The 288358-nt window shown below is 39.5% G+C and overlaps 2 protein-coding genes across 2 annotated transcripts; both read left to right on the top strand.

The window, feature by feature from the left end:
* Positions 1 to 2792: 2792 nt before the first annotated feature.
* On the top strand, positions 2793 to 203510 carry nphp4 (nephronophthisis 4). The gene is made up of 29 exons (XM_052108606.1): positions 2793 to 3173; positions 3769 to 3915; positions 34422 to 34591; positions 35173 to 35237; positions 42167 to 42322; positions 48681 to 48817; positions 85831 to 86024; positions 90112 to 90226; positions 117215 to 117385; positions 122652 to 122781; positions 140232 to 140287; positions 146741 to 146875; positions 151432 to 151580; positions 155969 to 156160; positions 159731 to 159921; positions 163394 to 163554; positions 165122 to 165302; positions 174077 to 174208; positions 175306 to 175520; positions 176724 to 176950; positions 184791 to 184980; positions 185808 to 185891; positions 187075 to 187234; positions 187374 to 187438; positions 187750 to 187835; positions 197136 to 197307; positions 198312 to 198491; positions 200084 to 200227; positions 202202 to 203510. Exons 1-29 carry the CDS (start codon positions 3039 to 3041, stop codon positions 202340 to 202342), a joined length of 4281 nt encoding a protein of 1426 aa, XP_051964566.1. The 5' UTR covers positions 2793 to 3038; the 3' UTR covers positions 202343 to 203510.
* LOC127630818 (putative nuclease HARBI1) lies at positions 62615 to 63996 on the top strand. The gene is made up of 4 exons (XM_052108624.1): positions 62615 to 63047; positions 63212 to 63327; positions 63429 to 63540; positions 63623 to 63996. The coding sequence occupies exons 1-4, from the start codon at positions 62615 to 62617 to the stop codon at positions 63994 to 63996; spliced, it is 1035 nt and encodes a 344-aa protein (XP_051964584.1).
* Positions 203511 to 288358: the final 84848 nt, after the last annotated feature.

Genomic DNA, 288358 nt, shown 5'->3' on the forward strand with positions numbered 1-288358 from the left:
CTTGACCCTGATTGACAGGTTTCTGTGTAAGGCATCGGAAATGGAAATACTAAGGGAATTAGTATTCCATTTGAGTATTAGAAAATCAGTTATTTTGAATTCTTATAATAAAGGTGGCTTAAATTTCATTGATTTTGATTCTCTTAACAATACCTTAAAAATTAATTGGCTTAAACGTTTCCTTCACAATCAATCTTCTATTTGGAGTATAATCCCAAGATATATTTTTTCTCAATTAGGAGGTATACATTTTCTTTTAATGTGCAATTATTCAATTAGTAAACTTCCTGTCAAACTTTCCAATTATCATCAGCAGATGCTTATGGCTTGGAAACTTATTTACAAGCATAATTTCTCGCCACACAATTTTTTAATTTGGAACAACTGTAATATTCTTCATAAGAGGAAATCTTTATTTCTTGAAAACTGGTTCAATAATGGGGTGATATTAGTAAACCAGCTATTTGATAGTGAAGGTAATTTATTTAATTATTCCGATTTTGTTTCAGGATACCAATTCCCAGTATCTAGTAAACAATTTAATATAGTTTTCAAGGCCATCTCTTTGGAAATCTGTATGCTGTTTAGAAACACTAATAGTGCTACAGTGACTTCTGTTTCTCCCCTAGCCCTGAATCTACTGTGGTTGGTTCTATTTGTTTTTCAATACATAAATCCAATTATAAAATTAGGTCATTATTTTTGGACCCTGTTACTTCAATTCCTTCCTCCATTTCTTATTGGAATAACTTTTTTGATGATATTAAATGGTCATATGTTTGGTCACATCCTCAGAAATTCTTTCTAACTAATAAAGTTAAAGAAATATCCTATAAAATTATTCATAGATTTTATCCAGTTAAATACTTTTTTAAAGAAATTTAGAAATGATATTGATACTTCCTGCTCTTTTGTGAAGCCTCCTCTGAAACTGTTGATCATTTGTTTTGGGAATGTCTTTTTACTTGGTCTTTCTGGAACAATATTGATGCTCTGATTGTCCAAAAGGTTTTATGTAACTTTTCTTTATCATATAGACACATTCTTTTTGGATTTTATGTTAAAGACAAGAATCTAATTAATGCATGTTTTTGTATAAACCTTCTTTTATATATTGGAAAGTTTCATATCCATAAATGTAAATATATGAAAAGTAAACCCCACTTTAGCTTTTTCAAAGAAGAATTGAAGATGTATTTAAATACAATTTCAACTTCTGTTAACAAGAAAGCAATGAAAACATCCAGAATTAGTGCCATGTTTAATATTCTCTCTTAATGTTTTTTCTTTTGTGCCCTCTTCTTCTTTTTTTCTTTTTTCTTTCTTCTCTTACTCTCTTTTCTTTTTAGACTATTGTTGAATATATTTAAATTTCTTTCACATTTCCTCTCTTAATGTATTCTAAACCATAATTTCTCTTTTGTTTTGAAAGATTGCTTATATTTCTTGTATGTATCGTCTTGTTCTGTTTGTTAATATTGCAATAAAAAAAAAAAAACAAACAAACAAAAAAATAAAAAATAGTATTCCATTTGAGTTTTGGCTGGCTACATACGCGACGCTGAGAAAGTGAAAAAGCAGATGTGGTAATTGAAATTGCTATTTAAATATGACAGGGCCAAAACTCGTAAGATATGGGAAACACAGTTGCAAACGGACTTTGCTTTTCCAAATTTGGCAGTCACTGTGCGTTCGCTTAAACGAAAATGCAAACCGTAATGCGCGATTTGCAATTGCGTTTGGATTATGTCACATTTTATGCGTCCACAAATTGAAAACGCAATTGCAAATACAATTTGCAATTCCTTTTGAATAATGTCCGGAATATCATTCCATACTACACTTTAACAAGCGCCAGCGCTTTGAGTGAGAAGGGAATAAAATACCTTTAGAAGGGAATGTAAGAGGTACATTTTAGGAGAGTTAGAATGATTTAAGGATAAAGAAAACAGATTTTACAGGTGTACTTTTAGTCTAATACTTTGTTAATTACATATTAATATAATTATACATATGTTATACTCTGCACCCATCTACCGAGGTACCTCAACTTGGGAATTAACATTCCTTGCGTTTAAACATCATATTTACGGGCAAATTGGAGACAACTCATGAACCCTCCGAATTCCCGCGAAAGAAGGTCTCAATCGAAGTGTCCTACTCTCTTTTCTGAAACGAGACAGCCTCGATGACGTATGCAGCCGATAAAAGCGACCTCCGGAGGACACAGCCTTCCAAACGATTCACAGCCATAGACGTTGCTCACTCAACACTCCGTTAACATTTTTAAATAAAAAAGCACGTTAGTAGTACATTTTAAAAGTAAAAACATTTGAATATATAATGCAGTATATGACATCTAAGTCAACTGAACATAAGACGAATCTTTAAAACAAAGTGTACAAGAGCTTCCTTACACCATCGGTCCACGTGGTGGCGGTAATAGCTGCTCTCGCGCTTCTTCCGACACGCGCAGAAGAAAACCGCCAAACATTATTTTATTTCACCCTGGCAACGACTGACAACCGGTACGGCTTAGCGTCTCTCTTCGAGCGCTTTGTTTGTTAGCCAGCTATGTTCATTTGGTAAATGTGCAAAGAGTCCTTTTTTATGATTATTTTAAAATCAAGACAGTGCATACAACAAACTTACACAACCAAATGTTTCCAATTGTGATAAGGTTGTAAAATATGTTCGGTTTCATGTGAGGGAAGCGTTATTAGCAGGAGAAGAGAAAGAAAGATGGAATGACAGAGAGCGATAAAGACAGAAAGTGATGTGGACTGCAGAGATTGAAATTAATGAGCGTGCTACAAAAGTCTCGCTCGTGTGATTTAGCGTCAGCAATTTTGTCAATATCCGCATTTGATTTTAATGAAGTGACATGCATTTCCCTCTGCCTGCAGGAAAGATTTAACAACCTGTGAATCCCTTAGACACATTTAGGGATGTTTGCCAGGAAACAGTAACGCTCACTGGCCCGACTGCCTCCGAAAAACGTACACTGAAAGTCTGATAATACTAAAGAAACTTCTCATATGTCTGAGTGGAAAAGCGTTTTCGAGAGGAACCGAGTGATTCCACCTCACAGTCAAACCACCCGACAGGCTCAAGGATCTTCTCAAGGTCTACGGCTGATCTTCAAGCAGGTCGATGGACTTCACATAAAACAGGTAGGTATTTAATTCAGATCAGTGTTGTAGTTTTTTTATTCAGTGAAATAAAAAAACATGGCCTTTAACTTTTGTTCAATATTAAGATATTTAAATGAATAAGCTTAGTTCACGCAAAAATGAAAATTCTGTCATAATTTAACCATATGTCGTGCTTAACCCATAGGACTTTCCTTTGTAGAAAACAAAATATGTCAGGGAGAATGTTAGCCTCAGTCACCATTCACTTTCATTTTATAGAAAAAAAAAGAAGCAATTAAAGGGAATGGTGACTGAGGCTAACATTATGACAGCCATCTCCATTTGTGTATTGTGTTGTGTATAATCTATATATAGGCTTGAATAATTATTTGCAATAATTATAAAAGAATGTTTAAATAGCCTAGTTTTAGATGTATTATAGCATGTCACTCAGCAGGAGCGGTTTGAAATTTCATGTCATCTACCCCAAAACAGTTGAGTTAACAGCACAAATAAATAATAATAAATAAAAAAAAAAACCCCAGAGAAACATAATACATACAGTTCATAGAGATTGATGTGAGCATTCACTCTTTCCTTCTCTCTTTCCTTCCTCTGGTTGGCATGGCAACAGTCAGAGGAGTCACATGCACTCAGGTATCAGCTGCGAGTGACCTTGTTTGACTCGGGTCACCAGCACTTCTTTGGGCGCACATGGAAGAGCGGATCACACCCTGTTAGTGGCACACTGGGTCAGACTGGCCGGGTGCTGTTCAATGAGGTAGGCCGACTCATTTCACACTGACTGAGGATATACAGTAGAATTATTTCATAATGCTACACCTTAGCGATTCATGTTTTACTAGGAAGGGTGTAATTCATTCAGAATTGTCCATCCCCATGCTCTGTTCCATGCCCTTTAAAGTGGCAACTCCGAAGGGGCTTAGGGGAAATGGATCGCTAAATTGCAGTGATTTCGAACTTTGTGCTGTGGATCTGTACAATAAAGCTGTCTCAGCCTTGATTCCTGGTATGTTTGGTGAGAAGGGAGCTACTCTTTGACTCCTGTCATTTTATTTAGTGTCAATCTTGTTGACTCACTCTGTAGAGGGAATATTTACTGGAACAGGGGTCAGTGAGTCTCACACATCTATATCTGATAACTGTCAGTGCCGGAATCTGTTTAATTCTGTTTAAGTCCTTAAAGGTAAAGTTTGTAATATCTGCTCCACAAGTTTCACCAAACAGAATGGCAAAAATTATGACTGTTTTCAAACACCCCTTCTATCGGATATACACTTTTTGGTAAAATCATCATACAAATAGCATACTTATATTGTCTCTGCTTTTTAAAGGGATAGTTTAATCACCCTTATGCCATTCATATGTATGACAGCCCTGTAGGTTCATACAATGCAAGTGAATGGTGGCCAGACCTTCGTAGCTCCAAAAATCACAAAGGAAACTTAGAAGTAATCCATAAGAATCCAGTGGTTAAATCCATATCTTCAGAAGCGATGTAATAGGTATGGGTGAGAAACAGATCAGTATTTAAGTCCTTTGTTACTCTAAATCTCCACTTTTACAAATGAAAGTCACATGTGGTGCCTGTTTAGATTCACTTTCACATTGGAAAGTGAAAGATAAGGTGAAGATTTAGAGTTTGTGTTCTGCTGAAAAAAGAAATTCATACACATCTGGGATGGCATGAGGGTGAGTATATGAGAATTTTCATTTTTGGGTGAACTATCCCTTTAAGCTGGGATAAAGGAAAGTATTTTTACTATGAAATTATACACTTCACTTTCAAAACCTTAGCCTTTCCATTATGTCACTGTGGCAATGCATTATTTTATTTTAAGAGCAGAACATAGCTGTCACCCTGCAATCAGAGGACACAGATTAGAATTAGGTCAACCTCATTCCTCATCTTCACAACAGCTCAACTTTGTTCAGTTCTGCTAAAACTCTCAGGTTTGAAATATCAGCGTTGGCACAAAATGGCATACACAAACATGTATTGGAGTTTATTGGAGATGATAGACACATTCTGGCCTCTCTCTCAGCAAGCACAATAACGACTCTTCTGAGGCTGTGAATTTACTGTCCAGCTGTCTAGAAGACCACACACACACATTTCTGTATCCATGGCTGGTACCACTGTAATTCTCTTAAATCTCCTATTATGGTTTCTGAGATCCACGGAGTGGAAATAAAGTTCTAGAAAATGTCAATTCTGAGTCTCAGGCCATGGGGATTTGAGTTAATGCCTGAAGCCTGCTCTATTTCCATCTACCAACTGTGCTTGTGTGCAACATTACATGTTGCCATCTCTCCCCAAACAGCCATTTGGTTCTGAATGCTGTATTGAATATTGCATCACCCTCTTGCCTTCCTGTAAGCCATTTGCATCTTTATCTAATCAGTTACATGATTAGAAGTGCCCGGTGCTCCAGTGTTATTCACTAATTAGCTTGGCTAATTCATTTTCTACTTTCTAACACAGAGCGAGATTATTGTTTAGGAATTGTGATGTGCTAATTTCTGACAAACATTGTCAGCGTTGAAGCAGAATAAAATGTATGATCTTCGGTGAAACCCCAGGAGCAGCGACAGAGCAGAGGAGGGACTGTAAGATCACATAAGGTCTGTCAGACATGATGGATCAATTTTAATATACGCTGCAGAGAAAGACTGCAAACAGAGGGAGTTATTATAGAGGAATGGAGATAGAATTAAAGCGGTGCTCTCCCTCTGGTCTGACTCTAATGGAGGGGTGTTATGACAACAAATGTTTGTGTGGAGATGTTGGAATCGCTAGATCTAATTTTATCAGTGACCTTCAGTTAGAGGCAGGAAGATTTGAGTGGCTCCTTTGATTTAAGTGAAGAAGAAGCTGTTTCATGTCTAATTGATTTAACATGGATTTTCAATGGTGAATCCATAATTGCAAGATGATGCTTGGATTCGTGCTGGAACATTCAAGGTGATGTTTGTAATGTATGCATCACCAAATGGAATCACATATGTAATTATTTTTTTCAAACAGGTTTCCCAAACACTTCCCACATCTTCCTTTGGTCTTGCCCCAAACTCACACCAGTGTTGCTTTGTCGACAAACAAAAAAGTAAAGCACCACAGAGCTACAATATTAACACTTTTTGCTGAAATCAACCTATATAAGGCTTATTTATAGCAGACTCTGCATATTCAGGTGGGATAGGAGAAAATATTTCAACATCCAAGAAATTGCACACTTCATAGTAAAGGTCCTGATTTTTGTTGTGCACCTTATTAGATGTTTTATTTTCTGGGGATATTGGTGTACCATACCAGTATCATACCAGCCCACCGTTTAAACTGGTTCAGCAACTTTGAAGTTTATAAATAACATGTTGTGTAGAATATACTAGATTATTCACAATAGGTGCTATAAAGCATTTTGGCCTGTAGAGGACAGTGTCGTCACACAGGTGAGGGATCTAAATTGACTGGGCTGTGGATCAGAATATCAATTCCATCCAGTACTACAGATACTGCCACAATGTATAAATACTTTACAATTTAAATATGTTTAGCTTTTATGTCAATTTTGTGAGTAGTGAAGATGCCTTGAGTCTGGGTACTTTGCCCCTAAAGACCTTTGACCTAAAACCTTTAAACAAGGTTAAAGGCTTGACTTAGACCTAATTGATCTTAGAAAACAGTGACATCTCTGTCCACCCAGTTAGCACAAAATGCACAAAATTATGACATGTGGCAGGGCACTGTAGAGAACATTTAGTGCTTATTAGCACTTTGCCCACAGTCTGCGCTATAAATTAAAAACCATTTACGGATAGCCAAGAGTAAAAAAAATATATACAATTCTCTAATTAGTTGAGAAGAAGTGATTTTTAATGCAGTATGATGAAGTGTAAAGTAATGCTCATTAATTCTTCGGAGTCCATATAGTTCCATCCAAGAATTTATGCTGCCAGCGACGCCCATGTCAGGTGCTTATCTTCATCTCTTCAAGTTCAGTGTTCAATAGGCTGGACTTAAGGTCCACAGATCTCCTTCATTCATCTTGATTCATGTTCTCAAGGCTCTGAGAGCCTTACAGATGAGTCAAAACTCCTTTTAACTCTTCAGCCCATTCTGACACAAGCCTAGAGTTTCATTTAAATTATAAATGTGGCTCGCCTGCCATCCAGGAAATGATCAATATTTCAGCTCATGGAGACAAACATCCTTGCGAGCAGCTGGTCCTTAAAGGTACTCACACTCTTCAGAGCAACTGGGGCAGCTCTTGATTGAGAGGATGAGAGAGGAGAGATTTTGAGAAATCTAGAGAGGGAATACTAAAAAGAGGACAAAGAACTGAAGAAGTTAAAAAGAGGGAAAGTGAGCTGGGAAACAGAGTGAAAATGGGAGGAATTTCTTGTTGGATGAAGGCAGAATTGAGAGGCGCTGTGCATGAAGATGTCTTTGAAGCATATGAATATGATGAAGAGAGAGAATAGAGGGCGAGAAAAATCGTTTCGTCTCCACAATGTTTGGTTTGAACGTAATTCTGCAGTCAGCACTCCCCATGGCTTCATCTTCTCTCCACCTCATCATATTCAAACTTATCCACTCCTTTTTGTTCTCTTCTTCTCTGTCTACTCAAACTCTTAAGAGCGGCTTGTGACTTTATATTGGAGCATGTATTATATATATACCTTTAAGTGTATGATTGTTCCCTCTAAACGCAAAGAAAGACCGCTCTTTTGTATTGTTTTTGTGAAGAGAGCACCATGCAGAGAGAAACTATGAGCAGGAGAGTCTTTAGAAGTGTGATGTTATGGATTTTACAGATCTATATGACTGGCTGCTGCAGGTGCTCAATGCACTATGCTATAATGGCTCACTTTAACAGCCTTGCTTTACTTACAGTTTGTGCTTGTTACAGTAGATTCACAGATGCATACAGGATGCAGAAGTAAATACACTCTGGTGAATTAAATGTATTCTTGATTTATTTATTTATTTTTTAACACTAAAATGCCATCAGGAGGATGAAAACAATTCTCAGCCTATCCGGCAGTAATCCTTGAAAGGGGAGAAATTAACATCATTATTTGTAGGAAAAATGTTCTGTATCTCATTTTCAATAGGAGGAAGATTTAGATTTGAAAGAAAATTTATATTGATTAAAGTCATGGAATTAATGATAGCAGGGCAATTCCTGGATGTGTATGGATGTGACATTTGCATTGAAAATGTGAAATTTTACTTGATAAATAAAGTTCTCCATACCAGTATATCAAACAATTTATATGCATAATCATAGAGCCCTGCAGATAGAGTACAGACATAAGAAAATCTTAGTTTAGACAAGATTTTTTCTCCAGTTTAGAAAAAAAACAGTTTTTGGGAGACCACACACTTCGTAAAAACTCGGTGAGTTGAAATGCGCAATCCAGAAATAATAATATCCACCGAATGTGGAAGGGTTGGCACTCCTAAAAACATATAAAATTATTGTTTTTAGAAATTTTTCATTTTCACATAAATGGGGGAAAAAACAGTGTTACAGATGAGACACCTCTTTGTTATGGATGTGACGGTAGTGAAAGCAGCATTTACATCATGAGGGGAAACCATCCAAAACACTTTAAAATCGGCAGACTTTGACCTCTGAGACTTATTTTCTTATGTTATAATACACAAAAAAGGCTGCATGATGAATTGAAATAAGATTGAAATTGCAATTTTTCCATGGTATTGTTGATATTTTCATCGAATTGCCCAGCAGTGTAACCTATTTTTCATATATCTGAGGTCTGGCCTTGTGGTTAGTGTACATGCTGTTCGTGTCCTCTCTAAACTATTACTAAAAGTGACAAGAAGATCAAAAATGCTTTATATGGGTTGACATGTTAAACTGTGCACTTTGCTTGTGTCATATCCTTTATGGATATGACTGTTCATCAGTGCTTAACATGTAAATTGAGGTCTAACTATTTGTTCAGGCTATTAAGTGTATTTGCCCCTTTTTGAAAGTTGATTTTTCAAATATGTTGAAATGTGATTCTTGCTGCTGCAGCTGGTCTGTTGTTGAAAAAGTCTCTTTTTTCATAGAAATGTTCTTTTGTTTGTGTTCAAGAGCTTGAAACTGGATTAAAACCTTGTACCTTTTTTACCATCAAACGAACTATATAAAAAGGACACTCGTATTGTTATTAGCCACTACAGTAATGTTTCCCTTTAAAATGGTCAAAGAAACAACTTTATAAGTTTTAATTGCTTCCATGCAAAAGGAGCACTCTGAACCCAGAGGTTTTTGAAACAGCAGCTCAATCCACAGCACAACTGTGAAAAATACATCCATGCTATTCACTCTGTAGTAGTTTCTCAGAGAGATGCTTCTAATGTGGCCTATGCTCTTCTGAAAATATGGAAATCAGCACAACTCAAGCAGCAGTTATGAAATTGTTTTGAGGGATGCTGTGTACTTAGCGAGTTGACTGAGAGTTATGTCCTTTTTCTCTTCACAGATGATAGAGCTGGTATTGTGTGTGTGTGTGTGTGTGTGTGTGTGTGTGTGTGTTTGTTTGTATTTGTATGCATGCATACTAGCATGGAAGTCCTCAGTAGCATAGCCGCAGCCCTCTTTTCATTTCTGTGGTGAGTGCAGGGCGTCAGCAAGTTTTCCAGATCATTAAAACAGGGCTTCATCATGATCTTTTGCTTTAAATGCAGAATGGGGCTATTTTAGAGTGTATCATGGCCCACAGATTATTGCCAAAGAAATGCAGGGTGACCTGTTGCTTGATCAGTGCTGCAGGTGCAAGTAATGAACATTTAAATATGATTATCTTAAAAATGGCCTGCACAATGGATCAGAGACCTTTTTCTTAAAGGGAGGATTTTCTTAATTTGGTGTGCATTGAGAATATTACAGATGTTATAAACCCAATAGCCTGTTTACACCTGTATTAGTGTAATTCACAAATAAGTGTATCAGAGGTGATAAAAATGGGACATCGTTTAAAATGCATGTATCAAGATCAAAGAAATATATTCTTTGTGTTCATGTTGGTTTTAGAAAAAAAAAAACATGTAGCCTTTTCTACGAGAAAGTTGTTAATGATGACCTTAAAAATGTCATGTGGTGTAACCACATAAGTACGTTGAATAAATTAATACATGCACGTTGAGTGTATGCATCTTAATCATTCATTTAAAAAAAAAAAAAAACTTCAAACTGAAAAATATATACAGTCGGGTCCATATATATTGGGACATCGACACAATTCTAATCTTTTTGGCTCTATACACCACCACAATGGATTTGAAATGAAACGAACAAGATGTGCTTTAACTGCAGACTTTCAGCTTTAATTTGAGGGTATTTACATCCAAATCAGGTGAACGGTGTAGGAATTACAACAGTTTGTATATGTGCCTCCCACTTTTTAAGGGACCAAAAGTAATGGGACTGGTCATTATCTTTTTAAGGGACCAAAAGTAATGGGACTGATCATTATCAATCATAAATCAAACTTTTTAATACTTGGTTGCAAATCCTTTGCAGTCAATTACAGCCTGAAGTCTGGAACGCATAGACATCACCAGACGCTGGGTTTCATCCCTGGTGATGCTCTGCCAGGCCTCTACTGCAACTGTCTTCAGTTCCTGCTTGTTCTTGGGGCATTTTCCCTTCAGTTTTGTCTTCAGCAAGTGCAATGCATGCTCAATCGGATTCAGATCAGGTGATTGACTTGGCCATTGCATAACATTCCACTTCTCTTTGGTTGCTTTCGCAGTATGCTTCGGGTCATTGTCCATTTGTACTGTGAAGCGCCGTCCAATGAGTTCTGAAGCATTTGGCTGAATATGAGCGGATAATATTGCCCGAAACACTTCAGAATTCATCCTGCTGCTTTTGTCAGCAGTCACATCATCAATAAATACAAGAGAACCAGTTCCATTTGCAGCCATACATGCCCACGCCATGACACTACCACCACCATGCTTCACTGATGAGGTGGTATGCTTTGGATCATGAGCAGTTCCAATCCTTCTCCATACTCTTCTCTTCCCATCACTCTGGTACAAGTTGATCTTTGTCTCATCTGTCCATAGGATGTTGTTCCAGAACTGTGAAGGCTTTTTTAGATGTTGTTTGGCAAACTCTAATCTGGCCTTACTGTTTTTGAGGCTCACCAATGGTTTACAGCTTGTGGTGAACCCTCTGTATTCACTCTGGTGAAGTCTTCTCTTGATTGTTGACTTTGACACACATACACCTACCTCCTGGAGAGTGTTCTTGATCTGGCCAACTGTTGTGAAGGGTGTTTTATTCACCAGCGAAAGAATTCTTCGGTCATCCACCACAGTTGTCTTCTGGGTCTTTTGGTGTTGCTGAGCTCACCGGTGCATTCTTTCTTTTTAAGAATGTTCCAAACAGTTGATTTGGCCACACCTAATTTTTTTGCTATCTCTCTGATGGGTTCAGCCTAATGATGGCTTGCTTCACTGATAGTGACAGCTCTTTGGATCTCATATTGAGAGTTGGCAGCAACAGATTCCAAATGCAAATAGCACACTTGAAATGAACTCTGGACCTTTTGTCTGCTCCTTGTAAATGGGATAATGAGGGAATAACACACACCTGGCCATGGAACATCTGAGCAGCCAATTGTCCCATTACTTTTGGTCCCTTAAAAAGTGGGAGGCACATATACAAACTGTTGTAATTCCTACACCGTTCACCTGAATTGGATGTACATACCCTCAAATTAAAGCTGAAATTCTGCAGTTAAAGCACATCTTGTTTGTTTCATTTCAAATCCATTGTGGTGGTGTATAGAGCCAAAAAGATTAGAATTGTGTCGATGTCCCAATATTTATGGACTTGACTGTATCTTTTACAAATATTGTGAAGTCTTTCAGGTTTACTCAATTACCTTAACAACATATGCATTTCATAACATACCAAAATATTGATATTTAATGATATGACAAAATTTTATATATATATAGATATATAGATATAGATATATAGATATAGATATATAGATATATAGATATATATATATAGATATATTAGGGATGCACCAAAATTAAAATTCTGGGCCGAAACCGAAAATCCAGGTTGCACTTGGCCGAAAACCGAAATTTCCTTTTTTTTTTTTTTTTTAATAAAAAGATTTATTTTGTGTATAATTGTATTAATATTATACTTTTTCATTAATTTCATGAATTTAATGAATCTGAATTGAAAAACTACAAACCAATAATATAAATCACACTTTTATTGAAAGTAACACCAAAATTGGATGAAAAATATATTAAAACTATATTAAATATTATTCTTCATTCAGTTCTGTAAAAATTTAACAGATTTTATTAACAATTATCCAAATAATGTAAAGTTTTAGAAAACTATTATATGCAAAACAAGTCAAGAAATGAACTTAGCTAGCATCTTTCAAAAAGTTTAAATATGCAACAGTAATTTTTATTAAAACAACAGGCAGTAAACAGAATGGCAGAGGGCCTCTATTCCACTGATCTATATATATATATAACTATAATGTATAATTATATATGTATATATATATAGATCAGTGCTCTATTCTGTTTATGTAAACAGATGTACACTTTAAGTGAAAATTATTGTGCAAAACAACAGTGCAAAACAGCAGTAATTGAACTAAATCCAACCTCAACTGTAAACAACAGATGTATCCTCAAGTGAAGAACAAGTGTAATGTAATTGCTATACACATCAAATTGGACCGCTTTTTATTTAAGTACAAGTGACAGGTTTCTCTTCAAGAACAAAAGTTGCTAAACTTTCTGACAGTCTCTCCTGTCAGAAAGCTCATCAAGAACATGAGATGCTGCACTGAACAGTTTCTCACTCTCTGTGCTGGTGCTTGGGCATATAAATACCTGTGCGCAATCCGCGCAAGCAAAGGAAAGCCGTCTTTGTTTATGCGCCAGTAGTCAAGGGGATTGTCGCTTCTGGCAATGGGTAGTTCAGCTAGATACGTCTCAAGTTGTGGTGTAGCTGCGCTAGTTGTGGCACTGCTGTGGATCGGGGCACTTTCCTGTAGAATCTCTTGCTGTACTCTGTATATATATATATCTTGAAATTTCTGCTGAACAAACACTGCAGATCGCAAATTTGATGTCCTTATCAGAAACTTTTAAGAATTTCCACACCGCTGACATGATCGGACTTTGTTTGGTAGCGCCGTGATCTAGATCGATCCAGAGTGAAATCTGAGCACTGAGTGGCGGGGCCAGGAAGTATATATTTTCGGCCTTTTATCTCTTTCGGCCAAAAACCGAAAGTGCCATTTTCGGCCGAAAATTTCGGCCTAATATATGAATATCCATATATATATATATATATATATATATATATATATATATATATATATATATACTATATGATATATATATATAATATATAATATATATATTTATATATATATATATATGGATAAAACAACTAGTTTTATATATCATATAGTATATATCACTTGACATATATATATAGGGTATGACTATATGATATATATCACAAGTCAACTGATATTGATATGAAATTCATGATTTGATATAATCTTGATTCATATTATAACATTTAAATGATAAGATTATGGACAAAAAATTTAGTTTAGATACGAATTTTTTGCACAAGTGGACATCACTTGACATAACATGTAGGGGTGGGATGATATGGTTATATCACAATTTGGTTCGATATACGATATGAGGTTCATGATTTGATATAATCTCTAAGAAAATTAATACAATTAAGTTTACATTCATTTTTATAACAAGCGCTGTAATGGTGCTGACATTTTAATAGTTTAACTTGTGTATCACAGACTCACACAGGTGTTGCAGTAAGTATATTAACGAGAGAAAAGTCTCTGTTTTTTTTAGTCTATCCGTGCTATATGATATTAAATAAAAAAAAAATGTTTCCTTATTTGTCTGACTAAAAAACAGACAGTATTCCAGTACTTACATTTCTAAGAGCTAAATTCAAGTACCCTAAAATATGTCTAATACCTAATAATGGTTTGCAACCCAGTAAAAAGTGTCCAAAATGTTTCGTTATCAAAGGTAGTCTAAAACGCTTGTGACCACATTGCATTTGGAATGTAAACATCCTGATGCGTCTCAAGGTTAACGCAAACCTTTTTATTTATCATTCACTGTCTAGAACCCATCAATGCTCATTAAAATATTGTCAAATGTCCTCAGTATTTGTTAATGTATTTGCGTGACTTGTTTGCATGTTTGACTCAACATGAAGAATCTGACCAAGGTCCATGCCAGGACAATGAGGACATGGTTTTTAATTTGGGTGCTGTGAGCGGAGCATCTCCAATTCCCACCAAAATAAACAAACGTGGCCTGGGCATCTAGCCTGAGGGCAGAGCTGCAGAAACAACAAAGCCAAAGTAAATGGCATCCTGCTGCAGTCAAACAAAGCATCTCACATACCTAATAGACTCTGCCTACATCACATCAGTCGTCAGCCTGACACACACACACACACACCTTTCATGCATGCCACTAAACAAATGCAAGATTTCGAGTAGAATTGTCCATTATTTAAGTGGCTTACCTGTATTAACCTGAGCTGCAGATGTTCATGCTTCTCATATGTGATTTCAGACACACTGAAGAAGATCTGTGAACTGTTTGTGTGCAGTATGTATTTGCTTTTTTTAAATGTTCAGATCGGATGGTTATTTCCTTTTAAACCACTCCACTTCCAACTTTAAACTCTTGTTTTAGCACAGTGGTGCTTCTGGGACGTGTTCAGGACGGATTAGCGTTTACACCTCAAATGCGATATGATCATATGCATGTTTGACCACATTCGTATGTGGATTTTGTGATCAGATAACAAAATATTTTAGACCTGCATTTAGCGTTGACCACATGTGATCAAATCAACTTAATATCAGGTATAAATGGGTTAAAGACCTTTGCCCATTACCTAAAGAAGTCCTAAATCTTCCTTTAAATGCTTCAAAAGGGACAGCTCTTCCCTTATCTCACTGGACACATCTCTTAGAGTTACAGGTCAGAATTTGAATGGTACATGGATCATATTAATCTGACTTAAAATTTATTGGGTCTCTCTTCAAACAAGAGTTCCTCAAAACAGTTCCATCGTTCTCCACCTGCTGCCTAAATCAAAACCCACAGTTTGTTGTTCCCGTGTGTGTGTGTGTGTGTGTGTGTGTGTGTGTGTGTGTGTGTGTGTGAGAGAGGGACAGGTTAACGCAGGTTATCGTGCCTGGACTGCTGTATTGATTAGTGAAGTCCGTAAAGTTTACCTGCGGGCTACAGATGTCCCTTAAACAGAATCAACTGCCCATTGTCCCTCAAACCTCTTTTGCACATCCTGCTCAACTTAATCGATTTTTTTCGTATTGATTTGCTATGCCTTCTATGTTTTTGAGATATATAGGGCCAATTGAGGCTGGTTTCCAAGCTTTTTTATTCTTAAAGTAAATGTTCAGTAAATAAGATCTGAAAGATGGATCCTGATACTGTGTGTTGTTATTACCAAACGCTGACAAAGCAAGCAAATAACTCCACTGGCACTATTGGTTTGATTGAAAGACTATTGTTCCTAATAGAATTCGAGATGAGACATAAACTGTTTTCATGGGTATGTCAAGAAACCTTGAAAAAAAACTTGAGTATCTGTAGCACATGCACTTTCTTTCCAAAGTATCATGCAGTGAGAATCACCCTGGCACCAATTGAAATGAACTGGGCCTCACACAAGACACCAAAGTATGTGATGATTTTTGATCACACTTCACTTAAGGTGTATTTGTGATTATTAATATCAGATGGCCCTCCCTCCATCCTCGGGGCACCAGCTAAGGAATTTCACCTTAACAGTATAAAAAATAATCCAACTGGACCAGTCAATAAATTAAAAATTTGTAAATTGGAGGAAGTTGGTCATATGAATAATCTGAATGATTGGAGAGCAGCCTAACCCTTTAGAGCTCTTCTGTATCATCAACACAAAGAACACACAGTTATAATAAAATGAGATTTATTTACAAAAAGATAAAAAAGAATAACTAATAAAACCTACAAAATGGTACTAATATGCTAAAAGATAAAAATAAATAGGTAAATAAAGTGCATAAGTAATGTAGCAATGTCAAAATATGACTATTATCTTATGATAGATAAATTGCTGTTTCTCTGTTAATTAATAAGGTGAAAACCTTATTCCTAATTAAAAAAAAGAAAAAAATTATTTGCAAAACATTTGATTCGCAGGTTATGTAATCTAAAGAACATTATAAACCGATAGTTGAAACTAATGCCAAGGTCTTTAGAAAGAGGTGAAGTGATATTTACGCTCTCCTTGATCGATTGAGTTCGATGATGGCGACGTCTTCAACTGGGGCTCAGGGCCACATTAGAGTGGGGAAAGGAGCTGGATTACATTTCAACATCCTTTGATACAAACGAGATGAGGATTGCTGATCTCCTGGAAGCACCAAGAGGGTTCTTGCAATCTGGAACACGCAGATATACAGCCTTCATTGTCGGTGCAAGATTCATCATCTGGAACACGCAGATGCACGAAACTTGAAGAGAAGTTTTGCTCGTCAGAGCTAAATCTTGTCACTGTAGGGATTCGGAACTTGGTATTGCAATAGTCTCTTGTAGTGAGACTTGGTACTTGGTCGATCTTCTGTCTCTTGGATGGAAACTAAGAACGTTGGATGGTCTGTTATCTTCTCACATGGAGTGAGACCTTAATGGAGAAATGTTATAGAAGTGTATCCTGTTAATGACCCTCTGGATGGGTACTCAGGACAAAGGTGTGGTCATCCGGAGGATAGATGTATACCTTCCTGATGAGGAGGAGATTTTAGTTTGGTGCTTCTTGTTTCAGGATTATTATTGGTTGCTGACATCGGAGGGTGTCCACTCAGTGCGGCTCACCCTCCCTACTCTGTGTGGAACATTTGCATATTTTAAAGTACATAGTTAGAACAATGTCTTTAAAGTTTCATCTCTGCATTTTTCCTTTTCCAAACCTCTTCAAAAATACAGATTTTGTTTAAATGTTCTGAAGATATAGAGACCAAACATGATTTTGAAAGTTTAAATATTATGCATGCATTAATTTATACCACCATAGTTCAGTTTGTGTGAACTATTGTGCTAACTGAACAACTGTAATTTACATAAACAGTTCTGTGAACAAACATGGAGTGGATGTGTTGCAGTTGGTGTCCATGTTAGGAGTAACATTTTGTGTGTAAAGATTTGTCTTTGTGGCTTCTTTGTTTCAGCTTTTGCCACATGGTAATTTAATGCTGCTTCGAGAGGTCTTGAAGAATTTTTATGGTCCTTCTCACCTCTGGTCTTAGGGCAGACTTTAGGATGGGGGGTTTAAGAGGTTGCTAAAAAACCACTCATGGACCAAAGAGAAGTCTTTTCCAATGTGTTGGAAGGACTTACTTTCTGAAGTATCTGGTAGTTGTCCGAGCAGCTTATCTGATGGATGTGCTTGGCATTTGTTTGTGTTGGTCCTGCCATGATTCAGTCAAAATGGAGCAACTTTACTTTGCTCTGACAGTTAGGAAGGGGCTCTGCCATAAACTGGCTCCTGGAATGTCATCTGGTCCAATTGTTCTACACAATCAAAAGTCTTTATCTGCTGCAGTTCTGTTCATGGAAATTAAGCTTAAATCATTAGCTACTGCTAGCATTCAAGGTTGTATTTTATTTGCCTTGTAACAATTACACTTAAATTATTGCTCCATTTTGCTCTTCCTGTACCATATACGATATGCAGCAAAATACAACAGTAAAAAGCTACAATATACATTCTAAATCACCAGTGGGAATTTTTTTTATGTATAGCATTGCTTGCACTGTTCACCTCTTCGAAACACAATGTTTGTTTCCAAGCGGGTTCTCTACCTAACATAAGAAATGTTTTTTTTAAAAAGGGCTTTCAATGGATTTAAACAAGTAATCATAATTAAACACATTTGGTGTTACAGCCACATATTGTGGCATATTTGCCTCTATGTAACTAACATCATAAGTCATTTCATTTGTAATTCCACTCACTACTGGTGAAGAAATGACTCGCAACTCTTCTAGTTAATGTCTTTATGCAGCAGCCCTAGATTTTACTCAGATTATGAGTAGTGAAAAACTGTGTAAAAGCATTAGTGTGCTGGTCTTCATTCATTCTCATCTGCTGGACCACAAGAAGAGAGCAGAAGCCCCTCGGCAAGAGCCCTGTAATTCACTTTCAAAAGGTTAGTTAGAGTTCTTGGAGTCTCAGTTTGTTATCTGCTTTCTGCCGTTACTTTATTTTTATTCACATACACACACTTTCCTGGTTTTTCTGGTAAGGCAACTTAGCATCTCTAACCCTGTTCTTCAAAAGGTCTCACTCCTTATTAATGAGCACATAACAACAGAATGCCCAACCAGTAATCCTTCTCAATGTGACACCACAGCCTGTATGACAAACCCAACTTTCAAAATGTCTTCCTTCACGCCTGCACTGGATCATATTATAATGCTCCTTTGCTAGGACTTGGATCCCTTGTAAAATTTACAGGGATGTTTCACAACTCTCTTCCTGTTCCTGACTAATGATTTGTTGACTATGTTTTTGGATAAATGCAAACTATTTCCGGCAGAGCAGATCAAAAGCCGTACTTCCTCACTGCTTGTGAAGAGTGGGAAAGGGAGAGTGTGAGAGAGGGGAGCAATGTTCCCTCTAACTTTTGCTCTTTCTGAGCAAATCCTTTTTCTATTGGGCAGAACCTTTTGTCACCTGATCTATATATATATATATATATATATGTATGTGTGTGTGTGTGTGTGTGTGTGTGTGTGTGTGTGTGTGTGTGAGCGTGTATTTATCACTTTGTGGGGACCAAATGTCCCCATAAGGATAGTAAAACCTGAAATTTTTGACCTTGTGGGGACATTTTGTCGGTCCCCATGAGGAAAACAGCTTATAAATCATACTAAATTATGTTTTTTGAAAATGTAAAAATGCAGAAAGTTTTCTGTGAGGGTTAGGTTTAGGGGTAGGGTTAGGTTTAGGGGATAGAATATAAAGTTTGTACAGTATAAAAACCATTATGTCTATGGAAAGTCCCCATAAAACATGGAAACACAACATGTGTGTGTGTGTGTGTGTGTGTGTGTGTGTGTGTGTGTGTGTGTGTATGTGTATATATATAATTTATACATGAATAGAAATTTTCACAATTAAATAAACAATTAAATAGAAAAATTACCTTTTTTTTTTTTTTTTTACATAGGTACATAGTGATAATAATAAAGAAGTAGCCTAAGTATTAAATGCACTAAGATATACTAGGGTAATAATAACAACAAATAAATAAATATAGCTGCAAGCTGCCATTACGGGGCCAAGCCCTCCTATATAGCCTATTTTGCCTTCAGGACCCATATCACCCATAGATGATGGTGGCACTATAGAGTTTGTCCAAGAGAATAAAAATTTTGTTTGGTGGCTATTGATGCCCACCTCTATCAGTGTGCCAAAGTTCATAATTTTTCTATGTACCGTTCTATGGGCTGCCATAGATTCTCATTGGTAGGAAGAATATAATCATGACAAGTTGTTCAGAACTGGGGTCGAACCAATACTCTCTTGATCTCCTCTGCTCGCAGCAATGCCTCATAGACCAGTGTTTCCCAACCTGTTTTCTGCCACGGCACACTTTTTACGATTAAAATATCCCACGGCACACCACTATCCCACATAACCATTGTCGATAGTTTTTCTTTTTAAGAACTTGTCCATGTATTCTGTTTGTCTTGGTAGCATGTTTACTTGTAATGTTTGAAATTTGGCTATGCAAAAAAACAAGTCACATAGGCACGTTGTATAATGAGGTCACAGGTGACGAGCGCTAATTGGGTAAAAAAACATCTTAATCTTGCAACGCCACAGCAAATAAATGTTTTATGTATTTATTTACCGTATTTTATGGAAATAAAGTCACACCTTATATGTCGCTTCTCTGTATAAATCGCACTGACAGAGGTTGGATACTGTAGGCATTAGGACCCAGGAGTAATCGCCAGACTTCCCTTCAGCAGTTCAGATGTCAAACGTGCTCTGTGAAGATTAAAGTTTCTCAGAATCTACACATTGTATCACAGTGTTTTTGGGCTTGTTTTAAATGGGTGAATTTGCTTTTAGTGTTTCTCATATTCGTTTTTTTTCATGAGAGAAATGCGACAAGTAAGTCACATCTGTTCATAACATCTGTAACTCTATGCTATGCCAAATAAACAGCTTTTAGTCTGTGAGTAAAACAATACACCTGTTGTGTTCTATTCATACATTAGCAACTGTGGATATTTCTGATATTTGTAACCATCTTTGCAATGTATTAATTATTTGTTTCACTGACTGAATGTTTTTAATGCAAGTGTGATGAAACTTCATTTTGTGGGCATGTGAGGAGTTGCGTTTCTGATTTGGCAAATTTAAAACGCTTCTACCGGTTATTGTGCGCGTGTTTGACCAGCCAACATCAGTTACAAATTATGTATAAAAATCGCTTCGGACTACAGTATAAGTCACAGGACCTTTCAGATGATGAAAAAATTACTTATTTTCTGGAAAAAATGTATCTATTCATTTAGTGGAATTTGATAATTTTCCACGGCACACCTGACAAACTTTCACGGCACAGTGGTTTGGAAACACTGGCATAGACCACTATGCTACTTAGCCACAAACTGTACAGGTGCTAAAGAGCGCAAGTGTTAAATGAAAGAAAACATAAATACATTTAGAAATTGCACTATGCATTTTCTAAAAACCTAAAATAATTAAGTAATGATACATCAAATGCTATGCTTACATTGACTAAGAATTTTGACCACTGTGTGGCATTGTCTCCAATCTTCTCAGGTACCCTCAGTACATGATTTAGATGATGCATACCAATTTTCTTTTAAATCTGACAGTGTTCAAAAGATATATAAATACACACTCCTTTTGATTATTCAAATGCACCTCATACCTCAGGGTGGTCTTGAATCTATGCCTTTCCATTTCACAGGTCTGTGTGCCATCCACTGCACCAAACTGCCACAATATTGACAGACAACAAAGGGACATGCCAAGCTAAGAGGAATTACAGCCAAACATAAGTTATTATTATCAACTTTGTATTCATGTGTATCAACTATTCAACAAAAAGGAAAATCAAAATTTGATTGGAGAAAAGCCCAGAAACCATTCAGTAAGCAGAATACAAAAAGCTCATGGTCAAGTCCACGAAAATGTCAATCATACCATGAAAAAATTAAGTTAAGCAAATTATAAAAACTCTTAAATAATTTTACATAATTTACACCTATATTTTACTGAATTATAGTGCTATAATGATTTTTGTAGGAAAATGCATTATCCATCTCTTATGAGGAGTGCACCATTTTTAAAATAACTTTTTCAATCAGCCACATTTCATGTTTGTAAAAGAGGGGTCAAAGGACTCTTTATTTTCACTTTATGTTTACAATAATCATTTTCCAGAAAGATATAAAGACGTATAAGGCATATATAGAGTCATTTTGTCATAACAGCGATTTTTATTATTTATTTTGTATTAATTTAAAAGAGCCACATTTATTAGGTTGCTACATTTCAACGATATGTCACGTCTGTAATGTTTACAGTATATCACTCAAACAATATTCATTCAAATAAGTTGATACTTTCTCTACAATAATAACCTTTGTCAATGTTTTATGATGAACAAATTGTCTCCCTTTACTTTAAACAAACATAATAATGCGTTACAGACATGACTGTTACTGACTCTTCATATCAAATCATATGGATAATAAATGGATGAATAACTACACCTACACCAAGTGCACCTAGGAAGCTCTTAACTCCAAGTCAGGCATTCGTTACTATGACATGTCACACATTCATGTGGGCAACAAAATATGGATGAAGCCAAACTTAAATGATTATGCAATGAATGATGAGAAAAGCTTGTTTTCTTTTGTACTGGTGAATAAACATACCTGTGCATCCGGAAAGTATTCACAGCACTTTTTCCACATTTTGTTATGTTACAGCCTTATTCCAAAGTTGATTAAATTCATTATTTTCCTAAACATTCTACACAAAAATACCCCATAATGACAACGTGGGAAAAAAATAAAATAATTATGTACATAAGTATTCACAGCCTTTGCCATGCCATGACACTCAAACTTGAGCTCAGGTGCATCCTGTTTCCACTGATCATCCTTGAGGTGTTTCTACAACTTGATTGGAGTCTACTTGCGGTCAATTCAGTTGATTGGACATGATTTGGAAAGGCACACACCTGTCTATATTAGGTCCCACAGTTAACAGTGCATGTCAGATCATAAAGACATGTTCTGCAGCATTGAAGGTCCCAATGAGCACAATGGCCTCCATCATCCGTAAATGGACGGAAGCCACTCCTCAGTAAAAGGCACATGGCAGCCTGCCTGGAGTTTGCCAAAAGGCACCTGATGGACTCTCAGACCATGAGAAACAAAATTGTCTGGTCTGACTGAAACAAAGATTGAACACTTTGGCCTGAATGGCAAGCATCATGTCTGGAGGAATCCAGGCACCACTCATCACCTGGCCAATACCATCCCTACAGTGAAGCATGGTGGTGGCAGCATCATGCTGTGGGGATGTTTTTCAGCAGCAGGAACTGGGAGACTAGTCAGGATCAAGAGACATCCTTAATGAAAACCTGCTCCAGAGCGCTCTGGACCTCAGACTGGGGTGAAGTTTCATCTTCCAACAGGACAACGACCCTGAGCGCACAAAGATAACAAAGGAGTGGCTATGGGACAACTCTGTGAATGTCCCTGAGTGGCCCAGCCAGAGCCCAGATTTGAACATCTCTGGAGATATCTGAAAATGGCTGTGCACCTATGCTCCCCATCCAATCTGATGGAGCCTGAGAGGTCCTGCAAAGAAGAATGGGAGAAACTGCCCAAAAATAGGTGTGCCAAGATTGTAGCATCGTACACAAAGACTTGAGGCTGTAATTGGTGCCAAAGGTGCTTAAACAAAGTATTGAGCAAAGGATGTGAATACTTATGTACATGTGTTTTTTTTTTTTTTTTTCCTCGCTTTTTCTTTTTAATAAATTTGCAAAGATTTCAAACAAACTTCTTTCACATTGTTATTATGTTTTTAGAATATTGAGGAAAATAATGAATTTAATCAATTTTGGAATATGGCTGTAACATAAAAAAAATTGGAAATAGTGAAGCTTTTTACTTTCCAGATGCACTTTAATTGAATAAACTTTCATCACTTAATAATGAAATACAGTTGAAGTTATTAAAACTCATTTTTTAACAATTCCACAGATTTAATATTAGCAAATTAGTTTTTTCAAGTCGTTTAGGACATTTACTTTGTGCATGACACAATAATCTTTTCCAACAATCGTTTACAGTCAGATTGTTTCACTTTGAATTGACTAAATTCCAGTGGGTCAGAAGTTTACATACACTAAGTTAACTGTGTTTTTAAGCAGCTTGAAAAATTCCAGAAAATGATGTCAAGACTTTAGACAATTAGCTTCTGATAGGATGTGTACTGGTGTAAGTCTGTAAGTCTGGTAGCAATTTCATCCTTGGTAGCAATTTGTGTGAGAACTTGTTGTGAGAAGTTTGTGGAAGGAAAGTTAAACTATTTAAAGGCAATGATACCAAATACTAACAAAGTGTATGTAAACTTCTGACCCACTGGAAATGCAATGAAAGAAATACAATTTGAAATAAATAATTCTCTCTGCTATTATTCTAACATTACACATTCTTAAAATAGTGAACCTAACTGACCTAAGACAGGGGATGTTTTCTATGATTAAATGTCAGGAATTGTGAAAAACAGATTTTAAATGAATTTGGCTAAGGTGTATGTAACTTCTGACTTGAACTATATATATATATATATATATATATGGTATCTAACATATTATTAATTAATTAGCTTAAAACAATTGAGTCATTCGTTGACTGTCATATAGGCTATAACAAATATTTATTATTGAAATAATTTACAGAAGTTGAAATATTTTTTTTTAACATCTTTCATGTCCTCGTAACTCCTAATTAGCCTAGGATATTTCTGACTCCACTTAAAGGGCATATAACCTTCAAGCTCCGTGCATTTGTTTACATGGTGTATTCTGAGTTCTTGTGCTAATTTAGAGAGAGAGAGAGAGAGAGAGAGAGAGAGAGAGAGAGAGAGATGAATGAATAAATAGGCGAATCTAAGCAGGTGCTAACTTGCATGGCTGGTTTATTTACATCTTACCGTAAAGGACACATCTCTCCGTTTAATATAAAATGTATACTTGTTTACAGTTTAAGTGTGTGTATAAGGTTGCTTTTGTTAACTATTAATTTAAACAGTCATTGCTAAAATTTCTTTCTGAGGCATGTTCAATTTTAACAAGTAAATTATAAATTAATTTGAATATTTAGTATATGCTGGTCTTGACATCTTGATGTTATTTCAGATCATGTTGTTGTGTCTTTTTTCCTCTTCTTAAGGCCTATTTATACTTCTGCATCAAACCTACGGCATAGGCTACGTGTAGCTACTGTGGTTACGCTGTAGCCTGACGTGCACCTCTTCAAAAATTTAACTGCGCATTGCGTCAACGCAGACCACAACAGCTGCGATTGGTCTGTATGTGTACAGTAATTTAATCATATTTTTTAAGTCATAGAATTAGAACACTTTTAAATTGTCAGAAAATTTAAAAGTGTCTGGTAAGAGTTGGCTGTATTGCCAATATTCATTGTAAAGTCTTAAAAATAACACCGATTTTGTGTTGTTCAGGTGAGTAGGTTTTTATTAATTTTACAATTACTTCATTATCAAAGAACGTCAAACGTATGCCAAAATATTTGGTGTTATTATTTAAACGACTCAAGAGCAAGCTTACAGTAATTACCTCATTTATTTTCTACCTGCAGTGCAGGCAATATGTAATGTATAATAAATGATATGTACCTACATTTCAACATGTTCACATACTTTGAACTCATTTATGATGCTACAATTACTTAATAAATACTTTTGAATCCAGAAATTACATTGCTTTGTTTATTTATGAAACATATAGCATTTTGGCTGTTTACTCTCAGAATGATGCAGACTCTAGCAATTTGTTCTGTAACCATAGATGTTTTGAACAAAGCAAGCAAGAGCTACTATATGCATACATTTCATCACAAGCACACACCAAAATAGCAAGGAATACTTTAAGTATTATCTACATGCAGCTCTTAAAAAAGCCTTCAATGATGGGTTACACTCTTGAGTACATGCCACATGTGCTTAGCTTAAATTCAAAACAATTTGTGCCATCTTCATTTTGACAATAATTGTGCAACATCTTATTGTGTTTGCACTGTAAATGCCAGTTTTAACATTATTATACAGCCTTATCCCGATGTCTCAGATCTTATAGTTTGAAGACCCTGTAGAGTTCACTGTTAATGTTTTCTAAGCAAATATGCTTTTTTAAACGTTTTCTCATAGTCATGTAGACTCAGCACGGTCATGTCCCTAAAGGAGAGATGACACGTCTGTAATGACGGACTTTCCCCATTTATGTGAAAACGACAATGAACAAAAAATAAACAGTACATGTTCTTATGAGTGCCAACCCTTCTACATTATATGACTACTATTTGTTTTCTGGTTTGTTCATTTTAATTCAGAGTTTTTATAAAGTGTGTGGTCTCCCAAAGACTCATGTCCATTTTAGTCACGTCCGTAATGCATGTTCATTTCCCAATATAAACTGGAAGAAATCAAATCTAGAATGAAAATTTTCTTATGTCTGGACTTTTTATCTGAAGATGTTTATGATCATACATACAAATGGTTCTATATACCTGTACTGGTACTTCAGATTCATGTTTTCACTGAAAATATTACGTCTGTAACACTGGAATTGCTGACATGTATGATAGATATCAAGCAAGATGACTTGCCTAGTTGGGATTTGAACCCAGGTTCTTTAGAACTGCAAACCAGTGCATTAACCACTCAGTCAGCATGCTCAAAGGGTGGCAAAGAGACAAGCAGAGTTTAGAGTCAGTACAAATGTGTGGGTTATCTTTTTAACTGTAAGTGGTGCTGTCTCCAAACTAATCAGATATCCTCAGGACATTATGTCAATGATGCATATACATTTTCATCTCATGCTGAACAGGTGATAGAGAGACATGCATATCTGCGACATTTTCTGCAAAATTTAGAATAAGGACGCTGATACATCAAAAGTTTAGACTAAATTAAATAAGCATTTTGACCACTATGTGGCGCTGTGACGCTCAAGTACCCTCAGGACATGATGTCAAAGACGCATACCAATTTTCATTAAAATCCGACAAGGCATTCAAAAGATAATTCGCATTTTAATAAAATTAAATATGCGGAGAGGCAGTATGGCTGATATGGGGACAATTAGTATCATTAGAATCTTCATGACCTACATAATCCATAGACACCAACCTGATTTTAGGACATACGGTTCAAAAGTTACAGGCAAAAATATAAAGTTTTCATATTTCTTGACCCATAGGTGGTGCTGTCTTCAAACTGTCCATGTACCCTCAGATCATGGTCCTATAATGAAGCATACCAAGTTTTCGTTCTACTGGACAAAGTGCTGCCACGATCTAGCCCTAAATCCTATTTCTCTTCAACCTTGTTAACTTCATGATGCCGTATCTCTTAAACATTAGCTAAAATCAAATTGAAGTGAAGTCATACCTGTGTGGCTTGGTCTGGAGATTATTTAGAGTCATTGTTTGGGAAAATCAGACCATTTTTAAAGAATTAGAAAAGTTTAAACTTTAAATGTCATAGTCTAAGATGGCGGCCACTGTAACGGATGGAGTTCACCAGGAGCATTGGAATCATCAGGAACAGAGAAATCAGAATTTTGTTTCTAGGTCAAACTGGGCATTTTTGAACTGGGGATGGTGCTACTGAGTTTGTCCTATAGACCCCAAATTTGCTATGGGGTCTATTCATACCCCTATCAGTGTCCTAATTGTTTTAATTTTCCTATGTACAGTTCTACGGGCTGCCATAGACACCCATTGAGGAGGAATAATAATACTACTAATGGATGCAATAGGGGCTACAGCTTCTTTGAGGCTTGGCCCCTAAAGAGTATTCTGTAGCTTTCTTTTCAATATTGTTGTTTGATTAATATTAACAGCACAATAGACAGCTGCAGATTTATTAGACTGCAATAGTGCATTTACACTGCAAAGTCTTATGCACAGATACGATATTTTGACATCTACCTGATTTTTTGCACCGGTTTGCATTAATGTAAGACATAAGTGATTGTTTATGTTAATCACTCCTTGAACGGGCATTGAACATGAAGAACATTTAACCATGGTATTTCCACATTCACCAATAGGCCTCATGGCTCATGGTAAATGTGCAGTTTCACAACTCAATAATGTTTTTTCCACCTTGTTTACACAAGATTTCACTCAAAGCTTCATCTCCATACTGGAAAAAAAATTATATTCATAAGGACTCCAGTTGAAACAGTGAGCATGCATTTAGTTCTGATTCATGAAATTCTTTAGGTTTTCCCACTCACTTGTCTGTGCGGAAGCAACATCAGAAGTGTGCAGCCATGCACGCGTGCAGCCTAGGGGGAACCGTAAAGCCGAGATCTGTGTAATGATAATAATGTGTAATTTCAGGATCTTCTCTGCTGAAAATCTAAAGCCCATTTATGGGGTTGGTGAAGAATGAGTCTTGATTGTGTCAACCATTCTCCAATCTCTTAGCTAATTGTTTACCTCACAGAGGGATGGATTTGCAGTTTATAGATTATTAGCTGCTAATGAGAGACAGGGGTCCTGAAAAATAATTCGGGGCTATATTCGTGTGTGGAATATGCGAGTGTTGGAAATGCTAATGGTAAACTACATCAAACAGAGGGTAGGATAATATTAGAACATGTCAGCCTTCTTTGCGATATATTTATAGTAATTGCACACAGATGCTTATTAAACAATTGATATGAATAGATTAACTCAAATCATAGGGTTTATATTAGACCCAAAGGCAAAAATTAATCATATCTGATGTGTGTTTAAGCAAAACAAAGAAACTGTTTTGTTTGCAACATTCTACAAAATGTAATCAACTATCCACATCTCCACAATGTGTTGAGATCATTCTATGTGATTCAGTGATCCAGTCTCCCATGATGGTGCATGTGCATCATAGAAAAATATATTTAAATGATATTCTGTGTAGCCCCATATCTTTATCTGTGCCAATGAGAGGAGGATAGAGAAGGAGTGAAAGAGAGATCCTGCCATTGAATTTGAAATATGTATCCAGAGCCCTGACCAAATAGCCCAGCTGGTGAGCTGGAGGAATAGCAGCCTCAGCCACAATGCAAATCAATATTTCCACCAGAGAGTAAATGCTCTGAATACGGATCCATATAAGTGTGTTTATTCAGCTCCCTGCAGTTCATTTGAAGTTCAGAGAAGGAACAAATCAAGAGTATGTCAAAGGTTATGAGCAAAACAGTTAAGATAAAAGGTAAAGCAGCAAGGAAGACATTTTTGAAAGTTGAAATGTGTACTTTGTTGTGAATTTTACATGACCCACGTTCCATGCTTGTAAAACTTGAGTGGCTATAGCACATTGCTTGAAATCACTGTAGCAAAAAATGAATATATATGTAACCCTCAAGAAAGTATTATCTCTTATACTTTAAAGGATAGTTCACCCAAAATAAATATAGTCATACCTTTTTTTTATTATTATTATGTTCCTTGAAGTTTTTGCACAAAACCTTTCATATATTTGTAAAACATGATAATTTTCCACCCTCATTCTGTTGGAAAAGGTCTGTTTTAGTGCTGCTTCTCCTTCGAGACTTTAAATGCCCACTTTTATGATTGGCTCTTAGTTCTTGTCTGACCAGATCTGTCCAGAGGTGATTAGGTAAAGTAGGCATTGATGTGTTGTTGTGGAGGTCGGTCAGATGCAAATGTCTTCACTGAAAAAAATTAATTGTTGGCTTAACTTAAATAAATAGTTTTTTTCCTCAAATAATTACATATTTCTGACATTTTTAGTTTGACATTAAATGCATTAATGTGTGCACCACAAAAATGTAAGTAATATCATGAACTCCGAGTGATGCAAACAACAAACAAATAATTATGAGACGTCAGCTGTCAGTTAAAATTAAGTAAACCTTACTTATTTGTAACGCAGTTCAATGGAAAGGAGGCGGCGAGAACCGGCTTGGCAATATAAATTATATATTAATGATAAACTTAAACAAAAGACAAAAACACACACATGACGGACGTGCCCGTAAAAGATCTCTCTCTCCCGCAGCATCTTCCGCAGTCGACCTTTATCCCTCTCAGAGGCTTGATTAGCCTGATATGGGACCAGGTGTGTAGAATCACGACCGGCCCCGCCCTCCGCACTGCCACATTCCTCCCTCGTTCTCTTAGGCTGGGGAGCCCCCAGCATGAAGTACACATTAATGTTTATTGACGGGTACCATTAACTTCCATTGTGCATGCCTTACTGTAACCACAATGATTTAAATAAGGAACAAGTCAACTATTTTCCGTGGTAATAAACATTGACACAAACAATGTCAAACTGGTCTAATGTGTACTTAATCAAACACTGAAAGGATGTTCATGAGAAAATGTTTACTGTTTTTTAATGGTTCACCCAAAAATAAAAATCCTCTCATGTTTAGTTACCTTTAATCCATCCCAAATGTGTATGACTTTCCTTCTTCAGCAAAATCAAAATTAAGTTTTTTTTAAGCAGATTTCAGCTCTGTTTGTCCATACAAAGCAAGTAAGCTGGTGCCATCAGACTGCTGGCTATTTGACAGTCCAAAAGGCATATTTAGACAGCATGAAAGTAATCCACAAGACTACAGTCGATCAATTAATGTCTTCTGAAGCAATAAGATATTTCCCATACTGCTCATGTTGCACATTCATATTAAAAATAAAGATCACATTCATGTTTTAATTGTCTTTGTGGTGTTTATTTCAGGACTTTGTTCTGGATGATTGTAAGGAAAAGACCTGTATATTTGTAGGTTTTATAAAATATCAATCTAATTTTATGTTGGTTCAACATGATTAATTAACCTTTTCAAGTTTAGCTAGCTTTTTAAGGAAAGGAAGTGGAATGATCTCACACATTTATGGATATCTAACAAAGGTTTTCCAGATAAGTTAACTTAAAATGACCTTAAGTTGAATTTGCTTAAAGTTTGATGCAAATATGCTATGTATATTATTATTTTAAGTAAATCCAACTCATCATTTTTTTTAGTGTAGAGCACTTACAAACTCAAACCCCTAAAATACTAAACCACAAGACTTAGAATGTCCATTTACAAATTATTCAACAGCAAGCAGAAGTGCGCTAACACATTTTTTGGGCTGTGTGTGTTAATGGTACTTGAGTCTTAAAATCAGATCAAGAGAGCTCCTCCTAATTTTGGGATGTGTGGGTTGGAAGGGGTTTCAAATTTAAAGCTAGTTTAAATGCAGAGCAGAACAGAGGTTGTGCCATTGATTGAATTCAAACAACTTCCAGGCAGTAAAGTAGCATTATAGCAGACCACAGGTTCACAGATATCAGAGTTCTAACAAAAACAATGAAATGAAAACATGATGGAAGTGTTCACATTGATTCAGTATTCGGTACCACATATGATGCGGTGAAATCTGAAATGTTGATACTGATTATATAATTGATATTGATTACATTTATTTTTATGTTTTTGAAATTGGTCTTAGGAAGCCACTGGATATAAAATAAAAATCAAACATTTATGCTTCAGTCAAAATTAAAATGGTCAATTTATTTAACTCTCATATTGTTCCAAATCCACATTAATTTATTCATAACAGTTTTTTATAAAAATTATGCTCGGCAAAAACAGCCACCTCTGTTAATATTCACTTGAATTGTATGTGGGGATAAAACGCAATAGAAGTCAATGGTGACTGAGGCTAACATTCTGTCTAATATTTCCTTTTGTTTTCCATGGAAGAAATTTATTAAAAAGGGGTTTGGAACAACATGAGGGATGGGTCATTATATGAGGAATCAAATTTCCCCATGATCTTTTGACATATACTGTTAGAGGTCATTTTACTATAAAAACACACTTTCAGAACTAAAAACTTTCTCATCACTGTAAAAAAAAAGCATTTGTTGAAGCCAAGCTGCAAAATTACTTGTTCTCTACTTCCTCCACACTGGTACACTGAAAAAAAACAACGAGTTGGATTTACTTAAAATATATACGTAGCATATATGCGTCACGCTTTTTAAGAAAATTCTACTTATGGTCATTTTAAGTTAACTTAGCTGGAAAACCTTTGTTAGATATCCATAAATAAATATTAACAACATAAAACATTTTCTCATGAACATCTTTTTGATTCAGTACATGTTAGGCCTGGTTGACCGCATTTGTGACAATATTGATTAACAAAGAAAATAATTGACTTGTTCCTTATTTAAATCATCATGTTTACAGTAAGGCAAGCACAATAGAAGTTAATGGTGCCTGCCAATAAACATTAAAATACACACTGTTTCAAAAGTATAGACACTTAAACATTAAATGTGTTAAAATGTTATTATTGTTATTATGCTAATCAAGATTATGATTACAGCATCATTACAATCAAGTTGTAATACTGGAACTACAACTAAAAAGGTTAGAAAGTGATTTTACTACACTAATATCATGTTAACACGCATAGTGATTACATCTTTTGGCTATACTTTTGAAACAGTGAGTATTTGAAAGTTTATGGATTGGCCCCATCCACTTCCATCATAAATTACAGATATAAACCGTAATAGCTTTTTCAAGTGGGGATTTTTGTGGTAATCAACATTGTTAAAAATGCTATCAATTGAGCCTAACTTGTATTTAACCCATTCCTTTTAATATGACACAGATGAGCACATCCAAACAGTGTGCAACCAATGCCCATACAATTCACTGGGCACTAAAAGCAGAATGAAAAACAGAGAATGTACAAGTTGTATTAAAAGCTTCATAATGCAGAACTTTTCAGTGGAGCTGGAAACAGAATCAGAATAGCCATGTTCTTCCACTTGTCTTCAAAGCAAAAATTAAACATAATTGTCATAGGATTATATAATAGGATTCCAAAGGTTGCTGCGCAACTTGTCTTGCTGCTGTATGGAAAGATGGTTAAAAGAGAACAAAATTAGAAAAACGCACTGAATAGTACACATAACGGTTGATATGTTCAATATAAAGTTTTGGTAGCCAATATTTGATGGTGCCTATGCAAGAGATAACTTTTAGAAAACAAATGTTCCCTGAAAATATTCAGTCAAGTAAAAAAGCGACAAGTAACCATCTTGCCTACTCGTGCAGACACGCATACAGGAAAATGTTTCGCAGAAAGAAGAAACTTGTTGCACAGTTACACACTCCCATGCATACCCCATGGATGCACATATACTTTGAAATTACTCGTGCATTAATGTCACTCGATGGATAATCATGTACTTTTGAATTACACGGAGCATGCACATAACCTATACTTAAGAAAACGTACAGTCTATGGAGGTAAAAAGTGACCAGCCACACCCTCTCACACTTAAGTGAAAACTGGATCGACGCACATATACGTTCTTACCGATTTCATTAAAATCCCAGATTTTAGGAAGGAGGGACTTGAGCGATGTAGAATTGTGGAGTTTCTAGTTATCCATTTTAAGTGTGCTTTTAGACTGCAAAGTTTGACTGGTAGTTTGGTCTTAGGCATAATAAAAAAAAATTTACTCACATTATCAATAATAAATAAGGAGTTAAGGAGTTCATAATAAAGCTTTTGTGTAACTAAAAACAGGGAAAATATCACTAATAATCATGTTTAAAAAAAATTAGCAAACTCTTAATTAATAGCAGTTGTATGAATGAGGGCTTGATCTTGTTATTATGTTTTGAAAGTGAATTCTTGTTAGGACTATGCATTCAAATGACCTATAAGTAAATATGACTCGCTGTTTGCAGGGAGCTAGTATTGATTTTGCTCTGCTCTTCAGCAGATTTCACATAATGTTTTCCTTTGATGTTTGTCTAGATTACATTTTTTTTTTTTCTAAAAGCCCTTCTGCTTAATCAGTGCTGTTGCTATTGATTGGTGTGGTGTTAGTAGGTGTTTGGTGTAATTGTTAAACTGGTTCATTGCTTGCTAGACTTTAATGGGTGCCTCCATTTCTCATTTAGCTTCAAAGCTTCAAGCAAGAAAACATTGTTATTTTGAGAAATGAACATTTCCTTGGGCTAAGCATTGAACTTGCAGTTTATGAGCGAATCTGTATGTGTCTGAAAGAGGAGAAATTGTATCTTCTGCCGAAATACACACATCATATCAGACAGAAACTCCTAAAACCCAGTGAACTGTTCCAAAACCCAGTCTCCCTGCCTACTGCCTACATAGACAGCTGCCCTGTAAGGTGTTATCCTAACATCATGGAAGCTCCTAAGTGATCAATTTGGAATGCTCTATATAGAAAGCACCTCAAGACAAATTGCTCTGTACGGGAAACTCTGCTAATTTTAATGCATTTTGACATTAGAATGTTGCTAAACTAACAACGTGATAATGTATAAAAATACACCGCAATAGAACACATTAATAGTTGGTAAAGAATAACATTTTATTGATTTTATTTTGGTTTGTTGAGCTTGTGGAAGTGCATACTAGCACTGCCTTTTCCACAAAGTATGCATGGGATACAGCTTTAGATTTTGGCAAAAAGAACGTATCTTTAGTTGCCTGCAAAATCAAGAGTGCCTTGATATGCAGCTTCCTTAGGCAGCTCACTTGGAACCAAGCGAAAGTCTCTGTGTGCTCATTTAAAATAACCTCATTACACCAAACTTCCTTTTTATGTTCTGTTCTCTGCAAAACTCTTAGAGAAATAGCAATTCCAGACAACCTTTGTCACAAATTTTCACATCCACTACCTTGAATTTCTATTTTCTCACACTCTCACCTCTATCAGATTGCTTTGTTTGCAGTTTTTATTTACAGTTGTGTTTCTCACGTCCTCATCAAAATATCTCTTTCTGTTTTAGGCAGTGTACTTCCACACTTCTCTGTGTTTGAGCTCTGTGATGGCACTTGTGGAGTTGGTGACTCTATCACCCAGGACAGACGGTTTCCAGAATGCAATGGGGTCAGGGTTCGGACTCCTTCAGCTCTTCTCTGATCAAATAGGAAACAATATCTCTCAAGGAGAAGGAAGGTAATGGTGACAACCAACCCCCCACATCAAAAACACATAATTTCTCAGATCCAGGGGTCCGTAAAGGTTCTCCAGGTGGTCAGTAGAGATGATATATTAAATACAAATTTTTCATTACCTTTCCAACTTTTTTAATAAACATTTGCAAATAATGTAAAAAACATTTTTTATGTAATGATATTAGTTATAAATAAAAGTTTCTGCTATAAAGTGTTACAGAGGAACTCTAGCTTGTTTATCCTGGTTGTCCTCAGGTCGACTATGTCTGGAAAATGGGTCTTTTTGTGTGTAAGAAACCCCTGTCAAATACTATATAGTTGAACCTAAAATCATCTTTATACATTAAATGAGTGAATATAGTAAGGTTAATATATTTGGAATTGAATATGTGTATCTAATAATATTTTTTTATAGAACTTTAATTTCATATTTCTGTCATGTGGAACATTTTTAAATTCCTCTGACAACTAGATTTGTTTTTTATTTATTTTTTGAGGTGGGCTTTAGATCTGTGAAATTGTTTATTTTTATTTAAGAGTTTAACTTTTTTAATTTTTTATTATCTATCATTCCTTTTTCAGGTTGAGTCTATTCAATGGGACTCCCAGAGCTCTCTTGCACCCAACACTGAAGGACCCTCTGCAATGTGAGTTTTGCACCCTACTTACTTAAAATATTTAAAAGAAAAAAACTCTTCATAATCTTTCATCAAAATATAATAGTTCTATTTTTGAGTAGCTTCAACTTGGAAATGACTGTCCTCCCCTGCTGACTTCTCCTATGCTGTGTGGGTTGTTGGTGGTTAACGTTAACCATTGTTTTGCTGTATACCCTGTTTCATGAGGAAATATGTAATTTCACAGAAGTTTAAAGGTTTTAAACTTTTAAGCTGAAGTGATCAATCAGTATGTATATTATTTATTTAATAATGTAATTTGACACTTGCTTCTAGGCAGGTGTTTAGAGGATGTTTTCATTTGGTAAAGCAGCTAGATGTGTCATTGATTTGATTGCCCCAACAGCACAGCAGGTGTTTTTGAAAGCTTGAATGCACTGGCCTCTGATTTCTGGGAAAGTAGTGAAATTTGACATTATAGAACATATTCTAGCCACGGTCTTAAAGCTGTCAAACTGAGATGCAGACAACAGGAACAGCTTATTAATAAATAGATGATGAATAGAGCTGACTTGGAGCATTTTGATGCCAATTATGAGAAAATGTGTGCATGTTTGCCTAATTTTTCAAATGCTTTCAATGTTCAGTCTGTCAATTTGCTTTGACTTACGGTACTCATTTAGATTCCATCACATTTTAAAGCAAATTGAATTAGAACTGTTTGTGTGAGTGCTATTCTAAGGAACCACTCTCCATCGTGGTCATTTCAGGTCTTGTTTTTGTATCTTCTCTGCTTTGAAGAAGAACAGTTTGCCTATGTTGAAGGAGATTTTTAAATGCGCAAATTAAAAGAAAATGGTTGGACTCACTGTTTTCCCCTGTAAATATTTCAAGAGAAAAGGATTAAAAAAATTTGTCTTAATTGCTGATGATTCTTTAATGTTGGGCTGTCTTTGCTGTTGTGTTGTGCAAACTTTTCTTACCCCGGCAGCTGCATTATTTTAATTGTGACCTCGTAAGTGTTTTGTGTTTGAGAAAACATCTTCATCTCTAAAGGCACAATTTTAATTTAGCATCAAATGGATCCAATTCCATTCTTCAATTAAGTCCTTGTTTACCTCTTGTAATATTAATATTACTAAGTTCCATGTTTTTACTGTTATTTAAGCAGTCGTTTACAACCATGTACATTATAAACATTAATTTTTCTGTTGCTGTAGCGTTCAATACTTTTCTCTTTCAGTTTTTGAAAGTGATTGAAATCAGTCAAGAAAACTCTCATTTTCAAAACCATAAAACTTGCAGTATAGTTATGTGTGTTATAAAATTCTGCATTGAAAAGACAAGTATTCTTCTCAGACCACAGAAACAGGTGATATTGCAAAAATAAATGCATTATCAGAGGCACATTTTATTAAGATAACAGTTGAAAAATATCCTTGAATATTTTCCATTTTTTTTTTTCACATGTTTAACCTTGTTCTTGATATTTCGCTGATTAGATTGTTCCCCAACTACGGCGTGACAAAAATAGATTGCTCTTTTATTCACACTGACAGTGATTTTCAGTGACAAAGCAGTCAAAAGTCATTCATTTTCAATGACAGCTGACAATGTTTGTCACAAATATGCAAGGAAAAACTATAAGGGGATTTAAAATAATTGCAGGGACAAACATATATATTTTTTGTAAAATGTCAGGTGCGGTATCACTTGTGTGTGATCTAATTTTGTTGCGTCACACCCCTCACAGTGTGGATGCACAGTTACCTTGTGCATGGATGTTAATATTGAGACTAAAGCGCATCATACCAGAGTGGTTTATAGATGTTTCTGCAGGGTGTCCAGCTGTTCGTGTGAAGAGAGAGCAATGCTGATATAAATTTCTGTCTGAATTCAGCCTCTCCTTCTAACCATGTGCCTCTCAGCTACAGTACCTGCCATTCTGTCTCAATTACGCCTCTCCATGCTGGAGGGAGGAGATGTCCTGCTGTCTCTCTGAGAGTCTCAAGCTCCGGGGGGTTTTCAGATCACACAAACAAACTTGCCATCAAACATAGGAACAGATATACTCACACGGGTTATACATCAACACACACACAGTCACCCATTGGCTGCTCATTAACACCACTGAAACCACTTTCTGGATGGAGGAGAGAGGGAGAGAGAGAGATAGAGGGGCATAGAGGACATGTAAACAGATCTGGCAGAGACAAATAGTGCTGGCACATTGAAATCTTGTTGTCTATTTGATGTGTTTGTCTGGGTGCGTGTGTGTTAAAAAGAGAGAGAGGGAGAGATGAAAAAATGAATGAGCAGTTAATTCTTTGAAGATTAGAATGCATATTTTGACACACTTCAGTGTTTGTAAATGGCTGATTTTGACAAGCATGGCAGCTTTGTCTTTCCTTCAGAATAGAGACAAATAGATGTGAAGCCATGTTGTTGTTACATATGCTGTTCTGTCACATAACCCTGTTAAGTCAAAAGAAATTCTGGTCATTTAAAAATGAATTGCTGAATCATTGCTTTAATTGTGAAGTATTGAGCAGGGATCAGAGAGTTGTAGTTAGTGTAAAAATCTATATACTGGTACGCTGATAGCAAGATTATGTTTTTAATTAATTGTAATTACAGTCATGTCAGAGCTATGGCCTATTCATTAGCACAAATGCTCAGACATGTTAAGAATTTGTGCCCATGTGGGAGATGCAGATTTGTATCCAGCCTGCACCATGTCTCAATCTCATTACCCTTCTCTCTCCCCCAAAGACTTTCCTGACTTTTACCTGCTTTTGATGTCATCAATAAAAGTTAAAAACAATAAATTTTGCCACACAGCCTAGTAATACCCAGACCAGACAAGGAATCTGTACTCTGGCTAATTTAATTTTAGTACTCTGCTTAGCAATTTTGTGTATGAGTGTGTACGTACTAAGCTGTAGTTTGTGGACAAAATTGGGACAAAAGTTAGCAAAATCTGATAAAAACTGTTTTTGCAATAAATTGCAATGTCAGTACTGTAAGACGCCAAAGACATCACTACAGGGAGACAGGAAGAACAGCTGATCACCCTCACAGTAGCAGACCACGTGTAACAACACATGCACAGGATCGGTACATCCAAATATCACACCAGCGGGACAGGTACAGGATGGCAACAACAAGTGCCCGAGTTACACCAGGAATGTACAATCCCTCAATCAGTCCTCAGACTGTCCACAATATGTTGAGAGAAGCTGGACTGAGGGCTTGTAGGCCTGTTTTAAGGCAGGTCCTAACCAGACATCACCAGCAACAACGTTGTCTATGGGTACAAACCTACCTTTGCTGGAACAGACAAGACTGGGAAAAAGTGCTCTTCATTGACAAGTTGCAGTTTTGTCTCACCAGGGGTGATGGTCGGACTCGCGCTTATCGTTGAAGTAATGAGCATTACACCGAGGCCTGTACTCTGGAGCGGGATCGTTTTGGAGGTGGGGGGTCTGTCATGGTCTGGGGCAGTGAATCACAGAATCATCGGACTGAGCTTGTTGTCATTGCAGGCAATCTCAATGCTGTGCGTTACAGGGAAGACATCCTCCTCACTCATGTGATACTCTTCCTGCAGGCTCATCCTGTTATGACCCTCCAGCATGGCCATCGAAGAACCCGGATCTCAGTCCCATTGAGCATGTCTGGGACCTGTTGGATCGGAGTGGGAGGGCTAGGGCCATTCCCCCCCAGACATGTCCGGGAACTTGCAAGTGCTTTGGTGGAAGAGTGGGTAACATCTCCCAGCAATAACTAGCGAATCTGATGCAGTGCAGGAGATGAGGAGATGCTGTGAAGTACTTAATGCAGCTGGTGTCCACACCAGCTACTGACTTTTATTTTTGATTTTGACTCCCCTTTGTTCAGGGACACATTATTCCATTTCTGTTAGTCACATGTCTGTGAAACTTGTTCAGTTTATGTCTTAGTTGTTGAATCTTTTTATGTTCATACAAATATTTACACAGTTTGCTGAAAAGAAAAGCAGTTAAAAGTGAGAGGATATATACACCGATCAGCCACTACATTAAAACCACCTGCCTAATATTGTGTAGGTCCCCCCTGTGCCGCCAAAACAGGGCCAACCCTTCTCACCACAATTGTGGTTATCTGAGTTACTGTAGACTTTGGCAGTTCGAACCAGTTTGTCCATTCTCTGTTGGCCTCTCTTATCAACAAGGCATTTCCATCCACAGAACTGCTGCTCACTGGATGTTTTTTGTTTTTGGCACCATTCTGAGTAAATTCTAGAGACTGTTGTGTGTGAAAATCCCAGGAGATCAGCAGCAGATCAACAGAAATACTCAAAGCCCATGTAGCACCAACAATCATGCCACAGTCCAAATCACTGAGATCACATTTTTTCCCATTCTGATGGTTGATGTGAACATAAACTGAAGCTCCTGACCTGTATCTGAATGTTTTATACACTGCACTGCTGCCACACAAATGGCTGATTAGATAATTGCATGGATGATTGCTGGTGCCAGATGGGCTGGTTTGAGTATTTCTGTAACTGCTGATCTCCTGGGATTTTCACACACAACAGTCTCTAGAAAATACTCTGAATAGTGCCAAAAAAAAATAATCCAGTTTGCGGCAGTTCTGCGGATGGAAATGTCTTGTTGATGAGGGAGGTCGATAGAGAATGTCTACAGTAACTGTAAAGCTATTCTGCGATTCAGGTTGGCACTGTTTTGGTGGCACGTGGGGGACCTACACAATATTAGGCAGGTGGTTTTAATGTTGTGGCTGATCATTGTATGTGTGTATGTATGTATGTATGTGTGTGTGTGTGTGTGTGTGTGTGTGTGTGTGTGTGTGTGTGTGTGTGTGTGTGTGTGTGTGTGTGTGTATATATATATATATATATATATATATATATATATATATATATATATATATATATATATATATATATATTGTAAAATACTGAAAGTTTGTGAGGGACACATTTTTGAAAACTTCACAAATATAGCGAAACACCCCAAAAACCGACTTGTGAGGACATGTGAAGCAGTCCACACTATTTGAAGTTCTCCAGTCCAAGTAATGTTTTGCTTCAAATTTTATAATGTCAACAGGTTCCTGTGAGGGTTAGGTTTTGGGGTAGAGTGTAGGTAGAGTAAATATCATTATCTCAGGAAGGAAAGCCATTGTATCTACGAGAGGTCCTCAGCAATATATCTTCTAAGCTTTGACTGTGTGCATCTGTGAATGTGTTGTTCATTTGGAATCTTATTGAAAATATGCATTGTGTCACCTGGTGCCGCATTCAGGCGGCATTGACATCCATTTCCTCAACCCAGGCAGATCTGCGCACACCTGTCCATTTGTATTCGGATTGGCCGGTATTTTTCTCCAAATTAGTGGCAGTGATGCACGGTTATGTGCAATACGGCCTCAATGTAATGGAACAGAATGTGTGTATGTGTGGATCTGTGTCTGAGATAAATTACCTAATGAAAAATGGAGAGCCCTGCTGAAATGTAGTGATACAGACCAGCATGATCAGACCGTCTTTCAGCACAGGGCAGAGCAGGTGACCATTTTTTATGGTTGCTTCACACCAACCTTCACACAGACACACACAAAAAAGAACAGCACATAACCAACAACATAGGATGGATATGGAACCAGCATGACATAACAGCAAGGCCTACAATGCTACTCACTGCTGGAATTACATGTGCAGTGGTACTGTTGGAAAGTTTTCTCTGTCCTTACATAATGAACAAACACCTAAAAACCTTAAGTCTTTACACAAAGCCCTTTTCTGGCCTGTGCCAGATTTCAATATCTGAGTGTTACCTTGGCTCATTGGCGTTGCTTTGCTTGAGAATGTAAGACAAGAAAATGCAAGGTAATGCAAGGTTTAGCAACTTAAATGTAGGCCAGTTGTTCTTCATTTCTGTGCTATGAAGGTGTTTATAGTAAGAGTATTCTTGAGAAATCAAGTAGAGTGTGCAAAAGTGTAGTGAAATTTAATTAAAGTTGAGATTGGTAGCATACAGTAAGTATATGCTTGTTGACTCCAGCATGAAATTAAACTCTCCTCATCTGGCCTTGTATGGTGTCCCAGTTAGAAATAGAGTTGTAGAGATAGTTCACCTAAATATGAAATATGAAGTATTTTTCTAAAGCCCAATTCTCCCGTATTAAGCTTTGCACATAACTTGCCCCACAGTGTTTGCGCAAAGGACATGAATTACATTTCAGATTGTGTGGCTTGTTAAGGATAGGTGTGCTATTATTTTTAAGCGATCAGAATTGTGATTTACATCTCACAGATGAAACAGTTGGGGAAAAAAGATTATCCTGCATAATTACATTAAAGGAGGGACCTGAGCCATTTCTAAGGACCAGCATATTTGGCGACAATATAAAGTGTCAATTGAGATTTTGCTATGTCGCGTATATCATGATATGTACATTTGTGCAGCATGGGCTTATCTATAAGTGGACAGGAATTCACTTGAGACTGAGAAAATTGAAGAAACATGGACAGGGTTTTTATTACGTTAAAAATAAATGTGCGACCACCCAAGCAAATCCATAGGCATTCATCTCATGTTTAGCGCTTTATAAGGCCTTAGTATGCTTCTCATCTGACACACGCATCTGTGTTTCATGTGATTTTCGAATGTGAAAAATAATAATAATAAAGAATGAGTAAGTGACCCTAAACTTTTGACCGGTATTGTATATTAGTAATGGGCTAATTATAGTGATGTTGGAGCCATGGCCTTGTTATTATATCCAGACATATTGAGCCTCCCCAAATAATTTCAAGTTGTGTTTTGCGTGAATAAAAAGGACCGCTCACGCTTTCTTTAGAAAATTGAAAAATCTTGTCTTCTGTGTTGTGGCTTCTTCCTATGGCACAGTAATCATGTCTGTCTCTGTCTCTCACTTTCTTTTTGTAGTGAATGCTGTGTTATCTGTGATGGAGGGCTGTCAGCTACTGTACTCCATACAGCCACACCCAGCTCTCACTCCCATCATGCATCTGCTCCCACCCAACATTCTGGTGTCTGGACATGACAGCATTCCCGGTGTGGTGCCGCCAACAGATGGCACAGGTAAGATAAATCAAAATGCCCCCTCTCAATCTATAATTTTAATGCGTGAAAAGGTTTAAATTGTCTTTAATGTGATAGATTTTTCCATTATAGTTATAAAACAATCAAGAAGCATTTGATAACTGCTCATCTGTAACAAGAGAATGTGTGTTGCCATGGAGACTGGAGAAGAAACCTTGCTAAAGAGCACTCCCTATTTCTCAGGACATTCCCTTGATTAACTTCAGAATTGCTTTGTGCCAAACCAGGTCATAAGTGAAGACTTTGGCCTTGAAGAAAAAGCATTCAGCCTTTTCGCAAATGTTTCTTCTCACAGCGCTATGCTCATGATTCATCTCCTTCTGGATTTCTGTTCTGAGCAGCTTTCTGTGGTGGGTAAAGACAACATTACGAACCTTAGTAATGAAGCGTGGTGGATTTCACCGTGGAGAGGGTATTGTAAGTCGACCACATTGTTGGGCTGATCCTCCACTAGTCCAGATATGTGAATTAAAATGTCTAAAATACAAAGCTCTGAAAATTTTAATTGAGAGTCTTTACATCATGCAATATTAATGTACAGTTACAGTTCTATAGTGTTATTATTTGCTTATGAAGATCAACATTCAACTCAACATTAAAATTAACTTCTCTTTACAACAGATGCAAAAAAGTCTTATTTTAGGGTTAGGTTAAATTTGTAGCCTACTGACAAAAATAAACTTTAATTTAAATGCCAAATGAGGTTTAAAGACATGGAGAGATTATCGGGCTGATCCCACTCTGGCACTGCCATATTTTTTCCAGAATTTTTTTAATCACTTATATGATATTAATTGTAATCGTGATACACCTTGAACTCCAACTTGTCACCCAGGATAGAGGAGGAAGAATGCCGCCATAGATGCCTCACCTCTGAAGGATGTGTTCAAGACCCTCACCAACATCCACCAGTCACAGCATTAGGCCCTCCTCAAGCTGTATGCAGAGCAGGAACAATGGTTCATCGCTGCCCCAGGAGGGGGCTACCGCTGTGACCCCGTGACCGCCCCGCCGCATTTTTCACTCATCAAGATGGGGTCCCATGACTATCCGAGGCCTTCCTGGAGCTCTTTGAGCAGATGGCAGGGGCATGCGGTTGGCCGAGCACCCAGTGGGTGGTCCGCATGTTACCACTATTTTCCGTGGAGGCTCAATTCACAGTGCAGCAGTTACAAGCAGAGAACCTCCTGGTGTTTGCTGATTTAAAGAAAACTGTCTTGCAATAGGTCGGCTGGACACCAGAGCAACAGCACCAATGCTTCCACTCGCTGACCCTTGGCGAGCATGTGCCGCCCATTTGCCTTTACCCAGCAGCTCTGGGAGGCCTGCCAGAGGTGGTTGCTGGCTGAGCAACACAACGTCAGACTGTGATCTACCTGGTGGTACTGGAGCAGTTTATTGCTCAGCTTCCAAGAGGGATGGCAGAGTGTATCCAGTGCCACCACCCCGTGTCGCTACACATCCTATTCACATATACACATCCTATTTTTTCCCATCCTATTTCTCCTCCCCAGAAATGGGGAGTTTTCATCCCAAACTGGCTCCCTGGCTTCGGGTACTGCGCAACCCCCCGGTTTCCCCTGTCCCTCTTTCACTCCCAGTTTGGTGAATCCGCCACCACAGGCGGGAAGTCTGGGCCAGTTTGCTGGAGCTGCGGGGAGCCATAATGGAGTTGGGGGAATTTGTCCGGGTCCCCGATCTGCCGCAGGCTGCCCCCTATCGAGCTTGGGCGTTCCACATACCTGTGAGTATTAAGGGGGTACATACCAGACCTTGGTGGATCTGGGTTGTAACCAAACCTACATCCATCAGTACCTGGTTCAAGATGAGGCTTTGGGTGCTAGACACAGGATGAAGGTGTGTGCATAGAGATATTCACGATTTCCCCTTAGTGTCCATCATTATTCAATTTAAAAGGAACAAGTATAGAATAGATGCGGCAGTTAGTCCCTGCCTCACCCATCCACTAATTTTGGGTACAGATTGGCCGGCATTTACAACATTATTGAGGGAGATTTGCATGGATGTGTCCCATAACAAAGTCTCTCCTCTGGCTGGGGATGCGGAGCCGGGGCTGTCTACGTCAGCTCTTCATCAGGATGACGGAAGGGATGAGGAAGTCTCGGCTTCCCTAGCCTTTAGAGGATTCCCTGCAGGGGATTTCCCCCTGGAACAGATGCGAGACGATTCCCTTAGGCATGCCTTTGACCAAGTGAAAATGACTGATGGTCAATGTTTTCAGCCAGACATTGCACTCTTATATCCATATTTTTCAAATATTAAAGATCAGTTGTATCGAGTGATGCAGGATGCTTAGACAAAGGAGGATACAACCCAATTGTTAATACCGAAGAGCTGACAGGAAATAATGTTCAAGCAGGCTCATTATTATCCAATGGCAGGTCACTTAGGAAAAGGGAAACACTTAACTGTCTAATGGCCCATTTCTATTGGTCAGGCATTTGCGGGGATGTCCGCAGGTTGTGTGCGGCATGCCATGAATGCCAGCTGGTAAATCCGCCATCCACCCCAAGAGCGTTATTGTACCTACTTCCATTCAGAAGAATTGTCATGGACCTCGTCGGGCCATTAGAGTGGACGGCATACGGGCATCGCTTTGTGTTGGTTCTGGTGGATTATGTAATGCGATATCTGGAAGCAGTGACTCTGCGCAACATCTCTGCATGTAGTGATGCAGAGGCACTCTTCAGAATAATCTCCCAAGTGGGGATTCTGAAAGAAATCCTCACTGATCAAGGCACTACATTTATGTTACGTGCAGTACGTGAACTGTACCAGCGTTTATCACCCTCAAACGGATGGCTTGGTCAAAAGATTTTATCAGATTCTGAAAAATATGATTTGTAAATTTGTTTATGATGATGCAAAAAATTTGTATAAGTGGCTCGAACCTCTATTATTCGCAGTTTGAGAGGTCCGACAAGCCTCCATGGGATTTTCCGCATTTGAACTTCTGTATGGGTGTCAGCCGCATGGCCTGCTAGACGTCCTAAATACAAATTGGGAGGAGGGACCTTCAACTTGTAGGAAAGAAATTTAATACATTCTTGACCTGAGAGCAAAACTCCACACTTTGGGGCAACTAACATGGGAGAATTTGCTTCAGGCTCAAGAATGACAAAGCCGAATATAATAGGGGCACTCGACTAAGACAGTTTGCACCTTAAGATAATGGCCCTTTGAGGTCACACGGTGAGTCATTACCTCGACTATGAAGTTAAGCGAACGGATAGGGGCAGGGCACATCAGATATACCACCTCAACCTCCTAAAACCATGTAGAGGTGGTCCTTGTGACGTTGGCGACGGTGCTACCCGAGAGGGAGGAGCTCGGATTGGAGGTGAATTTAAAGGCCAATCAAATAGCCCTGGTCACTTGTGGAGACCTCCGCTCACCGCCCCAACTCACGGAGGTTTCCAGGTTTTGCGAAAATAATTCTTTGACATGTTCTCGCCTCTCCCTGGTCATACGAATCTCATAGAACACCACATCAAGACAACCCCAGGGGTAGTGGTACGCAGTCATCCCTACTGCTTCTCCGAACACAAAAAACAGGTGGTATGGGAAGAATTAAAGGCCATGCCTGATATGGTAGTAATAGAAGAATCCCACAGTGATTGGGATAGCCCGGTCAATCTAGTGCTGAAGAGCGATGGCTCAGTCCAGTTCTGTGTGGATTATAGGAAAGTCAATGCGGTCTCTAAATTTGACTGCTTGATCAGTTGGGCACAGCAATCTTGTACTGGACACTGGATTTGACAAAGGGTTATTGGCAGATCCCCTTAACACCAATGTCCCACAAGAAAAACACCACACCGTTTGGCTTACACCAATTTGCGACCCTTTCTTTCGTTTTGTTCGGGCCCCTGCTACGTTTCAGCACCTTATGGACAGAGTCCTCAGACCACAGCTGCTTACGCCACTGCCTATCTGGATGACATCATTATGTACGCTAATGATTGGCAGTGGCACATGCAGAATTTGAGTGCTATTCTGAGGTCGTTGTGACAGGCGGGACTCACAGCAAACACTAAGAAGTGCACAGTTGGACAGGTGGAAGTACGTTGTGGTTCAACAGAACTTTAATGTAAAACGCAAATGTAAACAGTACAACGAAACATAGATGCACACACACAGACACATGCATCTCTTTCTCTTTTTCGAACTGGCATATCAGATTGTCCTTATCCCCCTCTCGGCTGATTAGGACGATGACCGCTTTAGGACCACTGTATCATACCTCCTCAGCGCCGCGACCCTCCCCCTGTGGCAAGGGCTTTTCTGACGGCACGTCTTTCTCCTATCCTGGGTTATGGCACCACTGTGGCAGACTCTGCCTTCCCTACCAAGGAGAAAGCAGAATCCAGAGTGAACAATTAAAATAACTTTAATTTCAAACTCAAATGTAAACAGCACAACGAAACATAGAGGCACACACATAGACACGTGTGTCTCTCTCTCGAACTGGCATCTCCGACTCGTCCTTATCCCGCTCCTGGCTGATTCAGCGCCAGACGTGCATCCTCATGGCCCTACCACGCCCTCCTCCTCGTCATGTACGTTAGCTGAGGTTCCACTTGGGCCACAGGCATGTACGTCCCCAAATTGATGAGACCGCAGCGATTGCGGCCTGCCCGAGACCCAAGACCAAAAAGGAGGTGAGACAGTTCCTGGGGCTGGCTGGCTACTATAGAAGGTTTGTGCTAATTTTTCGGATGTCCCCAGCCCGTTGACTGATCTCATTAGAAAGGGAGCCCCAGACCCAGTCCAGTGGATGGAACTGTGCCAACAGGCTTTTATGCAGGTGGGCAGGCTGGATGGCTCCCTGGTCTGAGTCGGACGATGGGGGTATGTGGTGGTGTGGGAGTGGTCAATGATAGTCTCTAACAGCTGTTTGTCATTGCAGTGAGAGTTGGAGATGGAGCGAGACAGATGCCAGTGTCTGTATGGGCCAGGGCTGTGTCAATGTCCATGGCATGGGTAACTCCCACATCTGTTAGAGCACCGTTAATGCAGACAAATATGTAAAAATTTTGGAGCAGTATATACTACCATCCAGCACCAACTTTTCCAAGGATGTCCCAGAATTTTCAGCTGGACACCTTTAAACCACATACTTGCTGAATAAGCAGATAGTGCGGGTGCTAGATTGGCATGCCTGCAGTCCTGACCATCTCCAATTGAGAATGTGTGGTGCATTATGAAGCGCTCAATACGGCAACAAAGACCCTGCACAATTGTGCAGCTGAAGACCTGCATAATGGATGAATGGGGAAAAATTCCACTTTTTAAACTTGGCAAACTTGTGTTTTCAGTGCCTAAATACTTAAAAAGTGTTATTAGAAGAAATGGTGATGTTTCACATTGGTAAACTCTTGACTGTACCAACTCTTTTGGAGTGTTGCATTCATATGATATAATGTTTACTTGTAGTGCCTTCAATATAGCAAAAGGTGAATAATATAATAAAAAAAATCACTCCTTTTTTTTATTACCATTTTTCATACTGTCCCATCTTTTTCAGAATTGGGGTTTCATATCTAAGGTATCTGAATAAAAAAAAATCAAAGATGTTTCAAAGAATATCAGCATGGTGTGGTGTTTGTTAGGGCCAGTTTGGATGTGCCAAACCAGGCAAATCCTGACAGTCATGTGACATTTACAAAAACTTGCCATGTAACCCTTTTCAGAATGCTCAATTTATTTATTTATTTTAGTGCAGAATATGTTCAAGCCCCATGTGTAAGCGTGCTACATTTTTAGACTTATCAAATAATCACTAACTCCTATGGCTTGGATATGCAGAAGGCTCCCTCAATGCATAACATTTGAAATTGTTTCTCAGTGAGACCCCCTTCTGCGAACAGAAATGGGGCCAGCCAAAGATCTCAGCTGGAGGCAATGTGGGTGTGATGATGCAGCCAGACACTACTCCAAATGAAAAAATATAATTGGTCCTTATTCTTCCTTAAGATCAGAAGAAGAATTTGGGCCACATGGAGCTCCATTATGCTGGCCTCAACTACAAGGATTTTGCCTAGCTTCTAGATTGCATTGAGCTTGTGGATCGCTCACGTGTGCCATCCTGTGTGTTTGTTTGTTTTTCATATTGATTTATTTTCTATGAGTAAGAGGATCTGTCAATCCAGAGGGTTCTGATAAAAAAAATTTTTACTGCCTAATTAATTCATTTGTTAAAATGCTTTAAAATTAATAACCATTTGCCAAAGAAAATAATTAAATGGATAGATGGAATTGGCTTTATGTGCAGGAAATGAGTGAAAAGCTAATTCTATTCGCTCCATCTTTTTTGCAGCAGACGTGCTGCGGAAGCCTCATCTGTTGAAGAGCTTCTCGTGTGTGTTTGAGGGCGTGCATGTGGCACTCTCCCCCTCCGTGGAGGTCTTTGAATCTAACCTGCTCCAGCTGCTCAATAGAGACTGCCAGAATACAGTAAGCTACAAAACCAACCAAACGTTTCATTTAGTACATACATATTCAATACATACATTTTTTCAGGCAAGTTGTACTTCTTAAAGTTTTGTAATGTGTATCAAAAGATGGAGTTAATTTTTATCGTTTAAAGGCTCAAATTAATGTGCTCAAAGTACAGTATATTTTGTTTGTTTCAGTGGTCTTGAACTTAATACTGACATTTATTGGAGTGGAAGCAATATTACGCACATGCAAAACTTCTGGATAAAAATGGAAAGCAGCTCTACTGAAAATACTAAACCAGTACACTTAAAATCAACTTAATACATTTATGTTTAGATGAGAACATAATCATATTGTGTAAAGTCCAAGTAAAATTCAACATCGTCATTAAAAAGTTATATGATTACATTGGTATGAAATGATTAAATGGATTCAGACTTCTAACGGATAGTGTTCACTCAACATAATTGCTACTCCTTGCTCAATTAACTTAATTAAAATGAGTTAATTTAACACATTTTTATAACATTTGGTCTTATCTTCATTTCATTGTGTACAATCCATCTATGTTTACTTATTCCAGTTGTGTTGGAACAATGTGAATAATATTTATTGCATCAAAGTATTGCTGAAACCGGGCAGGGAATTTGCATTACCCAGCATGTTTACATGGGGCTGGATTGGGAGAGTGCATTTTGAAATTGTGTTATTTTAATGTATTTCTACACAAAATGAAACAAGTAGGATAACTGTTAGTGTTAGGATTTTTTTTAGGTTACCATTGTGGAGAAGAGTGGAGCTAATGGTTAGGTTGAGGATGGGTGATTTGCCATGTTAATAATAACAGTGTCTCAGAAGCACCATCTTTGATAAAGTAAACAATCAAAACACAAAATATATACAATGTGCTAATATGTATTGTTGCTAGCTCGTAGCAAGCTGCAAAGTTCAATGGTGTTATTTAGACAAATCAAATTTGAAGAGGTTAACTAAATTCCTTTGGGTTTATTCAACACAAAATATTTGAGGGAAGCCTACATTTACATTTTATATTAAGGAAACTCCTTTTCATTGTGTGGAACCGATGTCCACAATTGAAATATGTAAATGGCGACATCTTTTTTCAGTGTGATGCCATTGTACAGATACATTTTTTGCAGGTGTATTTGTAACTCATAATTCATTCATTCTAGAACTGAAAGTGCTTGTTAATAGGGTGTTACTAAGATGAAAGTGGGAGAGTGGGTTTATTTTTTCCCTTAGGCTATGTCTACATTAATCTGGATACATTTGAAAATGGCGTTTTTGTTTCAAAACACTCTCCGTCCACACTAACGTTTTCAAGCGTTTTCCAAAAGTTGCTTGTGCACACTGAAACGCATGGAAATGCTTAAATTGTGTCACTGCGCATGCGTAAAATCCCACTTCATGTATGGTCTGATACACAATTGTCCTGCAAAAACCCTACGGTTTATCGGGTCCCGGGGTTGAAAAGCTATATTGGATATGTAGCATACCCGAATAGTGATTTTGGTATTGGAATGCAGGCGCATTCTTAATTCAATATTAATGAATTAAGAGTATCCATGCACATCCGTAATGTAGACTCACTCCTTGTGCGTGACTGTCTCAGTTAATCCTTACAAACACATTATACCCCTACCAAATCTCTCTACAGTCACAAACACCATCTGCTCCTTTTTTACCATAATGAATATCTAAATGAACAAAGTTAGTTCAATAAGGCTGTAGAAAACTTTGAGACCTCAGCTGACACCTGGGGCCGGTTGCATAATCATAGCCATTAACTTAAGACTTTGCCTAACATTTAGTCTGGCTAGCTAAAGACGCCGTAGAAAGCCGGTTGCATTAAACAAGCTCGCAGTTGTCTTTAGTAAGACAGTATAATTTGCATTGTATTGTAGGAAAAGACAATGAACAGCTTAAAACATTTTCTGACTGTGGGTGATCAATACATAATTTAATTTGCTGAAAATAGTTTATTATTAAAGGAATACAATGCTTCAAAATTGATTGTAACAATTTTAGTGATTTTAACCCAAATAATAAAAAACATAAGTAATTTTGTTACCAACGTAGAAGTCAAAGTCTTCAACAAAGTCTAAACTTATGCCAACTGAAGCCCCCACTAGCTCAGCTAACAGTTATTTTCAATGGAACCATAGATTGTAAACAAAAGTTAGCCTATGGGTGTGCTGTCTTAAATTTTGGTCTTAAATTAGACAGATCTAAGTTTTTATGCAACTGACTGAAACATTTTAGATAACTAACTTGTAAGACTAGTCTAAAACAGTTTTATGCAACTGGCCACAGACCCCTAGGCTAAATGTATGTGGCCATGGAAATAGCTGTCAGCTCTGCCAGTTGGGGCTTCAGTTGAGGGCTGATAGGGCTTGAGTTGAGACTTTGAAGAAGACTTTCAGCGGGAGGGGAACACCACTTGAAAGTTTGTTCCAAGCAAAAGATAGACATTTTTTTTCACAAAGAGCCATTTTACAAGACTATTAGTGAAGGGTACATTCATATAATGCTTTCATGCTCCCTTAGAGTGCCCACATCAAGAGATTTGTCCTTTTGAAGGGAGAAGGGCATAGGGATGATCACTTTCAGCTGAAATTTGCCCTTTGACTTCTATAGTGGTAACTAAATTTCTTGTGTTTTTTTAATTATTTTGGTAAAATATATATTTTTTTTCATTAGAATACATTTTGAACCATTGTTTTCCTCTAACAACCAAATATTTTCAGCGAATGAAAACTGTATTGAGCGTCCACAGTGGGTCATTTTTTTAAAAGCTGTTCAGATTTTCCCACAATGCAACGCGAATTAGACTGTCTTATTATAGACAACTTTGAGCTTGTTTTATGCAACAGGCTTTCTATAATGTCTTTAGCTCATCAGACTAATTGTTAGACAAATTCTTACACACTATCTACACCGGGTGCATCATTGACGTGACGTGCCACAATGGCTTAAGGCTGTCTACACTGGACGTGTCGACTGTTCTAAACAGTTTATTTGTGCAGGAGCGCCAGCACGTGCAGTGCTAAATGGAATGCGACACCGGTTTATTGTCAGCGCAATGGACTCGCTGCAACAGACGCTCATATTTCCCTCAAAGCTAATTTTTTTTCATGAAGTTCTAAAGAATAGCTTTTTTTATGTGAATTTATTTTATTTTTATTTGTCTTTATTTCATTGTATTTGTTTATTTGAACTTTGTGTTGATGAACTAATATGAATTCATAAATAAGCACCAAGCAAGCTGAAGTTGTGAACTGTATCTGTTTATTATATTTTGCCATAGCTCAAACAGGGTTCACAAGGTTAATTTTATTAGCACTTGAGGATCATATGTAGGGTTGACTATATGATGACAAACCTTTCTTATTAGCAGACTTATCCTCTGCTTGGCACCCCAAAACTAAAGTCAAACCACTACAATACTAAATCCAAGTGCACACTACAGAACTGATTGCAGACTGTATCATCAACCTCATCCTTGACTGAAACTACAATCCAGATATTCATTCATTCACATATTCAAGCATAGCAATGGGACAGTTTATTCGTGTCAACAAACAACATGAAATGGGCTCACACCTGTTATTGTATTGATTTGCACAGAAAGTGAAAAAACATATTTAAAAAATGAGACAGCGGTTCGGTATGTATTCGGTAAAATATGTTTGTATTTTCAATTTATTTTTTAAATCCTGCTTCCCAATACCTTTCTCACTTCTTGTGCTCTCTTTTCCTTTGGCTGTTGCTCATTGCTGGTCTCTCACTCATCAGAAAATGTACATGCAAGATGAGTTTCTGATTGATTTCTTTAGCAGCAACCCTGCTATTTGTGTCACTTTACTATCACCTGTGATGTGGAAAGGCACTCTGCACTCTCACAAAAGCAGATATCTCATGCAGACATCCTGGATCAGCAACTGATAGTTGTTATAGGCCAGGGATTGATTAATTCTAAATTAATAGTAGTACAAGATCTATCTTAATGCGTCGAGAACTGTTTTGTAACTGAATCATTACCCTTTGAATTGTAATCAAATCATGTGTCCAGTGAAGATTCACACCTCTACCATCAAGCTCCAAAAAGTATGGTTGTAAGTTGTCCATATGACTCGAGTGCTATATTTCAAGTCCTCTAAAGCCTTACAATAGCATTGTGTGAGGAAAGAAAAAATCATTTTGAGTCACCATTCACTAAATATCTTGCTAAAACAAAGACAAAGATTTTCATCGTCAAATAATCGTTTGATCTCATTTAACGCAACGTGAGATCATATGAAACTAATGATGGCGCACGAGAGGAGCATGGCAGCTCGCGCATGATTGTGGAGAGCGATTGAGGAGAGGAAGAAAACACATCTCATAGTCCAGACACACTCCAAACTTTCCAAACATCTTCAGGTGATCTAGAACGCAAAATATGAGGGGAATTATACAAAAATACAAAATAAGTAAATACAGAAGAACTCTCGTTGTGACATAAAGCGTAGCTGGAGCTGGCGTGTGATGGCTTGCGACGTTATAAATCATAATATTTCAAATCAAATCAAATCACTTTATTGTCACACTACCATGTACACAAGTGCAACAGTAGGTGAAATTCTTGTGTGCAGTTCCGAGCAACATAGCAGTCATGACAGTGACGAGACATATACCAATTACAGTAAACAACATACTTACACAAAACAATTTACAAATCAAATGTACACATACTTACACAACACAATAATTATATACAATGTACAGTAAACAATACACACAATATACAATACAATAAGTAAGGAGTATTTGAAATATCTATCTATATATATATATATATATATATATATATATATATATATATATATGAAGTAGTATATTGAGGAGAATATGTTGACAGTCCAGTGTGAGATTATAGATGAATAAAGTGCAGTGCTAATTATTGATCGTGATAGATCAAGTGTTCAACAGTCTGACTGCTTGGGGAAAGAAGCTGTCATGTAGTCGGCTGGTGCGGGTCTTGATGCTGCGATACCGCCTGCCTGATGGTAGCAGTGAGAACAGCCCATGACTCGGTTGGCTGGAGTCTCTGATGATCCTCCGAGCTTTTTTCACACACCGCCTAGTGTATATGTCCTGGAGGGAGGGAAGCTCACCTCCGATGATGTTTCTGGCAGTTCGCACCACCCTTTGCTGCCAGGTGAGTCAGGATGCTCTCTACAGTGCTGGTGTAGAACCGTGTGAGGATGTGTTGGTTCATTCCAAACTTCCTCAGCCGTCTGAGGAAGAAGAGGCGCTGGTGAGCCTTCTTCACAACGGCCTCAGTGTGGACGGACCATGTGAGTTCTTCAGTGATGTGGACACCGAGGAACTTGAAACTGCTGACTCTCTCTACCGGTTTGAGTCATAATCTATTTTTATTGTAAAGAAAATCAGCCGTATGCAGCTTTATTAAGACGTTTTTTATGAGCACAATGTTTTTTTTTTATTGTTTTCCAATATAGATATCTACAACTCTTTTAAAACATCATACATTTACTTTAGGAGCTACATTGCTGAAGAAAACTTTGTTATCTGAGAATGCTGAACATGATATAACAAATTAAAATATTTTTAAATATTTAAAAATCCTTAAAAGATGCATTCACCTGAGAAGCAGCATATAAGATATTTACACTTGCTTTCAGAGAAAATATCTGGAATACAATTATAATACATCTTTACTGTACTGGCAGATATAAACAAGTGAAAAATACACTATACATAGTACACATATATTCAAGACACATTCTCTGAAAGCAATTCTTTAATATCTTATGTGTTGCTTCTAAAGTAAATGTATCTTGTTTTAAGGATTTTTAGACAATTTTAAATGGAAAACAAGACAAAAACACTTGTGTGGCAGCAGGGGCGTGGTCAAGTGCCCGTCCGGAGAGAGAGAAGCGGTAAGGGCACTTACACCTGAGCTAAATTATGTCTCTAATTCCAGTGAGCACGGGGAGAGCGGATAAAATGACCCACGCCACCAGCAGTCGGGAGAGAGAGTTTGGGGCCTGAACGATTGTGAAGCTGTGTGTGTGTGTGTATATATATATATATATATATATATATATATATATATATATATATATATAGCACTGCAGTGGGTCGATTAAAAATCCTTAACTGAGAGGAGCAACTCGCCTTCCGTGTCCTTCTTCCAAACCCTTTACACTGGTGCCGAAACCCGGGATCCAAGTATGCCCCATGGAGTCCTCCCAGTTGCCCGAGATCCTCCAGTCCCTCGCCGGTATGCATCAGGCAAACCAACAATGCCTGATTGAGCTGTACCAAGACCAGGGCTGACAGTTCTTCAAGATCCTGCAGGCTCAAGCAGAGGACCGGCACGCGATCCAGAGAGCCTTACCTGAGAGGAGCAACTCGTCTTCCGTGGGCGCCGCCCATAAAGCAGTTCGAACGGGGAGAAGCCGGTAGAGATGTTGCTCAGAGGCATGGCTTCTGGGTATCGTGTTGCATAATCCACTAGGAATAATACAAAGCAATGTCCGCGTGCTGACCGCTCTAATGGCCCGACAAGGTCCATGCCAATTCTCTCGAAGGGGACCTTGATCAGTGGGAGGGGGCACAATTGTGCTTTTGGGGTGGCCGGTGGATTTACCAGCTGACATTCACGGCAAGCTGCACACCACCTGCGGACATCGCCGCCAATGCCCGGCCAATAAAAACAGTCTATTAAGCAGTTCAGTGTCTTTGTTTCCCCTAGGTGACCTGACATCGGATTATATAGGCGGCTCCGTGGTATTAATAGCTGGGTTGTATCTTCCTTTGTTTGGGTGTCCTGCTTCACTCTATACAACTGCTCCTTTATGATTGTAAAATAGGGATATGAAAGTGTGACATTCGGACAGAGTTGTTGACCATCAATCACTCTCACTTGGTCAAAGGCGTGCTTGAGGGTTTTGTCTCGCAACTGCTCCAAAGGGAAATCCCCTTTGTGAAATCCCTGAGGATGGGAGGGGCCGGTGAGTACCCCCCTTGGCCCTTACCGGTATCCGGTATGCTCCGGCTCGGTCGGGGAACTGGTCGCGTTAGCTGAGCTCCTCGCCTCCGCGGGGCAGGTATGGGCACTGGGGAGAGAGCAGAGAGAGAAGGAGGAGGGGAACACACAGGGGGAGGGGGACGAGTGAGAGAGGGAGAAAAGAGATCCAGGATAGCAGGATAGCCTTCTTCAGGTCCGTGTAGGCCAGGAGATTAGCTGCCGGCAACTGTTGGGCAGCGTGCTAGGCTTCCCCGGAGAGTAATGGAAGGAGCCTGGCCGCCCACTGGTCACGCGGCCAGCCCCAGATCTCCGCTGTTTTCTCAAACAGGTTGATGAAGGCCTCGGCATCGTCTTCCGCTCCCATTTTCAGAAGCGCTGGGGGTGGTAGCTGCCTGCGGATGTCCGGGGTCACGGCCGGGGCTCTCTCCTGGCTAAGGAGGCTCTGGATCGCGTGCCGGTCCTCTGCTTGAGCCTGCAGGATCTCGAAGAACTGTCGGGTCTGGTCTTGGCGCAGCTCAATCAGGGATTGTTGGTTTGCCTGATGCATACCGGCAAGGGACTGGAGGATCTCGGGCAACTGGGAGGACTCCATGGGGCATACTTAGATACCGGGTTTCAGCACCAGTGTAAAGGGTTTGGAAGAAGGACACGGAAGGCGAGTTGCTCCTCTCAGTTAAGGATTTTTAATCGACCCACTGCAGTGTTCACAGCTTCACAATAATAGTTTACAGTCTCACAATAACACTCATATATATACAGCTTCACAATCGTTCAGGCCCCAGACTCTCTCTCCCGACTACTGGTGGCGTGGGTCATTTTATCCGCTTTTAAAGGCAGGTGTAAGACATAATTTAGCTCAGGTGTAAGTGCCCTTACCGCTTCTCTCTCTCCGGATGGGCACTTGACCACGCCCCTGCTGTCACAACTTGATAATACGATTTTTGTAGTTTGTAGTTTTTACTGCAATTAAAAGGAAAAAAATTTTTCCCCCTTTAATTCAGTGAATGTCATTGAGGTATTTTTAAAAGATGAATTTGTCCTCTTCATTGTTAGTAAGCATGTTTAATACAACCGTTTAACTCGGGGCACAAGCTGAAGAGTTGGTTAAGAGCTAATGATTAATTATTGCAATAATCGCCAGAATAGTCATTATAATAATAGTTTGATTAATCGTTTATCAAAATAATTGTTAGTTGTAGTCCTATATAATATGTATATGTATGTATATGCACATTTTTTTAAACATGAATACATGAAATATTAAGGTAGAAAATATGAACACATATAACATGCTTATCTAGTCATGCTAAGTTAGGACATGGTATAAGTTGCTTTGGATAGAAAGTGTCAGCAGATGAGCTCAAATTAGCCAAGTAATTAGTTGTAAAGAATGATAGTGAGACAAACAGACCCCAATGCAGATGTACAGTTCAAAGTATTTATTTACAATAAATGTGAGCAGTCACTGTGCATCTCAAGGATTCCAGCACCGGCTGCAGCAGTGGGGAGAGATGACAGAAGCATGGGAAATCCATGAAGAGTGTGTTCTATGTTCTAAATAATATGCATTTAGAACTGCACCGGAGGTGCATTTTACCAGAATCTGAATAAGTAGTGAATTTAACTACTGCCTACAAACAGACACAGAGCACTTCCTGGAGAGTTCAGAATGTCAAAAATAAAAGCTTGAGGGTTATAAAGTTAAAGATGCACGATTGAGATATATTACTATATATATTACTATTATAATATTTTATTATTTGTTTACAAATTATAATAATATTTAAGTTGAATTGGTTCCAAAAAAATAACTGTGTTAATGAAAAGTGAGCTGATGTCTTACAACTAAATTAAACAAAAAAGAGATCTGAATCCTTTAAAGTCCAGATACAAGTTGAAAAATGTTTGCAAAAAAAAAAAAAAACTTCTTTTCTACTGATGGCTTATTCTGGAATTACTATTAATTTTGCTGCTACGTTATCCAGTATAGTTAACAATAAGGCTTTTCTAAATAAGATACATTTATATTGAAATAATGTGTAGTTAAGAGGCTTGTGTTTCTTTACATATTAAAGAGCACACCCAGTTAGTTCCACACAATAATGTAAAGATATTCTAAACTGATTATGCAAAAAACAACACTGGTATCGGAACAGGATCGGTATCAGCCGATACTCAGAAGAGAAAAAGTGGTATCGGCGCATCCCTAAAAAAATATTGTGTTCTTGTTTGTCTTTTGATTTGTACAATCAAGCACTGAATTTGTACAATCACTGTTTTAGGTATTTGAATGTATTTCCTAACATTTTATGAGACAGTGCTCTGTATTTTAGTGTGGTTGTGTTTCGGGCTGTGTGGATCTGTGAAGGCTGTCAGCAATCCACTGTCTCTGGTAATGTGTGTGTGTGTTCTGTGGAGGTTGGACCCTGGTAACATGTTTGACAGATGCACTCATGCGTTTGCAATTATTTACAAACTGCAGACACACCGCTTTTGTTATCCCTTAAACAAAGAGAAAGTTAAAGGGAGAAGAGTGAGAAAAAAGTGATGAACCGAAGGAATGAAAATTGATATCAATGTCACTTTTGACAACTTTTGTCAATGATTAAAATTTAATTTCTCACCCCTTCTATAGCACTGGTTGTGTGTCTGTATGATGTGTACTCTTCACTGTTCTTTAAACAGATGTCCCAAACACACAGCTTCAAAATCTGTCTAATATTACACATACAATCACACCTTAGGCACAAGCCCCATTTTAATTGTGTTTCCTAAACCTCTCAGGTTTTGGGGAATGTCAGTGGAACTATTTTAGCAGAGCTAAAATCAGCTCCTGGGACGTCACTTGTTGTCATGTTAAAGTGAACCTCTTTTTGTTGTTCTTCTTAGTGTTTAAGTATGTTAATATCATTACAACAGTGCTTGTGATTCCACTTTCTACTTTATTAGAGGGCTTTCAAGGCATACTCTGATATCTGGTTTATTGTTACGTACATTGTGTTTTATTACATCTACTTTGTGACACAAAAATTAGGCCTTATTCATAAAACACAATTAGAACAAATTCACCTGTAATGAGTCCATTCTTATATAAATTGTATACATTATTTCAATGGGATTCAATCTGCCACCACAAACTGATCGCTTGCCCCTGCCTGGCCACCCCTTTGAAAAACTCCTGGCTCCGCCCCTGCTCATTGTAGAAGCAATACAAACACTGACTGAGATATATTAATGTGGGATTTCATTGTTTAGACATTTCTAATCCTTGAAACATCAATAATCCATTACATTGTTTTCCTCATCACAGGTTAATGGCTCTCATGTGCGGAGAACATGCACGTATTAATCTCTATCATTTATTTAGGAAAGCATTAAGAAACAAAAGTAATGACTGAGTCAGACATGTGACCTCCAGCATGAAGATTCACACCAGAGGTTCAAAGCAGGGTCAGAGCTGATTAAACAAATCCATCATGTTGGATTGACAAGGGATAGTTCACGGAATAATTACAATTCTGTAATTGTTAAACATTCAAACATTTATTGTACGTTTTCACATCATAGTTAATAGTGACTGAGGCTAACAATCTATGTACCACGGAAGAAAGTCATGCAGGTTTAGATAGACATGAGGGCGAGTAAATAATTACAGAATTACAAATTTTATCTACAAAGAATGTCTCTTTTAAATCACTGAGGTAACAAGAAAGATGGAGAGAAAAGGGTGAATGAAATCAAAAAGAGAAATTTAGTTAAAGAGAATGAGATGAGATGAAGATGGGGGAGCGAGAGGGAAATATTCAACAAAATCTGTGTGCTCTCTCATCACCCGACGTCACGTCTCTGCAGTTCTGAGGTGATAATTCACTTGTGATAGCAGTTGACAGCAGGCTCTAATTGGCCCTCATGTGGGTGGTTGACCTTTAGAGAGTGTGACTCTCAATGCATTGTCATCAGGATATTGTTGATGCTCTGAACACATCTCCCTCTCTGAAAGATCCTTTAAACACAGAACTGTCAGACCTGTGCACCTGTGTTTGTGTTGTTATGGGGAGGTGAAGAGAACAAGAGATATAAGGAGATTGCTGTTTTAACAATATTGATTCCCATAGCATGAATGCGTTTCAGCTTGTAGGTGTTCAGTGCTGCTTAAACAATATTGAATTCCATGGTGTGAAATACGTTTCAGTTTATATATTTGCTGTAGGTGTTCAGTGCTGCTTAAATGATATTGAATTCCATGGTGTGAAATTCGTTTCAGTTTATATATTTGCTGTAGGTGTTCAGTGCTGTTTAATAGTATTGAATTCCATGGTGTGAAATACGTTTCAGTTTATATATTTGCTGTAGGTGTTCAGTGCTGTTTAATAGTATTAAATTCCATGGTGTGAAATACGTTTCAGCTTATATATTTGCTGTAGGTGTTCAGTGCTGCTTAAATGATATTGAATTCCATGGTGTGAAATACGTTTCAGCTTATATATTTGCTGTAGGTGTTCAGTGCTGCTTTAATAGTATTGAATTCCATGGTGTGAAATACGTTTCATCTTATATATTTGCTGTAGGTGTTCAGTGCTGTTTAATAGTATTGAATTCCATGGTGTGAAATACGTTTCACCTTAGATATTTGCTGTAGGTGTTCAGTGCTGCTTTAATAGTATTGAAATCCATGGTGTGAAATACGTTTCAACTTAGATATTTGCTGTAGGTGTTCAGTGCTGTTTAATAGTATTGAAATCCATGGTGTGAGTACGTTTCACCTTAGATATTTGCTGTAGGTGTTCAGTGCTGCTTAAACGATATTGAATTCCATGGTGTGAATACTTTTCAGCTTATATATTTGCTGTAGGTGTTCAGTGCTGCTTAAACGATATTAAATTCCATGGTGTGAAATACGTTTCAGTTTATATATTTGCTGTAGGTGTTCAGTGCTGTTTAATAGTATTGAATTCCATGGTGTGAGTACGTTTCACCTTAGATATTTGCTGTAGGTGTTCAGTGCTGCTTAAACGATATTGAATTCCATGGTGTGAATACTTTTCAGCTTATATATTTGCAGTAGGTGTTCAGTACTGCTTTAATAGTATTAAATTCCATGGTGTGAAATACGTTTCAGTTTATATATTTGCTGTAGGTGTTCAGTGCTGTTTAATAGTATTGAATTCCATGGTGTGAATACGTTTCACCTTAGATATTTGCTGTAGGTGTTCAGTGCTGCTTAAACGATATTGAATTCCATGGTGTGAATACTTTTCAGCTTATATATTTGCTGTAGGTGTTCAGTGCTGCTTTAATAGTATTAAATTCCATGGTGTGAATTGTGTTTCATCTTATATATTTGCTGTAGGTGTTCAGTGCTGTTTAATAGTATTGAATTCCATGGCGTGAATACGTTTCACCTTATATATTTGCTGTAGGTGTTCAGTGCTGCTTTCATAGTATTGAATTCCATAGTGTGAATACGTTTCATCTTATATATTTGCTGTAGGTGTTCAGTGCTGCTTTAAGTGCATTAAATTATTTTGAACTCAATCCTCCCAAGGTGATTTTTCTCCATTGTCATCTTATGGAGTTTTTTGTTCCTTGCCAATTTCGCTTTTTGCTGGCTCACTGGGGGTCTAAATACAAACATTATTTAAGGCACAATCAACAATTTTATTTTCATCAAAAAGCACAATGATGATTTATTTTCTGTTATAGCATAATTTTCTGTACAGCTGCTTTGAAACGATGTCTGTTGTTAAAAGTGCTGTACAAATAAAAATAACTTGACAACAGAGTAGTGTGCCTTATCTTTGCCCTCATCCTTTTACCTTATCCTCATCCTTGCTTTTATCCTCATTCTCATTGTTATCCTTGCCCTCATCCTAATCTTATAACACACGATTGAGATGGCTGAATGTCAAAATATGAGTGGAAATGAGAGTATTCAGGCACTTTACTGAACATCAGTCATGGGACAAAAGTGTAAACATGTGAAGATGATAGAACAGCTTGCAAATCAAACACTTGATTTTTTGTTCACATTTTAGAGAATGAAGTGAGAATAGCACTCAGAGCAGGCATTGTCACCAAAACCAGTATTGCTTTGAGACTTAACATAAATTCATAGATATTTATTCTTACAAGGAATGTTTTGGGTTTTATGCAAGGACAACTCTGATGACTGGATTTGTGGCATAATATTGATTACCACTGGAAATCATTTCGAATCATACATCTTTAATAAAGAAAATAAAATCACAATCGGTAAGGCACATACTGTATATTGAATGTAAATGGATTCAATACATGATAATAATAAATACACACTATTTTAAGAGTATAGCCGCAACATTTAAACATGATGATGTAATTAATATGTGTAGACTTAAATCCCGGTAACATTTGCACTACAAAATGCCAAAAATAGTTTACGACTTTGAGGTTTCTTTTGACAACACTATCTTCAGATTTTGTTGTTGTGTTATCCAGTCCAAGATCAGGGGCCTGTACCATGAAGCCGGTTTAGGTGGCTAGCCAGCTATGTTCCAGTTTAGCTTCCGTCAACCCTGGGTTTTAGGTACTATGAAAGTAGCTCGGCTTTAATCAGTGTTCGTTGCCATGGTATCTTACGCTGCACGGCTAACCTGCTCCGGGGCAGGTTATGTTCTGGATTCAAGATCTCAGACTGAAGTTTGACCAATCAGCTGTGAGCAAAGAAACATATAGGTGACGCAACTAATTCCCAGCGTCTGTTCTCTGCTGCAATGGCTTCACCTTTTCTCCCAAATCCTGTGGACATCTCCGCGCAAATTGTTAGACTAGCACTTCGTAGAGAAAGAGTTTTTAGGGACAGACAAAATCCATTTGACTTTCCCGATACTTACTTGTATGAAAGATACAGATTTTCCGCGGAAGGAATGTCTTATCTTTGTGAACTTCTTGAGCTGCACATAACAAATGTGACTCGTCGAAGCCATGCCCTTACTGTACCACAAATGGTATGTATTGCGTTGCGTTTTTTGGCAAGTGGTACATACTTGTATGCGGTCGGTGATGCAGAGAATCTAGGGAAAAACACGGTCTGTCGGACCATTTGCAAGGTGGTCCTCGCTCTGCAGGGGTACATAAATAGCTTCATTGTGTTCCCTGGACATTTATCGACCATGTCCATAAAAGAGGGATTTTATAAAATTGCCGGTAAGATATCTTGATTGGGTGACATCATATGAACAAATTTAACCTTTCACGTTCGTTTTTTTCTTCTGCAAAAAGCACATTTCATACTTAGAAATATATAATGCAATAGTCTACAGTAGCTGTTAAGAATGATTTTAAATATATATTTTTAATTCCTATGATAGGATTCCCTAGAGTCATAGGAGCAATAGACTGCACACATGTTGCAATCTCCACAGCTCTAGGAGAACATGAGGCAGATTATGTGAACAGAAAGTCCTTTCACAGCCTTAATGTTCAGGTATTTGAAAAATGTGAAGTTATTTTTATTTGCCTTGAGATCAATCTTTAAATAAGTAACTAACAGATAGGACAATTATTTAATGTACATTTCATCTGCAGATGACTTGTGATCATGAATGCATGATCACAAGTTTGGATGCCAAATGGCCTGGCTCAGTGCATGACTCACGAATTTTCCGTGAGTCTATTTTGTGTCAGCGCTTTGAGGAAGGCAAGTTAAAATTGGTACAGTACACTTTAAAGTTTTAATTTGAAAAGCTTACACAATTTTTCCCTTTTCTGTTCTATGACAGGGCTTTTTGATGGCCTGTTGGTAGGAGATCGAGGTTATGCATGTCAGAGGTTTTTGCTAACCCCCTATCCTGACCCTCAGACAGGGCCACAAAACCGCTTCGATGTGGCCCTCAGTAAAACCAGGGTCAAGATCGAGATGACCTTTGGCATCCTAAAGGCATGTTTCAACTGCCTTAGGTGTTTAAGAGTGTCACCAGAGCGGGCATCACAGATAGTGGCTGCATGTGCCATTCTGCACAATATAGCCACTATCAGAAAGGAGCGAGTACCACCACAAAACCAGCTTCTCCCTGATGAAATTGACCCCATCACAATTGACCACCCAGCTGGCGCAGCTGTCAGAGATGCAATCACAACACAATATTTTATTTAATAAAAGCACACTGACACTGCTGATAGGTCTCAAACTGTTTTATTGGTCATGTGGCTAGGGAGGAAAGAGAGAAAGAAAAATGACATTAATAAACATTCATAGTGTTCATACAGGGTAACTTGGTTAAAAAAAAAAAAAAGTTCACATACTGAGATCTGTTTTTTCCAGCTGTTTGATCTCCAATTTAATTTTTTAATTTGGAGCCTCCTCAGCTCACAGTCCAGCTCCTTCAGTGAACAGTCTAGTTCTAGACTCCTTCTGTAAAGGGCCCTGACTGAGTCTGTTTCCACCTGAAACAATTCCACCATAAACAATCATTACACGTTTTCTGGAGGTTGATCAAATCACAAAAAGTGGCATGACTTTCTACAAACATAGGACTGACTGTAATTAAGGGTTTAAAGCATTACCTTGTTCACATTCCTTCTGAAGCCCATTGAGGTAGAGGCTTCAGTTTCTGGGGCAGGTTGTGAAAAATCCTACAATAAAAGAGATGTGTAAGAGCCAGTCATTTAATTATGACATTCAAATGTGTGCTATAATAAAAAGCCCAGTGCATTCACCTCAGCAACTACCACTCTCCATGGAGTGGTGGTGGGGTAGTGGTCTAAGCACATAACTGGTAATCTGGTAATCAGAAGGACGTTGGTTCAAGCCCCACAGTCACCACCATTGTGTCCTTGAGCAAGGCACTTAACTCCAGGTTGCTCCAGGGGGATTGTCCCTGTAATAAGTGCACTGTAAGTCGCTTTGGATAAAAGCGTCTGCCAAATGCATAAATGTAAATGTAAATGTAAATGCAACTGTCTCTGAAGACACAGACAGAGTGTCTTCATCATTTGGTTCACCCTATAAATTGAAGGCCAATTTAAATCAAAATTGTTATAAAGCAGGTTATGTTCATTGTGTTCTGTCTGGTGTACTGACCTCTGTGCAGGAGACTGTGTGCATGTGTGCTGGCTTCAACAGGGACACTGTATTTCCCTCTACTGTGCAGAACATAGAGTCAGCCATATGTAACTTTTTTTTTAAAACATTAGTAAAGGGGTCATGACATGAGAAACCAAATTTGCCTTGATCTTTTGGTATAAAACGTCCTGCAAGTTTAATATTTTAAGACGTCCTCCCCATTCTAAACGAATCATTTATTTAATCAAGCTCAAAATACAGCTCGTTCTGGATTCATGGTTAGAAGTGACGTGACGGTTAGAAGTGACGTACCAGCGTTTGCATATGACCGCCTCCAGCACAAGATAACTACGCTTTAAGCGCAAGACAACTACGCTCATTTCAGTATCGGTGCGCCTCACAAGTGTTCAGTCGATGGACAGCGAGCTCTGACAGAGACTACTTGTGCACAGGAAAATTACGATGCCACACAGATGTGCTGTTCCTGGCTGTGGTCAAACAAAACCTCTGAATAAGCTGCCGAAAGATCCAGACGTCAGGGAAAAATGGATGCAGTTTATTTTTTGCGGACGTCCCAGTCACGGCAGTGTTAACTTAAGCGTTTGTTCTGTACATTTTAAGGATGACTGTTTTGAGAACAAATCTCAATATGATGTTGGCTTTGCCATAAAACTGTTGCTCAAAGATAAGTCCGTGCCGACTATTCTGGGAACAATGACGACGCAAACTGTAAGTAATCTATTTTAAACTTTAAACTACTTTTTAAAGCGCAATTTCATTCATTATGAATAATCACAGTGTTTTTACTTAGTTTACTTGCATATTGTTCTGGCTGGGGGCGTCAATAATTGATACATAGGCACTGACGTTAGCCAATCATAACAGTGGGCGTTAACACTGAAGTCTTAAATGGAAAACGCCCCCAAAACAGACTGTTTGAATCAGAGGATGAGAAACAGGGTGGGAAAAGGTCATAAATCACTAGATTTTAAAAGTTTTTCTTAAAAAAAAATATATTAATACTATAATTGCACCTAAGGGAACATAATAATACAATAAAAAAACCCACGTCATGACCCCTTTAGTAATGCATTGCACACACATACCCAGTGTCACTTGCTTAGAGGAGCCAGCACCAGGGTCAGACTGTACAGCACTTGCAATCCCATCCATAATCGGCCGCCCCTTGTTGTTACTCAGTGCCAACTCCTCCGCCACAGTGTATTCTGGAGGAGGTGGCCCTCCCCCAGTTTTCCTTATGTCACACTTTTTTCTGTTTGCTGCAAACAAGTGTTTGTGATTAAATGTTCACAAAAGTAATAAAAGGTTTTGGTAAATACTCACCACTTTGAATAATATTTTTATATTTTGTTTTGATCTGCTGCCAAGAACGTTTGGAGTTGGGGTTGCATCTAAAAATCAATGAATATCAATCTTTCTTAGGATGTAATAGCCTATACATTCACACTTTACATACATCTACACACACACACACACACACACACACACACACACACACACACACTTATGTATGCATGTATATATCAGCACGAATACACATTTTAATTTTAGCATTTAATACATTTTTAATATGATTATCCTACATAAATTTACATTAATTGTTTAACTTAGCCTACGCATTAACGCAATCAGCAATCTTCCTCCAAGATTGTTCTCTTGCTTTGGCAGCAGATACGGTGTTACTGCGTGCTTGAAAAACACTCCTATATTCTTCATATTTCTGAATAATAATCTCTTGCTCCTGCGCGGAAAAATATATAGCTCTCGCTCTATCCATATCGAACGCGATTGGTTGTTCAGTGTCGACGTCACTCTTTTATGTGCACGCGCGTGTGGAGTAATCATAGCTTAAGGATCAAAGCCTGAGTTGACAGAGAAAGTTGATGAGCTGCGTCATGGTACCAATAAAGCCTGATTGCATCGGTTTGGTTTTGTCGACTCAAAACCAATCCTGTAACCCAGAGTTTGTTCAACTACCATCATGGTACAGGCCCCAGATGTATGGAGAAGACGTGATGGAATATGTGCATCTAAACAAACATCTGCTTCAGGTTTGGGGCACTATAGCTGAACTGTGGACAAAAGACATGCTCGCTCCGGTCTGGTTATGGACTGTGGTCTGTTTTGACAGATTATTTTGATCTCACCATAGTGTTTATCTGTTCAGTGAATGCTGTTGAACTTGCACCGGCCCGGAACAACTGTAATGTTCGTGAGTGATTTTGAAGATCTGGTAGATGCTGAAGATGGCAGTAAATTGATGGAAGCATTCCCTCTCAAGGATAATGTGGAAAAACCCATAGAATCTATTGATGTAGACATCTAACCAATCATATCTCAGACTTTACGCATACTCCTCACATTTGTGACATTGTTTCAACCTTTTTTCTTTAAACCATAAGAACAAAATGATAAAAATAATAATAAGAGAATAACCACGTTCCCCTTAGTATTAAACAAACTATAATGAGTGCTATCATTGTTTTTAATGATTTTCAACACGTACATAACTGCAACCATCTCAAATTAATTTTTTGAAGTTTCATGATGCTTTAAGCGCTGAAGAAGCATATGTTCTAAGTCACCATAGAGGGAGCTACTAACACATGTCATTGATCAAAGTGAGAAGCTGTGTAGCAAGTTCTGCAGTTTTGTCAGGATGGAATGTTATTCCTTCTAATCTAATTTCCTTAATTTCTTGATAATATCTTGCAAGAGTGTATCTTTTTTGAATTTCTCTTTTATTTGTATGGAACATTGGTTTATCTTGTTGACTTGATGTTTTAAAAAAAAGAAATAATTTTTTTCTTCTTTTTTTATATTTTACTCAATGGTCTTTGCCCAGTGAGTATTCAATTGGATATGAGTTGGAAAAAAAGAGACCTTTTAAACAAAAAGCAGTGCTCAATAAATGGTCAGCGTGGTCTCAAATTGGATTGGATTGTTTGACTGCCAGTGTTTAAAAATAGTTGTTTTCAATGTTTAGAGAGCAAAATAAGTAAATAAAATGAGAAAACATATTGAAAATGATTGATTTTCCTCTCTTTTATTTTTGGACTCCACTTAGGCAACTGCAACACTGTTTCTCCTCTTAACTATCAGCCTTTTTATAAATGTAAAAAGCTACTCATGTGTTCAAAGAACTTGTCATCAACTGAATCTGCCCATTTAGCATTATCTGGTAAATCCATTTCAGAACCTCTGGGAAACAATGTTTTGTGTGCTGTTTTTGACTGGCCATAAAAGACAAATGTTAAAGTTGGCAGTAGGAGGTCTGAGTGTTTTGTCATATTACAAAACATTTTTGTTTTTGCAACTGCTTTTGTATATTTTGTGTACATCTGTGTGTTTTTGTTGATGTACTGCTTTAGCAGAGGGCAATGATTAGCATTAGCAATGAGAGGTGTTTGTCAGCTGCTACAATTGAAAGCTGTGTGTGTGTGTGTGTGTGTGTGTGTGTGCGTGTGTGTGTGTGTGCATGTGTGTGTGTAAGGCTGAGTGGGAGGATGAGCATAACATGCTAATGATACTGCTGTTACACTTCCTGCATGACTCATCCCAGTGTGAGCCAGCACACTGTCTCAGTGTGGGCACACACTCACAATCTCTTTAAAAGCCTAAGATATGATATATAACTGCATTCATTCTCTTTCTGAAGGCATGCTGGCATGCTGAGAGGCTCATAGGCATCATAAGCAGGTTAATCACAGATTGTACATTCCTATCAAAACATTGCCAAACTTTTAGACGCAAGCTGAAATTACACAAAACATCTTCTGATCCCTAAGCTATGGGAAAAACTAGACCAAACATCCATTAAAAACCCTTAAATGTGATAGTCATCAAAAACACCCTAGAGTCACCTCTGAGAATGAGTATAACTATTCCAAATTTTTTTTTTTTAGAGTTACAGATATAATGATGGGAAAATAAACGTATTCAGATTATGCACAGTTTTTTATCTTAACCTGAAGGTGTATTGGTACACCTCGTGTTTCTAGTATTCTTGCAGGGGCATCAGCTTTAACAAAAAGAACCTTGCGTTTGTGTGCTGTGAGCGATTTTCTTCTCAACGCTGGATTTGCTGGATTTCATGGATCTCAACGTCATTCGTTCCGAGTCGTGCTGTGTTTCTAACTCTCTCTTGCACTTTTCCCAGGGTGTCTGATGGAGACTTAACAAAGTCACATTTTAACACCTTAAGACTGATTCCAGGCATCCCATGTCACTTACAAAAACACTTGAATTTCTGAGACAAAGCTTTGGCAAAATTGGCTAAGAATTATTCACATTTGCATCCTCGATTCCAGTCACATTATTAAAGTCTAAAAATTCTGGAAAAGTCTGCATCAAATAGTATTTAGGAATAAAAAATCTGAGTGATTTTTAATATCAGGATAAAAAAATTAAGGCTGATCATATTATTTGTAAGCCTTATCATTAGTGGTGTTTGCTAAGACAAGCATTACTGTCATCATTGCTCACACTTGGGGTTAGTTTATTTTTTCCACTAAACCCATAACCCTAAGTATTAAAATGGGGTGTATTATACCTTAGGCTTTTTGGTGATAGGTTTACTAATCCTTTACGAAGGTGGACAATAAAATGGGGGTAAAATGTCCCAAGGTCTTAAACTGAATTAGGTACATACAGGGTTGGGAGGGTTGCTAAATGTATTCCAATACAGATTACAGAATACATGCTGTAAAATGTAATTTGTAACATATTCCATTAGATTACTCAAGGTCAGTAACATATTCTAAATACTTTGAATTTCTTCTTCAGAACTGGTAGATTTTTTCACTTGTTTTGACTATAAAATTCCAAGTACATTTAAGACAAAATGCACATGTTAAAAATACATTATCTGAAAAACATAAATATCTTATGTGGGGTTATTTCTAAAACAAGATAAATAAAATAGATATATTTTTTAAGGATTTTGTTTAGGAAAACTAAAATATTATCTAGAATATGATTTTTGCCTGGTAACATGTGCCTGTAAAATGGCTAAAATAGCATTTTAGCTTAACATAAAGCTGAAAATTTAGTCAAGGTTTATTTCTATTTCTTCTGCTCCAAACTTACTTAAAATTTACTTCTCAGTCTGCTCATAACATATCATAAGGAAGTGTTTCACCGCTGTTCAAATACACTTTGGATCCCATAATTTATATGTATAAATGTTTAGCATCTGAAAGGACTAAATATTAAATGAAACAAATGACAATAAAATGCAAAGTAATCTTTTCAGTAATCAAAATACTTTTGGATGTACCAATGATTTAAATTGTAACTGTAGTGGAATACAGTTACTTATATTTTGTATTTTAAAAACGGCCGGATCAAGCTCCGTTCCTGCTTGGTGTCGGACTCCACTGCTACATGTCGCTGAGTAATGATGACTAACTGCAGCCGGTGCCATCCAGACATCACTTCAATCTACTACGAGAGGCTTCAGAGGATGAACTGATGCCAGCTCCAACCGTAAGACATGGAGTACTTCATATGCCACTGCCTGAACATTGGATTTAGGATGGACCTCACCTCATTGAAATGACCTACCGGTTGAACTGCGATGCATTTTAATGATCTCTGCCTGCATCACCTTGGGCTATTGATGGACTACACTCTTGATATGAATACATAGACTATCAATTAATTGCCAACAAAGCCTTGATCAGCCAACTAACAATGGACAGTGCATCTAAGTGAACCTCTGCAGTTAATCCAGAATGGACATTAGTCGTTACTCTTACAATACATACAAAATCTTTGTTTAAACAATAGCCCTTAAAACTTACATAGTTTACTATTTTTAAGCCATGACTTCCACTACACACAAAAAACTAATATTTGCATTTATTCATGCTGTTTAGCCAGAGGGGAACTGGCCCCCACAGTGAGCCTGGTTTCTCCCAAGGTTATTTCTCTCCATTAACCAACATCTTATGGAGTTTTATGTTCCTTGCTAGAGTCACCTTTGGCTTGCTCACTGGGATTTTAAATACAATTGTTTATTTATTTGTTTTTACACACAATTTACAAGTATATTTTAATTAGGGCTGTCGATTTAACTTGTTAATTCAGTGCGGTTAATTTGACAAAAAAATAACGTGTTAAAAAAATTTACGCAATTAATCGCACTGTCCCCGGATCATAATAAGGAAGATTCGTGAGAAATGCAAGCTTGTAGTACCACCTGTTTACTCCAGAGGGCAGTAAGTGAAACTTCAGCTGTATGAACAACGCGCAGTTTATACAATGAAGAAAACACCAGTAGACAGAACAACACAAACATGCGTTACGTTCTTGCGTTCAGGACACTTGAAGGAGCGCAAATGCGAACTAAGGGATCTCAAGATGTGTTTAAAGTTTGAGTATTAAACAATATTAAACTTGAAACAGTGACCTAAACATTTTATGTTTATGATGCAACGCACCCGAGACGCTACACAAGCATATCTGACGAAGGTGTAAATTGACGGGCTCTTAAACAAGCCCTCATAATAAATCTCCAACTGATTGACAAATTCACTTGTGAAATGGATTGCTGTGAACTGTATGCCACTTTTGTATTGTCTTATCAATGATTAACTCTTCTGCTATAAGAATGTAATGCATTTTAATTAACTGAATATTTTATATTTAAATTATATATATATATATATATAATTTTTTTATATTTAAAGATAACTATGTATAATTATATATTGATATAAATATGTATAATCTTTATATATTGAATTATTGATATATGAGGGGCTTTCTCAACAAATATTTGTATATGCGATTAATTGCGATTAATTAATCGGGACACCATGTAATTAATTCGATTTTAAAATTTTAATCGATTGACAGCCCTAATTTTAATCAAAATACACAATGATGACTAAGACTTTATAGATATTACAGTTTAAATTTCTGTTGAAGCATAATTTTCTGTAAAGCTGCTTTAAAACAATGCGTGTTGTGAAAAGTGCTATACAAATAAAAATGACTTAGCTATTGCAAAGCCCTGTGTAAAACTTGTGAGATGAGAATGACTTGTGTGCACCTTTTAAGGTTAAAGGGATATTCCGGGTTCAATTAAAGTTAAGCTCAGTCGAACATAGAATAGAATTTGTTGCATAATGTTGATTACCACAAAAATGTTTTTAGACTCGACCCTCCTTTAGAAAAAGAGAGCAAAAATCAAGGTTACAGCATGGCACTTACAATGGAAGTGAATGGGGTCAAAATTTTGAACGTTAAAATACTCACTTTTTCAATAGTTTAGCCACAAGAAATAGCCAATATATGTGTTAACATGATTTCAGTGTGATAAAATCACTTTTGAACCTTTTCTGTGTAAAGTTATAGTAAATTTTACAACTTTGTTGACAATGTCAGAACAATGTCAACAAACACTAACACCCTTAAATAATTAAAAAAAATGGCAATTTAAAAATGTTTACAGCTCAATAATACATGAGTTTTAACAGAATAATTAATGTAAGTGCTTTTATAAAATTATAAGCTGCACATTTCTGCCTTTTAAACCCTCCAAACATTGACCCCCATTCACTTCCATTGTAAGTGCCTCACTGTAACCTTGATTTTTGGAGGGACGAGTTGAAATTAATTTGTGTTGTAATCAACATTATGCCACATGCTGTCGATTGAACTTCATTTTAATAGTTTTATTTGTAATTTTTTGTAGTAATTGTCTCGTCATTTTTTTAGGCATTCACACATTCATTTAGTTATGTCACTGATTATACCCAAGGCAATTTCCCTTTCACTCCAGGCACTCTGAAAGTCATTTGTTAATAAATCCCAATACGTTTTATTGCAAATTTTATGAAAGCCATTAAATGTCTATTATGAGGGTATATCTGTTATACAGATTCAAATTAATAGAAGGAAGATCAGCTCTGTGCTTTGACTTACCCTTGACTTCAATTTCTTTCGACCACATTGCTGTCTCTCAAAAGTCAATGGACTTTGTCAGTCCCTTTTATGATTTTCAAAGAACTGAGGACTTGCTGACTAAAGAACTCTTTTATGTCAAGAGTTTTGTAAATTGCACACTCCACCTTCAAGTCCTAAATTTTGCTGCTGCAATAATGTAACTGATTATTGATTTGAAGCATAAACTGGTCATGCCTTGTAATTTTTATAAGAATAAATACAAAAACATACACAAAGTAAATTTATATTAATAAAATTGGTCACCCCTCAATGGATGAAACAAAGGTAAACGGTCAACTTAGCTTTGGAAAAAGTTGAATCCACTTAGTCTGCAGTTAAGTCCCTGTCCCCCTGAAATAACCAGTGCTCTCTATTCATTTCAGCTGCTCACTACAATGAAATAACCTTCAAAAACCAATTTTATTTTCCAGACACAAAAACTCTCTACAATTCTTCAGTCTGAATGGCCTGATGACCCCCACCCCTCCAGAGCTTGTCTTTTCTTGCTGCTATTATTTCTGTAGGTGGTTTAAATGACCTTCCCAATCACTCGCCTGAACCAGACTATTCAACACACAACAGTTTCTGTAAAATCAATTTGCTAGCCAGAATTTTTTTTTGTCTTCAATACCTCTTGTTAGTAGAACTGTTAGTAGTTTGTGTGACAGTTGATCATGAAGTCTTGCTCTCTATTTGAATTGCCTGTGCTGCAATCTTTGTTTAAAGCAGTGACACTATTAATACTGAAGCAAAATAAGAGGTGAGTCTGTTGAAATAATTTTTACCATGACATTATGATCCAACCCACACAACCATTAGTTAAATAAGTGATATTCTTTCAGAAAGAAATGAAGTCTCTCATGAATGTTCAAAAACAACTGTTTCTATTTTTAAACCCTTTGTTCTGATTCCACCGTCAAAAACATCAAAGGAATTTTGGTTTGAGGCTGAATTTGCTGCTCGTGATGCCAATGGGAGCGCATCTATTCCCTGCAAACTAAAATCCAAAAAATAAATGAAGAAATAAATGCAGAGCTCTGGGAGCGAGGCGACTTTGCCAGCTCTCTTTCTTGTGCACAAACTTGATCTTCCAAACACAAATGCCTTAGTTTTGAGACAGCCACACAATCAGATGAAAATAAAAACAACTATTAGGTTTTTTTTCCTTCTACTTTTACACCAAGCCTTAGTTTGTTTGGCAGAATAAACGTTTGCCCGTTCAGTGTAAGCCTCGTCTTTTTTTTCTGCATTTGTTCAATTCTCTGTAATATTCCTCTATCCTTGTCACTGTGGCAGCGGCCTCGTCTTTCAGAGGGCCCGTTGTCGCTGGGCCAGATGATGCGTGACCCCCCAGAGTCCAGAAATTTCACAGATGAGAAACAGAGGCCAATGATAGAGGATGAGCTTTGTCATTACTGTGAGATACCAGCTGCTACGTTCATCACTCAGAAAAGATTCTTCTTTCTCTCTTTTCCTTCCTATACTCTTTCTCGCTCGCTCTCTCTGCTCTATGAAGCTGGAAATGGGGTATGATTTAACTTCAGGCTATTTCATTGTTCCCTGTAAGCTTCTTAGCTCTAAAATATTCATATTTTGGGCACAGGAAACGAAATCTGTGACAGCACAGTGAGCAGACAAGAAGGAGAGAGAGGGAGGAAAGGGAAGAAGAATTTGCAACAGAAATAAGATATTTTTGTAACCAATGTGTTAAGATAAGCAACAGACAGGCTTGTTTTCTTTACTTTTGTCTTTTGCTTTTATCTTTCTGTACGTTTTCATCTCTTTATGGGCTTTCTATCCATCATTTGCCTCTTGTTTAGTGTGCAATGAAGTATTTCCCAATCCTGGTCAAAGAGTACCAATAATTTGATGCTAACACTGCAAATCCATTAAAATAAAATGAATTGATTTACAGGGTTGTATTCTTGTACATTGCATTTTAATGTGGGATGGGCAACTTTAAATTCTTAACTTCAGCTTTGGTTTGAACCCAAAAAATTAATTTATCTCACTATTTACTCACCATCATGCCATCCCAGATGTGTATGACATTCTTTCTTCAGCAGAACACAAACAAAGAGTTTTAGAATAATATCTCAGCTCTGTAGGTTAATACAATGAAGTGAATAGTCAGCAGACCTTTGCAGGAAAATTAGAAGTAATCTATAAGACTTCAGTGGTTAAATCCATATCTTCAGAAGTGATACAAAAGGTGTGGGTGAGAAACAGATAAAAAAAAAAAAAGTCATTTTTATCTTTTTCTTTTTTTTTTTTGTACATCTGAAAGCTACATGTGGTGCCTGTTTAGTTTCACATTCACACTTGAAAATGAAAGTCTGTTTCTCACCCACACCTTTTATATTGCTTCTGAAGATATGGATTTAAACACTGGGTTCATATAAATTACTTGATGATTTTTGGAGCTACATAGGTCTGATCATCATTCACTTGCATTGTATGGACCGATATACATAGAACTGAGATATTTTTCTAAATATCTTTGTTTGTGTTCTGATGAAGAAAGTCATACACATCATGGATGGCATGTTCATCACATATTTTAAATTTTCCCCCAACAATATTAGTTTGAAATAGTGCTGCCAGTGCTTTTCTGTGCCAATGATCAAGTGCTGGAGAAAGAACCTCTAATAAAATAATGCTGAAAGGACCTTGTGTGACTTTTCTGAAGTCCTTCAAGCATCCTTTGTAAGTCAGCATTATACCATATAGGCATGTCAATTCTTACAAGCCTGCTGTGCTGCTTGTTTTTCTCTCTGTTGATGCTCCGCTCAAATTTTAACTTTGTACCCATTGCTGCCAAGCTTTTGAAGAGTCAGCTAATGATCACCGGACAGTTCGAATGAAATATCTTTATATTGGAAGTGCCACCTCTAAAAGCAGAACAAGACCCGCTTTTCATTTAGAGTTCAACGCAGCACTGGACGCCCTGACATAAATCATTCCATATCTAAAGAGAAAAGACAGCATGCTGACTGATTAATATTAAATTAGGGTTTAATTTCGGTTTATTTAGTTCTTTCAATGTCAACATCCCACTTAGACTTTAAGAAATGTTTAATGTTACTCGAATTGGAGCTATTTTAGTGCATTTCTGTCTTTATACTGTGGAGTTTTGAAAATGTTAATAATAATAATAATAATAATAATAACAATATTTAATAAGCATTTTTGTTACATACTGTATTGCTTTGTTCTGTTGTGTTGTTCTTTCCAATGAAGAAATCAATGCATTATGACAGGAAATAAGTATATATAGAGTATAATTTTACTACTTTTAAAATCTGAGATTAATCACCATTAACTATGAAAAATTATGAGATTAATTATGATTAAAAAATATTTAGCTTCTGACCGCCATAGTTTTGTGAGACAATAACTGATGGACCCCCTTTTGAAGATTACTGCACTATACAATGCCTGCATTGGGAAGGGAAGACTTATTGGGTTAAATTTCAATGCACATTATACTAATTATACATCATTATATTGTTATCCTGCTGGTGCAACTACATTGCTTCTGACACACACACACACACACACACACACACACACACTCATTTAGTTTTTGTGGTAGTTAAGCCATGGTGACATATACTTGTCTCATGACTGGGAGGGTAGTGTCTCGGTTTCTTGCTTTCTAATTTAGCTTTCAATGAAAAATAGTGACAGATCCCAAACAAAGCAATTGCTCTTTTTTTTTTTTATCATCTATCCTTGCAGAATTCTTCATTAAAACGGCACAAACAAAATGCAAAAAAACCCACAATATAACAGAACACATACTAAACAGGAAAAGGTAGCAGATCCCACGAGATCTATTGGCATGAATTTGTGAATTGTGATCTCGGTGCTTTGCAATGTTGAATATGAATGTGTTGTGTAGAGCCTGAAAGCTGTCACACTGACCATTCACAGTCAAATAATCCAACGTGGCACTGGGCTGCATCACCTGAGGTTTTATATTACAGGTACAGTTGAAGTCAGAAGTCTACATACGCCTTAGCAAATACATTTAAACTCAGCTTTCATAGAAAACATAGTCAAGTCAAGTCAAGTCAATTTTATTTGTATAGCGCCTTTCACAACACACATCGTTTCAAAGCAGCTTTACAGAATATCAGCATTAACAGACGATAAAACTGTAATGTCTATAAAGTCGATTAATCATCATTGTGTAATTTAGATAAAATACGATTTTTAATAGTGTTTAAAAATAATTAAATGATAATTGTATTAATAACCCCAGTGAGCAAGCTGTAAGCAACTGTGTGCAAGGAGCACAAAACTCCATAAGATGTAGATTAATGGAGAAAAATAACCTTGGGAGAAACCAGACTCACTGTGGGGGCCAGTTCCCCTCTGGTTAACATTATGAATGTAATGTAAATATTAATTATGTATAGGTAAAATCATGGTTTAAAATTATTAAACTAAGTGTTAAGCGTCAGTGATTAAACATCGATTGTGTTTGAACTGTAAGATTAATGACCAAAGTCTTTGAAGTCCATCTTGATTAATTGCAGAAGTTCACATAGATGCAATTGTCCTTGTTAATTGGCTGATGAAGGCTTTTGTTGGCAATAGTTAGTCTAAGCATTTCATGTCAAGATCGTAGTCCATAAATAGACCGAGGTGATGCAGGTTGGAGTTGGCATCATTTCATCCTCTGAAGTCCGTCATAATAGATTGAAGTGATGTTTGGCTGGCACCGGCTGCATTTAGTCATCATCATTCTGCGACATGTAGCAGTGGAGTCCAACATGAAGCAGGAATGGTGCTGGATCCAGCCGGTTCTGGTGACCTCAGGATAGGAGTCCCGAGGTTGAGACAGGGAAACAAATAAAAAGATGTAAGCGTAGATGCCATTGAATTTATTGCAGAGTTAGAGATCATGCTCAATGTTTCTGGTTTCTGGTTCCGGCAGACCCAGCTAAAGCAGCCTAATTGTGGGTTGGAGGATAAATTAGGTGTATGCCTGGCTAAATAGATGAGTCTTTAGTCTAGACTTAAACTGAGAGAGTGTGTCTGCATCTCGAACAGTGTTTGGGAGACTGTTCCATAGTTTAGGAGCCAAATATGAAAAGGATCTTCCTCCTTTAGTGGATTTTGATATTCTAGGAACTATTAATAGGCCAGAATTTTGCGATCTTAATGAACGGGTTGGAATATAGCGTGGTAGAAGATCACTTAAGTACTGCGGAGCTAGACCATTCAAAGCTTTGTACGTAGTTAACAGAATTTTAAAATCAATACGGAATTTAACAGGTAGCCAATGTAACGATGATAAAATGGGGCTAATATGATCATATTTCTTGGTTCTCGTCAGCACTCTGGCTGCTGCATTTTGAACCAATTGAAGTTTATTTATTGATCTTGCTGGACATCCTCCCAGTAATGCATTACAATAATCTAGTCTTGAGGTCATGAACGCATGAATTAGTTTTTCGGCATCAGCAACCGAGAGCATATGCCTTAATTTAGCAATATTTCTTAGGTGGAAGAATGCTGTTCTACAAACATTTGTAATTTGATTTTCAAAGGACAGATTGGTATCAAATATAACACCTAAGTTCTTCGCTGTTGAAGATGATGTAACAGTACATCCATCTAGAGTCAAATTATATTTAGTGGCTTATTTTTAGAGTTTTTTGGTCCGATAATTAGAACCTCTGTTTTGTCAGAATTGAGTAGAAGGAAATTTCTGGCCATCAAATCTTTTATTTCATTAATACACTCTGCTAATTTTGAGAATTGTGAAATCTCATCAGGTTTTGAAGAACTATAAAGTTGTGTATCGTCAGCATAGCAGTGGAAACTTATTCCACGATTCCTGATAATATCTCCCAGGGGAAGCATATACATGGAGAAAAGCAGAGGCCCTAAAACTGATCCCTGTGGCACTCCATATTTTACTTTTGTTTGGTTTGACAATTCCTCATTTACATAGACAAAGTGATAGCGGTCTGCTAAATATGACCTAAACCATGCTAATGCCACTCCACAAATTCCAACATAATTCTCTAGCCTATTCAAGAGAATGTCATGATCTATCGTGTCGAATGCAGCACTAAGATCTAAAAGCACTAGAAGAGAAATGCAGCCACGATCAGATGATAAGAGCAAGTCATTTGTAACTCTGATAAGTGCAGTCTCTGTACTGTGATGAGGCCTAAATCCTGATTGAAATTCTTCATATATACATAGGACCCTGTCTTAGGTCAGTTAGGATCACTACTTTATTTTAAGAATGTGATATGTCAGAATAGTAGAGAGAATTATTTATTTTAGCTTTTATTACTTTCATCACTTTCCCAGTGGATCAGAAGGTTACATACACTTTGTTAGTTTTTGGAAGCATTGCCTTTAAATCGTATAACTTGGGTAAAATATTTTTGGTAGCCTTCCACAAGCTTCTCACAATAAGTTGCTGGAATTTTGGCCCATTCCTCCAGGCAGAACTGGTGTAACTGAGTCAGGTTTGTAGGCCTCCTTGCTCGCACATGCTTTTTCAATTCTACCCACACATTTTCTATTGGATTGAGGTCAGGGTTTTGTGATGGCCACTCCAATACCTTGACTTATGTTGTCCTTAAGCCATTTTTTCACAACTTTGTAGGTATGCTTGGGATCACTGTCCATTTGGAAGACCCATTTGTGACTGAGCTTTAACTTCTTGGCTGATGTCTTGAGATGTTGCTTCAATATATCCACATAATTTTCCTTCCTCATGATGCCATCTATTTTGTGAAGTGCACCAGTCCCTTCTGCAGCAAAGCACCCCCACAACATGATGCTGCCTCCCCCATGCTTCACGGTTGGTATGGTTATCTTCAGGTTGCAAGCCTCACCCTTTTTCCTACAAACATAATGATGGTCATTATGGCCAAACAGATACATTTTTCTTTCATTAGACCAGAGGAAATTTCTCCAAAAAGTAAGACCTTTGTCCCCATGTGCACTTGCAACTGTAGTCTGGATTTTTTATGGTGGTTTTGGAGCAGTGGTTTCTTCCTTGCTGAGCAGCCTTTCATGTTAGGTCGATATGGGACTTATTTTACTGTAGATATATATATACTTGTCTGCTTGTTTCCTCCAGTATCTTAACAAGATCCTTTGCTGTTGTTCTGGGATTGATTTGCACATTTTACACCAAACTACATTCATCTCTAGGAGACAGAATGTGTCTCATTCCTTAGCGGTATGATGGCTGTGTTGTCCTGTAGTGTTTATATTTATGAACTATTGTTTGTGCAGATGTACGTGGTACCTTTAGGTGTTTGGAAATGGCTCCCAAGGATTTTTTGATCTCGTCAAGCAAAGAGGCACTGGGTTTGAAGGTAGGCCTTAAAATACATCCACAGGTACACCTCCTATCAGAAGCTAATTGTCTAAAGACTTGACAGAATGTTCTGGAATTCTCCAAGCTGCTTAAATGCACAGTTAACTTAATGTAAACTTCTGACCTACTGGAATTGTGATATAGTCAATTAAAAGTGAAACAATCTCTCTGTAAACAATTGTTGGAAAAATGTATTGTGTCGTGCACAAAGATATCCTAAACAACTTGCCTAAAATATAGTTTACTAATATTAAATCTGTGGAGTGGTTAAAAAATGAGTTTTAATGACTTAAACCTAAGTGTATATACAGGTGAAACTCGAAAAATTAGAATATCGTGCAAAAGTTCATTAATTTCAGTAATTCAACTTAAAAGGTGAAACTAATATATTATATAGACTCATTACAAGCAAAGTAAGATATTTCAAGCCTTTATTTGATATAATTTTGATGATTGTGGCTTACAGCTTATGAAAACCCCAAATTCAGAATCTCAGAAAATTAGAATATTACATGAAATCAATAAAAAAAAAAGGATTTTAAATACAGAAATGTCAGCCCTCTGAAAAGTATAATCATGCATATGTACTCAGTACTTGGTTTGGGCCCCTTTTGCATTAATTACTGCCTCAATGCGGCGTGGCATGGATGCTATCAACCTGTGGCACTGCTGAGATGTTATGGAAGACCAAGATGCTTCAATAGCGGCCTTCAGCTCTTCTGCATTGTTTGGTCTCATGTCTCTCATCTTTCTCTTGGCAATGCCCCATAGATTCTCTATGGGGTTCAGGTCAGGCGAGTTTGCTGGCCAATCAAGCATAGTAATACCATGGTCAATGAACCAGGTTTTGGTACTTTTGGCAGTGTGGGCAGGTGCCAAGTCCTGCTGGAAAATGAAGTCAACATCTCCATAAAGCTTGTCTGCTGAAGGAAGCATGAAGTGCTCTAAAATGTCCCGGTAGATGGCTGCGTTGACTCTGGACTTAATAAAGCACAGTGGACCAACACCAGCCGATGACATGGCTCCCCAAACCAACACAGACTGTGGAAACTTCACACTGGATTTCAAGCATCTTGGATTGTGTGCCTCTCCATTCTTCCTCCAGACTCTGGGACCTTGGTTTCCAAATGAGATGCAAAATTTGCTCTCATCAGAAAAGAGGACTTTGGACCACTGAGCAACAGACCAGTTCTTTTTTCTTTAGCCCAGGTAAGACGCTTCTGACGTTGTTTGTTGTTCAGGAGCGGCTTGACAAGAGGAATACGACATTTGAAGCCTCAGTCCACTCCTTGTGAAGCTCCCCCACACATTTGAATGGCCTTTTCCTGACAATCCTCTCCAGGCTACGGTCATCCCTGCTGCTTGTGCACCTTTTTCTTCCACACTTTTCCCTTCCACTTAACTTTCTATTAATGTGCTTTGATACAGCACTTTGAGAACATCCAACTTCTTTTGCAATTACCTTTTGAGGCTTTCCCTCCTTGTGGAGGGTGTCAATGATGGTTTTCTGCACAACTGTCAGGTCAGCAGTCTTCCCCATGATTGTGAATTCAACTGAACCAGACTGAGACCATTTAAAGGCTCAGAAACCCTTTGCAGGTGTTTAGCTGATTAGAGTGTGACACTTTGAGCCTACAATACTGAACCTTTTCACAATATTCTAATTTTCTGAGATTCTGAATTTGGGGTTTTCATAAGCTGTAAGCCATAATCATCAAAATTATATCAAATAAAGGCTTGAAATATCTTACTTTGCTTGTAATGAGTCTATATAATATATTAGTTTCACCTTTTAAGTTGAATTACTGAAATTAATGAACTTTTGCACGATATTCTAATTTTTCGAGTTTCACCTGTAAACTTCTGACTTCAACTGTATTTGCTGAAAACGGGCACTTTGCTTTGTGATTTAATTACTTAATTATCTCCCTTGACTGAAAACACTTTTGTTCATGAAAACAGGCATAGCCTTGCATACAGACATAAATAATTGTTGAATACAGTGTCTCTATGGAGAACTGTGTCCTCTGCCACAACACTCTCTCTCTCTCTGCTTGTTGCACTGCAATGCATCACAATATTCTCTTGATAATTGGGCCTCAGAAAGTCTCTCAGATTTCTCTAATCACCCACAGGTGATTTGAGACTGTTGAGCAAAATGAAAGGTATTTTTTAATCTTCTTTCTTGTTCTGAGCTTGAAAAATGACTGTACCACACAAAACTATAGAAATTCTCCCTTCTGGCTTTTTTGGATGATATTACTGTAGCCAATTTAAGGGCGGTTTTGGCTTTGTATTTAGACATCAGAAACCAACGTGTTTTTAAAATCTCTGCCTACTTAGCATTTTAAGGCTGTTCTGAAAGGGAGACAATTCAAATGTGCTGCTTTTTAAGTTACCTTCTTTTGGCCAAATTCTTAGGCAGTGTCAAATTTATCATTCTGGGAGAAGGCACTTCTCAGAATGCATTGTGACAAGCTTGGTGGAAAAAATATAATGGCTTCAGACGAGTTGAATATAGTAAGTCAAGTACAAATATACTAGCAAAAGTAAAAATGCAGAGTCCATATAAAAATTGTTCAATCTAATAAGAATTTACTATTTTACCCAATATTTGATATTTGTAGAGTGGTCCAAAAGAATCACTTATGATGTTCCATTTCAGTTAAGATGCTACCTTAGATGATAGCTGCCTACTGTATGTAGAGCTAATGTGTTACAAGAAGCCTTTTAGTCTCAATGCATTTATCAGTACAGACTTTAAAACATTGAATTATAATAACTCTCAAATCATCAGTCATACTTATTCACATCTACATTAGTGGCAAGAACCCATTGCACTCTTGGAAATGCACATATCTGACCTATTAAGCCAATCCCAGCTCGAAAAATTGCATTACTTCCACTTAAAGGAAGGATTTAGAGGTGGTCTCGTGGTCGCTGCAGTACCTGGGTGATTCACGGCATAAAGTGGGATACATGCTGTCTGCCTCTTGTAGGTCTGCATATAAAGCATTGTGCACAAATTATATGCTAATTGGAGGAGCGCTGAGTGGTAGGCCTGAATAGATGGATGCAACTCTTAACCTAAGGAAAAGTGTGGGAGAAAAGATGTAAGTCCCATAGCTTTTTTCAGATCCTCCATAATGCTGCAATTAATAACATCTGACTGCTTCTGCCACACATTCTCAGAGGCAATACACCTTCAAAACACCAGGTGTGTGTCAAGAGTTTCCATAAAAAGGCAGCAGGCTGTCCTTTACTTGATGTGTTATTGTAAAGATGCCTGGACACTGACTAACAGAGACAACTGCTGTCTAAAGAGTTAGAGTCTGAGTTGCAGCCCCGGTACTTAGCAATGGATAACAGATTGTGGAAATTGGGATAACATAGCTGTGATGTTTTGTTATGTAATAAGAAGGGACAATGTTTTCATAGAGGGTTAACTGTGGACACTGTCAGACCTTCTCTATCTTTAGTCTGGCCAGTTATGAAGTCAGTACCTGATTTAGAATACTGCTTACTGTCTTAACCAGATGCAGTGCAACCAGTTTCCAGTCAATTGCCAATTACTTTTTCTGTCCTTAATAGAGTGCAACAGCCTGGTTCTGGAAGTATAAATTACATTTATTTTCTCTATCATTTAATTAATAATCTAATATTTAATCATATCTAATGCCACCCACACACTGTATGACTTTCAAAGTCATCGGATTGCTGTTCTTTTCACACTACAGAACTGTCTGTCTGTATTTTGAAGTTGCTGTGGTTTGCATATTACACAAGGGATCGGTGACACATTACACACATTACAAAATATTTCACTAGGAAGAATCCCCAACAACTCTTGTCTGGTCTTCAAACCACGTTTCACAACAAAATGCATGCGAGAAGTGCTCGACAAAGACATATTTGTGCTTTGTTTTGTTTCAAATAATTGAATAGCGTATGTGAATGCAAAACTATTATTGAGCTCACAATCTATTTAGATGCATAGTAAGACTTGGTTCAGGGAGCTGCTGCGGATGACACATCAAAACACATTTCACACTGCTGGACTTGGAGTCACAGACAGGTCTAGATATTTAACCAGCTAAATATCTCTCGGGTATCTGTGATGCATCGGCACAACTTTTAGATCTTGTCTTTGAAAATTCATAGCGTGAGCGAGCACAGATTTGCCTCTGATTCACCATCAGGGAAATAAAAATCCATTGATGGGATAACCTGTTCATTCAGTTAATTCAGGTAGTCAGCTGACTTTATTTTATTGCTGCATAATGTTGCTGAGCATAGACCTGACCAATTGAAGCAACCCCAGATCGTAACACTGCCTTAAATCCAAACAGCAAACTTTTTTTTTTTAGCTAGGCAGTGTATAAACATTCAAATAGGACTTTTTTAGTGCCACACAGACACAATGTTTACAGTTTTCGAGAAAATTAACCTCTGAATGACTTGTCTATTTGTAAGCTGTGATAAAAGGAAGTATTTAACAATGAGAAGTTACATACTTCAGCTTTAAAATTTGTTTTTTTGCGATGATCCTGGTTAAGAACTACACTACTTATGTTGCTCAAGAGAAAAAATCCACCTATAAAGAGAATTAAGGCAAAAAAATAAAAACCCTTCAGTTTATTAGTTATATATTTTTCCATAGGTTTTGCATAATTTACAATGCTTAAGAAATAGTTCACCCAAAAATGAAAGTTGTCTCATTATTCACTTACCCTGTTGTCATCCCAGATATGTATGACTGTCTTTCTTCAGCAGAACACTAGTTGCACTTTATGAAACTGAAATGCTGTGCAAGGTGTAAAATATAACAGTCAATCAGGGTGTATTAAATGTTCAAAAGTAAAACGAATAATGTGAAGCAGTTCAAAGGGTCTGCCATACTTAGCCTCTTAATGAATCTGCTCTGATTCCTTCAACCACACACACTCTCTTCAAAACCTCACCCTCAAGAGAAATGTCAGCCAACCAAATGTCAGCAATCCTGAACACACAAAATTAACTGATTGTATTTCTGATCGACAAGTCTTTTGATTGTCTATAAAAGCGTGGACCACTTCCCTGAATTGTTGTTGTTTTATATGTGATATATGTGTGATTGCCCCCCCCCCCCCAAAAAAAAATACTTGCAGCATAAATCTGTGCAAATAAAATGAATCCAAATGCTCGCATCGGGAACTACTTTGGCTTCCAATAAGTAATTTCTATAAGTAAGTCTATTCCATTTTCTGTATACTTTTTAACTGTGCTACACTCTCTACTTACCAGAGAAACGCCATTTGGATTCAATCCCATGGAGAGAATGGATCAATAGAGCTTACATGCCCCTCTTACTTTGCAGCACAGAATCGGAACTGTCCAGCTTTCAAATGCAATCCGCACATACTGCTCCATATCTCCTCAGAGGATTAAATGTTATCAGGGCCTGCCAAACACACATGCCCCTCCGGCAAAGCATACATGAAATTCCTCTCACGTGTCTGAGTGTGTGTACAAATACATGTTGCTAATAATATGTTTAAATATTTTCTGATCAGAACAGCTTTTGTATTCCCATCACGTGTGTGTCTGATCAGAACAGGGGTGTGGAGGGTCGCTCAGTCGTGGTGCAGGAGCGCAGGCTGGTGGTTGGGGTCCATAATGGCTGGGGTTGGGCAGAGAAGCCTCACGTGTTCGTCCTGGAGCGTGAGGTTGGGAGTACCAGAACGGCCAGGGCCCATGGAGCCATCACAGGTGGCAGCTTCAAACATACCTCCACGGACAAACTCAGGTGGGTACTTGGTCCGTCTTGCCCTCTAATTTACAGTAATTCTGAGAAACGCTGCCATACTTCCAGTTAGAGGAGCTTGCGTCTCCTTTTATTGAGATCCTGTAATCAAGAAAGAAAGAAAGCTATGCAGGTTTGGAATGACATGAGGGTGAGTAAATGATGATCAGATTTTCATTTTGGGGTGAACTATTCCTTTTATATGAACACCTGGCTGTCTCCCTCAGGCTAATGCCCCATTTCTCCTGTTCCAAGGACTTCAGCTCTCAAACTCACACTGGTTATTTTCCTTGGTGCTTATCCAGCAGACATTCTTTTGTCATCATCCTGCGTCCATCCTTTTCATCCCTTTTCAATATCTCTATCTCTTCTTATTTAACACAATTATTATCAAAAATGTATTTATGGTGATTTAATAACCTTTTCTGTGATAACCTTCAATGTTATTTTTTTTTTTACTTTTCCACAAAGTCATTTTAAGAACACTTTCTTAAGGAAGGTCTTCCATGCGTTTACTGTTTTAATTACTTTTTAATTAAAATAGTGATATGCCAGTTAGAAATGCTAGCTGGACATTAACTACAGAACTACTCTGTCATAATTTACTTGCCCAGATTCTGTTCCAAACCTGTGTTACTTTCTCTCTTCTGTGGAGTAAATTATGACAATTTATTTTTTTTTGGATGAAGTAACCCTTTTAACTCAATTTTGAGCATTTCGTTTTTGAGAAACACCTATGGATACAGCACCAAATTTGCCTAGTGCACACTACAGTGTCATGATGGTGTGCTACAAAATGAAGCACTGTTTGGGCTTGGGCATTAAAGGGATAGATCCCACCAAAATGGAAATTCTCTCATCATTTACTCACTCTCATGCCATCCCAGATGTGTAAGAGAACACAAATTATGATTTTTAGCTCTGTAGGTCCATACAATGCAAATATCACAGAAGGGCATCATAAAAGTAATCCATATGACTCCAGTGGTTTAATCCATGTCTTCAGAAGTGATAGGATAGGTGTGGGTGAGAAACAGATCATTATTTATGTTTTTTGATAGAAATTCTCCTCACTGCCCAGTAGGGGGTTATGCATGAGATAACACAAGAAGAAGAATGTGAAATTTAAAGTTGAGATTGACTGAGCAGGGAGGATTTATATTTATAACTTAAATATTTATCTGTTTCTCACCCACACTTATCATATCGCTTCTGAAGACATTGATTTAGACACTGGACTCTAGATTAATTTTATGCTGACCTATGTGATATGTGATTTTTGATTTTTTTTGATTTTTTAAAATGTTGGCACCCATTCACATGCATTGTATGGTCCTACAGAATTGAGAAATTATCCTAAAAATCTTCACTTGAATTCAGCAGATGAAAGGAAGTCATACATATCTGGGATGGCATATGGGTGAGTAAATGATGAGAGAATTTAGAATTTATGTTTTTGGGTGAACTCTTCCTTTAAGGTGCATTTTGTGTGATCTGACCACAAGTAGACCTGGTTGTCTCGTTGACCACTTGTTTTCGGATTTTAGGGTGTAGTTTCTGATTTCATGACGACAAACATCAGTCATTAAGTCAGTGTATTACTGCATGATAGGGGTGCAAAAAGGACCATGCTATAAAATACCGTTTCTCTTAATTATACTGACATTTAATGGAAGAACAAACATGACATTTGGAGCAGAATTCAGGGTTATTTTAGTGGAATAATTGTATTAACTGTCAGATGTGTGTTCATCTCATCTATGTCACTTCATGTTGATTAGATGTTATTGATCAGATGGTTATTTTCTTTTAAATAAGCACATAGCTGGCAAAGGATCAAACAGATCGCCCAAAACACTGCCATGTGAGATCTCACCAAACAGGTCACAAGCACATGTGCGGTTAGAGAGAGAGGGCCATAATTACCCAATGAGAGAAATTAGGTGTCTGAGAGAGTAGAGAGAGTAGAGTATCACATTCTGCCCTTTATAAGAGGGAGAAATTGGGTGTAATTATGGAGATGTTAGCACTGAAAACTTTTGCTGCACAATCTCAACCAAACACTGTCATGATGACGCCATTGTGTGTGTGTGTGTGTGTGTGTGTGTGTGTGTGTGTGTGTGCGTGCGAGTGTGTGTGAGAGAGAGTGTGTGAAAACCCCGTGAAGACTGATGTAAATGACCTGACACCAGCCTGCCAGTTTGTGGTTGAGAGTTTGGCATGAAACCTGTGTTCAGAATTTCAACACCTTCCTTCAGCTTGTAGTAATACTGTTTGAAGCAAACTTTTCAGACTCATTTTGACAATTGCATAGCATTGTTCTTCCTCTTTCTGTATGGAAAAAGTAGCAGTTTGTATGCACACAAAATAATGTGAACTTGCTGTGGGTTCATCTAAGGTACTGTTGTACATTAACTATATGGCCTGTATTTGCTAATGTAATTAAGCTAAACAATTAAGGCTTTTTAAGGTTCAGAATCTGAATATAAAGGGTATAATGTGATGACTACAGAATCTGGCACAACTAAACGACATTTATGAAATGTAAATGCAATTTAAATGCCTTACTGGGATAGGACAATTCAATTGTTTTGTTTAAAACTTTGTGTGCAGCTCCTCCACTTTCACAAATGCACAAATCTTGAGCACTAACTAAATTTCCCCAGATGGACATTACTTTTCTTTCTTTGTTGCTCAATAGGCCTTTCCCCACCTACAGTCCTGCTACTTTTCCTTTAGTAACTTTCTAGATGAGAACTCTTACAAGAAACAGAACACCCGAGGAGACTTTACCCCTCTTGCATTCGTATTTACAAAAGTAAGCCCTGTAATGACTTCATCTAGTATCAACCATTTTTCTTCTGATGTTGTTGGCAATTTAATAGCAGCAGCAACAGCAACCAGGGCTGTCCTTAGAGCGGTGCAACCGGTGCGGTCACACCAGGCCTCGTGCTTCAGGGAGGCCCCACAGCGATCGGTTCTACCACCCCTACCACTTGTTGCAACCATGCTGTCCCCCCGGAGGTCGCTACCGAAGGGGAGATCTGTTAGGACTGTTATGGCTGCATCCGAAAATGTTGGCAGCTGCCTTGTTGCCTGATTAGTAAATGGTTTAAAGTTAAACTGCATCGTTTTTGAATGAATTGAACTCTTAAGGAAACTGGTCTCAGTTTAAATAGTTATTTCTTCCCACCTCATTATACAGCCTCCAGAGGCGGCACTTTTTTCAGTTTTCGGATGCAGCCTGTGTCTTGGGGTTATGGTTTTAGATTGGGCATTTGCGACAAGTGAGTAAAGCTGCATCCTGAAGCTGCAGTGAGAGGAGAGGAGAGGCGAGGCAGTCAGATTTGCAGTCAGATTTGCACGCTGAACTCAGTGGACAATGTTGAAAATGCACAATAAACCAATTTATAATAAAACAATCTTTTACAATAAAGGCTTTTATGACTCAAAATAAATTACTGCACTGAAATACTAATTGACTTAAAAAAGATGTCTTGATGCAAGTTAACCATTCAGTAACATTTAACAATATTCGTTTATGGATGTTAATTTAATTGTAAGTGAACTCTCCCCTGAATGCAGTTAGAATTCAAAATGAGAATGAGAGGTGCCTTCTTCATGTCCTCTTCACTTTAAGTGTCAAACCACTGTATTTTCAGAGAGAGAAGCCTTGCTAAATAGAAGGCTAAATAGAAGGCCAGAGGCATGAGATACTTAAGAAAAGTCTATAAAATACTTAAAACTATCTAGTTATCACAAACGATAACGAGTTAGTGAACGAGTTAAAAGTCACAGAAATTGACTGGTGATAAGGTTTGGGAACCATGAATAGAGCTTTGTTGAGAACAAACTACTGACCTCCTGGGTCCTGAATGCAGCACTACATGTGGGATTAATACTAAGCATTCCAAAAATTTTAAACAATGAATAATATCACTGTTAATCAATGTTGCTTGACTAGATGGGTTTTTGGCTCTGTGTGGGTGTGTAGGTCCATTACACAACATTAAATGCTGAGCTTAATTTATAAAGCTGTTGTCCCTGATATTTGAGTGATTTCACACTCTATTCTTTTTGTCTCCTGCAGTGAAGGACTGTCTCTTCGTGGCAGTGTGGAGCTGAAAATAATGAGGCATGCAGCGTTCAGCATCGTCTTCCAGCTCCAGTATGTTTTCTCATGTCCACTAGCTGGAGATGGGAAGGTGAGTCCACAAAGTCATGTTCCAGTGATGCACCTGTCAAAATTATTTTCCTTCTTGACTTCACTCAGTTAACAATGGAAAAAGGAAGAATGGCACTTTGTTTAATGGTACTTTCACCAACTTTTTATTTCCACCTTTACATATGGAAATATTTTATTTTTTATTACATATAGGACCAGCATTGAAAACAGTGAATAATGAGTTTAATTAACTGATTATTTGAAAAAGTGAAACAAAAGAGGTTATACTGCATTTAGGAACCCTTTTCAGAATCAGAATCAGAATTAGCTTTATTGCCAAGTATGCTTACACATAATAGGATCCTATAAGCAAATTGAAGGGGATCTAGAAAGGGTCCAGTGATGTTGTTCAGATGGGCCAACAACAGTCTCTGAAATGACTTCATGACCACAGACGTTAGAGCAACGGGTCTGTAATCATTAAGTCCTTTGATCTTGGGTTTCTTTGGGACAGGGATGATAGTGGGGCCTTTGAAGCAGCATGGAACTTCACAATGCTCCAGCAATCTGTTGAAAATCTGTGTGAAGATGGGGGCCAGCTGGTCAGCACTGGATTTTAGACAAGTGGGTGAAAAACCATCTAGGCCCTGTGCTTTCCTTTTCTTTTGATTCTGAAAGCCCTGGCACACATTCTCTACACAGATCCTAAGTACAGTTTGAGTAGAGGGGGAGGAGGGGGGTTGCAGGAGGTGTTAGTGTTTGTGTGAAGTGAAGGTTAGAACGGGTGTGGGGTGTGGGACTGGGCTTTTCAAATCTACAGTAAAAATACATTCAAATCATCAGCAGTTGTTGATTCCCTTCAGAGTTGAGGGATGGTGTCTTGAAGTTAGTAATGTCTTTCAGGCCTCTCCACACTGATGCAGGGTTGTTAGCTGAAAACGTTTTTTTTTGCATCTCAGAGTATCTTTTTTAGCCACTTTCATTTCCGTAGTCAGTGTGTTTTTAACCTGATTATACAAGATTTTATTCCTGCTTCTGTAAGCATCATCTTTGGCATGACAAAGCTGTCTGAGTTTTCCTGAAAGCCATGGTTTGTTGTTGTTGAATTTTAAATAAGTCCTAGTAGGAATGTACATATCCTCACAGAAAATTATATATGATAATACAGTATTTGTGACCTCGTCCAGATTGGTGTATGCAGCTTCAAAAACACTCCAATCAGTGCAGTCAAAGCAGGCTTGTAGTTCCAGCTCTTCTTAATTGGTCCATCTTTTTCCAGTCTTTACTACAGGTTTAGCTGATTTTAGTTTCTGCCTGTAGGTGGGAAGAAGATGAACCAGACAGTGATCAGAAAGTCCCAAAGCTGCATGTAAGAAAGAGTGATATGCATCCTTTAATGCTGTATAGCAGTGATCCAGTATATTTTTGTCCCTGATGGGGCATGTGATGTGCTGTCTGTATTTTGGCAGACAAAAATACCCCTGGTATTGTTTGCTCTTTCTTTGTTTTTATGACTTTTTGCTGTTTATTATCATTCAGTAACACACTGACATAGTGACAGATGTATGTCATCATGAAATCAGACACCATATCCTCAAAATCCCAACACCACAATGAAAGAATGAATGGATGTACACCGCATCAACAGCTGGGATTACCTAACAATTGATGTAACGGCCACATTTTGCGCTAAGCATCACAGGACGTAGAAAAAATTTGGTTAAATCATAATTGGGAAAAACATTCTATTATTTTTCATATTATTTATATGTCATCAGTTGTTAAGAGATGGGGAAGTCAGTTTGTTGTGATTGGTTGCATGCTTTGCTCCTCTGATCATATACTTGAGAGCAAAGCTGACTGTAATTTTGGATATAAAGTAGGATGTGTTCTTAGATCAACATCTTTTGTTGGTGCTGGAAAAACATTCCAGTCAAACAAAAATATTGTTTACGTTTAAGTTTGTAATTTCTGTACCAATAGCATCATCAAACAGAATTGCACAGATTGAAGCAGGACTTGAAATGAAACCCCATTTGCTATTGGTCGCTCAAACAGAATGTCTTGCTATAAACTCATTCCACTAACCACTAACTTTGGTTGAGCCAATGTTACTATGCAGGGTTGTTTGGGATGCTCAATATTTTGATGGTGCCACAGAGTTTACACTTTTCGAGGAAATCAAACTATGGATGGTTAACTTAACTTGCCTCTACATATTGAGCTCGGATAAGATAAAATATTTTAACATCGAAAAAAAAATATTTTTACTTAAAACTCTAACCAAAAAATCAGGGGGAAATGAGAGGATGATAAGAATGTGATTCAAGGAACAATGCCAGCCTTAATATATTGAACCTAACCTGAAAAATGTAGTATATAGAAATGTTGCCCAACAAGGATGTTGATCCATTTCCTTTCAAACATGTCTTTCTTGGCAAAAATACAGAAGCCTTGTGCTTCATTAAAGAAAATGTAATTTGGGAATGTGCATTTTCCTTGTCATGGGCTTAAATGTGGACTGGCTATGTTGTGTGTTTGGTTGCAAAACTTGCAGACTGTTATTACGCTGTTGCATTAAAACATCAGCTCTTCTTCTCTGCTATTAGATAGAATGGTTCAGTACAGTGGCGACCACCAGCCCAGTGGATAATGTAACTCCGTAACAATACAGGACTACTGTAACTCAGAGTCCCCAAGGAAGGAAGAAGAGTAAGCCTTTTATGTTTAGAGTTCTTTGTAATTGAGAAAAGATCTGAAAGATATCTCTTTCTGTCAAACTCTTACTCTCTCTCTCTCTGTTTTCTTTCCCCCTCTACCTCTCTCGAGTATTGCCATGTCTCTCATTGCCTCTCCCTGAGGAAATTAAACAGCCATCCTTGACCAGACAGCCTCAGTAAATAAACATATTGGGGAAAAAAAATTGATGTGGGGGAGATGGGGAAAAAAAAAGGAAGATCAGGTTCCAGGCAGCAAGCACAGAGGTAACCCAATCAGAATTTTATTCATCCACCTGGGACCCCCTTTTCACCTCTTTCCCCCTCTCGTCTCTTTTCTCAGGGCTTTGGTTCAATCTTAACACCCTCAAGATTAGCCCCCTTTAAAGAAATGGCACAAATCTGCCTGTTTGGTCTTGCAGTTCTATCTAGAGCAGTCTCAGCACACATACTGTCTCATTCTGAAACCGAATACGTCTCCGGGTTGCTTGTTTTTCTCTGTCAGCCAACAGAATGTTATAAAAACACTTGCGCCTCTAGTTAAGTCATAAGAGAGATTCCGCCAATTACACGCATGGGCGGAATTGTCGCTATGCAGGTTGGATGCTCTTAGTGACCAACAATGTCATTTTCCTGCGAGGGTTAAAGAGACGCCAATTAAAGCCTTTCAGAAAACAAGCAGTCTTTCCATAGCCTGCTGAATGCTACTAGTCAGTTGGTATCACACTTACACAGGGGCTCATACTCTGTGGACAGTGTGAGCAAGAGACAGAAACAGTGGGTGTGGTGTCCAAAGGGGGTAATAAAGTGTCCAAGGGGGAATAGTGTTCACAATAAAGGGGGAATCTATCATCCTCGTGGTGAACGGGGCTCCATGAAAGGGCAGGTTAGTGACCATAGGAAGGCCCTGGCACGAGCTGGGTCAATCGGCCACTCACGTTCACCTCAAAGGTCCATGGCGCAAGGGGCGGCGGCATCACTGGCAGCCTGTCTTCCCAGGCCTCTTCTTGCTCTCCCGCCCAACTCCCATTGTGAGCCTGGCTAAAGGGCGGCCCTATGAGGTGGGGTGACGTTGATGAGCCATAGGGGCGGATCATTCCGCCACAAAAGTAAAAATCAAAACATTGCTCACTCATTTCTAAAACACTGGCGTAATTGGCACTGAGAGGCTCCTCATGGTTTTAGTACAAATTTCAAAGCATTCTGGAAAGTAATTATAATTCAGCAGTTTGACACAAGAGGCATTAATTACTTCTAGCACTAGCTGATTTTTTGCTGTTTTTACTATAAATTCTCATATTCTGCTTTGTCGTTCACTGTTTCTGTCCGTCTTTCTCTGACTGAGTTTTAGTTGTACAAGACTGACAACTGATCCCCTGCACAGATAGCTCCTAATGTTGGTCTGTCAACACCAGTTTTTCAATGCAACAGCTTGAACAAGATCCTTGGTTTAAAATGCTGCTTTTAACATTTCTGAATCAGCCTTTGTCAGGGAAGGCTGTAATGAAGTGTAATAATAATGCTATAAACAAAGTGATACTTGAGTTGCAGTTCCATAGGCTTGATAAATGCTAACTTATCACTTGCTATAGAGCACAACAGTCTGGTTCCTGAAGGAAAAATCCCATAAATTTAATTCATAGGTGAAATTATTTTTATCAATAACTTTTAAACCATTAAAGTAGGGCTGTCAATCCATGTTTTTTTAATGGATTTAATTACATGATATACCAATTAATTAATTAAATTAGTCACAAAAAATATATATTTTTATGTATCTTGTGTTTTCTTTATGTAAAGCACTTTGAATTACCATTGTGTATGAAATGTGCTAAATAAATAAACTGAGAAGATGACAAAATTGTAATTATGTTTTGATAAGAGCCATATATACCCGTCATGAGGGTCAAAGTGCACTTTGATTGTTTAAGCACTATGCATGTGCATACTAGCAAAGCTTAGGGGTGACCTTAAATTAATGTGCATTTTGATGTATTAAACATTTTATTAGTAACAAAATTGAAAGATATATGATCAATATCTGTAAAATAAATAAGACCGATTTGCTTAATTAAAGGGTTGAAAAAATTAGTACACCCTTGAATATTTTCAAATATTCCCAATATTTTAGTACTTAGAAAGTCCTCCATACATTTTTAAATACTGCTCTGACCCTTCTTGACATCAAGTGTACAAGTTCATGAGTATGAGCTCTTTGAGTTGTCTGCTGTTTAATGGGGAATGATGCTCGACTTGCACCCCACAGGTGCTCATATATGGTATAGGTTGGGTGACATACTATCTTGTTTATCGATAAGAATTCAGCAGTGGCTTTGGAATAATGTTTAGATTCATTGTCATGGTAAAAAAAGTGCCCAACATCCCAGGGTGGGGAGAGAGAGTCGCATCTTCTCTTTTAAGATTTTGCTGAACATGGTTAATGGTCAAATGGTCTGCACTTATATAGCGCCTTTTTAACCTTAGAGGTTACCAAAGTGCTTTACACTGTGTCCCATTCACCCAATCACACACCCATTCACACTCACACTCATACACACCTTGCTCAAGGACACTTCGGCATGTGGAGTTGTGTGGGCCGGGAATCGAACCCTGCGATTTGCAGCCAACCCGCTCGGGTTAGCTTAGCTCTTTACTCCCTTGTGACACCATGCATTTTGGATTCAATCAGGTCCAAAAATCAATAAAATAAATAACTTTGTGCTCATGAGACCAGCTGATAGATTCTCAGATGTCTGCACCTTTATCAGTATGGGCCTTGGCAAACGCTAAACAAGTTTTTTTGTGCTTTGGTTTCAACAGTGCCTTCATGCATGGATGACAACCATGCACTCCACTTCTTTGCAGAGTGTGTCTTACTATGTGAGATGAAGCATTCACTCCAGTTTGGCTTCCCACAGCTTTTGCCATTCTTAGCTAAAATCACTCATCATGAGATGAAAGCTTACAGCAAGAGTCTGAACATTTCAGGAAACTTGTCACAAGTCCATCCTTTTTTAATTTCTGTGTCACATTTGCCACTGCGTTTTGACTCAGTAACAGTGATTTGCTAATATTCTTGTACCATTATTGCCTTATGTGCAATTAAATAATTTTATTTCTTCATTTACTTCACAATTCTATCCCATGTGGTCAATTTGTTGTCAGGGTTATATATATATATATATTGGATTACAACAAATAATCATTCTCCTTTTCTTTAAATACAGCACAAATCTGGGAACAGATTGAACTGATATGAATTGAACTCACCAGCAATGATGCCAATTTTACTGAAATTTAAATCATAAGGTTCATTAAAACATGTCTGTCTTGATGCTCTCATACTTGTGAGTCATGAGACAAAAAGGATCACAAAACTTTTTTAGTGACATGGTCTTTTGGAAACTTAACGGACAAGTATCCAGCAATATTCACAATGTTGCTTAATTTTATTTCACCAGGAAAATCATTGTGAATATATTGTGGAAATTCAGAATATCGCCCTTCACTAACTATTCTTCGACAGAAAATGTGAAAACATTTATTTTATTAAACATTAGACAACATTCAAATTGTTCAAATTTTTGGGAAACTGAGATTTTCTCAAGCTGTCTGAACTTGTGAATTAGAGAGACATGCAGAAGTGTTGGTGAAAGTATCACCTCAAACGAACTGCAGTCTCAAACTGAGCGGAGTCTGAAAAAAGGAAATTTGAGTGTAAATTTCTAATGACAAATGAGATGGTAGGTGTGAGCGAGAGAGGGGAGACAGACAGGAGGACAGAGCGAGACAGACAAAGAGGGATGATGTAATTGCATTATAGATGTATTTATAGAGAATGTTGAAGGAAGGAGTCTGGAAAGTAATCATATATATATATATATATTTATCTTTCTTTACATTTTAACAGGTAATGGGTTGAGAACACATGTGCTTCTCTCCATACCTTGCATTCTGCATTCAAATATATAGATATAAAAAAAGACAGCTAAACTGTATGATTGATTGTTGTCACAGGCAACCAATTTCCTACATAGCGGTTTCACAACAATGCACATTCACTTTCCTCTCTTTTAATAACATAATTTCAACTCAATATTTCAGTAACATTTACTTATTTATTTGTGAAGTAACCATGTGTTATGTGGGATAAGTACAGCCAGCCCCAATGGATAATTTTGCGATAATAACCATCTGACTGTCCCTTACTTAGCCATTAATATTAATAGTTAACAGTGCCATTACTTTTATTTATGATAATTTATGATTATTCTGATATAAATGCATTATATATACAGGTATATACACTCACCGGCCACTTTATTAGGTACACCTCTACATCTACTTATTCATGCGATTTATCTAATCAACCAATCTTGTGGCAGCAGTGTAATGTAAAGATATGGTGTAGATATGGGTCAGGAGCTTCAGCTAATGTTCACATCAACCATCAGAATTGGGAAAAAAAGTGATCTCTGTGATTATGACCTTTAGGCTCTAGGAAGAGTCCTGGTGGTTCCAAACTTCCATTTATGGATGATAGAGGCCACTGCGCTCATTGGGACCTTCAATGCTGCAGATATGTTTCTGTACCCTTCCCAGATCTGTGCCTCGATACAATCCTGTCTCCGAGGTCTACAGACAATTCCTTGGACTTCATGGCTTGGTTTGTGCTCTGACATGCACTGTTAACTGTGGGACCTTACATAGACAGGTGTGTGCCTTTCCAAATCATGTCCAATCAACTGAATTTACCACAGGTGGACTCCATTCAAGTTGTAGAAACATCTCAGGGATGATCAGTGGAAACAGGATGCACCTGAGCTCAATTTTGAGTGTCATGGCAAAAGCTTTGAATACTTTTTGATTTTTTTAGTTTTTTATTTTAAATACATTTGCAAAGATTTCAAACAAACTTCTTTCACGTTGTCATTATGGGGTATTGTTTGTACAATACCCCTCCTCGGACCACTGTCAGTAGGTACTCACCACTGCTGAACAGGACAGTCCCACAAGCCTGGCTGTTTCAGAGATGCTCTTACCCAGTCATCTGGCCATAACAATTTGGCCCTTGTCAAAGTCATTCAGGTCATTATTTCTACACATTTCTCCTGTATTCAACACATTGACTACGACAAATGATTGTTCACTTACCATCTGATCGACCCAGACCTTGACTTGTGGCCTTGTTAAATGATCAGTGTTATTCACTTCACCTGTGAGAGGTCATAATATTTTGGCTCATCAGTGTATAATTTGTATGTATTATACAGAAAAATGCGTGCTATATTTATAATTGTATAAATTATAAATCAATATTTATTTATTAATTGTAATGCAATATTTATAACAGAGTGTCTATTTGCACCCCAGTTTGATCCGGAGGCGAGGCCTGTAGATCACACTCGTTTCCACTTGAAACCATGGCTGCTGTAGTAAAACCAAGGTTGTTTTTTCTAAGGTAAGGTTAAGGTTAGGTTTAATGGTAGAGGATAATGTAGTGTGTCTGTGGGACCCAAATAAACACAATAAACACACTGCAGTGATGTCCATACTGTATGTTAGTGTTTAAATATGGGTGAAAATAGTACCAATAGTACCAGGGTGCAATTAGTATCTACCATTATTTGCACCAGGGTGCAAATAGCATCTGCCTATTTATAAATTATTTACATATTCTAAGTATTTTTTTTAAAGCAGACTGTAGATCTTAGATAAATTTAGATATGTAAAATTCCATTTGTTTATAATAATAATAATAATAATTGTTAAAATCGGCAACAGTAAAATGCATTTTATTATGTTTTTTATGTGCTCTCCAACCTGCCATGCCACAGATGTACTAATTTTCTACATGGATGCATTCTGATTTCCTATTAATGGATCATGATGGCCTTTTTGCTTATTATATTTCCCTTCTGAAGTCATGAAACACTACTAGTCCTATAGGTGCCTTTTAACCAGTAGGTGGAGCTGTGGAGCTCATAAACGGTTGGGTGAGAAAGAGAGAGCTGGGTTTCACCCAGACCTCTGTTCACTGCACCTCACCTCAACTTACTCTCTAAATATGGTCTGATAGATTTGCTAAATGGAAGAATTTAAAGCTGGTGACTAATTAGCAAAATTGACCACAGACAGCCTGGAGTACCACATTTTTTAAAGGATGTTCCCAAGAACTCCAAAACTCAGTCTGACGGTCCCAGACTTCCAGAGTTATAGGAAAATTTGGAAGTGTTCTTTTCACGTGTGCACTTTGACGCTTCACAGTGCACACTGGGCTGGTACTCTCAGTCTTATCAGCATACTCGAGAGAGAGAGAGAGAGAGAGAGAGAGAGAGAGAGAGAGAGAGAGAATAAAAGAGTTGAAGGAACAGGATGAGAGTTAGAAGAAAGTGAGAATGACTTCTTGACATGTAGAAAGAGAAAGCTGGAATATGTGAGTAGGATATGAACTTGCACAGCTTTGTAAAACTCCCTTGCTAGATACAAAGACTGAGGTTGTGTTCAGAATGGAATACTAGCTTACTACTTACTGCATACTATTTTAAAAAAAGTAAACGAAAAAGTAGTCAACCTCAATGCAACCTCAACACTCCAGATTATTACCCATCTTCCCATCTGTTCATCAATTCTGTGAAGACGTTACCAATAAGCTATCAGATTTCTTGAAATACAAAATCCATGTGGTCCCATCTTTATGCCTCTTAGGGGATATTTCCTAAATTAATCTCCCTCCTGAACACAAAATGCCAATCCAAGATGGCGGCGCGGTAGCACGCAGCGGCCACTCCGGATCCACAATGGTGCTATTTTTGTTAAAAAAGCCCGACTTTTGCAACACATGGACATCGGAGCAACCAGTGTTCGTGTCTACCATCGCCAGACACTACTCAAATATAAGACTCATGCAAAAACCAAGCTGCATGATGACCTGCAGGAGGCGCTACGCGTACTCGGCTTGCTGCGGAGACCAGGCCTCCAGCCCTCGGCGTCGCCTGATGCCGGTGGCCGGGGGAGAGGACGTCGTAAGCGGTGTGCGAGAAAGCGGAAGCGCGGAAAGAGGGCGGGGGTCCATGCTAGGCTAAAAACAAACCCTAGCCGGCCGGCTCTCCCGTCTATCCTGCTCTCAAATGTTTGCTCCCTGGACAATAAACTGGACTATATCCGACTCCAGCAGGCTACGCAGCGTGAGTTTAGAGACTGCTGCGTCTTTGTTTTCACGGAGACGTGGCTCAGCGACAGAGTTCCGGATGCCGCCATTCAGCTAGACGGGCTCGCCTCGTTTCGTGCCGACAGAAATACAGCTCTCTGCGGTAAGACTCGCGGTGGTGGCTTGTGTGTTTACATCAACACGGAATGGTGCAAGAACTCTATGCTAGTCTCTAGTTACTGTTCATCGCTGTTGGAGCTTGTGACTGTTAGATGCAGACCTTTTTATCTACCACGGGAATTCACCACTGTTTGCATAACCGGAGTTTACATTCCCCCCAGCGCTAACGCTAAGGAAGCGCTCTGTGAACTGTATGGGGCTATGAGCGAACTGCAGAACGCTCACCCCGACGGACTGTTTATTGTCGCCGGAGATTTCAACCATGCAAATCTCAAGACAGTGCTCCCTAAATTCCATCAGTATGTGGACTTTGCAACGAGAGGGGCGAACGCGCTTGATCTTGTTTACACAAACATCCCAGGCGCGTACCGGGCGGAGCCCCGCCCCCACCTCGGCTACTCAGACCACATCTCTGTTATGTTAATTCCAGCATACAGACCGCTCGTCAGACGCACAAAACCGCTTCAGAAGCAGGTGAAAACCTGGCCAGCAGGAGCCATCTTTGCTCTTCAGGACTGTTTTGAGTGTACTGACTGGCACATGTTCAGGGAGGCTGCAACATATGGCGATTCTACCAACTTGGAGGAATACACAGCATCAGTGACCAGCTACATCAGCAAGTGCATTGATGATGTCACTTTCTCCAAGACCATCACCACACGCTCCAACCAGAAGCCGTGGATGACTGCGGAGGTGCGCACGCTGCTGAGGTCCCGAGACTCCGCCTTCAGAGCAGGCGATAAGGCAGCCCTAAGAACAGCTAGGGCCAAACTGTCACGGGCAATCAGAGAGGCAAAGCGCGCACACGCCCAGAGAATCCACAGTCACTTCCAGGACAGCGGTGACACGCGGCGCATGTGGCAGGGCATCCAGGCCATCACCAACTACAGGACAACATCAGTTGCCTGTGACAAAGATGCCTCCCTTCCAGATGCGCTGAACGACTTCTACGCTCGGTTTGAAGTGCAGAACGACGTGATGGCGAGGAAGTCCACCCCTCCTCCAAACGACCAGGTGCTCTGTCTTACCACGGCAGATGTGAGGAAAACTCTACGTAGAGTCAACCCACGGAAGGCTGCTGGACCAGACAACATTCCTGGCAGAGTGCTCAGAGGATGTGCAGACCAGCTAGCAGATGTTCTTACCGACATCTTCAACATCTCTCTGAGCAGCGCCGTTGTTCCAACGTGCTTCAAGGCCACCACCATCATCCCCATGCCAAAGAAGTCTTCAGTGTCCTGCCTCAACGACTACCGTCCCGTCGCACTTACACCCATCATCATGAAGTGCTTCGAGAGGCTCGTCATGAGGCAGATTAAGACCCAGCTGCCCCCTCACTAGACCCACTGCAGTTTGCGTATCGTTCAAACCGTTCAACGGACGATGCCATCACCACAACCCTCCATCTGGCCCTCACCCACCTAGACAATAAGGACTCATACGTTCGAATGCTGTTCATAGATTTCAGCTCAGCATTCAACACAATCATTCCCCAGCACCTGATTGGAAAGCTGAACCTGCTGGGCCTGGACACCTCCCTCTGCAACTGGATCCTGGACTTCCTGACTGGGAGACCTCAGTCAGTCCGGATCGGGAACAGCATCTCCACCACCACCACACTGAGCACTGGGGCCCCCCAGGGCTGTGTGCTCAGTCCACTGCTGTTCACTCTGCTGACTCACGACTGTGCAGCAATGCACAGCTCGAATCACATCATCAAGTTCGCCGATGACACGACCGTGGTGGGTCTCATCAGCAAGAACAACGAGTCAGCATACAGAGAGGAGGTGCAGCGGCTGACGAACTGGTGTAGAGCCAACAACCTGTCCCTGAATGTCGACAAAACAAAAGAGATGGTTGTTGACTTTAGGAGAGCACAAGGTGAACACACTCCGCTGAACATCGACGGCTCCTCTGTGGAGATCGTCAAGAGCACCAAATTCCTTGGTGTTCACCTGGCGGAGAACCTCACCTGGTCCCTCAACACCAGCTCTATCACCAAGAAAGCCCAGCAGCGTCTCTACTTTCTTCGAAGGCTGAGGAAAGCACATCTCCCAACCCCCATCCTCACTACATTCTATAGAGGGACTATTGAGAGCATCCTGAGCAGCTGCATCACTGCCTGGTTTGGGACTTGCACCGTTTCGGACCGCAAAGCCCTGCAGAGGATAGTGAGGACAGCTGAGAAGATCATTGGGGTCTCTCTTCCCTCCATCAAAGACATTTACAAAAAACACTGTATCCGCAAAGCAACCAGCATTGTGGACGACCCCACACACCCCTCACACAAACTCTTTACCCTCCTCCCGTCTGGCAAGAGGTACCGAAGCATTCGGGCCCTCACGGCCAGACTGTGTAACAGCTTCTTCCCCCAAGCCATCAGACTTCTCAATACTCAGAGACTGGTTTGACACACACGTGTCCTGAGTTGCACTTTAATAACTGTCACTTTATAACTGTCTGCTACCTCAATAACTGCTATGTGCATAGAACATTATCTCATAGTATGTTATGTTTACATTTTTAGAAACTGTCATCTTTTTGCACTACTGAGTACTGGTCGGCGCTGCACTGTCTATTGTCCTGTTCATTGTCAGTAATTTGTTGTACTGTCCTGTACTTTTTGCACATGTTTGCACGTGCACTTTATATAGGTATATATAGGTAGTTTATATAGGTATTTTATTTCGTTGTGTAGTCTCATGTGGTCCTATGTTGGTCCTTTGTTGTTTTTATGTAGCACCATGGTCCTGGAGGAACGTTGTCTCGTTTTGCTGTGTACTGTACTAACTGTATATGGTTGAAACGACAATAAAAACCACTTGACTTGACTTGACTTGAAAACTCCACTACTTCTGTCTTTATCTATCACCAAAACAACAATATTACTCGACTTGAAAAATAAAGACCAAATCTCAATTACACAACCATTACATCTTTAAAGAGATCATATTAGGAAAGATCTACAGCTACATTTAAAAATCATAAGAAAAAAAAATTATGCTTCTGTGGATCTCACATGGGAGGAACTGGCCGTCAGTGGATTGACCAGATGAAGCACGTGCAGGCCAAAGAGACTCAAGAGGATGAAGAGAGCAAGAGCAGCTGAAGAGCAAGAGGATGAAGAGAGCAAGAGCAGCTGAAGAGCAAGAGGATGAAGAGCAAGAGGATGAAGAGCAAAATTAGCCGTAGCACTCCTATGTATTTAAAGTATTTAATAGAGGTTACATATTGCAATGCCCAGAAATCATTTGTAATGCCCTGTATGTTTTCTATGTAAAAAGCAAACAAAAAACACAATTTATAATGCCCCCTGACTGGTATATTCTGAAAGAATATTATCACAATATTACTTATTTTCCTGCCATTGGAGCAATTCAAGCTTGAAGTACATGTGACTTTTTCTTTTTTCCAAGCCGTGTCAGCAGGGGTGCCACATCAACCCTCACAACCCTTGTAAACTGGGAATTAAAAATAGTGCAGATGGAACTATTAACAGAACTCAACTGTAGGCTTATGTTTAATGATATAGGATAAAACAAACACAATTTTGAAAAAGCACTTTTTGTATGGTCACTTTTTATATTTCTTTACTCACCAGTCACAATAATGCAATATCTTTAAATCTGAATTAGAATACTTATTATGGGCATATGTATTATATTTATAATTATTTGAATTATGATGCATTATTTGTATTGAATTAGACTTATTTTCTCAACAAATTTTAATATCTGATTAAATTGATTAATTAATTGCATGCCACGTAATTCATGTGGTTAAAAATCAGACCAAGGTATTATGCATTTTTTATCAAATTTTTTGGGAAAATAATTTTGTGGTCAGATTAAATAACGAGTCAAAAAAGAGATTCAGTTTATTTAATCACATAGGAAATGGAAGGTCAGGTCAAGCACATTACATTGTGACAATATTCCATGCACTGTGCTCTGTTGTACACTTATTTTGGCAAATGTAGTACGTAAAACGGGTATACTTTTATTTTTACAGATAATTTGTATACTGTGCACAGTATATATAATGTATAATGCTGCTATAGTAAGAAAAGTTTGAAAAGTAGTATGCTATTTAGAACATTTTCGGATAAATGTCAGTGAAGTGTACTGTAGGTGAAAGGGAGGGAGAGAGGGGAAAGATTGAGAATGGGTGAGACAGGCAGTGAGAGAGAGTGAGAGAAATATGAACTGCTCACTTGGCATGATCCAGTTTGACTCAGCACAAAAAGAGTTGTAGTACTAAATCTTGAGCACAGCGAATCTCAATAACTCAAACCATGACCTCTTCTTAATCTGTCTTTCTGCATTACCCTGATCAAATTTTTCTTCACTTTACTGACTCATATTTAGAAGCTGTTTCTGGAATCCTCGTCATCGACTGTTTGACATGCAAAGCATTCATTGAATTTAGTGCAGACTGTTTTTTTTCTTTGTGTTTACCATAAATTCTCATATTCTGCTCATCTCTCTCTCTCTCTTTCTCTGCTTGGTTTGTAGCCATACAAGTCTGACAACTGATACCTCACACTGATAGATCCTAATGCTGGTCTGTCAACACCAATTTTTCAATGTGGCAACTCAAACAAGATCCGTGTTCATTCTAAAACGCTGCTTTTAATGTTTTTGGATCAGCCTTCATCCGTTAAACCATGGTAAAATAATAAAGTGTTGCGTGATGCTGAGGGACAGGCCTGCTCCCGGCCTATGTAGGGTTTTGTTGCTAGTCTGCCGCAAGCAGTGACTCATGGATAATGGAGAATGAACCAGAGACCGAGACTTCCCTGCATCTGTCCTGCGGCCAGAAGATAATTTCGGTTACAGCGGCTTTCATGCGAAAACACTGATGCCAGCTTGGAAAGGGGCTCTCCTCTGAGTCCTGGAGGAAGAGTGAGTGCAACTGGTCAGATTATTGTGATTTGTAGTAACGAATGCAATGGAAACGGTTTGTGACACGCTTACACAAACACTTACAATGATGGTGCTCTGATCCTGAGTTTAAAGTTTAGACTGTTCACAATATGAACTAGGACAGTGATGGGCCATTTATCAGTTAAATATGTGTGATTATTGGATGAAGGAGAGCTACAATACCTGGAAAGAGCTGTTTGTTAGCATTTCCCATTAATCTCAATGGCAGTTGCTCAGCTGGCACAGCACTCCATAGAAGCATACATCCTCGATAATACCATCTTTACTCATGGGGGTATCGTAGATTTTAAGATTTTAAGCCAATCACCTGATTCATAAATGGCTTGTGACCAGTCACGCTGATGCCATAGTAAAATGACACCATCGCTATTAAATCAGTTTGCAGTATTGTCAGAAAAACCTGTATTAACAAGACGCTGTTTTAAAATACCATAGTCCTCTGAACAAAAGGTTTTAGCTACAAGGGCTCACGAGTCCAAGCTAACCAGCAAAATGACGGATGATGTCCTCATCCTTTAAGGTGATTTTTAACCTCTCTGGCATTTGCTTGAAAGAATCTTTAAACAAAAGTAGTGTAGAAAGTTTTATGTCAGATTTGCCTTCACCATAATGCTTGAAGACTAGCTTGAAGCAAGTGGTGAGCTCACCTGGAGAGTTTCAAAGGGATGATAATCCATTTGGATTTGACAACCATTTCACACCGTTTTATTAGCGAAGGAGTGCCACTGAATTGAGAGAAAAAAAAATACATTTAGATATAAAAAACATATTACTCAAAAAAGCACTGACCTGGACCATGTGAGTGGTAACATGCAGAAGGTGGAAATGCAAGAACTGGACTTTGAGAGAAACTGTGAATCCAGCCTGATCCAAACAGTTTTCAAACTTTCTTCTGATGTAAAATAAAGAGTGATCTCTTTCTGAAGAAGTGGAAAATTTGAAAATACCCAGCATTGGTTAATACTTGCTGTAGGTTGGCTAATGTTCCATATCAAACAATGCTAGATGAAGAACTTAACCAACACTCTAGCTATTGGAGCAGAAATCAATTGAGCCTCTGCGATTTGATTTACAGCTGAATTCCAGCTCTTTTACAACAGCACTGCTACATGCTTTGGTAAGTAGCATGATTTATTTTCGCAGCTGAGCTGAGCTGTGGTTAGCAGAGGAAGATACTCTCCTGTTAGTGAGTGTGTCCTCTGTGCCAGTGTTCAACTCAAGAGACAGAGCAGAGTTAATGATTAGTAAAGCTCCATTTCACTTAAATTTTTCGTTGAGTCAACTGTGGCCAACTTTCTGCACACACACCTTCATCCCCATCCTTGTAAATTATGCAATGCTGTTGAGCTTTTACACAGCCATATTGGCTTAGACTTACTGTACCCATGTACCCTCACATCTGTGGCAAAACAAATAACATTTCTGCATTTTAAAGAGTTGATGGTTGTTGTTTTTAATTGGGATCAAGTCATGCGCTTTTCATTTTTTATTTAGATTCTCGATTTTGAAACACTCTGAGGAGAAACTTGAGTTTCTCATCTAATACTCTCTCTTTTTCTTGTCTACTCTGTTCAGTCAGTTACTCATTGATGACCCATTTCCTACAGGCTGTATAGCTGTGCTCTCACAGTCATGCAATAAAAAGACGATTGCGGCTCTAATCAGAGCACTAAAGCTTATTTATACATTTTTCTTTTATTTGTATTTTTTTCTGTTCTGTCGCAAATGTCACACAAATGTTAATTAAATGTTAATCAAGCATTACACGGTAAGAGAGCTTGTGTCTTCGGCATTGTGCATTTATTTTTAGCAGAAAAGAGAGGTCACTCTACCCCAGGGTCTGATGCCTTCTCTCCAGGGGTTTGCATGGGAGAGTGGGAACAGAGAAACAATGGTAGACTAATTAGTATGAATGTCAATTTCTCCCACAGAGAAGTTCATAAACCTCGTTCCTAGCCTACTGGGAGTTCGTCCTATCCCAGGGAGCCACGCTTTTCAAACCTTTCCTGTGTATCTGCTTACATTGATCTGAGCACAGGCTTCTGGGTTTGTGTGTGTGTGTGTGTATCGGGCTGCACGGTCTCCTGGGAAGTGCACTTAGGTGAAGGTAAGTCTGGTTAAGCTAAAGAATTGCCTCCAACTTCTCTGGTGGCCTGCCTGCCAGGCACATCCCATTTACCACCTGAAATTTCACTTACTGTTTCTCTCTATCACATACATTTTGTCTTTTACCTTCCCTTTTACCTTCTCTCCCTCTCCTTCTTTTTACTACCTCCAGACTTCAACTTATTTTCACGTCCTTCAACTGGAGAGCTTAGCACTTCACTTTTCATCTATTTGATGCAAAGAGTCAGAATAATCTTAGTGTGTAATCTGAAAAAATGGAGGAAAAGTGTATAAACTCAGCTTTTTAATAAATGTATGTAGCGTATTACATATATAATTTAGAGATGGAAATGTATAGCAGCATTAGTCGTGTTCGACAACCATTATAAATTAGATAAATGACAAATAACTAGATTATTTGTCTTAATAGATTCTCCACCATTGAATACTTAATACAACATCTAATTCTATCAGCTCACAATTTCTACTGTAAGGAATTTGCTTTAATAAGTGAATGATTAACTCACTTATTGGAGTGGTATTATTCTCATGTCTTATTGAAAATAATATCACATGTATTTAGGTACAGCTTTGAAGTTAAATCTTTCAGAAACAGGGATGAGATTATTTATCAAAATATACCAGTCAAGTCGTCTTTGAACACAGACAAACTTTATTACTATTCTAAACATAAATCTAATCTAACACATATTATACATAAGACAGGTTGGTGAAAAGTGACAGAATGTGAAATAACTATTCAGTACAGTGAAAATGAACTTTACGGAGTCTGTTGACAATACCTTAAGAACCATTTCATCCTTCTTTGAGTCTACATCGATTTGCTATCGGATTACCCAAATTATTTGATTAATACACCAGCACTTTGAGCACAATATTGGAGATGTACTTGCTTGTCTTTGTGGTGTTTCCTTGTGTTCTTTGAAAGGTTCGGAAAGGTTCTTGGCGCTTGGTCGAAAGTTCGTTCCGTTGATGTTTTAATCTCTGTGTGATCAAATTTATTGTCTGTATGAATTAGTTTAGCTGTAAAGCGAGGACTTCTCACTCCTCCTCGGGACATCGAGTCCCGAGCTTCTGTGGATCTCACATGGGAGGACCTGGCCGTCAGTGGATCGACCAGACGAAGCATGTGCAGGCCGAAGAGCCTCAAGAGGATGAAGAGAGCAAGAGCAGCTGAAGAGCAAGAGGACGAAGAGCAAGAGAGGGAGTTCTTCCTGTTTGGAACTATTTGAACTGAGATTGGCCGAATTCACCAAAGGTGTCCTGCACCAATCAGAAGTGACTTTTCAGAGTCACATGGTCAACTGGGTAGATACATGATATTCATTGTCATCAGATTTTTCTTCATACACAAACAAATGTTTCCATACTAAACATGACATGTTTTTATGGATGTTATACGTGTAGGTAATAAAACGTGAAAATCTCTGGTTACAAAATCATATTGGTTTTACACATCATTGCATTTTATCAAGTTAAACCTTATAGTTACCATTCTTGGTAGAATGAGATGATTCATACAAAATTAAAGATTATATTTATCAATTATAAGTGATGGCACATCACTACACACATATTAAAGAGTTCCATCAGTCTATAATCATTAATTTGTCAGGTACAAACGTTACCACATTTCAAAGTGATTTTCTGCATTATCTAGCAAGGCTAGATTAAGATGAAATGTCTTAAAGTTGTGCAAATCTGACGGTCCTTGTAACCTTACAAAAGAAAAGTCTGCTTTAACTATGTGTGGAAGATCAAGTTGCAGAGGGGCCTTTCTGACCAGTCAGGATGCCTGGGCCGTTTGATTTATGACGGTGAAGAATTCCAGGACTGCAAAGGTTTAAAACTCTAGTTTCAAGTCATATTGTTTCAATTCTTCTGTGTGTATAATCCAACATGTATTTCACATAAGTGATGCTTACTTAGTGTTCAGACTTTAAAAGCCCATAAATAAAAGAAAGCAATTGACCAGAAAACACTGTGAAGTGCATTTAACACTGTGAAGCAATGGCTTATTACTGTATGTAAATCTAAGATTTTTGCCATTGTCTTGGGGTGATTATCTTGGGGTGACTTAAAAACATATATTTTTGCAATATTTCATCAAAACTTGCTCTACCTCTGAAACAACTTCTGTTTTTGGATGACATCACCAATCCCTTTTTTCATCTCAATTCTCCCAATCACCTGTTATGAAGAAATCACACAGCTGTTTTGGTCCATATAATTTGTGAGGTTAGATACCATACAGTATATAATTTTTTCACAATTGAAAGTTTGAATGTGAGTGATAAAAGTACACTGTTCAATGGGTTGTACTGGTTCTTGGTGACATTGGTTTACCTGACAAAACAAAAATATATCATGCCAGTTCAATTCATACAGTTCATTCAATAAAGAAAACTTGACAAAACATGGAGTGTTGGTGGCGTAGTGGGCTAAAGCACATAACTGTTATTCAGAAGGTTGCTGGTTTGATCCCCACAGCCACCACCATTGTGTCCTTGAGCAAGGCACTTAACTCCAGGTTGCTCTGGGGGAATTGTCCCTGTGTTAAGTGCACTCACTATAAGTCGCTTTGGATAAAAGCATCTGCCAAATGCATAAATGTAAATATAAATGTAAAACATGGATTGTGATAATTAGACATGACATTGGACATTTATAGTAGATAGCATGACTTATTGAGTGGACTGCATGTGTAACCCTCACAGCCTTGTTTTCAGTATTGAAAAATTAACTATGGCTTGGAACCTGCCTTTGTCTATTCTGGTGTGGTACACAAATTCCTGCCCACATAATATTCTTGTTCGCTCCGCAATAGGTCATTATGGGAGTAAAATGGGTTGGGATTGCCATTTCGTGTTGGCTTTAAAAAACAGTAAATGGACAAAGAAGATCACATGATGGTCCAGGTAAGAGTTGCTTAAAACATCTCTCTTTTCATTAGTTAATTTTAGATTCCTTGTCCTTGCCTCCTGGTTGAGACACTATGTTCTACCTCTTCTCTTTTTTTCTGTTTAAGAGCTTTTAAACAAAGATTCAAGACAGTTCTACGTCAGTGAGCAGAAAGAGTGCTGAGGAAAAGACTCAGCACAGTGTGTGCAGGGAAGGCATGGCATCAGCCCCTCACCATGACAATGCTGAGAGCCAACAATGCATTACCTTGTCCCTGCCAGCAACCACATAGCTGCACAGTCTCTGAGGAATATGCCAGAAAAATGTCTGAGAACACACTTATATTCATCACTATGCAGCAATCTGTGGCACATAGGATGAAGAGGAGTTTCTTGACTGAAACAATTTGAAAACAATGGACTGTATTCATATTTAACTTTGGGCTATTTGAGACATAGACGGAAAATATCTATAAGTGATATGGCAAATAAGTAACAGATTATTAATTTATGAGTTAATGGCCTGTCAGACCCACGTAATTGTGTGTATAATCGTTTTGCTCTTTGTAATTAAATTTTTCTTGACATATTCATTATGGTATCTTCTCAACACTCCAGTGTTGAGTGGTTCACACTTCTTATATATTTGATTTTGGATTTCCAAAATCCAGTATTGCATCTCTGATGTCCTGCCTTATGAATTATGGATCTTCAGCTGTCTGATAGCTGTGAAATAGCCGGCAGCCTTTTGTAAAGGCGTTTGATCTTTCACCTTGATTGGATTATGCACTCCAGTACTTTTCCGTAAGGAGTCTTCACAATCACTTTCTAATGATGAATTCTGTCTTTGTCTTAATTGACTGTTTTAACTTTTATGGTCAATGATTTTCGAATTCTTCACTCTGTATAAACACGTACTGTAGAGCTTAATTTCTGCCTCTAGCAATTTCTTGTTTCACTCTATTTTACTCTCAAGTGTGGCAAAGTTTAGTTTTTTTGCTCTTTGTTTTCGTGTTAACATTTATGGTCTTCAGATGGTGCCTTGATGTTATTGGAGCTCATACTTTGATGTGGAATTCCTGGTAGTTATGTGCTACAGTGACTCTCATCTGTGGGTGCTTTGATTAGATTTTTCTTTGATGCTCGGTCTTTGAGACGCTCTCTGTAGCATTGTTTAAAATGACGTATGAAGGGCTTTACTTGTATCTCTCCGTAATAATCTGACATGAATTACAAGCCATGTGAGGTTCTTAGTAATGTTATAATTAACTTGCATATCATATTCAGTTGTGGCGGTACAACCCACCCCTCCCTCATCATCATTGCCCCACCCCGTCCTTCAGCCAGGCTCACAATGGGAGTGGGCTGGAGAGAGGAGAGGCGCAATTTTTTAATCTTCATTTTGGCAATGTATTAAGAGGCACACCTGATGTGAATATAGCCTCATAACCTCTGCCATAAGAACGTAGAGCACACCTCCCCTTGGGATCTTTACAGGTTCAGGTGCAGATCAGGCAGGGTACTTGCTGAGTTTGATGTGCCACCGGACATGCTACCCGGACCCCCCAGCGAGTTAGATGTGTTGTCAGGGGTGACAGCACGCATTTCACCTGACAGGCTAAGATGCCTTTGCCGCCTTCCCCTCACACACCTTGGCCCTTGGGGAGACTGTCAGAGAAGTTGCCACCCCTTGTGTCCCAGAAGGAGGGGAGCATGTTCAGCCGTCAGACCCTGCCTCACGTCCTGGACCATCCTATGAATACTAGACCTACACATAGCTCATACACTGAGAGGGCGCCTGAACCCACTTTATTTTGAACGTTTTTCCCCTTGGACACTATTCCCCGTTTTGAAAATTTTCTGTTCATTATTATTTCCAATAAACGTCTCTCCAAGGCCTGATGCCACACCCACTGCGTCTGTCTCTTGCTCACCCCGCCAACAGTATATACATATCCATGGTTGGGGAGTAACGGAATACATCACTACAGTTACAATTTAAATAATTGGTAATTAGAATACAGTTACATTTCAAAAGTAACCCTCCCAACCCTGTGCATATCCTATGGCATCACTGATAAATTCTGTCTTTTGTCTCATGGGAATCTTCATTCTACCTAGCACAACAGACATGCAGGTGTGAATGATTGGTCCATGCCTTCTGTTGCTCTGGCTAAATCAAACTTTAGTACTAAAGGGGACAATAATTTCCTTCAAATGTGAACTGTGCCATTAAACCAGATGTGCTATTATTCAATTAGCTTGCAATAAACCTATCCTCACTACATTCTGTAGAGGGACTATTGAGAGCATCCTGAGCAGCTGCATCACTGCCTGGTTTGGGACTTGCACCATTTCTGACCGCAAAGCCCTGCAGAGGATAGTGAGGACAGCTGGGAAGATCATCAGAGTCACTTTTCCCTCCATCAAAGACATTTACAAAAAACACTGCATACGCGAAGCAAGCAGCATTGTGGACAACCCCACACACCCCTCACACAAACTCTTCACCCTCCTGCCGTCTGGAAAGAGGTACCGAAGCATTCCGGCCCTGTGTAACAGCTTCTTCCCCCAAGCCATCAGACTCCTCAATACTCAGAGACTGGTCTGACACACACACACACACACACACACACACACACACACACACACACACACACACACACACACACACACACACACACACACACACACACACACACGTGTCCTGAGTTGCACTTTAATTTTGTCACTTTATAACTGGCTGCTACCTCAATAACTACTATGTCCATAGAACACTATCTCATAGTATGTTATGTTTACATTTGGCATTTTTAGAAACTGTCATCTTTTTGCACTACTGTGTACTGGTCGGCGCTGTGCTGTCCCATATTGTGTCTATTGTCCTGTTCATTGTTAGTAATTTATTGTACTGTCCCATACTTTTTGCACGTGCAATTTATATAGGTATGTTATTTAGTCTGTGTAGTCTCACGTGGTTCTGGGTTTGTCCTATGTTGTTTTATGTAGCACCGTGGTCCTGGAGGAATGTTGTCTCATTTCACTGTGTACTGTACTAACTGTATATGGTTGAACGACAATAAAAACCACTTGACTTGACTTTTATTAACTTGCTATGTAAGATTCTCTTCAAACTTTGCTCCACCATAACATGAGTTGACCTGAAATAGAGAACCAGCCTTTCACTACAACAAATCATTTTTTTCTGAGTTTTCTTTTTTCTGGTATAAACGGCTAAACATCCTTAAAACAACAAAAAATGACATGAGAAGCAGAATGGCATAATGTACGTCTTGTTTTCAGAGAAATCTTACAACATATGATGGGGTTTATGCTTAAAACTATGCCAATGGAGTAAAAAAAAAACTATTTTCCCAAATAGTTATTGTTTTCTCTGGTTTTAAGCATAGACGTTATTAGATTTTGTTAGATTTCTCTGAAAACAAGACAAAATATCTTCTGTAATTTGGGCTTCTCAAGTAAATTTGGCTTGTTTTAAGAATGTTTAGATATTTTCTGGAAAACAAGTCAAGAATACTCATTAAGTTTGAGTGTTTGAGGTGACAGTTGTGCATCTGCTATAGGACCCCTTGTGGCAATGCTGAAAATGTAAACATTATTACAAATTATAGGTTTGATACATATGAATGATCTTGTATTTTTAGGCACCTAACCATGGAAGAAATAAAGCATGCGTATAGAAATGTATTTGCATCTACACAAGATTTAGAACACAGACACAGTCTAATTAAATCTTCTGCCATATGATTTTGTAGAAATAAGCTCTGTAAAGGAAAATGTTCTGGAATTAGTTTTGTTTGTTTTGACTTTATTGTCTGTTCAGATTTCCTAGACCGAAATTCATATTTGACACTGGCATAGAAAATACATCTTATCAGACAATACTGTACATCCACATACATACCACATAATAAAACACATGGAACACACATTTGTCCCCATTAAAAAAAAAAAAACATTTTTTTTCTATTGAATACAATACATATTCACAAATATACACACAATTATTAGCTTTTTGTGCAAAACTTGAATACTAGAACTTCAATAACAATTCTAGATTCTACTTGAATGTTTTATTCAGTAGCTTTAAAGTGGGTCCTTTTGCTTCCAGCACAGTACTGACTGGATTTTTGCTTCATGCTTGAACTTAAGGATGGATACTTCATTATCATTCCGCCTGTACATTCTCTTCCCTTCAGTCCTGCTGGTGGCCCCAATGTAGCATACCGCACACCCGCTGAGAGTTCTCACACTGGGTTGCAGCTCATGGCTGCCTGGAACCCCTGCCCAGAGCCACTCCAACCTCCACACCACAAGCCACTTTAATAGCTTTGCTTGTTACCAAAACCAGCAACATCAATGTGTTCTTAGAGTTGGCAGCGGGAAGATTCGGCACTGCTTTGATGTATTGTGTGGGAGCTGGCTGTAAAAATATGTTGCTGTATGTTTAGTGATTATTGCTGACTTGGGTGCCATGTCAACTGATTTAACATACACCTTGAAGGTGCGACCTAGACACACATCAGGGATTTAACCTGGAGTCATCGGGTGTATCGGGTCTTTCAACATCATACACCCTCCCCAGGCGACCCAGCAAGGGGTGATCATTCCCCGACTTGTGACTAGGTAGCATGTTTGATCCACGGATAACCCCTTTTGATCCACAGCCATCTAGATGCCTTCTCGACGGCATCCGTGATGTTCCTGATGGCTTTCTTGTTGTGCAGTCCCCTTATTCCCAGGAGCTTGAGGGCCCTGCAGAGCGACTGGCCGGTAAACCCTCGGGAGCCAACCTCGATGGGGAGGCAGCGGGACTTCCATCCCCTGCTACGGCATTCACCAGCCAATTCCTCGTACTTGGCCCTCTTCCGTTCAAACGCCTCATGGTTTTGTTACTTTCATAGCAGATTTTAATTTTATGCTGTTTTAAAGAGTTGATTGTTGGTTGTTACTAGTTACTTTTACATGTAGTCCTACATAATACCTTTGATTCATTTTTACAGCTATGAATTTTGGGTGTTTCATCACTGAATGGACTGTTGCGCTTTTGAAGTACACAGTTTTTGTGCACGGTTCTGTAAAAACCAATTTTAAAGCTGTCATTATTTTTGCAATTTTATTTGATACCTCTAGTGAAAGAATTACATTTTCACATTTTTTGTTAATAAAGATGTTTCAAATGGTTGTATTTTCACTGTTTGTCTGCACAATGGTGATGTTCACTTCTCTATGGTTGTCAAAGGAAATACAAGGGGGGCAGTGGTGGCTCAGTGGTTGAGGCTCAGGGTTACTGACCAGAAGGTCGGGGGTTCAAGCCCCAGCACCACCAAGATCCCACTGTTGGGCCCTTGAGCAAGGCCCTTAACCCTATCTGCTCCAGGAGGATTGTCCCTGTAATAAGTGCACTGTAAGTCGCTTTGGATAAAAGCGTCTGCCAAATGCATAAAAAATGTAAAAAAAAAATGTAAAATGTAAGGAAATCCGTTTGCTCTCCCATTTTAGCCTATAAGATTTATCTTGGAGGATCAAAGTTGAATTTTATTTTTTACTTTTGTATTTGGGTCTGAGAAACTTAAGGGCTGTTGTTCTTATTGGTAAAGACTATAGTAAATTCTCTCTCTCTCTCTCTCTCATTGTCTTTCTCTTTCCCTCCCTCTCATCCTGTGAAGTGTGAAATACATCTCTTTGAGAGAGATAAAGCTCTTGTATTAACGCTCTTTGCTGAAGTGGTGAGTATTTACCATACAGCCTATATATCATTGGCCAGATACATCAAACCTCAGAGAGCGCGAAAGAGAGAGACCAGAGGGAGGTGAGAGTGAAGGAGAGAGAGGAGGGGTGAATAATTCCTTCTCTCCCTCGCACTTTTTCTATCATGATTAATTACAGTGACCAGCTCATTTATTGATTGGCTTTAATGCCTGATCCCAAAGGATTGTAGCTTAGCTGTGAGGTTGCTCAGTTCTCCCTCCTTTTCCCTTTCACATTTTATCAGTCATCTTTATTTAATTTAACTCTTTGCTGAAGTGTGTGTATACGTGCACGTGTGTTGATATTGTGAGATGAAAGGTGATATGTTTCTTTTATGTGATTATAATGCCTGCTGAGTTTTCATTCTGGGAAGTGTTTTTGGCAGCACAGTGTCCAAATAAGAAATCATTGTCCAATCATTCATCCAATGTGAGCGATTTTTTTTTTTTTTTTTTTTATTGTGTTAAAAGTACTCAAGGGGAGGCCAAAGTATGGGATCTGGGACCTGTTCTGTGATTGAGGTCTACTTAGTTAGCCAGAAATGTTTCACGAAAATTCGCATAAACCTGTGATTCCTAATGAAATAGCTAGCCTATTAATGAGCATTTTTGTGAAGTCAGATATGTTTCTGTAACATAGCTGGTAAAATGTAAAGAAGTAGTGACCCCTAAAATGAAAATTCTGTCATCATTTACTTTCCCTCATGTCATTTCAAAGCTGTATTATTTTTCTTTGGAGCACAAAAGAAGAGACTTCAATTTTAAATAAATGTCTAAGTTGCTCTTTACCATAATAGGATAGTGGATGTTACAAAGGTTTTTGATCTCCCAAAAGGACAAAAATTCATCATAAAAGCACCACACATGTACTCCATAAAAGTTTGCCATCTGCCGTAGCTTTCAGATCTAGTTTCCATTCATATACTGGACATTAAAATATGGTGTCTCAGACGAATGCAAAAAATATTTGAGAATTTCCACAGAGAGAAAGTTAAATGTTTCTATCACAAGCAAATCCATTGTATGGATTTATACTTGGTAAAAAAGTGTGTGACCGAGTGTCTGGACTTCTTTCATGGTGTTTTTTTGTCATTTTTTGAGCTTTACTGTAATTGTGCTATTATAGCAAAAGATTATCATGTATATGAGCAGAGAAAACAAATGACTATAAACCTCTCCATCTCTCCTTCATAGTTTTTTCTTCTGTTTCTTTCTCTCTCTATCCCTCTGTCTCTAGATGACATCAACGGCTGTGCCCAGAGCAGCATTTATGCAGTGTGTACGTTGGTGTGTCTGGAGTCTGTTCTTGGACCCTGAGGGCCCCTGTGAGAATGTGTGCCTCAACATGCAGGGCGGTGCACTTCCCAACCCTTGGGGTGTCATGGTCTACTCTGCAAACACACAGCAGGTAATGACTGAACACATACAAACACACACTGAGGAATAATGCTAATATCATACAATGATCCACTCTTATGCAGGCTGTTTTAAAGTCCTTATGCAATGGCTCTAATCAGAAGGTTGCAATTAAATTAATAGTGGCAGACTAATTATGCAATTATACATTATGAAAGTAGCTCTAAAAGAAATCTGGCTCTGTTGTGGCATTAGTCACACTGATTAAGAATGAAGACAAAAGACAAAAATAAGAGCATTTATCTCATATTACTCATGGAAAACACATGCATGAGAGATTTTGTTCCTTTTAGCTCTAAAACCAGTATCCTAATAGCATGTAGATTAGGGCTGCACAGAATATCGTTACTGAAAGTAGTTTGTCGTGGTACGATATCATAATTTTGCACGTTTCTGTACCTGACCTGGATGAAAATGGGCTGCTACTCAGCACAGTTTAGCAGCTCATGCAGTGTGACATGAATTGTAAAAGAAATCTGTATTTATCTTTAAATCAAATCCAGATGGGATGTTTAACTAGTCTAATCATTTGTAGTCTTTCTGGTGAAATATGGTTTGAAAAAGTTTAAATATTGTATTATTGTTCAAACATATAAGAAGATCATCAGACAACAACAGCTAAAATATCTTTGTTACAAATGTAAGTAAATTATTATATTATTAAAACATACGCTATGGAAGATTTCTTCATTTTAATTCAGTTTAATTTACATTCAAAATGAATAAAATACTTTTATTGAGCCAGTAGGTTAAAAAATATAAAATAAAATTCAAATTGCATTCTTATTCAGAGTTACTACGGTAAGCCTACAAAAATGATTTTATGTTCAGACCTGTTAGGTTCAATTTAGCAGGAAATGTCAGGCACATTTGTCATTGCGCCTTTACCTCATGTCTGTAAACAAGAAAAGAAGGCCTGGCTACAATATGATACTTGCTCAGACAACATATTTTTGGGAAATACATCTTAAGCCCTATTCAGACGAGATTAATTTTCCAGATTTATATCTGCAATGCAATTGTTGTGATCTGTAATGTCTAATTTCAATTCAACAGGATAAGCAATGTTTGTAGAAATTGCAGAGATGGGCACGTATTTGTCATTTACACGTTGTTGTCATGTTGAAACTGATTACATTTTCAGCAGTTAGGTAATTAAATATTAGCAGTGTGAGTAATTTAGTATTGGGCAACGCATATGCTAGGTTAGGCTAGCTAATGCAGAATAAATCTTACCTTAAATTGCCACAAGCCTTTATCATCTGATGAGTGGTTTGTGCTTATTTCATGTTTTGATATTGCATCTTCCGGCATCTCCACACAATACTACCACACTTCAGGTACAAGGTAAAATATTTACCCTTTTACAAGCATTTACAAGATTAGTATAACCTGCGGTTATGTTTCCTGGGTGTTTAGAAGGTAAAAGACAGCAGTCTGTAAAAAGTCTGTAAACATTACTGATACGACCGATTCACATGGGATCAAAATCACCCCACGTCCCCATATAAAACAAATATCAGTTCCCCCTAGTGTACCTAATCAGATAGGGTGATATGATAATCACAGTTAACCTTAGGTATACCTCAAACCATCACATTCATCCAGCTCAGAAGAAAAGTGCAGAACCGCAATCAAGAGATTAAACGCAATTAAGAGATTAAATGCAATTAAGAGATTAAATTGTGAATTATTGACATTTAATTTTTGAATCTTTAGAAAGCCCTAGTTTCAGTTCATCAGTCACCTGAGATTATTGATTTATTGCCTAAGATATCAGTTTAATATACTTACAGAGGAGATGTTATCATACCAAAGCCAACATTTTGGCATTGATTCAACCTAATGTTCTGTTGGTTCAGACTGCAATGTCTGATTCTGTTCATTTCAGCACCTAAGTCACTGGTCTGGTCAGGCCTGAACAACATTATTAAAAAATTTAGTTGTTTGCTGGCCTTAACCTAGAAATCCTATTTGTATAAACATCTCCCCACAGTTCTGAACATTTTCCAGATGAAAACAGTGAAAAAGGAAGAGCCCAAATGTCCTCACTGAAACTAACTACTAGAACCTTCATTACAGTTTCATTAGGCTGTTATCTGTCTCCCCTATTATACCAATGTCATATTAAAGTCAATTAACTTGATTAGAAAATTGCAAGCTGCAGTTCCTGTGGCTCCTTCACCATGACAACTCTACCAGGCACGCAGTTATACTAATTTCTTAATCAGTGGCGATGAATAAGTTTAGAATGTAGGTGTGAGGTTTTCACACTCTAGAGCTCAATCCGCCTGCTTGTTTGAGTTTGTGCAAAAATCTAAAGACCAATTTCTTTGAGCAGTGGTTTTCACTTATGTCTTAACATGGGGGTTATTCAATGACCCAATCTCAAAAGAGTTTGAAGATGGCTGGATATTTAAAAACCTCTATTGAATAAATAACGTTTAGAAGACATACACATTTAAAATTTACAGTCTTTCACTTCCGGGAAAATGAACTAAAAACACAGATGACTCATCTTATACTACACAGATTTGTGTCCAATCAATTGCTCTAATGAGAATGTCACTTTGCCTGCAACCGAGAAACCTATTTGCTGAAAGATGAGCCTTTCTATATTTTCTGCCCAATAGGAAATATGTCAACACGTGAAATATATTTCACTTCAAGCTGTTTCATAGGTACACTGCATTCATAAAATATTCAAACCCCTTAATTTTTGCATATTTTGTTATGTTGCAGCCTTTTGCTTAAATTGTTTCCACATCAAAACCATATTTTAGATATCTTTGCAAATGTATTAAAAATAAAAACTGATATATCACACTGACATAAGTATTCAGACCACTAACTGGGTAGTCAAGTCAAATTTATTTGTATAGCGCTTTCACAATAGGCGTTGTTTCAAATCAGCTGTACAAAATTAATGAATATAATGCCAATATTAATTAGTTATTTAACTAATTATTTGTATTGGTTCAACAATTAAACATAGTGATTTTGTATGAACTATAAGTTTTAGTGTTAAAGACCTTTAAGTCATCCCGAATTAACTGAGGAATTACACACATTGTCCTTTGATTTTGGCTGATGAAGGCTTTTGTTAGTGATTCATTAATTTTCTATGCATTGTGTTATGAGTGTTGCAGTGTGTTATGAGTGTGTATTCTACAGTATTCTAGAGTATTGTCCCTCCTTTGACCAAGTTGATATTAGGGATGGGCAGTTTGGTCATTTTGTCTACTCAAGTACTCTGACTAATTACTCGAGTACTTGTCGAGTACTCAAAGTGCAATTACATGTTAATAACTGTATATATATAATAATATGTCTGACAAGCGTCTATGGCTGCTGCATTGCGTCTTGTTCCAGTATATTGTCCATTTTATTATTATAGGCTGTTATAAAATAGTATGTTACAAAATGTACAAAAGATTGTATAATCAATATATAATGCATCATATTTTGTCATTATGTGAAGATTCGATTCTGAAAGAATGTACACAATGCGCGTCTATCTGTTCTTCTTTCAGGTTACCGTAGTAATCTTAGTAAGTGTGCATCAGTTTTTTTAGACTGTCTGAACAATATATTTTGAAGTAACAGGTGATCAAAGCACTCACCGTGCTCTCCCAGCTAATTAAGTGCTAAGACCTATGTATCAATATGAAAATGCAAAAAGGTCTGCACTCTAAAAATACTTTTTTTTAAGTTCAAATAGGAGATAAAAATAGTACAACTATTACAACTAATAGCACTGATTACAGCTTTAAGTCATATTGGCTATGATGTGACAAGCTTTGCACACCTGGATTTGGGGATTTTCTGCCATTCTTCTCTGCAGATCCTCTCAAGCTCTGTCAGGTTGAATGGGGACCATCGGTGGACAGCCTTTTTCAGGTCTCTCCAGAGATGTTCGATTGGGTTCAAGTTTGGGATCTGGCTGGACCACTCAAGGACATTCACAGAATTGTCCCTTAGCCGCTCTTGCATTGTCTTGGCATTGTGCTTAGGGTCATTGTCCTTTTGGAAGGTGAACCTTCGGCCCAGTCTGAGGTCCTGAGCGCTCAGGTTTTCATTAAGTATATTACTGTATTTTTCTGCATTCAGCTTTCCTTCAATCCTGACCAGTCCCCAAGTCCCTACCACTGAAAAAAACCCACAGCATGATGCTACCACAACCATGCTTCACCGTTGGGATGGTATTGCATATGTGATGCCTGGTTTCCTCCAGACATGATGCTTGGAATTGAGGAAAAACAGTTCAATATTCATTTAATCAGACCAGAGAATATTGTTTCTCACAGTCTGAGAGTCCATTAGGTGCTTTTTTGCAAATTCGAAGCAGGCACTGAGGAGAGATTTCAACTGGCCACTCTGCCATAAAGCCCAGATCGGAGTGTTGCAGTGAAGGTTGTCCTTCTACAAGTTTCTCTCATCTCCACACATGATCTCTGAAGCTCAACCAGAATGACCATCGGGTTCTTGATCACCTCTCTTACAAAGGCCCTTCTCCCCGATTGCTCAGTTTGGCCAGGAAGCCAGCTCTAGGATGAGCCCTGGTTGTTCCAAACTTCTTCCATTTAAGATTTATGGAAGCCACTGTGCTCTTGGGAAAATCCAATGCAGTCAAAAAAAATTTGTAGCCTTCCCCAGATCTGTAGCTCGACACAATCCTGTCACTGAGCTCTGCAGGCAGTTTCTTTGACCTTATGGCTTGGTTTTTGCTCTGATATGCATTTGCAGCTGTGTGACCTTATAAAGACAGGTGTGTGCCTTTCCATATCATGTTCAGTTAATTTAATTTGCCACAGTTGGACTCCAATCAAAGTGTAGAAACATCTCAAAGATGATCCAGAAAAATGCAATGCACCTGAGCTAAATTTCAAGTGTCATAGGAAAGGTTCTGAATAATTATGTCAATAAGATATTGCAGTTTTTTCTTTTTAATACATTTGCAAAGTTAACAAGAATCTTTTGCTTTGTCATTATGGGGCATGGAGTATAGATTGATGGGAAAATAAATAAAAAATTTAAAGCATTTTATTCAAGGGGTCTGAATAATTTATGAATGCACTGTACATAAATAGTTTTTTGCTTGGTATCATTCAGTTAAAATTTAGCAAAAACTTGGTTCAACGGTGAAGAGAAATGGAACAAAATGTACTAAAGTGCTTAACATCTCACAAACATTTATATGTATTAAAAAAATACAGTTTTTCAAAACTTTGAAACTGCATTTTGTAATGTTCTTACAGATAAATTTAGGGAAAAGTACCATCAAGTTCAAGTTTTCATCTAGTGTAGAAGGATCTTCTTCCAGCACAAAGTTACAAGTGACCCCCCGGGAAATGTTGCCAGCTAAGAAGTTTCTTTCTGCATCCCAAGGTGAGTCAGTGTTTATTGTTGTTCTTCTGCTCAGATGCAAAACCTTTCATTTGTGACTTGTGCATTTTACAAGGCAGTGATGTCTAGTGAGATAAAATCAAAAAGTTTCTCAGTGGATGGGCTGCATGCTGTACTGGTGATACTTTTCTGGCCAATTGTTTTGTGACCCCCCCCCTGTCATGTTTTATTACAAAAACATCTTATGACACCTACTCTTGGCCTCCAGCCATTATAATGTTCTCTTTGCTCTTTTGCGAAAAAAGGGTGATGTGTATGTCCTTTGAGACAGAGATTAATGGGAGTTTGCTTCATAAAAGTTCTATATCTTATTCTAGAGTTTTCACATGGTTATAAAATGCTATGAGCCCTGAAAGATGGCTGTAACACAGTTAAAGGGAAAGGAGGAGGTGAGAACCGGCTTGACATTATAAATAATTGTTTAATAAAATTAAACAAAAAGACAAAAACAAACACATGCTGGGTAGCTGCCTGTAAAGCTCTCTCTCTGGAACTGCCACCTCCAGTCGCCTTTATCACTCTCGAGGGCTTGATTAGCCTGATTAGGGGCTGGGTGTGAAGCATCATGACACGGATCCACCCTCCTCCCTGCCACAATGGCATTTTCTATGATTTCTCAGCTGTTGTTGAGCATGAAACTGTAAAAGACAGATGTCCATTGCATTACAATACTGACTTCAGAGTGTCTTAGACTTACTGACATTATGGAATGCATTTCCCATTCATTAATGATTTTTATATGGGAAAGTTAGAAAGTTAGAAACACCTTATGTGGAGCCTAAATAAGCTTCCAAAGCTCTGCATTGCTCAGCTGTGTTGCTTTAGTTGCCATCAAACAGTGCTTTAGCTGAGTGTCACACTTTTAAAAAATGCATAACAGGTTGTTTTGCGGGTTCTATTAACTCTTTCCTCGCCAAACACGGAATTTTCTGTGTTTTATGAAAAAACGCTTCCCCGCCAAACACGGAATTTTCCGTGTTTTAGGTGTTATACGGTAAGGAAGACCCCTGCGCATGTTTTGAAAGAGTACGCAACTCTTTGATCAAAGAAACAGACTGCGATCGTCTCAAACATGAAGAAGTGGAGTATTGAGAAGCTCAAAATATCAGACATAAACATGCCTTTTTCTCAGCTTTTTGTCTGAAATGTTGTTTTTTGACAAAACCTACCTCTGTTCAAGTCGCAATAAAAAAAGAACAAATGAAGATAAAATAAAATCGTTTTTTTTGCCTAAAAGCAGAGGCTCAGATCTTTATTGTGATATATAGCATCTTCATATATTCATGGAAGAAAATATTCTGCGGGCCATTAAATTTTAGCGAAAATCGTCAAAAGCCCTGGCGGTGGCTGGCAACTTTTTTTCAAAAACGCTGGCGGGGAAAGAGTGAAGATAAGAGGTGAAAAATAAAATGATACTGTATTCAGAACGTCCAAAAGTTCTTAAAGTTAGATTCTTCACCAGCCATATGTAGTAGGTTGCCGAGTTAAGGTGGCTTATTGCCAAATTCTGCAAAAAGGACTGCATAAAGCAGTAGTAAAATATATCTTTTCTTTTCAGGGTTTTAATTGTGCTGTAGATTCACCTGCTTTGCCTTTACATACCATACCGCAAGGAACTTATCTGGAATGTTTTGTTCTACGTTTGTTTTTGTTTTTAAGGAACAGAACTATTAATAATTAAATCAAAATTCAGAATATTATCTTCGTCTTCTGGCTTGCTCTCTTCTTTGATTGAGCTCTACCTTCTTGGACAATTGCCAAGTCTGCCATCTCACTTTTTCATATCTGAGGCATAGGCAACCAAAATGTGTGGCTCTCCATGTCAACTTTTCTTTTCATTAGGGAGAAATATTTGTCCCCTGGAATTGATTTTCAGGTGATTTTTAAATAATAAAATAAATATTTATGAGGGCATATTTGTTTTAAATACAAAAGTAGCTGCAAATAAGGCACACAATATTCTATCACAATTAACATATTATTGAAATATATTTTAAATAATTGACCAGTATTTTATACAGTGACGTTCTACTGTCCAGTATTATCCGTGCTGGCAGATTTTTCTGTAATCATTTTGGAGTTTTTTATTTTATTTTATTCTTTTCATAAGCCAAGTTTCTTCCAGTTTTTGCTCTGTTCTGTTATCATCAAAGTGAAAATATATAAAACATTTTTTTTATTTTTTTTATTTGCTGTCTCCTGCTCATTTCCATCCAATTGGCCTTAAAAAAAAACATTGTTGCATTTTGGTTTATTGCAAAAGAAATCTGCCTTTATGTTGTTTCCATACAGAATTAGAGGAGGCCAATGAAATAGCCACAGGTTTACGGTGCGCTGGATGGCTAATCCCCATTCTTTCCCCGACGGATGGCTACTTTGATTACATTTATCACATTTATCACAAAGGCTAGACATCCATTTCGCTCCAGGCACTTGTCGATGACAGGTGCGTGATATGAGATATTTGTGTTGGCCAGGGGCGTGGCACGGGGTGGTAGCTGCCATCCTAAAATTGAGCTTTGCCATCCCACTTGCCACCCAAACTCAGACCCAGCTTGCATAGTGGAGATGGTGCACAATGGATTAACCTGTCCGTGTCGCACACGTTCCGCACGTTGACAACGTTGTGCCTCCTTTTCTGTTCCTGATTTCAAATGTTAGATAATGTTACAGATTAAATGCTAGATTATGAAATGGAGCAATTCGCTAAGAGGCCTTTTTGCCCCCACATTTTAAGTATTTTTGGTGTTTTTCTCACTTTCCATGGTATCCTTGCCTTTAGTCCTGATTAACCCGACCCTTGTGGCTTCACATCCTGTTTCAGTCTCTGCTTTTGAATGTCTGTCTCAGATTGTAAAGTTCTCTGAAGTCACTGCAAAGGTTGTCCCTATTGGGACCATGGCACTGCAAACACATAATACATGAATAAAAGTTACCCAAGATATGAATTCCCTGCCAGCGTTGAGATTGTATGCAATGACAACAAGCTCAGTCCCATGCTGTGACACATCGCCACAGACCATGATGGACCCTCCACCTCCAAATCGATCCCGCTCTTGATGACAAGTCTCGGTGTAACGCTCATTCCTTCAACGATAAATGCGAGTCGGACCATCACCCCTGGTGAGACAAAACTGTGACTTGTCAGTGAATAGCACTTTTTGCCAGTCCTGTCTCGTCCAGCGAAGGTGGGTTTGTGCTCATAGGCGAGCATTGTTGCCGGTGATGCCAAGTAAGGACCTGCCTTACAATCCCTCAGTCCAGCCTCTCTCAGCTTATTGCGGTCTGAGCACTGATTGAGAGATTGTGCATTCCTGGTGTAACTCGGGCAGGTATTGTTGCCATCCTGTACCTGTCCTGCAGGTGTGATATTAGGATGCACTGATCCTGTGCAGGTGTTGTTACATGTGGTCTGCCACTGCAAGGACGATCATCTGTCCTTCGTGTCTCCCTGTAGTGCTCTTTTGGGCATCTCACTGTACAGACATTGCAATTTATTGCCCGGGCCACATCTGCAGTCCTCATGCCTCCATGCAGCATGCCTATGTCATGTTCACGCAGATGAGCAGGGACCCTGGGCATCTTTCTTTTGGTGTTTTTCAGAGTCAGTAGAAATGTCTCTTTAGTGTCCTAAGTTTTTATAACTGTGACCTTAATTGCCTACCCTCTGTAAGCTGTTAGTGTCTAAATGACCATTCCACAGGTGCATGTTCATTAATTGTTTATGGTTCATTGAACAAGCATGGAAAACATTGTTTAAACCCTTTACAATAAAGATCTGTAAAGTTATTTGGATTTTTTACTAAATTATCTTTAAAATACAGTGTCCTGAAAAAGGGCCGTTTCTTTTTTTGCTGAGTTTACATTTTTAAGTCAATTTTAAATCTGTCCATTGTTCTTTAAATACATTGTACATTAAATACATTTAAATATGTATTTTGCAATTTTAATGCCCTTAGTGTCTCTGGCTTTCAAGCTTACCAGATAAATTGAGGGCACTAGATTTGTAACTGTATGTAATGTGAAATATATTATGTTAAATGGACCAATATAAAATTAACTTGTTTGTAAATGTTTTGTATATAATGTTCACCAGATTCATAACAACTGCTTTATAGGTAAAAAAAATACAGATCTGTAAGTCGTCATCAAACTTATTACTTTTCTCATCCCTTCACAGGAAAATGTGTGTTGTTTTTATGATAGTTGAAGGTTTTGACAAGCTGGAGAGTCATAGATGAGTCTAATATGTGGATAGTACTGACCAGAATATTAAAATTTTTGTCTTTTGAAGTTGTTTGTCACATTTGTAACTTCCGATGAACGCAGATCAAACACAAAAAACATTGCCTTCAATCCTGCCTTTCAGCCACTTACGTGCAGTCTTTACAAATGCACCAAATCCGTGATTTATAATGCATGCGTACTCATGAGAACACACATGCTTATTTATGAGCTTTCATAGTGCACATGTCAGCAAGTTCGATTAACTCAAGTTCGATTAACCCAACATGGCAGCCTGTCCATCCACATTATGCAGAAAGTCAATTAAGATTTTATTTGTTCTGCTCAAGAGATCTCATTTATGTTGCTAATAACTCCATAAATGGTTTACTCTGCCAATCAAACAGTAAATATCTGTTTATAAAGATTTTTGTTTTGTTGCCTAAAGGTATTTTTTGTGGTGATTGATGTGATTTTTGATTTTTATAGCTAGTCAAGTCAATTTTATTTGTATAGCGCCTTTCACAACACAAATCGTTTCAAAGCAGCTTTACAGAAGATCAGGCATGTACGATGAATCATGTACATTTATATTTATGCATTTGGCAGACGCTTTTATCCAAAAAGACTTAGAGAGCCCTTATTACAGGGACAATCCCCCCGGAGCAACCTGGAATTAAGTGCCTTGCTCAAGGACACGATTGTGGTGGCCGTGGAGATTGAACTGACAACCTTCTGCTTAACAGTTTAGTGCTTTAGCCCACTACACCACCACCACTCCATGAATCATCATTGTGTAATTAGATAAAATACGATTGTTTATCGTGTTTAAAAATAAGTAATTAAATAATAATTGTATTAATAATCCCAGTGAGCAAGCTGAAAGCGACTGTGGCAAGGAACACAAAACTCCATATAATGTTGATTTATGGAGAAAAATAACCTTTGGAGAAACCAGACTCACTGTGGGGGCCAGTTCCCCTCTGGCTAACATCATGAATGTAAATGTAAATATTACTTATGTATAGTTAAAGTCATGGTTTAAAATTATTAAACTAAGTAAGTGTAAAGGGTTTAAACATCGATTTTGTTTGAACGGTAAGATTAATGACCAATGTCTTTGAAGATTAACTGCAGAGGTTCACATAGGTGCAGTTGTCCTTGTTAATTGGCTGATGAAGGCTTTTGTTGGTAATTGTTAGTCTATGCATTCCATTTCAAGATCGTAGTCCATCAATAGACCGAGGTGATGCAGGCAGAGATCAGGGATGTGAAACGCAGTTCAAACTGGCCGGTAATTTCGGTGAGGTTTGATGTGATCCATCCTAAATCCAAGGTTCAGACAATGGCATATGAAGTATTCCATGTCTTATGGTTGGAGTTGGCATCAGTTCATCCTCTGAAGTCCATCATAATAGACTGAAGTGATGTTTGGCTGGCACCGGCTGCATTTAGTCATCATCATTCAGCGACACGTAGCAGTGGAGTCCCACATGAAGCATGGATGGTGCTAGATCCAGCCGGTTCTGGTGACCTCAGGATAGGAGTCCCGAGGTTGAGACAGGGAAACAAATAAAATAATATAAGCATAGATGCCTTTAAATTTATTGCAGATTTATAAATCATGATCAATGTTTCTGGTTCTGGCAGACCCAACTAAAACAGCCTAATTGTGAGCTGGAGGATAAATTAGGTGTATGCCTGGCTAAATAGATGAGTCTTTTGTCTAGACTTAAACTGAGGGAGTGTTTCTGCATCTCGAACAGTGTTAGGGAGACTATTCCATAGTTTAGGAGCCAAATATGAAAAGTATCTACCTCCTTTTGTGGATTTTAATATTAGGAACTATTAACAGGCCAGAATTTTGCAATCGTAATGAACGTGATGGAATATAGCGTGGTAGAAGGTCACTTAAGTACTGCGGAGCTAGACCATGTAAAGCTTTGTACAAAGTTAACAGATTTTTTTAATTAATACGGAATTTAACAGGTAGCCAATGTAATGATGTTACAATGGGGCTAATATGATCATATTTCTTGGTTCTTGTTAGCACTCTGGCTGCTGCATTTTGAACCAATTGAAGTTTATTTATTGATCTTGCTGGACATCCTCCCAGTAATGCATTACAATAATCTAGTCTTGAGGTCATGAATGCATTAATTAGTTTTTCGGCATCAGCAACAGAGAGCATGTGCCTTAATTTAGCAATTTTTATTAGGTGGAATTATTCTGTTCTACAAACATTGGTAATTTGATTTTCAAAGGACAGATTGGTATCAAATATAACACCTAAGTTCTTCGCTGTTGAAGATGATGTAACAGTACAAATTATATTGTAGTGGCTTATTTTTTTGGTCTAATAATTAGTAACTCTGTCAGAATTGAGTAGAAGGACATTTCTGGCCATCCAATCTTTTATTTCATTGATACACTCTGCTAATTTTGAGAATTGTGAAATCTCATCAGGTTTTTAAGAAAAATAAAGTTGTTTATCGTCGGCATAGCAGTGGAAACTTATTCCACGATTCCTGATAATATCTCCCAGGGGAAGCATATACATGGATAAATGCCGAGGCCCTGAAACTGATCCCTGTGGAACTCCATATTTTACTTTTGTTTGGTTTGACAATTCCTCATTTACATGCTAAATATGACCAAAACCATGCTAATGCAATCCACAAATGCCAACATAATTCTCTAGCCTATTCAAGAGAATGTCGTGATCTATCGTGTCGAATGCAGCACTAAGATCTAAAAGCACTAGAAGAGAAATGCAGCCGCAATCAGTTGATAAGAGCAAGTCATTTGTAACTCTGATAAGTGCAGTCTCTGTACTGTGATGAGGCCTAAATCCTGACTGAAATTCTTTGTATATAATATTTCTCAGTAGAAATTAACATATTTGGGAGGATACTACCTTTTCTAGTATTTTTGACATAAACAGGAGATTTGAAATCGGTCTATAATTAGCCAGTTCTCCAGGATCAAGTTGTGGCTTCTTAATAAGCGGTTTGATAACTGCCATTTTAAAGTTTCTTGGGACATGTTCTAAGCATAGCGAGGAGTTAATAATATTAAGAAGAGGTTCTGAGATTACAGGGGATACCTCTTTTAAGAGCTTAGTTGGTAAAGGATCTAACAAGCATGTTGCTTTTGATGTTTCGATAAGTTTTGTAAGGTTTCTTCATGACCTATGACAGAAGGATTGAAGTTGCACGTGAGGAAAATTATTAGACACTGTTTTCTGAGGTGCTATGACAGATGATTGCATAATTCAAATTTTATTTCGGATTATTTCAATTTTATCTGTAAAGAAATTCATGAAGTCATTACTCTTGTGCTGTGACGGAATATCTGGTTCTGTTGAGGCTTTATTCCTAACCAATTTAGCCACAGTACTGAATAAACATCTAGGTTTGTTGTGGTTATTTGCTATGAGTATACTAAAATATGCTGACCTGGCAGCTTTTATTGCCTGTCTGTATCTACAGACACTATCCTTTCATGCACCACGAAATACTTCTAGTTTTGTATTTTTCCACATGCGCTCCATTTTGAGTGTGATCATTGTACCATGGTGCAGGGCTTATTTCTTTAATTTTCTTTAATCGAAGTGGGGCGACAATATCAAGAGTGCTAGAGAAGACTGCATTTATATTTTTTGTTATTTCATCAAGTTCTTCTGGGCTTTGGGGTTTATTGAGTGTATGAGATAGATCTGGAAGATTATTAGTGAAGCTATCTTTAGTGGTCAAAAGAATAGTTCTACCTGAATGATAGCGTGGTGTAGATTGAGTAACAATAGCTGATTGCAGCATACAAGAGACGAGGTAATGATCCGAGATGTCATCGCTCTGCTGCAGAATTTCTATATTATCAACATTAACTCCATATGACAGAATTAAATCTAGCATATGATTATGGCAAGGAGTGTTGGTCCTGTTACATTTTGTCTGACTCCAAGAGAGTTGAGAATATCAATAAATGCTAATCCCAATGTATCATTTTCATTATCTATGTGAATGTTGAAGTCACCAACAATTAAAGCTCTATCTACAGTAACTACAAGATCTGATAAAAAATTTGCAAATTCACCAAGGAAATCAGAATAAGGCCCGGGTGATCTATATATTGTAGCAAGGACAAAAGACGACAGAGATTTGTTTATGTATATCTGACGATGTCACATTAAGCATTATTAGTTCAAAAGACTTACATTTATATCCTGTCCTCCTGAGTAACACCAAAAACTTCACTGTAAATTGTAGCAACACCTCCTCCTCGACCCTTCAGATGTGGCTCATGTTTATAACAATAACCTGGGGGAGTAGATTCATTTAAACTAATATATTCTTCTGGTTTAAGCCAGGTTTCAGTCAAACAGAGCACATCCAATCTATGATCTGTAATCATTTCATTAACAATTAGTGCTTTGGTAGAAAGAGTTCTAATGTTTAGTAGCCCTGTTTTTATATGATGTGTATTTTCAATTTGCTTGTTTTGTTCAAGTTTGACCTTAATCACATTTTTTCTAAATTATTTAGTGAGGGTATTGTGTTTGGTAGTTTGGGGAACAAACACAGTCTCTATGAGATATCTAGGTGATACAGTCTCTATGTGTTGTAGTTTATGTGACCTGTGTGACGTCTCAAGGCAGCTAGTAGATGTTCAGATTAACCAGTTTGTCTGCTTCCTGACCTGGGCCCCAGTTAGTCAAATACTATCATTATTAAGACTATGAGCCAAATTACTAGAGAGGAGAGTGGCACCTTCCCTGGAGGGATGGAGTCTGTCTCTATTTAGCAGGTCAGGTCTACCCCAAAAACTCTTCCAATTGTCTATAAATCCTATTTTATTCTTCAGACACCACTCAGACATCCAGCCATTCAATGACACTAATCTACTATAAACCTAGTCACCACGACGTGCAGGGAGGGGGCCAGAGCATATTACAGTGTCTGACATAGTTTTTTCAAATTCGCACACCTCTTTAACATTATCTTTAGTGACCTCCGACTGGCGAAGCCGGACATCGTTAGTGCCGACATGGATAACAATTTTAGAAAATCTACGTTTAGCATTAGCCAGCACTTGTAAATTTGATTTGATGTCAGACGCACTGGCCCCCGAAATGCAATTAGTTAGCAGTGAGATTAGATGAAGATGTGAGTTAATTGGTCATCAGTTGTCTTTCCTCTGTTCTGTCAAATCAGGCTTAATGTGAAGAAAACATATTTCAGAAATAAATTTGATTAAAAAGGCATGAGTGAGTTACACACGCGGAAACAGAAGGGCGTGAAGAAAGGAGAGGAAGTGTAAATGAGAGGGAGGGTGTAAGACAGACAGAAAATAAGAGAGAGGCAGCATGCTAAATGGGGGGATGATTTTACACATGCAGCAGAAACAGATTGAGGATAAGACGGAGGCATGACTGGGAGACGTGCTGTCACACAACTGTGGCCACCTTCACTCAGCAAGGAAATGCCACACACACATGTACATGCACACATCTCAGGACGTCCTTTTGGATAGTTCTGCTAAAGCATCTGTAACTGCTGTGTATTCATGGGTATATGATGTTATTTTGATGTCATGATTTTTTACCACGCTTTTGTAGATAAATCATGTTGAAGGCTTTTCAGCTTGTGTATGAATTCAACAACTTGGGTATTTATTCAAGTATTCTGGTTGTATAGGGTTTTAAATCCTGGTATCTTCAAAGCAAGATGGCCAGTGGTGGACAGAATTTATTTTGTTTCTTTTAAATTATGCAGTCGTGTGTAATTTCTGCACCACTAGTCTCACCAAAAGAAATTGCAAACATAATCACTGTTTTCAAACAGTTTTCCCAAACACTCCTCTCATCTACCAAAGTTTGGACAAACAGATAGTACCGCCCTCAAACTCATAGCATTGGTTGTGTCAATGTTGCTGTGTTTGCTAATCAGGATGCTTAAACAAACCGCCACAGTGTTGAATATCTTCAGGAAGTCAACCTTCCAATGCCTACTTATAGTTAATATTTAATGAAAGCAAATGGCATAAAGTGCTGAAATCAAATGAATATTAATTTTTATACTGTATTTACTCAAAATGTACTTCTAAACCATGTGAAAATAGATAATCTACGTTATCATATTGACAAAGCTATACATTTTGGAATTGGCACAAGGGAGAGCAAATATTGTTGTGCAAAGCAGCGATGTAATAAGAACATGACATTTTTTTTTTTTTTGAGAGTCAAGCAGGTTAATTACAGTCTCCTATCTATTCCCTATAATAATCAGATTAGGTTAATCATTAATGTACCCTTTACAAACTCAAAAAATTACCAGGCAGATTTGGTATCTGTTATTCCAGACTGGAAGGTGAAAATATAGCTGACAAAGAACACCAAGGTGTCTGAGAAGATATTCTCCTTAAATAAAAGTACATCAACAACATTTACTCAAGCAAGTCCCCTCTGACCAGTTAACCAGGGGTTTAGCTCTAAATGGACAGCCACATCAGGGGCTTAGATCACAAGGTCTGACATCCATTAAAAAGCCAGGGGCCGTATTCACAAAACATTTTATCTTACCACTAAGAGTTCTCCTAAATAGCAGTAAAAGTTATTAGCAAGGGCGAGTCTAGCCCCTCTTTAGGGGTGCGTCAGCACCCCTAAAAAGGAGCTCAGCACCCCTAAAACTTGGAGTAAGAAATGTTGTTTTTGTTCGTCTTTAACAAGGTTAAATAATGTCCAAAACATACTCCGTAGTTTGTGGTTTAAAATTTATGTGTTAAGGGTGAAAATGAAAACACCCCCGCTTAGCAAATGGTGTCATCCTCTTCTCTTCTTCTACTTCTCCTCTGTACCTGCACCGCTCAGCACGACCGTCATCCAGCGCGAAACACACGCAGAGGGAGAACCCGTTATGTAGCGTTGTGAATCAACAAAGTTGCTCCAAAGCTGTGTCTCACACTTCTTTCCTTTTACCTAGAGTTGTTCCGATTCCGAAACCATATCGGTGAGTACTGGAGTCAGTATCCTGAATCACCATGGTACACCTATAATAAGTGTTTATTTTCGGACTATTTTAGTCCAGCGCGTCGCCGCCGCTGTGGAGTAGCACAGGAGCTGGGTGACTCGTCCATAGTCATAAACGGAGAGAAGTAGCGCCGGTTACAATGTTCTTCAACAAGACGCATGCAGTTCTGTTTATTAACTGCTAGAGCGTGAAACAAAAACAGCAGCGCGACAAATAAACTGCGTACCTGTGTAGTGCGTACGTGTGTCTCTGTTGGTAAAGTTTATCGTTAATTTGATACTCATTTTAACAATCGGGAGTCATGTAAACATGACATCACGTGCGTCTTTTCTGGTCAGTCGTCATGGAAACATGAAGCCCTGGCGTTTGGACCAGAGTAAAACAAACATATCACTGTATACCACCAGTATGTGTGAAAACACTCACTGTGGCTTTTTAAATGAATTGTTATTCATTCCTAGATTTATATCTGTTATTTTTCAGTTGTGGCTGACTATCAAACTAGACAATAAAATACAGTTTAATGTTTTTCTTTTGCTGTATTTATTCATTCCTCACACACAGAGGATTTAACCTGAACCAGGCTTAACTCCTGAACTCCTAGCATTAGTCTCTCTCTCTTTCTCTCTCTCTCTCTCTCGCTCTCTCTCTGTGCGTGTGTGTGTGGCCTGCCAGTGAGCAATGGACATACGACAGTTCTTTAAAAGAAAAAAGACAGATTCAGGTGAGAGACTAGGGACAGTCCATAATGACCTCTTATTGTCTTGTTTTTTTTTGTTCTTCTGCAAAGTGTTAAGCTAAAGTAAAAGATAATGCAAACCAGCTATCTGTTGTTGTATCAAATTACTTATCTAGGCAATCCCCTGCTTTTATTTTTTTCATTTTTTTCAAACCCACAATGGAGAATACAGCTTCTCTTGTGTAAGGAATTTGTAATTTAAAAAAGTTTCTAAGCCCAATAATAATAATAATAAAGACATTTAAAATGACGCCTCTGTGTGCCTTTTGATCATATCCTTAGAATCTGTAAATGGTGTCCATAAAATTTTTGTGACATGACAAACTGACCTCAACTCTCCTGCCTACAATATATTTGTGTATGATTGTCAGTGCCAAGGGAAAGAGAGGGAGATGGAGAAGGAGAAAGGGAAAGGGAGAGCATGCAGGAAGAACCAGGTGAGGAAACAACAACAATAAATTGACATATAGTGAATAGTGGCAAGCAAAACAGTAACTACTCATACTCCTATACTAACTTATTGGCATTAAGTAGCCTATATTACATTTACTTTTTGTAACATTATTTTACACCACATTTTTTCATAATAAAGGAGGAGGAAAACAACAGGGAGAGTCCATAAGGGATGAGAGGGAATTGATAAGTGAAAGAAATGAAGAGACAGAGGGAGTGCAACATAGAGACCACCAAGCCAAAGCAGCAGAGACAGAAGAGAGCTGTTCAAACTTAGGGGATAAGGACACTGGTCCTAAACAGTTAAAGCTGTCTCAATACCCTCATACTCAGTTTGGCACACAAAAAAGAGCCTTTCAAGAACCATTTTTTATAAATAATTTACAAATTATATATTATAAGATGAATTACATTTTGTTGTCCAAGTACCTGTTACTTTGTTCAATGACAATAATATTGAATCTAATCTAACCAATTTGATGACTGTTGATACAAAAGGAGGCACATGGAGTTAACGGTCAGGAAAACCAGCTGAGTGAAGAAGGTTTTGTGTTTGTTACAGGGGGCTGTCTGTGTGAACTCTCACAATTAAGCTGGTGCTCTGAAAAGGTCTAAAAAAAAAAAAAAAAGAAGAAAAAAAATCTGGATTTTGGAGTTAGTTATCAATGTTAAAATGATAAAGTTATTTTTCAATAGACATATTTTTTGTTTTTGTGTGAAAAGAGGGTGGGTGGTGGCAGTGGGGCTCATTGGGTGCTCAGCACCCCTAAAGCTCTGACCCTAGAATCGCCCCTGGTTATTAGGTAAGAGTTTCCTCTTAAAGCCTATTCACAAAGCTGCTGAGACCAAGTTTTCCTAAGGAATGGGTAGAGATCTTAAGCTAAGAGAAAGGGTGGGGTTGACCTCATTGCTATGGATGATGTCAACAAGCTTACTAACTATTCCCACAGTGATTGGCTGATAGGGGATAGGTCTCTGTCAATGATTTAATCATTGAAGTATTGTAGAACGAGGTATCATGTTGCCATATTCAAATAAAGATTTTAAAATAAAATGTTGCCATATTCAAATAAAGACTTCAAAATGTAGGCTAAGTGTCACTAATTAAACATGTACACTTCCAGTCAAAAGTTTTGAAACACTTGACTGAAATGTTTCAAAAAAATCTTTTGATCTGAAGGTGTATGTTTAATTGTTTGAAATTAGTTTTGTAGAACAAAATATAATTGTGCCAACATATTAATTTATTTAATTATAAAACTAAAATTGTATTTAAAAAAATAGTTTTGAAATTGATTACTTGGACCAATTAATAAAGAAAACCAGCCAATAAGTGCCCAGCATATAGATGGGAACTCCTTCAATACTGTTTAAAAACCATCCCAGGGTGATACCTCAAGAAGTTGGTTGAGAAAATGTCTGCAAATTCTAGGCAAATGGTGATAACTTTGAAGATGCTAAAATATAACACACTTGATTTTTTTGGGATTTTGTTTAGTCACATCATAATTCCCATAGTTCCATTTATGTTATTCCATTGTTTTGATGACTTTACTATTATTCTAAAATGTGAAGAAAAAAAACATTTAATAAAGAATGAGTAAGTGTTTCAAAACCTTTGAACGGTAGTGTATATGTTCAGCTAATTGTCAGCCTCTTACATTTCTGCATCTCGTAAACAATTAGGGGATATGCATATAAGCAGCCTTTTAATTAACAGACTAGAATAATCATGGCTGATAGTAAGATGTTGTTCAAATGTAAAAGAAATCCAAACTGGATGCAAGAACAGCTGTTACTTCTTGCCCAACTTACATGAAAAGAAGGACATAATTAAAGGGAAATTTGGAGTTGGGATAACTTCCAAAACCAGAAAAGAAGCATGGGAAAATATATCTGTGCAAATAAATGTGGCTTTCCCACTACTGTCCAGAAGCAAAGATGACTGTGAAAAGTGCTGGTATTGTTTGCAGTTCCAGGCAAGGGCAGAGATTGCAGAATTCAAGCAACAAACAACTGCCACAGGGAATAGGACATTATTTTCAACTTGACCGCAATGTTTTATTCTCCATCATTCAATGCATTTTGCCTTTACATAAATTAACATTTTTATATCATTGCAGATTTAAATCTATAATTCAAAATATTTATAGCATTTATGAGGAGGAGGCTCAGCACCCAAGGCTCTGTTGCTCTAGTATACAGTGTCCTTGGGCACTCAGACATGAGCATAACGGGGCTGGAGGGGTGCACTGACATTGCAATGCAATTGCTGAATGAACTTGATGGGTATTTTTAATGGAACATTTGCCTCATATAATTATTCACAGCTGGGACAGTTATTAATGATTCTCCTGTTTAATAAATCAATTAAGAATCATATAATTACAATGACTTTCAAAATAATAATAGTCATAATAATAATTTTGTAAATGCCTCACAAAGATGCATAGGCTAGACAAAATAAGATGCCAAAACTCTCACTTTTAGGGCCAACACTAAAGTTGCCAATCATGGCAATGCTCCTGCCCCCTCCCTCCTACCCCCTTTGTCGTGCCCCCCTTCTTCTTGACCCCCTGGCTCCTGCCACCCTCTCTCCAGGCCCTGCTGCTACAATCCTGCAGCGACTGGTGGTGGTCCTGCTCCATCAGCATCTCTGTTGGAACAGAAATTGGAGCTCGAAATTAGTTTATTAAAGAAACAGGAAGAGGCTCCTCCACTAACAGGAGGAGTACTATTCTCAGAAACTGAAGATACTTAAAGACAGAGAATCTCTTGAATAAATATATTACAATAACTTGTGTTTTGACAAAGTTGTGTAGATGCAAGTTAAAGCTACAATAATTGTAATTTAATTACTTATTATAATTTGGTAAGCCAATGTCCATGTATCTGCACTGTCGCATTATTCGAGGTGAAAAGTGACATTACTCTCGTAGTCTGTGATGCTGCTCTTATTAGCAGGATATTGTTGTTGTGATGGTTTACCCAAAGTGTGTATTGGTGAAGTGGTCCAGTGGTCCCTGTATGCCAATCCACTTTGTAGTATGTGAACAGTCACTCCGCCTTCATCATTATCAACAGCAGCAAAATCGTCATCATCATCATCATTCATACTCCTCTGGCTGTGGGATATTTTGTTGCTTGCACAGATTGCTTGCTTTCTCTGCAGTTAGCCGGATTTCCCCCATGTAGGGGATGCAATTGAAGTTAATAAATAAATTAACAAATAAATTTGCCATTGTTTACATGTCTGTGAGCTTGCTTGGCTGAACAATCTAATGTTATATCTTAGTTGTCCAGAACAAAATATGCCATCCAGAAGGAAAAGCATGCTAAACAAATCATCAGACATTTTGTTTTCGACTACTGTTGATAAAACATTTTATATCATCACAAAGGGGTTGATCTCAGCTTTCAAATGCCTTCTAGATTGAGCCTCTAGTCCACTCAGAGGCTAAGATATTCAGTGAAATATCAAGGATGGTGCTTGAACTGAAAATTAGACAATGTCTGTGTACGAGCACATATTTGAGGGCTAAAATGCTTTAGAGCCCCACCTACATTTTAGATCTGTATATACTGATGGAATGTGATAGAGAAAAATATATTTTTTCCAATGCTTTCTGCCACCTAGTGGAATAAAATGAGACTTTCCAAAGTGAAATTGAGTGAACAGAACCAGAATTACAGAATTTAGGACATCCAAGAAATGTTTTTTTCTTCAAACAAATATTTTGTTTATCATAAGATTATAAACACATACAATAATATTTATTAATAATTGGAGTTTTTTTTTTTATTTGGGCAGTTCTCTGAAAAATTACACCAATGTTTTGCAATAGGTCCACAGTATATGTGAATGGTGAGCTTAAATTTGAGTGTGAAAAATTGTGGGCAGCAGCCCATAAATGCACCAGAGTTTAAGGGGTTAAAGGAGGATTTATTCATGTTCACTTGTTTGTTGTCCCATGTCCCTTAAGCACATATGGTTTAGCATATTATGTCAATGTTACATCAGTTCTGTTGTTGTCAAATCCCAAGAGCCCAATTTTAAACTCTCGCAGGATTTTACACTTGTCAGGCGTTTAAAAAAATCACATAAAAATCAGTTACTGAAAACAAGAGTGAGTCATAAAAAGTGTCTAGTTTAACATAAGGGAGCTTACGGCCTCCCCATCCAAGCATCTGGTAATTTTGTTTGAAGGGATTTTGACTAGATAAAGGATCACACATGTGAAGCAGTCATTGAAACTGCATTGAAGCAGTATGCAAATGAGAATGTATCACTTAGTTTCCTTCTCATACTCTGTGTGAGGTCATCCGTAGTGGCAAATAGAGCTGACCTCATTATTTGACCGAGAGAATGATGTTCTGTTCACCATGACTCTTACCTCATCTCTTGTCCGGCTCAGATCCTTACCATCGCTGCTGGGCTTAAGGACAAATGTGATTCATTCTAAAGTGGCATCCGGGTCATTTAGGCTGTCTTTACACCATGAATGCAAATCAGCAGTTATCTATTCAAACTTGGGATGAATGGACAGGATGAAATAGAGAGAGTGAGAAGATTTGTTTTACTTTTTGAGTTTTGATTTTTAAGTTTTTGACAGTTTCAATTACATTTCCTTCATTATTTCTCTTGGAATGGTCTTACGGTGTGACTAATGAATATTTTAATACAAAAGTACAAATATTCCATATAGTCTTTCAGTAATTATCTAATGTAAAATAAAAGCTTTTTAAAGTATTAGCAAAATGCTGTTTAATATAGTTTAGATGGAGTGTAACATGACAAGACTTGTCAACTTTCCAAAAGTGCTTTGCCAGCTACCCACGTATTGAACTTAACTTAACTCCTGTTTAACATATTGAGAAACCTGTTGCGAAGGAGATATTTCAGTTTATGCAGATATAAGCAATTCTGCTGAGGATGTGAGTGTTTGAAGTGATCTCATTTTTATTTGGTTTATTTATTTGACTTTTAGATGAGAGCATCGTGGAGCTGAAGGCTTCAACGCTGCAGTCTACACGTGGCCCAGCGGTAAGTCACTCAATGCCATTTCACTCTGAAATCCTCATGCTCTCTCCTGGTGTGCAGTTTGTTTCTGTGTCACAATAATGGCAGCAGTTTCAGAACAAACTCAGCTGCTGTACCTTAGCTGTAGTGTTGTAACCTCTCTGCGAGACCACAGCAGACAGAATCACAGCGCTTTTATTGCTGTGTTCTGCTGACCCCAGCACACATGTGCTGGTTTCTGGGAGTTACAGCAGCATTGCACCATGAAAGCTTGGAAAAACTTCGGAGAGAGTTTTTAGGCTCAAGACAGAGCTGATCAGTATTGGAGGTCAGGATGGGGAGTGTACCACTGTTCCTAAGATAACACACAGTTCAGTCTACAAGGTGTTAATTCCCACAAAGGCTCAATATTAACTACTTCTGTTTCACTGCAAATCTACTGTTCATATTAGGGAACAGAGGCTTTCAAATCTATCAAATCAACCACTAGATCAACATTTGAACATTTGGTCTGTCCATGTTAAAGGAAAAAAAAACTTTTGAGATAATTAAAGAATTCTCTTTCCCTGCCCAGGTCATCCAGATAATTTATGGCAACTTCGCTGCAAAATCATCTCATTCAGAAATTGTTACAGTATTGGCATAACCATGAGCAAATGACAATTAATTGTCATACAAATTGTGATTGTTCTTTAAGTGGTAAGTGCTTCGTGCACCTTTGCAAGTCATTTATTATTTTTTTACTTGAATTATATAATGAAATAGGTAAATATGATTTCCTTTAAGGTTTTAAATACTTGGAAATTATTGCACAAGGATAGAATTGTGGTCAACATTAGTCTCGGCCCATTTTACATTTACACTGTTGCTTTTGGAACCCAGCCAATCTAAATAACTATTATATTACATTTATGTTGTGTTATATTATGCAATGGTAAAATATTTCTGTCTTCACTTTCACAAGTTATTTTAAGACTTTCCTATTAAACCCACAAGCCTTTCTTTCGCACGTAGGAAGACCTTTGAGATTCTCTGTATATTTGAAGAAATGTTTCTTCATTCTATCATTTCCAAAGTAGCAGAGTACAGTAAGTGTGCATCTCCTGTTCTGTGTCACTGGCTGTCCACAATGACCAAGAACATTTGCCATTACGTGAACGTTAAATTTAAGTGAAACCAGAGCACTTTGGCTGAACACTTTGCATTCACTATAAAAATCCTTACTGTATATTTTCACAAGAGAATATAGAAATCTTATAGGGACAGTAGCAAAAACAATTTGAAAGGTCAAAGAGTTTGTGGAAATGATGTGTAATTGTTATAACAACATTTGAAGTACACTTCAGGGAATAAATACAATGCCACACAAGTGCAAATTGTGCCTCCTTTGAAGGCTGTGAGTGAATTCTGCTCTTTTCCTTGCTTTTGCGGTTTAATCATGTCAACCTCCAACCACTGACTTTCTGTATATGTTTTGTAGTTCTGAGTGTGAAGTGATTGTGCATCATCAATTAACCCATATACAGTACAGTTTATCCTGTGTTAGACACTCTGAAGCTCTCATGTACTGACACTGTTCAGTATATATTCCGCAAAGTATTGTTAGAATAGGACTGAAATGTGTTTAGTGAGACAAAATATGCAGGCATTGGCTGTTCTGAGTCGGGCCTTTATTTGCATTTTAATGCCAGGATAAACTCCTTCCATTTTCAACCAGTGTATTGAGTGTGTAGTACTTGACTTCAAAAACAGATTTTGTTGTCTGGCAGACTGAAATGTGTTAGATCCAAATGTCTTTCTCTCCCTTCAGCAAAGACTGATTTAACTCTTGAGCAAAATAAAAGAAAGCAGATGCTTTTAGACCTTTAAGATCCTTTCAAATGCCCTGTGACACTTCACTGCGGAGCTTGGATGGACGGATCTGGTCCACATTGATTTTGATAGGGATCTAATGTAGGGGGACAATTCAGAGAGGTTGATTCAAATGCATCAGCCTGGTGCATGTGTTTGTTCTTTAAAGCTTGAGTCCCTCATTTGGTCTGAAAAAGACTGTCAGGGCTATGGCACTTCTCTCTGATTGATGGGGTGGTATCTGTTCCAAATTCTAGTGAGCAGCCTACATAGGAAGCAATCTTCTAAGGCAGAAATGGAACCTCATACTGGGTATGTGTCTGATTTGGAACATTCTACATAGGCAACAACTTTGCGTTTGGCCAAAAAAAAAAAAAAAAAAGAAGAGACATAGAAAGCAGGATTGTTATAGTTTCTAGCTTTTGGAAAAGCAGCCTCTGTGTCTAAATGTTTGGGAACAGCTACAGTATGGATTCAGAGTGGCATGTACAGACTGGTTTAGTCAATCTCCATCTGAAAAGCAGAATCGATCAGATCTGTTTGCCTGATAACAAGCACACAGAGGCTTTGATTTAAAATTTTACACACATTCAATGTGGTATGTGTGGTTTTAATTGGATGGATAGACATACTTTGTTTCTGCATTATAGTGCTTTAATGCACATGGCTAATAATAATGTCAACCAGTCATGCTCTGCTCATCCCATACAGTATTTCAGAGATAAAATGCTTGCTTCAAATGCATGCATTCACTCTGTATTTATAGTTAATGCCTTTTAAAAAGGGCCTCTGCCTCTCTCTTTTTCAGTTATTGATTTTTATGTTTTTAGTATGCATGAAAGTGAGTGTATGTCAAACAAGAGCAGGCTTTGTGACTATCGACAGGCATGATTTTTATTCTGACCTTGTGACTTTTCTGTTGGCACTGTGTCTGTCAGAAGTTTGGCTGTGGATCTTCTCTTTTCTTCACCTCTGTTCACTCACTCTATCTGAGTAATGGGTGAAATAACTTAAAGTCCTTGTAGTCAGAGTCATTCTTTTTTACATCAGATGTCGAAATAAGATTTTTTTTGCATTTCATCAGTGGCTCATTGTACTGACTTCAGCAAAGTCTTATCCAGGGGATCCCAACATTTTTTGTTAGTTCAACCCTTGTGACCTAAATTATTTACTTAAAAACAGACACTTAGCACAAACACTTAGTGGAGCTTGTCCATAGTTAATGTGATGAACGCTGTGGTTACTTTGCTAGGAAACCTGTGTGAACTTGAGTGGAACAGACATGTCCATCCACTAAAAATTACTAGGATCAGTTGTACTGCAAAATTGGCTCAGAGAAGTTGGTTCTGAGAAAAAGTCTAGCATCATTTACATATGCCACTTTGTCTGATGTTTTGTTACCTATGCAATGACATTCATACAATCAATGTGTGTCCAAATATTTCTTGGTAAGGGTAGAGTAAAATGTTATATTTTATTAAGCATTTTATATTTAAATATCTAATTTTTGTCAGGGATGCCGATTTATTGTATTAATTGTGTGTGGTTACTTATATAAAAATTACTCAATTAATCACGTTCAATTCAAGTAATTCAAGCTTAAATTACCACCTGTTTTCAGCAGGGGGCAGTAAGCCAAACACCAGCTGTATAGGCAACATGTACCTGTACAGACAAATAAAACTCACTCAGGCTTACTTTACACTAGCAACAGCACAAGATGAGGATGCGTTCCTATGTTCAAACATACCTGGACGGAATGCAAATCTGAATGCAGTAATCCCGAGGCTTGTAAGTTTCTTAGAGAAAAAAAAAACTACATTTATTTTATTATTTATTTCAGAACTCAAATTATATGAAATACAAAAAAAAAAAAAACATTAGCATAACATTTAGCCAAAGGAAAGGCTGTAACCAGTACTTTTTATACCTTCCCTTCTTGCCTTAAAATTATACAATTTATAAATTATTCAAAAATTCATTAATTTTACAATTTAAGCCTTAATAATAAGTCTGTCTTGGACAGATTGACAAATTTAATTGCAAAATGAATTGCCGTTGACTGCAGAACAATGATAGGATCATGTTCAGTAATATGGAAATAAACTATTTTGCTTTCTACAGCCACTTTTTTTGTATTGTCTTATCTATAAATAACTCGTATCCCACAATAATATAAAGCATTTAAATTATCTGAAATATTCTATTTAAATATATATTTTATTTTTAATTATTAATCATGATATATTTAATCGTTGTTATTTGAGAGCCTTTCTCAGAAAATATTTATATATGCAACTTATTGCAATTAATTTGATCAATTAATCGGCATGTCTGGGTGCGGCCACAGAGGCTTTTTCCCAGTGCTGCCAACACTACCATTCATGGTGGCCATTCTCCAGTTGCTGCCAGTGCTCCTGGCCACAGAGGCCGTTGCCCATTCTCTGCTAGTTCTCATGGCCACGGAGGTCATTCCCCTGCCGTGGCCACTGCCCAAGCCTTCCACGGCTCCTCCCCCTGAGCCTCTCCCTCCTGAACCCAGTGACCACTGTCCAGTACTGTGCCACCTTTGCCCTGAGACCTCCTCCCAGGCCACCAGACCCTGCCTCCACCCTGAGGCCCTACGTCACACCCCACCTCCTTGTTTGCCCATTATTAATTTATTAATCACACCTACACTGTCTTTCACTTAGAGATGTTGATTTCATCAGAAAACCTGTTGATTTCTCTCCCTATTTTAGCCTCCTAATGTTTGCTGTCCAATGCCATTTCATCTTGTTTCCTCCTTTCCTCCTTTCCTGGTTTCTGTAGCCCAGTCCGTTCGGTCCTGTTGTCTGTTTCCCCTGCCTGGATTATTTACTTTGTGTTTTTCTACCACGTATCCCCAGTTGAGAAAGTCTGGTCTAAACTCATGTAATGGGGTTGTGGGATCATGCATTAGACTGACCTAGTCATGATGAGGCTTGTGTTTTGACAGTGGTGGGCACAATGGACTCATGATCTCAGCTGAACTGAGGACAGTGTAGTCATGCGTTTAGGCAGTATTTGGGTCAGTGAGTTGTAAATTTAGGCTGTATTGGGGTCAGTGAAGACATGAATCTGAATCTACAGGGAGTCAGTGATAAAGGCTGTACTGAAGGCAGTTAAGTCATGTGTTTAACTCCACTGACCTCATCACAGCTCAAATTCTGCCACTACAGCCTAACAGTCAACTAACCTAGTGCAATAGAGATCACATTGCACAGCCTCTCTATAGGCCAGAGAGCTGCACTAGATCAGCAACTGATGCAAAACACAGCTCACAGCTCTTAGCCTCATCCTGAGCATAATCGCTAGAGAAAACATAGCCCAGAGTTTATCTGATAAAACCAGCACAGTCATAATGTCTTGATTTTGATAAGCCCCAAAGAAGTAGTTTTGTGTAAGTGCTGGTTTGAAATCTTTATGCTCTCCATAATGTATTTTGAGTCACCCCTCCTTTTCTTTAAGAAAATAAAAAATCAAGGAGACGGTGAGGCACTTCCAATGGAAATAAATGGGCCAGTTCTTGGAGGTTTGAAATTACAGGAGGTATGTAGTAACAAACACATCAATTGGTTAAAACATCAAATAGGAAAATACATTGCTTTTTCTTTTTATAATCTGAGCTCAAAGATGGCAGTGTGCTTAATGGGTACTTGAGCTTAATAGGTACGTTTACCCTAGTAAGTGATTTTACCACACTAAAATCATGTTAACACACATTTTGGTGTTGTCTTGTGGCTACAAGTATTTTATCGTTAACGGATTGGCCCCATTCACTTCTATTGCGGATTGGCCCCATTCACTTCTATTGTAAGTGCCTCACTGTAACCCAGACATTTAAAAAAATAAAATAAAAGCATGGAGAAGTTGAAATACATTTTTGTGGTAATAAACATTATGCCACACATGCTTTCGATTTTGTGTTGAACCCAGAATATTTCTTTAAACGCTGGAATCAAGGTTCAATTTTCCCTTGTACCTTGACCTATGCAATGTTTATGGCTGAGTGATGAAGTAAGTCAGGAAGTTAATTACCAAAGTCCAGTGAAAATGAAAGAGCAACCAATGAGCACAAGATTGAAATATAGCATTTTTGCATTGCAATACGCTAAACATAAAGAACTGCAATATTATCGTACAGCAACACAGGCATCTATAAAATATTTTATTGCCAAGTCCCTGCTGATTTCCCTGATATTATGAGATGATTTCATTGTGTGCGTCTTTCCCCATCTTCAATAGTTTCAGAATTCCTATTAAGATGCCGAAATTGATGACTGCATCAAAAAACACTTGCAAGCATGCATGCATGTGTGGGTGGGTATTGCAATGTTACTTTGTTATTTTTATTCAAAAGAGACTCCCATTAGGAGGAAGGGCAAAATGTGAATGGCAAATCTCAAAGTGAAGTAAGACAAAATTAGAGCATGTATAAAACTATGCATGCATCAGCTGCAAAAGTAGTGGTATCCAAAGCTGGATCTATGTAGATGCCAGCCACGGAGGATTGCTTCTCCGTCATATGCTTTTTCCCATTGTTTTGTGTGATAAATCTGTATTTTTTTTCTTTCTTTTTCTCTTTTCTCTGGTTCTGTTGTTCAGCTGTCTCTCTCTCAGCTGACTGCGACTTCACGCTACCCAACCATGAGCCACACGGTGGGGTCTCCATGGCAACAACAGCTCCCCTCTCTGCTCTCTCCCTCCCCGATGGCATCGGCCCACCAGCTGTCACATGTCGTAAGTTTTCCACCCACATACAAATAAATATGTTCCCTTTTTTCTTTAAAACAAAGACTGAGATACATTCATGCAAAGGAATAAAACACCTACATTTTCTCAAGATGTAATGTGGGATTCACATTAAAGGGGAAAAAAGCACAAAGACCAATTGCTTTATACACCTATACACATGCACATAATCCTTTGGACCAAACATACAGATATGTTTTCAGCTGTAAACAGACACGTATACATAAGACAAGAAAACCTGTTTAGTGCAGCAGGAATCGCATATTAAAGCGAGACATTATGTATTTTGTTAAATTGTTGTTTTCTTAATGTGTAGTTAGATCTACATTAATTCTCTACAATTTAACAGGTAAAAAACTTTACTGCGAAATCAAACCTCCAGCATTTCCTCTGCCCTTCATTGAGCCCCATTAACATGTCTCATTTGTTTGATAAAGTTTGCAGCAGCTCCATGATAATTTGGTGCATACACAAGATCAAGTGCTGCTTTCATACTTTCAAAAAGTGGAGCAGTAGATCAGAACCTTAAAAACTGTCCAGGTTCAGAAGTGTGTCTTGCTAAAGTGGCAAATCATATAAATTATATTATTTGAGATAACTTTTCAGCTCAACATCTAATAAGGGTCCTCTATGTGTTTCCATCAAATGTCTTTGTCCACAACTCCCAGAATCTTCTGGGTTCACTTGAGCTCTGTAATACATTTATTTAATACCATGCCAAACAGCGTGATTTTACTATGTGACTATGTACTTTTACTGTACTCAATATGTTGGAATATAAGTAAATATTTGTGCTATGCTGAGCTTGTGTTATGTTTTTTATCTACAGAAAATAGCGCGATTATATATAGCCAGTAATAGAGTGGGAACATTTCAAACATTTGGTTTTAAACTGTGCACCAGGATATCCACGCATATTATGTTAATCGCCTGTGTGTGGGTGCGTATGTTTATATTGATGCCAGTAGCCATGCAGTGCATTAGACTATATGATGAAACTGTGTAAATAAACATACAAAGTGCTTAGTTTCCACCCCCACAGTTGTTTGAAGCTGTGTGTGCCACACATGTGTTCTTCAGTCACAGATTAGGGAGGAATATTCTGCTGCACTCAAGTTCAAGCATGATACTCTATAAGTTCAATGTGTTTGTGTGCTTTTTTTTTTGTATGTTATTAAATTATTACTTGTGCATTTTTTAACACACTTCTTTTCTCTCAATGTTTCTGCCACTTCGCCTCTCTCCAAATGAGAGTTTCCAATCTATTTATATATGATATATTGTGTGTGTATGTGTGTATAAATATATATATATATATACACAACAGTTAGTTCTGGTCCTCGAATCTGATTAGACACCATCTGACACCATCAGCACTCTATTCACTGTGTATGTATCGCTTCGCTTGTGTTTATGCTGTTCTACACTAAAGTGTAAGAGCAGTGCATATGTGTTAAGAGTTACTGTATACGTGTCTCTTACATGTATTTTTATAAAAAAATTTGACATTACATATGTTAGCCACCATGTCGTGGCAAAAGATCGTTTTGATCACATACACGTGACGTGACGTGAATTCGTCAGTCATTGTTTATATACAACAACAGTCTTACTGGAGTTTCCACATTGGAGAAAAATTTAAAATGTTCAAAAATTTTCAAAATGGTGGAGGACATTGTGGTTTCTATAGTGAAATACTGTGAAATAGGGAGAATTACTAATGGCTATCTCCAGAATGCTGACAGCATCTCTGCTTGGGTGTGGCAACAGGTGATCACACACACTCCATCTCTCTCTCTCTCTCTCTCTCTCTCTCTCTCTCTCTCACTCACTCACTAACTCACACACTCACATCCATCCCTGTTTATCCAATAACTTGGTAGAAACAGCTACTATTTCTGAAGTGACATTTTTTAATTACTAACGGAGGCTAGGACGCATCATTTGGTTTGAACCAGCTATGGCAGATTCTGATCTGCCGCGTAATAAAGTAGATCCATGCACAAGTGCGTTTTCTGCTATATGGCCTTAAGTCATCACTGCTGTGATTACCTGTGGCCGAATCACAGCAGTGCTGATGTGTATATATATATATAGATGCTTTTTTTTGGCACCATTCTGAATAAATTCTAGAGAATGTTGTGCGTGAAAGTCCCAGGAGATCAGCAGTTACAGAAATACTCAAACCAGCCCTTCCGGCACCAACAATCATCCGTGCGATTATCTAATAAGCCAATCATGTGCAGTGCATAAAATCATGTAGATACAGATCAGGAGCTTCAGTTAATGTTCACATCATCCATCAGAATGGGGAGAAAATGTGATCTCAGCGATTTGGGCTATGGCATGATTGTTGGTGCCAAATGGGCTGGTTTGTGTTTTTCTATAATTGCTGATCTACTGGGATTTTCATGCACAACAGTCTCTAGAATGGTGCCAAAAACAAAAAGCAAATAGTGAGCGGCAGTTCTGTCGTTCTTGTTGATGAGAGAGATCAACAGAGAAATGTCCTTAAATTCAAACATGAAATGTATTAATATTACCATGAACTGCATAGACACAACAAAATGCTAAAATATAGTCATGACATAGGCCAAGAACTTGACAATTGACAAAAAAGTGTGATATACCAACCAAACACACAATTGAATGTTGTATTCTTATTAGTCATATTTACAAGTGAAAAAAAAATATATATATATATATGGGATTGTAACAATTCAAGGATGGCAAAGGAGGAAGCTGGGACCGGCTTGACAATACATAGAAATTTATTGTACAAACGCTATACACTTTTTTTTGTGACACATAATACACACTGCTTTTCAGCAGTCCCTTTACACTAACACTCGACAAACACACAGCTTCAGACTTCTCTCTCTCCCCATCTGCCACTGTCTCCTCTCCTTAAATACTCCCGCCCCTTACTGGAACACTAGTAGCGCACAGGTGGAACTCATTCACCACTTATCTTCCTGGCTTCACTCTGCCCAGACGCCGCTGGGCCCCGCCCTGCTAGCGACAGGTATATTTAGCACTTTTTGGTTTCAGTTGGTTTAGAAATATCAGTCACTTTTGGACAACAATTCTGAGCACCCTGATGCTGAAATTCACTTGCAGTGTGGCTGACATGCTGATTGTGTTTATTATGTTTTATTTTATTTATTAATTTTTTCAGTAGACTTGATACAGTCTGAATAGTGTTCTGTATGGTTATGTGTACTGTATATGTATACTGTATGCATGTATTCACTGAGAAGACAATTTTATCCAAAGTTTCTTATTAATGATGAATGCTTCCACACAAGCAATCTATCAAAAAGTGACAGTAACATTAGAAGTGCTGCAATACAATGTTCTAAAATGCAGCAGAAAAGTACAAGCTAGTAAAAAAAAATTATCAAGTATAGCAGAACAACACTAAAATGTAGAATGTAGACATTTACCATTTTTTTCCCTTTTTCTTTTTCAAGTAGGCCTACTGAATATCTGCATAAAATGTGGTTCACATTTCTGCTAACTTTAGCCAAGCGACAACCCACAATGTGTTTTAATTTTTTTGTGTAATTTAATGATGGGTTTATCTGACATTATTGATACCAAATATCAATAGACTACAAAGATTAAAAAGCTCATTTAAATAATAGCAGTGACTGTCCATGACTAGCTGTACAGCAAAATCCAACAAAACAGGATATGTGTTCAGGCTTTCTTTTAGAATTTCTGTACATTTTCATAAATTCATCTAACACAAATTAGAGCATGCTAGATCGAGAAATTGTTTGCCATTTTTGTGAGCAATATACATCAGACATTAAGTGAACAGACTGTCTTTGGTCCATGGAGTTGCTGTCAAAAGGCATGGGTACACTTAAATTTTCTGCGTTCTAGATTGGAAACCGCAGTCAACCGTGTTGCCTTTCAAAGTATACTCTTTTGCCTGCATTTTAATATGAATGCATTTAACGCATGTCCACTACAACTGCTTTGTGAAACTCTTTTAATAGTCAACGGCAGGCGCATGCATCAAAAATGCGCACAAACGAGGACTGTCCATGTTTTGAGAAAATCTGTACCATGCACGGACCGTCCGCTTGCACTGTGCTGATGGTGAAATTTGCATCACGCATACTGTACTCGCAGCAATCGGCAACGCGGCAACCAAAGTATACTTTGGCCTTAAGGCTGAAACTAGGTAAGGAGTATAGAAAGTGCCATAATTGGGATTCTTTCAAGTGCTTGTTGTGTCTTCATTTCATCTCTGTAGCACTAGATTGAAGTGAATCCACCCCACAATGCAAGTTGTTTGTGTCTGTGCTGTGTCACTTTATGTGGAGGATTCCAATACAGAATATTCTTTACAGATTTAATCTCTGCTCTGCTGAGGCTCACGGACAGAGACAATCAAAGAGAACCAAAGCTTAGTAAATCCTCTGCATTTCTGTTTGGCAGGATTTGGTGATGAACTTTGGCCCAAAGTGACACCTGATTTTTTTTCGGTTTTCTCTCTTTCTGTGCATGTGTGTGGGTTTAAACTGAATTAGGAGCGTCCTGGCGCTGGTGGCATAGCACACATGGAGTTGAGTGTACAGGAGAGAGATGGAGAGAGAAATGAGGAAGAAGGTGAAATGCAGGAGTTGACCTTCAACCCAGTGCATGCTCCCGTCATCACCCTTGGAACCCATGCTGCAAGGTGAGAACTACACAACATACAGACACAAACGCCACAGGGTCAAAATAATAATATTTTAAAGGTGCCATATTCCATACTTTTGTAGCATTTTTAATGTAAATCAAGGTTTCTTCCTCCAAAAAATTATTTAATTTTATATGTACTTTAAGACTTCCATATGTAAATGTTGGTGTACTGAGTTTAGCATATCATAACTGATGTCAGTGTAGTTCTTCATGGTGAAGAATGTTTGCGAGTGGAGAGTGTTCATGTGCTGTAGATCTGCTTATTGTTAGATAATTAACTAAATTCTGACCAAATTCTTCATTCATTTTAAATCAGTTGACTGGTCAGTATTTAGAGACCCAGAAAACACAGAACCAATTTATGTAGAATGACTTTACTTTTTTAAAAATAGGAACTTTGTATAAAAATCAAAACATTTAAACATATGTAAGAAATGATGACCATTCACATGAGATTCTAGTCATATCAGTAAATTATAAAAGCTGTTTTTTTTCATGGGACAGGGGTGCCCTCATTGGGTCTGCCATTTTAGAATCATATGACCAGCTGAATACTTCTTGCTTAATCTCATTGGACAATTTCACAGTTTAATTAAACTAATCATGGCTGATTGTGAGTAGTGAATTTCTACAATGGCATCTGTATCTGAAAAGTGTCCATACCACTATGTGTCACTGTAAGTCCAAGATGACAGGAACAATGATTTACTGTGTGCACCATTAATTAGTTGTTTTGTCTGATTGAGACCCATGAAATTAAATTCAAAGAGTGAATATCAAACCAGGTTAGTCAAATTAAGTTATTACATTTGGAGTTCTGGTGAATTTTTAGTGCTGGTGAGTTTTTTTTAATGTCAGGGATTTTAATTTGGTCAGATTTTCCCTGCAATGGTGATCTATTTCTGGTGATTTTAGCAGCATCATTTGAACATTTTCTTTAGTAACCTATATATATTTATTGTGTAAAATTAATGAAACTATGGACTAAAAACATACACTTTTTCACATTAAAGATTAAGTTTATCAAAGTTATCTTTCTCAAAAGCCTGCTGTGGCAGTATTATTGTACAGTGATGGTACAATATGGTAAAACCTTGGTATTTTTTTTTATATATATCATGGTATTTAAATGGTAGGCTACCCAAGGAACATGCCATTAAACATGGTATTGGCTTGGTAATTTTTTATACTTTTACTGTAAGTGCTTTCATGTAATGTTAGTATTTTGACTTAGAAATTGTCTTTACCTGCCTTAGATAATCGTTCACAGACTGCACACACACATGATGATTGAATGTAGCTGCAGGTTTAGTTTCAGTGAATTGTAAGTAAATATCCACTTAATTCAGCGTTGTTTTTGTCTTCTGTCTTCTAAAGCATCCTGTTACTGTTTTACTGCATGACAAATCACTTCCAATGATTCAACCCATTTTTAAGACATATTAATTGGGAAGAACTGACTCAAAAGAATGATTAATTCACGCTCCGGGCATCGCTCCGATTCATGAACCCTGCACTCGTGAGTCTATGGCCATGTTCACAATGGCATACTAGCCATACTTCTCTCACAGTTTTTGCCAAACATAGATATAACAGACACAGTAAGAGTAGTTTGATAGTAAGGCATTTAGTACACACTTTATATGTTCCCTGGGGGCACCAAAATATGTTATCGGAACACACAAGAACACATTTTGTTTCACACAGATTGGACCCATGCTAAAACTGACTTGGTAGATCGGCGCCCCAAAGCGAAGTCACCTAATGGGTTGACCGGCCCGGTTTCCCTGGGATATTACAAAAAAACTTTTACATAATACATCTCAAGTTGCTTGTCAGACAGTTTTAAATGGATTGTTGGTAATGAGCCTATTGTCATAGAGAAACCAGTGATCGAGAAACCAGTGATCATTGCAGGTGTGGTTTAATAACGCATACAAATTGAGCTAAAGAAATAACACATAATTGGAAAAAAAATGCAGATGTACTCATCAAATCACAATAACACTAAAAAACAGATGATTGCTCTGTCTGTTTCACTCTATCTCTGTCTGCTCTTCCTTCTCTCTCTCTTTCTCTCTCTCACACTCTCTCTCATTCTTACTCTACTCTTTGACGTGTGGATCCTGGGAAGAAAATATTAGGTGGGTGAGTGTGAAAATAGTAAGCAAAGATTTTTAATGTTTAATTAACCAGAAAATTTCCAGGATCCATACTATTATATTCCTCTTTGTCTTTGGCAATTATAAGACTCTGATTTAAATGTGGGCTTAATTTTTGTATTTCCTTATTATGCATGAGTCGCTGGAAGAACATATTTAATTCATGTAGTCCTTAAGCTTGCATATATTTGATCTTTTCTTTACTAGTGCTAAACTGGTTTCGCTTCAGATTTTACATTGAACATCAAGTGGAGATCCAACACAGTACCAAAATTGGTTATCATAGAAAAGTAACAGAAATGTCCTTAAAATCAAACATGAAATGTATTAATATTACCATGAACTGCATAGACCCAACAACATGCTAAAATATAGTCATGACATAGACCAAGAACTTGACAATTGACAATTTTGTAAATGCCTAAACGGCAAAAGTGTGATTTACCAACCAAACACACAATTTAATTTTGTATTCGTATTAGTCATATTTACAAGTGAAAAGTTTATTTGCACCAGCTTTACTCTAAATTTGGATTGGATGTGTGGCATTTGACCTCAACAACAAAAGAATTGGGAAACTTTTACTTTCTTTAAAAAGTTGATTGTTTTGCTTTGCTAACAATGCACGATTATGTGGTTGGTTGCGTTTCATTATTTGCATTTACCTTTGTTTTTTTGCCCTGCTGCCCCTATCAAAACAGACCTGCTATACACCAGTTGAGAACCGATGTTCTATACTGCTGAAAAAGCTTCTAAGACTTTCTGAATATGACAACATATTCAGCTTTAATAAAGGCTCAAATGTTTTTACTGAGGTGTTTGCTCATAAGTTTTATTGGAAATATTTTTAGAAATTTGCTAACTTCATTTCATTTTGTATCCTTGCATTGTGGATTTTGAACTTTGAGAGACACAAATTAATTCAGCTTCAAATGAGTCAAGGATCAATGTCTTACAACTGTGAGATATCCGTGACATCTATGACATTTCTCATTTCCACAGAGAGATGATTTAATTTCTTTCTTTGGTTTCCTTGACTTGTAGATAGATCAGTTGTTGTCAGAGCTGTACAAGCAATAGGCAGGTTCTAGCCATGAATTGGCAAATAAACTGCATTTATATAAATAAAAAAAATACACCATTTTAAATTGCATATGCTGTAGGCCAGCCTATCTCTTTTCGTGCTGTACCAAGCCCACAGCGTATTCACCACCACCCACATTTATTTAATAACTTCTTTTGCTTTCCATGTGCAATTTTCTTTCTATGTCTAAAGAGAAATATTTTAAATGCTTTTATCTTGTGACAATGCAATTCTTTTAGAGAAGTCATTTCAGAGGTCTATAAGAAACAGGCAGTTGATGTTGGCCTCATAAAACTTTCATGTATGAGTTCTTATTTAGATTTCACAGCAGCACATTACCAGCTCTTACAACCAGATCACTCCACAGGATTTCAGAATATGTCTTATTTTTTATTTTAAGTAAGTACAATCCATGTTGTGGCTAAAGGGGTTTTTAGAGTGATACATCTGGAATACTGTGGGGAGATTATGGATTGCTTTATAAATGCCCCCTATAAAGCACAGCAGGCTGTCACATCTGTTTACTGATCTGTATCCTGTGTTGTTTTGACAGCACTTGGCAGCTCATATGCTACAGGTATGTGTATAAGTACAGTATTGTAACTAAGTATCTATGGTGTGCAGAGAGCTGAATGAGCCTCAGTGTGATTCACTGGTGCAGATGTTTGGTGAGAAAATGCTTAGGTAAGTAAGTGTACTAATCAATTTACAGCACACTTATTACAGGGACAGTTCTTTAATCCTTTAATAAATATGGGTTTAAGTATCTTTGCTTAAGGGCAAAATTGTGATATGGGACCAGTTCACCTTGTCCCACATGGGCTTTGAACCTACAACCTTTGGGTTACTTGACCAGATCTTTCTTCACTGCACCACACCTTGCCTTAAGCCATTTCAGGCTATGTTTTCCATGTATCAATCAGTTAGTTTTGAAATAATTTTTACTCTTCTTGGTTGCTTGTCATATTAAGATATATGTGACTGTAAATTAAACCATTGGTCATCCCTATACCTATATATTTTTGTTACCAGTGCAGCTGCTTGACATTCTTTTTACTCCTGTTTTTTTAAATACATATGACATTTTGATTCAGGCCACCTATTGTTAACTGTAATGCTGTTATTTCTCTGTCCCAGCTCCTGTAGGTCAACTTCTCGCAGATCTCTGGCACAGCTCTTTTCTTCTGGTTTCCCTCAGATTCTGGACCACCAGAACCAGGTGGCTGAGGTTCTTGATCCTTCAGAGCCTGTGAACTTTGACCCCCGGAGAGAAGAGGCAGATCCTTTTCAGGCCAACACACTTATTCTGCAGTTCCTGGCCTTTACCAGGCAAGTTTGAATGTGGTTGTATATGTGTGTGTTGGATATTAAAACTGCTTGTCACACCATCGTAGTGACTCTGTTTTATTGGAGTCTTTCTTGGTTCTTTTTGTGTTCTTCTCCAAGGATGTTCTTTCTTTATTGCTGCATACAAGTGGACCTTGGAAGCTCATTCCTCCGAGTCGGGCATTAGTTACTATGACGTGTCACGCATTCAAGTGGGAAACAAAATACTGAAGAAGCCAAACGAATACACAATGAATGATGGCGAAAGTCTATTTTCTGTTATATCGTTAAAGAATACTGTTGAAGTCAATAAACCTGCATCACTTATAGACAACATATATGTAAGGAATACTGACGGCGGCCCGTTGAATTATTGAAAAATAATGCACACACCGAGGTGGTAATGCAGACGTGATGCGCATTACTGAGTCTCTATTTGTGTGTGTTTGTGTGTGTGTGCGTGTCTGTGTGTGCACATACATGCGTGCGTGTGCTTATGCACAATATCTGTGTCAGTGTCAGCATGTGTGAGTGTTGGTGTGTGTTAGATGAGAGCAAGGGAGTGCAAGGGCACTTTTCAACTGAAATTTAAATACATTTAGGTTATTATAGACATTGTTTGTCCTTCTTATCCGATTTACTTAACCAATTTCTTTGTTATGGTTGGTTATTTTGGGTGGTACCCTGTTTGGCTTTTTGAACTAATTGAAATAATTTATAGATAATAACATCTCTAGCTAACTTCTATCTGGTTCTGATCAATTGATGCATGTATCACTCAAGCACACAATCATTGATGCTAACTTGGCAACACAAATTTAATTTTTAAGTCTCAAGACTCAAGCACCTCTCTGTTCTAAGATCAGGTTTTGATGGATATAAAGAACTCTCCCTGTATTTTTCTCTTGCTTTCTCTCTGCCTCTCTCACGCTGTCTTTACAAAGTCATCATATCTTTTCAACAAGAGGAGAAGGTGATTAAATTAAGGGATCTCAGGGCTGTGGAAAGGTTGTAAAGAGAACGATTCTAATTATTTTTCTCTGACAATAAAAATTATGATGTAGCCTAAAATAATTATCTAAATAATCAACAAGAACGTATTTAAAAACCATACTAATGATAGAATTGAAAACAAGAATAACCAATAAAATTTTTAATAAATAATTAAGTTACAATTTGCAGGGTCTTAGTGTTAATATGAAGTCCTGCTGTATTGTGAGGTTTAAGATTTTCTCATTATCTGCTGTTTTATGCTAAGATAAAGAATGCCAACATGTTCACAGAGAAATTAATTTTCAAGGCTGGTGAGTCAACAGCTATGACATTAATCTATTGGCCATTAGACAGAATTACTCGAAAAATTTTCTTTTTCTTTTTGATTTTCTCCCCTTATCTTCCCAATTTGGAATGCCCAATTCCCAATGCGCTCTAAGTCCTTGTGGTGGCGTAGCGACTCGCCTCAATCCGGGTGGCAGAGGACGAATCTCAGTTGCCTCCGGGTCTGAGAGTGTCAATCCACGCATCTTTTCAAGTGGCTTGTTGAGTGCATTACTGTGGAGACATAGCGTGTGTGGAGTCTTCACGCTATTCTTCACGGCATCCAGGCACATCTCACCACGCACACCACTGAGAGCGAACCACATTATAGCGACCACAAGGAGGTTACCCCATGTGACTCTACCCTCCCTAGCAACTGGGCCAATTTGGTTGCTTAGGAGACCTGGCTGAAGTCACTCTGCACACCCTGGATTCAAACTTGCAACTCCAGGGGTGGTACTCAGCATTTTTCCTTGCTGAGCTACCCAGGCCCCCGCTGTTTTCTAAAGGAAGTAAACCTGTGCATTTTTTAGATAAATGAATCTTCCTATTCAAATACTTCATCAAACCTTGTTGTTGACATGCACACAATGTTTCCAGTTTTTGTGTCTGTGTGTGTGTATTGCTGCATTCACTCTCATTATTTCAGTTTTCCACTTGTGCTTTGTAATAATCCACCCCTTTGTTTACTAAATGAAAATTGATGTTAAAACCTTATGTAGCTTTAAGGCCTGCACCTTTAATTGATCAATTCAAGCAGTTTGATTGGCCCAGAGGTCAAAACTGTCTTTTTGAGTAAACAGCACTTAAACTCTAAAATTGTGATGTGAGTGCACTTAGTGGGCATGCCAATTGTCTGCACTCTAAATAGTTTCTATCCTTATCTAATTCTGAGTGATTGATTGCTAATCTTCTTCACAAAGAGAAAAGAAAGCAATCATCCCTCCCTAATCTGTCCCTCCATTTTAATTCATTCTGCTGAGGCTGGAGACAAGCTATTCACACTGCCTGTCAGCTCACAAATGTCACCTAGGACTTTGATTAATTAATTTATATCATTTAATTTATTTATTTATATATTTGTTTATCTTCTTGTTTGTGTAACACATTGAATCTGGCCTGAGGTTCTAAACCTAGCCTGTTGGTTTTAAACCTACAGGTGTGAATGAATGACCTAAAGCCACTGAGCATTTTTGATCAGCTAAGCAGTTTCAGGCAGGCAGATGTTCATCATTAACTGTATTAATGGTAGTTGATTAATGGAATGACTAATTATTGCATGTTAAAGGGGTTGTCATTTAAGTTCTTAAAATTATTCATTTACCACTAATGTTACTCATGTTTAGTGCTTAACATTGTCTGCATTATTTAATGACCATTTTCCACCCTATCTTTAGCCATTAGAATTAAACAACCCATTTTTAAGACTACTCTGTAAATGTTCTTCTTATAAGTGAAAAGAGATCAATAGTCAGAATTACTTTCCACATGAATCATTAGTTCTCCTGGTGTTTAGGAATGATAACACAGATCCTAATTCCATTACCTCACTCTAACTGGACTGGCCAAGTTCAAGGATGCAAACTATTCACCTTTCAGCTAAAGTCACCTTTTCGGAAGCATATTTGCTCAAATCTTTTGGTAAACTTGTCTACATTTTACTTATTGAAGGAATATTCCGGGTGCAATACAAGTGAAGCCCTCGACAGCATTTGTTGCATAATGTTTATTACCATGAAAATTTATTTAGACTTGCCTCTCCTTCTCTTTAAAAAAATTAGAATAATAAAAATCTGGGTTACAGTGAGGCACTTAAAATGGAAGTCAGTGGGGCCAATCTGTTAATGTTAAAGTACTTGTTGCTTTAAAAGAATAGCCTCAAAATGTAAACAATATGCTTGTTAGCAAGATTTTAGTGTAATACAATTGCATGCATATATTTTGCAGCATATATTAAATGTGGTTGTATATCCTTGATTCATGCTTTTTATTTTTTGGTCTGCACCAATTATTTTTATATGCATTTTTGTATTTAATATTGCACTTATTATTTTTTTTTATCTGTGCTTATTTTTTGATTCATGCTTATTATTTTTGGGTCTGTGACATCAATACTTTAGATGGGATTTTGATCCTGTATACTTAGACTGACTCCTAACATAATATCTCTTTCATACAATTTGCAATATCAGTCGTATCTCAGTGCATGTCATCGTTGCTTTTCAGTAATTCCCAAAATGATTTGCTTTTCTCTAGGGTTCCTCAGGCTGGTGTTAATTCAGACTGGCCGAACTCTGTCCATTTCACCTTTCAGCTTTACCGCTTCCCTCCAGTCACCACTGAGTGTCTGAAGCTGCTTGACCCGGAGAGGAACAGCAAGATAAAATCCAACCCTGATTACCCATGTGTCCTCTCGCTTATCAACAAGGACGGCACACTAAGCTCTGGTATGATTACCTCCCCCCTGCTAATGTTTTATGATTCAATCCAGCATTTCAAAACACTATCTATATATTTCATTAAGAAATAAGCCACAAGATCCATGTTATTTTTACCACAGGTAAGGGGTGCTCTTGAAGGGTTGTTCACAGGTCAGGGGTCTTCTTTAAAGCATCTTACCAATGGTTAAATAATTTCTTATGCATTGTTAATAGACAATGATGATCAGTAGAAATTTTGTTACAGGCTTGCATTTTATAGTCATTTTTACAATGGTTTAAAACAAGGATCATCTTATAAGATTTTAAAGTTACAACTTTCTGTTTAATTCTTTTAATTATTCAGTTAAACCTTCAACCTTGTCTTGCCTTTTTGTTCTGAAGAATCCTTGCCAATTGTGAAAATAGATGCATATTAATGGTAATATAAATCATAAATGTAAATTAACCAGTGTCACATTTGTTGCTCTAATGAATTTTATCAATGTCTGTGTTAAAAATTATGGCATTTTTTTAAACACAACACATGCAGTAATTTAGTGAATAAAGCTCCAAAATCGAGCAATTAAAGTTTTACTTCACTTGGCTGAAGTTCAGTAATTGCTTTTAATGGAGGACTCTTCATACACAGCGTCCTGCTGAAGGAAGTGAAGATGCACAGTGACTTTGAGATGAACTTGGTGGTGCTGAAAAATCAGTTTTGGCTTGGTCTGTTCATACGGCTGCCAAAAATATCTATTACCTTCCCCTGATGCGAGTTATTTTTATCAATATTTTCTCAAAAACAAGCAAAAGCTGATGTTTCAAAACACCTTTATATGTTGAGCTAAGCCTACAGCTAGAGGGAGGGCTCCTATTTTATACCATGATAGACTTGGTCAAAGATTGTTGCAATAATTTACAGTGGGGCCCAAACTTCTGAGACCACATTGAAAATCTGGAATTAAAATAATGTAACCGGAAAGTTAACAATGTTTTAGGATTTTGACATGTTTTAAAGAAATGTTATGATGTGAAATGAATACAAATATCATTAATGTTTCTGCATTATGTCTAAGTCACTAATCAAATAAGCTCCTATTTCTGACATTGACCATGTTAATTAGGTCAGATTCCTTACACTGAAGTGCACAGGACCCTCTTTGGAACATTCACAAATTATGCTGATCATCAGATTTTGCTGAAAAAATAGTGGAGTCCATGTCAGCTCCAGTGCATGCTGACATTTTAGCAAAAAGAGGACATACCAAATTCTAAGAAATTCTGAAATGCATGTTCATTGTTTAATTAAACTTTTCACTAAAATTATAATGCTGATAATTTCATGAAAATATTTGTATGAAATAAGAGAAATCATTGTCACTAGTGGTCTCTGACATTTGCCCCCCACTGAATTTGTACACTTTTACAAATTGGCTAGATACAGTATCCAATCAGGTAGAACACATATTACATAAGAATGTGTCGCTAGCTTTCTCAAGATGAGTGGGTAGCTTCTCATTTGCCTGCTATGAACAACAGAGAAAACAGAAATGATATTCAAGAGATGGGAAAAAAGGTTAAAGACCAAGATAGATAGGCTTGCGGAGTAAGAGAATGGAAGAAATGAGACAGATAATGAGAAAGTGATAGAGCAAGTGAGCACGACTGAGCGATGCAGGGGTAAAAGAGGATCAGTTCTAACAGCCTGCATTCCGCCTTTTTTGTTTCTAAAGCTTTACAGCAGACAAAATGTCATACATAAAGATGTAGGCTAATATTACTGAAAATACAAGCCCTGTCCATGCAGTCAACTTTATAAAGGTGTTTAAACACTTTGCCACAGTACACAGTACCATTGCACAGTTAAACAATGAGCCATACAGTGCAATAAAGATTACAGGATGCATGATGATATAGTGCCTTTTGATGTTTGAGGAGTGAGCATCTGTATCCTGTGGGATCATGTGCTGTTGTTGAGTAATTACTAGCTGTTGCATAAGATCTACTCATCACACATTCTCAGCTAATAAAGAATTTAGAATTTGTCCCTCTGCCTGAAATAGTTCATCATAAAATCACTATATAGTTTAGTCTTTTGTTGCTTTCCATTTGCTCGTTTTGCTTGCAACGTTTGATACTGCATCTGAGGTTTATGATGTCTATTTGAGTTCTGTTTGATACTGCTCTTCTTGCCGTAACTTCGTAGCTTCTAACTCCTTACTGTTTCTTCTGGATCTTTCATTACATTTGGTGCTCTCAATAACAAACTATTGATCTCTTTGATGGCAGAGAAAAGTCAGTGCTTTTCTGGTTTATTTCCTACCTGGATGAAAGTTTGTACCAAGTCAACTGGAAAAGCTCACTCTCATTACCTCTCACTCTTACCACTGGGATTCCATGGGGGTCAGTGCTTGGACCTTCTCCATTCTCCTTTTATATCGATTACCCAGAACAGTCATTCAGTCACATGGCTCATCTTACTAGGTTGACCATAATCAGCTTGTACAATTTCCTCCCATCCGTGATCTCATAGAGGATTTCTGAAATCTTGATGCTAGCCCATCATCTCAAGCTTAATATTATTATTATATATATATTTTTTTTTACAAATCCCTGCCAAAATACCATATCACTCATCATATCTGAGTTGGCCACATAGGTGTCACCCCCCCAATGTAAAGTTTTTAATCATCCTAGATAACGGGACACATGAGGATAACTGGTACACACTGCACTGTCTCATTGCTTCATAACAAGAGGAAGACTTACTTGCTGAGCTCAATCTTGATTGTCTACATAAATGTCCTGCTTGTTTACTTCAAAGAATTGGATATATTGTTTTATTACTCATTATACTATTGTATAATAAGACTACTTCACACAAAAATGGAAAATCTATCATTATTTACTCACCCTCATATTGTTCCAAACCCGTCTGACTTTTGTTCTTCTGGGGAAACACAAAAGGAGGTACTTTAAATGGTGTCCCATTCACTGGTTTTACTCACTTTAAAGTTTAAAAGGTCCCAATAGTGTCATTAAAGTAGTCCATGTGACTTGTCCTTCATATTCCAAGTGTTCTAAAAGCATACAATACATTTTGGTGAGAAAAAAACCCAATATCTAATCATTTTACAGTGAAAACCTTCCCACCATGGCTCACCTTTGCACGTTCATGGGTGCATTAGAGAAGCTCGTTCACAATGACACAGTGCAAATTTCTCTAATAAACACGTGAATGAGCGTCTAACATGCAATGAATTCAGAGAATGGGACATCCTTTAAAATCACTCCTCTTGTATTCTGCAGAACTTTTTTTTTAAAAAATTTTTACTTTTACTTTAGGGGATGGAAGATTTAGTTTAGTGTGCAGTATTGAATCTTTCATCTTTAATCAAACATTTTTCTTTCTCTCAATTTGTGTTTTGATATGTAGGCCTACTTGTTTTTCACATACCTTTATTCTTTATTCAGTACAGTACTTCTCTTCTTACTGTAGGTTTCCCTGGACTGCAGCTTCAGTATCGTGTTGACCCTCAATACCTGAAGCCAGGTGAGCGGGTGTGGTTTCTACGATACCTGGCACTCCACTGCTTGCAAATTGATGTCTGGGACAGTGAATCGTTGATGCTGATTGGCTCAGCTGCTGTGGAGCTCAAGGTAGAGGAAACAATACATTATCTAGCACACAATGAGTGTGTTTACATGTACAACAAAACACTTAGCATCAAGTCTAAAAAACACACAGAGTTAGTATACAAATCAATAAACTAAGAATGTAAAAGAAAACCAGGGATTTGAAATATCAGGTTTGATATGCACACTTTGAATAAGCAATAAGGACTTATACAGGTCTTCACATTTTAGCTTAATGTGGCTAACAGCTTAAACCATTTATGACCTTTCCCTGAACATCTTTAAGGTGTTTATGTAACCGTACATATTGTAGACTAATTAAACATAAGCAGTGTATGATTCTGCATGTAAACACTCTGTGACTCGGCATACTGCACACTAACAGCACCGTAGCAATAACAAAACACGCTTCACCTCAATGATAAAACAGTAATGTAACACCTCACATAATAAACCAACATATCTCACACAGTTCTACTTAGCAGCAGCCTAGCAGTATCTCAATGGCAGTGCTCGGGAATAACCTCACAAGCTGGTCAGTACACAGACATTTGACACAAATACTGCCCTCATTAATAGCCCAACACAGCTCAAACAGGGGTTTAACTCCGACAGACAGTCGCCCTTGCACATCTAAACCTTTTTGACAAATGTATTATTTAGTGTGCTCAATAATTCTAACTCAGATGGGAGTGTAATGTTGAAATTATGAAATATGCATGTCATACTTTAGGACACCTGCACCTAGATCTCACCACCACAGGTCTCTTAGCTAGAGTTCTCAACAATGTCAGCTGTTGAGGTTGAAAAAGGTTAAAACAAAACAAGAAATAGATACAATCACATCAACATAATTGGACTGTTTGTCTTTTGCATGGATTCTGACCTTTTCTGAAATTTAGACTTCAGGCAAAACCACAAGGTTATCACATTGTGGCATTTGTCAGTAGCCTGTAACATGTCTCAGTAGATGTTGTGTTTGCTTGTTTTTTTAACTCTTTGTTCTACATGGCTAAATCAATGCAATCTAGACTCAACAGAACACTTTGACCTAACCAAGTGAATACAATAACATGGCAGGTTATAAAATCTCTTTTTGAGTTTTTGTTCTAACCAGATGGGCAACAGGGCATTTTGTCAATCAATTGGTTTATATTTCTGCTGTAACACACTGGATGGCTTCCACCAACACTGAAATCTCATTGGTCCAAAGTACTGCTACACATAACAGTTTATTAAGCAACAAACATGTTCTGATGTGGCTCTGATTGTGACAAATTGCACTGCATTTTCACCTTAAGTGTGGACAGAAAAATTACAGTTTTTGTGATGTGCCTTCTTAGGACACTGTGTAACCCAGATAGATTCAGTTGATTGAAAATAAAGAAAACAAAATGGTGCTCTCACTAATGAGCCTTCCAATCAGAGTGCAAGTTCTAGAACAGTTGCGCTGAGTATGGGATAATATTCAGATCATAAGCTTCTTTGCATAAAAAGCAGAGAAAAAGCTGGTTCTTACATGTGCTTCAGACTGTAGCTGCAGACAGTGTTGTGTATTTCAACTGTATTTGTTTGTGGTGTACATCTGCAGCATATGTTGCGGCAAGGACGTGCGGCCGTCCAGGTGAACCATGAGCTGGAAGTAATCACCACTGAGTATCTGCAGGATGCCAACTTTACCAGAAGGCATGACAGCAAACATGGGGCCATTCCAGCCATCAATGTCTATACCACCGTAAAAGGAATATTGCATCTGCGGCTTGGCAATGTTGGTAAGAAATGTGTGGCATAACATGCGTTATAACATTTTCTAGAAAACTTTATGATATTTACGATAAGAAGATTTACGAGTCATTACGATAGCTTAAGAAGCATCAATTAGTTGTGACTACATAGGCTGTTTCAAACAATACGTGGTAGCTGCGAGTTTCCAGTTAATTTTCATTGGGAGAGAGTCCGCAAGCAACACTTGCTCACTTGGAGGGATAATTGAATCTGTAAAAAAGGACTGAATGTGTTCTCCCAAAAACAAGTCTTGTGCTGTATAAAGAATAATATTCTGAATGTTTTACAGTTGGTTTCATGTCTCTAGGTCAAACGGTCATTGAGTTTAATGGAGTTAGAATATTACAAACATTTACACTATATTTATTTGAACACATATAGAATGTAAATTCTACAAAAAGAGTCTTGTATCACAAAAGGGATATTTTTAAGAACATTTCATATTTGTTGTGGTGTTATAATATCAAATGGTTAAATTGTTTAAATGATTTATTGGGCTAATAAAATGTAAATGGCAAAAAAAAATTTAATTCAGCTTTGTGCTAGGCAAAGAAAACCTATTCATGCATGTCCAAGTTGGTTTGGCTTGAAAATGTGATTTGCACGGAGAGTTTAATGGGAATTGTCGGGAATGTCAAAGGAATGTCAAATGTAAAACTAACTTTACCTCACTCACAAATACAGGGCATATGTGAATGTATGTTATAGTTAATATATGTGAAGTTACTGCAATGATCAAACTGTCAATATTAAAAAATAAAAACAATGACAGCAACGGTAAGAAACCTGCCCCGAGCAAGCACAAAAAAACGAGTCAGAAAATGAGCACATTGAACGAGATGAGGTAAATGCATGACTGACGTCAAAGATTCGGGAGATAATTTTGTTATTTCTTTGTAATGGAATTAGTTAGATTGTTTCTTTCAACAGCACAAATTGAGCACAAACGAATGCTTGGATCGATTTGGACGACATGGGGTGGCAAGTGACGTCACAGCCCGAATCATATTTGTTATTTAGGAATGGAAATAGATAAATTGCTAATTTTAACGGCACAAACCGGCACAAATCGAGCACAAAGGAATGACACCAGTTTGGAGCGATTCAGATGACATGGGGTGGAGAGTGACGTCACTGTTCTTTAAAAAAGTTGTTTTGTTATATTTAAAAAACGATCACAGTTACAGTGTTTTCCAACAGCACAAATCGAGCATTCTAAGGAATGGAAATAGATAAATTGTTCATTTTAATGACACAAATTGAGCACAAACGAATGACACTGGATTGGAGCGATTTAGACAACATGAGGTGGAGAATGACGTCACCACTCCTGAAAACATTTTTGCTATATCTAAGGAAGGGAAATAGTTACAAAGTTTGTTTTAATGGCACAAACCGTGCACAAACGACCAGCACTGGTTTGGATCAATTTGAGCGAGATGGGTTGGAGAGAGTGACGTCACACAGCCCAAAAAAGAATGCTTAATATCTCAAATACCAAACCAGCACAAACGTTAATTTTTGCGGCACAAATCAGCACAAACACAGCACAAACGAATGAAATAGTTTTGGTGATTATTTAATTATATGGGGTGCCAACTTCACGGAGGTCTTACAGCTGCACCATTTTCCAAGCTCATGCACAGAAATCTTGCTGCTTTGTTGTACGTGACCGCTAGTGGCACACCTGCAGAAGATTAAAAGATTTTATCTTTTTGTAGCTTCTGTGTGTTATTGACCAATGAGAGGTGATTTTATTCACAACCAAATAGATTTTTGTACAAAGCCCTTAACTGCAAGGTGTAAAACAAATTCACTAGGTGAAATGTTTTAGGTTTCATAGTGCCTTGCTGAGCCTATGTCCTACAAATATTTTTTTTAGAGAGAGAGAGAGAGAGAGAAAAAAAAACTCAGAGAGAAATATATACTTTTTGTGAGGAAACATATGATGAAAAAAGAATTTTGGGGGAAAAAAATGCAGAGAAAAAACATTTGTAGGTCATAGGAATGCACTAAACTTTGCTGTTTAGGTCTTCCATAGTTTAGGCTGAACATGAACATAATACTCACTGTTACTGATTTTCCTGATCTCTATTAATCTAAAAATGTATTCCCTTCATGTCTGCCCAACAATCACATTTATTTTAGGTGAAGTGAATGTGTAAAATATTTTATTTACTTTGTTTTTACAGTATTTACAGTTAATTTACACTTTCATTTAAAGATGTAGCATGTTTTTGCTCATTAGCATTGCGTAAGTAACTCAGTGGGAATCATAACGAAAAAGAACATTGTTGGAAGAGAGGTAGTGAGATCGCAAGTAAAACTTGCTGCCTAACGCATACCAATTAAAATTCTCTTAAGCATTTTAGTTGTTCTCCTCTCTGGAAATCAGAGCTGAGTCAAAAGCTTTTCACAGGCAGACTTCATGTTTATCTGCTTGAGCTCCTTCTTAAAGGCCTCTTGAAAAACGCAAATGCTTCTTGTGAAATTACCCAGTCAAACATTTAGATAGCCATCAGCTTTTCTATGTCTCTCGCTTTAAGCTGTTGGAATCTATTAACGCATCCACAACCCACAAATCAACGCGGCTCAAAGCTGCTAAACAGCGTATCTCAAGCTGGGATTAATGCATTGTCCATTTATTTGTTTCCTAATGAGTGGTAGCCATTAGCAAAAGATTGAGGTTTACTCACTCTCGAAGGCTTGTGGAGATTTTTATCCATGAAAAGCACCTCAGAGGTTTGGCTAGGTCAAAGCACAGACAATTATTGGAAAAAGGGCCTCTATTATGTACATGCAAATGTCATTGTCTTGTTAAATGGCTTATTCTCTTAATCAGTCTATTGAGCACATTAAGTCTGGGTTTTGATAAGGTTGGAGGTCACATGTCTGCCATGCTGTTAATGCCACATTGGTTCAAGTCTTATTTATTTATCCTGCTCCATTTCGACATTTACTGCTCAGATAGGACAGCGGGAGTGCAATGCTATTGGGAATTAATGAAATTCCTCTATAATTGGACTCATAATGATTGACATTTTGTCGTGTGCGAAAACGCAATGAAAAAACTCCTAATGAAATCCTCTTTAATTAACTTCAGCTTGATGTGAATAGACAAGTGAATAATTAAACAAACAGCAAATCCACACAAAAGCTATGGATATCTTAATTCAACACTAATGGAATAATAATGAAATAGGTTAAAATATTGTCTCTGAATTCAGAGTGTTTCGGGGATCTGTCAAAAGCTTTTCACAGTAGCAACAGGCTCTATCACCAACATACTCTCTCTGATTTGTACCAAACAAGGAGAGGCGCAGGGCCAGATGGAGGGGAAAAAAAAGATTAGGATTTTATAATTCTGCCTGCCTCTGGCCCCCACACAGCTCATCTGCAAACATTTGATAAGCATTGCAAAGATTATGCAGAGAAAAATATTTCCTTGAAAATTATTTCCATGCTGGTCCCTATCTCTACTTTGATGGTCAAAAACAAAAAACAACAAAAAAGAAAAAACAAAGCAAAACAATGATATTCATTTGCAGCAGGGGCCAATGTAGACTTTAGTCTATCCCCTCTAAAACAAAGCTACATTTATAAGATAAGAATAAGTGCATCCCATAGACTGTAAAAAAAGATGGACGACGCCCCTTCGCTCTTTTCCATTGGTGAGAACTGAAGCCGCCAGTGTCCCGATATGGCGCTGACATCTTGGGACTTGAGTCTGCGCAGTTGCGATTTCGGGACCAGACCTGCGCAGTAGTGAGGCCCCACCCTCACTCTCGCTGAAGCGATCGCAAGCACATGCCCCTGCACTTTTGACTTTTGACTTATGACGGTGTGAAATAATTAATTATAGAAATTTAGATATTACATTTAAATCTCCAATCTCCTTACATTTAAATCTCCAAAGTTCTCCGAAGATCCCGAAAAAAAGTCAGTTGGTGCTTCAGTGAATACTTCGCTCAGAGAACCTGTCAATCACAGCTGTCAATTGAGCATCAGCACCGTTTTTATAGCATCAAATAATTACTTAAAAACAAACTTATTTTGAAAACAAACACTTCAAATTACATCAACGTGATAGAAACTACAGTAAATGACAGAAACTATCTTTGGAAAAAGATATGTGAAGTGTAATTTAATTGTTTAGTTGGTCTCACGTCCCGCTGAATAACATGGGGAGGCGGGGTTTATGACCTATACTAGGACCAGTCACCGGGGGGTGATCGAGACGTTTTGGCTTCACTTTTGAGGGCTTGTGCGGCACACTTGGTGCATCCTAATGGAAATCCTATCGTGCACTCCACTACATATTAAAGAACTCTATGATTGAATGATGCCCAAACCTATAGAAATGTATTCTGCAGAGGTCATACAGTAGGGGTCTAATGGAGATATCTAAAGATAATGAAATGCTCAATCAGCATGTATAAAGTTGTGGGAGTTCATCTGACCCAAAGGTCTGGATGATATTTCTTATTTAGAAAACTGTAAAGAGAACTTGTTTAGAGATGTTGAAACGTGCAGTGTGAGTTTTGGAAGCTTCACATTCCTCTGTTGGGTCCATAATGTGGTGGCTCACTTTGGAGTTTTTCCACAGTATGTTTAATAAAAGTTGTGTATGCATATTTATGATAGTTTTCTAAGACTCTTCAGAACTTTTTTTCTATTTCTTGTGATTTGTCTGAGCTTTAAGTTTGAGAAATCTATTTTGATTGTTTAAGAACAAACTTAAGGCAAATAAAGAGACTACAAACCTTTTGTACATCTCATGATGTGCATTCTTTGAAATCCTCATTCTTTCATGTTAATTGTGTTTTCTCACAGAACAATTCAACAAACCCTTCACCTGTTCAGCTGCCACAGGTGCTAATATGACTTTTATTTGGTATTTTGCTGCATGTTGCCAACTTTTTAACTGGCTGCTTATCAGGAGTTAAAGGAATAGTCCACCCAAAAAATGATAAATCTGTCACCATTTACTCACCTTAATGTCGTTTTAAACCTGCATGCACTTTTTTCTTCTGTGGAAAACAAGAAAATAAATTTTGAAGAATATTTTTTACCCCTTATAATGAAAGTTAATGGTAACTGAGTTTGTCAGTCCCATGCATTCTGCCTAACGTCTCCTTTTGTGTTCCATTGAAGAAAAAAGTCATACAGCTTTTGAACTGCATTTACACAATTAAATAATGACAGGATTTGAATTCTTGAGTGAACCAGTCCTTTGTATAATAAATTATTTTAATAATTATTTACTGTGTGAGAAGAGGTTACTGAGGTCAGAAAGTGTGGCATAAAATATCTCATGAATGACTGATTTGTTTTATTCCTTAATAAAAATGCTTTTTTTTTTAAATGGCAGGTATAAATGTTGTACAGGTCACGTCTGCAGAGGGCCCTTTCTCAGCTTACTTTCAATGAACTATTAAGGATTATGCTCAGGAAATTGCAAGAGAGAAGCATTAACTCAAAATAGCATGCATCGGTTCATTTTATAGATTTCTTTAGTGGAATGAAGCCAAGCTTCAAAAATAACCATTTATTATTTTGATCAAACATATTTAATACAAACTAAATGAAGTAGCAATATAAAGTGCACTTAACAGTGATTTTAGGGGAAAAAAAACTGACTAAGACTTTTAATCTGAAATATCTGTATTTTCAGAAAAATAAATATCACTTATCCCAGCCTGGGATCAAATGCAGTGTTCCTTTGTGTAACACACACTTACTCACTCAATAAAAGTTTCAAAACACAATCATGTTCTTAAATTACATGCTCTCAAGTTAAATGCTGAGTGAAAACATGTGTCGCACTTGCTGTTGTCCCAATGACAAAAGAAGTGTGTGTTTAATGTGTGGATGGTTGACTTAAGCATCCTTCTAGTAAAAAGGCCCTATTATGTTTTTGGGGATTTTACCTTTCCTTTAGTGTGTAGTATTGCTGTTGTGCATGTAAAATGTCTGCAAAGTTACAAAGCACAAAGTCCACGACAAAGGGAGTTACTCTCTCCCACAGTAAACACTGCTCCTGAACAGGCCTTTCAGGCAGGTTTGCAGTCCAGCCATTATTTCCGCGACTTACCTATGTCACTATGTAACACATTTGCATAAAGCCCACCAAGAGTTTACAGCTGCTCAGGAGGCCTCGGGAGCTGAAACTCGGTTTATGGTTACATTTCAGAAACATGATCTTAAGCAGTTGACCAGTCACAACAGACTGAGCCAGCTGACCAATCAGAGCAGACTGGACTTTTTTGAAAGGGGGGCTTTAAAGAGACAGGAGCTGAAACAGAGCGTTTCAGACAGAGGGTGAAAATAGGTGCTGTAGCAATGTACAGTATGAGAAAAATTATATATTTTTTGAACATTAAAGGATGTAAACCTATTCTAGTAGACCCCCAAAATAAAATGATGAACCTCTAAATGAGCATAAAATGGGCTATTTAATGTGTTCATTTACTTCAATCAATCACAGGCAGTGACCTGGGACACACACACACACTCACATTCAACTCCCCATTCTGTGCCTGACCTTAAATCAGACTGCTTTCACCTGTTAGTAATCACTGTTAAAGCCCATAGAATGTTTGGGGCAGTTGATGCTGGTTGTTAAACTCATGGGATAAAAGCAGTTACACTGCAATTTAGACAATTTGCTCTCAGTGCACTACAAAAGTCTCACAGAGTGAAAGATAGAGGAACAAGACAAGGTCAAGGAGAATACACCTATATCATTTTTCAGTTTTCAGTCAAATTAAGCAATAACATTTTCCATTTGGCTTTGTTTTTTTTAAGATAAGAATATGTTGTGCTATGAAAGTTTCAGAAGTCAAAACATCTTTCCCACTCCAAAAAGACAATTTATTGAAACTGCATATCAGCTTGTTCTGAAATCCCTGGGTTTCTGATGTCAGAAACACAAACCCATTAATGCATGACTGCCAACATTTTGGTTTTGGTTAGGCCCATCCAGTCACAGTGAGATAATGATAAAAAAGTAGGATATATGCACCAGAAAATGAACTTTAATTGTACAATGAGGGAAAGTCTGACTAAACTTGAGCTGTTCCTAGCTGTGTGTAGTACATGCTGCTTTGCACATCTTTCTGGAGAATCATTCAATCACCATTATGAAAAAATAGTGACTAAAGTATATTTTTAACAGTATCCCTGATCGTTTCAGTCACAATGTGATGCAGGCTTTGCAAAGATGCTGTTATTAAAGAATGAAGGAAGTTAAAAACTATATTCAAACTTGTCTTATAGAACCACATTACTATACCTATATTTTTGCTAAATGGATTTTACGTGGTTTGTTGTACCTATCCCTGCAGTTTCCTGGTGATATACATACTAGAGGGGCTACATCAACAATGATCTTAATTCACTTTTACACAAATCACGTGTAAAACACTTTTCACCCTGTTCCTCACACAGTGCTATTAACATCAAAATACTTTTACTGTAGCACACAACTTAAAATGTGATACATTTGAATATTTGCATTACATAATCAACTACATTAACAAGCTTGTTCGAGTGTGATCAAATTGTGAAAATTGAGCTTTGTACTTCTGATTCAAAGGACTGGGGTATGAATCCTAAAGAGAATGCAAGCCGAAAGTGCCATGAAAAAGAAGCACCTCACAATGGCGTGGTTTCTTCAGCAATTGCATTTTTCATCTCCAATTAGCTTAGGTTTAGGGTAGGGAGGTAGGTTTTGTTGACTTAATACTCAAAAGAACATTAACCTTAACTTCATTGGTTTGGGAAAACATTTAACTCGCTTTTAGCACTGCACAGTGGACATTTTACCTCAGAACTGGCACTCAACATGTAACAATCTATATAATATAATTGTGCAAAAAAATTCACCAGTCACATACTTTTCATGAGGGCAGGGTGACTATATTGGGCTGGACAGATAACTTGTAGCTTTTCCACTGGAGGAGCAAACATGGTTTGTTGTTGATATCTAAAAGGGATGTTTCTTAAAGGTATTTCTTAAAGGCTTTTCTTCCCAAACAAAGAACCTTTAATTGTAAAAGTCAGAGAGAAGGTGGAAAATAGTTGTGGAAAAACAAAATGATGAGTATTTTTAGCTTTAAAATGTATTTGCATTATAAGTGGACTTCTGGTGAAAAATGTATACAAAATTTACATTACAATCCTTTTAGATATTGATTTGTAGTTCTTCCCTTTTTGTCACTCTCCTCTCTTTACATTTCTCCCTGTTAACTTTCCTGCCTGTTCTCCCTGGCCACAGAAGATTTCTTACCACAAGGAATTAATCAATATGCATTTGTCACATTGTCAAAGTCATCATCAATGCAACAGAACAACGACATCACAGTCTTTTTGAGTGAATGCATTACATTCTACAAACAAGCAAAATAGCCCAGTTTCAAGAACAATAAACTTGTCTCTAATGATCCATCAAGCACTTTGGCTATTCTTAACATTGTCTTTGAGGAAGGATATTGCTTTACCTAATTAGCTTGTTTTGATTAGGAAAAGTAAGAAAGAGAAAGCCAGCTGTGATCAGACAATGGTGCCAATTCAACAACTAGATCATGTAATCAGCCACATTTTTAGGAACAAAGGGAAAAAGTTGCAAAACTGCACACAGTCAGATTATGTGCAATTTAGAAAGCTCTTTGTTTGCATCAACATCAACTGAAATTGAATTTGATCAAACTAAAATGATTGGGATTGATCTCAATTTAATTTTGATTCTTCTGTTCAACAGGTGGCAGTGTATCAAGTACCCAGAGTTCCTTGACTCTTCCTGCAGCACACTCCCATGTGGTCCAACCCAGTGAGGCCCCTCAGGGTTTTGCAGGAGGAAGTGTCTCTGCTTTTACGGTCCTCAAGCTTAATGGTGAGGCACTTCCTCTATCTAAAGCACCAGAGCTTGGCTTCATATCCCCTGAACTTAAGAGCTGTGCAATTCTAGAGCTCTGGATTTGCTGATAATTCTGGAAAAGATTTATCTGTATCTAGTTTTTTTATATATATATAATTTTTTTTTTGTTTCTCCCACACTCTCTCTCTCTCTCTCGCTTGTCATTGCATAATTTTAATGACAGTGTTGCTAATTAGTCCTATTGTTGTGATGAACAAATACAACAGAGCATCAGAGTATTATGATAGTATAGTATTTAAAAGTCTTCTGGGAATAGTCAGTTTTTAATACTTGAAAATTAGTATTTTAATTGTTTTAAGAATTGCATTCTAACACATTTCGGAATGCAACATTGCGGGAAATCAATTTGTGTAGCTAGAAGCATTTGTATGTTCCATAGGTTATGTTTCGGGCCTTACAGTGCTCTTGATTGTAATGTGTGTGCTTGTGGCGCCATCCATTGTTGTTTATCTGTCCACTGAAGAGCAGGCTGTATGTGACTGTCGTAAGGATAGCTGAGACTCAGCCAGTGAAAAATAACACAGTTGCTCCCACATGTCTTTGGGCCACGAGTGGGCTGTTACAGGAAGGGTGTGTGTATGTTAGTCTGATGAGATGGAGATAAAAAGAGTGCTTCAACATCCTCTTGTTCATCACTGTGAGACTCTTTTGTCTCCATCACACTATAGATCTCTCACTCTCTCTCTCTCTCTCTCTCTCTCTCTCTCTCTCTCTCTCAATAGGTTGGAATACAATGGGAATTTAGGTTTAGAAAAAAAAACACTGGCAGGCTCCTTTTGATCCTGTGTCTTTTGATCATCTGAAGTTCTCTCTTCAGTGGTATTAAATCATAGGATTTTATTAGTTGTTATGTTGAATCACATTGAAGCATGGATCTCAGAGTAGGTATATCTGAAATCGGGTCTCATTGGGTGGGAGGGATAACTGGAAAAGACGAAGATACCAGGCTAAATTGAGGTTGAAAAGAGGGCCCTAGTGGAAGAGAAGAGAGCATGTGTGTCTTGTAGGGCAAAAGATGTTTATGTTTATATGTGTGTATATGCGTGTTGCAGCAAGCAATACCAGACGAGCCCAGCGATTGCCAGAAATCGACAGCGAGCTGGCCAGACTGTTACAAAGCACCATGAGGGAAGTTGGCGGAGCCATACTGCATAAGCCGGGTGAAACGGACGAAGTGCACCAGAGGAAGATTGATAGAATGGCAGCTGTCCGTCAACTTGAGGAACGGAAGACTCCGCCTCCTTTTCTGGACAACACAAATATCACGGTGAGAGAGAAGGGGAGAGCAAGACACTTTTTATTGAGGTGTATTGAATAGCTGTCTCTCTCAGCATGGGCTCAGTGCTGTTTTCTACTGCTGTGCGCCATGTGATCCTGACATTCTCTCCGAAGTCGATATTAAAAACATGAGCTTCATTTTGGCTGTAAACAGGAAACAGCTGAAACTGAGCTGCATTATTCACCATGCCCTCCCACTCTGAAAAAATGATGAAATTGAACCTAAATTCGTTCTTTCGTTTCAGTCCTGCCAGATTGCAGGCACATCAGTTTTATTAGTTTATGTGTCTTTCTGGTGCAGTTTCAGTATATGAATTCCGACCTACAAAGGGAAATCAGAGTTAAGCCTGGTTTATACTTTGGAAGAAACTTTTTTCTCTTGGGCGAACAAATGCACCCTCGGTGAACGAAGCTGCCGTTTATACTTAAGCGTGGCGTCGTTTTAAAATTAGTTCATTTAGGGTGATGTCATGGTGTTTAACGTACTGTTCCAGCCACAAGTAAAGCCAATAATGCAGGGTTTTATCTCTGTGGACTGCCGCTTTTAGTGCTGTCGCTTCTTTGCTTTATTTAACTTGTCATGACCCCTTCCACTTCTCTACTCATTTGTCATGGCCGCACTGTCTTCGTACAGTTTGTGTTGCAAATCATGTAAAAAGTATACTTCCACACAATCTCTGAGAGATAAGCTTCAAATGTATCAATTTTTAAAGACAGTACCCTAGGTAACCACTCCTCAGCTGGCACTCACAATTGTAAATAAAAAATGACACATCCAAACCACACCCATGATTAGTTTTAACCAATCATCAATGCTTTTCGACCTGCCAGAGTTCTCCTAGGTCAAGAATTTCAGAGATGTGTGCGAACAGGATAAATATCACCAAACGAACAGTCTGGCAGAACATAAGCATCACTTCATTTCGTTATCATTTGTAGGCAAATTAACCGAAGCCTGTTCACCCTGTAAGTATAAATTATCCTTAACTATGCCAGCATTGAAACTGATGTTTTACTTGGTTTTAGGGTTGATTTTGTGATTCCTGTAATTCTAAACATTGTTGAGCCAAACCCATCACAGGACAGATCGTAACTCAATTTTGACAAAATGTGTAATTACTGCATTTTGCCTTTGCACAGAAGACCAATGTACCAGTGAATTTCTATAAATATTTTAATTTTATTTCTGCAGAGGCATAAGGCAGAGCGTGTGCAGCATTCCCGTGACCTGCAAGTGATTGAGGCCTATCGTGAGCGCTCTAAAGCACAAGAGATCACCAATATGCTCTCTCAGGCCATTACTACCTCACACACTCTCTACGCCTCACTAGCAACTACTGAGTTCTTTGAATTTGTGCTCAAGAATCCATTCAACGTTGCTCAGACAGTCACCATTGAATGTGATAATTCAGAGCTCAGGTAAGATATTAGGCTTGGTAATACACAACACTTTATTTCACAAACTTTTGTTCATTTTTCCCACTACACTTTATGCAACACGTTTTCAGTGACAAGAAATTTGTCTGTCCACACTGAGTAAAAACTGCTGTGTGACGTGACTATATCAGAAGATATCTAATGTACAGTTATGAGAAGCAGGATTTTGCACCAATGAGATTTCACAGTGGGAGGGGCTACCCAGTATGACGCCACACAATCAAGCGATCATTTCTTGCTTGCTATGGCCATCGCTGGTTGGAAAATATGGGGCTATTGCTGGCAAACCAACTAAAATACAAAATGCCTGCCTTACTAAAAATAATGTACATTATTTTTTTACAGTTCTACACTGGTGGAGGTAGAAGAGAGTACCCTATTCACTATGTAAAGCACTTTGAGTGTAGTGTCAGAAAAGCACTATTTAAGTATAACATTCAGTCATTTAAAAATGTTTACAAGTTGCGCTCATTCGACAGCATTTGTGGCATAATAGTGATTATCAAAAAAAATTTTTTTGACTTGCCCCTCCTTTAAAAAAAGCAGAACAGTGAGGCACTTTCAATAGAAGTGAATGGGGCCAATCCGTAAACATGAAATTCTCACAGAAATAAGTATAGCCACAAGACATAAACTGTGTGTGTTAACATGATTTAAGTGTGATAAAATCACTTACTAACCTTTTCTGTGTAAAGTGGTATTCAATTTTACAACTTCATTGCCATGACGATATAATGGCAACAAATCCTAAACCCTAAAACAACTGTAAAAATTACATTTTAAACAACTTTACAGCTCAAATAATACACTACTTTTAACAGAACAAATAATGTTAATGTTTTTATAAAGCTATAAGCTTCACATTTCTGCATTTAAAACCTCCACAAATTGGACCCATTTACTTTAAGTGCCTCACTGTAGCCTTATTTATTTTTATTTTTTTAAGAAAAGGGTGGACGAGTCAAAATACATTTTTGTGGTAAGCAATAATAGCACAAATGCTTAACTTGTATTGAACCTGGAATATTCCTTTAAAATGTTGGGGGTAATGCCTCTGTATAAGAGAGATGCAGAAAAAGGACAGGACATTTTTGGAAAGAGATTTGGGAGATGGGATAAGGCCACATTGCAGGTCAGTCTCACCCATGTGAGCATCACAGCTACTTTATCAAGAACATCTACAGTGAGGAAAATAAGTATTTGAACACCCTGGTATTTTGCAAGTTCTCCCACTTAGAAATCATGGAGGGGTCTGAAATTGTCATCGTAGGTGCATGTCCACTGTGAGAGACATAATCTTAAAAAAAAAATCCAGAAATCACAATATATGATTTTTTAACTATTTATTTGTATGATACAGCTGCAAATAAGTATTTGAACACCTGTCTATCAGCTAGAATTCTGACCCTCAAAGACCTGTTAGTCTGCCTTTAAAATGTCCACCTCCACTCCATTTATTATCCTAAATTAGATGCACCTGTTTGAGGTCGTTAGCTGCATAAAGACACCTGTCCACCCCATACAATCAGTAAGAATCCAACTACTAACATGGCCAAGACCAAAGAGCTGTCCAAAGACACTAGAGACAAAATTGTACACCTCCACAAGGCTGGAAAGGGCTACGGGGAAATTGCCAAGCAGCTTGGTGAAAAAAGGTCCACTGTTGGAGCAATCATTAGAAAATGGAAGAAGCTAAACATGACTGTCAATTTCCCTCGGACTGGGGCTCCATGCAAGATCTCACCTCGTGGGGTCTCAATGATCCTAAGAAAGGTGAGAAATCAGCCCGAACTACACGGAAGGAGCTGGTCAATGACCTGAAAAGAGCTGGGACCACCGTTTCCAAGGTTACTGTTGGTAATACACTAAGACGTCATGGTTTGAAATCATGCATGGCACGGAAGGTTCCCCTGCTTAAACCAGCACATGTCAAGGCCCGTCTTAAGTTTGCCAATGACCATTTGGATGATCCAGAGGAGTCATGGGAGAAAGTCATGTGGTCAGATGAGACCAAAATATAACTTTTTGGTCATAATTCCACTAACCGTGTTTGGAGGAAGAAGAATACCATCCCAAGAACACCATCCCTAATGTGAAGCATGGGGGTGGTAGCATCATGCTTTGGGGGTGTTTTTCTGCACATGGGACAGGGCGACTGCACTGCATTAAGGAGAGGATGACCGGGGCCATGTATTGCGAGATTTTGGGGAACAACCTCCTTCCCTCAGTTAGAGCATTGAAGATGGGTCGAGGCTGGGTCTTCCAACATGACAATGACCTGAAGCACACAGCCAGGATAACCAAGGAGTGGCTCTGTAAGAAGCATATCAAGGTTCTGGCGTGGCCTAGCCAGTCTCCAGACCTAAACCCAATAGAGAATCTTTGGAGGGAGCTCAAACTCCGTGTTTCTCAGCGACAGCCCAGAAACCTGACTGATCTAGAGAAGATCTGTGTGGAGGAGTGGGCCAAAATCCCTCCTGCAGTGTGTGCAAACCTGCTGAAAAACTACAGGAAACGTTTGACCTCTGTAATTGCAAACAAAGGCTACTGTACCAAATATTAACATTGATTTTCTCAGGTGTTCAAATACTTATTTGCAGCTGTATCATACAAATAAATAGTTAAAAAATCATACATTGTGATTTCTGGATTTTTATTTTTAGATTATGTCTCTCACAGTGGACATGCACCTACGATGACAATTTCAGACCCCTCCATGATTTCTAAGTGGGAGAACTTGCAAAATAGCAAGGTGTTCAAATACTTATTTTCCTCACTGTATTACCATTATGCCATGTACCCAGTAAAATAGCATAGTCATTTTAAAGCACTTTGAAAGAACCTTAAAAGGATAGTTCACCCCAAATTTTTTATTCTGTAATCATTTACTCGCCCTCATGCCATCCCAGATGTGTATAACTTTCTTTCTTCAACAGAACACAAACGAACATATTTAGAAAAATATATCAGCTCTGTAGGTCCATACAATGCAAGTGAATGGTGATCAGAACTTTGTAGCTCCAAAATCACATAAAGGAAACATAAAAGTAATCCATATGACTCCAGTGTTTAAACCCATATCTTCAGAAGCAATATGATAGTTGTGGGTGAGAATCAGTACAATATGTACAGTAAGTCCTTTTTTACTCTAAAGCTCCACTTTAACTTTCACTTTCAGATGTGAAAGTGAAACTAAACATGGACCAAATGTGACTTTCAGATGTAAAAGTGAAAGTGGAGATTGATAGTAAAAAAGGACTTAAATATTGATCTGTTTCTGACCCACACCTATTATATCGCTTCTGAAGATAAGGATTTAGCCACTGGAGTCTTATGGATTACTTCTATGTTTCCTTAATTTGGTTTTTGGAGCTACAAAGGTCTGATCACCATTCACTTGAATTGATAAATCTTTGTTTTCTGCAGAAGAAGAAAGAAAGACATCTGGGATGGCATGAGGATGAGTAAATGATGAGAGAATTATCATGTTTGTGTGAACTATTCCTTTAAATACAAATGTCATGTCACAATCCCTACCCTCAGGTCCCTCGCTCCACACTCCTGTCGCTTTCACAGCTGCCCTGTATAATAAATCCAAAATGCCATTTAAAAGCAATAATAAAAGAACTCCAAATACATAATGACAAAACTATACAAGAATTAAACTGTAGATCAAAGTTTAAGTCACATATTAGTAGCCATGTGTGAAATGAGCATCTGAGGGAATGAGTTTCCTCAGCAGGGCATATCAGGGGCCAAGAGACTCCCCAGGGGCATATGAGCACAACACTGAATAAATAATCAATTCCCCATTTCAGTCTTATTATAATTGCAGTAAAATATTAAATATATTCTCCCATCCAAATTTCTACTAAAGCTCTAGACACACAATCCAGGAATAACACACAAAATATCCATACACACTCCATCTTGATAAACAAAAGCTGAGAGTGATGTTGAGAGGGTGGGGCAGAATAACACCCCTGCATGGACTCAACTTTAATTAGATAAGAGATTAGCAGTGCAAACTCCAGATACACACAAACTGTGCTTTAGAAGATTTATATTTCCTGGAGATCTGTTAGCATTTCCATTAATTCCAATGGTAGTTGCTCAGCTGGCAGAGGATCCTCTCGAAGTACGTGATTTGTAATCTGCTATCATTGCTCATGGAACCACAGAACTTATTGAGCCAATCACCTTAACTGTAAATGCCATATGATCTGTGGAAAATGACAACGCTGATTGGCTGATGACATCAAAAGTATGTGAACACTTCCAAACCCTTCATTAGAGACTACCCTGAGCTGTGACATAAAAGACAGCAGACAGGGAAAAAAGTCCTGCATTTCATGCTTTTAAAAGCACTCCAAAAAATCAGGCCCTGGCAAAACATCATTATTCTAAAATATTTTACATGTATTTTTTACTTTCAAAATACACAGCTACTTTTGAATGGCCTTGTTGAGTGTTCCTGATCATGGGTTCAGTTTCCAGGGAACACTTGTACTAAAATGGATAGCTTAAATGCACCATTAGTCACTTTTGATAAAAGTCTCTGCTAAACGCTTGAATGGCCCTCAATAGAGAAATAACTTTTTGGCTCCAGATCATGTAGTTACAGCATCTCATAAACAAAACTTGACCACTGGTTTTAGGGCAACATACAGTCTAGCTATTCTTACCCCCCAGAAGATGAATATTCTCTGCCATCTCTATCTGTATAGCATGTATGTTTGCATGGCAAATGTCTTCTCAGCTTACTTATGTTTCACTGCTGAATAAAACCTAAGCTCATTCAGATCTGTCATGGAGGTAACCACCTGCCTGCCTCTAAGCCAGAACCAGTGTGTGTATGTTTATGTGTATGTGTATGTGTGTGTTACCTCTATAAGTCAGTTCAAACTTCTCTGATATGTATGCACAGTACTGTGGCAAGAAAAACAAATACCTGAGATCTTCAGTTTGCATTTGTATGTTTGTGTTGAATCTGAAGCTTCTTTCTTTCAGTGCAAAGGATACTGTATGTCAGGTCTGTTTTGTGTTGCTGATGTATGCCACAAAGCCCACTTTATAAAGTCACCTTCTCTTATCTCTCTTGCTCTATCTCTCTTTCTTCCTTTTACTGAAGAAATAGTTTCTTACCGGTAGTTGCACATTATATATAGACAAGCCAACCTGAAGGAGCTGCAGGTTAAAGGACAAGCCAACTATCACCAAAGTGGTCCACATTCTTCAGCCTTATTCACATAATCCTCATAGGTTAGGTCCTGTATAGCACATGATTTGTTTTCCTTATTGTGAAGCTGTTTTTTAGCCATACTTTTTTATTCTTTTTGGGGTGAACTAATGCTTCAAAGTCAGCATGAAATCAAAATTGATTAAATTTTTAAAATGCATGTTATTGGTCTTACAGTGAACGATTCATTCTTGCATATCTTTTATATATATATATTTACCGCTTAATCTTTAATTAAAATTAAATTACTTTCTCTTCCACTGATATGACTGACTCTTTGCTAATGTTTGTGAGATCACTCGGCAGGTAAGCCAATAGTCAAAAGTTTTAAGTAATTTTTAACAACACCCCATCAATATCTTGTACACAAACCTGCCATCGAAGCTGCAAACACCGAGATGGTGAAGAGGTGTACTTTCCAAAAGCCCTGTTCCCTACCCCAAACGGCCTTGTTTGCCGGCCCACTAGCTTGATTTTTTTTACATTTCAAACTAGAAATAACTGTGAATTTGCATATGTCCTTGATGCATTTTATGCCAGAATTGTACATAAGTGATCACGTTTTTTTGGTGATCAAATTTGTATTACTATTTTGAAACAAGCAAAACACAGCAAAAGTGATCATGAGGATAAAGTGGCTCAAACCATTCTACATGTAATGCTCCTACATTCGGTTTCAGTTGGAAATATGTCAAAACACCATATAGAGCCGCGCTTAGGCCAAACATATATAATATATTTATAGCAGCTTACCTGAATAATAACACATCCAGTGTAATGGCACAGACTTTTGAAGATAATTCTTTCAACCCATTTAGTACTGAGGTTTCTAACCACTACAATAACTCAAGAACGCATAGTAAGCATGTTCTACCTTCAAATCCATAACCCCATGTATGGGCAATTAACAAGCAGAATAAATATTTACGTATCAGAGTGACTAGTTGCACTTTGAATAAATAGGACCTGCCACGCAGCGCGCTATTTGCACTCCAATAGTCTGGTGAAAACACAGAAATTTAAGACAATCTGTGGCTCCTTGTATCGCTTCAGTGGCGATGGGTGTTACGACAGTGTAGGTATGCTTTTCTCGTGCTGATGACAGGTGTTTGATTCTGCATTTTTTCCAACTTTTTTCTATCCGGTTCCTATATCCACTCTTAATATTTCCTTTAATACTACTAATAATAACAAATACAAATTTATATGAAGGTATATTTACTCGCAGTGACGTTTGTTCCAGGGTAAAATTAACCATGGTTTTACTATAGTAATATGGTAGTAACCATGTGTTTTTGGCAGAAGACATAGTTTTAAGCCAATTAACCGTGGTTTTACTACAGTAATATGGTTTTATTATAGTTACCATATTTAATTTTGTGGTTACTATGATTTTACTACAAAATACCATGGTGATGACACTATGGTTACTTTAATAAAACCATGGTTAATTGTTTTTAAGGGAAGGTTAGGGTTAGGTTTAAGGTTATGGGTTGGTGTAGGGTATCTATGGGACTCTAAATAAACAGTAAACACGCTGCAGTGATGCCCCACATTGATGTTAGAATATAATATAACACTAAGATGCTTTTTGTTGCTGTTTACACTTGGGAGAAATAGCATCCATCACTTCTTACACCTAGTGTAGATAGCTTCTGCCTTTAAATATTTAAATATACATGACTGGACTTTAAGAATACTCTATAAGTATTTTGTACAATCAACTATTAAATATGGTGATCAAAGCAGTGATTAGCGTTTGAAGGTATGCAGCTCAAAAATTATTTTTGACTGTTTACAGTAATTGAGCTACCCCAGTAAAAATAGCATTTGTTCTGATTTATCTTGTTTTTCGAAGTATCTCTTTTTATCTTGTCATTTATTATAGTTAAAGAGAAGGTGTGCCTCTATCTCAGCCTCACCATGACCACAAATTCTGTCTTCTTTTGTATAAAGCTTGTATTTGCTTTATATCTCTGATAGTGAAGAAATATTCTGCCAGACCATACTTTCTGTTCAAATTATAGCCCAATAACATTTCGATTTTTTTTCTTTCTCTGTTTTGCATAACTCTTTTAAAAGAGCTCCTTACATGCATGCATATTTATGAGAGGAAGGAAAACTGGGCTTTTTTTTGTTCATGTAAGTGTGCTTCACTTCGTGCCTCCTGCCTGGCTCTCTGTTATTAAAAAGGGAATGTGATTGAATTTTATGAGACTTGGTTTCACATCTAAAGGAGTGAGAATTTATGGAGAATGTTCCCTTCTCGAGCATGGAGGTGCAGCCTTTGATGTTTAAAATGCCCTTTTCCATCATATATATGTGCATGAAATTCTTCTCTATGAAACAGAAAGTAATATTTCATACCCACTGTGTATTATCTTTAAGCCATACCCTCCCTGGAGTTTTAGTTCTGTGAGGACTTATGCTTGACTGCATCACGCATACTCAAATACTCTCTTTATCAATGCCAGTGAAATACTGTTGGCATGCCAGAGAAAGCCCTCAAGCTGTTCTTTTCTTTTTCTCTGTCTCTCTCCCTCCCTCATTACCTCTTTAACTCCCTCTCTCTTTATCCCTCAGTGTAATCGTGAAGACTGAGGAGTGGAGATATTTTAAGGAGTTAACAAAGACGCTGACTCCTCTTGAGGAGGAGATGTTTCATCTGAAGGAGGGCACGCTGACTCCGCAGGTTTACCTGCGTCCGAAAGAAAGCATCCACATCCCCTTCAAGTTCCAGACCTTCATCTGTGGCCACACCCTCCCCCCTCAGGTAAATCTAGAACCCTATTTACTTCAAGGATTAACATCCATATCAGGTGATCCGATCACAGTGTGTAAGGTGAGACAGATCGCTCTTTACACCTGGTAGTAACAGGTGTCTCAAATATATTTCCTGTGATCACACAAAAGGAGTTGTTACTGTAGGCAGAATGAGCCTCAGTCAACATTCACTTTTATTGGATAGAAAAAAGATGCAAGTGAAAGGTTGTCATTCTGCCTAACATCTCCTTTTGTGTTCCATGGGAACAACACAAGGGTGAGTAAATGATGACAGAATTAAAATTTTACTACAAGGTGTAAACTGGATCTTTAGGACATCTCACTTAGCTACACCCAAATTAATTATCATCAGTACTTTGCTCACAAACAAAAAGTCCCAGATCTGTTGGCTGAACTGCTTGTGTTGGAAAATAACATAAGGAAAAAATATGGACTATTTAATTGTCTTTGTGTTTTGTACTGTAGTTCAATTCAACCGTGAACGATGTGTCATCACTTATAAAATGCATTTGTTTCCTCATTTCCCTTGTGCACTGATGAGACTTGGATTAGTTCACATGTTTCCGGCTTAATTGTATTTTGGTTTGCTTATAGTCTGTAGTATTACAGATGCACCCACAAGTGAAGGAGGGAGGTTAAAATGCCTCAAAGCATCGACAATAATGAAATGGATTAAAAAGAGCCACATCCAGACGGTCTGAACAGACGTGTCTAAACAATGTTTTCCCATCCCTTAATGACATTATTGCATTTTGATTGTTCTCTGTCTCACTGAATACTGCACTGTACATGAATCACTCTCTTTTAATAATGCAGGGTACAAAAAGCTTAAAGATTTCAAGAAGTCCACAGATGGCTGAGAAACATCTGTCCAATACAATTCAAGCCAAATCCATCAAGGTAAGCACATACATGGCTAGACCCCCTAGTTTGTCTAAGCCAAGAATCGGCCCTGTATTTGGGGCAAGTTTGTGTGTTTGAATGTGCATGTGTGTAATCTGTTAACCAAAGCTCCATTTGTGGTGATTTGCTGTTTCATTGCATCATTGTGGCTCATTGTGTTTCAAGGCTATTGCTGCCATATGCAGCTGAGGGAGACTGATGGTGATGCCTTGCAAAACCGCTGACACACACATACACACATCTCCCATATCATTTTTAGGTCATTTGGGGTCAAGCATTGCTGTGCACTAACTGACATCACCTCCAGAGAAGTGTCAATGGGTTGTCTTGGGCTGTGAATCTGAAAGCTAGCTCAACTTTATCTCACATACGAGAGAGGTTATACACTAAGACTGAAGATGACTCGCGCTACTTCATATTGCAGTACATACTGTCAGTGTGGTTCATTCAGTGTGTCTGATCTCAGATAACTCTGTCATTTATTGGTAGACCTTGACATTGAATTTCATGGAAAGCAGGGGTGCTAAAAAGACTCCAATATTTTCATGATGGTTTGTTTGTTGCTGGTTACATGTTGGTTCAATTTGTAAAAACAAGCAAAAATCTGTTTACATTAATACGTTCTCAATGGAAGTCTATAGGGCAAGGAAATTCACCAGGACAAACATTAAAATGCACATAGTGATAAAACTGAAAAGCCTCATCAAATATTCAACTCTTGTCATGATGATGTAAAGCTGATAAACCCTGTAACATTTGCTTGATGCACACAAGAATCCCAAAAAGAATGTTTACATAGAGAAACAAGTACATCTTAAATAACACATATTTCTGTGCAGAAGAATAAATAGAAATGTTTTTAGAAATTGTATTAAATAGCCAGATTTGAACTTCTGCTCCATTGTAACTTCTATTCCAAAAGCATCACTATACACAAATGTTTTATTTTATTGTTTTACAAACTGTGAGATGATTCAAAGTTACTATCTGTGAAATTTGACAGCATGTCATAGATGCAGCCAATAGAGCTCAACTTGTTTTAATTTATTTATGAAATCTATATATTTAATTTCTCCTGTAATCTCTTTGAGGTTTGTAACTTTCAGGAAGCCTTTTAAATGTTTACATCTTGACTGTGAGATTTGTTGCGTAGGCTGTAACTGATCTGCTTGTCTAACAGGTGCAGTTCCGCGGGGATGACGGAAAGCCTCTGGCGATCTGCCAGGTGAATGTTGAACCGACGCCACATGTGGTGGACCAGACCTTCCGTTTCTACCAGCCTGAACTCACCTTCCTAAAGAAAGCCATTCGCCTGCCTTCAGCCTGGGACAGCACAGCAGGTAAAGCTCATTACAAATATCTCCGCTGTTGCATACATAAATACATAAACGCACACACACAAACACACTTCCGTGTCTGCTATTTGTCCTGAACTAAAGACCCCATTTGTGCTCTGTCTCCTTTTGTACTGGCTCACAGATGGTTCCACCACCCTCCATGTACGCTGTAGCGACCCCAATGTCATATGCCACACCACCACCTTAGTAAGCCAATCTGGAGTCACTTTATGAAAAAGCAGCCAGCCAATCAGACTGGAGATGAGTTATAAATTAGTGTCTGTGGTTTTGAGCTGATGATGCCGTCACTGAAAAGGCTACACATACATTTTTCAAAAGCGAGCATTTTCAAATGTAAATTCTTTCAAATCTTTGTGTGCTTGGCTAAATATTCCATAACTTTTCCTGTCAGCAATTAAACAGTTAATCATTATAGTTTTTTGCATATTTTTTAATCTGTATATTTTTAATTTCTTAAATATTTCTTGCTTTTTAAAACTAGCTTAACTTTTTTCTAGCCTCCTGGTGAACCACAGGATGTTTATCTGAAAGTACCAGGTCGTCCAAGTCCGCAGATTAGGAAATTCTTCATCACCATTTTCACGTATGTACACCTTTTTCAACTTTTCTCCCCCGTGTGTGTGTGTTCTACAGTTCAATCTGCAGTTCTCTAAGAAGTGAGTACCTGTTAAATTAATAGTTCTCTTACGACAGGTTCTCTCGTATTGTGTAAGCTAGCTTACGCTACGGGAAAGATTCATCTTTTCTGAGATATTGAAGCCAAAAAATTATCCTTAATTTTGTATCCATTGTCAACGCAGTGCGGCAGCTGCAGACCTTGAGCGGGCTAGCTAGCGAGCTCATTGGTTGCTCTGCGGCAACTGCTGCAGCCTATAGACGAGCTTGGGCTGAACTCGCGATCCAATGAGAGGCGTCCGCGCGCTCACTGCATCAAAGCCCGCCAAAAGGGCGTGACTAGAGTGCATATAAGCGTAGTTCGTAGGCTGGAACCCTGATTTTCATCTCTTCAGCGAAGCTCTTCGCATCACTGAACTGGAAGCCGTCGCCGCTCGAGGGGCATCAAGCAAGCGTGGACAGCGCCGAAGAAGCCGGCCGTCTTCGCCACCTTCAGCCGTCCTGCGAGCTACGCCATCCGGCGACGTATCCTTTTAAAAGCAAGCTAGTTCTTAAAGAACTTCACAAAAGAGTACGAGCGTCTTTTTAAGATGCCTCGCCCACTTGCGCCTCATGCCGCGCTCCTCTCAGCACCGGAGACCGCCACATCATCTGGCGCTCTCTGCCTGGGACTGGGGCATGCTGAGCTCGCCCTCGCCGGCGGATGCAATCTCTGCGAGGAGCTGCCGATGTCGACCCTGCGGGCTCGACTCGAGCGCTCAGGACCGGCCGCCGCCGCCTTCCGCTCAGCCGCGCAGAAAAAGCGCCGCTCTCAAAGGCTGCCGGAAACAGTGGTAGAAGCGATTGCCTCACCGAGCCCATCCTCGAAAGCATCGCCTTCACCCTCCCCGCCCACCTGGGACGCCGCAGTTGCCGCCGAGCGGCTGCTCTGCTGCCATCTCGGACGAAGAAGCGGAGGATAAGGGCTGTTCCATCATGGCTTCGGACAGCCAGGAGTGGTCAGGCTCACACGCCTCCTCCTCGGCCCAGGAATCCAGCAGGACCCGCGCCGAGTCGGCGGGAACTAACACGCTCCTCACACAGGCCGCCGACCGCCTCGGCTCGAGTGGTCACCGCCCTTGAGCAGGCACCCAACAGACTTGACGGCTACTTTCTACAGAGCCGCCGCCGCGCAGCACCCGCTACCCGGGCCGCTCCCTTCCTGCCGGAACTCCACGCCGAGCTTTCCAAATCATGGAACCCGCCTTTCTCGGCCTTCGGTGGACAGCACCACTGAGAAGGGCTACGCTTCCATCCCTCCGGTCGAGGATGCGGTAGCAGCACACCTTTTGCCCGCCCTCCACGAGATGGCGGTCTAAACCAGTGCTCCCGTCTAAGGCCTGCAGAACAACTTCCGCCTGTGTTGGCCGCACCTATTCCGCCGCCGGCCAAGCTGCATCTGCTCTGCACTCTATGGCCGTCCTACAGATCCTCCAAGCGGACCTTCTGCGGGAGTGGGATGAGGAAAGCAGGCATCCAGAGGCGGTTGCAGACATACGGAGTGCTACGGACCTCGCCCTCCGAGCTACCAAAGCTGCAGCCCAAGCTATAGGGAAGTGCATGACTGCGCTGACTGTGACCGAGAGACATCTGTGGCTAACGCTAGCCGACATGGGAGAAGCAGAGCACTCTACGCTCCTCAACGCACCGCCTCTCCATCCGGTCTCTTCGCTCCGCGGTGAGTGGTATCATTGACCGGTTTTCAGAGGTCCAAAAGCCACACAAGCCATGAATCTCTTTCTGCCTCGTCGCGCTAGCTCCTCTGCAGGCCGCCCACGTGAGCCTCCTGCACGCAGCCTCTTCACAGCCCAGCTCAACAAAGCCAGACTTCTCAGCGTCGACAGGGCGGCCGCCGATCAAGGCTCAGACAGCCACCGCGAGACCGCCGCCCGCGGGCCTCGGACTAGAATTGCGCTGAAACCTGAACAACCGAAGTCCTCCTAGCTTTGTTGACAAAACGACGGATCAGTCCCGCTGCGCCGGACCACCGCCAAAGCTTCGCCCCTGTCAGTCCCCTTCCTTCAGGCTACTACAGTGGTAGATTCAGCAGCCAACAAGCCGGTGTTAACGCTCAGCGCTTGCACTGCGCACTCAAATAAATCTGGTAAAGAGCAAGCATGCCATATGTGTAGAAAATGTGCCCACAACCCAGTGTTCACCTCTACACACAAGCATTACACATCCCGTGTCCATACCAGAGAGCAAACATGTCTTATGTGTAGAAAATGTGCCCACAATCCAGTGTTCACCCCTACACACAAGATACACATCCCGTGGCTCTTATCACGGCACACTCACATAAAGCGGTTACTGAACCGCCGAGTGTTAGGGTTAATAAACGCACCTCACCTAATCCGCGCGACGCTTCATTCTCTGGCCGCTCTGTCACACGACCAGCCTTACGTGTAGAAAATGTGCCCACAATCCAGTGTTCACCTCTACACACAAGCATTACATGCTCCGTGTCCCCATCAGAGCACACTCAAAAGCGGTTACTGAACCACTCGAAGTGTTAGAGTCAATAAATGCGCCACGAATACGCAGCACGCTCCATTCTCTGCCCGCTCTGTCACACGGCCAGCAAACACTTTCTGTATGTAAGTCCCGCGTCCGCGACTATGCTTGCGTGATCACTTAACAGACGTGACTCTTTCCCCATTCACCTCAATCGGAAGTCACTCACAGAACAGCCTGTCCATGCTGTCTCGCGAGCAGTCCAGCATAAGCACAGTAAGCGGCCACACGTTCTGTTCAGCGCTGTGTGCGGCAATCAGAGCGATTTGGCCACTCACCCTCTAACATTACGCTTCAAAGCGTGGGAAGATATCCCAGGGATATCCGAATGGGTGTTAAGCACAATAAAACAGGGCTATTTACTACAGTTCGATCGCCGCCCTCCTCGCCTCAGAGCGCGCTCGAAACTACTGTGAACACGGAAGCAGCGTGCATGCTTCGCTCAGAAATAGCAAACCTTCTGTGCAAAAGGGCCATAGAGAGAGTGCCGCCTCCCTGAGCTGAAGTCGGGGTTTTACAGCCGCTATTTTCTTGTCCCCAAGAAAGACGGCGGCCTCAGACCAATATTAGATCTCAGGGTTTTGAACAAAGCGCTTGCAAAAAGACCGCTCAAAATGTTTACAACCAGCAAACTCCTCGCGCATGATGCGCCAGGGGACTGGTTTATTTCTCTCGATCTGAAAGATGCATACTTTCAGATTCAGATAAATCCCCGTCACAGGCCATTCTTGAGATTCGCCTTTGATGGCCAGGTTTATCAATACACCGCCCTTCCGCTCGCCTGTCCTTAGCACCTCGTACTTTCACGAAGTGCATGGACGCTGGCGCCGCACTCCCTGCGGAGTCAGGGTTTGCGAATTCTGAACTATTTGGACGATTGGCTGATTTTGGCACAATCACATACGGAGCTTCTGTCTCACAGGACAGTTCTCCTCAGTCATCTGAACAGTTTGGGCCTTGCAGTCAATTGGACCAAGAGCTCACTACAGCCCAGTCAGAAAATTTCCTTCCTTGGAATAGAACTAGACTCAGTGGCAATGACGGCTCGCTTATCTACACAGCGACGCCGTGTGCAGCGACTAGCCGCGTCATTTCACATGAACAGCCTCACACCTCTGAAGAAGTTTCAGAGAGTACTAGGCTACATGGCCTCAGCCGCAGCAGTACTTCAACTGGGTTTACTAAACACCCGCGCGTCTTGCCGGGCTTGGGCCACAGGCCGCCAGCCAATCAGAGTGACTCAGACCTGTATTTCAGCTCTGCAGCCCTGGACAGTGGCCGAGTGGTATCAGCGGGGAGTGATGATGGGAGCTGTATCTCGCCGAAAAGTCATCTCGACAGACGCGTCCAACACGGGTTGGGCCGCGGTCTACGAGGGCTCTCCGGTTTTTGGCCTATGGTCAGTTCAGGAAAAGCTCCTTCACATAAATTGTCTGGAAATGATAGCGGTCGAGTACGCCGCGGCGCTTCCTCCCGATCATTCAGGGTCACCTTCCCTGGTCCGCTCAGACAACAGGTCTGTGGTATCCTATCTAAACCGCCAGGGCGGTGTCAGATCCAGGAACCTCTTCCATCTGACCTAAACGCATACTGAGTTGGTCCCAGCGCCACCTGCGCCGCTGAGGGCTGACACACGTGCCAGGCCACCTGAACGACGGCCCAGACAGACTGTCCAGAGACAATATTCCCCAGGGGAATGGTCCCTGCACGCTCAAACAGTCCAGACATTATGGCGCATATTCGGCAGAGCAGAGATAGACCTCTTTAGCGCCAGAAGAGAACTCTCACTGCCCAATATTTTTCTCGAAGCGAGGACGCACTGGCCCAGGACTGGCCCAACCGCCCGCTTTACGCCTTCCCTCCCGTCTCGCTATTGCCACAGGTAATGCAGAGGATCAGGGAAACGCGCCACTCGGTGCTCCTCATAGCCCCGCACTGGGAGAATCAAACATGGTTCCCGGAGCTTACGCAGCTGTCACTGACAGTGCCGTGGCCCATCCCAGTGAGAGCAGATCTCCTCTCGCAAGCTCGCGGAACGATCTGGCATCCCCACCCAGAGCGCTGGGCGCTACACGCGTGGGTGATCAACGACTACCCGTCGCTTTGCCAGAAGGAGTAATAAACACCATCATACAAGTGATGTCCCCCTCCACGAGAAGACTCTATGCGTCAAAATGGTCTGTGTTTTCAAAATGGTGCACCGACAGAGACCTGGCCCCACGGACATGTGGGTTGTCGCCGCTGCTCGTGTTTTTACAAGAGCTGCTGGTTAAGGGCAGATCCCCATCCACGCTCAAAGTGTACGTGGCGGCCATTGCGGCGTTCGCTGAACCCCTGCACGGCCAGTCACAGGGTAAAAACGAGCTGGTCATCCGCTTCCTCAGGGGAGCTAGAAGGATGAACCCTCCGCGCCCCCCATCGGTTCCTATCTGGGACCTTTCTATAGTTCTCGAGCTATGAAAGCCCCCCCTTTCGAACCGCTTCAATCCGTGGATGTGAAACACCTCTCATTTAAAACCGTTTTTATAACTGCCCTATCATCAGTTAAACGGGTGGGAGACCTTCACGCGCTATCTGTCAGCGCTGCGTGTCTTGAGTTTGGACCAAGTGACTCCAAGGTCATTTTAAAGCCTAGACACGGCTACGTCCCCAAGGTGGTCGGTACTCCTTTCAGAGCACAGATCATTTCCTTGTCGGCGCTACCAGCATCTGATAGGGAACGCGACGCCAATCTCCTTTGCCCAGTCAGAGCACTGAGATTGTATACTGCGCGCTCCGCGATCTTTCAGAAGCTCCGAGCAGTTTTTCATTTCGCTCGAGGGCGCACCAAAGGTCTCGCCGCCTCGAAACAGACACTGTCCAGATGGATAGTGGACGCTATTGCTGCCGCGTACGCGTCAAAAGACCTACCATGCCCGCTAGGCATTAAGGCTCACTCCACTAGAGGCATGGCCTCCTCGTGGGCATGGTCCAGCGGGATTTCCATTCACGACATATGTGTGGCAGCGGGCTGGGTTTCCCCCTCCACCTTTGTCAGATTTTACAATCTGGAAGTACCCGCTCTGCAGGCTAAACTGCTAGCGGTTTAATACGCTGCAGCTCCCCTGGTGAGTTGCATTAATGGGACACAGTCCACACAGACCGGCACCGCCGCTCTGTCTATGTGCTTATGTACTACACACACACTGGCCTGCACTCTTGCCGGCCAAATATAAATTCCCCACTCACAAGGGCTCCCCTGGGTCCCCCTTAATTCCCTGGGGCTCATGCAGTGGATGCTTGGCGCGACGGCGTTGACAAAGGGTTCCTGTAGCGTAAGCTAGCTTACGCAAATACGAGAGAACCTCTCGTAAGAGAACGAATCGGTTACCTAACGTAACCTCGGTTCTCTCTAGATGAGGGAACGCAGTATTGCGTAACTGGCCGTGCTTCAGCGCCACTAGCGCATTTTTCGCTTCATTCAATGAAAACCAGGGTTCCAGCCTACTGAACTACGCTTATATGCACTCTAGTCACGCCCTTTTGGCGGGCTTTGATGCAGTGAGCGCCGGACGCCTCTCATTGGATGCGAAGTTCAGCCCAAGCTCGTCTATAGGCTGCAGCAGTTGCCGTAGAGCAACCAATGAGCTCGCTAGCTAGCCCGCTCAAGGTCTGCAGCTGCCGCACTGCATTGACAATGGATACAAAATTAAGGATAATTTTTTGGCTTCAATATCTCAGAAAAGATGAATCTTTCCCGTAGCGTAAGCTAGCTTACACAATACTCGTTCCCTCATCTAGAGAGAACCGAGGTTACGTTAGGTAACCGATTCGTTTTCACTGTTCCAGCTGTGTGTGTGTGTGTGTGTGTGTGTGTGTATTTGTGTATGTGGGTGGGTTTGGGTGGCTGACAGGGACATTTATTTAGGTTACAAACTGGTAATTACGCTGTAAATGTGGTTTATGAGGACATTGCGAGTGTCCGCATAGAACAGATCGCTTAAAAAACATACTAAACAATGTTTTTTGAAACATTGTTTTTTTGTGAGGGTTAGGTTCAGGGGGAGGATTAGGTGATAGAATCTATAGATTGTGCAGTATAAAAATTATTATGTCTATGGAGAGTCCTCATAAAGATAGCCACACCAACATCGTGTGTGTGTGTGTGTGTGGGTGTGTATGGGTGTGTATGAACCTGTGTGATTTTGCATGTGTGTGAAAGCCTGGTCCTTGATTAATCCCTTCATGTGTGATTAATGACATTTGGATAACATCTTATCTTAATCAGGATGTCTCATTTACTGTCTGATTGCATCAGATCATAATATTCATTTATTCATCTAAATCTACGACATCTCTGAGTTCATAAGCAGTGAACATGAATAGAAACACAATTTCTGTACCTACGAGATAATTCATCTCTCTCTGGAACTACAGCCGGCAAGAGTGACAGCAATCATGAAGCAACACAAATCAATTACAGGCAAAGTTTTCACTTGTGTTGTTATGTTTGTATTTTAACATTAAGGTGGGAATTCAGTATGAATGAATTGTTCATGATGATAGCGCCGTCTATTAACATTTTTTGAACTGTATATTCAATGTAAATCAAATATTGGCAAAAACACACTATTTGCATGATGTAGTTCACAATCTTGCAAGTCACTTGAGTGTGAGGTAATGGAGGATGAAGCAGACTATTGGGATCTTACATTTTCCAGGACTATACTGTATCACTCTACCACTGTGATCCAGGCGCCTGACTCTTTAAAATGCCAAAAATGCCCTTGACTGCAACTTTTGTCTGAATATATACCTGGTTAAAACACTCTTCTCAATCATTAGATTAATTTAATGAATTACTGCTCCCATGATCCATAGAAAATAAACAAACAACTATTTTAAATGTAACTTTTTATTTACTGTCTGCTTTCCATGGACTTATTATTGCCCTTAATTGCACCAGACAAACAGCACTAATTTTTGTGAATAAGGAGCAATCTATAATAAGCCAAAAAAGACTGACAATGACTCATGGCACATTTCAATTTCAATAAATGTATTGCCTGGTTAAACTTGCATTGTTAAAGGGGTCATGACATGAGAAACCAAATTTGCCTTGATCTTTTGGTATATAAGAGGTCTTTGTATCATTAAAACGTCCTGCAAGTTTAATATTTTAAGACGTCCTCCCCATTCTAAACGAATCATTTATTTAATCAAGCTCAAAATACAGCTCGTTCTGGATTCATGGTTAGAAGTGACGTGTCGGTTAGAAGTGACGTAACAGCGTTTGCATATGACCGCCTCCAGCACAAGATAACTACGCTTTAAGCGCAAGACAACTACGCTGATTTCAGTATCGCCGTGCGCCTCACAAGTGTTCAGTCGATGGACAGCGAGCTCTGACAGAGACTACTTGTGCACAGGAAAATTACGATGCCACACAGATGTGCTGTTCCTGGCTGTGGTCAAACAAAACCTCTGAATAAGCTGCCGAAAGATCCAGACGTCAGGGAAAAATGGATGCAGTTTATTTTTTGAGGACGTCCCAGTCACGGCAGTGTTAACTTAAGCGTTTGTTCTGTACATTTTAAGGATGACTGTTTTGAGAACAAATCTCAATATGATGCTGGCTTTGCCAGAAAACTGTTGCTCAAAGATAAGTCCGTGCCGACTATTCTGGGAACAACGACGACGCAAACTGTAAGTAATCTATTTTAAACTTTAAACTACTTTTTAAAGCGCAATTTCATTCATTATGAATAATCACAGTGTTTTTACTTAGTTTACTTGCATATTGTTCTGGCTGGGGCGTCAATAATTGATACATAGGCACTGACGTTAGCCAATCATAACAGTGGGCGTTAACACTGAGGTCTTCAATGGAAAACGCCCCAAAACAGACTGTTTGAGGATGAGAAACAGGGTGGGAAAAGGTCATAAATCACTAGATTTTAAAAGTTTTTCTTAAAAAAAAATATATTAATACTATAATTGCACCTAAGGGAACATAATAATACAATAAAAAAAACCATGTCATGACCCCTTTAAGACACTGAAATACCACACAACTGTTTATTAAATTTGTCCATAAAACTGTTTGCTTTCTTATTCCTCCTTTTTCTTCTTGCAAAAATTAAAATTATATTTTGTAATGAGTTCTTAATACAGAGCAGACAAACTCATAACCAATGCCATTTCTGAGCAATTATTATAAATAAGGAATCAATCAGCTTTTTGCAACAACGGCTGCGGTTAAGGACACCTGAACATTCAAGGACGGCACAAATGTTCTCCTAACTTTGTCCCTTTAGTTTGAACCCCTCAGGTAGGGTGAAGAGCTCACCCACAAAGTCCTTCATTTTTAATACATTCAAACTCCAGAGACCCAGTAGGCAGTATAATAAAGAATGACATCAACATCTTTAAACTTCCTGCAGGGACATGACTGCCTGCTGGCTCATGAGATGCTCTTAAAGAATGGGTAAATGGATGAATTTAAAAACGGTGACATTTTGTGTCTCTATGAACATCTCTCTTTTGAAGATCTGAGATATGTCTGTCTCTCTCTCTCTCTCTCTCTCTCTCTCTTCTCTCTCTCTCTCTCTCTCTGGGCACATAAGAACATCAGGCCTGTCTTGCCACTGTGTCATTGTATGAAAAGAAAAAAGTGATTGTTCTTTAATGTGTGTGGGTTTTTTCACATGTCTCTTTGTCAATCTCTCTATGGCAGTGACCCTTGGCTGACCTCCCCTGCACAGATCTGGCAGGTATACGTTCATTACCTGCAAAGGATGGACCTGAGCTGTGTGTGTGGCACTCTCAATTGGCATTCGTTGGTTTTGCACGGCACTAAAGCCATTCGCAGAGTCAAGTGCTACGCATCACATCCCCTGGAGCTTCAGGTACACATAGCAGAGTCACAGAAAAAGCACACGGATCAGGGTAGCGAACCCTGATGGGGGATTATGTGGTCCTTTTCTTCCTTTGAGGTGTTTTCACACCAGAGATTATGGTGCAGACCCACAAGCTTTTGACATCAGAGTTTGGTTCGAAATGGGAATAGGGTATGGTTCATGTGAATTTGGATACGGTTTGTAATTGGTATGAACACAATCCAGACTAACTTGTTTAAGTGTACTGCCATACTGACACATACTGTACATACTGGGGTTTGGATTCAAATCTTTCAATGTGATAAGAGACTTACAAGGGGAGGGTGTTGGAAGCTTGGAAACTCTGGTTCCGACCAAGCAATCGAATCGAGTGTGAAAAATCCTTAGAGGGAAAATTATGAAAAATAAATGAGATAATAAGAAAATCACAGCATGGAGTCGACAGTTTCAATACTAAATGCAATTAAAATGGTGTGAATGTATTTATATATGAATGAGGCCAAGTAAATTGAGAAGTTGAAAACAATAAAGCTCTTCTGGTTGAAACAATATCTTTAACATCCTGTGTTCAGTATACCTCAGCAAAGCAAGCAGGGCTTTAATGTGAATTCATACAGAAAATGAAAGGAGAGTAATGGAACATGTGGATTATATTAGCAGCATAAATCTTGAAATGTGTATTTCCTGTTATTCTAATTGTGCAAGCTGAGCAAATACAGCAGCTCCCTTGTCAACTAAGCTCTGTGCGCAAATAGCGACGTTACTCTTGGTTTAATTGGCTATGTGCTAATGTTGCATAGCAGAAGCCGAGAAAAGATGATGAAGCAATGTAGCTAGACATTATGAGCTTCAGGTGCAGCTTAAAGAGTCCTAGTCAATGTCTGCATAGTGTAACAAATGTTTCCTGACTGGAAGTGGTTTTTAGATACCTTTTCTTTCTGTGGGTATTTGTACTTCCTCGGATTGATGCAAAAAGCTCTGAGTGTAAAAAAATATTTTGTTTTGTGCTGCAGGTGGATCCAAGTGAGGTTTTTGCTCTGCCTGCTCAAGGAGTGCAGGATGTCCGTGTGGGTGTGAGGGCTCTGCATCCTGGAAGCCGCTTCTTTTACCTCAACGTAGTAGATGTGGACATACAGCAGCTAGTCGCCTCCTGGCTGCTCTGCATCACTTGCCGGCAGCCTGTAATCTCCAAGGTGAGAAAGCTAAATAAATGCATAAATAGGAAGTAGCACATCACTTTCCTCAGTATTGAGAGCTGTGAACATTTGCAACCTAGTAAGCTGCCTCATTGTCAACTGTCTACCTAGGGAGCTACAGTATTAGGCAGCTTCCTAATCAAAATGGAACCTCCTATTGCTCTACATAGGCAGTAACTTCGTTAACGGTCACTCATGATTGAGTGGTGGTGGTGTATAGAGTGGTGGTGGTGTAGTGGTCTAAAGCACTAAACTGTTAAGCAGAAGGTTGTTGGTTCGATCCCCACAGCCACCACCATTGTTTCCTTGAGCAAGGCACTTAACTCCAGGTTGCTCCAGGGGGATTGCCCCTGTAATAAGGGCTCTGTAAGTCGCTTTGGATAAAAGCGTCTGCCAAATGCATAAATGTAAATGCACATAAAAGACTGATTTCAATAAAGTTTGTGTGGCAGGGCGGAGGGCAGGCCGGGTCGTGATCATACACACCCCGTCCCTTATCAGGCTAATCAAGCCTCCGAGAGGGATAAAGGCCGACTGCGGAGGGTTGTGCGGGAGAGAGAGATAGTTTAAAGACATGTCCGTCATGTGTGTTTGTTTCAGTTTATTATTAAAATATTATTTATATTGACAAGCCGGTTCTTGCCGCCTCCTTTCCATTGTCTGCTTTACAGTTTGGCATTAGCAGACAAGCACAAATTAAATGCTTAACTCACACAAATATTACATGAAATTTTCCAGTTTTAATTAATTTAATTAGAGCATTTTATCTATACTTTTGATTTCTGAATGAAATATAAATAAAATTGGACATTTTCTTTTGACTTCATCTGCCATCTTGAATGAAAGTGTTCCCTGATTTCATCACAGTACATTGCAGGATTGCCTTATCTACTGTGAAGGTTATGTATGATGCTGCCTTTGGTCAAAAAAAAAAAAAACTGCAAAGTTTTGCTGCCTACGTTTGGAGACCGCCTCATGAGTAGTGCACCTATAATGCCTTAAATGTCTACTGAATTTAGGTAGCTCAACAGGTTTAGAAACATGTATTCAGTCAGAGTGGTGGTGGCATAGTGGGCTAAAACACATAACCGGTAATCAGAAGGTCACTGGTTAGATCCCCACAGCCACCACCACCATTGTGTCCTTGAACAAGGCACTTAACTCCAGGTTGCTCCAGGGGTATTGCCCCTGTAATAAGTACACTGTAAGTTGCTTTGGATAAAAGCGTCTGCCAAATGCATAAATGTAAATGTATTCATATAGTAATGACTGAGATGTACCATATACACCCATCAGCCACAACATTAAAACCATGTGGCTAATATTGTGAAGGTCCCACTCATCCCGCGCCGACCAGCGCCAACCTGCATCTCAGAATAGCATTCTGAGATTATATTCTTCTCACCACAATTGTATAGAGCAGTTATCTGAGTTACTGTAGACTTTGTCAGTTTGAACCAGTCTGGCCGTTCCCTGTTGACCTCTCTCATCAACAAGGCATTTCCATCCACAGAACTGCTGCTCACTGGATGTTTTTTGTTTTCGGCAGTGACTTAAACCTGACGTGGTTTGTGGTTTAATCTCCTCAGGCATTTGAAATCAAAGTTCCTGTAGATGGAGGGAGGGGAAGCAACAAGAAAATCAGTTTCACGAACCCCTACTCATCCTCTAGAGTATTCAAACTGCACACAGACCACCCAGATCTGCTTAAGTTTAAAGAGGAACGATTTCAGGTAAGAAACCTCAAACTCTCAAACTTTCATCAAGAGGCATCGTTTTACCAAACTACTGCTCTGAACTGTGAAAACAATTGTCATTGAACATTGAAGGAGAACAACATTTTAAAAACCCTGAAGACCAAATAGCTCTCTAGAGCCCAGAGGAGAAAATACATGACATGCCTCTGTCTAGGAATCAATTACTCTCTGTCTAAACTGTCATTCTTAGACATGTTTCACAGTATGTGAAGTTCAATGTATATTGGAGCACTCACTTTGTGCATTGGCCCCTCGAATTGCTGGTCCCTTGGGGAAACCATAAAGCTGCAGAACAAAAAAAGGAGAGAGAAAGAGATTCTCACTCTCAGACTGCAAATGGTCAATATCTGACACCTTTAGGAGAGGGAATGATGCATGTAGGTCTTACAGCTCTACATTAGACTTCAGTTAAAAGCTATTAAATGATTAGGTGATCAATATGCATCCACTGGCTATTGCTCCAGATGGAGACAAAGAACATAAGTTAGCCACAGGGACAGAATATCTCAGATATATAACTGCGAGTATGGGGGTCACAAAGTAATTTTTCTTGGTCATCATTTTGCCCAGAAACGGTGTAAAACAGGATGGGGGAAAATGTTAATTTCATCATTCAGTGCCCTCATTGATCGCTCTATGGTTTAGTGAGTCTCGCATGATGGCTTACAGCCCACATCTGGGCAAATAATAGCAGAACAATGTGAAATATTCAACTGACAGTATTGAACACAACAGATTAATGATACCTCAGAATCAAATAAAAACGGTGAAGCTCATAAAGAAAGGAAACAGCCTGTTTCATTTTCTTGGTAGTCAACACTGCTTCAATTATCTTCTCTTGCCAATGGATTTATGAGGTCTATATTTTTGAGAAATGCGGATAGAGATGTTGTTTTTTCCCTTCGAGAAATAACAGCAATGTCATCGTAAAATAGGCGCAGAGCCAAAAAACAAAGGAAGGATCGATACGTCTGTGCTTTTGTGGAGATTATGAACTAAATCCTCAACTGTGGTCCATATGTCTTAGTCAGCCATTAGAGACAATGTATAAAGACTATAAAGATAGAGCCATATCTCTCGTCACCCTCTATACACTGGAATGCAACCACATTCTGTTGCAAGAGAGCACTTAGGATAGGGATGGGAATTCTAAAGAAATTAACAATTCTGGTTCTTTAATGTTTTTTTTTCCTTTTAGTAATATAAAAGGAAGAAGTTATGTATAATATCAGTAGTTAGGGTAACAGGTTATTACACATTCACATTTATTGTATCTAGCAACTTCGCTGTCTTTGTTATCTCTTCTAAAGCCATACTTTGGATTTAGTTTGTCGTTAAGGTCACGTGCACCATATCTACAAAGTGGCATATATACAAAAAAAAAAGTGCATTTACAATCACATGCTCGAAGGTTGATTTATGATTAACATTCACATCTGACAGAAAATAAGAAACAAGTGGATCATTGTGACAATGATGACATATATTACATATTTTATTTTGGTGTGCCATTCATATTGGCGTAAGAATATAGACTAACCAGAACCCTTAATGGAACAGAATACATTTAATTTCAAAGTTTTTTTTTTTTTTTTTTAATTGAGCATTACTTGATTCCTAACCATTCTCATGAAACTAACCTGTTGGCTCTTCTTGATAAATCCACACCTTACCTCCACTTAGTGGGACATTGTTCATATATGTGCCTTGTTGATACATTGCTTGGAAACCATAAACAGCCTATAATTTGGCAATGAACCAATACTTGGCAGAAGAAATGTATATTCAGATTTTTTGTTGTTGCCAAAATGTTATAATAGCAATAAACTGCGAGAATAGTGCTCATCATAACTTTACCATTGTAAACATCCAAAATTAATTTCTATTAATTTTCTATTATTAAAATTTTTGTCTAATTAACAAAGTATTTTGCATTTGTTTGTGTTGTAGATTGGGGGAGGGGAAATCTACACCATCGGTCTGCGCTTTGCTCCAAGTCAAAACCCTGGAACGGAAGAGATCCTTGTCTTCATCAATGACCAAGAGGATAAAAACGAGGACACTTACTGTGTTAGTGTCCAGTACAGATAACATTAATTCCTCCAAGCAACACACACACACACTTACAATCCAAAACAGATAACACACTAACTGCACTATATTCGCTGCCTATTTCCAACACAAATAAACCTTGAACCTGCATTTCAAATCAGTTTGGATTTGGAACTTCATGGAAATATATAATTGTTAAATAAATAAAGTGCTGTAAGATCCAAAGAGCTTGAGATGTAACAAACACAGATCTCTCTCTCTCTCTCTCTCTCTCTCATATATATATATATAGAGAGAGAGAGAGAGAGAGAGAGAGAGAGAGAGAGAGAGAGAGAGAGATAACACAGACAATGAGCAACTCCATCCAAGTCATTTCACCTTTCAAAACACCCAATCAGACTTCTAACCAAAGCGCTCAAAAAGAGAGAGACTCTCACATGTGTTGGAGTAAAGCCATCCTGCAGTGCTCTAAGCTGAAATGGAGAAGAGATTCTCTATAGAGCTCATGCCCGTATCAGCACTCTTGATGTTTGTGTGTGTTTATCGTAAAGATGAACCCCCGCTGTGATGTGTCATTAGCAGCGGAGAACAGATGGCCACTTGCCCAGGACTTCAGCTTTAGATCTTCAATAAGCAAGAAGCGTGTGTACGCCTGCATGACCAATCATTTTATTTCATTTAGTTTAAAGTGCTTATAGTGTCATGTTTGCACTCACTGCGAATAGAGTGATTTTAGTTGGGGAAAATAAATAAAGGCCTCCATTATATTCTTTTTACTGATTTTCTTTCTTTTTCATTCTTTCTTTTACTTTTTGTAATTTTTTGTACCAGCATCAATAAAATGCTATGATATTGTTTAGTTTGATTCTTTATTATTAATGCTGACATGCCATGTTGGAGTCATATAGCACTTATGTACGTGTATGAAGTATCTTTTTAGGGTTTCTATTAACATCGGTGGAAAAATCTCCTGGCTGCTATTTGAACTCTAACGGTCTGTATTTGACAATAACATAATGACCTGCCAACTAACCAGTCCAGTCCAGACCAGATCAGTCTCACAATCAAAATTTTCGCTATAGGGAGGTTGTGTTGCTCCAGACACGAAAAACCGGTGGAAAACACTGAGAAAGATAAAATGGAAAGTGTAGAAATATATAAAGGGTCTGAATACTTAGGACCATGTGATATTTCAGTTTTTCTTTTTTAATAAATGTGCAAAAATGTCAACAATTCTGTGTTTTTCTGTCAATATGGGGTGCTATGTGTACAATAACTTAAATGATTTTAGCAAATGGCTGCAATATAACAAAGAGTGAAACATTTAAGTGGGTCTGAATACTTTCCGTACCCACTGTATATGTGTGATTTTTCAATTAGGGGATTTTTTATAATGAAAAATATAAAATATAGCTTATAATAGCTTTAACTATTTTATTGTATATTTAAATACCTTTTCCTAATTTTTCAGGAGTGTTAAATTTTATATTTGCCACAATTTGATTATTCAGACTTTTATTTTTTTGTTATTTCTGTACATGAAATGTATTTGTAGAAATCTACTTAGAACTTAAATCTACAAAGAACTTTAAAAAAATCCTAAAATATGCCTTCCACATACACATTGTTTTTTTTTTTTGTTTTTAGTGACAAAGAATCAATATCCTCAATACTGCTGTACCATCTCATCAAGTATTTCCAATAACAATTAAGATTTTCCAAATAAAGTTTATATTTGGTTATGTTGCAAATGGTTGGCATTTGATATTTTAATTCAGAAAATCGATATCCTTTGACTTTTGAATAAAAGTAATCACTATGCCAGGTTTTACCAAAATGACATAAAGGTTATCAGATCTTTTATACAAATTTAAAAGAAAATTAATCATAGATGAAACTGTTGCAGAAGTTTCTTTTTTTTTCTTCATGATTTCAAGATGTCAAAAGTCTCCCTAACTGAAGAATCACCCATGTGTGTGTGTGTGTGTGTGTGTGAGAGAGAGATCTTTAGTTCTTCTAAGGAAGGGTGACAAACCCTGGTCCTGGAGAGCTACCTTCCTGCAGAGTTTAGATCCAACTCTAATCAAACACACCTGAACCAGCTTATCAAGGTCTTTAGGATTACTTGAAAATGATAGGCAGGTGTGTTGGAGCTAAACTCAGCAGGACGGTAGCTCTCCAGGAGCAGGGTTGGTCACCCCTGTTCTATGCTGCGTTCACACCGGACGCGAATAGCGCGTCAGGCGCGAGTGATTTCAATGTTAAGTCAATGCAAAGACGCGTTACGCGCGTAAAAAATTCCTGCGGCGCGAATGAGGCGTAGAGCGCGGCGCGGTAGACGCGAATACGCCTCATTCGCGCGTCAAGTTCGCGCGAATGGTGCATTTTGTGCATTCACGCGTTTGACGCGAATTCGCGTCTGCCGCCCCGAGTTGAAAAATCTGAACTTTGGCGTCAATTTGCGCCGCGTTAACCAATCAGGAGCCTAGCTGCCTGCTGTCACTCAGGAGGTAAAGTGACGTAAACTCCCGCTCGGAATCTTTCATTATTATTGTAATGTAAAGACAACCAACATTAGTGTCTGGACAGTGTTGAATAAGGAAAAAAACACAGGACAGGTTAATTACTTTTGGAGGCTGGCTCCATTTAGCATCAAAACAAAAATAAATAAATAATTTAACCTGATATACTACCATGGAAAACCTGACATTTTTAAAAAGTCTCAACTTAATAAATGTGCATGTTGTGGACCTGACATCCTGGAACTGGGGCTGACAACCTGGGAAAAAAAATACAAAATATAATAATAATGGACTATTTTTAGATAGTTTAGCTCTTTATAGGTTTGTGGGTGGCTCTTAAAAGAGCCGTTGTGGGGAAGTCATGAGGAGGACTTCAAACGCTACTCCGTCGGCTGCCATGGTACTGCTCCCTCCGCCGAGAAGTGTGCCATGAAGACATCCCTCACCCGAAGTGCCTCTCTGGAGGAGTTGTTGGCCGCAACCCGACCCAGACCTGGCAGTGGCTCCTCTCCAGCATGTCCCGCGCCCCTCGCTGGTGGACCCAAGTACGGCGACGACGACCCATACGCCGCTGTTCTGCTCTCCAGAGCAAATACAGAGCGGTGACTCTCTCCCCGAATGCTCGATCAACATCAGCCATCATGTAAAAAGATGGCAGTCAACGGGTTTCGCCTTCGGAGTTTCATCGAATTTCGCCTCCGACGCGCGTCACGCGCGTAAATTTCGCTTCAAACTTTAGTTTTTTACGCGCGTCAATTTCGCTCTTGACGCGCGAATGGATTCAAAGTGGTCAAGCGTATAACTAGACGCGGTAGGCGCGAATTTGACGCGCTATTCGCGTCCGGTGTGAAGGATTCTTGCTGCAATGTGTGTAGTTCTTTGTGTGTGCGCCGCGCCATTTCCAACTCTTTCCCCTCACTGTTTCCCCAATTGAATCTATAATGGCAGAGTTAACTTCGGTCGTGACTCCCGAGGCCCTTTAATGCCTCCTAAAGACTCTTTACTTAAATTACACACCCACAGAAACTCATCCACTCACCCTGCGTAGTCTAATTGCAATGCTTTCCCTCTCCGATATTACAAAGTTATTTTGTTCAGAGGGCCCTGTGTATTTAAAATACACAAATACTTAAAAACACTGTCAAAATGAAGAGGCTCCACGCAGACAGCGCCTTGATGTTGTTCGGTGTTGCTTGGAGGGCATTGCTGCTAGTTGTGTGAGCAGAACGAGTAGGAAAAGGTATCAAAAACGCAATGAAACTGTATCATCTTCCTCTTCAAGCATCAGGCTTAACCAGCTCTGAGAGTCAGATCTATGGCAGGCTGACTTCACTGAGCGCTGGTGTGGAATTGTGTATTTTTGGTGGGTGAGAATGAGGGAAAAATTTGAGAGTGTGAGTTTGAGAAGTCTCGAGCGGAGTGAGGGAAGAGAGTGTTAGAGAAGGAGAGAAAGACAGGAGGGGTTGGGGTTTGATAGAGAGGTGTTGAAACAAAGATTAAAAGGAGACGCTCTCTGCTAGTGCGTAGGATTAAACTCTCTCTGTCTCTTTATCTCGGGAAGAGAATAGATTATCTCAGCAGCAGTTAACGCAGTGGTGTCTTAATGAGCTGATCTGGGTGAACATATGGAGCATGTTTGTAACACACATCAATTTCCTGCCGTCGTTGTCGTCATCGTCTTCCTACTCTTTATAATTATGATGGTTACTGGCCTGTAGAGGGCACCCCTCACCATGACGAGAGGCAGAGCCTTAGGAGGAAAGCAATATAAAAGAATGCCTGGAAACCATATATTTGATTGTATATGTGTCAATGGAAGCATCTCCAAATAAAAGCCCCAGTATTTAATTTTTTTTGTCACAAAAGCTGCCTCTCACTCTCCTTTTCGTTTGAGTTCTCTGAGGTTATTTGCACCGAGAGACGTTTTCTAGTTTTACATCCATACAATAACATATCCATTCATAACGTGTCTTTTGACTTTTTTTTTTTAATCAATCTAAATTTTTTATTCAATTTTGTATATGAAATATACAAATAGCATATAAGGGTTTTGGAAAGATTTACCTTAGGTTATGTTAATAGCATATTTTTCTTTTGTCTTTTTTATACAATTTTAATCACCTTTTGCCCCTTAGTTCATTTACAGTGTCCTGCCGTGTGACAAATGAGGTCATAAAACTGCATGCATAACTATTATAAAAGGATTAGCAAAATGTTGTTTAAAGTAGTTTTAGATGAATTATTGCATATCACACTTCATATATTTCAAGTATGGCTAAATGCATTTGATAATTGTGAAAATTGAGTTTTATGAATTATGTTTGTCTTTGGCCTTATTAAAAACTTCAAAGTTCACAGGATGTTATTTTAATATTTTTTAATTTTGTCCTGTTATGTTTAATATGTCAAAAGCTGTCGCTCACTTCGATGTTTAGTCGAGTGAAGCGACACTTCGATGTTGTGCCGAGTGAAGCGACATTAGGGGACTTTCTTGAAGGCCTTGTTTACCTCTGAACTTGAGAAAAGGCCAATGAGACTTTGGCAGACAGAATTTGAATGTCCCTCCCCCGGACATATGGGTATAAAGGGAGGGAATCATGCATCTGTTCATTCAGATTTGTTTTTTGGAGCCGAGTGGTTGTGCGATCAGCAAGCTGAGATCACTTACTGTTCCACTCACCTCTGCAGAGCGCATGCTGTTGGATCTATGGCGCATATCAGCGGCTTTCTCCTTCTCCGCAGCTCTGGGCGCTTCGACAGCGCTGCTAAAAGAGTATTCATAAAAGAGTTTATTTTCTCTAAAAGAGCAATACACAGCTGGCGTTGAACATCCTTTTCAGGATGCGTCTTTGTAAAGATGCCCTTCCGCCCCTGTGTAGTTCCTGGATGCGGTCGATTTCTCTCCGCTCCTGACTGTCATAGATGCTGCCTCGTGTGTCTGGGCAGCTTTCCTTCATAAAGAGGAACGCAACTCCAGCCGCCCCCCATGTCGCTCCTGCTTTCCACGGTATTAAGGATGACCTGGCTGGCGATGGAGGCAATTTGGAGACAGCAGCGTTTTCTGTTGCGCAGGGTAGATCCGGGTAGATCCCGACCGGGTAGAGCTCAGACAGCACCGCTATGATATGATAGCATGCATAAATCACCAAGGCGGCGTGCGCTATTGTTATATGTCTCTGTCAGCGATACTTGCCTGGAGTTCGGTCCAGCAGACACCCATGTCGTCCCAAGACCGTGACCGGGCTACGTGCCTAAGGTTCCTACAACCCCCTTCAGGGACCAGGTATTGAACCTGCAAGCGCTGCCCCAGGAGGAGGCAAACCCAGCCTTTTCGTTGCTGTGTCCAGTGCATTCTTTGTGTAACTATGTGGACCACATGCAGAGCTTTAGATGTTCTGAGCAGCTCTTTGTCTGCTTTGGTTGACAGCGGAAAGGGAACACTGTCTCGAAACAGAGGCTTTCCCACTGGGTCGTTGACGCCATTGCCTTGGCCTATTACACCCAGGCCATGCCCACACCCTTGCGGGTTTGAGCACACTCGACGAGAAGTGTGGCATCCTCCTGGGAACTGGCCAACGGTACCTTTCAGTGGAATTCAGCAGAGGAATTCCCGACCAGACCCACTACGGGTACTAAAATTACTCTGTACTGGATTAGGTGCACCACAGGATGGGCCTTTGTGGATTAATCCCCCTGTGTGTGTTTTCCGTGGTATAGTCCCCCCAGCCTGGGCAGGTTGTGGTCTCCACGGGGTCTTTTCCCCCTGAAAGTATAGGAGTTGGAAAAGAATACCTTTCCAGATGCGTGTAATAGCGTTGAGATGTTCTCTATGTTTCTCACATTTTACTCTATGTGAGAAACATAGAGAGAGAAAAGGCGCGGCTGGTGGCCTGCTCCCATGCTTGGCATGCCACTATGTTCCCCCCTCCGGGATGCCGGGAACCTAAACATTTTAGGACAATTTTTATGGGCCATTGGGGTATGTGCAGCCTGACTCAGCCTGTTGCTTTGGAATGCAACTGCATCCAAACTACCTGCGTCAGCAGCACACGTACAATGTTCAGCGCATGGCATGATTGAATAGGGACCCCTAGTGTCGCTTTACTCGACACAACGTTGAAGTGCGCAACAGACAGGGAACGTCTAGGTTACTGTTGTAACCTCCTTTCCCTGAAGGAGGGAATGAGACGTTGTGTACCCCCGGCCACAATGCTGAACCAAGCCACTGCAATGGCCGAACCTTATTCTCGGCTCCTCAGTGCAATACCTGAATGAACAGATGCATGATTCCCTCCCTTTATACCCGTATGTCCGGGGGAGGAACCTGATAATCATCGCTTCACTCGAAACAACGTCTCATTCTGTCCATCATGGATCGGATTTTACAACAGTAACCTAGATGTTTTATATATGTCTAGGGGATATTTCTCATGTCTGGTTTAGGGTTGGATCAACCCCCTTTTTTCAGAGTTTGATATAAATCCTTTTTATGTGTTTAAGTGTATACTTCTATAGGTTTTGAATCTGAATTACTGCTTATAGATGTAATTTACCTTGAAAATGGTGCCAAATGATTTTTGTGCTAAATTCCAAGTGTTCTGAAGTCATACGGTAGCTCAAAATGTACAGTTGAAGTCAGAAGTTTACATACACCTTTTTCCACAATTCCTGACATTTAATTGTAGAAAACATTCCCTGTCTTAGGGCAGTTAGGATCACTACTTTATTTTAAGAATATGAAATAATAGTAGAGAGAATTATTTATTTCAGCTTTTATTTCTTTCATCACATTTCCAGTGGGTCTGAAGTTTACATACACTTTGTTATTTTTTGGGTAGCCTTCCACAATTTTTGACTATTCCTCCAGACAGAACTTGTTCACACACTCTTTTTCAGTTCTGCACACAAATTCTCTATTGGATTAAGGTCAGGGCTTTGTGATGGCGCTCCAATACCTTGACTTTGTTGTCCTTAAGCCATTTTGCCACAACTTTGGGTATGCTTATGTTCATTGTCCATTTGGAAGGCCCATTTGCGGCAGAGCTTTAACTTTCTGGCTAATGTCTTGAGAAGTTTAGTCCTTTCAGATGGAAAACATTTATACATATAAATTATGCAATCCAAAGTGCATTTGAACAGCAGTGAAACACTTTCTTATGATGTGTTACATTCATACGAACAGACAGAGAAGTAAGTTTAGAGCATAAGAAATAGAAATAAACCTTGTGTAAATTGTCAGCTTTATGCTAAGCTAAAATTTCTAAATTTCTAGCCATTTTACATGCACATGTTACCAGGCATGATCATATTTTCTTATCAAGAAAATTCACGTTGGATCATAATTTGTTGTTTTTTCTAGTAAGACCTTTGATATTAGGGCAAAAATCATATTCTTGACTTGTATTGTTTTCCTGTAAAAATATCGACAAATCCTTAAAATAAGATCAGTTTCATTTATCTTGTTTTAGAAACAACACTGCATAAGATATTTAGTTTTCAGAGAGTGTATTTTTATTATGTGTATTGTGTCTTACTGTACTGGCAGAGTTTTTATAGTCAAAACAAGTGAAAAAAATCTACCAGTGCTGAAGAAGACATCCAAAGTATTTAGAAAATCCTACTGACCTTGAGTAATTTAATGGAATACATTACAAATTACATTTTAAAGCATGTACTCTGTAATCTGTAGTGGAATACATTTAAAAAGTAACCCTCCAGATCCTGCCCACAATTGACTCCAATTAGCCAATCAGAAGCTAATTGACTAATTTTCTAATGGCTTGACATCATTTTCTGGAATTTCCCAAACTGCTTAAAAGCACAGTTAACTTAGTGTGTAAACTTCTGACCCACTGAAACTGTAATATAGTCAATTAAATTTGAAACTTTCACTGCTCCAGTGAGTTTGTCAGTTTGATCTGTTTGTTTGGTTTTTTTCTCTCTCTCAGGTTTTGCAGGTGCTGCCGGCATGCATGATCAGATTCCATGGGAACACTGATTGTTCCCAAGGGAACTCTGATCATGCCACTAATTAGCATGCTAGCAGCGCCTGGTTCTCTGCTGATTCACTCCCTACTTAATCCCTTCATGTTGTCAGTATCTTTGCTAGATTGTTATTTGGTGTGAAGTAACTTGCCTCATTTTCTCTGCCTAGTTGGTCCTGTCTCATGTATCTGTTTGGTATCCCATCTCTGTCCACGTATAGGGAGAATGGTTGCCTTTCAGTTTGCTGTACGCTTGTTCTCTGTGCTCATACATATTCAAAGGAGTTATATTCATCTCTGCCCACATTTTCTGTGCACTGGTTCTCTACACCTCACTACGCTTCAATGGAGGTTTCCTCACGAATCTGCTCCTGTCTGCTACGACGTGCACACTTGCCTATGAATACACTATTCATGGAGTCCTCGCGCATCTGCCCACTGCGCGGCCATGGCGTGCATGCATCCACGAGCTTCTCCCCCTGCTACTACAGCTGGTGCCGTGTTCTCCATTCTTCGCCAGCACAGTTTAAGTTGCTATTTATTGTTAAAAAATCCTTTGAACTGTTCCTCTGCTCTTGGGTCTCTTTGTCTCGCTTTTGGCAAAAACAATGCCATGCACAAAGTCCTAAAGATGTCCTAAATGACTTGCCAAAATTAGGCAAAACTTTTTTGTGAACTTCTTTGAATGCTCCACTTTTTGTTTTGATGGAATTGTTTTTTTTCTTTTCAGTTGGCTTGGGAGGAAAAGGAAGAGACCAAAAAAAATAAATTCTGAGCTGTCTAATGAGCTTGATGGAGGCAAAACCCCTTGTGGATGGTACATTGCTTTGATACTGAGGTCTCATATCAGGGACGGTTAAGAATTAAATTCTGGATGGTCACACATATTATCTGATGATGACACAAAGATGAAGATTGGCTGTACATTACACATCTTCAGTGAGACTACATTTGTGCTACTACAAGTCTATGTCTATATAAGTGTAAAGAATTTCGTGCTCCCCATGATGTGTTCAGCTTTAACAGCTAGTGTATTCTTGTTCAGTCAATTGTCATAACTAGACTGGACTACTGTAACACTCTCATTGCAGGTCTCCCTGCATGTGCAAGTAGACCCCTGCAAATGATCCAGATGCAGCAACACATCTGGCTTTAATGAACCAAAGATAGCAAAAGTTACACCACTCCTTGTCTCTCTCCACTGGCTGCCGGTTGATGCACATATTAAATTCAAGGCTCTGATGCTGGCATACAAAAGAGTCACTGGGTCTGCTCCAGCATACCTAAAATAATTTCTGCATAGCTACATGCCCACCAGAAGCCTGTGGTCAGCTAAGGAACGTCGGCTTGTTGTACCAACACAAAGAGGCACCAAAACACTTTCACAGACTTTCAGTTTCATCATGCCACGTTGGTGGAATGACCTCAGAATTAAATTGCACTTGACCCAGCCCATTAGCACTATGCACGCACAATTTACCAAACCCACTTGCACCTAGACTTAGTGCATTCTTGCACGAAAATACCTAAACTTCCTGGCCATGCCCATTGACTTCAAGCATAGGGCTGCATTTAGTGCTAGCACTCTTACATTAGGGCCCTAAGTGTTCCCTTGGAGTTTGAAAGCCTGTCTCTTGATTAACTGCTCAATATCTGAATGCCACATCTAATACACAATATTTTTTTTTTTTGTTTTTCTAGAGTACCTACTAGTTAATCAGCTTCAGATGTTTGCCTGTGGTTATTGCTGAATCTCAAACAGGCTGCATAGCAGACATAAGAAATATCTCTCATTAGCCTTCTTTCATTATTAGGCTTAAGCCTAATTAGAGCAGCACTGGTATTCTATTACTTCAAGCAATGGGCCTGAAGCATAGTTTACATATTAGCTTGAACAAAAGAGCATTCACTCAGCACACAGTAATGTGTGGGAGTGTTTGATATACTGTATCTAGCTGACGGTGGCATCTCCTTGAGTCCTTTCACAATAGGCATATGCACTATGAGTGATAAATTTGTCATAACTGATTGCCTAAGAGCAAATATAAACTAATTTATTTTCAAGCTTGAATTTGTTAGTTGGAACACACGTTGATTAAGCAAATGTTTTTGGTTTTACTTAGCAAATGGTTTTATTAGCAATTAGCCACAAGGAAATGCAATTGCGCGTTTTACCTTGAACAAAAGCTGATGATTGTTTGATGTGCTACAAAGCTCTAAGAAAAACTTTTTTAGTTTTAATTTTCCTCTAAATTTTCTGAATAGTTTCTGTCTTCAGTGAGCTGCCAAGAACAAAGCATTTCACATTTGTGAAAATTGAATCTACTGTAAAAAAACAAAAAAACAAACCCAAGCAAAGACGAATTTGCAAGCCTTTTCAGGTTATGCAAGCATTTTCAAATAGAGTTCTTCTATGTCAATCACTGTCTATTATTATTATTATTATTATTATTATTATTATTATTTCGTGTTATACTGGTATATTCAAGGTTTTCAGAACTAAGGATTAAAAAAGAAAAAGAAAAGATGACTAGATTTGATGTGGTTTAGATGAGATTTATTTCAAATAATTGTTTTCAGCCTGTTATGGTTGATCATTTGGATAGCCACTGATTAAAATAAGTATGACATTTTTCTGTATTAACATCCTTTATTGTTCCTGGAATAACATTCCTATCAACTAACCATTGCCTTCTGGTCTAAGCAGTAGAGCTGTGACTGCTTGATGGAAAAGTTGTTCCAGGAACAATAAAGGATGTTAATCCAGATACATGTCTTACTTGTGTAAATAATGTTGTGCTATGGGGAAGACACATAGAAATGTTTGCTTTTTTATATAGTAGGTGGGTGACATCAGCCCTAGTAGTAAAGCCGCAGTTGAGTATATATGATTAAGTTCTTGCTTAAAAAAAGCTAGATGAATGGCAACAAATGGAGAAGAATGCAGGTGTCACAAGACACACTTTTAAAAGTTGAAGTTCTTTTAAATTAACATGGCATCTTAGACTTAAATCTGCATTTACTCATTAATAAGGTCTATCTTAATTGACTTTCATTCATTTAGACATTCATCTGAAGATTCCTTGCACTCTCTTGTCTACCAATGTTAGTTAGATGAGTCTCAGATCCACCTCCACGAGGTTCATGACCCACTCACTGTCAGAAATACATTTGCTCATTTTGTTCCATGAATAGCAATCCATATTAGATTCTAGTGTGCGGCGAAAGCGTGTTTGATCTTCAGCTAATCATTAAATGAAACCACTACATGATGTTTCTGTCTGTGCTCTGTTGGATGTAATGACCTCAAACCCCTTTTTACTTTTTTACCCTCCAGCATTTCCAACATTCCACTGTTCTACAGCACAATAATTATTTTAAAATAAAATACCAAAGATACTCCTAGTTGGGTTTAATTAGAAGGTCTTTGTTTTCAGAGACAATTGAGCCACACAAAACAGAATGGCCTTTTAAGCTAATAATGCTTGGCTAGTTTGTTACTGAGGCTTTTCATTGATTCTGACATTAGTTCAGGAAGAAAGTCAGGGGAAACCTGCTCTGAAATAAATAATAATAAAAATAATAACACTACAAATCTCAGGTTGAAGGAATAAGTCTCTCAGGGGCAGTGCAACAATACTTTTAAAGCTTTTCCATTACCAATCAATGGGTCAATTCCCTCATCCATTTGTGAAAATACTACAGTGTGTATTATTTCTTTAAACACACTGTAGTATTTTTTCTCGCCCAGTGTTTCGCAACTACATTTACATTTATGCATTTGGCAGACGCTTTTATCCAAAGCGACTTACAGTGCAATTATTACAGGGACAATCCCCCCGGAGCAACCTGGAGTGAAGTGCCTTGCTCAAGGACACAATGGTGGTGGCTGCGGGGATCGAACCAGCGCTTTTCTGATTAACAGTTATGTGCTTTAGCCCACTACGCCACCACCACTCCAGTTAATAATATTTTGATTTATGTATTTTATTTTCATATGCACAAGCCACTCTTTAGGGGAGGATATTTGTGTGTGTGTGTTACTAAAGAAAGCAAAAATAGGTTAAAAAAGGAAAGATCTGGAACAAAAGCAATAATATGTTCATCCACTTACCCTCTAAATGAATCCTATTTAATAAATTGGAATGTTCCATATGAAAAGCCAGTCCAAATGAAAGCACTCATAAGCTCAAATACGTTTTGCATTGTTGTTATTATTTTCTTCTTTAGAAAGGAGAAAATGTACCTGAATGAAAAAGAAAGGTATCCAGCGGATGAGTGAACTTCTTTAGTTTCAGTCCACATGTATGAACCAGCATAAAGAATATAATAAATTTAATTTGATTCCTCTTATAAATGTACAGATTAAGAAAATAATTAATGCAATTTGCAGGCCATTTCACTTTCTTTCTGATTAAATCAGGGACTGTTGAGAGCTAGACACCTGAGATTTGCTATCTCTTTATTAATACGGCACATTGGAAAAATGGGCAGGGAAAATTAAGTGGGCGAGTGAATGTGTAAGCAATGGGCACTGTGGGTGCTAACCGTCTGTCTGTGCATTATTCCAGCGTAATTACAGCTCAAACGCTCAAGCCTTTTCATGATTGCTCTTGCCTTTGTGTTATTATTACACAGAGGCATCGCATATTTCTTTTGACCCTGACACAAATGCGTTTAGACACACACAAAAACATGATTTTGAGCAAAATATTGTAACATTCATCTACCACAGCTGCCAAAGCTAAAACCAAAGCTCTAGGGTTTAAAGGAGTATACTGGATTCAATACAAGGTAAGCTCAATCGACAGCATAATATGGCATAATGTTGATTATCACAAAACTGAATTTTGTCTCGTTCCTCATTTTCTTAAAAAAAAAAAGCAAAAATCAAGATACATTGATGCACTTACAATGGAATTTAATGGGGCCAGTATTTGGAGGGTTTAAAGGCAAGCTTAGAACTTTATAAAATTACTTATATTAATTATTCTGTTAAAAATCATGTATTATTTGAGCAGTAAAGTTTTTTTAAGTTGAATTTTTTTACAGTCATTTTAGGTTGTTAGAGTTTTTTGACATTACATTGTCATGGCAACGAAGTTGTAAAATTGGCTGTAACTTCACACAGAAATAGTTTGTGTGTGATTTATCACAATAAAATCATGTTTACATGCATATTGTTTGTCTTGTGGCTATACTTTTGAATCAGTGAGTTTTTTTAACATTCAAAAATTGGCCCCCATTCACTTCTGTTATAAATTCCCCACAGTAATACAGATTTTTGTTGGAATTCAATATTATGCCACAAATGCTGCCGATTGAACTTAACTTGTATTGAACCTGGAACATTCCTTTAAAGTTTTCAGCCATTCAGTCTCAGAATGAACAACCAGAGCACTAAACAGATACATTACCAGTCAAAAGTTTTGACTTTTGACTTTATAATAAAGAAATCATTCTTTATTATAATTTTGTTTTTCACGTTTTAGAATAAACATTCAAAATATTTTTAAGATCATGAGAAACATTTCAGTCAAGTGTTTCAAAAGTTTAGTGTATGTATGTGTGATATGTTATATATGATATTTTAATCTCAGCAGTGTATTTACCTGTATTTACACAGACCATTACAAAATTCCCTCACATATAACAGAAATTAAAACTGTACTGTATAGGTGGTTGTCATGGCGGCACCACAAAACAAGTTCCGTATTAGCGGTACAAGTGGTTTAAGAGCAAGTTATCCTTAGGGACCTTAAGTCTAACAGAAGAATGCCACTGTGTAAAACGTTGGATAACGGAGAGTAGGACACATCCATAGACACATATACTATAAACATACTATCACACTATGCTCCATTTCCCTCTATGAGAGTTAGAAAAAAGCTTATTTCAAGCACTTTTCCTTCTTCTTGTTTTTGCGCCTTGACAGTAATTGCGTAATCACTGATAAAAGGCTGAAGCATATTGTTGTAGAGCACAGACAGGGCGAGTTGAAAGTCCCCCCGGATTTCAAAGTCACTCTCTGAGCATAATCCAATCTGACTGATATTTCTCAGCACTATTCTGACATGGTTCTACATGGAAATAATTCTAGAACAATCAGATTTGGCCGACCCCTTGTGGTCTCTCCCAGGTCGCCCTAATACACAGCTTTTCACTTTTCTCAGTTTCACACAAGGCTTGTATCAGCTACAGACAGGGTGTGTGTGCGCAAGTATGTATGTGTGTGTGTGTGTGTGTGTGTGTTAAGAAAGCAGAAGAGAGGGAGGCAACCCTTGACTGTCATGTATTTAAGATGTGCTGTTTTTTTAATCATCGTTTAGATTAGCGTAATTATGGAAGCATATGGATGTACACCTGCTCTGAATCTCCTAGAGTCACAGCTCTGCATAATGATCCCTCCCTCCCTCACAGGTCTTCACTTAACACTTTGCTAATGCTGACTTAATACTGACGCAAGTATGACGTACAATTTTAAAACCCCTATATTTTTTATTTATTTATGGATGACATAAATGACATAATCCCAATGCAGGACATGAGGAAAATGAATCTCATAATCCTAATTTACCCTGCAGAAAGGAAGTGCATTTGCCTGAAGGTCCTTTTTTTTGTTCATCCTTCAGAGGCAAGCATGTTCTTACGCACCCAACCAGTCCAACATCCAACAAGTCCTGGAGTTATGAGACACATACTGTAATTCTGCCTCTAAAATAAAGAGCTTATTTTGATCATCCTTTGTTTCACAAAACAGATAGCCCTTCCTCAAATTCACGCAACTGGCAGAACCAATGTTGATGTTTCAGGCTGGTTAGGTTGATTATTTTGATAGTGCCACACAGCCACAGAGTTTACATTTTTGTGGAATATCAACCAACGAATGGCTTAGATATTGTTGTCTGCATATTAAACTGAGATTGGAGAAAGTAATATAACATCAGATGCTTGGGAACTGTAAACAGCCACAATTGTATAAGGCTAATGAGCTTTATTACTTGATGGAAGAAATGCTTATGATTGTTTTTATTATAAAAACATTCAAATATTTAATCAACACCTGTGAAATATTTGAAAGTTCTTAATCACATTGTTGTTGCTGCCATTTAAAAAAAAAAAACAAGAGCCCATTTGTGGCAATGCTATTACCCCGGTTAATGGGGTATTTAGGCTTAAACAACACTTCTTAGCTGTGGTAAAATGGATTATTGCTTTAATCGCATACATAAATGGAATGATTACCGATCTAAAGATATTAAGATATAAAACTTTTATTTAAAATAATTACCAGTATCCTCCACCACCTCATATTGAAGGCTCTGCTACTAATGTCTTGGTGCCAGATACCCCAGGACTCCTTCAAGGGTCCATGCTTCTGCGAGTTAGTGCTGTTTTGGCGGCACGCGGAGGACCAACAGCATATTAAGACAGTGGTAATTTTTTTATTTAACAGGGCTCCCGCATTTCTTTTAAATTTTTAAATTTTTAATTCCAAGCCTGGAGAAGTCATGAAAATTTGTAAAATTGTTAAAAGCCAAAAGTCATGGAAGTATTCATATAGACTATAAATGTTCTAATTTTGCTTATCTTGTATCTTGCACCTGATAAGTACAACGGTGTGCACCTATTAATTCAAAAGCTTGGTATCTGACATACAAATGGAAATCCACCACAGCAATCTATTTTTAAAAGTCACAATCCAGTAATCATGAATGACTGGAAGATCAAGGGGAAGTCTTGGAAATTCTTTGGTCAAAAAGTTGGGGAACCTTGTTATTAGACTCTAATATTAGAAACAGTTGTAATAATCAAACCAAGGACACACACTCACTCACTCACTCACTCACTCACTCACTCTCTCTCTCTCTCTCTCTCTCTCTCTCTCTGTGTGAGAGAGAGAGTGGTATGTGGACTTGTATGATGATTTATTTTCCACAATCACACACTTTTAATATGCAGTCCACACAGACAAAAACACATAGACCCCAGTAAGACTTTGTCATAAAGTGTATGCTTTGACATCACAGCCTGGGGATGTGACCAATCTAAATCAAATAAAGCTTTATAATCCAGTGTGTGAAGAGGCTGAGCTTAGAGCTGAGAAAAGGAAACTGGATCCTGAGCGCATTAATTCACCATCTCAGCTCAGATGAAATCATATGACTGCAGGCAGGGAGCATTATTTTGCGACAGGAAATCATTGATGTCAGTGTGCAGTCTGTGTGTTAAAGGAAGGTTTATTCATTCAGGTCTGGCCGTGCAATGGCAGATGTGTGCTGTTTTAATTAGGACAAATGTCTCAATACGAACCTCTGTTTAAGAGCAAATACAACATTGTGTTTTAACACTGTCTGAGAAGAATCTGAGCAAACACAGTTACAGATACACTATGTGGACTCAGTGCAGTGTGTGTTTACATGATCTTTGTTATTGCGGTAGATATAGATAGTGAAGATAAAACTAAGCCCACAGTTCTGGTTTAAGCTGCAATCCCAGACCTGCTAAGGAGCCGCAAGTATTCAGACTGCACAAACAATCTGAGCCCATTTGTGTCATGAGTCTCAGCTTTAGAATACTGATCTCGGATCAGCTTTTAGATGTGTATATATAACCATTTTAACCTATAAATGAAAAGCACAAACTGATTTAAGAACAGTTATCATACTTTAATGTTAATGCATGCAAGCCAAAAGCATGTGGGAATTCCATGATCATAATTACCAATAATTGCCACCATACAGTAAGTACTACCAACTGAGACTAATTAAGCAGATAATGTTAATCAGAATGGAAGGTAAGGTCACAAACTGAGACATTCTCTGAAAGCATCATACTGAAAGACTGTTAGCAGATCAGCAGATGTTATTACTAGTAATGCACCAATTTATTGGCCAGGTGGATTGATCAGCTGACATTTAGTATCTGCATTGGACAATAACTGTGCCTGATTGGTTAATTAGTTTAGGTTCCTGAATCTATCAACAACTTCGTCAGTGGATAGTGCATATTTTTTGTTTTCAAAAATATGTCATTGAATTTAGAATAAATATTGGGATCCTGCTCTATACATTTCAATATCAGTATTTAAAAAGCATTAAAAACCCATATTGGCTGACCACAAGTTATGACAATCTGAGAACTTCATTGCTCAATGTCATACAGCAATTTTGAGAGCCCTGTCTAGACCACCTGGTGAAAAGACCCTCCGGGATCGTTTCTGGCACTAGCTCTTAAAATGAATCACAGAGGCTCCCAATATTAAAGGATATTTTACATTAAAAGTGTTTCTGAAATTTGTCTAAAGTGGTATTTAATCAGTAGTTAAAAGTCTGAGTTGAATGAAGTCTGCACTTAATAGCGACCACAAGTTTTGCAGGTAGCTGTGGAAACAGGTGCTGTTGTGTCTTCACACTTTCATTGCTTGTGACAGACTTCAAAGTCTGACAGAGCATTTTAACATCTCATCTGAAGAGTTTGACAGTGGAAAATGTTTCACAGTGTGATTTGAGATCCTAATGAGTGAGCCCAGTACTATACAAAATGATAAGGAGAGAGAAAAAAAAGAGAGAGGTATTTTAGTGATACGAGAAGACATATTTGTTAGAGAAAGCATATACATCTAACAATTACCACTTTGGCCTCTGGGGGCAGTATTTTGCATTTCTGTGAGCACAGACTGATTTTAGCTAAGAAAAACAAAACAAAAACAACCTACAGTTTCCGTTTCTCTGTGACATCAGTCTGTTTTTTGGTTTATGGTATGTGGCTATGCAGAAAATAACTTAAAAAACCCCGGTTCTCCCTATATACAAATATGTGTATAATATTTGTCACATATAAAAATAAAGGAATATATATATAACCCCCCCCCCCCTTGCCCCCCTCACCTCTCTCTCTTTCTATATCTCTCGCTCTCTCTGTTTGTTTCTCTGATGACTGTTATATGATTTAATTTGATTTGATTTGATTGCTAAATCAATATCTTTCCTGCTAGTCATTCTTTGTGTTAATTATTATCATTCCTCTGTCTCTAATGATAAAATGTATAGGGCATAGAAACACATCTGAGGTCAAACACTTAATCTCTCTCTTTTTTCTTTGGTGATGAGTGCCACCTATAGAACTAGCCATTTCTAAAACAATTTAAAACATTAATGTAAATTTATCTTCATCCATGTCTCTCTTCTGTCCATTCTCTTTGTATCTTTACTATCTCTTTCCCTCTCTCTATCTGACAAGATGAATTGGAAGCAGATGTAAGCGGGGCTTCTGAAAGTATGACAGGTTCATATTTCTCCTGTGTTTGGCTTGGCAGGCAGCTGGTGAATCTGGCAGGGGAACACAGCAGGGGGTGCTTGAATGTGGGTCTCCAGGCTCCAGGGTAAATCATTCCTGTGTCTGCCTCTCTAAATGGTTTGAACAGACAGCTCCTTAATGCTACTGGTTAGAGCTGCTGACATCACCTTGACAGACCTCTACCTGTGAATCTCATAATATGAGTAACACCTGCAGTCATGTGACAAAGAGCCCAATCTTAATATAGAAGCTGTACTTCCGAGAGTTAATTTTGTACTATTGCAATCAGGTGCTGCCTAATCTTTAAATGTGAGCTGCACTTTAAGCATTTTGCAATGCACTGTAGTAATTATGATTTTAAAATTTTCTGAAAAAAATGTCAGTGGTGCTTGCTCATGCAAAACTCACTGCCATGATATTCTGGGTGGTTGCTAGGATGTTGCTTACTGACCCTAGTCATAAGAGCCCACCCCCAATTCTCTAGATATGGCTGAGGTCCTTCCTTTAATATACATCTATTGGATTTTTCACCTTTTATCATCCACCAGGTGAACAGTGTCTTATCGCTTGGAAAAGTTATAGCACATCTCTTTCAAATAAACATTATCATTTTAGATATCATACATGGATGTAACAGTGTGAGATGTGTTCTGCCCAAAAATAGCTTAAGTTAGGGGCTTAATCAAATGCCTAACACCAAGTATGATATGAAATGTAATATTAATTCTTAGGAAGCACCACTAATTAGTAACCTTCATTCCTGTCACAGTTCTTCTCATTCTAAAAGCATGCACTTTATAAAAATGAGCTAAAATAACGCAATTCTTGAAATTATTTCTCATAACTTCATTTCATAGTGTGGAGTTAATTTAAATTAGTACAATGAAAGTTCATTTGATACATTGTTGTTGTGACAACATGATGTACATGTGATGTCCAATTTCCAGCATGCATCATGACATGAGGAAAATATATATATATATATATATATATATATATATATATATATATATATATATATATATATATATATACTCACCTAAAGGATTATTAGGAACACCTGTTCAATTTCTCATTAATGCAATTATCTAATCAACCAATCACATGGAAGTTGCTTCAATGCATTTAGGGGTGTGGTCCTGGTCAAGACAATCTCCTGAACTCCAAACTGAATGTCAGAATGGGAAAGAAAGGTGATTTAAGCAATTTTGAGCGTGGCATGGTTGTTGGTGCCAGATGGGCCGGTCTGAGTATTTCACAATCTGCTCAGTTACTGGGATTTTCACGTACAACCATTTCTAGGGTTTACAAAGAATGGTGTGAAAAGGGAAAAACATCCAGTATGCGGCAGTCCTGTGGGCGAAAATGCCTTGTTGATGCTAGAGGTCAGAGGAGAATGGGCCGACTGATTCAAGCTGATAGAAGAGCAACTTTGCCTGAAATAACCACTCGTTACAACCGAGGTATGCAGCAAAGCATTTGTGAAGCCACAACACGCACAACCTTGAGGCGGATGGGCTACAACAGCAGAAGACCCCACCGGGTACCACTCATCTCCACTACAAATAGGAAAAAGAGGCTACAATTTGCAAGAGCTCACCAAAATTGGACAGTTGAAGACTGGAAAAATGTTGCCTGGTCTGATGAGTCTCGATTTCTGTTGAGACATTCAGATGGTAGAGTCAGAATTTGGCGTAAACAGAATGAGAACATGGATCCATCCTCTGATGGCTACTTCCAGCAGGATAATGCACCATGTCGCAAAGCTTGAATCATTTCAAATTGGTTTCTTGAACATGACAATGAGTTCACTGTACTAAAATGGCCCCCACAGTCACCAGATCTCAACCCAATAGAGCATCTTTGGGATGTGGTGGAACGGGAGCTTCGTACCCTGGATGTGCATCCCACAAATCTCCATCAACTGCAAGATGCTATCCTATCAATATGGGCCAACATTTCTAAAGAATGCTTTCAGCACCTTGTTGAATCAATGCCACGTAGAATTAAGGCAGTTCTGAAGGTGAAAGTGGGTCAAACACAGTATTAGTATGGTGTTCCTAATAATCCATTAGGTGAGTGTATATATATATATATATATATATATATATATATATATATATATATATATATATAAATCATATCTGCAAGCTGTTGTGTCCTATTTCTGTTGTTATGTTGCCTCAACATAATTAAAATTATGAATTTAAGAAATTATTATTTAGTAGCTGTGACATACTGAATTTAGGTTAATAAAAAAGACTAGATTAAATGCATTAAATACATGTTCTGTGTTGTTTTTGATGCTTATACCTCTACACGTGTCTCTTTGAGATGAATTAAGCTGTTAGGTAAAGATCACATTTGTGTTGATTTTGATTGATTCTTAGGAATAATTACTTTTAGATATGAAGAGGCCCTGTGTTGTATTTCTATCCTTGTAATGCATGAAAACACAAGGCCTATACAAACCACAAATCATTTCAGTGTCACACAATAAGCATGTAAGAGTGCCTTTTGTGGAGCTCTCCGGGGTGCTGAAATCAGGATGAAGGTTGAAATGTCAAGGGTACCAATGTGAGACCAGAGTAGCTGAGCTGTCCGTGTTTTTGAAATAAGCAAGAGGCTTTGCACAGTGTTGTGTAATGATGCTGTCCATGGTGCTGATGAGAAGTGTTGCTGTGGGCCTGCATGATATTCTCTCTAATTTGCCCCAGGTTTGGATGGAAGCTATTATGAATACTTTAACCCCCCCCACACACACACACACACACACACACACTCACACACACACATGCATACATTAAAGTGATAGTTCACCCCAGAAATTCTATCATCTGTCAATATTATTTCACGCATTGAAAATATATTTTTTAAACTTTATTTATTTAGTCTAAAAGCTGCAATAACCAGACACAGTTTGTTTGCACTTAGAAATAGTAAAAACAGACCTTTGCTCTACTGTTTATCAGCTCTCAATAGCTTTTTGCTAGAAGTTTATATTGTGAAAATGGAGACCACCGGGTTCTGTCTATCAGAGCTTATATAATTACATTCTGACCTTGAGGCTATAGTTATTTCTCTTTCTCGCTCACTCTTATACACACAGGAACAGGAATCTGATAAACAACTCCTATTCTGCTGCTTTTTGAAGACTGACCTCATCAAGCAACACTTTCCCTCTGTTTTGTAAGTCTTGAGTTCAGACTCTGTGGGTGGATGTAAAGTGCTGATAAACATTCCTCTGATTGACTGAGTCATTAAAAACGGCGTGTGAGTGCTGCCTGCCTCTTTACTTCAAAATAATGAACTCCATTTTGTGCTATGCTTCATTCTTAAGGAATTGTGTCTGCCTGAGTATAGAAACTGATCTGGCTTTGGTTTATGGTGAAGGATTGAAACAGCATATTCCAACATTAAGTAGACTCATCAGCTAAATGTATAATGGAAGAGAGAAAGACTAAAGTTGGACATCTGGGTAATTTGATTTCAGGTCAGTTTGGTCTTTGGTAAAATCTGCAGTAGTGGGTTCAGATGTGCAACTGAACTGGGCTGATTGGCCACTTCACTGAACTGAATCTTTAAATAATTTCAGCATTTTTACTACCACAGACAATGTATCAGTGCAATCATAAACAATGTAGGCAATAAAATACAGGGGCCCAAAATGTGGACACTTATATCACCCTTGAAAATGTCATTGCACTAAATTCAAAATCTCAAACCAAGTGAAAAACTAAGTGCAAACAAATGATACTAGACTTTTTCTCAGAACTAAGTTATCAAAACAAAATATATCAAACCAGGTGCAAACAAATGATGCAAGAAATATTCTCAGAACTAATGTATTACATAAAACTGACTGGTCCCAACATAATCTTTATTGGATGTATGAAGTCAGTTACCATTAAGTGCACATCGTCCATTTTAATGATAAAGAAATGCCTTTAATTTTTATTTTGAAGTCCCTCTTGCAAACCCTGACTAATACTAAAGTGTATGTTTAAATTTAAATGAGTTACAATAAACATACATCTCACAAACAGTCTGAGAGCTTAATGGTGAATGAAACATTTGTTGTCTATACCCCTTTTATGGATTTTGTCCTCATTACACTCAAAACAATGGGAAAGTGAAACCTTACTGTGGTTCTGGGATTTTCCAGTATCATCATAGTAACAAAATAAAAGGCGCATCAATGCCCATCAATCCCATGACTTAAAACTTTTGCATTGTGCTCAGGAATGGCACAGTTTCTTTTAAATAACCGTAATCATGTGCGTAACAACACTATGTTATTAATGTTTTAGATATTTCCATTGTTTATTCACAAGCAATTTCATTACATTTATGAGTGTGCGATATGAAAACTAGTTTCAGAAATAATTACATACAGTACATGTGACCATTATGTGGTGTTAAGTGTGTGTGTTTGGCAAGGCAGTGTGGAAGTCCTTTGTTCTTTCTGCCTGACCTGCTTTTTAAGAAAGTATGAGAGAAAGAGAAAGAGAGGGCAATTTACCAGCGTGTGAGATCAAGCTTCACATATTAAACACATTACGAACAAATCCTGACAGGTTTGCACACAACGCTGGATTGTTTCAATGCAAAAATGTGTGTAGCTGTAAGCTTGTACCTGGATATTTCTGTCAAATTAAGTCACAGACCCTGCATGAACACTGCATTACTGAGGACACACGTACCCGAGAAGATGCAGTCAGTTAAAAGGGGCCAATACTAACAATTTATGTCATTTAATTGTTATAAATTGTTTTATTATTCATCTTTTATTTCACTGCAGTAAAACTTTCACATGACAGCGAGTGCTAAACGGATTATGCCAAGATCATACCAGGACCGCTGTTGTGAAAAAGTCATGCTGTAAAGAAAAATGTGAACTCACATCCTGTAAATCGGCACAGGAAGATAATAATAATAATAATATGTTATGATCATTGTAGTTACTTGGTGCAGGGCATTGACTCATCCTTAGGATTAAAGGAATAATTCTCCCAAAAATGAAAATTCTCTCATTATTCACTTACCCTGATGCCATCCCAGATGTGTATGACTGTCTTTCTTCAGCAGAACACAAATAAGATTTTTTTAAAAAATGTTGAAGCATTGTAGGTCCTTATAATGTTGGTGTAAGAAACAAATTGATAATTAAAACTTTATTAACTTTAAAAAATCACTTCCTTCTAGCAGTTGATGCATAAGTGATGTAAGCGCTATGGCACGTTCACGTGAGAAGTCGTAAGCGCGTGCTTTCATGCGAGAGTTAGTTCAAATGGCATCCCGGTGCTGGCTGGAAGCAATGATTTAAAGTTAAAAACTTTTTAATTATCGATTTGTTTCTTACACCCATCTATCGATTTGCTTCAGAAGACATTAATTGATCGAGTCATGTGGATTAATTTTATGCTGCCTAATTTGCCTTTTGGACCGTCAAACAGCCAGCAGCCTGATGGCACACATTTACTTACATTATAAGTACCTACAGAGCTTCAATATTTTTCTAAAAAATATTCATTTTTGAGTGAAATATTCCTTTAAAGAATATCTCAATAACAATACTTTAACCCAAAGAGTCAAAAAAAAAATTCAATTTGTAGAAAACAAAATAATTTGCTAGGCAGCATGTTCATTCATTTTCATTGAGTGGAAGCAAAAGAGCAACGGAAGTGAATGGTGAATGAAGCTGTATCTAACATTCTGCCTAATATCTTCCTTTGTGTTCCACAGAAGAAATAAAGTCAAATAGGTTTTGAACAACATGAGGGTGAGAAAATTATGACAGAATTTCAATTCTTTTGAGTGAACTATCCCTTTAATATGTGCAGTCTAAAAGGTTTGTCTGAGATATTCACTAGTGACAGATTGATTCTGTGACCTGATACAAGGCCTCTCTTCTATTCTGTGTCTGTAATGATTCTCATATGTCTCTATCAGGCTGGCATTTCCCTGCGGTATATGTGTGATCCTCTGCCAACTATTGTGTGTGTGTGTGTGTGTAAGTGTGTGTGTGTGTGTCTCCCTGAACCATGTTGATCTTTAGCTTAGCATGGCTTGACTAGCCAAATGATTGATTTAGAACAGGTTGTGCATATCAAAGGAGAGAGAAAATAAGAAATAAAGTGTAGAAAAAAAAGAGTAAGCTTGGGGGACACTGTTTGTGTTTAGTCGCTGTAAAATGTCTGTTATTAATTAGTGGCTGTCATCAACAATTATGGCAGTATATGTGAAAAGTACTACTAAGCTACTGGTAAATATTTTAAATGACTATTTAGCCTCTTATTCTAAACAATAATTCTTATTGAAAACACCTATTTCAATGTACTTATTCTGAAACTGTACAAGGAGAGAGTAGGAACCGAATAGGTTGTGTTTGTGGAGTTTGAAGAGTTGTAATGTCAACATGATGCCATTTGAAACCAAAATGCCATTTCTTCTGTAATGTGACATATTTCATATACTGTATTTTCTGTATATAAATATAATTATGTATTGGATTGTGAGGTAAGGTAAACTGGGAGCTAAAAGAAAGAAGTCAGACCTAAATGTGTGTTTGCAGATCATTGTGTAAGACTACTGAGGCACCTACATGCTGTAATGATGTGTGCTTTCCAGCATTCATTTCAGCTGTGTGTATCAAAATGCCAATGTCTTGGAGAGCAGAAACGTTTAACGTTACTTGAATTTGTGCTATTTTAGTGCACTTCTATCTTTATACTGTGGAAATCGTTGTTTGGAAAATCTTAATAAAGCATTATATTGTTACATATTGTTTGTTTTGTTTCCTATGAAGGAAATAAATGCATTTTTACAGGAAAATAAGTATATTAGAGTCAGATTTCAGCACTTTCAAAATCTGCTATTAATCGCAAGTACAAATTTTAATCGACTGACAACACTACTTTATACTGTATTTTTGACACCTTACATATTAACATTTCTCTCTCTTTCTTTCTCTCTCTCTTTCTTTCTCTCTCTCTTTCTCCCACAAACACTTTTTATTTAGAGCATGACTGAATATCCACTTGACCAGACTTAAACTCCAGAGATTTGCATTAATCTTCTCTCTCTCATAATTTTTAATCACCCTTGCGATTACATTCTCTCTCTGCACATTAATGATCCAATATTCCTAAATGTTATGCTGCCCTAACAAAATGTAAACTGTGGCTGGAAGACACATTATTGTTGCATGCACATTTACTGCTGTTTCCACTGTTCTGTGGTACCCTTTATTTGTAATATGAGGAAAAGAGAGCCATACTGTTGACTGTCTGCAGCCCACCTGATTTTTTTCCATTAAGGGTTGCCACGGTAACCCCATCTCAATAACTGAAAATAGGTTTTGCCACTTTGTTTTCCATTCAAGAATATCATTAAATCACCTTCAAATGTAATGTTGCAAATCACAAGATTGTCAGGTTCCAACATGTTTTTTACATATCAAAAAGCCAAACAAAATTTTTTTTAGATGCATCCACAAGCTCTATAGCGAAAAGGGTGAAGAAAACGTATGGGAAATTGATGATTGTGTATTTCCAATGAGTGTGTTCATTCGTTAGTTGAAATGTCTACAGGGTCATGAGAAATGTATGTAGCACAGATGCAGACAGAAAGTTGTTTGCTTTTAGGCTCGTGTTACATCAAACGGCATTCTCACCGCTTTGAAGTGTGAGACTTTAACCAGTGGCAACTCTCTGCCCTGAAACACTCAGACAGCAGCACTTTGCAGTCTCTTCCTCCTCCCCTTCTCTCCATCTTTTCACTCCCTCTATGCGTTCCATAATTTCGTGTCACACATAAATGGACCATCACTCATTTCTGATGTTTTTGCATGAATAAAGTTATAACGTCACATCTTAAAGAGACAGTGTGTCTTTTATAGTCTGAACTTTACCAGGCAGAGCTATTTGACAGCAAAATAGAGCTGTTCAAATTGTAGTTTTAAACCTTAAAGTGAATTAGCATTGTGTGATCATGTTTGACTACAACCCTTTTGATAAATAAACTGAGTAGTCAAATTTGGCTTTCCTATGGGTTTTGTTTTTACTGCACATATAAACAGATGCTCTCAAGAACTGTAGGGGCACTGTAGGACTATTTTAAGCAAACTTCTTAAGTAATTTAACTGCAAACCTGCCTTTACAGACTTACAGGGATAGTTCACCCAAAAATGAAAACTCTTTATTTTACATCCCAGATGTGCATGACTTTCTTTCTTCTGAAAACCCATATCTTCAGAAGTGATATGATAGGTGTGGGTGAGAAACTGCATAATATTTAAGTACATTTTTACTCTAAATTTCCACTTTCACATTCTAAATAGGCACCACATGTGACTTTCAGATGTGAAAGTGAAAATGGAGATTTGTGGTATAAAAAAAAAGACTTACATTTTGATGTGTTTCTCATCCTCACCTATTATATTGCTTCTGAAGGTGTAGATTTAACCACTGGAGTCATATGGATGACTTTTATTCTCCCTTTATATGCTTTTTGAGCTTCAAAGATTTGGACCCTGTTGATTTGCATTTTATGGACCAACAGAGCTGAGATATTCTTCTAAAAATCTTTGTTTGAGTTTAGCAGAAGATAGAAAGTCATAAACATCTGGGATAGCATGAGGGTGAGTAAATGATGAGAGAATTTTATTTTTTCAATTTCACTATCCTTACCCACATTTTTGCTATCTATGGAACCTCACAATGAATCATCTCTAGAGATCAACAGAAAAAAACCTACTATATCTTAGTCTCTTGCACTGCCTACATTTTGTCAAAATATGTGCATTATTTATTTATAATAATGTGAATTTGAACCCTGTATATGAATTTGCAAAGGAATGTATGGATCACACCATTGAAGATAAACTTCAGCAAATCTTACTTTGCATTCAGGGGCATCCAATTGCATTTGCTGGATACATACACACATAAATTACTCTAACCAATTGGGTAATTACCACAGCCATTAAGCCATCAGTCATTCCTAAACTGGACTTTCAACTACACATTCTGCTTTCGTCGTTTAGGCAAAAGTGTCAGAGTAATGGAGTACATAGTGAATTAACACATTTTTACAAATACAACTTTGATTTAATAAATGTAGTAGTATATGCTGTAATATGTGAAATTAACATAAATAAATAAAAACAAGTAAATAAATAAATGCTGTAAAGATATTGTTCAGTGTTAGTTCATGTTGACTAATGTTAACAAATGGAACCATATTGTAAAGTATTACCAACATGATTAATAATTATGTACTGTATGGATAAGTTCACCTCTAAATAAGTTCGCTATTAGGTAGCAACTTGAATATTTGACATTCTGAACATGCCACATCGGCCTGGGACTCTAAAATATCAAAATTGCTGACTTGTTCAAAGCAGAGAGGACTGAGAGTAAATGTGGATGCACATTTTCAGGGAAGAGAAATTATTATATTAATGATGCTGGTAATTTATGAATCTGTTTACTGACAGAGCCCCATTAGGAGAGAGAGTGCATAAGTCAAAAACACGGCATGCATTTGTTACAAATTAGCAGAAAACATCAAACATGCCTCATCAGCAGAGTTGTCCTCTGCTTTTGGCCAAAACTTAAAGCTCACTCAAAGTATTTCACAGTGGAATGTAATTTTTTATGAAACTTGTGGCATATTAATTTAACATAGCTAGCTGATTAATTACTGTATCAATAACTGGACAGAAGACAAAGAGAAAATACAACTGAAAAATTATAATCAAACAAAGTCTAATTAATCATTGTTCTTTTTCAGTAAAAAAAAATATATATTTCTCATTTTCAGTTCTTATTTCACAGGTCAGTCAGTCTGCCAGCAAAATATTTTATACTTTTAGGTATACATGCGAGTAGTATGAATAGGTTTCGGACATAATTCATCCGGGATATGGGATTGATTGGCTTTTGACCTGAATCAAAGATGTATAAGAACAGCAACTGTGGAATTTGCTCTGGTTTTGTTGAATAAGCACAATTTAAGCACAAGGAACAAATATCTTGGTATATATAACTTACAGTTGAAAAGAGCCTTTCGTCTCACGATTCACCGCCATTCCTTTAAATCCAGCATTTTGATCGTGACGACTCCTCAGATCCCAAGAGATTATGGGATAGTTAAGTGTCAAGTCGATCCGTGCTTCAAAATCTTGCTGGAAATAGTAGTTCATCTGGGTATTTATCGCTTACTGCTTCATGAATACTGTGGATTTGGACATACTACTCCATTGTGTTCTACTGTTTAAGGCATACTATATTGTAGGGAAGTATGGATATTCTTATGAAGCACATAACTGGAACATCAGACCACAGTGCTCAGTAAAAATGTCTACATTTAATTTGAATATTTTTTCTTGGAGCGTTCCTGTCTTAATATGTCTGTACATGTGGCGTAGCTAAGGCCCACCCAAATGAGATCCAAGCAAACCCAGAATATTAGTGATTATTATTTGACTTAAAATTTATAAAAAATTTATAAATTCAGATTGGTTTTATCAGAATGTGTGAAAGAACTGTATGAATGTGCTAGGGCTGTGTGCTCTGTTGTAAGGGGAAATTTTGTTAAAAAAAAACATGGCCCATCCATTTTTATCAAGGCCCACCCAAAAGTAATTTCCTGGCTACACCATTGGTCTGGATGCAACCTTCAGTTCTCCAAATGTGAAAGATAGTTTTCCACTATCTTCAGCCTATGAAACCACATGGCTTTTTTTTTTCTCCTGTTTGCGGTTTTGTGTTATTTTTTCATAAGCATAGATAATTAGCAACAGTACATCAAACAATTCATATAATTTATCCAGTTTTACAAATACTGTAATATTAAAATAAAATAATATAATTTAGTAAGACCCTTAACATGAGGGTAAAGACACTTATCTTCATAGATCAATTTATTATGGCTTAGAGACAATAGAATTGCATAGCATTGCTGCAAGAAATTGAAATTTAAGTGGAAAATGCTTGTTCGTATGTGTATGGTCTTAAGTAGATACCAAGTACTTACGAATGACAATGTCCTGGTTACTTTCGTAACCTCCATTCCCTGATGGTGTGTTGATGTAGTGACACCAGTGGTCACTATTGGGAGCCCGAGACACCTCTGATCTTTGATAAAAGGCCAATGGGAATTGGCGAGTGGTATTTGCATGCCACTCCACCGAACATGTGTGAATGAAGGAGCTGGCATGCGAACCACTCATTCAGGTTTTGTGCTAAGTAGCCGAGAGAAGGTCCTGTACAACCCTTTTGTTCCATAAATAAACTTAGTAGTCAAATTTGGCTTTCCTATGGGTTTTGTTTTTACTGCACATATAAACAGATGCTCTCAAGAACTGTAGGGGCACTGTAGGACTATTTTAAGCAAACTTCTTAAGTAATTTAACTGCAAACCTGCCTTTACAGACTTACAGGGATAGTTCACCCAAAAATGAAAACTCTTTATTTTACATCCCAGATGTGCATGACTGACTTTCTTCTGAAAACCCATATCTTCAGAAGTGATATGATAGGTGTGGGGGAGAAACTGCTTAATATTTAAGTAAATTTTTACTCCAAATATTAGCGCAAGCCACACGTCCAAGCTCTGGTCGAGGGGGCTGCCACGGGAGTTAGGACCTGCCAAAATGGAATGGTGTATGATGGTCATAATGACTGCTGTGCACACTGGATATGTGACCCAGGGAATAAGAAAAGGACACTTTGTGGAACTTTTGGGTACCGCAGTTACTTGAGCATGCAGCGAAATGAAATGAAAAGGGAACAAAAGATTCTCCTCCTGGCCATCCACCAGGAGATGGAGTGTTCTGTTCACCAGCTCAGGAACAGCAGGTCTCCTCGTCTCTGGGTCGCCCATCTCAGGGGCGCTTCGAAGCCTTCATTGGGTTCTTGGCGGCCGGCTGTGAGACGGGTGGCATCTACTTCCTGCGGTGGGCTCAACGTCGGGGCCAGGTCATGGGGGCATGCTGTTTGGGAGCCAGTGAAGTCACCACAGGAGGATGCTCTTGGCAACGAGCAGATGGTGTGCGGGATCTTGAGCCATGTCGGGGCAGGATGTGTTGGATAGCCTCCGTCTGCTTCACTGCCGAGAACTGCTGGGCAAAGTCCTTGACGGCGTCGCAGAACAGGCCAACCTGGAAAATGGGGGTGTCCAGGAACCGTACCTTGTCGGCCTCTCTCATCTCGACCAGGTTGAGCCAAATGTGTCACTCCTGGCGTTCTTTTAGAGCCTTGTCTTGGTGGACTTGCAGGTGAGCCACCATCGAGGGTAGTGATTGGGCAAATGAGGGTGCTGGGGAATGGGAGGTCTGTTGGGTAATGCCCTTTGGAGGTCCCATTGAGGTCCCCAAATCACCCCCAGTGCTAGCCACGCTGGCTTCATACCCGTAGGTAGAAGGACCGAGGCAGGGAGCTGCTGGTATGGCTTGCTTTCTTATGAAGGCAAGCCGCGACCGCAACGTTGCCATGGTCATGTTCTCGCAGTGAGAACATGACCCATCCACGAACGATTTCTCCATGTGGGCAGTGCCCAGACAAGAAAGACAGCGATCATGTCCATCAGAAGGAGATAGAAAACGACCGCAACCAGGAACAACACACAAACGAAAAGGCATCTTTAAAAACAGTTTCCATGTGTGCCACTCTTTTAGACTATACTCTTTTAGGATTATACTCTTTTAGAATATAGTCTTTTTAGGGTTCTGCTGAAGCGATATCTGCAGTGCACCTGTGTAGAGGGGGGAAGAAGCCACTGAAATGCGCCGTCAGATCCAGCAGAGGTGTATGGGAAGCTGTGGGAATTCAGCTCAGTGAACATCGGCCACTCGACTCTGAAGAGAAAATCTGAATGAGCAGTTCGCACACCAGCACCTTTATACCCCTATGTTTGGGGGAGTGGCATGCAAATACCACTCGCCAATTCCCATTGGCCTTTTATCAAAGATCAGATGTGTCTCGGGCTCCCAAGTGTGACCCCAACTGTTACTACATCGACACTATGTTGAGTGAGTGACAGATAGGGAACATTCCTTTTCATCTTGCTTTTGATGAATAATTACTTCAACCCAGTTTTACAGATTTTATTAAAATTAAATACAATCTTAAAAGATCTTTCCCTTTGCGGCAGAACTATTCTAATACTGTGGCCTAATTTCAGTCACAAACAGGAAGATGTCTTATCAAATATCAATGAAACAGCAAAATTAGAAGTATGGCATCTATAAATGTACACAAATATTTTCTGCAGGTGTGGGTATTCTGCATCATAGTTGTTATTTCTTTCTAGTTGTGGGTTGTTCTTTAAAACTTAGTTTTAATAGATTTACAAAAAAGAAAAATTACCATGACTTTTGAACTTGGCTTTTAATATGACAAGGAAGGTAAAATACATTTCTATAATCATTTGCTCATGTTGTTCCGAACCCATATGACTTTCTTTTCTTCCATAGAACACACACACACACACACACACACACACACACACACACACACACATGTTGTGTTTCCATGTTTTATGGGGACTTTCCATAGACATAATGGTTTTTATACTGTACAAACTTTATATTCTATCCCCTAAACCTAACCCTACCCCTAAACCTAACCCTCACAGAAAACTTTCTGCATTTTTACATTTTCAAAAAACATAATTTAGTATGATTTATAAGCTGTTTTCCTCATGGGGACTGACAAAATGTCCCCACAAGGTCAAAACTTTCGAGTTTTACTATCCTTATGGGGACATTTGGTCCCCACAAAGTGATAAATACACGCACACATACACACACACACACACACACACACACACACACACACACACACACACACACACACACACACACACACACACACACATGTTGTGTTTCCATGTTTTATGGGGACTTTCCATAGACATAATGGTTTTTATACTGTACAAACTTTATATTCTATCCCCTAAACCTAACCCTACCCCTAAACCTAACCCTCACAGAAAACATTCTGCATTTTTACATTTTCAAAAAACATAAATTAGTATGATTTATAAGCTGTTTTCCTCATGGGGACCGACAAAATGTCCCCACAAGGTCAAAAATTTCAGGTTTTACTATCCTTATGGGGACATTTGGTACCCACAAAGTGATAAATACACGCTCACACACACACACACAAAATATGTTTGTCACAATGTTAGCCTTTTTTTCAGTGCAGTAAGTGAATGGTGATTAAGACTGTCACTCTCCCTAACATATACTTTTGTGTTCAATGCAAGAAAGTTATACGGGTTTTTGAGGGTAAATAAATGAAGACAGACTTTTCATTTTTGGGGGAACTATGTGTTATGAGATTGCTCTGTATTTTGGTTAGTTTGGCTGTTGGTGGTGAGTGGTTGGAGACCTGATCAACCTCCAGTTAGTTTTTTTTACACACCTTTCTGTCCTTATCAAGCTGATCCACTACTCTTTGTCAGCAGCTGTGTTGCTGAGCAGGCAGGGGATAAAAGCCTGTGTTTTTCAGCATAGCAGGCAGAGTAGATGGTGTTGTTGTAGCAGCTAGTGGCAGTCTGTGCTCTAGTCATCTGTTCACTTCCGCTCTCTTGGTATTTATTTCTTCCCCCTTTTGAGGTAAATTATTTGTTTCTCTTTATTGAATTAAGAATTGTTAATTCTGTTTCTAGAGGTAAATTGTTTGCCTCTTTCATTGTCTGTTATTAAGTTTAGAGTCTTTACTCAGACTCTTTAGTGGGTGTCATGCAAATATGACACCTTTTAGAACAGTGTTTTCAGTTTGTTAACAAGTGTAATATTCTTTTGTTTTTGTTTTTTCTCTTTCCCCTCTTGTTGTGACCCATCTGAGTGACAATGGCATGGTTGGTAACATATGCCTTTAATATTGTTTAGTTTTCTAACCTAGTTTGCACTTTAATCATTAGTGGCAGAGATGAGCTCTAAGGTTCAACACATTTCTTTCCCCTCTAGATATGCCCCTCCAGGCATGTTAGTACTCTTAATGTTCTAGATTCAGCTAGCTTTTAACCCCAAACATGCTCCCCAATTTAGTGTAGTGAGCCAGAGGACTTGAGTTTCTAAATCATGATCCCACAAATCTGCAGTGCTTTGAGCTCAAATGCAGCATGGAAACATTCCACAAAACACCTGTCAGACCTGCTCCTGTCCAAACACCTGCTACACAAATCACAGTGTAACATCAGGGTATAGGCACTGAGATTATGCAGTCTCACACTTTTTTATATATATGGAGAGTTCCTTTCAAGAAGAAGGAAAAAACAAACAAACATAGTAGTTGTGAAAATGGACACAATAGAAGAGCATTGCTGCTTGAAATGTTATTGCGTTTAGGTCAGGTTTTGCTTGCATTTTGCGGGCCAGCCAACAGTCCCCACAAGGAAAATGGCGTACTAAGCATACTAAATGTTTTTCTAGTGATGCTGGTTGACCAAGGAAGTCTTGCTTGCTAAGATGGATTAAAAGCTGGAGAGGACACCAGCATCTACAACACAACAATTTGTGCTTGCATCTTTTCATTTTGATTTTTTCCCAAAAAAGCTGAACAGGGTCTTTCAAACCTCAAGCACAGGAAGGTCAAAGGTCAGTTCCCCTGAAAGTTGATATGGCATTTTGGAGTTAAATGTCAGGTAAATAATGAATGTAACATGCCATGGTTCTGGGCATGCTCTGGGTGTACTTGTCTCCTGTATAATTCAAATTGTTAGGCCTTTTATCAAGAGAAATATCAAATATTCATCTCCGCTTAGAGACCACACCATCCCAGCACTTTTGATCAGAGATACAGTGCCACATAGATTCTGACAGCTTCCAGAACACCAACACATAATCAAAGACAAGCCAATCACTGGGCTATTGATGTTTAATAGAGGGGAAAATGTGGGACTTTTGGGAATTCCAATGGCAATACCCCTTTAAAAGGCAGTTATAATGTGTTCCCTGTTGCTGAATGGATAAATATGGCTGAGCCCTAATTTTAAATTAGGTGGAAATACCAGTGCTTACAGGGCAGCAAAAACAGGGTTCCTGCGTATCCTTAAAAGTCTTAAATTCAGTTTTCCAAAACTTAAGGTTATAAAAAGTCTTAAATATCGTAAATGATACAACAAAAGTCTTAATTATAATTTCAAAAGGTCTTAAATTTGGGTGGAAAGACAGTTGTGATATAACCTAATGTGAGTATCAAACTTCAAAATAATATGATTTTATTATATAAGTGCATGCTGCGTCCTTCAGGGGGAAAATGTGGCACTGTTGTATTTTCTCTAATATTAATATCAGTTCGCAAATATTAGGCCATATCCGAAATTTATGTCAAGCGATCACTAATGATCAACTATTGACGGTTTTATCAACTTTTAATTTTTTGTTTATACTGTAATAAGCTGTAGATCATATGTTTTATTTTCCTCATCTGTTTCAACGAGCAGCTGGAAGCAGTGAAGCGCATACATTTCAAAATAAGAGTCCTGGTGTATTTCAGCCTTTAAAGTTAAAAGTTCTGCCCTATGAATCACATCTTCTCTCTGGTTATTGGTATTTTGGTTGCATTTATTATAGGCCTACAATTTTAAAAACTATTGGTAGATTAAATGCCTTCTTTCAACACATTATTGTATCAACAAAATCTTATATGTGTAAAACATGTCTTGAGTATTTTAAATTTGCATACACCATATCCTTTCCTGCTTTACTGATAGATTTACTTTACTGAAGGTTTTAGGCTTTGGTTCAGTGTGAATGAAATTCTGGATCAGAGCCAGTTGGCCGTTTTCATGATATTCGGTCCGTGTCTTGTTTTCATTCGGCCTGTGTATGAGAATCAACAAGTTTAATGACAGATTCATATATATATGGTTAAAACCATGCAAGAAAGACAAGATGAACACAATTCGGTATTTAAATATATTTGTGAATGATGATCATTCTGAATTGAGAATGCAAATATTATGATGACGTCATTGGTGGTTGTTTTTAACGTTATATTACAATTTGTCGGGGGTATTAATATTAAGTTCTTTAAAGTACAAAGTTTACAAAAAAATTAACTTGGCTTATATTATCGACAAAATTACGTTTTAATGGAGTCTGCAGTTCAGGCTGAATTGCAGAAGTCTTAAACTTAAATTTAGGGTTTTAGAAGAAACCTCTGTAACACTTTACAATAAGGTTCCATTCATTTAATTTAGTTAATGCATTAGGATAAGTATCATGAACATAACTATATATATTTTTTACAGCATGAATTAATCTTTGTTAATGTTAGTTAAACAAATGCAATTGTTCATTGTTAGTTCATAGTGCATTAACTAATGTTAACAAATACAACTTTTGATTTTAAAAGCATATTAGTATATGTTGAAATTAATATTAACTAAGATAAAATAAATGATGTAAAAGTATTGTTCATGTTAGCTAATGTTGTTAACTGCTGTTAACAAATTGAAAATGATTATAAAGTGCTACCAACCTCTAACTAGAATATCTGAGGAATATTAAAACAGTGCTGCCTTGCAAACGCAGTAAATATCAGTAAAATTCTTTAGGTAATTTTACTCTTCAGATTTGGGAGCTGTGATTGTAGTACAAGTGGATGTGTTGTGACAGTGCCTTATCCCAACATAGCTCTCTCCACAAAGCTAATTTCATCTCCTCTGGGAACTCTGGACAGAGAAAGGTGTGTAAAACTGAATTCCAGAGAGATCACACACTCCTGCTGGGACCCGAATACACACTCCCCAAAAGGAGAACATGAATAAGGAATGAATGAATGAATGAATTAATTAATAACATTTATATAATTGTTGTTTTCTGAAAATTCCCATGAGATAGAAAATAAATAAATATACTATAAGATTTGATGTCATCTGCGTAACCTGATGGAACAGACTGTAAAAAAAAAACAGAACAGGCAAGCTAAGCTCATACATGCCATTATTCCTTCAACATATCCCTTCATAGCAGTCTGCCTAAAATCGAAGTTTAGAACATCTCTGTGTTGGAATGGGCTCTTATTGATTGCAATAAGCATGGCAAATGACCGCTGAGGTATTTTTAGACGAGAGCCATATGATTGAGGAGGAAGCAGGCGCTAAATTCCATGAATGAAGAATGAGAGGCTTTTTAAAGCCTAAAGATGGATGTGTGCTTCAGGGTGGGTTGGTAATTATTCCTGCAAAGGGTCCTGACTGAGGGGCTTGTAACTTTATTGTTTGCTGACGAAACAGCCTGTGCCATCTTTAACTTAAAAAGCAAAATGCAATAAATTAAACACTCGCTTCCCACGCCAATACTAATACCTTTCGTCTCGCTTAGATTTCCTTTAAGGATTTCTCGCCTCATAAATCGAGGTACAGCATGAAGGAGATGAGAGGTACATGAATGCCATTCAATGCCTTTGCTGATACTTTTCTAAAGAATAATTGTGGTCGACCTTAGTCTTAGTGGCTAGAGCCATCATCATATGTAATTTGATTAATCGTGCTGTGACTAAATTGATAACATAAGTTATAAGCTTTACTGAAACACGTGGGCTGTGGGCGATGGCCCCTCAGGGCTCACGTGGAATGCCTGCTTTTGATGAGAAGCACTGAGTAGACCAAGCCCGTCTAATCCATTTTCAGTAGTTCGTAATTTAAAAGCAAAGGATTTTAATAAATGTACTCTGAGTGTTTCATATTTTATAAATTATTTTCTTACAGATGTTACAACAACACAAAGTAGATTGTGCTTTATTTGGTGTGGGTTGGAAGTGCACTGATGTTCATGATCGGAGTAGATGTGGCGTAACTGCGAGACCATTGCATGGAATCCCTCATGGCTCCCCCTTTAAATACTGTACATATTGCCAAGGGTTGACCAGGAAATCTTGTTAAGAGTTCAGTTCAAAGACTAATGAATCACAATAACTATGGAAATTACTGAAATTACAATTACTCAGTGCAAAAGAATGGTATATTGCAGGAACATAATCATCATAAATACATAAAAAGCTAAAACTGAACTAGTGAAAAAAAAATAGTCATTAAAATAAATGTAAAGGGATCAATGGAAAGGAGGAGGCAAGAACTGGCTTTTCAATATAAATATTATTTTAATGAGAAACTTAAAAGAAGACACAAACACACACACACATGACGGACATGTCCGTTAACGAGCTCTCTCTCCCGCACGATCCCCTGCAGTCGACCTTTATCCCGGAGGCATAATTAGCCTAATATGGGACCGGGTGTGTAGGATCATGACCCGGCCCCGCCCTCCGCCCTGCCACATTCCTCCCTCGTTCTCTGAGGCTGGGGAGCCCCCGGCCTGACGTACACCCCCTTTCCCTGGGGGAGGGTGTGCTTTACGTCTAGTCTGCCAGCAGGTCATCCGCATCTACCTGGACGAGGGAGGGGACAAGGGGAGGGAAACAGAAATAATTAAAATGGGGGGGTACTTCCTGTAACAGTGTAGTACCCCCTAAAAAACACTGTAAAATTTAAAAGCGGGAAAAGGCCAACGCGGAGCGACAGTGAGAGAGAGAGAGAGGAGAGAGAGATGAAAAAAAAAACTCTCCTATACGCCGCAGCTTGTTCCTCGGCCACTCCTCCACCCTCTATCGGACGACAGCCGCGCCTCTCCGGGCGGATCAGAGGCAGTCCTCCAGCCCCTGGCGGACGGAACGCCCCGCTGCGTTCTCGGGAAACAGAAGAGGTCTCCCTCGCCCCTGACAACGGTTCTCTCACTCCAGGCGGTTGCCAGTGAGCCCCTCCCCGCTCTGTATGTTTTGATTTCTCCCAAGGAAATTTTGGAGAAACAGCTGGGACAAAGTTGATGCTTAAATTAAGCAATGTTGTGTCGCTCAAGAGCCCCGAACATCTCTATTCTTTTGAGCAAAGGCCAATGAGAATTGGCGAGTGGAATTTGCATGCCACTCCCCAGGACATACGGTATAAAGAGAAGCAATGCCCACTCTCATTCAGGTTTTGTGCCGAGGAGCCGAGACAAGGTCCGGCCATTTCAGTATAGCGATGTGGCAAAAGGGACACAATGTCTCGGAGTGTTCCCTAGTGTCACTACATCGACACAACGTCGAGTGAGTGACAGCAGGGGAACTGAGAACCCCTTTAAGTCTCCTGAGCACAGCAAACTCTGAGCAATAACATGGCATTATGCGATTACAATAAAAACAGAATTACCCAGTTTAACAAGTTCAAAATTAAGTTGTAAAATAGAAGTCGGAGATGGCAAATTCCAACTCAAAAAGGTATTTTATTTTTCGAAACAAAACTCGCTTTTCAGCTCAACATAAGCACATGCAGTCAACTTTGTGTGTGTGTCTGTCTCTCTCTCTCTCTCTCTCTACATTTACATTTATACATTTGGCAGACACTTTTATCCAAAGCGACTTACAGTGCACTTATTACAGGGACAATCCCCCCGGAGCAACCTGGAGTTAAGTGCCTTTCTCAAGGACACAATGGTGTTGGCTGTGGGGATCGAACCTTCTGATTACCAGTTATGTGTTTTAGCCCACTACACAACCACCACACCACCATCTCTCTCTCTCTCTCTCTCTCTCCTTCCTCACTGGTGTTTGGCTCACTCTTAAATCTTTGTCCAGCTCTCACTGCAATGACAAACAGCTGTTACAGTCACTGAAAGGTGATGATCCTCACTGTTCTCATCTCCTGAACTAGCTTTCCATCTACAAGCCGGCGCTCGACCACGCCCCCACCACCACACACAGTTGAAGGGACAGTTCACTAAAAAAATCGAAATATTGTCATCAGTTGCTCACCATCATGTTGTTCCAAACCTGTATGACTTTCTCTCTTCCTACAATTCACTTTTATTATATGGAATTTTCATTCATCTGGGAGAAATATCTCTTTAAAGCATTGAAAGGGAAAGTAAAATCTTAAAGGACATAAAACACACATCATAGTTCCATTAAATGTTTTGGTGTAAGCCTAAAAAACTAAATCTAAGAACAAACATTAAAATTAACCCATATTCAATACTGTACCACTGGGTCATTGACTATGTACTAAATGCAAACAAGCGATGTAAGATTCATAATCAATGCAAAATTTTTAAGGCAGTGCTGCAGCTTGTCTGCGAAAAGTGCTTTTTGCTTGTTCTCATGTCACAGGCCTCTCTCCTATTTCTGCATAACTACAGCAACTAAAATATACTCCAGTTCCCTCTGGCATGAACTGGGACAAAGCCAGCCTCTTCCTTTCTCACTGCACTGAACTGAACATTAATCTACAGAGCTGTGTTAGACGCTAACTAACCAGGGCCGTAACCACAATATACATTGAGGGGGACAAGTACCCCCCAATAATCAGATATCCCTGTTTCTTTTTCTACTGCAGTTCATTATGCACCGCTGTTTTATTGTCATTACGTTGTCACAGGAATAACATAATGGTTTAAAAAAGTAAAATTAGCATGGACAGTTGTCTAACACAGTCAATGTCATATAAAAATTACATCATCAAATCGATGATGGCTGGACTCAAATTTTAGAAGCTGAGCAGGAATCTCATGGATTATTCCAGCGCCATGCAGCACGCATGCATCAGTGTCAGCAATTCAGGTCAAGAGTGTTAGTGTCATATACGATGTCAGTATATAACTAAACATGCAATATTTACCCACTATTTCTATGATAGGAATGTTACAGACCAACAGTAATTTCCAATGGTGCAAACTATTCATAATTTGGTGAAATTTGCCGTTTTGAATTAAAAACAACAAAATACATCTAAACTGTCTGAGGAAATGTGCAGGAAGAATCACTCTGGCCCACTCCCTCTTTGAACTGTTAAACTTTGAACCGCTGGCCGGCGCTACAAAGCACTGAGCGCCAGGAAATCCAGGCACAAGAACAGTTCTCTATCTGTCACTCACTCGAAGTTGTGTCGATGTAGTGACACTAGGGGTCTCTCTTGGGAGCCCGAGACACATCTGATCTTTGATAAAAGGCCAATGGGAATTGGAGAGTGGTATTTGCATGCCCCTCCCCTGGACATCCGGGTATAAAAGAGGGCATACCGCTCATTCAGATTTAATATTCGGAGCCGAACGGTCGCTATTTCATTTAGAAATAAGTGAGCTGAATTCACACAGTTTCTATTCACCTCTGCTGGATCCTTACGGTGCTTTACAGAGGCATTCTCCCCTCTCTGCGTTGGTGCACTGCAGAGATCGTCCCTGGGCGCTTCAGCAGATCACTTAGAGTATATTCTTAAAGAGTTTTTTCCCTCCTAAAAGAGTATATTCGCGAGGACATAGTACATTGTGAGGATAGGACTATGGCAACGTTGTGGTCGTGGCTCGCCTCCGTAAGAAAGCAAGCCACCCCAGCGGCTCCCTGCCTCGGTCCTTCGATCCACGGGTATGAGGTGCAGTGAGCACTGTGGGCGATTCGGGGACCACGATGGGACCACCTCCGCCGGGTAAATCCCTGCAGACCTTCCATTCCCCGGCATGCTCGTTGCTCCGGTTAGGCTTCTGGATGAGTGTGCCGGCTCGTCTCCGGGCGAGATCGAACTCTTGTAAAGTTCCCACGAAGGTGATGAGTTCTCGATTGCAGCATAGGAGAGTGTGCTCATCTGGTCAGACGCGAAAGCCTCGGCCGGGCTTTCCCCTTCTGAGGAGGTCACCCAGTCACACACTGGCACGGAAATGACGGACGTGCTTTCCTGGGCAGCCGCGAGCGTTGGGCTAGAGTGGAACCCTCCACTCTCCCCTGAACACTCCCGGCTCGACGATTGGTATCTGAGCTTGCGGCTCTTCTCACAGATACACCCCGCCCCAGTTCCTTTCTTCCTGGAAGTGCATGAGGAGCTGACAAGATTGTGGACGGCACCTTTTACTGCCTGGTCCCGATCTTTTGGCTCCCCCGCCCTCACTACCCTCGATGGTGTGGTGGCCAAGGGCTACTCGGCGATGCCCCCAGTGGAGCCCCCTCAAGGTGCACCTATGCCCGCAGAGCGCCACCACCTCAAAAGGGCGACCGAAGTTCCCGTCTAGCGCCTGTAGTTTTACATCGTCCCAGCCGGCCAAAGCCTACAGTGCCGCTGGACATGCCGCCTCCGCCCTGCACACCATGGCTCTCATGCAAGTCCACCAAGCCAAGGCACTGAAAGAGCTGCAAGAGGGTAGTCCCATCCCGGGATTGATGCAGGAACAGAGCTCTGTGACCGGCCTCACCCTCTGGGCGACAAAGGTCAAGGCGTGGTCTCTCGGGTGGTGATGTCCACCATGTGGTCCAGGAGCACCAACTTTGGCTCAACCTGGTCGAGATGAGAGGCCACAAGGCGTGGTTCCTTAATGCCCCCATTTCCCAGGCTGGCCAGTTCGGCGACACCATCGAGGACTTTGCCCAGCAGTTTTTGGCAGTGAAGCAGCAGACGGAGACCATCCTGCCCAGAAAGCGGCGTGGCTTAAGATCCCACACTCCATCTGCTCGTCGCCAAGGGGGTCTCCATGATGCGGCTGTACTGGCTCCGACTCGGCCTGCCCCCGTGGCTCCACCCCGGCTTCAAGCCCCCGCAGGAAGCAGATGCCACCCATCTCATTCGCGATTCTCAACTACCTCGATGACTGGCTAATCTTAGCTCACTCTCTAGACATGTTGTGTGCACACAGGGACCTGGTGCTTGCACTCCGGCTAGGGCTTTGGGTCAACTTGGAAAAGAGCATGCTCCTCCCAGTTCAGAGCATCTCTTTTCTCGGTTTGGAGTTGGACTCAGTCTCGATGATGGCACGCCACATGAGCAAGCTCACCCAGTCGGTGCTGACCTGTTTATAGACACGCTGGCCCACAGCTGGCCGCCTGGACTACGCAAGTATGTATTCCACCCAGTGAGCCTGGGTGCTGTCTCCCTCCACCTCGAAGGTGTATGCAGCGGCTATGGCGGCACACCACAACGCAGTAGACTGTGAGTCCTAGGGAAGCACGACCTGTTCATCAGGTTCCTAAGAGGCACAGGGAGGTTGAACCCCTCCTGACTGTGTCTCGTCCCCTCACAGAGCCTCTCTTTAGTTTTTCTGGGTCTACAAGGAGCCCTTTGAGCCCTTGCAGTCAGTCGAGCTAAGGCACACCCTTTGTTGGCTGCCCCCCTGACTGTGCTCACTTCCATCAAGAGTGTAGGACACCTACAAGCGTTCTCTGTCAACAAAATGTGCCTGGAGTCTGGTCTGGGATACTCTCATGTGATCCTGAGACCTCGACCGGGCTATGTGCCCAAGGTACCCATGACCCTGTTTAGGGATCAAGTGGTGAACCTGCAAGCGCTGCTTCAGGAGGAGGCAGACCTAGCCTTAGCGTTGCTGTGTCTGGTGAGCGTTTTACGCATCTACTTGGATTGCACGCAAAGCTTTAGGATCTCTGAACAGCTCTTGTCTGCTTTGGTGGACAGCGGAAAGGAAGCGCTGTCCCCAAACAGAGGATCACCCACCGGATCATTGACGCCATAACTGTTGCCTACCAGAATCAGCATGTGCTGCCCCCTGCAGGGCTACAAGCCCATTCCACCAGGAGTGTGGCAGCTTCCTGGGCTCTCACCAGTGGCGCCTCTCTAGCAGACATTTGCAGAGCAGCGGGCTGGGCTACACCCAACACCTTTGCGAGAATCTACAATCTCAGGGTTGGGCCTGTTTTGTCCCGTGTCTTAGCAGGAACAAACAGGTAAGTCCGGGTCAGCCGGCCGGGTATATCGCTTGCGCCTAGCACTTTTCACCTCCCTTCAGCTGAAGATGTGTGTTGTTGATTCCCAGTAGTGTTCACAAATGTGTTCCCTGGTTGATTTCCTCCTAGCCCTGCGGCAGGCGAGTTTGTGGAGAAACTCACTACCAGCTCAGTACTTGTGCTGACTAAGCCCCTCTGCCCCAGTCACCATGCTCATAGAGCCTCCTCCCCATTGGGCAGGACCTACCATGGGACTTCTCCACATGACATACTTCCGACTAGACTCGACAAGACAGTGTGACAAATTTCCACTTAACCCCCCCCACCCCCCACCCCCTCTCTGGGTGGGGTGTGGTCTCTGCGGTGACACCAAGTATATTTTGATACAGAAAAATAGAACAAAAATATGACTAAAATGGGCAAATTATTTGCAATGTAGACAGAGTGGTACTCTTGTACCGTGTGATCTTGTAAAACCAAAAATTATATAATTTTGGTCCTTTATCACATTTAAAGCCTTTATTCAGAAAATTATTGCATTGAGAGCCTTTGCTATTTTAAAGACAGAAGAGGACAATTATATTTGTGACCTCAACACCAAATTTTTATAATTTTACAGGAAAACAATACAAAAATTACTATCAAGAATAAGATTTTTGCACAAAGGTCTTGCTAGAAAAAAATAAATTAAGATCCAATGTGAATTTCCTTGATTAAAAAAATTATCGTGCCTGGTAACATGTGCATGTAAAATGGCTAGACAATTTACACAAGGTTTATTTCTACTTCTTCCGCTTCAAACTTACTTCAAACTTACTTGCTCTGTTTGCTCGTATGAATGTAACACATCATTAGAAAGTGTTTCACCGCTGTTCAAATGCACATTTGGACGCATCATTTACGCATTTATGTATGAATGTTTTCCATCTGAAGAGCTAAATATTAAATTAAACAAATGACAATAAAATGCAAAGAAATCTCTTCAGTAATCAAAATACTTTTTGAATGTAACTGTATTATGATGACCAATTATTTAAATTCTAACTATAGTGGAATATGGATGTAACCTCCATTCCCCGTCTGTCGCTCACTTCGACGTTATGTCGAAGAAGCGACACTAGGGGTCCAATTTAAATCACGCCATATGCTGAGCCGTGTATTTGTACTGCTGACACAGGAGCGGGCAGGTATTTTACATGCCAAAGCAACCGGCTGTGCCAGGCTGCACGTACCCTTCCCCAACGCCCCATAAAATCATCAAAGTCTTCTGGTTCTTTACCCCCGACAGGGAGGAACAAGGCGACGTGCCAAGCATGGGAGAAGGCCATGCCAGCCGTGCCTTTTCTCTCTCTATGTTTCTCGCATAGAGTTAAAGCAGCTAGGGCCATCTTAACGCTATCATACGCATCAGGGAAGGCGATCTTGCCCAGTTTTCCTATTCTTTCAGGGGGGAAAGACCCTGCGGAGACCACACCTGGTAAAGAGTGGTGAAATGCATCACATGGGCTTTTAGGTCACATGTGGAGAATGGAACGGTGGAAGATTCTACCTCGTTGGGAGGGAGGAGTTGCTACAAACACGGCGACCGGGGGTCCGTGAGGACTGCCCAAGGGAGACGCGGGTCCGCTCGCAAGGGCACCATACTGTGGAAAATACACACGGGGGAAAAGTCCACATGGGAGCCCATCCTGTGGAGAACCTATTCCAGTACCGGGTAAATTGAGTACCCGCATTTGTCTTGGTCGGCGAATTCCTCCGCTGAATTTGCAGACCAGAGGGCTAGGGAGGAGTCATCCAGGGAGCCGAGTTCGTGGGATCTCCTGGGGTAAAAGCGCATGGTATTACCTCAGCGGAAGGAAAGGGCGCTAGGTACAAGCGGTCCACCCAGTCAGTTTGTCAGCATGTACCGAGTTCTACCGGCTCGGACCTAAGAAAACATGGGACTCAACTGACTCAACCCTGAGATTGTAAAATCTCGCAAAGGTATTGGGTGTTGCCCATCCTGCTGCTCTGCATATGTCTGCTAGGTTGGTGCCCCTGGCCAGTGCCCATGAGGATGCAACACTCTTGCTGAGTGTGCTCGGACCCGCAAGGGGGGGCTGGGCCTGCCTCCTACCCAGGACAGTGCTTGCAGGTTCACTACCTGGTCCCTGAATGGAGTGGTAAGAACCTTGGGCACGTAGTCCAGTCGCGGTCTTTGGATCACATGTGTGTCTGCCGGACCGAACTCCAGGCAGGTGTCTCTGACAGAGAATGCTTGCAGGTCCCCGACCCTTTTGATGGAGGCAAGTGCGATCAGGATGGCCATCTTCAAGGAGACTGGTGGTGCTGTCTGATCGAATCAAGACGTGTTTTCCCTGAATTAGCAGGAGAAACCTCCGCAGTACAAACAGTACAGCCAGCAACTCTAGGCAGTTGATGTGCCAGCGCAGCAGGGCCCCCTTCCAAAGGCCCGCGGCTGCGTGACCGTTGCACAAGGTGACCCAACCCAATTTGGAGGCGTCTGTGGTACGCATCGGGACACCTGCTGCAAGGGGACTTCTGTCCGTAGAAAGCAGAGGTCTGTCCAAGGTTTGAAAGTTTGGTGGCAGGTGGGGTGATGAACACACGATGGAGGACGCCATATGCCCCAGGAGCCTCTGGAAATGTTTTAAGGGGACTGCCGTGCCCGGCCTGAACGCGATGAGGCATTTCAGCACTGACTGCGCGCGCTTGTTGGTGAGGCGCCCAAACATTGTGACCATCCCCAGTTGACCTGAAGCCCTAAACGGCTGAGGTGCCTGAGCACCTGGTCCCTGTGGGCGCATAGTAACTCTTGGGAGTGGGCCAAGATGAGCCAGTTGTCGAGGTAGTTGAGAATGCGGACGCCTGCTTCCCGAAGCGGGGCAAGGGCTGCCTCTGCGACCTTCGTGAAGACGCGAGTGGACAGGGATATGCCGAAGGGGAGGACCTTGTACTAATATGCCTGGCCGTCGAAAGCGAACCGTAGAAAGGGTTGATGTCTAGGCAATATTGAGACGCGTCCTTCAGGTCTACCGCTGCAAACCAAATGTAGATGCCAGATGCAAGTTAGAATGTGTCTTTGCTTGAGCATTTTGAACGGGAGTTTGTGCAAGGCCCGGTTAAAAACTTGCAAGTCCAAGATCGGTCGTAAGCCGCCACCTTTCTTGGGTACGATGGTTTAAGGGCTGTAGAAACCCTTCTTCATCTCGGTTGGAGGGACAGACTCTATCGAGTAAGAGAATCGCGATATCCGCCCGTAGGTATTTGGCATCTTCGCCGTGTAATGTGAATGGGGGGGGGGTTGGCGTCCTGGCAAACTGAATTGCATTACAGAGTAGAATGGTCCTGGCCAGCCAGCGTGACAGAGTGGAGTATATGGAGTGGTGGTGGTGTAGAGCGGATGAGTGAGAGGCATGGTAACGGCTTTTTATCCAAAGCGACTTACAGTGCAATTATTACAGGGACAATCACCCCGGAGCAACCTGGAGTTAAGTGCCTTGCTCAAGGACACAATGGTGGTGGCTGTGGGGATCGAACCAGTGACCTTCTGATTAACAGTTATGTGCTTTAGCCCACTACGCTAAAATATTAAATTTTTTGTTTGTCAGTTTGAAACTGAGATGGATGTTAACCTTTTAAACTTAGAAGCTGTTTTAATATCAAAGTTATATTAAAATAAATTAGAGGCAGTTTGCCGTTTTCTAGGTGGCACACTTATTTTATTTTCAATCCAATAACAATTACTGTACTTTTAAGGCCAATATTACATATATCGATAGCAATACCATTACGCATATTAAGTGCAAAGTTTTTTGTTAATTCCGAAGAAACAAATGGGTAATTATAGCCAGTAATCATATTTAAAAGTCTATTTGTTTTTTACATTTAACTGGCCTAAACTGCAAATTCAAACTTCAGTTTTTTTTTTTATATATATAATTTATTAACAATTACAAAACTCTAAATCAACTAAATTTAATTAAACGTAACATTAATTAATGGAAGAATTCACCCAAAAATGAATCTTTCATCATTTAAAAAAAGATTCACGTCAAGCCCATATTACTTTCTTTCATTCACGGAACATAAACCATGTTAGTCTCAGTCTTTTTACTTTCTTCTGTGAAACACATACATGGAGATGATTGGCAGAATGTTAGCCTCACTTTTATTATATGTCAGATGGGTTTGGAACAACATGAGGGTGTTTAATACTATTATTCTATTATAGTATTAGTATTAATACTTTAAAACGTAACCACGCCTCCCTAGTTTTTCTCTTCCTTTTGTCACTCCTTTGTCAGAGATAACATGTGTCATCAGGAGTGTGTCCACACTCAAAATGTTACAGATACTGATTTAGTGGCTGACAGCCCATGGAGATGGTATACTTTGCTGTAAGCCTTAACTTCAGTTGAGGGAAACGGAAGACTGAGTTTTTATTTCTGTGTGTCAGTGTTACGTAAGACTTGATAATCACATCTGTGTCTTTGCCTGCCAAGTTTTCTAAGCACTGCACACAAGAGTCCTAGCCGTTTACTACTGTTACTCAAGTAATGTCATGCCACAAAACTGCATATCTTCAATATAAATGCTTTAATTTTTTACCATTATTATTTTAGACCATTGTTAGGGAAGCTACTTTGAACTGTAGATATACAATCAAATATAATCAGAGCAGTATATACCCAGAACATAAACAATGAAAATTGGTGTTTTTGGGAATAAATAGAACATAAATTAACAATAAATACAACTAATAAAACAACTTAATGTAAAATAATTGAACATTTAAAGATATTTTGCCACAAAAAGATGCAGGGACTCAAGTTATTTGGTGAATTATTTATTTATATGAACCGTGTGAACAAACCGATTCACTGAAATAAATGTACACTTCCCAACGCCTTATATGAGAAAGGACAGTATATGGATGGCATGCTTGATTTTGGCCTCAGCATGCTCGGCTCTAAAACTGATTAGTTATGCTACTGAAAAAATTAATTGAAAGGGATAGTTCACCCAAAATGTTTGAATCATGAATCATTTACTTACTCTAATTTTGTTCCAAGCCTGTAAGACCTTCTTTCTTCTCTTAAACACAAAAAGGAAAACTAGTCTTATAGAATTTTAACTATAACCAAAGTATTTCTAGAAAGTCAGTCCACTATCCAGACCATTCCATCCCCTTAGTGCCATTCACCCGGAGCTTGGACATGTGGCTAACACTTTCCAACCCGTCACGGTGGCTGGCCAGGACCATCCGACTCGACTACACGATTCAGTTCGCCAGGCTCCTGTCTCGGTTCAGCAGCGTCCGCTTCAATTCGGTGCTGTGCGGGAATGCCGCCATCCTGCGTGCGGAGATCGAGTACCTTCTTCGCAAGGGCGCGATAGAACCTGTCCCTCTAGCTGAGATGGGGAAAGGGTTCTACAGCCCTTCATCGTGCCAAAGAAAGGTGGTGGGTGAGTTCTGAACCGGGCCTTACACAGACTCCCATTCAAGATGCTGATGCAGAAACACATTTTGTCCTGGTCCCTTCGCGTCTTCACGAAGGTCGCAGAGGCAGCTCTTGCCCCTTTAAGGGAAGTGGGCATCCACATACTCAACTACCTCGACGACAGGCTAATTCTAGCACACTCTCGAGAGTTGCTGTGCGTGCACAGGGAATTGGTGCTCAGTTACCTCAGCCGTCTAGGGCTTCAGATCAGCTGGGAATAGTACAAGCTCTCCCCGGTTCAGAGCATCTCTTTTCTCGGCATGGAGTTAGACTCGCACAAAGTCTTGTTTTGTTAACCACTCATTTGACTTTACAACTTTATTGGTTAGGGTGGTACATTTTACTCATTTAAACCTCCATTTCATATTCACCTAAAAACCTTGCCTGACTACAGCACCATTTCACTCAATTTTGGTGCCCACTGCTGGACTTTTTTTTTCCCCATTTTGCTGGGAAACTGCAGTGAAATTTTTAATAAGGCAAGTAATTCCATTTGGCAAACATTTTACCACAGACAGGTTATGTTGCGATCAGGTTGGAAAAAGGAGCTGATGGGCAGATTGTAAGGAACTTACAGTGCAGCCTCAGTCACCATTTGCTTATATTGCATCATACATTTTTTCCATACAATGAACATGAAAGGTGACTGAGTCTAGTTTTGGAACAACATGAATGTCAGGAAATGATGACAGATGTTTCATTTTTAGGTAAACTATCCCTTTAATTTCGTAGCATCACTACTTTTAGCTAGTCCCCCCAACCCAGAGAGAGACTCAGAATGGGCCTTCAGCCACATATGGGCCTTCTTAAGGGATTTTCCATTTCCCTACCCTGACTGTGCTAGCTCTGTCTGCCTCTGTAAAGCCTGTTTAAAGTCTTTAATTATATTATATAAGCCAAAAGATCAAGGAAGCATATTGAGAGTGCCCTCTTGAGCACATAACTTTGTGTGTGGGATTTTAAGCTCTCATTCCGAGACCTCCGTCAAATGCACTAACTCACTTTCTTCTCTCTGCCTCTGTGGCTTCCAAACCTAGAAGAGCATGTGTCAATCTCCTATTAAACCCAATATATCAACTGCTGCTTAAAAGAATCATGGATCTCAGAACCACTTAATCGCTCCACACAATGCTCAGTGTCATGTCGAATAAAATCATTGGATATTCTTACATCACAGAACATGCCCAGACATTTCATGCATTGATATGACAACATCGTTATAGATTCCTGCAGCCCAACAGATAATTATTAGATATTTTAGCAGTAAACTAAGGTAGCTTTAATAAAAATAACTCTGGGATTGTCCCCATTGAGCTAAAACAGGTCAGAAGAATGCAGGAGAGTAGCATGAAGCTTGGTTCAAAATCTACCAATCAGTTCACACATCAAAAGAACGTCACTTAAAACAATACACCTCACGAGAAAACTCTCAGGCAAAGGCTCTATCAAAAAACATGTTGTGGTTTTTAGTTTCCCATTGGATGTAGAGGCTTTGTGTACTAACAAATGGTATATCTTACAATTGGAGATGCTTACTTTACAGTGATGCAAGCATCACTACTTCTCTTATTTATACTTATGTTATGGATTTCAATAAACCCCTGAACCTAAGAATTACTTTGGAATGAAAATCGCACCATAGTATGCACTTGAATGATATCTCAAATCATGCTGTGTGTTGATGAGAGGTGTGCTGGTACTTTTTAAATGACTTGATTCAAGCCATATATAGGGACCAGATTATCATAGGGCATGTAACACACTGCAAGGTTTTGGGATTGATACAGTAAAATGCAGGATTAAATGAAGAAGGGGGAAAAATGGAATGGGGAAAAATACAGTACTTCCTGAACCAAGGTGGCTGAAAAAGTGGGCTGGCATTCTATTGATAAGAAATTGCACCCACAGTGAAAACGGATTATTTACTCAAAATATAGCCAATTAAAATAATATTATTATTTTATCACAATTTATTAGCAATTAATGGATATTATGAATAATTTGATTTCTGCTAGCAAATAGACTCAGTAGTAACGCTCAAGCTAAAACAAAATTGTTCAAATATCAAAAGACCACCCTCTGTCCTAGCTGTCCATACAAAATGTCATAAACTCACTGGACTGAGATTAGAGTGTCAATGTTTTGGTTGCTGCCGGCATGCTGCAAGTCTGTGTTTGTAGCTTGCTAGCCTGCTTAGCATTGCTTATTCTTACTTATTCAAGTTCATCTTTTTATCCTTTGCAATTTTTCTGTGTGCTTTAGGGGTTTTCCGCTTTTCTACTGTTTCAACTGTGTGTATTTTACCGCACACACCTGTCTCTCTCATTTTTTCTTAGTGCCATCCCCTTAGTGCCATTCGCCCGGAGCTTGGACATGTGGCTAACACTTTCCAACCCGTCACGGTGGCTGGCCAGGACCATCCGACTCGACTACACGATTCAGTTCGCCAGGCTCCTGTCCCGGTTCAGCAGCGTCCGCTTCAATTCTGTGCTGTGCGGGAATGCCGCCATCCTGCGTGCGGAGATCGAGTACCTTCTTCGCAAGGGCGCGATAGAACCTGTCCCTCTAGCTGAGATGGGGAAAGGGTTCTACAGCCCTTCATCGTGCCAAAGAAAGGTGGTGGGTGAGTTCTGAACCGGGCCTTACACAGACTCCCATTCAAGATGCTGATGCAGAAACAGGTGGCTGAAAAAGTGGGCTGGCATTCTATTGATAAGAAATTGCACCCACAGTGAAAACGGATTATTTACTCAAAATATAGCCAATTAAAATAATATTATTATTTTATCACAATTTATTAGCAATTAATGGATATTGTGAATAATTTGATTTCTGCTAGCAAATAGACTCAGTAGTAACGCTCAAGCTAAAACAAAATTGTTCAAATATCAAAAGACCACCCTCTGTCCTAGCTGTCCATACAAAATGTCATAAACTCATTGGACTGAGATTAGAGTGTCAATGTTTTGGTTGCTGCCGGCATGCTGCAAGTCTGTGTTTGTAGCTTGCTAGCCTGCTTAGCATTGCTTATTCTTACTTATTCAGTATTTCTTTTTTGTACTTGTCTGGATCTCGCATTTCAACTGTGTGTATTTGTTTTCTCCACTGTATTTTATATGGATTATTGCATCAATCTCAAACATTTACTGATCAGGAACCATATCAATCTCAAACCCTCGCCCCTCAAGAACAACCATAAAAACAACAATCAATTGCAGTAAGTCATGTCATTCGCTCATGATATTTCTTCCTGCATTGCATGCCACATATTTACTATAGCTTTTTACGTCAGCAGTGAGGGATTTACATGTGATAAATTTAAGGAATTAGGCTGACAGAGAAGGTTAAAGATTTAGAGACATGCATCCGAACACTAGTGGAGGTCAGAGAGAAAGAGAAGACAGTAGATACTGTTTTTGGATGCGGGTAGAACAGCGAGCAACACACACACACTTTGGTTCCGGATGTAGAGCCCCTGCAGCAAGGCATTTGGGTGATTTCTCTGCGGCATACTCGCTCAGCAAAGCAACACCACTCTCCTGTTCCTGTTAAGGTTTACAATCGATTCTCCCCACTCAGTAATGCTGATCCTCGGTGTCAGAAACCACCGAGGATCATGTTGAAAGAGCCTTAATAATTGGTCATTCTATTATAAGGAACATGGAAATAAAGACTCCAGCCACTATTGTTAAATGCATTTTGGGGGGCTCTGGCATCTGACATCAGAGGAAAAAAGGTTTATAGTAGATTAGTGTCACTGAATGGCTAGATGTCTGAGTGGTGTCTGGAGAATAACATAGGATTTATAGACAATCAGAAGATGTTTTGGGGGAAGACCTGACCTGCTAATGAGAGACGGCCTCCATCCCTCCAGGGAAGGTGATGCTCTCCTCTCTAGTAATTTGGCTCATAGTCTTAATAGTTATAGTATTTGACAAACTGGGGCCCAGGTCAGGAAGCAGGAAACTGGTTAATCCGAACGTCTGCTAGCTGCCTTGAGACATCACACGGTCACATAAACTACAACACATAGAGACTGTATCACCTAGATATCATATAGAGAATGTGTCTGTTCCCCAAACAACCAAACACAAAACTCTCTCACTAAATCATTTAGTACAAATTTGATAAAGGTAAAACTTAATTAAGATAAGCATCATATAAATGTAGAGCTACTAATCATTAGATCTCGTTCTACCAAAGCACTAATTGTAAATTCAATTATTAGATCATAGTTTGGATGTGCTCTGTTTGACTGAAACCTGGCTTCTTTTGAACTCATAATGCCTAATGTGATGCAAAAATCTAATCTTTTGCGCTTGCTACAGTATATAGATCACCCTGGCCATGCTCGGGTTTCCTTGGTGAATTTGCTAATTTTATCTTGACGTTTTTAGAGCTTTAATTATTGGTGACTCCAACATTCACATAGATAATGAAAATGACACTTTGGGATTAGCATTTATCGATATTCTCAACTCTCTTGGAGTCAGACAAAATGTGACAGGACCAACTCATTGCCATAATCACACACTAGATTTAATTCTGTCAGAGCTGATGTTGATACTATAGAAATTCTGCCACATTCAAATCCCGAGGTTACCAGAGCTGGCCAAATCCAGCTCTGTTCCCGCTTGGTGTCGGACTCCACTACTACGTGTCTTTGAGTGATGACGACAAACTACAGCCTGTGCTAGCCAGACATCACTTAAGTCTTATGACTTCAGAGGATGAACTGATGCCAACTCCAACTGTAAGACTTCAGATACTACATATGTCACTGCCTGAACCTTGGATTTAGGATGGACCCCATTGAACCTAACCGAAATAGCAGTTGAACAGCAATGCACCTCATTGATCTCTGCCAGCATTACCTTTGTCTATTGATGGATTACACACTTGAAATGGAATACATAGACTATCATTTAATTTAAAACAAAAGCCTTCATCAGCCAACTAACAAAGGACAATGCATCTACTTCTGCAGTTAATACTGGATGGAATTCAAAGACATCAGTCATTAATCTAAAGTTCATAAAAAAAAAATATATTTAATTTTTTTAAACACTGGTCCTTAACTCTTACTTATTTTACAATTTTTAAACCATGACTTGAACTTCACACAAATATTGAATATTGATATTGTATTCATGTAGTTTAGCCAGAGGGGAACTGGCCCCCACCAAGGTTATTTTTCTCCATTAACCAACATCTTATGGAGTTTTTTTTTCCTTGCCACAGTTGCCTTCAGCTTGCTCACAGGGGTTCTAAATACAACTGTTTTTTTGTACACAATTTGCAATTATTTTTAATCAAACTACACAATAATCACTCTAAGGCTTCATAGATATTACAGTTTCATTTTTTTTTTCATTTGATTTCCTATTAAGATACTTTAATACTTTATGGTATTCTGTATACTTTATCCGACTTCAGGCACATCCCCACAATATAGCATGGCTTTTTGTATCATATTGTTTAAATAAAGTTCAGGAGGTATTTAATAAACTGACAGAGAGATAGAAACAACTTCCACTTACAGTGCAAATTGTATTTTTTTTGCTGTAATATACATTGTCATCTGCAGGAAGATAATCTCAAATAATCTAAATCTAATCTGCACTGGAGGCTTGCAGATGCCATGTGATCACTGAAAACATAAAATTAGCCAAACGTCTTAGCCTCAAACTGCCTCACATGTTTAGGTTGCTCTGGACAAAGATGAACACTGTCCAAAGACCATGAACTCCAATGCTCTACGGGTAGTTAAAAATAAATAGGGCATGGTCGACTGGGGATGGGGAAGTGGAGGGGGGTTATTCTCGAGTTTTGTAAGCCTTACAAGTGAACTGCACAATAATTACATCTCCTGAGAATCTAGGATAAAAAGGTTTCTAAAGTGAAGGAAAACATCCAATTCAGCGTGGTGGAGAATTCTCCAACTAATTCTCCAATTGCTTGCTATCAAAGAGGAAGAAAATATTTACAGTTGATTTTGTCATCAGCATATCCTGGTCTGAAAGCTTTTGTTGGAGTGAAAATTAGCTCATTTTAATATCCACATTTGACCAAAACATTCAGAAACACTGAGCTCAGGCAAAAGTCCAGATTTTTAGATCTTGCTGCTATTTAGCAGATGTCTTTATGGAAAGCAATTTACAGTTTTAATTGCATTGGAGCCTTGATTAAGGGCACCCTGGTGATAGAACAGGTATGTGATCTCAATACAGCTTCACTTTCAGGGTCACCCCTATTTGAGGCTGAACTTCCTAATCATGTTAATAATCTTTGATTAACAATAAAATACAGCTGAAGTGTTAGAGCAAGTCATTCCAATGTTAATGCTTATGGTAATGCCAGGCATGTAGGGGTGTATCTGTCCCATAAACTCAAGAATACAGAAAAACAGCTTTGTGAGAAACCCAGCATGTGTTGTAAGTGCTGAAAATCCACATTGTGACAAAATGTTTGACACAGGAAGGATCCTGTACTAAATAATGGGGTACAGTAGTCCACAAATCTCCTCATCTTATTCTCAAAGTCTGCGCAGGGAACTCAATGAAAGCATCAGCCTTTTTCAGCAATGTGCATTAAGATCAGACTCTGGCAATAGATCGAATAGCAAACGTACCCATAAAATATTAATGTCACAGTTGAAGAAATAGCGCTTGTGCAGATCGGAGAGCTCCACTGAGAGTGTTTTTGAAGCAGCCTTTCTTTCCTGCAGGATAAAGCCTCATTCCTCAAACCTTTGACAGCCAAGCCAAGCAGCTCCTCCAGTACACAAACCAACAAACACTTTTCAAACACTATATGCACAGACAGCTTGCCTTCTCTGACAACTACTGCAAGCATACTGGTCAAATACCCCCTATTTTTTGTTCCTCTGATGGTCATGACCTCAGTATGTGGGAAACGGCAAGCTCAGATTCATCTACACTACGCTAGTTAGCCCCTAGTGGTAGATGCCCTTGCATTGGCAGCCATTCAAAATTATATGTGTATTCTGATGAAATGCATTTTTTTTGTCCTGCTTCAGCAAAGCAACTGCCAATGAGAAGAATGGAAATGAATGAAATACTAAAAGCTTTCTCCAGGTATAAGACCTCCTTTCACTGGGTTAAACATGAACATTTAACATCAACTGATTTGTACAAGCTAACAATATTCAGTCTCAATGTCATCATTTGCATTTTAATAGATGAATATTAATAACATTGCACAGAGGAGGAGGGGGTATGTGCTTCACACTGTTATCTGATTATTACAAGCTTTTTACAATGCCTGAACTGACGGCATATTCATAAATTAAGTGACCACTCACAGAATACTTACCTCGTCGGTGAGAAAGTCCCAGAGGATGCAAAGTGGACAAGAATGTTGACTGTATTCATTAACCTCAAAAATTCTACCATGTTACCAAGTTATAATATATATGTAAGGGATTACTCATGGCTATGTGTGCGTTAAACTATTTTAATGCACAACATGGAGGCGAAGAATGCCTTACGCACGTTTAACGCACACCTAGCCGTGGATTATCCTGCTTATTACATGGGTACATCCAGCATTGATTAGTTACAGCTGTTGTTGATTTTTACAGTGCAAATTTTGACTGGTAGAATAACAATAATGATTAACTTTATCTACAGGTTGTTATATCTAGAGTTCTGCCCATTCTAAATCAGACAGAGAGATAAAGTAGTGTGATAATATTACAGTTTTTTGGAGACCAAACACTATTTTAAAACTGAATTTAAATACTCAATCCAGAAATAATAATAGCTATATAATGCAGAAGCGTTGGCACTCCTCAGAAAATATATATTTAATACCTCTTCTTTATCATTTCCACATTAATATGGAAAAACCCATATTGCTGATGTGACAGTTGTGAAAGTAGCACTTACTGTACATGATGAGGAGAAAACCATCCAAAATGCTTGAGAAATGTAGACTTTGACCTCTGAGACATCCATATGTTATCCATAAAGGCTGCATAATTGATTGAATTAAGAATTAAATCACGATATGACCTTACACTATTACTGTAGTATATATATATATATATATATATATATATATATATATATATATATATATATATATATATATATATATAGAGCGAGAGAGAGAGATATCTATATCTAGATATATATACTGTATATTTATACTGTGTATATATACTCTGTGTGTATATATATCTATATCTATATCTATATATATATATATATATATATATATATATATATATATATATATATATATATATATATATATAGGCCTATATATACTGTATATATATATATATATATATATATATATATATACAGAAAAAGTTGCCCAATGTTCAGCAAAAATAAACTAAGAAAAATATAAATAACACAATAGAAAATAGCAGAAATATAAATAAAGTATATATATATATATATATATATATATATATATATATATATATATATATATATATATATATACTTTAGTTATATTTTTCTTAGTATATTTTTGCTGAACACTTTTTCTGTACATGACAATAAAACAAACTTGTCATTGAACTCGGAAAAACAAAAATCAGGTTCTAAGATGTATTTAGAAAAATTTTTGGTTACGTATGTAACCTCCGTTCCCGAGGAGGGAGCGACACGTTGTGTCGGAGAAGCGACACTAGGGGTCTCTCTTGAGCGCCGATATTCACCTCTGACCTATTGAAAAGGGCCAATGGGAGTTGGCAGTCAGTATTTGCATACCCGCCCCGGACATACGGGTATTTAAGCGGGGCAAATCACGGAAGTTTAGTCAGGATTTTTCTGAGGAGCGGAATGGTCCGGCCACAACAGTGGCTCGGTTCAGTGACATGGCGGAGGAAAGACACAGCGTGTCGTTCCCTCCCTCGAGGAACGGAGGTTACATACGTAACCAAACATTCCCCTTCTGTCACCCTCTCCACGTTGTGTCGGAGAAGCGACACTAGGGGACCCATTCCAATCTTGCCATGTGCTGAACCATGTATGTGAACCGCCCGATACAGAGGCGGGCAGGGATTCATCCAGTGCCGCGCATCGTCTGTACCTGGCTGCACGTACCCTTCCCCAATGCCCCATAAGAACATCAGAGTCCTTCTAGTTACCCTGGGAGGGAACAAGGCGATGTTGCCAACATGGGAGCGGGCCAGCCTGGCTGGGCCTCTTTTCTCTCTATGTTTCTCACATAGAGCAATCACGGCCGGGGCCCTTACACGCATATAGGGAAGGGGGTCTTACCCAGACCCTGCGGAGACCACACCTGCCCTTTTTCTTGGGGAGGAAAAGTGGTAGACACGTCACACGGCTGTCTTAGGGCTCGTGTGGAAAGTATGGTGCGGTGGTAGATCCAGCCTCGAATGGGGGGAGTTGCTACAGCACGGCGACCAAGGCAGCTGTAACTGCCTAAGGGAGACACGGGGGTCCGCTCGTAAGGGGACAGAACCGTGGAATTACACACAGGGGGAGTCCGAGCAGGAGGCCTTACCTGTGGAGCACCTATACCAGTACAGGGTAGCCATCAGGGTACCCGCAGTGGCTGGGTCGGCGAGTTCCTCCGCTGAACCGCGGACCCGGAGGGCTGGGGAGGAATCGACCAGGGACTGGGAAGAAGGCGCACTACTTTACCTTGACGTCAGGAAAAGGGCGCTTGGCGCAAGCGATCCACCCGGCCGGTCGGTCTACGTGTTACCGAGTTCTACGGGCTCGGACCTGACAAAACACGAGACGCAACCAACTCAACGCGGAGGTTGTAAAACCTCGCGAAGGTGTTGGGTGTTGCCCAACCCGCGGCTCTACAGATGTCTGCTAGGGAGGTGCCCTTGGCCAGTGCCCACGAGGACGCAACACCCCTTGTTGAGTGAGCTCGGACCCACAAGGGTAGGGGCACGGCCTGGGTGTGATAAGCCAGTGTGATGGCGTCGACAACCCAAGTGGGCGAGCCTCTGTTTGGAGATGGCATTCCCTTTCTGCCATCCCCAAAGCAGACAAAGAGCTGCTCAGAGCGTCTGGTGCTCTGTGTGCGGTCCAGGTAAATCGCGAGGGCGCACTGGACACAGCAGCGAAAGGGCTGGGTCTGCCTCCTCCGGGACAGTGCTTGCAGGTTTACTACCTGATCTCGGAATGGTGTGGTAGGAACCTTGGGCACATAGCCCGGTCGCGGTCTTAGGATCACAGGCGTATCTGCCGGACCGAACTCCAGGCAAGTGTCGCTGACAGAGAGCGCTTGCAGGTCCCCGACCCTCTTGATGGAGGCGGCGCGATCAGCAGGGCCGTCTTAAGAGAGGGGCCCTGAGTCCAACTGATTCGAGCAGCTCGAAGGGAGGTCTCTGGAGTCCTGCCAAGACTACCGAGAGATCCCAGGAGGGAACTAGGCCTGGCCAGGAGGGATTCAACCTCCGGAGCCTCTCAGGAACCTGAGGATCAGGTCGTGCTTACCCAAAGACTTGCCATCTACAGGATCGTGGTGGGCGGCGATAGCGGCAACATACACCTTGAGGGTGGGCGGGGACAGCCTCCTGTCCAGCCTCTCCTGTAGGAACAGAAGCACTGACCTAATCGTGCATCTCTGTGGGTCTTCGGCTCGGGAAGAACACCAATCTGCGAACAAAGCGCCACTTTAGGGCATAAAGGTGCCTGGTAGAGGGGCTCTGGCTTGGTTGATTGTATTCATAGCGGTCGCCGGTAAGCCGGCTAGCTCTTCCGTGTCCCGTCCAGGGACCAGGCGTGGAGGTTCCAGAGGTCTGGGGCGGGTGCCAGAGCGTGCCCGTCCCTGAGAGAGGAGGTCCTTTCTCAGGGGAATCCGCCAGGGAGGAGCTGTCACGAGGAGCCTGAGTTCCGAGAACCAAGTCCGAGTGGGCCAGTAGGGGGCCACCAACGTGACTTGCTCCTCGTCCTCCCTGACCTTGCACAGCACCGGTGCAAGAAGGCTCACTGGGTGAAATGCGTACTTATGCAGCCCCCGAGGGCCAGCTGTGTGCCAGCGCGTCTGTCCCGAGGGGAGCCTCTGTTAAGGCGTACCAGAGCGGGCAGTGGGAGGTTTCCTGGGCGGCGAACAGGTCTACCTGGGCCTTGCCAAACCGTTCCCAAATCAGCTGGACTGACTGGGGGTGAAGCCTCCACTCCCCGCCGGGCAGGCATTGTCGTGATAGCGCGTCCGCTACGACGTTGAGCTTGCCGGGGATGTGAGTGGCACTTGAGTCGCTGCTGGCTCCATAGGAGGAGACGGCGGGCGAGTTGTGACATGTGGCGGGAGCGTACGCCACCTTGGCGATTTATGTACGCCACCACCGTGGTGCTGTCCGATCTCACGAGGACATGTTTGTCCCGAACTAACGGGAGGAACTTCCTGAGAGCAAGAAGGACGGTCAACAACTCCAGGCAATTGATGTGCCAACGCAGCGGGGCCCCTTTCCAACGGCTCGCTGCTGTGTGCCCGCTGCACACGGCACCCCACCCGGACCGGGAGGCGTTGGTTGTGACCAGAACGTGTCGGGACACCTGCTGCGGGGCACTCCTGCCCGTAGAAAGCAGAGGTCTGTCCAGGGTCGGAGTGTTTTGAGGCAGGCGGGGGTGATCCTTACCCGCTGCGTGCCATGGTGCCATGCTTGTCTCGGGACTCGAGTCTGGAGTCAGTGCTGGAGTGGTCTCATATGCATCAACCCCAACGGCGCGACTGCTGCGGAGGACGCCATATGCCCCAGGAGCCTCTGGAAAAGTTTTAAAGGGACCACTGTGCCTGGCTTGAAGGAAGCGAGGCAGTCCAGCACCGACTGAGCACTCTCGCTCGTGAGCCGTGCTGTCATTGAGACTGAGTGTAACTCCAACCCAAGAAAAGAGATGCTCTGAACCGGAGTGAGCTTGCTCTTTTCCCAGTTGACCTGAAGCCCCAAGCGGCTGAGGTGCCGGAGCACCTGGTCTCTGTGTGTGCATAGTAACTCTCGAGAGTGTGCTAGGATGAGCCAGTCGTCACGGTAGTTGAGAATGCGGATGCCGGCTACTCATAGCGGGGCAAGGGCCGCCTCTGCGACTTTCGTGAAGACGCGAGGGGACAGAGACAGGCCGAAGGGGAGGACTTTGTACTGAAACACCTGGCCGTCGAACGTGAACCGTAAGAAGGGTCGGTGTCGTGGCAGAATTGAGACGTGGAAGTACGCGTCCTTCAGGTCTACCGCTGCGAACCAATCTAGATGCTGAACGCCAGCCAGAATATTTCTCTGCGTGAGCATTTTGAACGGGAGTTTTAACAAGGCCCGATTGAAAACTCGCAAGTCCAGGATTGGTCGTAAGCCGCCGCCTTTCTTGGGTACAATGAAGTAAGGGCTGTAGAAACCCTTCCTCATTTCGGTTGGAGGGACGGGCTCTACCGCGCCCTTGGCTAAGAGGGTCGCGATTTCCGTGCGCAGGGAACTGGCATGCTTGCCGTGTACTGTGGAAGCGGGCGCCCCTGAAGGGGCGGGAGCCGGGCAAACTGAATTGCGTAACCGAGTCGAATGGTCGGTGCAGCCAGCGTGATGCGTTGGGAAGCAAAAGCCACGCTTCCCAGCTCTGCGCTAGGGGCACCAAAGGGACGAGTATTTTGGGCGTACCAGCAGGGCCTCGCAGCGGGCGGAACAGGTAATGCAGCGTCGGGCGGCTTCGTTGCGGCCTGAGGCTGAGGTGCTGAGAATAGACTCAAAGCACTTACCTTGCTCCGCGCCCGGCAGGGGGCGGGTTCTTGACTGAGGAGGAGGTCTGATGTTGGCGTCCTCTGGACTCATCTGAACCGGCCGGCCGGGGGACAGTCGTGGGCAGGCGGAAGGCGGGATCGCCGCGTCCGGTGTACCGGGACTGTTGTGATCTGAAAGCACATTGCCGTGAAAACGGCATTTGCGGGCCAGGTGACCCAGAGGCAAAGGAAATAGCTCTTTTATTGAGAATGTGGGTACCACAGCCCCCGAAAAAACAAAGGATTCTCCTCCCGGCCCTCCACCGGGGGACGGAGCGGTCTTACCACCTCCGGAGCTAACGTCTTCGGCTCTGGGTCGGCTGTCTCAGGAACGCTTGGGAGCCTTCCGGGTCCTGGAGGGGTTCGTGAGACAGGGGCGTGCGCCGCCTGCGGGAGTGCTCAACGCTGGGGCTGAGAGCTGGGCCCGGGTTGAGGCGGAGCAGGAGCTGGTTTCCTCGCAGGGGGACGCCCTCGGCGGGCAGACGGGGCAGGGCCTGTAGCGGCAGGTCTGCGGCGGGGCATGATGTGCGAAATGGCCTCCGTCTGCTTCTTCACCACGGAGAACTGTTGGGCGAAGTCCTCGACGGTGTCACCGAAAAGGCCAATCTGGGAGACAGGTGCGACCAGGAAGCGGTTCTTGTCAGCCTCACGCATCTCGACCAGGTTGAGCCAAAGATGGCGTTCCTGGACCACTAGGGTGGCCATCGTCTGTCAGAGTGCCTGCGCTGTGGCCTTCGTTGCTCTCAGGGCGAGGTCGGTCGCTGAGCGCAGTTCCTGCAGCACATCAGGATCAGGTCCACCCCCGTGCATGTTTCTGAGAGCTTTGGCCTGGTGGACTTGCAGGAGGGTGGAGAGAGTGGAGCGGGTGGCACCTAGACGAGCGGAGAGCGGGGCTCTCCACGTAGACGTCAGCTCATCATGCACCTCCAGGAAGAAAGGGACCGGGGGATGCGAGGCCGCGAATGGCGCGCTGCCCCCAGGAACCAATCATCCAACCGAGAAGGCTGTGGGGAGGATGGAGGGTTCCAGTCCAACTCCACGCTCAAGGCGGCCCGGGCAAGCATGTCGGACATCTGAGCGTCGGCCTCAGCCTGGGCCTGCTGGCCCGAAGGCGGCAGTCCAGGGGAGTCCTCGGCATCAGACACCGCACTCTCCGATGCAGCGGCGAGCTCATCTGCTTCTGACTCGGGAGGATAGACAGCCAGGCCGTGAGGCGAGCTGCTATCGCTGCGAGCGTGGACGGAGACCAGCGAGCGTGTCGGGGAACGGGAGGTTCAAGAGGGGGTTACCCGGCGAAACTGCACCCGCTGCCGCCCCAAATCGCCCCCAGCACCAACCGCACCGTCCTCAATCCCGTGGGAAGAAGGAGCAATGCGGGGTGCAGCTGGGGTTCTGTTGAAAGCAAGCTGCGACCGCAAGGTGGTCATGGTCATGTTCTCGCAGTGAGAACATGAACCATCCAGAAACGCCGCCTCGGTGTGATCGCGGCCCAAACACACGAGACAGCGCCTGTGGCCGTCTGAAGCGGAGAGCACTCTACCGCATCCAGGAACGACACAGGGGCGGAAAGGCATCTTGAAAAAGACACGTCCTTAAAAGGACGTTCAACGCCACTGTGTTTGCTCTTTTAGAGGAAATTACTCTTTTAGTAAAAACTCTTTTAATACACAGTGTGTGTGTGTGTATGTGTCTGCGCTGTCGAAGCGCTCAGGGGCAACAATGCATGCCGTGCAATGAGAAGGAGAAAGCCGCTGTTGTGTGCCGTCAAGATCCATCAGCATGCAGATCGTCAGAGGAAAACAGGAACATTTGAGTGGTGTGTAACTCGCAGCAAACTGCAGACAGACCATCGGCTCCGAAGAAATTTTCTGACTAAACTTCCGTATTTGCCCTGCTTAAATACCCGTATGTCCGAGGGTGGGGTATGCAAATACTGACTGCCAACTCCCATTGGCCCTTTTCAATAGGTCAGAGGTGAATATCGGCGCTCAAGAGAGACCCCTAGTGTCGCTTCTCTGACACAACGTGGAGAGAGCGACAGAAGGGAAACTTACAGATAAGGGCTGCATACGTGCAATATGCAAGTGATTTTGGTGAGACTTTATCTTTATAGTCACTGGATGACAAATGGTGATGGGAAGAGAGCTGGCACTGCTAAAATGACAGAATGGATCCATGCATGCTAAAACACTCTATTAACCATCTGTTGAGTTTACAAAATGATTCATAGCTAAATTATTACCTTGACTTATTAGAGATCCTTAACTTAATTGGCAGATGGTATTTTACTGGCATATCCTATGGCATGAGACAGCTATGTAATGAACAATTTAGGTAGATTTCTCCACGTGTACATCTTGTGATTCTTATCTAAAAAAATTTTTTTTCTGTTTTTGAAGCTCTCTATCTTCACATATAATAGCCTTGCACTTAGGTCCTAAGATGGAGCATTATTTGGCAAACATTTGAAAATGCTGAATATTCACATATCAGTTCAAGCTTAATTGAAAGTAATTGTGTAACTTTACTGATTACACATTTCTCCTTGAATCAGGCTGCTCTGTTGGGGTGTTTGATTTTGTAGTGATGATAAAATTTTCTCTGCTGTAAAGACCAGCATAGCTGGCCTAATCTTGTCTGTATGTTGTATTTTGGATAATGGTTTCCTGGTGTCCCCATCAAGCTTTTTAACTAGCTTAACCAATAAGACATCCTTAGATGCTTCACCATCTAAGTTTTACTGGTGAAAAGCTGGCCTTGCTGGTCCTCCAACTAGATCAGCACTAAACCTGCACTAACTAGCATAAACCTGCCTCTTAGCTCTTAGCTCTTTTCAGCAAGGATGTAATTGTTAATCTATGTGTATGTGGCAGGGAGAGGGCGGGGCCGTGTCGTGATACTGCACACCCGGACCCTAATCAGGCTAATCAAGCCTCCGGGAGGGATAAAGGCCGACCGTGGACAGCAGTGCGAGAGAGAGAGATTTACGGACAGCTTATTGGTTGTTTTATTGGTTCAGTTTATAATTAAAATATTATTTATATTGTCAAGACGGTCCTCCTTTCCTTTTAACCCCCTTTACACTGGTGTCAAAACCTGGGAAGGAGGAGGGATGCACCGTAGTAGAGTCCTCGGCCACTACCATCTACCCCAATTGAGCAGCCCTGCCACCTCGGAGCGGAGGTACAGCCACCGACCGCGAGGGGAGGAGGGGCTACTAACTGACCTCCTGGAGTGTTCAGGGCCACTGCCAGGGGCGGAGGAGACCCCTTGCAGCTGCTGAAAGGAGGTGGGGTCATGATAACCGCCGACCGCAAGCGGGGAGAGGCTCCCGGCCGGCCTCCTGGAGTGGGAGAACTGCTGCCAGGGGCAGGGGAGACCCCTTCTGTTTCCTGAGAACGCGGCGGGGCATTCCATCTGCCAGGGGCTGGAAGACTGCCTTTGATCCACCCGGGGAGAAGTGGCTGTCATTCATTGGAGGATGGAGGAGTGGCCGAGGAACAATCTATGAGGGAGGAATGTGGCAGGGCTGAGGGCGGGGCCTGAACCTGTGTGTGCTTGTCTTTGTCTTTTTGGTTAAGTTTATAATTAAAATATTATTTATATTGTTAAGCTGGTTCTTGCCTCCTCCTTTCCCTTGAACCTTTATAGGGTAAAGTTAACTGATCCATTACACTCTGTGAATGGTGTTGTGTCGATGTTAGTGACACTAGGGGTCACTCTTGGGAGCCCAAAAACACGTTCAAATCTTTGAGTAAAGGCCAATGAGAATTGGCAAGTAGAATTTGCATTCCACTCCCCTGGACATACGGGTATAATAGGGAGATGGAAGGCAGAGTTCATTTATTTTTTTTTTCTTCGGAGCCAAGCAGTTGTGTATCAGCGAGCTGAATCCACTACTGTTCCAATTCACCTCTAAAGAAGCGTTTGCTGTTGGATATACGGCTCATTCCAGTAACTTTTCTCCCCTGGTTGCTTCGACAGCGCTAAAAGAGTGTATTTCTCCTCTAAAGAGTAGTATTTCCTATATTAGAGCAAACACTTTGATGATGAATGTCTTTTCAAAGATGCCTTTCCATCTTTGTGTAGTTCCTGGGTGCGGTCGTTACCTCTCCGCCTCTGACGGCCAGGATCGCTGCCTCGGTTGATGCTGAAAGCGATTAGGGGGCTTCTATGGGTACGGTTCCACTGGATAATCCCCTGCTTACTGTGTGCAAAAAGGGACCTGGTGCTCACACACCTCAGCCATTTAAGGCTTTGGGTCAACTGGAAAAAGAGCAAACTCCCCGGTTCAGAGCATCTCTTTTCTCGGTATGGAGTTAGACTTAGTCTCAATGTTAGCACGCCTCACAAGCGAGCACACGCAGTCGGTGCTGATCTGGCTGAACTTATCCAGGCATAGAATGGCAGCCCCACTGTAATACTTTCAGATGCTCATGGGGCATATGGGATCCTCAGTGGCTGTCACGTCGCTCCGGTTGATGTATATGAGAATGCTACAGCACTGTCACGGTGCTTGTAGAGCTCCTCCCCTTCGAAGGGCAGGACTTACAGCCATGCCTTTTCCATGTGCAGCCTTGATACCAAATGTCGTATTTGCCACATGTTTACCCCCCTAAGGGTGTGGTCTATGTGGGGGAATGAGACGTTGTGTCTCTCTTGCCACAGGCTGTATTACACCGCTGCAATGTCCGGGACTTTGTCTCGGCTCCTCAGCACAAAACCTAAATGAACTCTGCATTCCAGCTCCCTATTATACCCGCATTTCTGGGGGAGTGACATGCAAATTCTACTCGCCAATTCTCATTGGCCTTTTCTCAAAGATTTGAAGGTGTTTTTGGGCTCCCAAGAGTGACCCCTAGTGTCACTACATCGACACAATTTATTGTTCCCTCCATCAGGGAATGGAGGTTATGACAGTAACTGAGACGTTTTGAATATATTAAAAAAAATCTGAAAAACACTTTCTAAAAAGCACAATATTTATAAACAAAGAGTCCCTTGTGCATGCCAGCATGCACACAAACTATAACCCTGCTTAAACTCCTCTTTGATCTCAAGACTGATTCATTAGATTTCACCTCTCAGCACAAAAATAGTATTCATCTTCGTTTAAACATGCAATTTGCTAATCCTCAGTGAAGTTATTTTCTGCATTTTTTTTTTGGTATGATTGGCCTCAGAGGGGCTGGCTTTCAGTTAAAGGGAATTTGTTTACTACAGATCTAAGCAGGGCTGGCTAATGTGTTGGGATGGCTTTTAACTTCTCTCCTTTTTCTCCTTTCCCCTTTGCTCTTGTATTCCATTAATTGGCAATTATGTATCTCCTACTAAACTGTGTAGGGATGAAAAGATCCCAAATTTTCCAAGATTATCTGTTTCAGCAATGAACTTTTAATGCATGTATTCATTTTCAAAGCGTGAAGCAAAAAACAAGTTTTGAAGACATAACACTCTAAACAAAACTCAGAGTAACAGTGGAGACCAGGGCAAGTTGTGACACTGGTAAGCTTCTTTTAGTAACTATAAGGATTTAATCATAAATCCAAATACAAAAGTATGTGTTTTCTCTAGAAATTATTTAGTTTGTTTTAAACAAACCTTTAACAGGTCAAAACCCTGTTAAATTCTACCCTCCAATCTAAAATCCCAATGTCTTTTAGCTATACAGTAGTTGTTGGATAAAGAAATGAACACAATAAAACCGTCAGGCAAAGGATAACTACTGTAGATAGATTTTAACTGAAAGGTTGAACTGTCATGGCAGTTACACACAGATAATATACTGATTTATATAACATTAGCTGATTTAAATTTATCTAGAGGGATGTGGGTACTTGCAGATATTAGTTTAGATAGTCTCCCATTGATAAAAAAGAAGATCTTTTCCCTATCAGCTCTGTAGTTCATTAAGCAATTCTCTGTTTGGAATCAGTTGCCTGGCAGTTCTCAGGTGTGCCATTCACTGTAATGGAAACACACAATCATTAATATCCAATTAGCTAGGCTATTGATGTAGCAACAAGAGCCACCAGGGCAAGCAGTCTGTCTCTTTGGTGGCCTGTACTGTTTTCATTAATGCAAGCAAGAACACCAGCACCCTAACAAGTGATGACAACCTTTCACATTATCATACAATGATTCCTCACTGGTCACAGAACTGTTCAGGAGTGGAGGACAAATATTTGGAGAGTTGGATGTGCTGAGGAAGCTGTGATGCAGGACTGTTGGGGCTTTACGTGAAGGGTTGTTGGGTAGAGGAGGTGAGTGTCTTGGTACAGCTTATTAAAACTGGCTGCCAGAACTGGCTGATTTGTTTCTCCAAGATGGGCTTAACAGAAGCACTCTGGCACTGCAGAACATTCTTCAATAGGTCTTTCCTTCTGGGATGCTTCTATAGCAACTGCTAAAAAAAATAGGGCTTGAGAAAAAGCTTACAAATAAACATAAAACAGAATTAGGCACAAATAACAATGAACATGAATAAATATTAGGATGACTGATAGCGAGCTTGTTTTGAGCATAGAATTATTTGAACAAAAGAGGGCATTTTTGCTCCAAGATGTTCCTGGATTTGGGGCGGAACTGGCAGCGAGTGCTGTATGGATGATAACCGAAGGAGCTGTATAATTCTTGGGACATTAAATGCAGTAGTTGATGATTCAAACAGGCAAGAGGATAACCATCAAAGTCAGATCAGAAACTCGAGTGAAAAAATATTTTCTTTCTTTCTTTATTTGAAAGGCCTTTGATGTTTCTTGTGCTGTCTTTGGAAAACACCTCCCCGTCACCTGATTTAGAGCTGATTCAATGAAGTGCAATCAAAGAGGAACAAATTCTTTCTGGTTCAAATAAGCACACAACAACAACTGACAAAGTGACACAATAAAGTGAAATTGTGCTGTCAGCCACAAGGAAATATTTGGTAAGTTTTGGAAAGTTATAAAAGTTAATTAAAAATAAAACATTAGTTTATTTATTTATTATTTTTGCCTTAAATAATGTGAAATAAAACAGAGTTCAGAGATTTGTTCAGCTCTTACACTCAGTTCCTGGAAAAGTCTCCAGGACCATTTTCTACACAAATGATTCACAACATCATTGTAGTGGATTTGAAATACAGATCTGGGGACAGAGGCTCCTGTCTGTGACTTACATATGACACTGTGGTGCCATTTCGAATTCTGTCTCACCCTTTTGATCAAAGGCCTGTATTTAGCATTGCCACATTCCCCTCACTCTTCCTCTCTTTGCAAATATATATATATATATATATATATAGTGAGTGTGTGTGTGTGTGAGAGAGAGAGAGAGAGAGAGAGAGAGAGAGAGAGAGAGAGAGAGAGAGAGAGAGAGAGACAGAATGTTGGAAAAAGGAAAGAAAGGGAAAAAAAAGCTTGTGGTGGAAAAAAGATAAGGTGAGGATGGAAAGTGAGAGAATGTAGATTAAATCTCTCAATTAGAGTGTTGGCCAAACAGGTGAGAAGTACTGCAAAGAACATTTCTTTCTTAATCAAACATCTTTTTTTTTCTGGGATTCATTCAAATCAAGATAGTAAACCTTAAATTCTTCTCAAAGACTTCTCCTACTGAATTTCACCGTTGTGTGAGCACTAGTAAAATGCTGAACTGTGACTTCACATCAAGATTTTATTGAAACAAAGGAATTGTTGGGTTGTTATTTAATTATTCAGTTATTATGTGACATTTTCAGCAGAACCATTTGTGCTTCATTCTCACCCCTTAGAGGTTTCTTTTTTCTCAGATATCTAAAAATCCTGAGACATTCGCTCAAAGGAAATGGAGCATACATGTTCAGTATGGGGGAAGACATCAACCCGTAATTAAGTATAATGTATACAGTGCTAATAATATGATGTCTCTAAAAACAGAACTATTTTACCCCTATTTTTTTTTCTCAGCACATTCAGAGGCATTACTGCATATAGAACTTTGGAAAATTTTTAAACTTATCCTCAGGCTTAATAATATTCTGAGGCTAAACGCTGGTTTACTGTATTCTTGTGCGCTGAACCTACAATGTAGGCTCCGCATAGAGGCCAATGTGGTGGTTTGCATTTACAGTTCTGTAATGGTGTGTCTTTGCATTCTGCGAGTACACAGTAAAAATAATAATGTAATGAGAGAAAAGGACAATTTATTATATACAGTAACTGTATATTTCATAAAGAAACAAAGGCAATATCAATTGTGGATTAAAAAGTATTTATTTAATTATTGTAGCATTAAAAATTAGTTCATTGAAATATTTAGTATTTTTGTACATATTATTTACTATGCAGGTTGCCTGTCATTCAGAGAGACAGTATATCAAGCATAGGCTGTATCCTTGCTTTTGAGAAGCTTTAATAATTATAAATTATCAAGAGGCACTGGAGGGTGACCAGGTGACCAGGGAGGTCATGGCCGGCAACTAGCAGACCAGGGTGGAGCAAACAGGACTCAGATCTGCTGGAGACTCAGGGGGTAGAGCAGACGCAGAGGTTGCTGGAGGTGGAGACTCAGAGGATGAGGTAGCAGATTGTGGAGACCCAGATGGTGAGGCTGCTGGAACTGGAAAATCAGAGAGCGAGGCCACCGGAGACTCAAAGTTCAAGGCAGCCAGATGCAGAGATTCAGAAGAGTCCGAAGTGGGACCACCAATGTTGAGACCACCGAAGCTGGATCTGTCAAAGCTGGGACAACCGAAACCACTGAAGCTGGACCTGCCGAGGTTGAGACCATTCCAACCACCGAAGCTGGGATCACCTAGGCTGGTACCACAGAAAAAGGATGCTTCTTCCTTCTTTTCCTCTTAATACTTGCCATCTCTGGTGAAAGCAGTAACCCACCATGTATGGAAAGCTGCTAATATGTAGAGCATAGTTGATGTACTGCTCTAAAGAGGCAGTCAGTCTTTCACCATATTTTGCAGCAAGAGTATGGTATAGATGATACAGCAAACAACATAATTATTACAACAGCAAGCAATGTCCCTAATCTAATCAATGAAGCCATCCAATCTGAAGAGAATAGCCATGACAGCCAACTGGCTGAATCTGGTCCAGGGTCAGTGTTTCGCACATGTTCATCCCATAGTTCTTTTAGCATCTCCAATTCTTTTTTCAAAATTGTATCAGGCCCAGTGTTCTTGGATATGTATGTGCAGCACTGGTCACCAATTACTGTACAGACCCCTTCATCAGGTGCTTGCATGGTCGCTAAGATTAACCTGTTTTGCATTGCCATTAATGAGGCATTAACAAGGATGTTGTTGATTTATTCACTGGGGCCAGGATTTCGTGCCAATAAAAGCACATGCCCCCTCCTTCCCAGACTACAACACAGAGTGGTGAAGAGACCCCCTTTGGTCGCCAGCCAAGCTTTGATGCACACCTTTCAACAGGCTGTCCTCTAATTCTGGAATCCTTTTGCAATGACTTGCATGTATCCACGTGGCTCTCTCAGCAACCTTCACAGTGGTTGCAGTTGTCAGCTGAACTTGGAATGGTCCCAACCACCTTGGCGACTTCTCATTCTTGCGCCTGCGATTCTTTACCACCACCCAGTCTCCAGGCTCCAGAAGCAATTTCCCTTTCCACCCTCTAGGGAGTGCTGCTTTCAGCTGTCTATGAATATCACAAAGCACAGCAGTGAGGTTTACACAATAACAATATTTCATTCTCACACTGGTCAGTATCAGGCAACTGCCTTTTTTTTTGTGGTCCAATTCCCGTGTTAAGGGGCCTGCCAAACAAAATTTCAAATGGGCTCAAACCATTTCATTTTCTGAGTCTTGCCCACATTTGCATTAACACCAATGGTAATGCTTGAAACCAATTTAGTCCAGTTTCAATCAAACATTTGACCAATTTGTTTTTAAGAGTGTCATTGTCTCTTTCCACTGCTCCTCCTCTCTTAGGGTGGTAGGTGGAGTGTGTTGTCACATCAATTCCCAAATACTAAACATTGTGACGTAGGGCTTGATTCACAAAGTGGGTTCCATTATCACTGCTAATTTTCCCTGGAATTCCCTGGATTATTTCTCACGTTAAAATTTTTGCCATTACTCTTGCATCTGCTTTTCTAGTGGGGCATGCTTCCACCACATTAAATTTGGCACATATTACACATTTTTGACAAACATTTTGGGCATAAATGGATAACCCCTTTGTGAAACAGTACCTATTTATTTCACTCAACATCCCTCCTTTTTACACATGGTCTACACAGGGTGTCAGTTTTGCATAATGTGGAAATAAATGACATGGCAGGAATGGTTTACTGTTTGGACCGACCCAAATACCATCTCGCTTAGAACAATCAGCATTATTCCAGGCAGCTTTCTCCTCTGCTGTAGCTATGCACAGTAAATCAATTAAATCAGCATTTGGTGTGTGTGTGTGTGTCAGTTTGTGGAACAGAAACAAAATTGTTGTTTTGAAATTCCTGTTGAGGGGCTTTCTTTGCTGCAGTATCTGCATGTGAATTTCCGACAGAGATTGGGTCAAGCCAGGTAGTGTGTGTCTCACATTTACACACAGTGACAGAGGACGGTAAAAGTATGCACCACCCTGAATATATACTGTCAGTCAGGGGCGAAAATTTCATCAAAATGTTGGGGGGACAATAAACATAACAATTCTCAAGAGCAATTTTTGAAGGGGACACCAAGGTTTTTTTTGTTGTTGCCCCGGTTGCATTTGTATTATTTTATTTCTTAAACAATTATTTTAAGAATATATCATTATATTATTTACAATACACATATTTTAATGATATTTTAGGGGAGGAACAACCCTCAGATAGGGGGGGTCCTGAACGATAGTATCAAATACCGTTACTACAGCAAACCCAGCCATAGTTTTTCCTAGTGAATGGGTCCCTTGAGGCAGAACCATCAACAAACAGTTCCAACTCAGCATTGGAGAGTGGAGTATCCTTGAGGTCAGGCCAGGGGGAGCAAATGGGTGTTATTGAAGCAACACAGTTGTGTGGTTCTCATCATCTGCTGTGGGTAAAAGAGTAGCAGGATTAAGAACTTTATATCTTTTAACAGTAATGTTTGGCATTTCCAATTATACAGCATTATATCTTAACCATCGTGCTGCAGACAGGTGAGCTGTTTTTTGTTCTAACAGTATGATTGATAATGCATGTGGGACCAATAATGTCAAATGTTGATAACCCACCAAATGTCTGGAAGCAAGCACTGCTTTTTCTGCAGCAGCAACAGCTCTAATGCATTTGGACAGCGCAGTTGCCACAGTGTCTGATTTATATGAGAAATAAGCTACTGGCTGTAATTTCCCCCATGGTCTTGTGACGGAACAGAAGTCATGTAACCTCCTTTTTCATCCACCATCTGCATAAAATTCTTTGTCATGTCAGGTAGTCCCAATGTTGGTGCAGATTGCAAAGCCACCTTCAGAAAAGAGCTGAAGCTTCAGCTTCATGTCCAAATTTAGTCAAAACTACTTTGTCATGTGCTTTCTATCCTTTACCATGTATCATTGCAGACAGTGGAGCCTCTATTTCGGCATGATTAGAGATCAATTGCCAGCAAAATTATGTAATTCCTTAAAAACGAATAACTTTTTCTTTTTTTTTTTTGGCGATAGGCCGGGTTATGTTTTGTATGGCCAAAATTATTTTGGGCAAGAGGGACTTACCCTCAACTGTGATCACATGGCCCAGGAACATAACTTGAGGTCTTACCCATAGCGATTTTGTTTTGCTTACATTGTGGTCATTCTCTATGGAGGACCAAACCTGCATAAAAAATAAATGAATAAATGTAATAATACAAAAAATAATAAAGGAATACATGTCTTGATAAAACAAATATAATTCGTTTTTAATTAAATTTATTCCTCAATTTATTATTGTATGACTTTATTCCTTTATTATTTTCTATATTTATTTTTTACTTTATTTGTATTTATTCATTTATTTTGCGTTGTTTTTTATTTTTTTTTTATTTATTTGTTCTTTTATTTTTATATTTATTTATTCCCACATATATTTATTTCCATATTTATATATTCACATATATATTTATTTATTTATACATGTATTTATTTGTACTTTTCTGTGTGCAACATGGAAATGAGGGAGGCAGTCCTTACATAGCTCCAGTGCATCATTGGTTGAGAGCTCAATAGTACTTATCAGAAGCAAATAAGATGGACGTCCCACCTTAGCACTCCTTGACTCGCACAGATTTAGAATATGCAGGGAAATGTTTTGCAGAGAGTCTAACAATCCAGGATGTGCTTCGATATTCATACATTCATGGGAAGTTATATACCCAGAAAAAAAGAAAAGGATAAGGTTAAATCATATCATTTGTGAAACTTGCTCATTTTGTGGTTTTGTTGAAGAAACAGTTCCCCATTTATTTTGTGATTGTAGTATAACCAGTAAATCTTGGATTGACTTAAGCTCTTATGTTTTTAGCCCTACAAATAGCTATAGTTCACACAGTATGGCTATCATGTTACATCAAAACAAGCCAAGAGTAATCGAGCATATGCTTCAATCTACGATAAACCAATGGTAAGCTGGACCAGCCCACATAATTATCATACAAGAGACAGAAATGTAAGAATAAATATCAAAATAAATACATGTGGGAAAATTTTAATATGGAAATAAATACAGGTGGGAATAAATAAATATAAAAATAAATGAATGCATAAATAAATAATAATATAAAACAAAAACAATTGAAAGAATAAAAATAAAAAGAGAAAATAATAAATAAAGGAAAAAAATTCTACAAAAATAATTTCAGGAATAACTTTCATTAAAAGCTAATTCTATTTGTTTTATCAAGACATTTATTCCTTTATTTATTTTCTTATTATTACATTTATTTATTATTTTTGCAGGTTTTATCCTCCATAATTCTCAGCCAAGTGTTTCAAAAGGGTCAGTGTGTCAGCTTTGCATGCCTCCTTTGCGGGAGAGCAGATAATTAAATCATCAACATACTAGAGCAATGCACTGTTTTTTGAGAGCTTAAGGCCTTCAAAGTCATCTTTCATAACCTCATTGTAAATTACATGGCTTTTGCAATAACCCTGTGACAATCTTGTCCAGGTGTATGTTTTCCCATTGTAGGATGTCTTTATCAACCGGTATGCTAAAGAAAGCATTAGACAGGTTGATAACAGAGAAACACTTGCTATTTGATGGAACCTGGGACAGAATGGTGTGTGGGTTGGGCAATCACAGCTTGTACATTTTGAACAAATCTCCATTCTCGGGACAGCATCTCTTGTTTTTTTAACTGGAAAACTTGGAGTAAACACCGGTGACTTTTGGAATGGCACAATTGATTTCTGATTTTAATAATAAATCAAATACTGGTTGAATGCCTTCCATTGTATCGGTTTTCATCAGAATTAATTGGTATTACTTGCAGAGACTGTTACAGCTCTGCACGCTTATGGCATTCTCTCATGAGGTGCCACTTGGAATGATTTAAGGAGTATTGAAGGAGTTTCCACATATTCTGTTAACTTCACTGAAAAAATTAACTTTTTTCTATTAAAATTGTAGTTTTGTAAATAAATGCATATGTTGTCACACATTTTTAAGATTTAAACAAAAGCCTTTAGATCAAAATGTTTTTAAGATCATGAGAAATATAAATTTAAATTCAGTCAGGTAAACCCAAAAATCATTAATGATCTTGATAGATACATCCAGTAGATACTATTGCATAGATAAAACTATCACACCTATTTAATAACAACAAAGCTGTCAAGGTTGCAAGCGCATAACGTCGGCGTGATCCAGGTTTGCAGCCTTTCATATCATGCCGCTCCGTCATAAGGCATAATACAACACCTTTGACAAGAACTGCAGAAATAGCAAATATGATTTGTTGAATGCTGCGAGATGAAGATAAATATTTAAACACCTGTTACATCTCTCATCTCCATCTCTCTGGCGGTGTTCTCTGCAATGTGAATCAATCAGTTTTGATATGTAATAATATACAAACATAAAATAAAATGGTAATATAAACACTATAATATTAACAATATACATACAATTAAAATATATGATATGTTTTTATAATGCATGGGCAGTCAAAAATAAGATTCTCCATAATTAAAATGGAAAATCTACATAATCTAAATAAATATTATAAAAAATTTGTCTTAGAACTGTAATACTATACTATATTTATATTTGTTTCATTTTTCACATTTTGAACACATCCAAATTTGTAATTTAATAACTAAAATGTGAGTCATACAATTAAGTAAAAAGTAGGATCATATTTTCTATACACCTGATTATTTGTTATATTTTATTATTTAAATATAAAAAATATATATTTATTGAGATAAAAGTCATTTTAACAAATACCAGGGGCGTGTCTAGGGGGAGGCTGGGGGAGGCAGTGCCTCCCCTAGGATAAGCTCTGCCTCCCCTGAGAATTTGAGAAATAATCTGTCCATCTGATGATAAATTACAATTTAAAAGTGGATTGTTTTGTGCATATTTTTCCATCGATAGCAGATGAGTGAGGTCTGACACAACAAAAATCCAGTTTTGGCGCTGTTTCACAGTGTGCACGAGCTCGGAGTACGCGCTCAGAAAAAGTGCATTATGTCAGAACAGAACGCCAATGAAATGTTTACCTGGCAGAGCTTTAAAACACAAGCAAACAATGAACTTTTGTGATTGCGAATAAGTGCAGTGTCCTGTTAGTGTAACTCTACCGCTGCATTAACATATGATGTGAATGTACGTCGAGTTTTCGGGGACTGTTCGAGGCGCCAGAACTGCAGCTGATAGAATGTGCGGCGATGAGAATGCAGTGTGCAGTGCACTGTATGCGGTGCACGAGCAGCGCGAGATGCTTTCACATATGCTGCGTTACTTTGTAGGCTAACTGATCCGCGGCTGTACTGTGCTAGAAACACATACTCACTATTTTTTTTATTTCAAATATCAGCAACTTTTATTTAAAAAAAAAAGTTTTGTCAGCATTGCGATTCTCTTTGTACGCATATACACTCTTTAATAGACGTATTCACGTTAAAACCCAATTTAATCAACGTATTCAGTGCATTACTTCTATACAGATGTATATATTAATTTGCTCAAGCAATTAAGTGGAAAAATATTTAACCATGTATTTATATTAAAATCGCAAACATTTTAAATTAAAACTTAAAATTGACAAAAACAGCAGACTCATACCTTTTCTTTTGCATTTCAATTTTAATACAATAAATCTTGCATTTCACAAAGAACTTGTTTTTCCACCTCCACGAATGAGACTAGAGTCGTTCATTATCTGGCCTTGTTGAGGTAAATTTTTGTTTTCCTTGCTTTACCCCGGTCTTAAAGTAAAAATGAGACTGTGAAAAATAGTAGTATTTAATTAAATACATTTATCTAAGTCTATTTTGACTATAGATCTCAAAACTCCTCCAGTAGCCCCTTAAATAAAAAACGAACAGTCCTAACTAGACCGTTCATTAAAAAAAATGTAGCCTATTGCTTTTCTATTGGCCGTTATTGGGTGTGTGTCAGTCTGCTGCCGGATCACATTAACAACCAGAGTGCGCATTAGTCACAGTCAGACAGTCACTCTGCACACAGACGATATATATTTTGAATCTGTTGGCTGCTCGTGTTACAAGGCTCACTGTCTTGTCTATACAAACGTGACTTCAGATTCATTTAAAAAACTCTCTCGTCTCGGTTGCCTACTCGTGTAGCACGTCTTCTCACAAGGAAACACCTGTCACTCATCACCAGGCAATCACCGTGATCTGATATATGAATCTGTCAATATAATAATAAATAATAATAATATCATCATCATATTATTAATGTTGACCTGGTTTAACTAACTTTTATGTGATAGCCCTATAGTCTAATAGGGGCCCTGTGCCTATCTCTGGGTTCCTGGCTTAGAAAAAGATATGCACTAAAACAGATTGTGTGTAGTATAGCTTAATTTTGCGCCGATTTTTTCAATTGTTTATGTTGCCCCCCCAAACAAGCCAAATGCCCCCCCAAACCTGATATCCTGGTAACCCCTCTGACAAATACTATAAAAAATTGTATGTAATGAATATTATATATTTTTTTGGTGGGTTGTTCCATCTGATATTTGATATCCTGCTGGGACATGCCAAATGTCTCAGTAATGTAAGACATGTTTCTAGAGAGGACATGTTAAATGTAAAGGTGTGTGGGGTTGTTGAGTAATTTTAATATGTTGATAAACCTTCAATCTTGATAAAAGTTCACAGTTATATTATTTGTCCCACATACAGTATTAAATATAAATAAACATGGTACTTTCTCAGGATTCGTTAGATGCCAAAACTGGCTGAACTGGGTTACGTGGATCGGCGGTGCGAGATGGGTAGACTGCTGTGTGCCGCTTAGCCAGCACACTGGCCCGTAACATCCCTTGACGCAGTGTGAGTGTCGAACAGCCCTTTGGGGATGAGTCGAGTATGCAAAAGGATGGGGACAGGCTTGTCCTAGTCGTGCCTCTTTTCCCTCTTTTTTCTTTTTCTCCCCAGAAAAAGAGAGAATACGCTAACCGACCAGACACCAGTGTCCGCGTCGGGGGTTGTCACTCCCAAGGGGACAACACCGCAGAGACCACACCCTGCCCAGAGAGAGGAGGGGGGAGATAAGTGGAAATACATCACATGGTCTTGCTGAGACTAATCGGAAGTATGTCATGTGGAGAAGTCCCATGGTAGGTCCTACCCATTGCTGGGGAGGAAGCATGGAGATAGGGGCAGAGGGGTCTCTGCCCAAGGAAGATGCAGTTTGCCAACCGGGTTTTTCAGCAAAAAATACATTGTATGGGGTTGTCCCAGCACGGGGCATAGTTGGCACAAGTACTGGGCTGGCAGTGAGTTTCTCCACAAACTAACCTGATGCAGGGCTAGGAGGAAATCAACCAGGGAACACCTCTGCGAACACTGCTGGAAATCAGCAAAGCACAGGTCAACAGCTCGAGGGAGGTGAACAGTGCTAGGCGCAAGCGGTATACCTGCCAGGTCTGTCCGGACTTACCCATTTGTTCCTGCTAAGACACGGGACGAGACTGGCTCAACCTGGAGACTGTAAAATCTTGCAAAGGTGTTGGGTGTAGCCCAGCCCGCTGCTCTACAAATGTCAGCTAGGGAGGCTCCACTGGTCAGAGCCCAGGAGGCCACCACACTCCTGGTGGAATGAGTTTGTAGCCCTGCAGGGGTGGCACATGCTGAGCCTGGTAGGCAACAGCTATGGCATCGATGATCCAGTGTGCGATCCTGTTTTTAGACAGCGCTTCCTTTCTGCTGTCCTCCAATGCAGACAAAGTGCTGCTCAGAGATCCTAAGTAGATGCGCAAAGCATGAACTGGACACAGCAATGCTAAGGCTGGGTCTGCCTCCTCTTGGTGCAGCGCTTGAAGGTTCACCACTTGGTCCCTGAAAGGGGTTGTGGGAATCTTGGGCACATAGTCAGGTTGGGGTCTCAGGATCATCTGAGAGTAGCCCGGACCGAACTCCAGGCACGTTTCCATAACAGAGAACGCTTGCAGGTCCCCAACCCTCTCGATGGAGGTGAGCGACGTCAGGAGGGCAGTCTTCAAGGAGAGTGCCTTAAGCACTACTGACTCTAGGGGCTCGAAGGGTGCACCACGCAGGCCATGTAAGGACTATGGTGAGGTCCCATGAGGGAACGAGGTGAGGCCTGGGGGGGTTCAACCTCCCTGAATTGGCTACATCACTCTACCATCTCCTCTCCACCAATAGCTGGTGTGTGGTGGGCGTTCTGGCGCACTATGGCAGCCGTCGCATCATCCAGGTGGATGCTGCACACTGGTGGCGGTTGAGGAGATTCCCCCTATACTATGTAAAGCGCTTTGAGTTTGAGAAAAGCGCTATATAAATGTAAGTTGTTGCTGTTGTTGTCAACCTCCTAGTGCCTCTTAGGAACCTGATAATCAGGTCGTGCTTTCCTAAGGACTTGCCGTCCACTGTGTCGTGGTGCACAGCTATAGCCGCTACGTACACCTTCAAGGTGGAGGGGGAGAGCCGTCCCTCCAACCTCTCCTGCAGAAAGGAAAACACTGAGCTGACTGCGCATCTCTGGGGGTCTTCATGTCAGGAAGAACACCACTTAGCGAACAGACACCACTTCAAGTCATACAGGCGCCTCATAGAGGGGGCCCAAGCCTGAGTGATGGTGTCTCCCATGGCAGGTGGTAGGCCACTGAAGTCTTCCACATGCCAGACGGTGCCCCGTCCCAGAGAAAGAAGGTCATTCTTCAGGGGAATTTGCCAGAGAGGGGCTGACGCGAGAAGCATGAGATCCTAGGACCAAGTCTGGGTGGGCCAGTAGGTAGCCACAAGGGTGACCTGCTCCTTGTCCTCCCTGACCTTGCACAGGGTCTGTGGAAGTAAGCTCACTGGGGGAACGCATACTTGCGTAGTCCAGGTGGCCAGCTATGTGCCTTCGCGTCTATGGCGAGGGGGGCCTCGGTCAGGGCTTACCAGAACGGGCAATGGGATGATTCTGGGGAGGCATGCAGGTCTACCTGTGCCTGTCCGTATTGACTCCAAATTGGCTGAACCACCTGAGGGTGGAGACTGGCTGAACCACGTGTGGGTGTCCTGACGTGACAGTGCATTCGCTGTGGTGTTGAGGTCACCAGGGATGTGAGTGGCTCGCAGCGATTTGATGTGCTGCGAGACGGCGGGTGAGTTGTGACATGCGAGGGGAGTGTAACCTGCCTTGCTGGTTGATATATGCGACTGTCACCATGTTGTCTGTTTCAAACCAACACATGCTTGCCCTGGATCAACGGCCGAAACCTCCGCAGGGCAAGAAGTATTGCCAGCAACATGAGGCAGTTGATGTGCCAACATAGCCATGGGCCCATCCAGGGGCCGGCAGCCGCGTGCCCGTTGCATGTGGCGCCCCAGCCTGTCTTGGAGGCATCGGTTGTTACCAAGACGCACTTGGAGACCTGCTCAAGGGGAACCCCTATCCGTAGAAACACAAGGTCGTTCCGAGGGCCGGATAGACGGTGACACATCGGCGTGATGGCCACGCGATGTGTGCAGTTGCACCATGTCTATCTCGGGACTTGAGTCCGGAGCCAGTGCTGAAGCGGTCTCATATGCATTAACCCGAGCGGTGTGGCCATGGCCGAGGATGCCATATACCCCAGGAGCCTAAAATAGTTTCGGTGGAACTGCTGTCTTCTATCTGACCACCTTCAGACAGGCCAGCACAGACTGGGTGCGCTCGTTCCTGAGTCCAACTCCAAGCCGAGAAAAGAGATGGAACCGGGAGGATCTTGCTCTTTTCCCAGTTGATTAGAAGCCCTAGCCGGCTGAGGTGTGTCAGCACCAGGTCCCTGTGTGCACACAAAATGTCCCGAGAGTGAGCTAGGATTAGCCAGTCATCAAGGTAGTTGAGAATGTAGATGCCCACTTCCCTTAAAGGGGCAAGGGTAGCCTCTGCGACCTTCTTGAAGACGCGAGGGGACAGGCCGAAAGGGAGGACTTTGTACTGTATGCCTGACCCTCGAATGCAAACCGCAGGAAGGGTTTGTGTCGAGGTAGAATCGAGAAGTGGAAGAACGAGTCCTTCAGGTCTACCGCCACAAATCAATCTTGATGCCGGACACTCGTTAGAATGCGTCTTAATGTCAGCATCTTGAACGGGAGTCTGTGTCCAAGATTGGCCGCAACCCACCGCATTTTTTTGCTAGAATGAAGTAGGGGCTGTAGAACCCGCTCTTCTTTTTGGCTGGAGGGACAGGCTCATCGACCGCCCGAGAGACTGTGCCATAGCCGTCATTGCCCGGAGGGCAAGGTCGGTCGCCAAGTGCAGCTCCTGCATCAATGCAGGGGAGGAACTACCCTCATGCAGTTCTTTCAGCGCCTTGGCTTGGTGGACCTGCAGGAGAGCCATGGCGTGCAGGGCGGAGGCGGCTTGTCCGCCGGCACCGTAGGCTCTAGCCATCAGGGAAGCCATGAGCCTACAGGCCTTGGATGGGAGCTTCGGGCGCCCACGCCATGTGGCGGCGCTATGCGGGCACAGGTGCACCGTGAGTGCATTATCCACTGGGGGCGTCACCGAGTATCCCCTGGCAGTTGGAGCCGAGAGATCAGGACCGGGCAGAGAAAGGTGCCTCCCACAAACTCGTCAGCTCTTAGGGCACTGGGGCGGGGCATGGCTGTGAGCGGCGCCGCGAGCCCAGATACCAATCATCCAGCCATGAGGGTTCAGGGGAGAGCGGAGGGTTCCACTCGTGGCGGCTCGGGAAAGCATGTCTGTCATATCAGCGTCCGCCTGTGACTGGGCAACCACACCCAAGGGGGGATGCCCAGTGGAGGTTTCCGCATCCGACAGGACAGGCCCGCTCTTCGATGCTGATCACATTCACGGGCACCAAATAAGAGGTCAACCTCTTTCAGAAAATGTATGACTTTATAGTGTTAATTCATTTTGTACAAAATGACAGGTTTTCTTTCAATAAAGCACATTCACATGATGCTCTATGAAAATATATATTGACAAAGAAAATAAAAAAATGGCACTCCGTGTATAAAAGGTTGCCAACCCCTGATCTAAACCGTTAACAGATAAATCACATCAGCTCAGACAGGATGCAGGATGATCAGACATAAACATGAATTCTTTCAATTTTACCCATTTAACCGTAATTCAAGTCTTGAGCTAAATTACTTGCATATAAATTATTAGCAGATACAACAAGCCTGTTGTATTACATAATTAATGATGGATGAATTTTAGTCAGATTTATAATCAGATTTTTTATCTTTTATTACATATTTTGGTGGTCGGACGTGGCCAAGATTCTAAACTAATCATTAACATATATTTCCCTACAGCCTTTAGATAGTAAAGGAGCAATATAAACACTCTAGTACATAGACAAAAAGATTTATACTATTATTGGTTATCATTAGTAAACTAAGTTAGTGTTGTGGGTCAATGGTTAAACAAATTTTGTATGAACTAATAAGTTTTAGTGTTTAAATGTTGCTGAGTTCATCAGCTTGTTAAACTAAACACAGCTTCTGATGGATGATTTATTGATTCCAGCCATAGATATTGGAGCCATTATGCCTCAAATACACTTTCATTTGTGTTAATGGAATTGCTCGCTGATTACGGGTGAGCAACGAGGTGCTGGAGCCATGTAAGAGATCAATATAGATCTCCAGATTAGTAAGTTAAAAGAGGAGGTAACTGAGAGAGGTTTTGTGTCCTCTTAAAATATTTTGTGTTGCATCAGAATAACCTCAGGGAGAAAGAAACCTGGAGAAGTGACAGGTTAGAGTTTATTTCCTCGGGATGTGATGCCACTATCTGTTGAGTGTGCTGAATACGGCTTCCAGGGTGCAATTTAATTGCCAAGACCTCAATTAAACTGCAAAGACCTGAGAGAATGAAAAGGAGGGGGCATAATGTTAAGTGCACTAAAGTGCCATGACAAGGGTGGTGGGAGGATCCATTAGAATTCTTAAATCCACATAGTTCAGTGCTCGTGTCAGCTGTACTTTTGCATGTTTTAATGTTTTGCCCTAACATTAATATTGAAGTGTATTGAAATATAATTTACAGTGTAAATTAGATTTTCCTGTAAAATAACCAATCATGTCATAAATTTAGATTACCGTAAATTAGCTAGACACATGACTGACTATTACAAGATTCTGTGTAACAAGATGTCAAGCCGTTACTGTGATGGCTAGTCTGCAATTTTTGTGTGTTGATCTAAGTGTCACATAAACAAGTTTTAGAGTGGGGCAGAGAGTGAAGATAAGAGTATACAACAAACACCAGGGGTTAACTGGGCATAGGGAGAACGTCTAGGTTATAGATGTAATCTCCGTTCCCTGATGGAGGAAACGAGACATTCCCCCTGTGTGTATTTTCAGCGGTACGGTCCCCTTACGAGTGGACCTGCATCTCCCTTGGGCAGTTCCCTCTGTAAAGGGACCGCAGTGCCTGGCCTGAAGGCGGCGAGGCATTCCAGCACTGACTCCAGCACTGACTGCACATTGAGACTGAGTCTAACTCCATGCAGAGAAAAGAGATGCTCTGAACCAGGGCTAGCTTGCTCTTTTCCCAGATGATCTGAAGCACTAAGTGGCTGAGGTGCCTGAGCACCTGGTCCCTGTGGGCGCATAGTAACTCTTGGGAGTGGGCCAGGATGAGCCAGTCGTTGAGGTAGTTGAGTATGTGGATGCCGACTTCTTGGAGAGGGGCAAGGGCTGCCTCTGCGACCTTTGTAAAGATGCAAGGGAACAGGGAAATGCCGATTTCAGGTAGCAGGTAGTATGGCGTCAGGAGGCAAAGGTGCGTCCCGAGGCTCTGGTGCTGAGAAAAGACTCGAAGCACTTACCTTGCTCCACACACCCGGCAGGGTGCACACAAATTTCTGAATGAAACAGACGCATTTCCCTGCCTTTATACCGTATGTCCGGGGGCGGGACATGCAAATTCTGTCTGCCAACTTCTCATTGGCCTTTTTTCATAGATCAGAGGTATATTCGGCACTCAAGAGAGACCCCTATTGTCGCTTCTTCGGCACAACGTCGAAGTTAGTGACAGACGGGGAACCGGGACTTGTCTCAGTGGACCGGACGTGAAACGGGGCTGAACAGGCCACAATAAATGAAATGAGGCGCAGCATTATTACAAACGGGTGCAAAAGGCTGAAGAGTGTTGCAAAACGGCGCAGCGAGGACAGCGACAACCCAAACTATTGTACAGCAAAAAAAACATTATTTAGCTTACATTCACATTTTATTGCTATGCCGATCAAGTGATCAAGTCTGTTGTTCAGCTAATCTCGAAAATGTTGAAACTTAATTGTCAACAATTGAACATCAGGATACGATTAGGAACAAAATTAAAATAAAAAAAAAAACATTTAAATAATTAATAGGTAGTAAATAAATAGTCAATAGTGCGCTGATTCTGGTATTTCTCAACATACGTAGATGCAAGTTCTGTCTCCTGAAATCACAGTGATATAAATTACAATTTATTTGATAACTATACACTTGCCAGCCAGAATACGCAACTCAAATGAAAAGTTTGCTTTGGTATGTTAGATGTGTGAAGATGTACCTGCTGTCTCAGTTTACATTCTCATATCCTCTCTGGACAAGCGCGTTCTGGGCTGTTCCTCCATACACGCTCTGATCAGACTGCTGTTCTACCGATCTGCATTAACAACTAACATAAAAATAGCATGTACTAGAAATTTTAAGAAGTGAACACATCAAAGTAAGCTTATACATTAATACATACTGTAGCGCCATCGGGTACCCAGCATGCATTGCGGCGGGACTGAAGAATAGCCATTCTGTAAAACTGTACAAAACAGGTTTAGAGGAGTGTTTATAGTTGATTGTACTATCATAGTAGCTTGTTTACACATGATGTCACATCACTGCGTTGCTGTGGCACGAAATGCAGATGGAGGGCAGGATGTGATTTTCTACATAAGAAGCACTATCACAAACTCAAAATGCCTAAGTTTTGCATCATTTACGGTTGCTAAAAATCAATCAAACCAAGAAAACACAAGGAGCTTTTATCATGTAGCCAAAGTCAAGAAATGGACTGAAAAACAGCACTAAAAATAACTTGCATCTGTGGTCAGGAGGAGCCGAGTCAGATAATGCTTATGTGTGAAGTGACCACTTCATCGAAAGTTAATACAACTTATGTGGCTATGTTTATGTAATGTTAGCTGTTTCCATACTTTGTAAAGTTAAATAAATTGTTTTTTTTTTCTTTGTTTGAGTTTATACCCCTGTAACTGAACAAATATGCATAATGTTAGCAAAGCTAACTGCAAAGTCTTTGCATGGTGCAGCCTTATTGCTACGGTGTTGTACTCTTTAGGCTGCCCTGGTGCTTTAAACGATGTTGAGTCTGTAGACTGGGCTCCATACATTTCTGATAACCAAGGAGAGGATGAAGTCCAGAGACGATCAACATAGACATGCAGAATGCAGAGTCAGCTCTGCAGAGTCAGCTGAGAACCCAGAGCCAGAGGACAACACAGAGATGTTACATGATCGACAAGGTAAAGTAATTGTATTAATAAGTGTTGCCAGTATTATAGTTGTATAAGGCAGATGGGATTCTGACAACAAATAATGCATGTAAACTTTGAATTAGGCTTATACAATAGCTGTATATATATATATATATATATATATATATATATATATATATATATATATATATATTTATTTAT

Source organism: Xyrauchen texanus, chromosome 37 (assembly GCF_025860055.1).
Source record: "Xyrauchen texanus isolate HMW12.3.18 chromosome 37, RBS_HiC_50CHRs, whole genome shotgun sequence".
NCBI lineage: Eukaryota > Metazoa > Chordata > Actinopteri > Cypriniformes > Catostomidae > Xyrauchen > Xyrauchen texanus.

Coding starts and splice junctions, on each gene's coding strand:
- nphp4 (XM_052108606.1), top strand. CDS start 3,039: ATGTCTGAGTGGAAAAGCGTTTTCGAGAGGAACCGAGTGATTCCACCT. Junction 140,288..146,740: donor AGTCTACACGTGGCCCAGCG/GTAAGTCACTCA, acceptor TCTGTTGTTCAG/CTGTCTCTCTCTCAGCTGAC. Junction 159,922..163,393: donor GGACGGCACACTAAGCTCTG/GTATGATTACCT, acceptor TTCTTACTGTAG/GTTTCCCTGGACTGCAGCTT.
- LOC127630818 (XM_052108624.1), top strand. CDS start 62,615: ATGGCTTCACCTTTTCTCCCAAATCCTGTGGACATCTCCGCGCAAATT. Junction 63,048..63,211: donor GGGATTTTATAAAATTGCCG/GTAAGATATCTT, acceptor TTCCTATGATAG/GATTCCCTAGAGTCATAGGA. Junction 63,541..63,622: donor GTGTCAGCGCTTTGAGGAAG/GCAAGTTAAAAT, acceptor GTTCTATGACAG/GGCTTTTTGATGGCCTGTTG.